The following is a 247,956-nucleotide window of genomic DNA, read 5'->3' on the forward strand; positions in this document are numbered from 1 at the left end:
TGTCTTCATTTCTCTGGCATGAATACCTAAAAGGGAGGTTGTTGGGCTATAGGGTAGAAGTATGTTTAGCTTTATGAGAAACTGCCAGGGTGAGCTTCAAGATAATTCTACATTTAAAATTCTCACCAGCAGTGTATGAGAGTTCCAGTTGCTCTATATTCTTTCCCAACATTTGGTGTTGTCAATCAAAATTTTTAGCCATTATAGTGGTTGTAAAGTAATATCTCAGTGGATTTTAATTTGCATTTTCCCTAGTGACTAGTGATGGTACTTAGCACCTTCTCTGGTATTCATTCACATACCTTCTTTCATGGAGTCTGTTCGAGACTGTTCCCCACTTAAAATTTTGGGTCATTTGTCTTTTCATTATTGATTGGAATGAGTTCTTTAAATATTCTTAATACAAGTTATTGTTCAGGTTCACAGATTTTTCAGATTCATAAATTCCTTGCAAATATTTTCTCCCACTCTGTGGTTTGCCTATTAAGTTTCTTAATTATGTCTTTTGATGAATAGAGATTTTTAATTTTGCTGGAGTCTAATTTACCAATTCATTCTTTTATGATTGGTGTTTTCTGGGTTCTGCTTAAGAACTATTTACCTGTCCCAACACTGTGAACATCATCTCCTATGTTTTCTTCTACCACAAGTATTGCCATTTTAACTTAGACACTGAATTTTTGTGTAGATGCCAAGTTGATTTTTTAGTTCATGTGGGTATTCAGTTGTCCCAGCACCATGTGTTGAAAAGGATGTACTTTTTAATAAATAATATTGAGATAATTGGACAGCCATATGAAAACAGAAAATCGCATTCATTCTTTACACTGAACAATAATAGATTTAGTCAGGTGAAACCCATTTCAAACTTCTGATCTCCAGAAATAAGATTAAATCTAATAATAAATTTGTTATTACTCCTCAGCTTTATTGAGATATAACTGATATATAACATTGTATAAGTTCAAGGTACACAATGTGAGGATTTTACACTCTTATATATTGTGGAATAATTACAATACAGTTTTTTTTTATCACATCCTTCTCTTCACATAATTACCATTTGGTTGTTTTTATGGTGAAAACATTAAAGTTCTATTCTCACAGCAACTTTCAAGTACATAATATATGATTGTTGACTATAATCATTCAACTATACATTAGATCCTCAGAAGTTGCTCATCTTGTAACTGGAAGTTGTTACCTTAGACCAACATCTTTCCATTTCTCCACCCCTTAGTCCCTGGCAACCACCATTCTGATCTCTGTTTCTATGTATATTATATATAAGTATATATAATATGTAAGTATATATATATGTGTGTGTGTGTGTGTATGTATATATGTCTCTTTCTCTCTATATATATATACATATATGTATATATCTTCCTTATCCTTTCATCTATCAATAGACACTTAAGTTATTTCCATGTTGTGGCTATTGTGAATTATGCTGCAATTAACAATGGGGTGCAGATATCTTTGAGGTAGTGACATCATTTCCTTTGGGTATGTACACAGAAGTAGGATTGTTGGATTATATGGTAGTTCTGTTTTTGATTTTTTGAGGAATCTCCATACTGTTTTTCACAGTGGCTGCACCAATTTACAGTCCCACCAGTGGTGCGCAAGGGTTCCCTTTTCTCCACAGTCTTGCTGGCACTTGTTATCTCTTGTCTTTTTGCTAGTAGCCAGTCTAACAGGTATGAGGTGCTATCCCACTATGATTTTGATGTGCATTTCACTGATTATTAGTGATATTGAATATCAGTTAAAGCATCTTTTCAAAGATAACAAATCTGTATTTTTGTTATCAGAAAATCCCTAGGAATATTAACCCCAAACTAATAAGACATGTGAAGGACACCTATAAATTAAGAAAATATACTGGAATGTTATTGAGATTGTATTAAGTGTGTTTGTGTGAGAATTGTGAGAAAAGTCTTTTCCATGTTTTGTCTGTTATGATCATACTACAGACTTTTTTTAATCTAGTGAAAAATGCATGGGGAAAATGTGTAAATATGCTCTGTGATGCTAGACCCATCCCCATACAGATGTCTGTAAATCAGATGCTTCATTCACATACATTCTACACCGTTATACTGTTTTTATTAACCAACAGGTCCAGACTGTGATCCTGCAAGATCATCTAACTCCCTATTCTTATGCTCTAACACCACTGGGCCCATCCACAAAACAAAAGGAGGGTTTGTCAAACCATGTATATACCCACCACAGCATTTTATACCGTCTGCCTCTGCCTCTGCAGCTTCTGTTTTACTTTCGTCTCATGGAGTTGGAGTTTCTCAGTTGTTCTTTCCTGCCCAGCCTGTGTTGGAGTTTGCCACAGTGGTGATATTTGTCCACATGATAGCACATGATACTTAAACCTTTGTCTCTCATCAGTCCTTCAAAACTTTCTGGGAGATGGTAATCTCTTACCTAAATAGGATGGCTGCAGCATAGATTGATTGTCCAAGAGGTACTTTAATACAGTGGTTCTCAAGGTGTGGTTCCTGGTGCATTATTTCCCTGGGAACTTATTGGAGATACAGATTCATGAGTACTACCCCAGGCCCGCTGAATCAGAAACTCTGGGGGTGGTGTCCAGCAATCTGTTTTACTACTTGCTCCCTCCACTCCAGTGATTCTGATGCACACTTAAATTTGTGAACCACTGCTCAGCTGGTCTGCCCTCTCACACTTCACCTCAGCTACAAGCAACCTTTAGACCCTCAGAGGTCAGACTTCTAAGGATACAGGTAGTTTTTACATATCATTATATTTATATTTAATATTAAAACTTTTTCTCTATATAATTTGCTGTGGCAGATAAAATTAATGTGATGTGAAAAACAAGGAAATGAAGAAACTGAGACAAAGACAGAACAGTAGAAAAAGAAAATTAGATGAAACTGTGAACTACTCATACACAGCAAGCACATGGTAACTTTTGCAGAGGAGGAAAAGAGGTGACTTAGTACTTAACGAGCTGCCAAAGAAAAGAGAAAACGTGGTCACTTTAAGTGTTCAGGGAATCAAAAGATAATAACCTAGAGTGTGAAGAAGCATAGTTCTTTTTGATATTCCTTGTCCAGAGCCTCATACTGAGACTGGTGAGTATATTGCATCTTCCCCAATTCTCATAGACAAGCTGTGGCAGGCCATTTCTTGTATTGTCTCTCAATTTAGCTGATGACATAAATCCCAACCTATGTTAGTAACTGCCTTTCCTGAGGGATGTTCTTCAGAGGTGTGTTCAAGACGTTAGTCAGGTGTTTACCTTTCTAATAATCTGACTTGATCCGAAGATAAATTGTAGAGTGTTTAGACCTAGTCTTTCTCCACATTTTAAACATGCATTTTACCATTTGAGAAATTCAATCTTTATTTTTAGGGGCTGATATTAAAAAAGACACTTTATTTTCCAAATATAAAAGCATAGTATTAAGTGGAATGTAGTTCTACAAATCAGGCATGCCCCCTAATCTTAGTCTGGTTATTCCCACTTTCTTTTTCCTTGGGGTATCCCTCATTTGAAGACATAGAAAAGTGGATATTTTTCAAGAAATCCCCCTTAAATGTTATTTATTATAGTCAAGCTGTTAATAAGTGTGGTCCTCAAAGACTTCAGAGAGCAGCTAGTCTATCACCAGAGGCCAGCTCCAGGGATTTAACACCAGTAAGATCCGGGAGGCCCCAAGCATAAGGGAACTCCAGGCAGGTCCAGTAATAGAGGAAGGTGGGGGCGGGGCCAGAGGTGGGCTGAGGCCGCAGTCAGGCGGCGGGGGCGAGTCTGAAGGTTGGGCCAGGACCCAAGAGGCTCGCGCCTGCGCACTCGGGTCCGGGGGGGCGGGGCCGCGCGCGCGCGCGCGGTGCACGGGCTCGGGAGGGCGGAGTCCAGACGGGTATCGGCCGCGGGTGGGGGCGCGGTGTCTCTGGAGTCCGGCACTCCCTCAGGCCGCTGGCGCGGTGCTGGCAGTTGCGGGTCGGGAGGCGGCACCGGCAGGGATGTGACCAGCGGTCTCTCGCCTCACCTGCCGTCCTTGGGCCCGTAGGTCGCTGGGCGACCCGCAGCCGGGCCGCGGCGGAAGAGGCAACGCGACCTCCGCACGGTGAGAGCCGGGGTCGAGGCTGGAGCCGGGGCCGAGTCGGGCGGGGTGTGTGCCCTCAACAGCCCCGAGCAGGGGGCGCGGTCCGGGGGCTCGGGCCCACGCGCCAATCAACGGCCGTGGCGTTTCTCGGCCTCCTGCCCTCTGGGCGACCCTCTCGAGGCCCCGCGAGCCGCTTGAGGCCGCGCGGGCGTGGAGCGGGGCGGCCGGGCGCCCCCCGGCCCCGCGGGCTGTGACAGGCGCGCCGGGAGCCTCAGGCCTCAGAGGCTGCCGCCTTGCAGGAGAAATCTGGGCGAGGTTGAGATACTAGTGATTTGAGAGCCAGGGTGCTTGAGGGTTGATAGGGGAAAGTACCGGGTTGCCCCGAATGACTTTTTTTTTTTTTAATTAGCTGGGTCACAACAAAGACACACCCCAAAACAAATCCTGAGATAAAACTTTGGTGGACCACACCGTTGCCACAGGTTCACATGCCGCTTCTCTCTCCTTTTTAGACATCTGTATACATACATATTTTATGCACCTACTCTTTTGTCAAAACGAGGAATAACTCCTTTGGGGCAGTGGTTGGTGGCTAAGCTTGAGTTTGAATTTCAATAATTGCAAATTCATCTTTGTAGGCTACCCAGCCAGTCAGGCTTGCTGTTTCCAGACTAGGCCTTAGCCGCGTGCAAATTACTGATACAGGTACTCTTCGTGGCCCCAGATTGGAATGTGAATGTTTCACTTCCATTGGTGAGGTAAATTGAGTTTAAGGCTTTTCAAAATAGCCATTTGAAAAGCCATTCCTTTTCTCTTTTTTTCCATAAACATTAAAATATAATGGAACCTATTAATTTTGCCAGCTTTTTTTATTTTAAATCATTATCTTTGAGACTCGTTTACAGAGTTTAGTGTGGCTGCTCTTCTTTAACCAAAAGGAATTTAAGGTATTCCCCTAACTGCAAAAGATAGTCACAAAACATGTCATATATGGAAACGTTTTAAACATTTCTGAATTTTTGCCTGAGGTCAGTCTTGTTAGATATTGTTACTGTTTGCCGTTCTTAATTTCTTATAGATCTTTAGTATTTTCTAATTTGGTTGTTTGCTTTAATGTCAAAAACGTTGACTTCAAATAATCTTGAGGTAAAACCACACACTTTCTTGAGCCCTTTAGCCATAGTTTAACTGTTTTCTTCTGTCTTGTATTAATATGCATAGTAAGAAACTGCTAGAAATCATCCAGAGGGCAGGAATGCTCCATTAAGAAAAAAAGAATTTATTCTACCTTTCCACATCCAGATGTGCATTTTTTGTTTTTACTTTTACTCTTTTGAGTGTATGGAGGGAGAAGGAGACTTTTGATTCCATGTTTAAAAGTCCAATAACTCTCCATAATCTGTTTGATAAAAGTCAAAGTCCTTCAGAAATTCTGGTACTTGTGTACGTTTCTAATTTCATTTCTACCATTTTGCCTGCCCTCTCCATACTAATACTATTTAGAGTTCTTTGAAGATGACATCTTCCTGTGTGGTTATACACTGTTCCTTCTGTAGAGAATTGTCTCTACCTAGTAAACAGCTTGTCCTTCAAGAGCTAACCAAAATATCACCTCTGAATCTCTTCCAGGTATCTTAAAGCTCTTGTCTTGACTAATCTAATCAGTACATCATATATTCTGCAGTTAGCATTTGTCAATTGGTAGTTAATTATTTGTTTATATATATGTCCATCAGACTTTTGGGCTTCTTAAGGGAAGAGACCTTTGAAACTCTAGCACATTCTGTTTCGTGGCACACTTACTATGCAAAAACTATTGAATTCATTTTTTGAGGACTGCTCTCAATCGTGAATATAGTTTTAAGATAGGCAAAATGTGTTAACTACTTCTTTAAATATCAGAAAACTTAGAAAAGATGAATGCACAAGTTACTTTTAAATTTCCAAGAATGAAGTTAGAATTGTTGTTGGTTAGAATTGAAACCCCAGTTATGACAGGAAGAAAGCAACATATTTTACGACACAAGAATAAAAAGGGGCATGGCCATTTAGGATGCTGCTGCTTTGATCTTAAGGCTTTATTCTGAGTAATTTTCCGAAGGTCATGCAGGTAGAAAGGGACAGAGCTGGGCTACAATTCAGGTCTTTTGACCATCTGTGTATTTTACTGTTGCCCCCAGTTTCCTAATTCTAAGTCTTAATAATTGTTTTACTATCTGAATGGAGGATTTTGAGAGGCTTAAGCATTTATTGGTAAAAAGAGTATATTAAAGTAATAGAATGTTGATTTTGAAAAGAATTGACTGATTATGTGGTTTAACTTCTAAAATTTTACCCATTGAACTAAAGCCCAAAAGGGCAACTAACTTGCTTGAGGTTCCTTAGAGTCACCTGTGTCTCACATCTCTTATACTCATGCTCTTGTATTTTTCATTACTCCATAACGCTTCAGGGGAAAATGAGGGAGTTTTCAGAGGGAGAGCAAATTGGCTTGCATTTTCTCCCTCCTTGAATGCTTAACTGCAACTGCTAGGGATTTAGATCCCTTAAGTGGTTGAGAAACATGGTAATTCATTTGGGAATATAGAAAAACCTAACCTTCACCATTCTAGTTGGCTGGATAGTTTTTAACCTTAGTGCTTGAGGCTGTCTTTCCAGATGCCCTGTAACAAGGGGCTTCTGCTCACCCACATACAGTTACATTTTGATGGTAAAATGAGATTTAAATACGAGGTTACAGCTGGCTAATAGCATGGTTAAAATTACATGTATGGCTAGTCTCTGTGAGAAGACCCTATCGGATTACTCCTATGTGATAGGTTTTCTGGGGAAAAAAATCAATATTTGTAGTTTTATGCCACTGAAAAGTCAGTTTTGAAATGTGTACTTACTGTAGTGGGCCTGATCAATTTCAACAGGCTTTTTATTTCACAACTTAATGATCAAAGAAATAAAAAAAAAATGTAAAAATTGTCTTCTCATTTCTCAATGTATTACATGATCTTATACTATAATCAAAACATAAAAGTTTAATATTTGCTCTCATAATGTTTTCCTTTTGTGATAGTTTTTGTACTTTTACATTGTTACACAGTGTTATAGTGAGCAGAGTTCCTTGTTTTTAATAATTGGACATCTAAATGCTTCTCATTTTGCAAGGAATGCAGTTAACATATAGCAGCCCTTCATTTTGGTTCTTTGAGCTCAAGTGCCAGGAGGGGATTACAAGGTCAGAGGGTATGGAGGTTTTTGTCACTTTTGAAAAAGATTGCCATTTCTGAAAGGTTGTATTGCTTTACACAGCCTCCTGCATTTCGCTTGACCAGGTTTCTCCTATTTTTATTGGCTTTGTTTTTAAGTTTGTTGTTTAATAATGTGTATAAGGGTATCTGCTAAGAACACTATCCATAATAGAAAAGTAAATGCAGTAGCTTTCTAGTTTTATTTTTTCCATTGTATGAATTGTTTGTCCTTTGCCCTTAAGTTTACTGGAATCTTCTTATCATTTTTAATTTGCCTAACATCATAAATATATTGGAATCTTGAAGTTTGTTTCTGATCTGTTTTATTTATTTATTTGTTTTTTTATTTTTATTATGTTATTTTTTTATTTTGGTATTATTAATGTACAATTACATGAGCAACATTATGGTTACTAGACTCCCCCTATTAACAAGTCCCCACCACATACCCCATTACAGTCACATCAGCATAGTAAGATATCCATCAGCATAGTAAAATGCTGTAGAATCACTGCTTGTCTTCTATTGTGATATCCTACCTTCCCCGTATCCCCCCCCCGTGCTATATTATGTGTGCTAATCGTAATACCCCTTTTTCCCCCTTATCCCTTCCTTCCCACCCATCCTCCCCAATCCCTTTCCCTTTGGTAACTGTTAGTCCATTCTTGGGTTCTTTGAGCCTGCTGCTGTTTTGTTCCTTAAGTTTTTTCTTTGTTCTTATACACCACACATGAGTGAAATTATTTGATACTTGCCTTTCTTCACCTGGCTTATTTCACTGAGCATAATAGCCTCTAGCTCCATCCATGTTGTTGCAAATGGTAGGATTTGTTTCTTCTTATGGCTGAATAATATTCCATTGTGTATATGTACCACATCTTCTTTATCCATTCATCTACTGATGGACACTTAGGTTGTTTCCATTTCTTTGCTATTGTAAATAGTGCTGCGATAAACATAGGGGTGCATCTGTCTTTTTCAACCTGGGTTGCTGCATTTTTAGGGTAAATTCCTAAGAGTGGAATTCTTGGGTCAAATGGTATTTCTGTTTTGAGTTTTTTGAGGAACCTCCATACTGCTTTCCACAATGGTTGAACTAATTTACATTCCCACCAGCAGTGTAGGAGGGTTCCTCTTTCTCCACATCCTTGTCAACATTTGTTGTTGTTTGTCTTTTGGATGTTGACCATCCTAACTGGTGTGAGGTGATATCTCATTGTGGTTTTAATTTGCATTTCTCTGATGATTAGCGATGTGGAGCATCTTTTCATGTGTCTGTTGGCCATCTGAATTTCTTCTTTGGAGAATTGTGTTCAGCTCCTCTACCCATTTTTTAATTGGCTTATTTGCTTTTTGTTTGTTGAGGTATGTGACCTCTTTATATAATTTGGATGTCAACCCCTTATCAGTTATGTCATTTATAAATATAGTCTCCCATACTGTAGGATGTCTTTTTATTCTACTGGTGGTGTCCTTCACTGTACAGAAGCTTTTTAGTTTGATATGGTCCCACTTGTTCATTTTTTATTTTGTTTCCCTTGCCTGGGGAGATATGTTTATGAAGAATTTGCTCATGTTTATGTCCCAGAGATTTTTCCTATGTTTTCTTCTAAGAGTTTTATGGTTTCATGACTTACTTCAGGTCTTTGATCCATTTTGAGTTTACTCTTGTGTATGGGGTTAGACAATAATCCAGTTTCATTCTCTTACATGTAGCTGTCCAGTTTTGCCAACACCAGCTGTTGAAGAGGCTGTCATCTCCCATTGTGTATCCATGGCTCCTTTATTGTATATTAATTGTCCATATAAACTTGGGTTTATATCTGGGATCTCTACTCTGTTCGATTGGTCTATGGGTCTGTTCTTGTGCCAGTACCAAATTGTCTTGATTACTGTGGATTTGTAGTAGAGCTTGAAGTCAGGGAGTGTAATACCCCCACCTTATTCTTCCTTCTCAGGATTACTTTGGCTATTCGGGGTCTTTTGTTGTTCCATATGAATTTTAGAAATATTTGCTCTAGTTCATTGAAGAATGCTGTTGGTATTTTGATAGGGATTGCACTGAATCTGTAGATTGCTTTATGCAGGATGGTCATTTTGACAATATTAATTCTTCCTATCCATGAGCACAGGATGTGTTTTCATTTATTGGTATCTTCTTAAATTTCTCTCATAAGTCTTGTAGTTTTCAGGGTATAAGTCTTTCACTTCCTTGGTTAGGTTTATTCCTATGTATTTTATTCTTTTTGATGCAATTGTGAATGGAATTGTTTTCCTGATTTCTCTTTCTGGTACTTTATCATTAGTGTATAGGAATGCAACAGATTTCTGTGTATTAATTTTGTACCAGAACTAGTACTGAATTCAGGTACTAGTTCTAGTAGTTTTGGAGTGGATTCTTTTGGGTTTTTTATGTACAATATCATGTCATCTGCAAACAGGGACAGTCTGACTTCTTCCTTGCCAATTTGGATGCCTTTTATTTCTTTGTGTTGGCTTGGACCTCTGGTTCTAATGTTGAATAAAAGTGGTGAGAGTGTGCATCCTTGTCTTGTTCTCGTTCTTAAAGGAAAAGTGTTCAGCTTCTCACTGTTAAGTATGATGTTGGCTGTGGGTTTGTTATATATGGCCTTTGTTATGTTGAGGTACTTGTCCTCTATACCCATTTTGTTGAGAGCTTTTATCATGAATGGATGTTGAATTTTGTCAAATGCTTTTTCAGCATCTATGGAGATGATCATGTGGTTTTTGTCCCTCTTTTTGTTGATGTGGTGGATGATGTTGATACATTTTTGAATGTTGTACCATCCTTGCATCCCTGGGTTGAATGCCACTTGATCATGATGCATGATGTTTTTGATGTATTTTTGAGTTTGGTTTGCTAATATTTTGTTGAGCATTTTTGCATCTATGTTCACGAGGGATATTGGTCTGTAATTTTCTGTTTTATTGTGTCTTTGCCTGGTTTTGCTATTAGAGTGATGTTGGCCTTGTAGAATGAGTTTGGGAGTATTCCCTCCTCTTCTACTCTTTGGAACACTTTAAGGAGGATGGGTATTAGGTCTTCACTAAATGTTTGGTAAAATTCAGCAGTGAAACCATCTGGTCCAGGAGTTTGTTCTTAGGTAGTTTTTTAATTACCAATTTAATCTCTTTGCTGGTAATTGGTCTATTCAGATTTTCTGTTTCTTCCTGGGTCATCATTGGAAGGTTGTATTTTTCTGGAAAGTTGTCTCTTTCTTTTAGATTATCCAGTTTGTTAGCATATAATTTTTCATAGTATTTTCTCATAATTCTTTGTATTTCTGTGGTGGCCGTCGTGATTTTTCCTTTCTCATTTCTGATTCTGTTTACTTGTGTAGACTCATTTATTCTTGATAAGTCTGGCTAGGGATTTATCTGTTTTGTTTATATTCTTGAAGAACTAGCTCCTACTTTCAGTGATTCTTTGTGTTGTTTTATTTTTCTCAATTTTGTTTATTTCTGCTTTAGTCTTTATGTCCCTCCTTCTACTGACTTTGGCCCTCATTTGTTCTTCCTTTTCTAGTTTCATTAATTCTGAGTTTAGAGTGTTCATTTGGAATTGTTCTTCTTCCTTGAGGTAGGCCTGTATTGCAATATGCTTCCCTCTTAACATGGCCTTCGTTGTGTCCCACAGATTTTGCAGTGTTGAATTATTGTTGTCATTTGTCTCCATATATTGCTTGATGTCTGTTTTTATTTGGTCATTGATCCATTGGTTATTTAGGAGCATGTTGTGAAGCCTCCATTTGTTTGTGGGCTTTTTCATTTTCTTTGAGTAATTTATTTCTAGTTTCATAGCTTTGTGATGTGAGAAGCCGGTTGGTACAATTTCAGTCATTTTGAATTTACTGAGGTTCTTTTTGTGGCCTAATGTATGATCTATTCTTGAAAATGTTCCATGTGCACTTGAGAAGAATGTGTACCTGTTGCTTTTGGATGGAGTGTTCTGTTGATGTCCATTAGGTCCATCTGTTGTAATACATTGTTCAGTGCCTCTGTCTCTTTATTTATTTTCTGTCTGGTTGATCTGTCCTTTGGTGTGAGTGGTGTGTTGAAGTCTCCTAAAATAAGTGCATTGCATTCTATTTCCCCCTTTAATTCTATTAGTATTTGTTGCACATATGTAGGTGATCCTGTTTTTGGGTGCATAGATATTTATAATAGTCATGTCCTCTTGTTGAACTGACCCCTTTATCATTATGTAGTGTCCTTCTTAGTCTCTTGTCACTTCTTTGTTTTGAAGTCTATTTTGTCTGATACTGCAACTCCTGCTTTTTCTCCCTATTAGTTGCATGAAATATCTTTTTCCATCCCTTTACTTTCAGTCTGTGTATGTCTTTGGGTATGAAGTGAATCTCTTGTAAGCAGCATATAGATGGGTCTTGTTTTTTTATCCATTCAGTGACTCTACGTCTTGTGATTGGTGCATTCAGACCATTTACATTTAGGGTGATTATCGATAGATATGTACTATTGCCATTGCAGGCTTTGTATTAGTGGTTACCAAAGTTTCAAGGGTAATTCCCTTACTGTCTAACAGTCTAATTTAACTCAGTTCGTATGCTATTACAAACACAACCTAAAGATTTTTTTTCCCTCCTTATTCTTCCTCCTCCATTCTTCTTATATTATGAATCGTATTGTATACTCTTTGTCTATCCTTTGGGTGACATCTGTTTAGCCTTACGAATACTTCTATCTATAGAAGCCCTCCAAAATGCACTGTTGAGGTGGTTTGTGTGGAGGTAAATTCTCTCAGCTTTTGCTTATCGAAAATTGGTTAATCCCTCCTTCAAATTTAAATGATAACCTTGCCAGGTAGAGTATCCTTGGTTCAAGGCCCTTTTGCTTCATTGCATTAAATATATCATGCCACTCCCTTCTGGCCTGTAAGGTTTCTGTTGAGAAATCTGGTGATAGCCTGATGGGTTTTGCTTTGTGATCTTTTTTCTCTCTCTAACTGCTTTTAAAAGTTGTTCTTCATCCTTGATCTTTGCCATTTTAATTATTATACGTCTTGATGTTGTCTTCCTTGGGTCCTTTGCATTGGGAGATCTGTGCATCTCCATGGCTTGAGAGACTATCTCCTTCCCCAGATTGGGGAAGTGTTCAGCAATTACCTCCTCAAAGACAATTTCTATCCCTTTTTCTCTCTTCTTCTTCTGGTAACCCTGTTATGCAAATATTGTTTCATTTGGATTGGTCACCCAGTTCTCTCAATATTCTTTCATTCCTAGACATTCTTTTTTCTCTCTGTCCCTCAGCTTCTTTGTATTCCTCTTCTCTAATTTATATTCCATTTACTGTCTCTTGTACTACATCTAATCTGCTTTTAAATCCCTCCATTGTATGTTTCATTTCAGATACGGAATTTCTTAAGATTGAATCTCCATCTTAAATTTGTTCCTGAATTCTTGAATATTTTTCTGTACCTCCATAAGCATGTTTATGATTTTTATTTTGAACTCTCTTTTAGGAAGATTGGTGAGTACAGTTTCATTTGGCCATTTTCCTGGGGTTTCTGAGAGTTTGGTCCGAACCATATTCTTTTGATGTTTCCTAGTTCTGTGTGATACCTTCCAGTGCCCAGAAGCTCCAGTCTCTGGAGCTGCTTAGCCCCTAGAGTGAGGTTGGGGGTCATAGGGGAGTGGAGCTGGTGCCTGGGGTGAGGAAAGATCTGTTTCCTGATTCCCATCTGCCGTGCCCATCTCTGGTATTAGAGCCAGTGGGCCGAGCACACAGGTGTAAGCCTCTGTGCTCTGCGTCTCTAGCTGTTGGAGGTGGGGCCTCCTTCTGTCTGGCCTGATGCCAGCGCAGTAACTGCCAGTTTGTGAGCCAGTGTTGTCTGGCCAGGAGGAAGACTCGGCAGACTGCATATCACAGTGGGGTGCCTCGGAGCTGAGTAGCCAGCCACAGGTATGGAGCACCTGAAGCTCCTGCAAGTTCCTAATCTGCTGGGTGGAGCGCACCCAGACAACCTTGTCCCCCTATCCCTTCTCCTGCGCAGCAAGCTCCATGCAAACTCTGCCCCTTCAGCAGCCCTCTTGCGAGGAAGCCTCTCAGACTGCCTGCCTATCCCTTGTCCCAGAGCTGCCGGCTGTGGATCCCATCCTCCACAAACGGCTGGAATCTGTCTCTCAAGCACCTCTCCTGTCCCACCTCCCCATCCTCCAGAGCACCACACAATGTAGGTTTTCTGCTGCAAAGCAGACCTCCAGGGCTAGGTGTTTAGCAGTCCCAGGTTTCCACCCCTCCCAACTCCATTTCTCTTCCTCCTGCTGGTGAGCAGGGGTGGGGGCAGGCCTGGGTCCTGTCAGATCAAGGCTTTGGTAAGTTACTCTGTTTCCTGGGGTCTGCTCTGTTCATGAGGTCTGTATTCAGTCTGGTGCAGCCTTCTTTCCTGCTGCTGTTTTAGGGTTAGTTGTATTAACTGTATTTTCACACTGTCTGTGATTTCGGGAGGAGTTCTCTGTCTCACCTCTCACGCTGCCTTCTTGAATCTTCCTGATATGTTTTATTTTTATTTATTATTGTAGACTAAAGATTTTAAGATTACTAAAATCACTGACTTCAAAAAATCTTGTGATTTCATCCTTTGTGAGATCAGAACTATTTGCTATACTCTTATGTTCTTAAGTTTCTAGAGTTTGTTTTGTTGTATGTATATATCTTTAGCAAATTATATTTGGAGATGAGATTGATTTTAATTTATGTTGACTTTATACTATAGACAATCACATTCTTATAAGTATCTAAGTGAGTTTCCATTGAAACATTTCTTCCTGACTTGAATAGGAAACAAAAACAAAGCTAACCTAGTTCTTATCTTATTAATGGGTACTTTTAAAAAATAAATTATATTAAATGTAGATGAATCAAAATTTTCATGAATAGTATTTTGGTTAGTTGATGTTTTGGTTAATTGAAGATTTGTTGGTTCAGGTTTAACCAGAAAGTCATTTATGATTTAACTCTTCTTGTTAATCACTTAATATATTTGAAAGTAAAACCTTGGCTTTCTGTTTCCTTTGGGGAGTGAGATATTCTAGATAGATGAGACATCATAGGGCAATAGTTAATAACTGATTGAGTGCTGGCTACTATGCTGTTACTTGGTATGGAGTTTTTTTTTCTTTTTAGATAATTATTTTTTATTGAAGGGTAGTTGACACACAGTATTACATTAGTTTCAGGTGTACAACACAGTGATTGAACATTTATATACATGATAATTCTAGGTACCAGTTATCACCATACCAAGTTTTTACAATATTTTGACTATATTCCTTATGCTATACATTACATCCCGGTTACTTATTTATTTTACAATTGGAAGTGTGTACTTTTTTTTTTTTTTTGTGAGGGCATCTCTCCTATTTATTTATCAAACGGTTGTTAACAACAATAAAATTCTGTATAGGGGACTCAATGCTCAATGTATAGTCATTAATCCACCCCACGCCTAATTTTCGTCAGTCTCCAATCTTCTGAAGCATAACGAACAAGTTCTTACATGGAGAACAAATTCTTACATAGTGAATAAGTTACATGGTAAACAGTACAAGGGCAGTCATCACAGAAACTTTCGGTTTTGATCATGCATTATGAACTATAAACAGTTCAAATATGAATATTCATTTGATTTTTATACTTGATTTATATGTGGATACCACATTTTTCTCTTTATTATTATTATTTTAATAAAATGCTGAAGTGGTAGGTAGATGCAAGATAAAGGTAGAAAACATAGTTTAGTGTTGTAAGAGAGCAAATGTAGATGATCAGGTGTGTGCCTGTAGACTATGTGTTAATCCAAGCTAGACAAGGGCAATAAAACATCCATGGATGCAGCAGATTTCTCTCAGAACGGGGGGGGGGAGAGGTTCTAATCCTTACCTCTGTTGATCCCCAATTTCTCACCTGATGGCCCCCCACGACTGTGCCTGTCTTAGGTTGTTCCTCCCTTGAGGAATCTTATGGAGTTTCTTGCTGAGTCCTCATAACAACTCTAGAAGGTAGGTGCTTTTTGAATCATTTTGCAAGTGAGAAAACTTAGATAATGTGACCCACCAAAGGTAACACAGCTAGTATGCAGTGGAACTCAGTCTGCCTACTTTGAAAAGTGGCACTGCTAAGGATTTTCTGTGCTGAGGATGTGAACTCTGTCTCTTAAGCACTGGAAAGATATTAGATGTTTCAAAGCAAGGGGATGATACGGTATGTTATGTCTTTTAGGTTGTTGGCTCATGTGGCAGTGTCGAAATATATCAAATTGTGTTTATGAGAAGAAGTAGTTGAAATAGGTCATATAATAAAGTAAGCCTGAACTGCAAGGGGGTTTTGGAGATCAGGGGATATTATGGAAAGATACAGGATTTAGTACCTGATTTCCAAGAGAGTAGGAAACTGGAGTGTTGATTTGGAAGGTATCTAGTGGGGTGAAATGGGAGATACTGACAGATGAATATGCTGTCACAGCACTGTTTTATTTCTTGCATTACCATTAACTGTCACAAGTTGTATCTAATTTAGTGATACATCTACCTCCCTCAGTGGATTACTTGCTTGTCAAAGACAGGGACTAGATAGAAGTCATAAGCTAATACAGGATGAGACAATACAGGAAGAGGGCAGGAGACTGAACTGGGGATGGGAAACACCAATCACCAAAATTAAAGATGTGATGGAGGGAGAGGAGCTCTAGAAAGTAACAGCTGTCAGGAGGGTAGCGGGTAGGGTAGGGGAGAGCCAGACTAGGGGAGGAGTGCTAAGGAGAGGGAAGTAGTAGCACAGAGGTAAACACAGAATGCCATCTCGGGCTGCAAACAGTTCTGGTTGCTGTGCCCTTAGTAATAAGCTGATGGCTGGTTATTGTGTAGAACTAAGTTGTCTTTTCTTTGTTACTGACTTTTTGTTCCCCATGCCTTTTTCAAAGTATTCTTTTTGCTCCCATACCTTTTCAGAGTATTCTTTGGCTTTCTGCCTCTTTTAGGTTCTAACATCTGTTTGTTTTACAGGTGCTGATGCTGGGGTGTGACTCAGCCTTTTGAGAGCAGCCAATCAGAACCATCCTCTCTAAGTGAATTGACCAATCAGAGTATATTAGGGTAATCTGACTTTTCAGCTCCTCTCTGCTGAGCGGATTGCTTTTGAATGCCCCCCGAGTTACTTCTCTGACTTTCAAGACTTCTAATTAGTTATTTTGAGATTTGGAGCCATTGGGAAGCGAGAGGATTCTTAAATGCAGGATCCTTGAAAGATGAAGTTTTTCACCTGTTTACTTTTTTCTTATTCTTCCTTTTATCTTTATTTTTAAAAATTTCCTCAAGTTGATTTTTTTCGTGTTACGATAATCTGGACTTGTCAGTCCTTACTTATTAGCATGAGCTAACGTTGTAGATTTGGCCATTGTTGTGGCCACTCTTGCAGTTGATATTTTTCCAGAACTTAAGAGGTTCTGCACTGTAATTCTCTCAACCCAGGCTTTGAGACGAGATCGTGAGTCTGGAGTTTCTTTGTTTATGCCATCCAGCTATTCAAGAAATGACCATTGAGCACCTGCTAGTAATAGTGCAGGCAAGAAAACACATTTTCTGCCCTTGTGGAACTTCTACATTCTAATGACAAGATACAGACAGTAAACAAGTATGTATGTAGTATGTCATACATAGAGTGCCATGGAGGAAAACAAAGCAGAATATGGTGGTGGAAGCGTACAAGGGAGATGCTGCTGTTTTACATAAGGTGGTTAGAGAGGGGTTGTAGTGATGAACTGTACTTGAGCAGATATGTCGAAGAAATGAGACTGTGATCTAATCTGCATAGATATTATGGGATTAATACATAAATCAAGTAATATAGAAATCAAATGTATGAATACATATGACCTGATTGTTTCTCCTACAAGTCCTGATGCATGATCAATAACAGAATGAATAAAGCCAAAATAGTTCCTACAACTCGTGACCGCCCTCACATGGGCCCTCACATGGTTTCGGTGTTCTTGAGGAACGTCACGCCCTAGGGCTGGATGCAAGGTCAGATAATGATTGTGTGTTGATCATGTGTTGAACACCCTACTCAGAACTCTTTTGATGTTTGGGTTCATTTGCTCAATAAGTATGAGGAGTGCCTTTTCGGCATTACTCTTGTGCTGTAATGCCTTGAGTCCCCTGGCTGGCCTTTCAGATCTTCAGCATTCCTTCGTGTTCCCTTCAAATCTGCGGGTCAGAGGCAGTGGGGGAACCGACAAGTGGTGCCCGAATAGGGACCTTAGAGTGGGGAAGCTACTGAAGATCGTTGATCCGGTAAGACTCCCAGGAAAGTGTATATAGGGACAGGGTTGAGACATCAGGGACACTATAATGGACCAACATGAAACTAAAGCAGATAATCCGGAGGATTACCTAAAATTACTCTGTGCCCTCCTAAAAACATTAGGAGTGAAAATTTCTGAAAAGATTTTGCACAACTTCACAAATATATTAAAAAAATTGTTACTGGTTGCCCCCACAAGGAACCCTCAGACAAGCTGATTGGACTAATGTATTAAGAGATTTCAAAAAGGCTCACAGATAGGGAAACATTATCCCTGTACCTGTTTGGGTGGATCAGTGGCCCCTCAATAAAGAAAAACTGGCAGCTTTACACACATTAGGGCACAAACAGCTTCAGTTGAATAGATTAGAATTTTCACAAGCCCGTGGAATTCTCCTGTATTTGTTATAAAGAAGAAGTCAGGAAAATGGAGACTCTTATGTGACTTAAGACAAATTAATACAGTCCTTAAACCTATGGGACCTTTACAACAAGGCCTCCCTTCTCCAGCTATGAATCTGAAAGACTGGGATATGGCTGTTATTGATCATAAAGATTGTTTTTTTACAATTCCTTTAGCTGTGACAGGGAAAAATTTGCTTTTACTGTACCCTTCTTAAATTTACAAGCATCTTCAGAAAGATTCCAATGGAAAGTACTTCCTCAAGGAATGTTAAAACAGCCCTACAATTTGTCAAAATTATGTGCACAGGGCTCTCTTGTCCCCTCCTGGTTCAAGCCAGGAGCGCTGTCTTTCCTTTCACTTTATCTCTAAATAAAAGCCTCTCCCTGGCTCTCCTACCGTGAGTGTTAAGTTCATTCTTTGACTCCGCAAACAAGAACCCCGGCATCATTTTTGGAGCTCGTCTGGGATAAATTCAGGGGTGAGTATTGGCATCCAAGCCTGCCTTTTCTTTCACTGTCCTTTTAGGAAGAAGCCATCTATGGCACACAGCATAGGGCGCTCGTCAGCCACTTAAATGGGACTAGCCCAGCTGTCATTCTTAAAGTCTGGAGTGACAGGTTCCCCTGTGTCTCCCTCAGTGTATTCCCCATCTCCCTTGGGAGCCGAGAAAGTCACCTAAGTTGAGGCCAGGATTCCCTTTCAGAGGCATCTCCTTGGATGCGAGGGACTGAGGAAAGCCGTGGGCAACTGCGAGAGTCTAGGCTGAGGCTACACTTCAGTGGCTTCTCAAAGGCCTGCATGTCTGGAATCAGACCTCGACAGCCTGACTGGGTATCCATGAGGAGTGTCTCTCTTTCTCTGTCTCTGACTTCCAGCCTGCTTCTTCAGGTCACCCTGGCCTCTGAGTGAGGCAGGGGGCATTCCTAACTCTCTCCTAACTTCATCAGTTTCATGGAACCTGATGCCCACCACCGCAAGGTAGGAGATCCATGCTTTGTTCTTATTCCTGACTAAATGCTATACTCTTTGTTTTATTTTATTTTATTTTATTAATTTTATTATTTATTTTATTTTATTTTATTTTATTTTATTATTTTATTTTATTTTATTTTATTATTTTATTTTATTTTATTTTAATTTTATTTATTTTATATTTTATTTTATGAGGGCACCTCTCATATTTATTGATCAAATGGTTGTTTACAACAATAAAATAATGTACAGGGGACTCAGTGCACAATCATTAATTAACCCCAAACCTAAATCTCAACAATCTCCAATCTTCTGAAGCATAACGAACAAATTCTTACATGGTGAATAAGTTCTCAGACAGTGAATAAGTTCTTACATGGTGAACAGTGCAAGGGCAGTCATATCACAGAAACATTCGGTTTTGATCACGCATCATGAACTATAAACAGTCAAGTCAGATATGATTATTCATTTGATTTTTATACTTGATTTATATGTGAATCCCACATTTATCCCCCCCTCTTTTTTTTTAATAAAATGCTGAAGTGGTAGGTAGATGCAAGGCATAAGTTACTGCTGTAAGAAGGCAAGTGTAGATGTTCAGGTCTGTGCCTATAGACTAAGTATTAATCCAAGCTAGACAAGGGCAACAAAACATCCATGGATGCAGAAGATTTCTCTCAAAACGGGGGGGATGAGGTTCTAAGCCTCACCTCTGTTGACCCCCAATTTCTCACCTGATGGCCCCCCTGCGACTGTGCCTGTCTTAGGTTGTTCCTCCCTTGAGGAATCTTACCTGTCTCTGGCTAACCAGTCATCTACCGGGGCCATACAGGGAAATGTAAAGTTGGTAAGTGAGAGAGAAGCAATATTCTTTGAAAAGGTTAGCTTTTTACTTCTTTGCAGATTTATGCCCTGTGGCTTCTATGCCCAGCACTTGTCTTGAGGTATCTTTACTGCTTGGAAGAATTATGATACTCAGTAATTTTAAATAAGAGGCATGAAGTCTACTAAAGGGCTGTAATTAGGAAGGAAGAAGAAAAGCTATAGAAGTAGCAGACAGAAGAAAACATGAGATTGATTATTTCTTTGACATAACTTCTTGTAGAGTAACATAAGCATGTATAGGTTTTAACAAACTACTAATTAGATTGCGTACACACATTAACAGAATAGGAATACAGATACATAACAAAAGCAGACCTATAATTACCGGCCATATCCAGTGAAACCAAGAAAACCAGTTAGGTAACCCAGGCATTTGTGAAAACTTATCAATAATATGATGGATATTGTCTAACTGATTTTGAATAGTTTGAGAAAAATCAGACAAATTAAAACAACACATTCCTGGAAACTGTTCACATCCTCTATGTTCTTTTAACAATAGATAGTCTATAGGACCACGATTTTGAAGCACTGCAACTCGCACTTCTCCTAATTCTTGGTTGAGTTCTGACAATATAGAACTAGTCAAATTTGTTGTTTTTGTGCAAGCTTAGATATCTCCTTCTGGATTCCAATGGCAAGTCCAGGAACTGCATTCCATTGGCAAGTCCAGCTACAACTGCAACAGCGCCAGGATTTTTGTTGTAGTTTTTTGATGGTCCTCTTCTGGAATAACTCTTCCAGAGCATGTTGATGTTGGAAGTTCTTCTTCGTATCGTATCTTAATTTGCTTTCTGGGTAGCCAAATTAGGCTTTGATCCTCTATAAAAACACAAACAAACCCTTTGGCCACACGTTGATATGACCTTTATACCATTGTGAAGAACCTATTGGAGACCACCACACAGGAACTGCTTTTTTTCTTTTTTAGAGAAAGAAATATTATCAGAAAAATGCACTTCCATAGCTGATCATCCGACACCCTTAAAAGATCAAAATTAAGGATATGTAAACCATGCGTTAATCATTGGTATCCAGTTAATTTTATCCTATCAAGGAGTAATCCCCCCTTCTTTTTTTTTTGTCATCATTAAACTACAATTAAATAAGAACATTATGTTTACTAGGCTCTTCCCTACACCAAGTCCCCCCCACAGACCCCATTACAGTCACTGTCCATCAGCATAATAAGATGTAGAATCACTACTTGTCTGCTCTGTGTTGCACAGCCATCCTCTTTCCCCCACCCCCCACATTGTACATGCTAATCATAATACCCCCGTTCTTCTTCCCTGCCCTTATCCCTCCCTACCTTTCCATTCTCTCCAGCCTCTTTCCCTTTGGTAACTGTTAGTCCATTCTTGGGTTCTGTGATTCTGCTGCTCTTTTGTTCCTTCAATTTTTCCTTTGTTCTTATACTCCACAGATGAGTGAAATCATTTGTTATTTGTCTTTCTCCGCTTGGCTTGTTTGACTGAGCATAATACCCTCTAGCTCCATCCATGTTGTTGCAAATTGTATGATTTGTTTTCTTCTTATGCCTGAATAATATTCCATTGTGTATATGTACCACATCTTCTTTATCCTTTCATCTACTGATGGACATTTAGGTTGCTTCCATTTCTTGGCTATTATAATAGTGCTGCAATAAACATAGGGGTGCATCTGTCTTTTTCAAACTGGAGTGCTGCATTCTTAGGGTAAATTCCTAGAAGTAGAATTTCTGGGTCAAATGGTAAGTCTATTTTGAGCATTCTGAGGAACCTCCATACTGCTTTCCACAATGGTTGAACTAATTTACGTTCCCACGAGCAGTGTAGGAGGGTTCCCCTTTCTCCACAACCTCGTCAACATTTGTTGTTGTTTGTCTTTTGGATGGTAGCCATCCTTATAGGTATGAGGTGATACCTCATTGTGGTTTTAATTTGTATTTCTCTGATAACTAGCGATGTGGAGCATCTTTTCATGTGTCTGTTGGCCATCTGAATTTCTTCTTTGGAGAACTGTCTGTTCAGCTCCTCTGCCCATTTTTTAATTGGATTATTTGCTTTTCATTTGTTGAGGTGCGTGAGCTCTTTATATATTTTGGATGTCAAGCCTTTATCAGATCTTTCATTTATAAATATATTCTCCCATGCTGTAGGATGTCTTTGTTGTACTGATGGTGCCCTTTGCTGTACAGAAGCTTATTAGTTTGATATAGTCCCACTTGTTCAATTTTGCTTTTGTTTTCCTTGCCCGGGGAGATATGTTCGAGAAGAAGTCGCTCATGTTTATGTCCAAGAGATTTTTGTCTATGTTTTTTTCTAAGAGTTTTATGGTTTCATGACTTACATTCAGGTCTTTGATCCATTTTGAATTTACTTTTGTGTATTGGGTTAGACAGTGATCCAGTTTCATTCTCTTACATGTAGGTGTCCAGTTTTGCCAGCATCATCTGTTGAAGAGACTGTCATTTCCCCATTGTATGTCCATGGCTCCTTTATTGAATACTAATTGACCATATATGTTTGGGTTAATGTCTGGAGTCTCTAATCTGTTCCACTGGTCTGTGGTTCTGTTCTTCTGCCAGTACCAAATTGTCTTGATTACTATGGCTTTGTAGTAGAGCTTGAAGTTGGGGAGTGAGATCCCCGCCACTTTATTCTTCTTTCTCAGGATTGCTTTGACTATTTGGGGTCTTTGGTGTTTCCATATGAATTTTTGAACTATCTGTTCCAGTTCGTTGAAGAATGTTGCTGGTAATTTGATAGGGATTGCATCGAATCTGTATATTGCTTTGGGCAGGATGGCCCTTTTAACGATATTAATTCTTCCTAGCCAAGAGCATGGGATGAGTTTCTATTTGTTAGTGTCTTCCTTAATTTCTCTTAAGAGTGTCTTATAGTTTTCAGGGTATAGGTCTTTCACTTCTTTGGTTAGGTTTATTCCTAGGTATTTTTTTCTTTTTGGTGCAATTGTGAAAGGAATTGTTTTCCTGATTTCTCTTTCTATTGGTTCATTGTTAGTGTATAGGAAAGCCATAGATTTCTGTGTGTTAATTTTGTATCCTGCAACTTTGCTGTATACCTATATCAGTTCTAGTAGTTTTGGAGTGGAGTCTTTAGGGTTTTTTATGTACAATATCATGTCATCTGCAAATAGTGACAGTTTTACTTCTTTACCAATCTGGATTCCTTTTGTTTCTTTGTTTTGTCTAATTGCCATGGCTAGGACCTCCAGCACTATGTTAAATAACAGTGGGGAGAGTGGGCATCCCTGTCCTCTTCCCGATCTCAGAGGAAAAGCATTTAGCTTCTCATTGTTCAGTATGATGTTAGCTGTGGGTTTATCATGTATGGCCTTTATTATGTTGAGGTACTTGCCCTCTATACCCATTTTGCTGAGAGTTTTTATCATGAATGGATGTTGAATTTTGTTGAATGCTTTTTCAGCATCTATGGAGATGATCATGTGGTTTTTGTCCTTCTTTTTGTTGTTGTGGTGGATGATGTTGATGGATTTTCAAATGTACCATCCTTGCATCCCTGGGATGAATCCCACTTGGTCGTGGTATATGATCCTTTTGATATATTTTTGAATTTGGTTTTCTAATATTTTATTGAGTAATTTTGCATGTCAGGGATATTGGTCTGTAATTTTCTTTTTTGGTGGGGTCTTTGCCTGGTTTTGGTATTAGAGTGATGTTGACTTCATAGAATGGGTTTGGGAGTATTCCCTCCTCTTCTATTTTTTGGAAAACTTTAAGGAGAATGGGTATTATGTCTTGTCTGTATGTCTGATAAAACTCCAAGGTAAATCCATCTGGCCCGGGGTTTTGTTCTTGGGTAGTATTTTGATTACTGCTTCAATTTCTTTGCTCATAATTGGTTTGTTTAACTTTTGTGTTTCTTCCTTGGTCAGTCTTGGAAGGTTGTAGTTTTCTAGGAAGTTGTCCAGTTCTTCTTGGTTTTCCAGCTTGTTAGCATATAGGTTTTCATAGTAGTCTTTAATAATTCTTTGTATTTCTGTGGAGTCTGGTGATTTTTCTGTTCTCGTTTCTGATTCTGTTGATGTGTGTTGATTCCCTTTTTCTCTTAATAAGTTTGGCTAGAGGCTTATCTATTTATTATTTTATCAAAGAACTAGCTCTTGGTTTCACTGATTTTTGCTATTGTTTTATTCTTCTCAATTTTGTTTATTTCTTCTCTGATCTTTATTATGTCCCTCCTTCTGCTGACTTTAGGCCTCATTTGTTCTTCTTTTTCCTGTTTCAATAATTGTGATATTAGACTATTCATTTGGGATTGTTCTTCCTTCTTCAAGTGTGCCTGGATTGCTATATAGTTTCCTCTTAAGACTGCTTTTGCTGCGTCCCACAGAAGTTGGGGCTATGTGTTGTTGTTGTCATTTGTTTCCATATATTGCTGGATCTCTATTTTAATTTGGACATTGATCCATTGATTATTTAGGAGCATGTTTTTAAGCCTCCAGTGTTTGTGAGCCTTTTTGTTTTCTTTGTAGAACTTATTTCTAGTTTTATACCTTTGTGGTCTGAAAAGTTAGTTGGTAGAATTTCAGTCTTTTGGAATTTACTGAGGCTCCTTTTGTGGCCTAGTATGTGGTCTATTCTGGAGAATGTTCCATGTGCACTTTAGAAGAATGTGTATCCTGTTGCTTTTGGATGTAGAGTTCTATAGATGTCTATTAGGTCTGTCTCTTCTAGTGTGTTGTTCAGTGCCTCCGTGTCCTTACTTATTTTCTGTCCGGTGGATCTGTCCTTTAGGGTGAGTGGCATGTTGAAGTCTCCTAAAATGAATGCATTGCATTCTGTTTCTTCCTTTAGTTCTGTTAGTATTTTTTTCACATATGCTGGTGCTCCCATGTTGGGTGCATATATATTTAGAATGGTTATATCCTCTTGTTGGACTGAGCCCTTTATCATTATGTAATCTCCTTTATCTCTTGTTACTTTCTTTGTTTTGAAGTCTATTTTGTCTGATACTAGTACTGCAACCCCTGCTTTCTTCTCTCTTTTGTTTGCATGAAATATCTTTTTACATCCCTTGACTTTTAGTCTGTGCATGTCTTTGGGTTTGATGTGAGTTTCTTGTAAGCAGCATATAGATGGGTCTTGCCTTTTTATCCATTCTATTACTCTGTGTCTTTTTATTAGTGCATTCAGTCCATTTACATTTAGGGTGACTATTGAAATATACGTACTTATTGCCAATGCAGGCTTTAGATTGGTGGTTACCAAAGCTTCAAGGTTAGCTTCTTTAGTATCTTACTTTCTAACTTAGCTCACTTATTGAGCTGTTATAAACCCTGTCTGGTGATTCTTTACTTCTCTCCCTTCTTATTCCTCCTCCTCCATTCTTTATATGTTGGTTGTTTTATTCTGTGCTCTTTTGTGTTTCCTTTAACTGCTTTTGTGGGTAGTTGATTTCATTTTTTGCCTTTAGTTAGTATTTGGTTGGTCTGCTTTCTTTGCTGTGATTTTATTTTCTCTGGTGACATCTGTTTAGTCTTAGGAGTGCTCCTGTCTAGAACATTCCCTCTAAAATACCCTGTAGAGGTGTTTTGTGGGAGACAAATTCCCTCAACTTTTGCTTGTCTGGGAATTGTTTAACCCCCCCCTTCATATTTAAATGATAATTGTGCTGGATACAGTATTCTTGGTTCAAGGCCCTTCTGTTTCATTGCATTAAATATATCATGCCATTCTCTTCTGGCCTGTAGGGTTTCTGTTGCGAAGTCTGATGATAGCCTGATGGGTTTTCCTTTGTGGTGACCTTTTTCCTTTCTCTAGCTGCCTTTGAAACTCTGTCCTTGTCCTTGATCTTTGCCATTTTAATTATTATGTGTCTTGATGTTGTCTTCCCTGGGTTCTTCCTGTTGGGAGTTCTTTGTACTTCTGTGGTCTGATCGATTATTTCCTCCCCCAGTTTGGGGAAGTTTTCAGCAATTATTTCTTCAAAGACACTTTCTATCCCTTTTGCTTTCTCTTCTTCTGGTACCCCTATAATGCGGATATTGTTCCTTTTTGATTGGTCACACAGTTCTCTTAATATTGGTTCATTCCTGGAGATCCTTTTATCTCTCTCTGCGTCAGCTTCTGTGCGTTCCTGTTCTCTGGTTTCTATTCCATCAATGGCCTCTTGCATGTTATCCATTCTGCTTATAAATCCTTCCAGAGATTGTTTTATTTCTGTAATCTCCCTCTGGACGTCATCCCTTAGGTCTTGTATATTTCTCTGCAGCTCTGTCAGCATGTTTATGATTTTTGTTTTGAGTTCTTTTTCAGGAAGACTAGTTAGGTTTATCTCCTTCTCAGGAGTTGACTCTGTGATCTTGGTCTGCCTCAAATTCTGCCTTTTCATGGCGATAGAGATAGTTTGTGAAGCTGGCGTGAGTGACGGCTGGGAGAACATCCCTTCTTGTTGGTTTGTGGCCTTCTTCTCCTGGGAGAACAGTGACTTCTAGTGGCTTGTGCTGGGCAGCTGCATGCAGACAGGGCTTCTGATTCTTGCCGGGCCTGTGTGGAGTTTTGCTCTGCAGTTGCTGTGGGCGTGGCCTGCCTTAGACTGCTGCTCCGATATGGCATAGCTGTGTTTGAGGGGAAACGGCTGGGAGTCCGTTTATCTCCGTGAAGGGCCTCCGAGGTGCGCTGTTGCACAGGGGGTTAGGGTGCTCAGAGTTCCCTGGGATTCCCAGCCCCTGGGCTACGTGTCCTGGGATGCTTCTGTCCAGCAGTGGGGTCCCTGTCCCCTTAAGACTTTCAGAAAGCACTGGCTTTTCTTTGTCCCCAGGGCACTGGCTACGGGGACCCGCTCACAGGTCTTACTGTGCTGTTTCCCTAGTTTCCAGCACCCCAGGCACGCACTGTGTGTCTGCGCTCTGGTGCAAATGGCTAGGGCTGGCTATTTAGCAGTCCTGGGCTCCCTCTCCCTCCCCGGTCCGACTCCTTCCACCAGGAGCTGGGGTGAGGGACGCTCGGGTCCTGCCGGGCTGCAACTTGTATCTTACCCCTTCGCGAGGTGCTGGGTTCTCGCAGGTCTGGATATAGTCTGGCTGTTGTCCTGTGTCTTCTGGTCTCTCTTTTAGGAAGAGTTGTATTTGTTGTATTTTCAAAAATATATGTGGTTTTGGGAGGAGATTTCCGCTACTCTACTTACGCCACCATCTTGGCTCCACCCCCTATACTCTTTATATCATAAAATGTGTCTGGGCACCCGTTAGCCTCTTAAAAACCATTAGCATCGGCTACCAGTCTTAAGTCTCATGTGAAAGGTTTCCCGGTGTCTTCCGCTCCTTGATCCCCTGCCTCCTGACGGAAATGTCATGGAGTGGCTTAGCCATTTTCCTATGCTTTATCTTATGCACACAAGCCTGGCCTCAGTATAAGTTCTCTAATGGAGAGGCTTGGCCCCTGAGAGAATTATCCAATATTGTAAGGTTATGCAGCTAAATTTATTTTAATGAAAGGAAAGAAAATAGTCAAAAGTTCCATGAACTACTACAATATGGAACTAGTTTTATAAATTATTTTGGTGGAAATCTATTCTACTTATTGGGGTTCATAATTATCCTCAAAAATTGGGAGGTCTAGACTCCCTGAAACGGAAGAAATATATCTTCTGCAGTACAGCCTAGCTTTAAATAACTGGCACTAGAATTGTACTTGCATTTTATTTCCAGACCCCTAGACACACACAGTCCCTATCAGTAAAGAGCCTTCATCAGCTCTGTTCATCTGGGGCCGTCTAAACCTTAACCCACTTATGTAAACTGCTTGCCCTTAGAGTATATTCCTGAGACACTTTTAATCAAATAAGCTAAAAAGAAAGAAGGCAATTGAATATTAGTAACTCAAATCTTTGTATCAGTTTATCTGCGTATATGTTCTTTTATGAAAAGTGTTGCTAACTGTAGTCATTACATCTCTATCTGTTTATGTGTCTAAGTGTGTAAATGAACAATATTTTTCTAACTCCAGATGGTATTAATAAAAATTGATTTAAAGACAAGCGCTTGTAAAAATTGGGCATTCTAAAAGTTCCAGAAAATTCTAATGAAAGATATTAAGCATTAATTCTAATTTAAGTTGAACTGAAATGGACATGTCCTTATGGTTATCAGCTGCCTAAGTTTACCTAAAGTCATTTAAGTTGATGTTATTTGTTAAATCTTTCAAGAAAAAAATGCTTAAAAAGAGGCTTGACTTTGTCTAATGTTTGGTAAAAGTTTTGTGAGCGTAGTTGTTAGGAATGAGTAAACTAAATTAGTGTAGCAAGTAAACATCTTAATAATTGTGTGTTACAGTGTGGTACAGTGTGTATACCTACAAACAGCCTGACAATCTTTGTGGTAACCTAAAATCTTGAAGTTTTGCTAAGTTAAGTAGACATATTTTGTGCTTTGTGAGAGATTGTGCTGTAAAACACACAGTTCCAGAAATTATGAAATGTGTTCATAAATTTGTCAATCTAAAGAATGCTAGTGTAAGTTTACAATAGCCTACTTCTCAGTGTTCACTGAAAATTAAAGTTCCTAATGGTTTTAAGTTCTAATTAAAGGAAAACATTTCTTTCTGCATGCTAAAGAATGTGTCTTTTCAGTAATCAAGACAATTTGGTACTGGCACAAGAGCAGAGCCACAGACCAGTGGAACAGAATAGAGACTCCAGACATTAACCCAAATATATATGGCCAATTAATATATGATAAAGGAGCCATGGACATATAATGGGGAAATGACAGTCTCTTCAACAGATGGTGCTGGCAAAACTGGACACCTACATGTAAGAGAATGAAACTGGATCACTGTCTAACCCAATACACAAAAGTAAATTCAAAATGGATCAAAGACCTGAATTTAAGTCATGAAACCATAAAACTCTTAGAAAAAAACATAAGCAAAAATCTCTTGGACATAAACATGAGTGACTTCTTCATGAACATATCTCCCCGGGCAAGGGAAACAAAGGCAAAAATGAACAAGTGGGACTATATCAAGCTAAAAAGTTTCTGTACAGCAAAGGACACCATCAATAGAACAAAGGTATCAAACAGTATGGGAGAATATATTCATAAATGACAGATCCGATAAAGGGCTGACATCCAAAATATATAAAGAGCTCACGCACGTCAACAAACAAAAAACAAATGATCCAATTAAAAAATGGGCAGAGGAGCTGAATAGACAGTTCTCTAAAGAAGAAATTCAGATGGCCAACAGACACATGAAAAGATGCTCCACATCGCTAGTTATCAGAGAAATACAAATTAAAACCACAATGAGGTATCACCTCATACCAATAAGGATGGCTACCATCCAAAAGACAAACAACAACAAATGTTGACGAGGTTGTGGAGAAAGGGGAACCCTCCTACACTGCTGGTGGGAACGTAAATTAGTTCAACCATTGTGGAAAGCAGTATGGAGGTTCCTCAGAATGCTCAAAATAGACTTACCATTTGACCCAGTAATTCCACTTCTAGGAATTTACCCTAAGAATGCAGCACTCCAGTTTGAAGAAGACAGATGCACCCCTATGTTTATCGCTGCACTATTTACAGTAGTCAAGAAATGGAAGCAACCTAAATGTCCATCAGTAGATGAAAGGATAAAGAAGATGTGGTACATATACAGAATGGAATATTACTCAGTCGTAAGAAAAAAAGAGATCCTACCATTTGTAACAACGTGGATGGAGCTAGAGGGTATTATGCTCAGTGAAATAAGCCAGGCGGAGAAAGACAAATACCAAATGATTTCACTCATCTGTGGAGTGTAAGAACAAAGGAAATCTGAAGGAACAAAACAGCAGCAGAATCACAGAACCCAAAAATGGACTAACAGTTACCAAAGGGAAAGGGACTGGAGAGGATGGGTGGGAAGGGAGGGATAAGGGTGGGGGAAAAGAAAGAGGGCATTACGATTAGCATGTATAGTGTGTGGGGGGCACGGGAGGGTTGTGCAACAGAGAAGACAAGTAGTGAGTCTACAGCATCTTACTATGCAGATGGACAGTGACTGTGAAGAGGTATGTGGGGGGGGACTTGGTGAAGGGGGAGCCTAGTAAACATAATGTTCTTCATGTAATTGTAGATATTGATACCAAAATAAGAAAAATAAAAAAAAAATAAGTGATGGACCCAGAAAAAAAAAAAAGAATGTGTCTTTTGATAAGAGAAAGTAACTTAGTTCTAAAGTACAGCTGTTTATTTGAGGAAGAACTCTAAATGAAAAAAAATTGTAGTGCTTCAAAGCCTTCCCAGCTAATGAGGATGCCTCAAGACAAGTGCTGGGCATAGTAGCCATGAAGCATAAATCTTCAAAAAGGCAGAAAGCTAACCTTTTCAAAGAATACTACTTCTCTCTCACTTATCAACTTCACATGTCCCTGTGTAGCCCCGGAAGATGGCTGGTTAGCCAGACGGGTAAGATTCCTCAAGGCAGGAACAACCTAAGACAGGCACAGTTGCAGAGGGGCCATCAGATGAGAAATTGGGGGCCAACAGCGGTGAGGCCTAGAACCTCACCCCCCAGTTTTGAGAGAAAGCTTCTGCACTGCCATGGCTGTTTTATTGCCCTTGCCCAGCTCAGATCAAAACTTCGTCTATAAGCATAGACCTGATCACCTGCAATTAACCTTCTATTTGCATTGAATCTTTTTTCTGTCTTTATTTCGCATCACATCAATTCAAGAAGCAGACTTTTATTTCATACTGAAGAATTTGGAGAAGTAATCTGTGTTAAAAGCCTTCTGTTAGAAACTGTCCACTTGCTATGTTCTTTATTACATCTACCTACTACTTAAAAGAAAAGGGGTAAATGTGGGATTAATGGGGTTAATACATAAATCAAGTAATATAGAAATCAAATGTACAATTACATATGACCTGATAGTTTCTCCTACAACTCGTGATGCATGATCAATAACAGAATGAGTAAAGTCAAAATAGTTCCTACAACTCGTGACCGCCCTCACATGGGCCCTCACATGGTTTCGGTGTCCTTGAGGAACGTCATGCCCTAGGGCTGGACACAAGGTCAGATAGATTGTGTGTTGATCATGTGTTGAACCCACTACTCAGAATTCTTTTGATGTTTGGGTTCATTTGCTCAATAAATATGAGGAGTGCCTTTTTGGCATTACTCTTGTGCTGTGATGCCTTGAGTCCTCTGGCTGGCCTTTCAGATCTTCAGCATTCCTTCGCGTTCCCTCCAGATATGCAGGTCAGAGGCAGGGGGGAGCCGACAGATACTAGTGGAGAGAGCATTTGAGGAAGATTGAGCAAGAGTGCAAATATCTTGTGGCTGAAGCATGCTTGTCCTGTTTGAAGAGTGGCAAATAGATAGTGGAAGCCTTGAAGGGAATCCTTGGTGAAAGATGGGGAGGGGAGATGGGGGTGCATGATAGATCACATACGGTCTTGTAGGCCCGTGGGACTTTGGTTTTTACTCTGCATGTGGAAATGGTTTTGTTTATTTTACTGAGTCCTCTCAAGTGCTACATATTGTCAGAGGTGGGACATAATGAGATCATTCAGCAGGGTCTAGCAGTAATATGGGGTGGGAGATGAATAATCTGGTGATTTCAGGCAGGTATTGGGAGAAGTGCTCAAATTCTGTATACATTGGAAGGCAGAGCCAGCAGAATTTGATGGTGGATTGGAAGTGGGCTCTGGGTTTTGGCCTGAATAACTGGAACAACTGAGATGGGGAAGACTTCAAGAGAAGCAAATTTTAGGGGAAAATAATGAGTTCAGTTTTAGACACGTTAAGTTAGCAATGCTAGTCCAGATAGGTAGGTACACACAAGTCTGCAGATCAGGGCAGAGATCTGGGCAGGGGATATAAATTACTAGTCATTGTCATAGAGATAGTATTTAATATCATGAGAACTGATGAAGATAATCTAGGGAGTGAGTATGGCTGGACAAGTCCTAAGATTTTTGTCTTGGGGTCCTGTAATGTTTACAGAGAGAAAATGGAGTAAGAGGGAGACTTAGAGCTAGCAAAGGAGACTAAGAAGCACCCATAAAGGAGGAGGAGAATTCAGAGTGAGTGGTATCCTTGAAGGCAAATGAAATGTTTTAAGAAGGAGGGAGTGAGTCGTCAGCTGTATTGATGCTGTTCGATGGAGGAACTAAACTGCAACTTTTAGATTTAGCAATATGAACATTTGTGACCTTAACAAGTTGTTCCCGGTGGAGTGGTGGAGATGAAAACTTGATTGGAGTGGGTTTAAGAGAGAACTGTAGGAAAAGAATTGGAGACACTAATTGTTTCCAGGCGTTTACTATAAATTAGGGCTGAGAAAAACAGGGTGAAAACTAGAGGGGATGTGGAGTCAAGGAATTTTTTTTAAAGTTAGGTGCTTTTCTAATATCTTTGAACAAATATGAAGTATTTGTAGATGATCAGTAGAAAAAAAATTACAGAAGCCATTTCTTTGAAAAATAAATGACATTAATTTTATCCTAATCTATGAACCCAGGGTCTATCATTATCATACATATGACCTATTTCTTTCAAACTAAGACAGTTGCTAGTGGGGAGAGATGTTGAAGAAGGTTCCCTCACCACAGTTTGGTGAATTTTTATCAGTTCAAAACTGTAGTATTTATATGTGGGCAGCAGATTTTTTAATGAATGATTAGGAAATGGGTTAAATAGTATTTTCTGGCTAACATGGGTTTTTTTGGTAACTTCCACGTTTATCATTCTCAGCAGCTTTGCTTACTGCTTGCCCTGTTGGTAGGTTCTAAATTTTCATTTGGTAATCTCTATCTATATGGTAGTTTTACTATGAAGCACCTTTTAAAAAAGAAAACTTTTAAAGTATAACTAAAATACTTTTAAGGAAAAAATTTGATAGCCACTCTTTTACCTTTTTTTCTAATGTACCTGACCATACTTTTACTGTAATTGCTTCTGATTATGGAGTTGATGTCTGAGATGAGTTCAGAAACTTATGTTGAAAGCTCACCTTACAGTTACAGCACTTTTTGTGCCTCTTTCTGTGGTTCTTTTATGTTTGAGTAAGTAGTTGTCAATATTTAGTGTTGGAGCTTTTCTGCAGTTGCTTATTCATCTTCTTCATAGGTCTTCCTCCAGATTTTCTTCCCTTACCCACTCGTCTGTGCTGCTGACTTGAATTTCTTAAACAGATCTAATCAGGTCCTGTTGCCTAGAAATTTGTGGCTTTCTTTTCTTTGGAAGTTAGTTTGCTCTCTTTTTTTCCTCTTTGTCTACCTTCTGCTTGCATTTGCACTCTGCTTCAGGGGATCTGGAGTGTTTTGTAGGGATTCTAAGGCACATCTGATGTTCCATACCACAGGATTAGAAGATAACAGATGCCTTATCAGTGTACACAAAGTCCTCCATGACCTATGGCCCTCATCTGTCATGGTTCCATGAAGGTGAGAAACTCTTAGACATACTCAGCTTCTTAGCTGTCTTGTTAGGTCACTTCATCTTCATGTGTGTGTGTGTGTTATGTTTATTTTTATTAAAGTATCATTGATACACAATCTTATATTGGCTTCAAATGTACACCACCATAGTTCAACAGTTACCCATGTTGTTAAATCTTCATCCCCTCTAGTGTGGTTACCCTCTGTCAGTCAATGAAGAAAAATGTTGCAGAATCATTGACTATATGCTCCATGATGTACTACTGTCCCCATGACCATCTTATATTGTGATTGCTAATTATTGTGCTCCTTTATCCCCTTTATCCTCCCCTACCCCACCTGCCCCAACCCCTTCCCCTTGGTAACCACTAGTCACTTCTCAGTGTCTGTGAGTCTACTGTTGATTTGTTCCTTCTGTTTTGCTTTGTTTTTGTATTCCACAAATAAGTGAAGTCATCTGGTATCTGTCTTTATCTGCCTGGGTTATTTCACTGAGCATAATACTCTCTAGATCCATCCATGTTGTTACAAATGGCAGGATTTCTTCTTTTTTTATAGCTGAGTAATATTCCATGGTGCATATGTACCACATCTTTTTTATCCATTAATCTGTTGATGGTCTATTAGGTTGCTTCCATATCTTGGCTATTGCAAATAGTGCGGTGATAAACATAGGGGTGCATATGTCTTTTCAAATCAGGGATCTTGTTTTCTTTGGGTAAATTCCTAGAAGTGGAATTAACTGGATTGAATGGTATTTCTGTTACTAGTTTTTTCTGAGGAACCTCCATACTGCTTTCCACAGTGGTTGCATGAATTTACATTCCCAACAACAGTGTAAGACGGTTCCCATTTCTTGCCAACATTTGTTATTTCTTGTCTTTTGGATAGTGACCATTCTAACTAGTGTGAGACAATATATCTCATTGTGATTTTAATTTGGATTTTTCTGATGATTAGCAATGTGGAGCTCTTTTCATGTGCCTATTTGCCATTTGTATTTCTTCTTTGGAGAAATGTCTCTTCAGGTCCTCTGCCCATTTTTTAATCAGGTTGTTGGTTTTTGGATGTTGAAGTATATGAGTTCTTTATATGTTTTGGATGTTAACCCCTTATCAGATAAGTGATGTACAAATGTATTCTCCCATACTGTAGGATGCCTTTTTGTTCTGCTGATGGTGTCCTTTGCTATACAGAAGCTTTTTAGTTTGATGTAGTCCCACTTGTTCATTTTTTATTTTGTTTCACTTGCCTGAGGAGATATGTCCAGAAAAATATTGCTCATACTTATGTTCAGGAGATTTTTGCCTATGTTTTCTTCTAAGAGTTTTATGGTTTTATGACTTACATTCAGGTGTTGATGATTGATTTTGAGTTTACTTTTGTGTATGGAGTCAGATAGTAATCCGATTTCATTCACTTACATGGAGCTGTCTGGTTTTCCCAGCACCAGTTGAAGAGGCTGTCTTTTCTCCATTGTATATTTATGACTCCTCTATTGTATATTAATTGACCACATATGGGTGGGTTTATATCTGGATTCTCTGTTCTGTTCCATTGATCTATGGGTTTGTTTGTGTGCCAGGACCAAACTGTTTTGATTACTGTACCTTTGTAATAGAGCTTGAAGTCAGGGGGCATATTCTCCCTAGCTTTGTTCTTCCTTCTCAGGATTGCTTTGGCTATTTGGGGTCTTTTGTGGTTCCATATGAATTATAGAACTATTTGTTCTAGTTCATTGGTATTTTGTCACTTTTTAATAGCCCAATTCTCTGTTACCTGTGTTCCTGTGACATTTTGCCTTACTTTGTTGTGGTATTTGCTGTATTTTACTCTAATTTGCTTTTGTATCTGGTTCCCCTTGCCCCAATACAAACTTAGACTCATTCAATAAATTTTTGTTGAATGAATAATTGAGTAAAGCACATAATTAATCAATGTTGATTCAGTTTGACTGACTTACATGGGTGGGTTTTTACATCCATTTGATTTATGTAGAATATGCAAATGGCCAAGTCAGATAGTATTCTTAAAAGCAGAGTCATACCCTACACTGGCTTAGGAAATTAATATTTTATTAAATATTTGTTCTTATGAGCAAATAATGAGATTTGGTGATGGTTTCATTATGCATCTCAAATCTCTATTTTCTTTTGTATCTGAATTATTTTTTTCCTCTGTGGTTTTTATGTTTTTCTCTTCAATGTTTTTATTTAGATGTCCTTAGACACCCTAAATAGATCTTAAACTCATTTCCTAAATTTGATCTTGACTTCTCCATTAGTGCTTTGTATAACTTGTGGTAAGTCACTTAGGTTTCTCTGCAATATCTTTAAGTCTGACTCTATGTCTTATCTTTATGGAATTCTGTTATAATTCAGCAAACATTTTTTGCCAACTTGATTTCTTTGTTAGTACTTGTGATGAGAGGCTGAATAAGAGAAGGTCGCAGTCCACAAATGATTATGAAATAATGTGGTGAGTGTAATAGTATAATAATAGTGGAATATCTAGGGTGTACTCTAGGAGTAAAGAATAACTCTCTTCCATGCGAACCTTAATTTGTACTTTGGCTACTGCCAACCTCTTTCAGGCCTTTATTACTGTTTTTGGATAATTTTAAGACCTGTCTTAACTCTCTTGTCATTCCAGTTCATCATGGATGCCCACTGGAGTAGTTGTTTTAAAAAGAAAAAAAAAAGCTACCTTTCTTTCTTGTTCCTGATCACAGAATGAAATCTAAAATAAAATGAAATCTGGAATGCAAAGCCTTTGGCTCAGACTTCCTTTCTTGTCTTCTGCTACATGCATCTTCCATTCCAGCAAAAGTCTTCTACATTCTGTTTCAAACACATCACATTTCCTTTTTTGCCTTATTTGAGCCTTCCCTCTCCCAACAATGTTTTAATCTTGCTTCCAGAAATTGTATCTATCTTTGGACATAATTCCTAATTGTTAAATCCAATGTGAACCTTTTAGATGTTCATGCCCATATTCTTAACACCCTCTCTTCTTTTGCCTTCATGACATCACTCTCTCCTGTTTTTCTTTTTTTTCTCAGTTGTTTTAACTATCCCTTAAGTGTTCATGTTTTTTGAGATTTCGAGCTGACCTCTTTTTTTCTTGATTCTGTCATCCTTTCTTAAATATATTTCGTTTCATTACCTCTTTTCTATGTTTATTTCTTCAGACCATTTTCTCTCTTGAGCACTCAAGTCCTTAGGTTTGCTAATTACAATGTCCTGATTGTTTAGCAGAAAATCTGAAACTTAAAACGCCAAAAATGAAGTACATGGTCTCCAGACCCATGAATTCACCTTATTTTTCTAACTTTGTTAATGATGCTGCCAGGTACTCAGTTATCCAAATTGTATACCTGGGAGTCATGGACATTTCATGTCCCTCATCTCCATTAGCTATCAAGTCCTGCTGATGGAGCTGTTCCCTCTTCATTCTCTTTACTGTTTCCTTGAGCCAGGCTGTAATATTCTGAGTAGATTATTATAAAAAGCCCCAATAACGTTGAGTCTTCTTGCCTGGTCCTGGATATTATGTAGGGAAAGGCAAAATAAATTTTGGGTCTGCCACCCTAGAAAAGTGCTTAAGTCACAGGCTAATACTTGTTTTTCCATTCAAGGTCAATTTCCTAAATATCTGTATTAGATGGCATTGTTAGGAAATAATTGATGCTTTGTACAAGAAATTTGCTTAAGGATTAGGAATATGATTTGTAAGGATTAGAGGGAAAAAAACAGGAAAAGATACAGGGAAATAGGTCTGGCTTGGATTAGTGCCAGGAATAATCTTTATAGGACATTTTCTAAATGAGCTAGAAAAGAGATTAAAAGTTAGAAAGTACTACTTGGAGCTCCATGTCCAAATGCCACTTAAAGGGTAATTAACTACAAGAAGATATTAAGACTGTGAGTAGACAAGAATGAGGGCTTTAGCATGGGGAAATTGTAAGCTAATCTATTTGGATACTACTTTGAAGAGATGCTGTTTAACTGTCAGGTAATACCCAGGGGAAACTCCTGATCTCACTGTTGCATGTTCCTGGAAGATGAGACCTAATGTGCTGATGTTACAGATGCGGTAACATAATCACTGTACCTGTATATCATTGAATATGTTTCATAAGAACAAGTCATTTAGTATTGAGGCACTATTTTGTGACCCCAGATAATAGGCGTAAAAGAACAATTCTTTAATTTTTTTCATGGCTTGCCAATAGATTTTTGGATAGAATTTGTCTTGTAACATGAAAAAAAATTTTTCTTGCTTTTAACATTCTGCAAAAGTATTAACTTTTTATTAGCTTTTGCCTTTGCTATATTGTTGATCTTCATTCACTTTCAGATGAATTTAGGGTTTATGAGGCTGGTACTAGGTTCTCATTAGGAAGTTACCTTGAAAAATCTATTTGAGTATTCTGTATTTGAGTATTTGAAGTTGAAAGTGGGGTGTGTGTATCATTGTGGCTTGTATTGTTAGGCCTAGGAGCTCCTCTGTGGAGGATGTGAGAAGGAAAGAAAAAAAAAGGCTTCAGAGAGAGTTTCCAAGGTACAAAGGTGGGTGAGTGACATTTTGAGGTGAGGGAATAGTGGGTGGTCTGGTAAGGAGTCTTGAAAGTTCACAGTATGGGCATGGATACTTGGGTGGTTTGTTGTGAGTGGAAGGCAGGGTTTGTTGAATAGTGGTGGGAGAGAGAAGCTGCAAAGGAATAGCAGAGCCAGATTTTGAAGGCCTTTGTAATCTTAGTGCACTTGACTACAATCTGTCTGTGGAAATCTTTGATTTGTCCAATTTTCAATTTCCTGAAACCTGCAAATAAGAGTAATAAAAATATCTGTTGTAGGACAGTTGTGAGATTTAAATGACATAATTGAGGTACCTGCCCCACAGGTGCTGAATGGATTATCAGCTGCTGTTGTTAATACTGTTTCGAGGTATTTGTTCTTTGGAGAGCCACTGAAGAATTTTAAATTGAAGAATAACTGATCAGATTTATAATTTTGAATATTAACTCTGGGAAAGTATAAAGGATGGATTGAAGGGTAAGAAACTGAAAGTGGGGGATTAAGGAAATGTGGTAGAATACTGGCTGGAGATGGGAAATGGAAGGTTGAAGGCACTGGGGGGAGGGGTGAGCACGTCAGACACTGATGACCTGCCAAAGCGCCTGGCTGCTGCCCCCTTCCAACCTGAAAAATGTGCCTTAAGCTAGCCAATCCCCGTGCCGCTGTAAATCTAAGCTCTGCCTCCCCCTGCCTTCTTTAAAAACTTGCTGCCTGCCCTGCTGAATGCAACTTCCCCAGCCTCCATTTCCGTAGACTAGGAAATCTAAGCTCTGCCTGGCCCTTTGTTACCTCTCTTTGCCTGCTTATTTCGGCTAGAATTTATCTTACAGTAAAATTCTAGATTAAGAAATGAGGTGGGGTTGGAGAAGACAGGTTGGATTTTTATTACATAAATTACATAATTTATAGAAAATTATTACAAATTGAGATATGCATTATATTCCATGAGTTGGAGACTTCTAAAGGGAACTAGGAGAATAGACAGCAAGGATGTAGAATACCCAGCTGAGTAAGAAATACTGTATTCTTCTATTCATAATAGGAGAGGGCAGAAGAGGGAGGGTAGTTAGAAGCACATGCTCACCATTGCTAAGGATCTAATGGCTGAGCTGGGCTGCCTACCATTCTCAAATGGGCTGGAGCATTTGGGCAACTCTGGATGAGCGTGGAGCAGTAAACTGGGCAGCAGAGGAATAATGTGCTGAATATCAGAAAGTGCTCATGAGTGTACAGCATAAATCACAAGTAGACCTACACAGTACCAGGCATGAAACAGAGGAAGAGCTCCTTCCTAATGGACTGGAAGGACAAAATGACAGTGTTGTATTATAAATGGATTTGAATCTCTGGGTTCTGCCCTTTCTAAAGTGCTATAAGATCAGGCCTTACTAGGGACTACTCAATTTTGCTGATGGCACAAGCTCATCAGTATCTTTTAAGGGTTTGGTATTTGAACATTTGATAGTGGGTATTTTGAAATGTTACCATATAGTCATTTTGGGTAAAGAAGCATTTCTACTTTATATATAGTTTTGTTTTGGGGTTACTTTATGTATATTCTCATTTAATCATGTTCTCTTTAGCAAGTTTAATTGTAGCATTTGAGAAACTGCCTTTCACAGTAAATGCTTAGTTTTTGTTTATTAAGTTGAATATTGTTACCTTATGTACTTTTACTTACAGATTCTTTGGCAATAGAGAATAAAGTTCTGTCTAGAATATTATGGTGTGTATTATGATGTGTCACTGAAGTGTTACTTGTATTGGCCAGTTGCTAGTACAGATTAATTATCAATGCCCTTTGATTTTAAGGTGTGGTTGATACTCAGGCTTCACCCTAAGATACCCTTTTATTTTTTATCAGTCATTTTATAAAATTATAATTATTTACATTATTGAAGTAAACAAGATTTGGAATTATACACAGTGTTATCAGCATTTTCAGTTCTTTCTCAGCAACTCTCAGATGTTATATATTCTATGCTATGGAGTTAGAATAAGACTCTTTCTACATTATGCTCTGTCCAAGTTAAAAAAAAAAACCTTTGAGTAGAAATGACATCATAACATTTAGATTTTTTAGTAACATTTCTTCATTCAGTAGCTTTTATTGAGTATTTTTTCTACATAGTATCATAGTGTTTAGGAATTTTTAAAAAATCTTGTCATTCTCAAAGAGCTCTCAGTCTAGTAGAGAAAGTAGAACACATGTAGACATGATTTGAAAAATAAAATAGTATGATAAATGCTGTACCCAGAGAGGTGTGGTATATAGAAGGAGCACTTCATCCAGGCAGATATCACTCCTATAGACATGCTGATTCTACAGTGAGACTTATTGCCATGTATTACATAAGAAGAGAAAATAGAAAATCTAAGAGTTGTCATCTAGAAGCTTGATAAAGATCAGTACAGAGAACATAGTACATTGCAGAGGGCAGAGATACATTGTACTTCATGGGAGATTGCAAATTCCAAGAAGCCTGTTGTTACAGTCTTCGCTTCTATCATGCCATCTCTTCATAGAGCTGTAGTGTATGTTTTTTGTCTCTCTGATGGGGATGCTACTCTGAGTAATGGAAAAGACAGGATGACTGGTTTGGGAGAAGTATACATGAAACAGGTTAAAAAGAAATGGAATTATTTAACATGAATAGGAGAAGTATAGGACTTGCTTTCATTTTTTTTAAATTTGGTTAATTGCGTATTTTGTCTGATACAAGTACTGCAACTCCTGCTTTTTTCTCCCAGTTAGTTGCATGAAATACCTTTTTCCATCCCTTCACTTTTAGTCTGTGTATGTCTTTGGGTTTAAAGTGACTCTCTTGTAGGCAGCATATAGATGGGTCTTCTTTTTTTATCCATTCAATGACTCTGTGTCTTTTGCTTGGTACATTCAGTCCATTTACATTTAGGGTGATTATCGATAGGTATGTACTTATTGTCACTGGAGGCTTTGATTTGTGGTTACCAAAAGTTCAGTGTTAACTTACTTACTGTCTGAGAGTCTAACTTAACTCACTTAATATGCTATTACAAACACAATCTAAAGGTTCTTTTGTTTTTCTCCTCCTTTTTCTTCCTTGTCCATTCTTTATATATTAGGTATCATATTCTGTACTCTGTCTATCCCTTGATTGACTTTGGGGATGGGTAATTAAATTTTGTATTTGCTTAGTAATTAGCTGTTCTACTTTCTTTTCTGTGGTTTTATTACCTCTGGTGGCAGCTATTAAACCTCAGGAACACTTCCATCTATAGCATTCCCTCTAAAATACACTGAGAGATGGTTTGTGGTAGGTAAATTCTCTCAGCTTTTGCTTATCTGGAAATTGTTTAATCCCTCCCTCAAATTTAAATGATAATCTTTCTGGACAAAGTAATCTTGGTTCAAGGCCTTTCTGCTTCATTACATTAAATATAGCATGGCACTCCCTTCTGACCTGTATGGTTTCTGCTGAGAAGTCTGATGATAGTCTGATGGGCTTTCCTTTGTATGTGATCTTATTTCTCTCTCTGGCTGCCTCTAGTAGTCTGTCCTTATCCTTGATCTTTGCCATTTTAATTACTATATGTCTATATGTCTTGGTGTTGTCCTTCTTGGGTCATTTGTGTTGGGAGATCTGTTGATCTCCATGACCTGAGAGACTGTTTCCTTTCCCAGATTGGGGAAATTTTCAGCAATTACCTCCTCAATGACACTTTCTATCCCTTTTTCTGTCTTCTTCTTCTTCTTCTGATACCCCTATAATGCGAATATTGTTCCATTTGGATTGGTCACACAGTTCTCTCAATATTCTTTCATTCTTAGAGATCCTTTTTTCTTTCTGTGCCTCAGTTTCTTTGTATTCCTCTTCTCTAGTTTCTATTTCATTTATCGTCTCCTCCACTGTATCTTCTCTGCTTTTAATACCATCCATTGTGCTCTTCAATGATGGGATCTCTGAACAGAATTCATTCCTGAGTTCTTTAACATCTTTCTGTACCTCCATGAGCATGTTAATGATTTTTATTTTGAACTCCCTTTCAGGAAGAGTCATGAGGTCCATGTCATGTTTCTCAGGAGTTGTATTAATTTTACTCTGAACCAGGTTTCTTTGGCATTTCAGTTTTGTATATGGCGCCCTCTAGTGTACAGAAGCTCTACTCTCTGGAACTGCTCAACCCTGAAGCAATGTCACAGGTCACAGGGAAGTAGGGGGAGGAAAGAGCTGTTTCCTGCTTCCCGGCTGCTAAGCCTGTCTCCACTGCCTAAACCAGGGGGCCGAGCACACAGGTATATAAGCCTCTATGCTTTGTGTTTGTAGTTGCTGTAGACATACCTTCCCTCTGGCTTTTCTAATGCCAGGGTAGGGTTTGCCGGTTTGCGAGCCATGTAGGGCTGGCCGGGAGATAGGCGCAGTAGGCTGCGTTTCATGGAGGGCGTCCTTGGAGCTGTGTAGCCAGCCAAGAAGCTGGAGCATCTGAAAATGGTGAAAGCTCTCAACCTGCTGGGCAGAGTGCACCCAGATGTTTTTGTCTACCTGTCCTTTCTCCTGAGCAGTAAGCTCTGTGCAATCCTTGCCCCTTAAGCAGCCCTCTTGCTAAGGGCTTCCTTGTTAGGAATTCTCTCAAACTGCCCGCCTTTCTTTTGTCCCAGAGCAGCCAGATATGGATCCCTGCTTTCCACAAGTGGCTGGAATCTCAGTCTCTCCAGAAATTCTGCCTGTCTTAGCTTTCCAATCTCCTAATCACAAGAGTATCATGAAAGCACCATGAAATGTAGGTTTGTGCTCCCAGAGCAGACCTCCAGAGTTAGGTATTCAGCAGTCCCAGGCCTCCACTCTGTCCTTGCTCCATTTCTCTTCCTCCTGCCAGTGAGCTGGGGTGGGGGAAGGGCTTGGGTCTCACCAGGCCACAGTTTTGCTGCGTTACCCTGTTCTGTGAGGTCTGCTCTTTTCTCCAGGTGTATGCAGTCTGGCGCAGTCCTCTTTCCTGTTGCTCTTTCAGGATTAGTTGTATTAATTATATTTTCGTATTTTATGCAGTTTTAGGAGGAAGCCTCTGTCTCACCTCTCACACCGCCATCTTTAATCCCATCCCCCCTTGGTTAGTATCTCTTAAACTTGTAACATTTCTTCCATGTTTATTTGTTGAGGAAAGAAACTGAATCCTTCCTCTTGTAGAATTTTCACCTTCTAGATTTGGCTAATTACATCCTGTGTTGTTTAACATTTTTTTTTTCTTGTCTTTCTTGTAGACAAGATAGATCTAGAGGCATGAGTAGATTCAAAATCAGTTTATTTTAGCAAGAGTATTTCATAGATGGACCTGTGTATTCTTGTCTCACAAAAAGACATTAAAATGATTCACTTTCAGTGTCTTTTCATTAAATAGGTTTAGCAATCATTAGTGATCTATTAGTACATTAGGGGTTATTTGCTAACCAACACTAGGTATATCTGATATTCTGTGATTCCATCATATTTTTTGCATTTATTATTTGCTTACCTTAAAATATAGGAAAAGCAGGATAGATAATTCTTTTATCAGTTTGTAGGATATGTTGTCTTGGCAGTGAGGCTCATTTTTCCTAGTTGTTAATAGGGTTGAAAGCAGTTAGTGTGAAGATTTTTAATTCTTTGGAAAAACTGGATTTTTAATTGAGGTGTAACTTGTGTACAATAAAGTGCATAAATGTTAAAGTACCTCTTGGTGAAATAAGTGTACACATGAGAAACACCATCCAGATCAAGTTATAGACTGTTAGACCAACACCTAAGTCAACCCCTTGCTGTAGAGGTGATCACTGTTCCAGGGGCTCTCGGTATGTTAACCTCCAGATCAGTAGTATCAGTATTACCTAGGAACTTAAATACATTTTTAAGGACCTATCCTAGACATACTGACTGAGAAACTCAGGGTGGAACCCAGAAGTCTTGTTTTCATAAGCCTTTCTAGGTGATGAACACCAACATTGGTAAACCACTGCTCTATTCTTATCTTTGTTATCATAATTAGCTTATCCTCTTCTTGACCGTCCCCTCACATAAATGGATAAACTGAACATTTTTCATGTCACCTTCTATTTCCTCCAAGTGCAGTTGATCTTTCCCTGTGCCCTTGGCATGAAAGGGTTTACTGCCCCTTCTCTAGCAGTTTAAGGCTTTGCTTCATAGGATAGAAGGATGAAGGGGAGTGAATGGGGTTTGTCCTTGTGCCAGCATAGCTTCTGATCACCTCCTGTTTGCCTGTGCCATTGGGAGATGCTCTCATGTCTCAGCCTTGAACACTAGGTTTAGACCCATAGAGAGGAACTTGCTATTCCAAGTTGACATTTTACTCCACGGTTGGCTTTTAAACATCCAAGAAAATGTTAGCTTATTATGGTGATCATCTCTTCCTCTTTTGTTGTGCCAAAAGCAGAACTGTTCAAATGTCTTGTCTCTCATTGAAGGGTCTTGGCCCCCCCATGGAATTTGTCTTACTTGGTTACAATCTGAGCTCTCTGAAAGGCTCAAGAAAAGTTGGGATTTTAAAGATTATCTAGCTCTTACAGGTTGTTAGGTAGTAATGACATTCATTGTAGCTTTCTATATACTAAGTGGAAATGCAGGTCTAACCTTCCTAGAAATGGAACCACACTATACATAATCTTAAGCATCTGGATCCTTTTGTTGAAAAGTTCTTGTCAGATTCATCTGTATCATTGCACATTAACAATAGTTAGCTCTTTTTTTATATTACTGTATTGTATTTTATAATGTAAAAATTACTATTAAAATTAATTGTTCTATACTACTATACCTTTAATACATATAAATCTTAAAATGTTTCATTTTGAAGTATTTATTGAGTGTCATATACTGAACAAACATGGGGTTGGCTAACAGATACTGGTGTACTAGTCCCAGTCTTTGCCATCTGTGACCTTATAGCCTAGTAATTATCCATCCATGTTAATATTACCCATGTCACTCTTCTCCCTGACATGTGACCCCATACATCCCTTCTCCCTGACATGTGACCCCATACATCCTTGTCCTCATTGTCTATTTAATTAAAGAACTTTGCTTGAGCAGGTCCTAAATAGACTAAGATGCTAAACGATTGCATGCTGGATTTTTCAACCATCTAGAACTTGTAAAATGTTTGTGCTTAATTGTTATGCCTGTATACTATTTAAAAAGTCAGATTAACTATTCAGGGGTTAGGTTTAGTCATTATTCAAGTAGCTTGGTGTGTTTCATTTTTATCTGGCTCTCAATGTCATTTGCATGCCCCACACAGTTATAATTTGAGTTTCGCTTGAATTAAATAGTAAGATTTGGAAGGAGAGTTTTTGTGGTTTAGCCAGGGGAGTTTCTTGTTCCTTTTTATCTGCTAGTATTCTCCTTATCCCTAGAAGTTTCAGGAAATAATATGACTTGAATTTATATTTAATAACATTATTTAATGTTCCTAAGCTACAAATTCACTTAGAGTCTAACTTACACAAGTTGCTTTGATCCCCATCTGCCTGAGTAGTAGGCAGCTGGAGGACAAAAAGGTCAGCTTAATAAAATAAAGGGGCTTTGTTTTGAGCTTGGTATGCTGTCTTTAAAACCATAAATAATCTGGAATGAAGTTGTACTGTTTTAAACTTTTACTTTCAGCTGAAAATGTCATTTTTACTTTTTTAATTGTTAAAATCAAGCCTTTGAATCAGCTTATGCCGCAGATGAAAGCCAGAAAAACTGGTCAAGGAGATATGGGGGATATGAGTAACAAGGTTAAAAAAAATTCTTTTTTTAATTAATGTGTAATTATCTGAATATGAAGGCAGGTTTCAAAAAGTGACTGGTTATAGGTATATAGCCATTAGCATTGTTGTTCAGTTAATTGCTCTTGGACTCAGTAAGTGAATTTATGCCTGTGTAAATGCATAAAATGCAGGAAATTCATGCCTTCTAAAAAGCTGTTTGAAAAACTCAAAAAAGAACATGAGTAAGTGGTTCCTCTCATGGTAAGGTAATGCATATGAAAGGAGTTTGAAAAAGTGAAAGCTCTTAATATTCCTGTGCAAACTTCTCCTTTAATTAATACCTAGGTTCTTAGCAGTCTTTATGCTTCTCTATCTTAGCTGTCCAGTCCTTTCCTTCACTCTTGTCCGTAACCTTCAGTAAATGACTCAGAATATTTCATTCCTTTGTCAGGCATGCAGTCTGCATGGACCTTGAATGATGTAGATTTGAGCCTGAATCCTCTTCAGCAGTTTATGAACTTGTGGTTTTGAACAAATATTTTCATCTTTCTGAATCTTGGTTTATCTATTTTTATTTATTTGTAAAATGGCATGAAAGCTAACACCTTGTAATGTTATGAAAATTAAACATTTAGGATACAGTGGTAAGCATGGTACCTATCTGTCATGTAAGTGTTCAATAATGCTTGCTTTTTTTTTTGTTTTTCTCATCCCATTATGGATTCCTTTTACAAGCAAAGAACTCTGATTCTAGTTGGTTAAAAAGGTATTTATAAGTGGTTTTGAAAATTCTTTCAAATGTGAAATACTAATACTAAAAAGATTTGCTAAGCTTTTAATAATTATTCATGTAGAAACTAATGCAGAAAAATCCAGACATTCACAAGCCCTGTATCAGGTATTATTCTTAGTTCAGCATTAAAGCTCACAGAAAGTATTGAAGATTTCAGGAAAGATTACATTACTAGATTTGTTGCTAACATTACTTTTTCAAATGTTATGACTGCGTTTTGTTTTTATTTTGGTATCATTAATCTACAACTACATGAGCAACATTATGGTTACTAGTCTCCCATTATCAAGTCCCCACCACATACCCCATTATACTCACTGGCCATCAGCATAGTAAGATGCTAGAGAATCACTACTTGTCTTCTCTTTGTTGTATCTCCATCCCAGTGTGCCCCCACCTTACATTATCTCTGCTAATCATAATGCCCCTTTTTTCCCCTTATCCCTCCCTTCCCACCCATCCTCCCCAATCCCTTTCCCTTTGGTAACTGTTAATCCATTCTTGGGTTCTGTGAGTCAGCTGCTGTTTTGTTCCTTCAGTTTTTTCTTTGTTCTTATATTCCACAGATGAGTGAAAACATTTGATACTTGTCTTTTTCCACCTGGCTTATTTCAGTGAGCATGATACCCTCTAGCTCCATCCATGTTGTTGCAAATGGTAGGATTTGTTTTCTTCTTATGGCTGAATAATACTCCATTGTGTATATGTACCACACCTTCTTTATGCATTCATCTACTGATGGACACTTAGGTTGCTTCCATTTCTTGGCTATTGTAAATAGTGCTGCGATAAACATAGGGGTACATATGTCTTTTTCAACCTGGGCTCCTGTATTCTTAGGGTAAATTCCTACGCATGGAATTCCTGGGTCAAATGGTATTTCTTTTTTGAGTTTTTTGAGGAACCTCCATACTGCTTTCCACAATGGTTGAACTAATTTACATTCCCACCATCAGTGTAGGAGGGTTCTCTTTTCTCCACATCCTTGCCAACATTTGTTGTTGTCTGTCTTTTTGATGTTGGCCATCCTAACTGGTGTGAGGTGATATCTCATTGTGGTTTTAATTTGCATTTCTCTGATAGTTAGCGATGTGGAGCACCTTTTCATGTGCCTGTTGGCTATCTGAATTTATTCTTTGGAGAAGTGTCTGTTTAGATCCTCTGCCCATTTTTTAATTTAATTTAATTTAATTGGATTATTTGCTTTATGTTTAGGTGTATGAGCTCTTTATATATTTTAGATGTCAACCCTTTATTGGATATGTCATTTATTAATATATTCTTCCATACTGTAGGATGCTTTCTTATTCTATTGATGGTGTCCTTTGCTGTGGAGAAGTTTTTCAGCTTGATATAGTCCCACTTGTTCATTATTGCTTTGTTTCCCTTGCCCGGGAAGATATGTTCATGAAGAAGTTGCTCATGTTTATGTGCAAGAGAGTTTTGCCTATGTTTTCTTCTAAGAGTTTTATGGTTTCATGACTTAACATTCAGGTCTTTGATCCGTTTTGAATTTACTTTTGTATATGGGGTTAGACAATGATCCAGTTTCATTCTCTTGCATATAGCTGTCCAGTTTTGCCAACACCAGCTGTTGAAGAGGCTGTCATTTCCTCACTGTATATCCATGGCTCCTTTATCATATATTAATTGACCGTATATGTTTGGATTAATATCTGGACTGTCTATTCTGTTCCACTGGTCTGTGGGTCTGTTCTTGTACCAGTACCAAACTGTGTTGATTACTATGGCTTTGTAGTAGAGCTTGAAGTTGGGAAGTGAGGTCCCTCCTGCTTTATTCCTCCATCTCAGGATTGCTTTGGCTATTTGGGGTCTTCTGTGGTTCCATGTGAATTTTAGAAGTACTTGTTCCAGTTTGTTGAAGAGTACTGTTGATATTTTGATGGGGATTGCATTGAACTGTAGATTGCTTTAGGCAGGGATGGCCATTTTGACAATATTAATTCTTCCTACCCAAGAGCATGGGATGAGATTCCATTTGCTAGTGTCCTCTTTAATTTCTCTTAGGAGTGTCGTATAGTTTTCAGGGTATAGGCCTTTCACTTCCTTGGGTAGGTTTATTCCTAGGTATTTTATTCTTTTTGATGCAATTGTGAATGGAATTGTTTTCTTGAATTCTCTTTCTGCTAGTTCATTGTTGGTGTATAGGAAAGCAGCAGATTTCTGTGTATTAATTTTGTGTCCTGCAACTTTGCTGAATTCCAATATTAGTTATGGTTGTTTTGGAGTAAAATCTTTAGGGTTTTTGTGTACAATATCATATCATCTGCAAACAGTGTCACCTTGAGTTCTTTACCAATCTGGGTGCCTTGTATTCCTTTGTGTTGTCTGATTGCCATGGCTAGGACCACCATTAAGTACTATGTTGAATAAAAGTGGGGAGAGTGGGCATCCCTCTCGTGTTCCCAATCTTAGGTGAAAAGCTTTCAGCTTCTCGCTGTTAAGTATGAGGTGGGCTGTGGGTTTGTCATATATGGCCTATATTATGTTGAGGTACTTGCCCTCTATACCCATTTTATTGAGAGTTTTTATCGTGAATGGATTTTGAATTTTGTCGAATACTTCTTCAGCATCTATGGAGATGATCATGTGGTTTTTGTCCTTCTTTTTGTTAATGTGGTGGATGATGTTGATGGACTTGCAAATGTACCATCCTTACATCCCTGAGATGAATCCCACTTGATCATGGTATATAATCTTCCTGATGTATTTTTGAATTCGTTTTGCTAATACTTTGTTGAGTATTTTTGCATCTATGTTCATCAGGGATATTGGTGTTTAACTTTATTTTTTGGGTGGTCTTTGCCTGGTTTTGGTATTAGAGCGATGCTGGCTTCATAGAATGAGTTTGGAAGTATTCCCTCCTCTTCTATTTTTTGGAAAACTTTAAGTTGAATGTGCACTATGTCTTCTCTAAATGTCTGATTAAATTCAGTGGTGAATCCATCTGGTCTGGGAATTTTGTTCTTGGGTAGTTTTTTGATTACCAATTCAATTTCATTGCTCGTAATTGGTCTGTTTAGATTTTCTGTTTCTTCCTGTGTAAGTGTTGGAAGGTTACATTTTTCTAGAAAGTTGTCCATTTCTTCTAGGTTATCCAGTTTGTTAGAATATAGATTTTCATAGTATTCTCTAATAATTCTTTATATTTCTATGGTGTCCGTCATTATTTTTCCTTTCTCATTTCTGATTATGTGCGTAGATTCTCTTTTTCTCTTAATACGTCTGGCTAGGGGTTTATCTATTTTGTTTATTTTCTCAAAGAACCAGCTCTTGGTTTCATTAATTTTTTTCTTTTGTTTTATTGTTCTCAAGTTTTTTTATATCTTCTCTGTTCTTTATTATGTCCCTCCTTCTCCTGACTTTTGGCCTCATTTGTTCTTCTTTTTTCCAGTTTCAGAAATTGTGACTTTAGACAATTCATTTGGGATTGTTCTTCCTTCTTTAAATAGGCTTTGATTGCTATATACTTTCCTCTTAGGACTGCCTTCTGTGTCCCACAGAAGTTGGGGCATTGTGCTGTTGTTGTCGTTTGTTTCCATATATTGCTTGATCTCTGTTTTAATTTGGTCATTAATCCATTGATTATTTAGGAGCATGTTGTTAAACCTCCATGTGTTTGTGAGCCTTTTTGTTTCTTTGTACAATTTATTTCTAGTTTTATACCTTTGTGATCTGAGACATTGGTTGGTACAATTTCAGTCTTTGTGAATTTACTGAGGCTCTTTTTATGGCCTAGTATGTGGTCTATTTTGGAAAATGTTCTATATGCACTTGAGAAGAATGTGTATCCTGGTGCTTTTGGATGTAGAGTTCTGTAGATGTCTGTTAAGTCCATCTGTTCTAGTGTGTTGTGCAGTGCCTCTGTGTCCTTACTTATTTTCTGTCTGGTGGATCTGTCCTTTGGAGTGAGTGATGTGTTGGAGTCTCTTAAAATGAATGAATTTCATTCTATTTCCTTCTTTAATTGTGTTAGTATTTGTTTCACATATGTAAGTGCTCCTGTGTTGGGTGCATATATACTTATAATGTTTATTTCCCCTTGTTGGACTGCTCCCTTTATCATTATGTAATGTCCTTCTTTAAGTTTTGTTACTTTCTTTTGTTATGTCTGTTTTGTCTGATACTAGTACTGCAACACCTACTTTTTTCTTCCTATTGTTTGCATTAAATATCTTTTTCCATCCCTTGACTTTTAGTCTGTGTATGTCTTTGGGTTTGAGGTGAGTCTCTTGTAAGCAGCATACAGACGGATCTTGCTTTTTTATCCATTCTATTACTCTGTGTCTTTTGATTGGTGCATTCAGTTCATTTACATTTAGGGTGATTATCAATACATATGTATTTACTGCTATTGCAGGCTTTGGATTTGTGGTTACCAGAGGTTCAAGGGTAGCTTCTTTACTATCTAACCATCTAACTTTAACTCACTTATTACACTATTATAAAAAGCCTGATTATTCTTTATTTCTCTCCCTTCTTATTCTTCCTCCTCCACTCTTTATATTTTAGTTGTTTTATTCTATGGTCTTTTGTGTTTCCATTGACTGCTTTTGTAGATAGTTCATTTTATTTTTTGCCTTTAGTTAGTATTTGGTTTGTCTGCTTTCTTTGCTGTGGTTTTATTTTCTCTGGTAACATCTATTTAGCCTTAGTAATATTTCCATCTAGTGCAGTCCCTTTACAACACCCTGTAGAGGGGGTTTGTGGGAGGCAAATTCCCTCAACTTTTGCTTATCTGGAAATCATTTAATCCCTCCTTCAAATTTAAATGATAATTTTTCTGGATACAGTATTCTTGGTTTGAGGCCCTTCTGTTTTTTTTTTTTTTTTTTTTTTTTTTTTTTGAGAGGGCATCTCTCATATTTATTGATCAAATGGTTGTTAACAACAATAAAATTCAGTATAGGGGGGTCAATGCTCAATGTACAATCATTAATCCATCTCAAGCCTAATTCTCGTCAGTCTCCAATCTTCTGAAGCATAACGAACAAGTTCTTACATGGTGAACGAATTCTTACAGAGTGAATAAATTCTTACATGGTGAACAGTACAAGGGCATTCATCACAGAAACTTTCGGTTTTGATCATGCAATATGACCTATAAACCATCAGGTCAAATATGAATATTCATTTGATTTTTGTACTTGATTTATATGTTGATCCCACATTTCTCCTATTATTATTATTATTTTTATTTTTAATAAAATGCTGAAGTGGTAGGTAGATGCAAGATAAAGGTAGAAAACATAGTTTAGTGCTGTAAGAAGGCAAATGTAGATGATCAGATGATCAGGTGTGTGCCTATGGACTAAGTATTAATCCAGGCTAGACAAGGGCAGCAAGACATCCACGGATGCAGAAGATTTCTCTCAAAGCAGGGGGGGTGAGGTTCTGAGCCTCACCTCTGTTGATCCCCAAATTCTCACCTGATGGCCCCCCTGCGACTGTGCCTGTCTTAGGTTGTTCCTCCCTTGAGGAATCTTACCCGTCTCTGGCTAACCAGTCATCTTCCGGGGCCATACAGGGAAATGTAAAGTTGGTAAGTGAGAGAGAAGCCATATTGTTTGCAAAGGTTAGCTTTTTACTTCTTTGCAGATTTATGCCCTGTGGCTTCTATGCCCAGCACTTGTCTCGAGGTATCTTTACCACCTGGAGGAATTATGATACTCGGTAAATTCGATATGAGGCACGAATTCTATTTAAGGTTTGTAATTAGGAAGGAAGAAGAAAAGCTATAGATGTAGCATATGAAGGAAACTTGGGAGGATTGATTATTTCTTTGACATATCTTCTTGTATAGTACCTTAAGTATGTATAGGTTTTAAACTACTAACTAATTTGCACACACATATTAACATAATAGGAATACGGTGACATAAACAAAGCAAATCTATAATTACCAGCCATCTCCAGTGAAGCCAAGAAAACCATTTAGGCACCCTAGGCATTTGTGAAAATTTATCTATGATATGATGGATATTTTCCAACTGTACTTGAACCATCAGACAAATTAAAGCAGCCCATTTCTGGGATCTGTTCACATCCCATATGTTCTTTTAACCATAGATAGTCTATAGTCATGAGATTTTGGGGTGCTACAACTTGCACCCCTCCCAACTCCTGGTTGAGTTCCAACAGTACAGATCCAGTCAAATTCGTTGTCTCACTGTATGCACATGCCAGCCTAGACATCTCCCTCCTCCTTCTTATGGCAAGTCCAGGAGACGGTGGGCTGGATGCAGCCACAACCGCAGCATCGTCCGGATCCCTGTGGAGGCTTTTTGATGATCATCCCCCGGCACGAGTCCTCCAGAGAGTGCTGATGCCGGAAGCTCCTCCTCATATCGTATCTTAGTTCATTTTCTGGGTATCCAAGCTAGGCCTTGATCTTCTGCATAGAAACAAACAGACCCTTTGCCCACACTTTGACATGCCCTCTATACCACTGTGCAGAACTCATTGGAGGTCAGCACACAGTAACTGCTTTTTTTTTTTTTTTTAATTAAGAGAAAGGAATATTATCAGAAAAGAGTACCTCCATAGCTGATCATCTGACACCCTTTAAGTGATCAACATTAAGGATATTTAAAGCATGCGTTGATCTTTGATTTACCAATAGTTTTATCCTATTAAGGAGTAATCCCCCTTTTCTTTCTTTCTTTCTTTTTTTTTTTAAATTTTTAATCTACACTTACCTGAAGAATACTATGTTTACTATGCTCTCCCCTATATCAGGTCCCCCCTAACAACCACATTACGGTTACTGTCCATCAGCTTAGCAAAATGTGGTAGAGTCACTACTTGTCCTCTCTGTGTTGTGCAGCCCACCCTCCCCTTTCTCCCTCCCCCCCCATGCATGCTAATCTTAATACCCCCCTTCTTCTTCCCCCCCCTTATCCCTCCCTGCCCACCCATCCTCCCCAGTTCCTTTCCCTTTGGTACCTGTTAGTCCATTTTTGGGTTCTGTAATTCTGCTGCTGTTTTGTTCCTTCAGTTTTTCCTTTGTTCCTATACTCCTCAGATGAGTGAAATCATTTGGTATTTCTCTTTCTCCGCTTGGCTTATTTCACTGAGCATAATACTCTCCAGCTCCATCCATGTTGCTGCAAATGGTTGGATTTTTCCACTTCTTATGGCTGAGTAGTATTCCATTGTGTATATGTACCACATCTTCTTTATCCATTCATCTACAGATGGACATTTAGGTTGCTTCCAATTCTTGGCTATTGTAAATAGTGCTGCGATAAACATAGGAGTGCATCTGTCTTTCTCAAACTTGATTGCTGCGTTCTTAGGGTAAATTCCTAGGAGTGGAATTCCTGGGTCAAATGGTAGGTCTGTTTTGAGCATTTTGATGCACCTCCATACTGCTTTCCACAATGGTTGAACTAATTTACATTCCCACCAGCAGTGTAGGAGGGTTCCCCTTTCTCCACAGCCTCGCCAACATTTGTTGTTGTTTGTCTTTTGGATGGCAGCTATCCTTACTGGTGTGAGGTGATACCTCATTGTAGTTTTAATTTGCATTTCTCTGATAATTAGCGATGTGGAGCATCTTTTCATGTGTCTCTTGGCCATCTGTATTTCTTTTTTGGAGAACTGTCTGTTCAGTTCCTCTGCCCATTTTTTAATTGGGTTATTTGTTTTTTGTTTGTTGAGGCGTGTGAGCTCTTTATATATTCTGGACGTCAAGCCTTTATCAGATCTGTCATTTTCAAATATATTCTCCCATACTGTAGGGTTCCTTTTTGTTCTATTGATGGTGTCTTTCGCTGTACAGAAGCTTTTCAGCTTAATGTAGTCCCACTTGCTCATTTTTGCTGTTGTTTTCCTTGCCCGGGGAGATATGTTCAAGAAGAGATCACTCATGTTTACGTCTAAGAGGTTTTTGCCTATGTTTTTTTCCAAGAGTTTAATGGTTTCGTGACTTACATTCAGGTCTTTGATCCATTTTGAGTTTACCTTTGTATATGGGGTTAGACAATGGTCCAGTTTCATTCTCCTACATGTAGCTGTCCAGTTTTGCCAGCACCATCTGTTGAAGAGACTGTCATTTTGCCATTGTATGTCCATGGCTCCTTTATCAAATATTAATTGACCATATATGTTTGGGTTAATTTCTGGGGTCTCTAATCTGTTCCACTGGTCTGTGGCTCTGTTCTTGTGCCAGTACCAAATTGTCTTGATTACTATGGCTTTGTAGTAGAGCTTGAAGTTGGGGAGTGAGATCCCCCCTACTTTATTCTTCTTTTTCAGGATTGCTTTGGCTATTCGGGGTCTTTGGTGTTTCCATATGAATTTTTGAATTATTTGTTCCAATTCATTGAAGAATGTTGCTGGTAATTTGAGAGGGATTGCATCAAATTTGTATATTGCTTTCGGCAGGATGGCCATTTTGACGATATTAATTCTTCCTAGCCATGAGCATGGGATGAGTTTCCATTTATTAGTGTCCCCTTTAATTTCTCTTAAGAGTGACTTGTAGTTTTCAGAGTATAAGTCTTTCACTTCCTTGGTTAGGTTTATTCCTAGGTATTTTATTCTTTTTGATGCAATGGTGAATGGAATTGTTTTCCTGATTTCTCTTTCTATTGATTCGTTGTTAGTGTATAGGAAAGCTACAGATTTCTGTGTGTTGATTTTGTATCCTGCAACTTTGCTGTATTCCGATATCAGTTCTAGTAGTTTTGGAGTGGAGTCTTTAGGGTTTTTTATGTACAGTATCATATCATCTGCAAATAGTGACAGTTTAACTTCTTCTTTACCAATCTGGATTCCTTGTATTTCTTTGTTTTGTCTGATTGCCGTGGCTAGGACCTCCAGTACTATGTTAAATAACAGTGGGGAGAGTGGGCATCCCTGTCTGGTTCCCGATCTCAGTGGAAATGCTTTCAGCTTCTCGCTGTTCAGTATAATGCTGGCTGTGGGTTTATCATATATGGCCTTTATTATGTTGAGGTACTTGCCCTCTATTCCCATTTTGCTGAGAGTTTTTATCATGAATGGATGTTGAATTTTGTCAAATGCTTTTTCAGCATCTATGGAGATGATCATGTGGTTTTTGTCTTTCTTTTTGTTGATGTGGTGGATGATGTTGATGGATTTTCGAATGTTGTACCATCCTTGCATCCCTGGGATGAACCCCACTTGGTCATGGTGTATGATCCTTTTGATATACTGTTGAATTCTGTTTGCTAATATTTTATTGAGTATTTTTGCATCTACATTCATCAGGGATATTGGTCTGTAATTTTCTTTTTTGGTGGGGTCTTTTCCTGGTTTTGGTATTAGGGTGATGTTGGCTTCATAGAATGAGTTTGGGAGTATTCCCTCTTCTTCTATTTTGTGGAACACTTTAAGGAGAATGGGTATTATGTCTTCTCTGTGTGTCTGATAAAATTCCGAGGTAAATCCGTCCGGCCCCGGGGTTTTGTTCTTGGGTAGTTTTTTGATTACTGTTTCAATTTCTTTGCTTGTAATTGGTTTGTTTAACTTTTGTGTTTCTTCCTTGGTCAGTCTTGGGAGGTTGTATTTTTCTAGGAAGTTGTCCATTTCTTCTAGGTTTTCCAGCTTGTTGGCATATAGGTTTTCATAGTAGTCTTTAATAATTCTTTGTATTTCTGTGGAGTCTGTCGTGATTTTTCCATTCTCATTTCTGATTATGTTGATTTGTGTTGACTCTCTTTTTCTCTTAATAAGTTGGGCTAGAGGCTTATCTATTTTGTTTATTTTCTCAAAGAACCAGCTCTTGGTTTCGTTGATTTTTGCTATTGTTTTATTCTTCTCAATTTTGTTTATTTCTTCTCTGATCTTTATTATGTCCCTCCTTCTGCTGACTTTAGGCCTCATTTGTTCTTCTTTTTCCAGTTTTAATAATTGTGATGTCAGACTATTCATTTGGGATTGTTCTTCCTTCTTCAAGTGTGCCTGGATTGCTATATACTTTCCTCTTAAGACTGCTTTCGCTGCATCCCACAGAAGTTGGGGCTTAGTGTTGTTGTTGTCATTTGTTTCTATATATTCCTTGATCTCTATTTTGATTTGTTCATTGATCCATTGATTATTTAGTAGCATGTTGTTAAGCCTCCATGTGTTTGTGAGCCTTTTTGTTTTCTTTGTAGAATTTATTTCTACTTTCATACCTTTGTGGTCTGAAAAATTGGTTGGTAGAATTTCAATATTGTGGAATTTACTGAGGCTCTTTTTGTGAGCTAGTATGTGGTCTATTCTGGAGAATGTTCCATGTGCACTTGAGAAGAATGTATATCCTGTTGCTTTTGGATGTAAAGTTCTATAGATGTCTATTAGGTCCATCTGTTCTAGTGTGTTGTTCAGTGCCTGTGTGTCTTTACTTATTTTCTGCCCGGTGGATCTATCCTTTGGGGTGAGTGGTGTGTTGAAGTCTCCTACAATGAATGCATTGCAGTCTATTTCCCTCTTTAGTTCTGTTAGTATTTGCTTCACATATGCTGGTGCTCCTGTATTGGGTGCATATATATTTAGAATGGTTATATCCTCTTGTTGGACTAAGCCCTTTATCATTATGTAGTGGCCTTCTTTATCTCTTGTTACTTTCTTTGTTTTGAAGTCTATTTTGTCTGATATTAGTACTGCAACCCCTGCTTTCTTCTCACTGTTGTTTGCCTGAAATATGTTTTTCCATCCCTTGACTTTTAGTCTATGCTTATCTTTGGGTTTAAGGTGAGTTTCTTGTAAGCAGCATATAGATGGGTCTTGCTTTTTTATCCATTCTATTACTCTATGTCTTTTGATTGGTGCATTAAGTCCATTTACATTTAGGGTGACTATTGAAAGATATGTACTTATTGCCATTGCAGGCTTTAGATTCGTGGTTACCAAAGGTTCAAGGTTAGCTTCTTTAGTATCTTACTGCCTAACTTAGCTCGCTTATTGAGCTGTTATATACACTGTCTGGAGAGTCTTTTCTTCTCTCCCTTCTTATTCCTCCTCCTCCATTCTTCATATGTTGTGTGTTTTGTTCTGTGCTCTTTTTAGGGGTGCTCCCATCTAGAGCAGTCCCTGTAGGATGCCCTGTAGAGGTGGTTTGTGGGAAGCAAATTCCCTCAGCTTTTGCTTGTCTGGGAATTGTTTGATCCCACCATCATATTTAAATGATAGTCGTGCTGGATACAGTATCCTTGGTTCAAGGCCCTTCTGTTTCATTGCATTAAGTATATCATGCCATTCTCTTCTGGCCTGTAGGGTTTCTGTTGAGAAGTCTGATGTTAGCCTGATTGGTTTTCCTTTATAGGTGACCTTTTTCTCTCTAGCTGCCTTTAAAACTCTTTCCTTGTCCTTGATCCTTGCCATTTTAATTATTATGTGTCTTGGTGTTGTCCTCCTTGGATCCTTTCTGTTGGGGGTTCTGTATAATTCCATGGTCTGTTCGATTATTTCCTCCCCCAGTTTGGGGAAGTTTTCAGCAATTATTTCTTCAAAGACACTTTCTATCCCTTTTCCTCTTTCTTCCTCTTCTGGTATCCCTATAATACGAATGTTTTTCCTTTTGTATTGGTCACATATTTCTCTTAGTGTTGTTTCATTCCTGGAGATCCTTTTATCTCTCTCTATGTCAGCTTCTATACGTTCCTGTTCTCTGGCTTCTATTCCTTCAATGGCCTCTTGCATCTTATCCATTCTGCTTATAAATCCTTCCAGGGATTGTTTCACTTCTGTGATCTCTTTCCTGACATCTGTGATCTCCTTCCGGACTTCATCCCACTGCTCTTGCATTTTTCTCTGCATCTCATCCCACTGCTCTTGCATTTTTCTCTGCATCTCATCCCATTGCTCTTGCATTTTTTTCTGCATCTCTGTCAGCATGTTCATGATTTTTATTTTGAATTCTTTTTCAGGAGGACTAGTTAGGTCTGTCTCCTTCTCAGGTGTTGTCTCTGTGATCTTTGTCTGCCTGTAGTTTTGCCTTTTCATGGTGATAGAGATAGTTTGCAGAGCTGGTACAAGTGACCGCTGGAAGAGCTTCCCTTCTTGTTGGTTTGTAGCCTTTTCCTGGGAGAATAGCGACCTCTAGTGGCTTGTGCTGGGCAGCTGTGCGCAGACAGGGCTTCTGCTTCCTGCCCAGTTGCTTTGGGGTTTATCTCCGCTGTTGCTGTGGGCTTGGCCTGGCTGGGGCTGTTCCTTCAAAATGGTGGAGCCCCGTTGGAGGGGGAGCAGCCAGGAGACTATTTATCTCCGTAAGGGGCCTCTGTGCTCCCTGCTGCCCAGGGGGTTAGAGTGCCCAGAGATCCCCAGATTCCCTGCTTCTGGTCTAAGTGACCTGTCCTGCCCCTTTAAGATTTCCAAAAAGCACTCTCCAAACCAAAACAACAACAGCAACAATGAGAGAGGGAACAGAAAGAAAGAGAAAAAAAAAGGAAAAAAAAGGAAAAAACAAGCGATTTTTTTTTTTTTTTTTTTTTGTCCTCAGGTGCCGGTCCCAGGCACCCGCTCACTGGTCCTGCTGCCCTGTCTCCCTAGCACCAGGGTCCCTGTCCTTTCAAGGCTTCCAAAAAGCACCCACCCACCGGTCCCGCAGGGAAGGAACGCTCAATATTCTTTGTCCTCAGGCACTGGTCCCACGCACCCGCTCACCAGTCCCACCGCCCTGCCTCCCTAGCACCGGGGTCCCTGTCCCTTCAAGGCTTCCAAAAAGCACTCGGCAAAAAGAGAGAAAAAAAAGGGGAAAAACGCGCGATTTCTTCAGTCCTCAGGTGCTGGTCTCCGGCACCCACCCACCGGTCCCACCGGGAAAAATGCGGGATATTCTTTGTCCTCAGGTGCCGGTCCCAGGCACCCGCTCACCAGTCCCGCCACCCTGCCTCCCTAGCACCGGGGTCCCTGTCCCTTTTAGGCTTCCAAAAAGCACTCGCAGAAAAGAGAAAAAAAAAGGGGGGGAAACGCGCGATTTCCTCTGTCCTCAAGTGCCGGTCTCAGGCACCCGCCCACCGGTCCCACAGGGAAAAACGGGGGATATTCTTTGTCCTCAGGCACTGGTCCCAGCCACCCGCTCACCAGTCCCGCCACCGTGCCTCCCTAGCACTGGGGTCCCCGTCCCTTCAAGGCTTCCAAAAAGCGCTCGCCAAAAAGAGAAAAAAAAAAAAGGGGGAAAAACGCGCGACCTCCTCCGTCCTCAGGCACCGGTCTCAGGCACCCGCCCCCAGGTCTCGCAGGGAGAAACGCGGGATATTCTTTGTCCTCCGGCGCCGTTCCCAGGCACCTCCTCACCGGTCCCGCCACCCTGCCTCCCCAGCAACAGGGGCCCGTCCCTCTAAGGCTTCCAAAAAGCGCTCGCCAAAAAAAAAAAAAAAAAAAAACCGCTCCGGTTTCTCTCCACCCGCCGGGAGCCGGGGGGAGGGGCGCTCGGGTCCCGCCGGGCTGGGGCTTGTATCTTACCCCCTTCACAAGGCGCTGGGTTCTTGCAGGTGTGGATGTGGTCTGGATGTTGTCCTGTGTCCTGTGGTCTCTATTTTAGGAAGATTTTTCTTTGTTATATTTTCATAGCTCTATGTGTTTTTGGGAGGAGATTTCCACTGCTCTACTCACACCGCCATCTTGGCTCCGCCCCCGAGGCCCTTCTGTTTTATTGCGTTAAATATATCATGCCATTCTCTTGCGGCCTTGTAAGGTTTCTGTTGAGAAGTGTGATGATAGCGCGATGGGTTTTCCTTTGTAGGTGATCATTTTTCTCTCTCTGGCTGCCTTTAATATCCTGTCCTTATCTTTGATCTTTGCCATTTTAATTATATGTCTTGGTGTTATCCTCCTTGGGTCCCTTGTATTGGGAGATCTGTGGGCTTCCATGGCCTGTGAGACTATTTCCTTCCTGAGCGTGGGGAAGTTTTCAGCGATTATTTCTTCAAAGACACTTTCTATCCCTTTCTCTCTTCTTCTAATACCCCTTTAATGCAAATATTGTTCCATTTGAATTGGTCACACAGTTCTCTTAATATTCTTTCATTCCTGGAGATCCTTTTATTTCTCTCTGCCTCAGCTTCTCTGAATTCCTATTCTCTTATTTCTATTCCATTAACAGTCTCTTGCACCTCATCCAGTCTACTCTTTCATCCTTCTATTGACTGGTTCATTTCTGTTATCTCCCTGCGGACTTCATCCCTTAGCTTTTGCATATTTCTCTGCCCGTCCATCAGCATGGTTATAACTTCTATTTTGAATTCTTTTTCAGGAAGATTGATTATATCTATCTCAGGTCATCTCTCTGGGGTTATTTGAGTTATTCTTGACTGGATCAAGTTTTTCTGCCTTTTCACGGTGATAGATGTGATTGCCGGCAGGTGGCGTTTGTGTCAGCTGGAAGAACAAAGTCCCTTCCTGCCTGCTGGTCACCTTACACTTCTCCACTGCCTGTGCCTGTTACCCGCACACAGGAAGCATCCTTGGGGTTAATCTCCTGAGCTGCTGTGGGTGGGGCAGCCCTCAGGATAGCCGAGGGCACTGTGGTGGGTCGCAGATGTGCTGGGTATGTTCTTCTGTGAGAACAGTGCCCCTTTGTGCCTTCTGGACCTTGCCATAACTTCCACTGCCTGTGCCAGGCACCTGCACACAGGGGCAGCCTCTGGGTCTGGCCCAGTTAGCTGCACTCTGGGAGGAGACTCTGTGTGGTTGCTATATGCGGGGCTGCTTCCCTGCTGCTCTGCAGCTGTGGTGGGTCAGCCAGTTTGCTGCAGTGCCAGCGGGGGTAATGAACAGCAGACTACTTATCACCTGCATTGCCACCCAGAGGGTTAGGGCACCTGAAGTTCCTTAAATTCTCAGCCTGCTGGGGCTGAGTGTGCCAGGATGATTTTGTCCACCTGTGGAACCTTGTCCTTTTAAGACTTTTAAAGTGTCGCTTTTCATTTGTCCCAGGGGAGCCGGCTGTGGGGACCTGCTCACAGTCTCCATCTTGGATTTTACTTTTCCGTTTCTCTAATGTCCAGTACACTTTGCGATGTGTGTTTTTGCTTCCAGTGCAGATTACTAGGGCTGATTATTTAGCAGTTCTGTGCTTCCACTCCCTCCACACTCTGATTCTTTTCCTCTTGCTGATGAGCTGGGGTAGCGGGATGATCGGGTCCTGCCGGGTCACGGCTTTGTATCTTATTTACCCTTTTCGTGAGATGTTGAGTTCTCACAGATGTAGATGTAGCCTGGCTGGTGTACTGCATCTTCTGGTCTCTCTTTTTAGGAATAGTTATATTTGCTGTATTTTCAAATATATATATGGTTTTGGGAGGAGATTTCCACTGCCCTACTCACGCCGCCATCTTGAGTCCAATTCAAGTACATTTTTTAATTGGTTAAGAGACTGCATATCAGGTAAAGTTCATCAAAGATAACAGTTGCCAAAATGAGGCAGGCTCACAGCATCTGTTTTATTTCATTTCAGATTTATAAGCAAATGAAGGGTAATGTTTCATGAAGATTTAAAGACAGAAAGTAGCTCATCGACAAATAAAGTGACAATATTCATAATATATAAACAGATATGGAAACCTTACAGTTGAGATATTATTTTGTGCTTTAGACTGCAGTCCAAGATGATTGATAGCACTTATGTTGCAGTTATTTGTGCATTCAGAAATATTCCTGATAGGAAATAGTACATTCAGGTACTAATCTTTATTCTTTTCCAAATGGTAGCACCCCAAGCACTTTGTATTAACAGTGTGCCTTTCTAGTGAGCTTATTTTGTGCTTCTAAGTTATTAATACTTAAGATATGCTGTGGAGATGATGTACATTACCCTCATTTTAGAAGGTAAAAACAGAGGCAGAGAGAAGTGAAGAATAGAATGTTCTGTCCTCAGTCTACTTGTGACTGGCCAGGAAATGTTAAAGCCTTTCTGACTCATAGACTGACTCACTGGAGGACAGAATCTTTAATGTGTGTTATTCAGTGATTTGCACAATGATCCTTATATCTAATATTATTACCAGTTTCCATGTGGTCATCCTGAAAGTGTTTGTAGGTGTAGGAGTATGTTTTGTGGTAAAGACCATTATCAAAAATGTGTATGGCATTCATCTGGCATGGATATTACCACTGTCCCTTATTCTGCTCGTGGCAAGGTATTGCTGTTTGATCATAATTTTATTGTGGAGTGCAGATTTGAATTTAGAATTTTTTCAGTATATTGTTCAAGTCAGCTACTACCAGTTAATCACAGATCCATAAAACAAAGTTTGTTTGTTTTTTTCAGTTTTGACTGCTCTTGTGTTAATTTGTATCAAGACATTAGGAATTTACTTAAAAGTTGAGGATCTATCAAATTGTGGTCCTGTCAGGCCCTAAAGTATATAGGACTTAGTTTTTGTTCTCACCAGATTTACCTTCTTATGGGTCAAATAGAGATGCACATGATAGTAAGAGAGACTTAGCTGTATTACTGGTGTGAATAGAAAAGGATGCAAGACTAATTTTAAGTGGAAAGGTTTGTGGGTGTAGAGGTTTTTTACTTTGAGGGTAGGGCCTTTAAAATAGTATTTATGCCTCTAGAAAAGGCACAGAATGTAGAAAATACAAGATGGATTTTGGTTAATGACAAACAATGCGTATTGGCTTGAATGTATAGTACTGCAAAGATAAGGCAGAACCAAAAAAAGAAGCTTGATTTGGGTATAGTAGACTTTGGGTTTTATTTTGTTCCTGGGCCACACATAACATTAATTACTGTTTTAATCAGTAGAGTCATGTGGTCAGATCTTAGGTCTAATAAGTTTGACAGTTGGATATACAGTTTGGATAGAAGTGAAGTTGGGAGTCTTGGTAATGTAGGACTTTGTATTCAGAAAGAGATGATGAGGGTTCAGAACTAGAACTGTGGAATGGAAATGGTGAATTTACAATAAATTTTAAAGAAAATTGTAACTGAGGAGATTCAAAATGGTGGCATGAGAGGTGAGATAGAGAACTCCTCCCCAAACCACATATAATCTGAAAATATAGTTAATACAACTAATCCTAAAAGACCAAAGGGAAGGAGGGCTGCACCAGACTGCATACACCTGGAAAACAGAGCAGACCTCACAAAACAGGGTAATGTACCAAAACCTTGATGTGGTGGGACTGAAGCCCTGCCCCCACTCCAGCTCACCGTCAGGAGGAAGAGAAACAGAGTGGGGAGAGGGTGGAAGCCTAGGACTGCTGAACACCCAGACCTGGTGATCAGCTTCAGGAGCACAAACCTACATTGCATGGTGCTCTGGAGATTAGTGGGGTTGGAAAGCTAAGACAGGTGAAATACTTGGAGAGATTGTGATTCCAGTTGTTGGTGGAGGACAGGAATCCACATCTGGCTGCCCTGGGACAAAGGAAAGGACTGTGGTCTGACAGGCTTCCTAATAGCGAGAGGGCTGCTAAAGGGGCAGGGTTTGCACAGAACTTGCTGTGCGGGAGAAGGGATAGGTGGACAAGGTTGTCTGAGTGTGCTCTGCCCAGCAGATTGGGAACTTTCAGGAGCTTCAGTCACTCCATCCCCCTGGGTGGCTACTCAGCTCCAAGGCCCCCCACTGTGGTATGCAGCCTGCTGTGCCTTCTTCCTGGCCTGCCGGCACTTGCTTGCAAACTGGCAGTCCCTGTCCTGGCTTAAGGCCAGCCAGAGGGAGGCCCCGCCTACTGCAGGAAGAGACGCAAAGTACAGAGGCACGCATCTGTGTGCTCGGCCCACTGGTTCTGACAGTGGAGACAGTCACTGCAGCCAGGAAGCAGGAAACTTCCCCTAGGCACCAGCACTGCCTCCCCGCAACCCCTGACATCACTCCAGGGGGCTGAGCAGCTTCAGAGACTAGAGCTTCTGGGCAGTAGAGGGCGCCGCATACTAATATGAAATGTCAAAGGAACCTGGTTCAAACAAAAAATCTCAGAAACACTAGAAAAAGGGCCAAATGAAACTGAACTCAACAATCTTCCTGAAAGAGATTTCAAAATAAAAATCATAAACATGCTCATGGAGATACAGAAAAATAATGAAGAACTCAGGGACAAATTTAGAATGGAGATTCAATCATTAAGAAATCCCTTATCTGAATTGCAACATTCGATGAGGGGATTTAAAAGCAGACTAGATGTAGTAGAAGAGACAATAAATGGAATAGAAATTACAGAAGAGGAATACAAAGAAGCTGAGGCACAGGAAGAAAAAAGGATCTCTAAGAATGAAAGAATATTGAGAGATCTGTGTGACCAATCGAAACGGAACAATGTTCACATTATAGGGGTAACAGAGGAAGAAAAGAGAGGAAAATGGATAGAAAGTGTCTTTGAGGAGGTAATTGCTAAAAACTTCCCCAGTATAAGGAAGGAGATAGTGTCTCAGGCCATGGAGCTGCATAGTTCTCCCAAAACAAGGGATGCAAGAAAGCCAACCCCAAACATAATAATTACAATCACAAAGATCAAGGATAAGGGCAGACTTTTAAAAGCAGCTAGAGAGAGAAAGAAGATCACATACAAAGGAAAACCCATTAGGCTATCATCAGACTACTTAACAGGAACCTTACAGGCCAGAAGAGAGTGGCATGATATATTTAATGCAATAAAGTAGAAGGGCCTTGAACTGGGAGTACTGTACCTGGCAAGATTATCATTTAAATTTGAAGGAGGTATTAAATAATTTCCAGAAAAGCAAAAGCTGAGAGAATTTAGCTCCCACAAACCATCTCTGCAGTGCATTTTGGAGGGACTTATATAGATGGAAGTATTCCTAAGGTTAAATAGCTGTCACCAGGGGAAATAAAATTACAGCAAAGAAAGTAGAACAGTTAATTACTAAGCAGTTGCAAAATCAAATGAAGGACCCCCAAAGTCAGTCAAGGGATAGACAAAGAGTACAGAATATGATACCTAATGTATAAAGAATGGAGGAGTAAGAAAAAGGAGGAAAAAATAATCTTTAGGTTGTGTTTGTAATAGCATACAAACTGAGTTAAATTAGACTGTTAGATAGTAAGGGAATTACCCTTGAATCTTTGGTAACCACTAATCTAAAGCCTGCAATGGCAATAAGTACATATCTATCAATAGTCACCCTAAATGTAAATGGTCTGAATGCACAAATCAAACGACACAGAGTCACTGAATGGATTAAAAAAAGAGGAACCATCTATATGCTGCCCAGAAGAGACTCACTTCAAACCCAAAGACATACAAAGACTAAAAGTGAAGGGATGGAAAAGATATTTCATACAACTAATAGGGAGAAAATACAGGAGTGGCAGCACTTGTATCAGACAAAATAGACTTCAAAACAAAGAAAGTAACAAGAGACAAACAGGGACATTACAAAATAATAAAGGGGTCAGTCAAACAAGAAGATATAACTATTATAAATATCTCTGAACCCAACACAGGAGCACCTACATATGCGAAGCAAATACCAACAATTAAAGTGGAAATAGAATGCAGTGCATTTATTTTAGGAACCTTCAACACACCACTCACTCCAAAGGACAGATCAACCAGACAGAAGATAAGTAAGGAGACAGGGGCACTGAACAACACATTAGAACAGAGGAACCTAACGGACATCTACAGAACTTTACACCCAAAAGTAGGAGGATACACATTCTTCTCAAGTGCACATGGAACGTTTTCAAGAATAGACCATATACTAGGCCACAAAAAGAGCCTCAGTAAATTCAAAAAGATTGTAATTGTACCAACCAGCTTCTCAGACCACAAAGGTATGAAACTAGAAACAAATTATGTAATGAAAATGAAAAATCCCACAACACATGGAGGATTCGATTCACAACATGCTCCTAAATAACCAGTGGATCAATGACCAAATAAAAACAGAGATCAAGCAATATATGGAGACAAATGACAACAGTAATTCAACAGCGCAAAATCTGTGGGATGCAGTGAAGGTGGTACTAGGAGGGAAGTGTATTGCAATACAGGCCTACCTCAGGAAAGAAGAACAATTCCATATAAACAGTGTAAACTCAGAATTAATAAAACTAGAAAAGGAAGAACAAATAAGGCCCAAAGTCAGTAAAAGGAGAGACATAATAAAGATTAGAGCTGAAATAGATAAAATTGAGAAGAATAAAACAATAGAAAGAATCAGTAAGAGCAGGAGCTGGTTTTTCAAGAAAATAAAATAGATTTATCAAGAAAAAAAGAGAGTCTACACACATAAACAGACTTATCAAGAAAAAAAGAGTCTACACACACAAACAGAATCAGAAATGAGAAAGAATAAATCACTACGGACACCACAGAAATACAAAAAATTATTAGAGAATACTATGAAAAATTGTATGCTAACAAACTGGATTACCTAGAAATATTGGACAAGTTTCTAGAAAAATACAACCTGTACAGCTGACCCAGAAAAAAACAGAAAATCTGAACAGACCAATTACCAGCAGCAAAATTGAATTGGTAATCAAAAAACTACCTAAGAACAAAACCCCTGAACCAGATGGCTTCCCTGCTGAATTTTATCTAACATGTGTAATGAAGACCTAATACCCATCCTCCTTAAAGTTTTCCAAAAAGTAAAAGAGGAAATACTTCTAAACTCATCCTATTAGGCCAGCATCACTCCAATACCAAAACCAGGCAAAGACACCACAAAAAAAGACAATTACAGATCAATATCCCTGTTGAACATAGATGCAAAAATACTCAACAAAATAGTAGCAAACCGAATTCAAAAATGCATCAAAAAGATCATCCGTCATGATCAAGTAGGATTTATTTCAGAGACGCAAGGATGATACAATATTTGAAAATCCATCAACATCATTCACTACATCAAGAAAAAGGACAGAAACCACATGATCATCTCCATAGATGCTGAAAAAGCATTTGACAAAATTCAACATCCATTCATGGTAAAAACTCAACAAAATGGGCATAGAGGGCAAGTACCTCAACATAATAAAGGCCATGTATGATAAACCCACAGCCAACATTATATTTAACAGCAAGAAGGTGAAAGCTTTTCCTTTAATATTGGGAAGAAGACGAGGGTGCCCACTCTCCCTGCTTTTATTCAACATAGTTCTGGAGGTCCTATCCAGGGCAATCAGACAAAACAAGGAAATAAAAGGCATCCAAATTGGCAAGGAAGAAGTTAAACTGTCACTGTTTGCAGGTGACATGATATTGTACATCAAAACCCCTAAAGAGTCCACTCCAAAACTACTAGGTCTAATATCTAAATTCAGCCATGTTGTGGGATACAAAATTAATACAGAGAAATCTGTTGCATTCCTATACACTAAGAAATTAGGAAAACATTTCCATTCACAATTGCATCAAAAAGAATAAAATACCTAGCAATAAACCTAACCAAGGAAGTGAAAGAACTATACTCTGAAAACTACAGGACACTCCAAAGAGAAATTAAAAAGATACCATACCAATAAATGTAAACACATCCCATGCTCATGGATAGAAGAATTAATATTGTTAAAATGGCCATCCTGCCTACAGCAATCTATAGATTCAATTCAATCCCTATCAAAATACCAACAGCATTCTTCAACAAACTAGAGCAAATAGTTCTAAAATTCATATGTAAGGACAAAAGATGCTGAATAGCCAAAGCTATCCTGAGAAGGAAGAATAAAGCAGGGGGATTACGTTCCCCGACTTCAAGCCACAGTAATCAAGACAATTTGGTACTGGCACTAGAACAAACCCATAGACCAATGGAACAGACTAGAGAGCCCAGATATAAACCCAAGCATAAATGGTCAATTGATACACGATAAAGGAGCCATGGATATACAGTGGGGAAATGACAGTCTCTTCAACAACTGGTATTGGCCAAACTGGACAGCAATGTGCAAGAGAATGAAACTGTTTTATTGTCTAACCCCAAACATAAATGTAAACTCAAAATGGATCAAAGACCTGAATGTAAGTCATGATGCCATAAAACTCTTAGAAGAAAACATAGGCAAAAATATGTTGAATATAAACATGAACAACTTTTTCCTGAATGCATCTCCTCGGGCAAGGTAAACAAAACCAGAAATGAATGAATAGGACTACATCCTGCTAAAAAGCTTCTGTACAGCAAAGGACACCATCAGTAGAACAAAAAGGCATCCTACAATATAGGAGAATTTATTTGTAAATGACATATCTGACAAAGGATTAACATCCAAATTATATAAAAAACTCATATGCCTCAACTCCTAAAAAGCAAATAATCCTATTAAGAAATGGGTGGAGGCTGTGAACAGACAATTCTCCAAAGAAGAAATTCAGATGGCCAACAGGCACATGAAAAGATACTCCACATCACTAATTATCAGGGAAATACAAATTAAAACCACAATGAGATATCACCTCACACCAGTTAGAATGGCCAACATAGAAAACACTAGGAAAAACAAATGCTGGCGAGGATGCGGAGAAAGGGGAACCCTATTACACTGTTGGTGAGAATGTAAACTAGGTCAACCATTGTGGAAAGCAGTATGGAGGTTCCTCAAAAAACTAAAAATAGAAATACCATTTCCCATAGGAATTCCCCTCCTAGGAATTTATCCTAAGAATGCAGGATCCCAGTTTCTAAAAGACATATGCACCCCTATGTTTATTGTGCCACTATTTACCATAGCCAAGAAATGGAAGCAACCTAAGTGTACACATCAGTAGATGAATGGATAAAGAAGATGTGGTACATATACACAATGAAATATTATTCAGCCATAAGAAGAAAAAAGCAAATCTTACCATTTGCAACAACATGGATGGAGAGGGTATTATTCTCAGTGGAATCAGCCATGTGGAAAAAGACAAGTACTAAATGATTTCACTCATCTGTGGAGTATAAGAACAAAGTAAAAACTGAAGGAACAAAACAGTAGCAGACTCACTGAACCCAGGAATGAACTAACAGTTACCAATGGGAAAGGGACTGGGGAGTGTGGTGGGGGGGGGGGGAGGAGGAAGGAAAATAAGGGGCATTACAATTAGCACACATAATATGGAGGGGTTGCATGGGGAAGGCAAAATAGCACAGAGAAGACAAGTAGTGACTCTATAACATCTTGCTACACTGATTGACATTTACTGTAATGGGGTAAGTGGTGGGGACTTGATAATGGGGGGAATCTAGTAACCACAGTGTTGCCCATGTGATTTTATATTAATGATACCAAAATAAATGAAAAGAAAATTGTAAGTGAAACATATTAGATTGAAGTTGAGGCCTGGATAAATTGAAATGGTAATTTATGAAAGAGTAATAACTGTTCAATAAAAAAATCATGTTTTTATCCAACATCTACCTTTATGTCTTTTAGTATATTTTATATAATATGGTGTCACATATAATATTAAACTTAATTTTAAACATATTTTTTTAGATTGAACTGTTAATAGTCACATTTGGTATTGAATAAGTGATTTTTCTTTTTAAAATGCAATTTTTTAGTTAAAATTTTTAAGTAGCAAATGTGAGCGTGTTTGAAATATTTAAACAGTAATGACTTAAAAAGGTGAAAAGTCTTCTCTTCACCTAATTCTCATTTCTCTAATGATAACCACTATTAAGTTTATTGTATTTAAATATATATGTGAACACACATCTTTATCTAATTATACACCATGTTTCTTAATAAAAAGACATATAAAAATGAGAGGCAGTGTACAATTTCTCAAAATAGCAAAAATTAATGTGTTGTTTATGTGTCCCAAAGATACCGTCTTTTTGTAGCATACAGTCACAAGAAGCAAAGGCATAGAAATTTGAGATTATGCTTAGAAATCAGTGTTTTAGTTTTCTGTCTCACTGAAAGAGATCTGGTGAGCCAATGATTATCCATTAATTCAATTTAATAGTTGTCAGATGTTTTAAGTTATCTTTAAAGTTCTTGGAAATTATCTGTAAACTGATGTACCATGAAAGATAATTACATTGAAATAAAAAATTTATCAGAATAAATATTCAGTTTAAACATAGATTTACATTTTCATAGTCTTAAACATTGTGTATGAATAATATTGGCTTATTTGATTAGTAAGCCTATGTATGTATGTTTCAGACAAGTTACTCTAATGGAATAAAAATATATGCTTATACTTAACACTGATAAAAGTTCAGGATACAGATTTATTTTATTACACTTTTGTTTGTCCTATCTTAATTATGTGAACTCTTTTCTTAAAACCTTTCTTAGGTAGCTCCTGTAGGAATAATTTTTAAAAGCATAACACATTTAAAATATTAGAAAATCAGTTTCCTTATTTTCTGGAAACTTCGGGAACTTCAGTTTATGTAAGTATATGTTTATCTTTTTGCACCTATCAGAACATCAGAGCAGAGCTGTTTTAAGAGACTTTATAATCCAATTTATCAGTACTCTTTGGGAGTAAGAGAGCATTATATACTCACATTGAGAGGTAAACACCTTTCTGAATTATGGACACACAGCCATACAGACACTTGAGAGAGCTTATCATTTCCAGTTCTACAATTTTAGCCATGGCTAGAGTTAATACAGAAACACAAAACCTGACCTGTCCAAGTACCAAGTAAGTATTCTTCTTCCTGTTCAGTAGAAAATCTTTAATTTATTTGAGTTTGGTTGATTAAAATAGATGAATGAACAGGTGACTAATGAATCAAATTCTCCTTTTTCTTTCTCCTGGACAGAATAGATCTGAGTAAGTCATTAATTTGTTTACAGAGATCAGTAAAGATACATACTTGCTTCTATAATTTAGTTTCTTTTTCCTTTGCTTCTATAAACTTTTTCTCTTCTATTTTTAGAGGTATTTTCTACTACATCTGTCTGCTTTTTCTTTTCTCAAGTTCTACTTCACGAGACTAATTATCTCATTTTTCAGTCTCTGTCCTATGCGTTCCATTTTATTGCTTTGATATCTTTGTCTTTTTTTCTCCTCAGTACTCACATGATTTTTTAAAAAATTTTATTTTGGTATCATTAATCTACAATTACATGAAGGACATTATGTTTACTAGGCTCCCCCCTTCACCAAGTCCCCCCCATGTCTCCATTCACAGTCACTGTCCATCAACATAGTAAGATGCTGTAAAATCACTACTTGTCTTCTCTGTGTTGCACAGCCCTCCCTGTGCCCCCCCCAACACTATACATGCTAATCGTAATGCCCCCTTTCTTTTTTTCCCGCCCTTATCCCTCCCTTCCCACCCATCCTCCCCAGTCCCTTTCCCTCTGGTATTAGTCCATTCTTGGGTTCTGTGCTTCTGCTGCTGTTTTGTTCCTTCAGTTTTCTTTTGTTCTTATACTCCACATATGAGTGAAATCATTTGGTACTTGTCTTTCTCCACCTGGCTTATTTCACTGAGCATAATACCCTCTAGCTCCATCCATGTTGTTGCGAATGGTAGGATTTGTTTTTTTCTTATGGCTGAGTAATATTCCATTGAGTACTCACATGATTTTAAGATTTTTCTCCTTGTCATTAGTTTGATTTTGTCTTTGGTTCTTTTTCAAATTCATTGTTTTTATATGGTTTTCTTGGCTCCATAACTTTTCAAATTACCTGTTTTGTCTTTTCATCTTTGAGGTTTTGTTTTATTAAATGTATGTTCTTAGGTTGTTCTGTTACAAAGACCTCACTGAGGATTTCCTTGTGTTATGTTTTATTTTAGATTTTGTTATTCATTTGTGGGTTATAGTCATTATTTGTTTTCCCCCTTTTTTCCACCCTCTTGTTTCTACAGTTGCATGGCCATCTATTTTTATCTTGCTAAGTAAAGCCTTGGATAGCTAGATCAGGCTTTATATTTGCTCCAGTATAACATAGTGAATTCCCTTTGATGCCTTTCCCACTTTAGCTGTGATTTGTCTCTTTCTTTTATTTCATCCCCCAATACATGTTTTGAGCAGTGTGCATTGTTCTGTGAGTTTCTTTGTAGGGTATAAGATGGTCTGAGAGGAAAGCTGGTCTGGTGCCCCAGGCTTTCCTGTCTCCTTAGATTTTAAGTGTGCTGTACTGGCCTCATTCCATCCCTCTGAGAGTGTAGTGTATTTCTAGGGGCTTAGACCCTTCCCTCAACTCAGATAGTGCCTTGAAAGTTGACAGTTTTTGGTGCCATTCTGCCTCAGCTAAGGTTTCAAAGCTTCTGTTCTGAAGATATTTTCCTGGATTTTTCTAGGGGGTGCAGAATTTGATCCTTCTATCCATACTGTCTATCTTTGCTTATTAAAATTTTGAAGTTTTATTAATGTACCTGTTTTTCTCATTACTGCTTCTAGGCAATGTAATCAGGCCAGGAGCTGGATGGACCACAGCGTATAGATTCTTTTCCTGGCTACTACTTTTTAAAGTTTAGAGGTTTTTAGTTTAAACAGTTCTGTGTTTGACTGCAGCTAGTGGGTTTTGACTAAAAAATTACATGCATGTATTCTTTCCCTTTTATTAGTTATTGGGGATAGGAAGTTCTATACTTTCTATTTCACCCCACCATCTTTATTGAAGTCTGTGTGACTTCCTAAATATTTACTTTTGACATAGTCAATAACATGTATTTATTCTAGAAACTGTCTAAATCTTAAGATCAGGGATGACTTAGAACCAATTTTTTAATTAAGAAAATTAAATAAAGACAGTGTAAGATATGTAATTTTAAAAGACTTCATTGACCCCAAGACATATTTTTTTCTTTTATTTGCATTTTGCTCTTAGGTGTGCTTTTACATAATTTTTATATAATTGTAGTGAGCATGTAGTGACCATAGTATATCTGTTTTAATATTAGGACATTTTAATATTCTGTCTCATTTTTGTAATCTCATCATATGACATGTCATAATTTAACAGTTTCTTAAATAGAGGACACTATTTGTTTCTGCTTCTTGCTCTTGTGTGTGCATTGAACATTTTTCTGTTTGTTTTATATTACCTTTAAAATAAACTTGAGAGATTGAGATTAATGGACAAATCAGCTTTATTAAATTATTATACTTGTCATTATGGCACTAACTATAATATATGTTTATATTGCTAGATGGAAATTATTTTGAGATAATTGCTTAAAATGAGCTGGTATCTCAGCCGTTAATTCCAGAAGAATGTTTTTGGTACTATTGTGTTCTTTACCTACATTCTTCTCATTACTTTAATAATGAAAGTTTTAAAAGTGTATTCTAGTTCTTTTAATATCATGCATGCTTTAGAAATAAAAAAACAAAACTAAAATCACAAGTTCTTATTTTTACAGGGGACATTACCCAAAGTAAAAAAATAACCTTTATTAGAAACTAGGAAGTGTTTTATTTAATACAGTCAAATTTGGGGGTCTAATTTTATTATTTCTGGATTTAGGTATCATAATTGATAGCCCAAGTTTATAAAATTGTTTATAAAAATGTTCTTTATTTTTTCTAACATAAAGTTATTTAATTAATGTATTCAATATTTAATAAGAGTTCTGTAGGAATCGTGAGTAGCTTTTGGGCTTTGCTGCATTTATTATATAAAAATATGTATTTGTATTATGTAGTACACATAACTTCTTATTTAGTTCTTTTAATGTCATGTATACTTTAAAAATAAAAAAAACATTTATTCTATTTTTTTGTCTCCTCAGATTCTGTCAAATTTTAAGAACAAATGCACCTTATAGCTCATGGAAGAAAAAACACAAATCAAGACATTTTTGGGTTCCAAGTTGCCAAAGTATGGAACAAAATCTGTAAGAAGTGCACTGAAGCCAATGTCAAATGGGACACCTGTTAATTTACTAGGAACTTCCAAGAGTAGCAATATCAAAAGTTACATCAAAAATAATGGCTCCAGTTGTCCATCATCCTATTCATTTAATTGGAGAATGGCAACTAAATACCAGCTTAGTGCACAAGATGCTGAAGAGCCTAATGATACTCAAAGTTCACATGATAAAGTAATTGATTCTGAAAAACATGCACCTACTCAAGGAATGGTTGATAAAAATGGGATGAAGGGAGGTTTGAAAAGTATTTCTTTACTTACATCAAAGTTAGCAAAGCCATCCACTATGTTTGTGTCATCTACAGAGGAGTTGAAACAAAAGTCTTTGTCTGGGCCATCTAATCTGGGTAAATTCACCAAAGGCACATTATTAGCAAGGACTTCATATTCTTCAGCCAGTGCTCCAAAATCACAGTCGAATGGATTTTATGGAAACCGATCAGCTGGCATGCAAAGGCCTAGAACAAACTCTTGTGCTACCAGAAGCAGTTCTGGAGAAAGCTTAGCACAATCCCTAGACAATATTAAATCTCTTACTTGTGAAAAAATGGTAAGGTCACAGAGTTTTTCTCATTCCATTCAGAATTTATTCCTTCCACCTTCATCTATAATCAGATCACATTCCTTCAGTCGAGCTACAGATCTTACAAAGCCTTATCAGAACCAACAGCTGCCCATTAGAGTGCCCCTGAGGTCAAGTATGCTAACAAGAAATTCTCAGCAGTCAGAAGTACTCAGTGGGAATGAACATTTAGGGTATGAATTTAATAGGCCTTATGCTGCTGGTGGAAAGAAGTTGGCTTTACCAAATGGTCCAGGTGTAACTTCCACTTTGGGTTATAGGATGGTTCGTCCCTCTCTACTGAAGTCGAGCCGACCTCCATTTTCTGGGACTGTCACAGCTGATAGTAATAAAAATTTACCTACTGACACGTATGTGGAGGAAGATGCTGCACTTTTGGCTAAGGACAGAGCTGCTGATAAGGACCAAGAGCTAACTGAGAATGATAGTTACAGAACAGAAAATAACCAGACCATCAAGTGTGATACTAAAATTAGATACCTGAGTGATGATGTGGATGACATTTCCTTGTCTTCTTTGTCATCTTCTGAGAAGAATGATTTAAGTGAAGACTTTAGTGATGATTTTATAGATATAGATGATTCCAACAGAACTAGAATAACTCCAGAGGAAATTTCTCTCAAAGAAGAAAAACATGAAAATGTGCCACCAAAGGATATATTTGATTCTCCCAAGGAAAATGAAAAATCCTTCAGTAAAACTGATGAGTGGATAGATATAAATGTCTCTGGTAAATATTAATATCCTTGGTTTGATTACTTTCTCCTAGGTAATAAAACTGAACTTATATTTAGTATTATCCTCTGATTACTTCCAAGATATCAATTGCATGGAAGGATGGAGCTAGATGAAATTGGTGTGGGGCAACATTTAACTTCCTTCTGACTTTTGCTCCTTGTTCTATTTTTCACTTTATATGGACAGTAAAAACACTCCTGCTTAGGTAACAAGGAACTTACCTTTGTTCTTTGACTATCTTACCCAGGCCTATTCCTATTTGCTTTAGAATATTCTTTTTAATACTTCCCCCAAACAGTGGCACGCCATTAAAAATTTCTCTTCCCTTAGGGAGTAGATGATTACTGTTTGTTAAGAATAAAACTATAGCAATGGGTAAATGAGCTAATATAGGTTGTGTCCAATCTATTGATTTTTTTTTATCTTAGGAAATTTTTATATTTTTAAAGGAGGATTTAAATTGCTTGTTTAGCAAACTTTATAGTTATACTCAGAAGAGATTTATTTTTTAAATTGAGAAGAGTGAGAGAGCACTTGTTAAACATTTCCTCTTTTATTTGGTTATCCTGGCACTAAATAATGAAGAAAATGTATTTATATGCCCATATAGCCTGAAAAAAAAAAATTTAAGGCAGTGCATATAGGCATGTAGTTTCATTAAGGGACTAGGCCATGCCTGGAAATGTCCATAAACCCTTGCCTATCTGAGGGTCTTCTAGTTAGGAACAAGTTTTTTCCTTGTAAGGAGGCAACTGTTAAATGACTGTTAAGGAGGTTAAATGATTGCATACAGAGAGTAAGGAGTTGCCTGGCCTATGCTTGAAAGTAAATAGGAAAATTTAAAAGAATATGAGACTTTATTTACATTTTCAGAAATGTTGCAGAAGTGAAAGATGAAGTAGTGAATTTTATTTATGTCTACTGGGAAACATTTTAGTAGGTTATTTTAAAGGTTTTTCCTCCTGATTTTTTTGCTTAGGATTTTGAAAATGCTATAGTTATTTACTGTTCTGCCAACTTTTTTGCTATAATATGTCAAATTATTAGAGCTTCCATTTTTAGAACCTGAGAAATAATTACATTTTTGTAGACTAATAACTTTTTTTCTCTCTTTTTAAAAATCAATTGAAGACAGGAGTGAATGTACAAAACATACTTCTGGGAATAACTTGCTTTCACCAGATACAGATTACAGAGCTGGTTCTTCGTTTGAACTTTCTCCATCTGATAGCTCTGATGGAACATACATGTGGGATGAAGAGGGCTTGGAGCCCATTGGAAATGTCCACCCAGTTGGAAGCTATGAGTCCTCTGAAATGAACAGCATAGTATGTATGGATTTATATAACGTTTGGAACATGTTGTTTACCTTACTATAGAAAGACTTGTGATATTGATTGGATTTTTTTAAGCTTATAAATTAATTAGTTCTCCTAGTTAAGTGAAATTTGTACCTATTAAGGCCCTACCAAACTTTTATAGTAAGTAATAAAGCATATATTTGTGTCATATAACACCTAAGTTAAATATATTCTCATACACACATATTTGTAATACATACATATAGACATACTGTATTGTTGAAGTTAAGCTAACCTAGTAGTTCTCAAGGTGGGGGATGAGGACAATATCTGGAGAATTTTTGTTTGTCACATTGAGGGGTGCTACTGGCAAACACAGCACAGCTTGTTGATATTGCAGGTTTGGACCCAGACCACTGTGATAAAGCAAGTATCACAGTAAAGTGAGTCAAATGAATTTTTTGGTCTTCCAGTGCATATAAAAGTTATGTTTACATAGTACTGCAGTCTATTTAAAGTGTTGGATAGCATTTTTTTAAAGCATCTATTTAAACTAGTCTAAAAAAGTCTACATACCTTAGTTAAAAAATACTTTATTGCTAAAAAGATGCTAACAAGTATCTGAGCTTTCAGTGAGTTGTAATTTCTGATCACAGATCACTATTAACAAATACAATACTAATGAAAAAGTTTGAAATATTGTAAGAATATTGTGACACAGAGACATGAAGTAACTGTTGGAAAGATGGCGCCTATAGACTTGATGCAGGGTTGCCACAACCTTCAGTTTATAAGAACACAGTATCTGCGAACCACAGGAAAATAAGGCATGCCTGTAATGGGTAGATGCTGGAATGCTGCTTGGTGCTCCACAGTATGTAGGACAGCACCTACAGCAAAAAATTAATCAAGCCTAGTTTTCAGCAGTGCTGCTGTTCAGAAACGCTGGGCCATAACAGGTGCCAACTCTCAGTAGTTTAACATAATAAAAATTACTTTTTACTCTTACAAACTGTTGTAGCTCTGGGAAATTCTCTAAGGCACCTGTCTTCAGCGTTCTCTGCTACTTTGATCTTGCGGCTCACCATCTCATTTAGAGGCCCCATCTTGTCACGTGGAGAAGAGTGCTGGAGCGTTTCTCACATGCAATTACTTGCTTTGGCCTGCAGATGGCACACGGCACTCTTCACGCGCAATCTGTTGACTCAACTAAATTTTAAATACTAAGCGGTCAGGAAGTGTAGTCTCCAATGTTCCTGAAAGGCAAGGGAGCCAGATATGAGGGACCACTAAGACCTACTACACATTTATACAAACATAATCTAAGAAATACTGCAAGTAATGTAGCTGATGACTATATGATTATAATGTAGCTGAAGACTATAATGCTACATGACTAATGTATAAGTTGGTATGTTTAAAGTAACTTTATTACTTAGTATATAAAATAAGATTTTCCAGTAATTTTATGAGAAAATTGGTATTCTTTGTTAGATATATTAAATTCCAAGTGGATTTCAGGCATTGTAATTTTCTACACTTATATAAACCTGTGACTTGGAAAAAAATAAACATCATTACCAGAGACTTGTTAAGTTGCACAGAGAGGACACATTTAGAGTATCTCTATCTCATTAGATAAAGGAAGTACAGAAAAGATTACAGTTTACGGCTTTATGTGCTTTCTTACTAGGCCTTTTTTAAGCAAAAATGATTGAAGTGGAAGTGAAAATGAACACTGTGCTTAGCTATAAGCCACTTAATACCTGACATGTTTCAGAGGTTCTCCATCTTCAGTTTACTATGTTTGTGACTTACAACGATGTAGTCTCTAAGAGAGTTCAGAATTGATTGCCCTGGATTGGCTATTTATTTTAAGGTCTTAGATCTTCAGTCTTCTGATCTAAAAGGAAGGCAATCTGACAAAGGTTGGCAAAAGTTGAAAAGAGTATGATAAGATCTACTATAAAGTGGATTTATCATTTTTACTCCGAAATTGTATCATTTTGCTTTTTATATCTTAAGTTTATTTTGTTAAGTGTATATCTGTTTAGAATTGTTTTCTTGGTGCATTGGATTTAAGATTATAATTAAGTGATTCCCTCATGCTTTTTGTCTTAAGGCCTCTTTTTTCAGATATTAGTATATTTTACCAATTTCATTTATATATTTTCCATTTGCTATCACCTTTTGAAACATAGCAAATAGGTTGTTATTTAAAAAATACAGTCTATCTTTTTCTTTTAACTGGTGAATTTAGTCCCTTTGTGTTTGCATTTGTTGATACACTTGGACTTCATTCTGCCATCTTATTTTTATTTAAATTTGGCTCACTTTTTGTTTCTTCTTTTGTTTTTTCTAAAATAGTTTAAATATTTCTAACTTAACCCCAAAAAAACCTTAACATGTTCTTATTTTTCTTGGTCTCACCATCTTCTTTCACCAAAGGCCTTTCCTGCTTGCATGTCCTTCCCTCCTTCACTCCAACCACCACTATGGTTCTTCTGTACAATACTCATTCCAGTCCAGGTCAAGATAAGGAGCTTTCAAGAGAATGTAAGTGAACTGTGTCACTACTAACACAGTTAAGTTCAACCTGCTATTTAGTGCATTTGATACAGTTTTCATAGAAGGACTTTTCTCTTTGAAGAAAGAAAGCAGTGTGCTGATATACATTGTGGTATAAGCTCCTGATCTTGTTATGGACCCTGACATTTTGTACAGTTTTGTATAGCACTTGTCTAGAACCTTGGCCTTTTTTTTGTTTAAATGCTAACAGTGTTTTGTTGGGGGTATAATTCACATGCAATGAAATGTATAGATCTGTTCAAAACACAGGGAGTTTTGAAAATGTGTATATACTTACTCAGCAACTGTCCACATTGTGGCAAAGAACATTTCCATCACCTCAGAATTGTTTCCTGTGTTTTTTAGTCATTATCTCCAGCTCCTGAGAGTTACAACCACTATTCTGATTTCTGTCACTATAGACAAGTTAGTTTTGCCTATTCTTTACTTTTCTCCATATAAGTAGAATTATAATCCTGTCTACTTTATGTCTGGCATCTTTGAATCAATTTGTTAGTATTTGTTATAGTTTGTTCATTCATTTATTATATAATACTCTGTATGAATGCTATAGTTTATCCTGTTATTAATGGACATTTAGTTTGTTTACAGTTTTTGACTATTGCTATTGCTGTGAAGATTTTTTATGTTTTTGGTGAACATTTTATATATTTCTGTGGGCAAAATATTTAGGAGAGGAATCCCTGGATTATAGGCTATATTACCTGTATAGTTGCCTGTTTTTCAAAGTGCTGTACGAATTTACATTCCTACTGGTAGTAAATGAACATTCCAGAAATTCTGCTTTCTAGTCAATACTTGGTGTTGTCAGTCTTTTTGCATATTTGCTCTTCTGGTGGGTGTATAGTAGTATTGCATTGAAATTTTTGTCTTGTGTTTTGTGATAACTACTCATTGAAGACCTTCACATATGTTTATTTGCTGTTAGGGTATCCTCTGTTGAGAAGTGCCTTCTACTGGGCTGTATATATTTTTTCTAACTGGTTTGTAAAAAGTACTTCATACATTTTGGATATAAAACTTCTGTATGTATTTACATACGCATGTACAAACATGTACATGTATATATATGTATACACATACACATGCATGTATGTATGTGAATGTATTTTATATTTATGGGTTGCTTTCTAAGTACCTTAATAGTGTCTTCTGCTGAATAGATGTTAACAATTTTAATATAGCCCAATTTTCCATTCTTTTCTTTATTGTTAGCAGATTTTTTAACTGAAGTTTTTGTTTACCCTTAAGTCATGAAGCTATGTTCCAATATTTTCTTCTAAAAGCATTGTTTTTGAACCTTTGACATTTTGATCTTCAAGCCATCTAGAATTATTTTTGTGCATAGTGTGAGGTAAAGGTTAAGCTTAAGTTTTTCTTTTTTGGAAAAGTAACTTCCTGCCACTCTACTGCAGAGTTTTCTTTGTCATAAACCAGTGACTGTAACTGTGTATTTCTTGACTCTTAGTTCAGTGGTCTCTATGCTTATCCTGGTGTCGATACTTTCACTGTTTTAATTACTGTAGCTTTAAAATAAGTATTGGCAACTAGTAGTGTAAGTCCTCCAGCGTTGTTCTTTTCCAAGGTTTCCCTAGCTTGTTTTTTGCAGTATATTAGAATGAATTTGTTAATTTCTGCAGAAAACCTGCAGGGATTTTGAATGAGATTGCATTGGATTTATGGATCAATCAAGGGGGAATTGACATATTTACTATATTGAATCTTTCAATTCATGATTATGGTATGTTTCTCCATACAAGCATTTGGGACTTCAGAAATATTTCTTGCTAAATGTTTTATGCATTTCTGTACAATTTTATACTTATTTGCTTTATTTTAGGTACTATTTTCTAATAAATGGTACCACTTCGAAAATTTTAGTTTCAAAGTTTTTGTTGCAATATACATATATACTTGAATATTCTTGAGTTTTGCATTTTGACTTACCTTTCCGATGACCTTGATAAATTCACTTATTCTAATAATTCGCCTTTGGATGTTTTTGGAATTTCTGCATATACTATACAATCATATCATTTGCAAACTCTATCCCCCACCCTCCCCTTTATTCCACTGGTTAGGACTTCTAATATAATGTTGAATTGAAATGGTGTGGAATTTCAGGAGAGTTTTAATAGCTCACCATTAATGTTTTCTGTGTGTGTGTGGTGGAGGCTGTAGATATCTTTCATCAAATTAAGGAATGTCCTTTCTATTTTATATGCTTAATTTTTGTTTTGAGTGAATGTTAATTTTTACCAAATGCTTTCTCTACATGTATTGACATGGTCAGATTATTATTTTTTTTCTGTTAAGTATTTTCTGTTAGTATGGTAAATTACATTTCTTGATTTTCAAATATTAAACTGTCTTTCCATTCCTGAAATAAGTTCTCTTTTTTGTGATATATTATCTCTTTAAATGTTAGACTTGATTTCCTAATAGGTTTTTTGCAGTTATGTTGATGAACAAGATTGCTGTGTAATTGCCCCCACTTTTTTTTTTTTTTTGGTGTTTTTGTCACATTTGGTATCAAGGTTATATTAGCTTCATAAGTGTGTTAAGTTTTCCCTATTTTTTTTGCCCTTTGAAAGAGCTTGTGTTTAATTGATGTTACTACTTCCTTGAATGTTTAAAAGAATTCGCTAGTGAAACCCTTTGAACCTGGAGTTTTCTTTGTGAGGTTTTTAATAACATTTAATTTTTTAAATAGATATTGGTCCATTAAGACATATGTATATTTCTTTTTGTGTTGGTGTTTGAAAATGTGTCCATCTCGGTTGTCATTTGTTAGTGCAAGTTGTTCGTGATTATCCTATCTTGCACATCTTTATGGTCTCTTGTAGTGGTGTCTACTTTTTCATTCCTGGTATTGGTAACAAGTATTTCTATTCTTTTTCTTCATTCTGAAGAACCAAACTTGGGTTTTGCTGATTTTTCTTTGTTTACTTTTTTTGTTTCATTGATTTTTGCTCATATCTTTATTTTCTTCCTTCTACTTTTAGATTATTTTGCTTTTTCTTTTCCAAAATTCTTGACATGGAACTACAGTATCGATTTTCAGCTTATTTTCCTATTATATGCATTAATTCTCATAAGAAGGCTTTATTATATAGCATTCAGTAGCACCCTTGTATTAAATATAACTGTTTCTTCTAGTGTCTTGCTTTAAAACAATGAATTCTAAGCCATGTTGTGTATGCCATCTTTTTTCTCTTTAATACATTTATGTATTCATGAATAATACATAATATTGTTTTGTGTGTCACAAGTGGTACATGACGTCCTTTTTCACAACTTTTTTTTTATTCAGTGTTTTTATGGTACATGTGTATTTGTATTATAAGGTATAGTTCATTGATTTTTACTACTGTGTAATATGTATAATATGCTATATAATATCATTTAAATATACCAATTTTTTTCTCTGCCCACTAATGGACATTTGAGTTATTCCTCACATAATAATAATAATAATGTCAAGACCATACAGCAGTGAGCATTCTTAACTCATGTCTCTTTGATCATATACATTAGGGTTCCTCTAGGATATAAGCCAAGAAATAGCATTACTGGATCAGAGGATATATGGTTCTTCAAGTTTACTAGATGCTGCTAAATAGCTCTCTAAAATGGTTCTACCTGTCTATACTTACCAGCAGTGAATGAAGGTTTCTGTTGCTCCTCATGTCCTCATGTCCACCCCACTTGCTATTATCTGACTTTGAAATTTTAGCTAGTTTGGTGAGTGTGAAACAGTATGTCACTTTAATTTGTGTTTACCTCATAATTAATTTTTTTTCACGTATTTACTGGCTATTTGGTTTCCTTTTACATGAATTACTTATTTGCTCATTTTTCTTTTTTTTTTCTTCCCTTTTTCTTATTGATAAGGAAAAGTCTCATGTGGTCTGAATTTAATTCTTTTTAAATGTGTCACAAATAGTCATCTCTTAGCCAATGGCTTTTAACTTTGCTTTTTATGCCTTTTACCATGCATATATGGTTTTAAATTTTGATGTGTATGTTTAAGACATTCTTACCCATTTAGGACCATAAGGTATTTTGTATATTGAGGGACAGTATAGCACAGTGATTAATAGCCAGGGCTCTGGAACAAGTTACATTAAAAATCCCATCTTTGTCATGTACTAGCTGCATATCTTTGGATTCCCTGTGTTTCTTTTTTTTTGTAAGTAGATATGATAATCATACCTACCTCCAGGGCTGATTTAGGAAGTACATGCCTGAATGATCTAACAGCCATGCAGTTCTTGTTGTTGAGTATTTTGAATATCATCTCTGATCACCTCATGGGGTTGCTGTGAACTTAAGGTCAGGCATATAAAATGTTTAATACCAGATATATAGTAAAGCTCAATAGGTGTTAGCTATTTATTATTATTTTATTGTCCTCTAGTTTTAATTTTTTTATGTGTCTTAAGACTTTAATCCATCTGAAGTTGATATAAGACATTATAGTTTATCCTCATTACTATTCCTCCATAAGACATGTGGGAACTATGCAGAGAAGCATTAACATAGCAGGCCTGAGATTGCCTGTCCTTAGAAAGGCTGACCCTTTGCTGCCAAAGAGTTCCCTTACAGCATATAAAACTTTCCCTAAATGATGAGAGTAGCTCAGTGTACCTGAAGTGTTTATACAAACAACATAGTTTATTCTGAGCACCTGCATTCCTTCTGGGATTCTGGAGTGGTTTGTGCTAGGCAGAGGGTGCCCATGTGACTAGCCCTAGTTAAAATCACTGAATTTCTTAGAACATCAATAATAGACAACACTTTTCCTGTGTTGTCAATTGTTGCTGGAGGAATTAAGAACATCCTATGTGACTTCAATGGAGAGGACTCTGGAAGCTTACACCTGGTGTTTTTCAGCTTCGCTCATGTGCCTTTCCTTTGCTTATTGTTTTGAGTCCTTTTGCTGAACTAAATCTTAGCTGCGATTTTGACTGTTTGCTGAGAACTGTGAGTCTTCCTCATTAATCATCTAACTCAGGTGTAGGTTTGAGGACTCTGGCACAGGTACTGATTTGAAATTGTCTTTGTTGGCTGAATGACAATATCTCATTTTATTCATTATTTTATATTTTTATAATAATCCTTTGAAGAAGCTGTGGACCAGTTACTAACTCCTATTTCGGATATGGATGAATTTCAGAAGAGTTGAGTACATTGATATTAATTGACTGAGAACTAGTTTACTAATTATTATACTGTTATTACTTTTACTCTGGTATAATTATTATAGTCTGGTATTCTTGATTTTCAGCCTTTTATTTACTTGGGTTAACCAAGCATTTTTTAACTGAATAAACTTGTACTTGATATTTAACTTTTTTGGAGATGAAACACAGCAATTTTTTTCCTGATAAATATTATCATAATCATATTTCATGTGATTATGAACATTTTCAGGCAAAAACATTTTTCTCTCTTGTAAGCACAGTGAGCCATACTCAGAATCCTATTTGCTGAAATGCTGTGACCAGTATGAGATCACTCATTGAAGAAGAGTTGAACTACAGTGTCATGATGACTGATTCCCTAACACTAAAATATTTAGGAATTGGTATTTTAAATTAGCACATGGAGTTCTTTTATTTTTGGAAGGATTTTTATAGGACGCCTAAAGTGGTTGAACCAGATAATCCCTGAAAGTGTCTAGTTTTATTCTTCTTTGTTTTATCTGTGACTTATCTTAACATAGTAGGCAAGTTCAACCTTCTTATCATTTGAATAGAATCTTTTTCACTTTAAAATATCAATTCAAACTCTTGCTTGAGTGCTTTTGACCCACTAGGAAATAATTATTCTTGAATTTTCATGATGCTAGCGTATATTATTAACACCTCTTTACCTGTGTTTTACTAAGGGAACAACTTGCAGATTTGGGTTTCTACCTTGATGACTGATAACTTCTAGACTTTATTGAGATTTAAATGTGTGCTGAATGTCATAATATTCTTAGCATTAATTTATGTGATTATATGAGTTACCATAGTTATTTGAACTGAATTTTGGAATTTTCTCTAGTCCAAAAATTTGGCAGAGAAATATCAAATCTGGCTTGTATTTCCCTCCTTTGGTTTTATTTTGAATTGTAGAAGAAATCTCAGAAAGTTTCAAATTATTCTGTAATTTTGTATCAGTGATTTTAGTGTCTTTTAATTTAGGCTAGGTTATTTACTTTAAGGGGGAAACCAGAGATACTTTAGTCTTTTTAGAGTGTATTCACATATATTATCTCAGATTGTCTCCATTCTGCGTGTTTTTCACCATTACTTTTAATACCACTATCCAGCTGTTTTCATTCAACTTTGGTGAGATCATGCCATTGCTTCTTTAAATCTGTATCTATAATCAGGGCATATGCTTATATCTTATCTGCATTCTTGTGCAAAGATCGTTTGAGATTATTTATTTATGTTTCTTTAAGCTCTCTCTTTCTATACCTTTACCTATATTTTTCTACAGTCTACCATGCCTTCTTCCTGCGATTCCTCTATCAAATTATTTTTGTATCTTTTTTTACAGTATCGTTGATATAAAATCTTATGAAGGTTTCACATAAGCAACATTGTTGTTACAACATTCACCCATATAATCAAGTTCCCCCCTACCATACCCCATTACAGTCACTGTCCATTACTAGAGTAAGATGCTATTGAGTCACTACTTGTCTTCTCTATGCTCTACTGCCTTCCCCGTGCCCCCACCCATCCCTGCTATATTATGTGTGCTAATCATAATACCCCTTAATCCCCTTCTCCCTCCCTTCTCACCCACCCTCCCCAGTACCTTCCTTTTTGGTAACTGTTAGTCCATTCTTGGGTTTGTGAGTCTGCTGCTGTTTTTTTCCTTCAGTTTTTGCTTTCTTATGGTCCACAGATGGGACTTGTCCTTCTGGCTTATTTCACTGTGCATAATACCTTGTAGCTCCATCCATGTTGTTGCAAATGGTAGGATTTGTTTTCTTCTTATGGCTGAATAATATTCCATTGTGTATGTCTACCAAATCTTCTTTATCCATTCATCTACTTAGGTTGCTTCCATTTCTTGGCTGTTGTAAATAGTGCTGCAATAAACATAGGGGTGCATATGTCTTTTTGAATCTGAGATCTTGTTTCCTTTGAGTAATATCCTAGGAGGGGAATAGCTGGGTCAAATGGTATTTCTATTTTTAGTTTTTTGAGGAACCTCCATATTGCTTTCCACAATTGTTGAACTAATTTACATTCCCACCAGCAATGTAGGAGGGTTCCCCTTTCTCCGCATCCTCGCCAACATTAGTTGTTGTTTGTCTTTTGGATGGTAGCCATCCTTACTGGTGTGAGATGATATCTCATTGTAGTTTTAATTTGTATTTCCCTGCTAATTAGCGATGTGGAGCATCTTTTCATGTGTCTGTTGGCCATCTGCATTTCTTCTTTGGAGAAGTGCTGTTCATATCCTCCGCCCATTTTTTAATAGGGTTATTTCTTTTGGGGTGTTGAGGCATATGAATTCTTTATATACTTTGGATGTTAATCCCTTGTTGGGTATGTCATTTACAAATAGATTCTCCTGTACTGTAGGATGTCTTTTTCTTCTGCTGATGGTGTCCTTTGCTGTACAGAAGCTTTTTAGCATGATGTAGTTCCATTTTTAGCATGATGTAGTCCATTTTTTATTTTGTTTCCCCTGCCCAAGGAGATGCGTTCAGGAAAAAGTTGCTTATGTTTATACTCAACAGATTTTTGCCTATGTTTTCTTCTAAGAGTTTTATGGTTTTGTGACTTACATTCAGGTCTTTGATCCATTTTGAGTTTACTTTTGTGTATGGGGTTAGACAATAATCCAGTTTCATTCTCTTGCATGTAGCTGTCCAGTTTTGCCAACACCAGTTGTTGAAGAGGCTGTCATTTCCTCAGTATATATGCATGGCTCCTTTATCATATATTAATTGACCATATATGCTTGGGTTTATATCTGGGCTCTCTAGTCTGTTCGATTGGTCTATGAATCTGTTCTTGTGCCTGTGTCAAATTGTCTTGATTACTGTGGCTTTTTAGTGGAGCTGGAAGCTGGGGAGCATAATCCTTCCTGCTTTATTCTTCCTTCTCAGGATTGCTTTGGCTATTTGGGGTCTTTTGTGGTTCCATATGAATTTTAGAACTATTTGCTCTAGTTTGTTGAAGAATGCTGTTGGTATTTTGATAGGGATTGCATTGAATCTGTACATTACTTTAGGCAGAATGGCCATTTTGACTATTAATTCTTCCTGTCCATGAGCACGGGATGTGTTTCCATTTATTGGTATCTTCTTTAATTTCTCTTTGGAGTGTCCTGTAGTTTTCAGGGTATAGGTTTTTCACTTCCTTGGTTAGGTTTATTGCTAGGTATTTTATTCTTTTTGATGCAATTGTGAATGGAAATGTTTTCCTAATTTCTCTTTCTGCTAGTTCATTATTACTGTACAGGAATGCAACAGATTTCTGTGTGTTAATTTTGTATCCTGCAACTTTGCTGAATTCAGATATTAGATCTAGCAGTTCTGGAGTGGATTCTTTAGGGTTTTTTATGTACAATATCATGTCATCTGCAAACAGGGGCAGTTTAACTTCTTCTTTACCAATATGAATGCACTTTATTTCTTTGTGTTGTCTGATTGCCATGATGAGGCCTCCAGAACTATGTTGAATAAAAGTGAAAAGAGTGGAGGCCCTCTTGTCCCCTCCTGGCCTAAGCCATGAGCTCTGTCCTCTGGCTTTCTCTCTAAATAAAAGCCTCTGCCTTGTTCTCCTACCTTGACTGTTTGCGAAGTTCATTCTTCAGCTCTGTGAACAAGAATCCCAGTGTCATTTTGGGCGTTCATCCAGGATAACTTCAGAGCCTGCTTCTTTAGGCTGCCCTGGCTTTGAGTGAGGCAGGGGACGTTCCTAATTCTCTCTAACTTTATCAGTTTCATAGAACCTGATGCCCACCACTGCAAGCCATAAAACTGCAAATAGTAATAGAAATGGAACCCGGAATAGAAGTGCCAATCTTCTGAGGCCCTCTCAACTGACCAGTGATGGAGACCTAAGTGCACCCCTTACAGTGCCCCTCTCAGCATGAAGCAGCCAGAGCAGTCATCGCCCCTTTTCCCTAGCAGCAGCTAGGGTCTCCATCTGTAGAAGGGGAAATGAGACAGGGACCGTGAGCTTAGAGAGAATAGGGTGAGGGCCTCCAGAAAAAGCAAGGCAGGATATTTGCAATCTACATGCAAGGAAACCCCCTACCAAAACTCTGTGTTAAAAATTAAGCTCTAGAGTCATTCTTCAGTGAGATCAGTTAAAGCTCAATAGGCCAGGAGCAACTTGACCTGGAATATTCGAGTGTTCTGCAAATAAAGAAGGGTATCTCAGCATAACCCGTGACTTCACTATAAACAGCCCTAGCAAACAGACAACAACCCAGCCCACCTTAGGGACAGGGCAGGTGGTACAAGTCCACACCCTAAGCCCTCTCTTCACATTATTAAAGTGTATGTGGCATGGGACACATCCTTCCTGCTCTAATAGATTATCCCGGAAATAGTCATGAAAGATTTCTCCGAGCTCTGGCATCTGATTGTGACGACAACTTGAAACTTTTAGATTCCACCTCTGTTGTAATTGCAGCTGCATTCATCCTGCCAGTTCCTGGACTTGGTGGAATGCAAAATGAAATATCTAAGTTAGCCTGTGTGTACAGTAAGACAACAAATTTAACTGCTTCCATATTATCTGAACTCAATCAAGGATTGGGGGATGTGCAAGTAGCTGTTCTCCAGAATTGTGCTACTGTAGACTATATGCTGTTAAAAGAACATATGGGATCTGAACAATTTCCAGGAATGTGTTGTTTTAAGTTGTCTGATTTTTCTCAAACTATTCAAAATCAATTAGACAAAATTCATCATATTATTATTAAGTTTTCACAAATGCCTGGGTTGCCTAACTGAAAACCAACTGATATGGTTGGTAATTGTAGGTCTGCTTTTTTATGTATCTGTATTCCTGTTCTGTTAGTTTGTTAAAATCTATACATACTGCCGTTACTCTACAAGAAGTTATGTCAAAGAAATAATCAATCTTCTCATGTTTTCTTCCTTTGCTACTTGTATAGCTTTTCTTTTTCCTTCCTAAACACAGACCTTTACTAAAATTTGTGCCTCATACTTAAAATGTCCATGTATCATAATCCTTGCAGCTGGTAAAGATACCTGAAGACAAGTGCTGGGCATAGAAGCCACAGGGCATAAATCTGCGAAGAAGTAAAAAGCTAACCTTTTCAAAGAATATTGCTTCGCTCTCACTTACCAACTTTACATCTCCCTTCATGGTCCCAGAAGATGGCTCGTTAGCCAGAGACGGGTAAGATTCCTCAAGAGAGGAACAACCTAAGACAGGCACAGTTGCAGAGGGCCCATCAGGTGAGAAATTGGGGGTCAACAGAGGTGAGGCTTAGAACCTCACCCCTCCAGTTTTGAGAGAAATCTTGTGCACCCATGGCTGTTTTGTCACCCTTCTCTAGCTTGGATCAATACCTAGTCTATAGGCACAGACCTGACCGCCTACACTTGCCTTCCTACTGCACTAAACTCTACTTTCCATCTTTATTTTACATCACGAGATTTAAAAGATGGATTATATTTTATGAAAAGGTAAACTGTGTTGAAAAGCCTTCTATTAGAAACTGTAATCTTTATTATGTCTACCTACTACTTAAAAATTTTATTAAGAAAATAAGGGGAAAATGTGGGAGTAATATAGAAATCAAGTATAGAAATCAAATGTACAATCATATATGACTTTATTGTTTTTTCTGTGATTCCTGATACATGATCAAGCACAGAACAAACAAGACCAAAACTGTTTCTGTGACCTAACTGCCCTTGCTATTGTTTCAATACCATGTATGACATTGTGCCCCAGGAGACTGGAGACTGCCGAAATGTAAGTTTAGAGTTTAGTTAATGATTGTGTATTAAGTCCCCGACACAGAATTCTATTGTTGTTAACATTTATTTGCTCAATAAATACAAAGGGTGCCCTTTCAGCACCACTCTTGCACTGTTAAAAAAAAAAAAAAGTGGAAAGAGTACGCATCCTTGTCTTGTTCCCAATCTTAAAGGAAAGGCTTTCAGCTTCTTGCTGTTAAGTATACTGTTGGCTGTGGGTTTATCATATATGGCCTTTATTATGTTGAGGTACTTGCCCTCTATGCCCATTTTGTTGAGAGAGTTTTTATCATGAATGGATGTTGAATTTTGTCAAATGCTTTTTCAGCAACTGTGGAGATGATTATGTGGTTTTTGTCCTTCTTTTTGTTGATGTGGTGGATAATGTTGATGGATTTTCAAATATTGTACCATCCTTGCATCCCTGGAATAAATCCCACTTAATCATGATGGATGATCTTTTTTGGTGTATATTTAAATTCAGTTTGCTAGTATATGTTGAGTATTTTTGCATCTATGTTCAACAGGGATATTGGTCTGTAATTGTCTTTTTTTGTGGTGTCTTTGCCTGGTTTTGGTATTAGAGTGATGCTGGCCTCATTGAATGAGTTTAGAAGTATTCCCTCTTCTGCATTTTGGGAAACTTTAAGGAGGATGGGTATTAGGTCTTCACTAGCTGTTTGATAAAATTCAGCAGTGAAGCCATCTGGTCCAGGGGTTTTGTTCTTAGGTAGTTTTTTGATTACCTATTCAATTTTGTTGCTGGTAATTGGTCTGTTTAGATTATCTGTTTCTGAGTCAGCCTTGGAAGGTTGTATTTTTCTAGGAAGTTGTCCATCTCTTCCAGGTTATCCAGTTTGTTAGCATATAATTTTTCATAGTGTTCTCTAATAATTCTTTGTATTTCTGTGGTGTCCATAGTGCCCATTCTTATTTCTGATTCTGTTTATGTGTGTAGGCTCTTTTTTTTCTTGATAAGTCTGGCTAGGGATTTATCTATTTTGTTTATTTTCTCAAAGAACCAGCTCTTGCTTTCATTGATTCTATTGTTTTATTCTTCTTGATTTTACTTATTCATGCTCTAATCTTTATTATGTCCCTCCTTCTACTGACTTTGGCCCTCAATTGTTCTTCTTTTTCTAGTTTCGTTAATTGTGAGTTTACACTGTTCATATGAGATTGTTCTTCTTTCCTGAGGTAGGCCTGTATTGCAATATACTTCCCTCTTAGCATGGCCTTCACTGCATCGCACATATTGTGTGGTGTTGAATTATTGTTGTCATTTGTCTCCATATATTGCTTGATCTCTGTTTTTATTCGGTCATTAATCCATTGGTTGTTTAGGAGCATGTTGTGAAGTCTCCATGTGTTTGTGGGATTTTTTGTTTTCTTTGCATAATTTATTTCTAGTTTCATACCTTTATGGTCTGAGAAGCTGTTTGGTTCAATTACAACCTTTTTGAATTTACAGAGGCTCTTTTTGTGCCCAATATATGATCTATTCTTGAAAATGTTCCATGTGCACTTGAGAAGAATGTGTATTCTGCTGCTTTTGGGTGTAGAGTTCTGTAGATGTCTGTTAGGTCCATCTGTTCTAATGTGTTGTTCAGTGCCTCTGTCTCCTTACTAATTTTCTATCTGGTTGATATGTCCTTTGGAATGAGTGGAGTGTCGAAGTCTCCTGGAATGAATGCATTGCATTCTATTTCCCCTTTCAAGTCAGTTAATATTTGTTTCACATATGCACATGCTCCTGTGTTGGGCGTATAGATATTTATAATGATTATATCTTCTTGTTAGATTGACCCCTTTATCATTATGTAATGTCGTTCTTTGACTCTTGTGACTTTCTTTGTTTTGAAGTCTATTTTCTCTGATACAAGTACTGCAACTCCTGCTTTTTTCTCCCAGTTAGTTGCATGAAATACCTTTTTCCATCCCTTCACTTTTAGTCTGTGTATGTCTTTGGGTTTAAAGTGACTCTCTTGTAGGCAGCATATAGATGGGTCTTGCTTTTTTATCCATTCAGTGACTCTGTGTCTTTTGCTTGGTGCATTCAGTCCATTTACATTTAGGTGATTATTGATAGGTGTGTACTTACTGCCATTGTAGGCTTTAGATTTGTGGTTACCAAAGGTTTGAGGTTAACTTCCTTACTATCTAAGCATCTAACTTAACTCACTTAATATGCTATTACAAACACAGTCTAAAGGTTCTTTTTTTTTTTTGTCTCCTCCTTTTTCTTCATCCTCCATTCTTTTTATATTAGGTAGCATATTCTGTACTCTTTGTCTCTCCCTTGACTGACTTTGTGGATAGTTGATTTTGTTTTGCATTTACTTAGTAATTAATTGTTCTACTTTCTTTACTGTGGTTTTATTACCACTGGTGACAGCTATTTAGCCTTGGTAACCCTTCCTTATATAACACTCCCTCCAAAATACACTGTAGAGATGCTTTGTGGGAGGTAAATTCTCTCAGCTTTTGCTTATCTGAAAATTGTTTAATCCTTCCTTCAAATTAAATGATAATCTTTCCAGGTAGAGTATTTTTGGTTCAACACCCTTCTGCTTCATTGCATTAATTATATCATGCCACTCCCTTCTGGCCTGTAAGGTTTCTGCTGAGAAGTGTGATGATTGCCTGATGGGTTTTCCTTTGTATGTGATCTTATTTCTGTCTCTAGCTGCTTCTAATAGTCTGTCCATATCCTTGATCTTTGCCATTTTAATTAGTATATCTTGGTGTTGTCTTCCTTGGGTCCCTTTTGTTGGGAAATCTGTGCACCTCCATGTCCTGAGAGACTATCTCCTTCCCCAGATTGGGGAATTTTTTAGCAATTACCTCCCCAAAAACACTTCCTATCCCTTTTCTCACTCTTCTTCTGTTACCCTGTAATACAAATATTGTTCTGTTTGGATTGGTCACACATTTCTCTCAATATTCTTTCATTCTTGGCAATTCTTTTTTCTCTCTGTGCCTCAACTTCTTTGTATTCCTTTTCTCTAGTTTCTATTTCATTTATCATCTCCACTGTATCTAATCTGCTTTTAAAACCCTCCTTTGTTTTCCTTAATGATTGAATCTCCAACCAGGATTCGTTCCTCAGTTCTTGAACATTTTTCTGTACCTCAATGAGCGTGTTTGTGATTTTTATTTTCAAATCGCTTTCAGGAAGATTGATGAAATTGGTTTCATTTGACTCTTTTTCTGGTGTATGTAGGATTTTGCTTTGAACCCGGTTCCTTTGATGTTTCATATTTGTATGTGGCATCCTCCAGTTACCAGAAGCTCTACTCTCTGGGGCTGCTCAGCCCCTGGAGCAATTTTGGGACTCACAGGGGAGCAGTGCTGGTGCTTGGGGTGAGGAAATAGCTGTTTCCTGCTTCCGGCTGTTATGCCTGTCTCCACTGCCAGAACCAGCAGACCGAACACACAGATGTAAGCCTGTATGGTTTGTGATTGTAGCTGCTATCGGTGGGGCTTCCCCTGGGTGGCCTGATTAGTTGCATTAATTATATTTTGTATTGTATGCGGTTTTAGGAGGAGGTCTGATGGTAGGGCTGGGGTGCCAGTTTGTGAGCCAGGGGCGTGCTGTCCGGGACGAAGGTACATAAGGCTGTGTATCACAGTGGGGTTCTTGGAGCTGCATATCCAGCCAGGGGGATGGAGTGCCTGAGGTTCCTGAAAGTTCCCAACCTGCTGGGCAGAGTGCATCTGGACAATTTTGTCTACATGTCCTTTCTCCTCAGCAGTAAGCTCTGTGCAAACCTTGCTTCTTTAGCGGCCCTCTTGCTGTTTGGAAGTCTCTCAGACTGCCCACCTTTCTTTTGAACCAGAGCAGCTGAATATGGATCCCTGTTTTCCACAAGTGGCTGAAATCTCTGTCTCTCCAGGTATTCTGCCTGTCTTAGCTTTCCAACTCCATTAATCACCAGAGCACCAAGCAATTTAGGTTTGTGCTCCCAGAGCAGATCTCCAGGGCTAGGTGTTCAGTAGTCCCAGGCCTCCACTCCCCGCCTGCTCCGTTTCTTTTCCTCCCACCGGTGAGTTGGGGTGGGGAAAGGGATTGTGTCCCTCCATATCATGGTTTTGTTATGTTACCCTGTTCTGTGCGGTCTGTTCTTTTCTCCAGGTGTATGCTTGGCGCAGTTTTCTTTCCTGTTGCTCTTTCAGGATTAGTTGCATTAATTATACTTTTGTATTATATGCAGTTTTAGGAGGAGGCCTCTGTCTCACCTCTCACTCTGCCATCTTTAATCCTCCCCTGCCCACCTGTTTTTTAATTAAAATTTTATTAGAATCCAGTCATGCCTTTAATTTACATATAATCTATGGCTGCTTTCATGCTACAGTGGCAGGATTGAGTAGTTGCTGCAGGGGCTTTATTGCCCACAAACCTAAAATATTTACTGTCTGACCTTTAATAATAGTTTGCTGACCCCTAGATTAGAACATTGCAGATAATTTTAAAGATTCAGAAATTAATTTTGTAACCAAATCAACATCTTTGTAAACTTTTAAGCATTCATTTTTCTCTTTGTTGTCATTTGTAGTACCGTTCTTCCTCTGGCTCCTAGTAGAAAGCATCCATCAACCCATTCTACATATTTGAGCAACTTTTATGTGCAATATACTGAGGATACAATGATCAAGACAGCTACAGTTTCTGTTTTAGTGTTGCTTATATTCCAATAAGGCAGATATAGTTGAAATATTTCACCAAATCATTATCTTCAGTTGACAAGTAGGGAAAGTACTACAGAGGAGAATTACAAAGTGTGTAAGTATATTGTTGGAAAAGTAAGGCTTTTTCAGGAAAAGATATTTTAGGCAAAGCTGGTATAGAAATATGTATGCAAAAAGGGTATATATCATTGGGAGAACATTAGATGTTATAGTAAATGGCATATGGGAAGACCTTGAGGCAGGAAGGGATTACAGAGTGCTTAAGGAACTAAGAGAAAGCCAGTATAGCCTGAGCACTGACACAGAGCTAAGGAGTGGCAGGAGAGGAGAATATTAGTATAGAGCTTTTATGGATCTCAGTGGATTTGGATCTTTGTCCTAGAAATCAAAGGGAAGCTATTGGAGGATTTTTAAGCTGGAAAGGGACATAATTTGATTTACATTTTAAAAATGCTTTGTATGAAGATTGAATTAGAAGGGAACTAGACAGGATGCTAGAAGCTACTGTTCCAGTGACGGGTGGTAGCTTTGGCTAATGTGGCAGAGTGGAGATCTAGAGGGGTGGGCATTTTGAAAAGAGGTTTAGAGGGTATAATTGACAAAATTCCATTATTCATTGACTGTAGGGGAGAAAAGCATCACCTCCTCACTTTCAGAAGTTATGACTAATATTATTGCTTCCATTCATTCTGCCAAAACCATCCTAAATTGCTGGCTTGACTTGTTATTTATTTTCCTGTTAGTTTTCCCATTCCTTGTAATGTCAAATCTAAACTCTTTTGATTGGCTAATCATGGTCTGTTTATCACTTAGACTGGTCTACCTAGTCACTTTTAATTTACAGTTCCTCCTGTATGTCTTGAATATGTATAGTTGATATTTCATTATCCCTGTCATCATTGTTTTTAGATTTCTGGCACTAAGGGCTCAATACATACTTGTTAAAATGGGAACCATGACGACATGCCATTAATTCAAAATAAGTAGAAACATTTATATTAAAGGTACTGTTTAATACTGTTTAAATATTTTTCCATGTGCATTATGACATAATCTGTTTACAAAGTAAGTTTCTAAGATACTACATGTCATAATGGCAAGCTGCAAGTAACTAAAAATGTGACATTAGTATACATGTGATAGTGGAGGGACAGCTTGCAGAAAGTTGAGACTGTCCTAATATAGATAAATGAAAATCTCAAACTGATACTGATACTTCCAGCCACATTGTGATACAGAATATAAAACTTGAATACAGATAAGGGATCTAATCCATCTCAGTTATTTTATAGGTAAGGGGACAGAATGAGATGAGGAAATTAAATTTTTCTTAATTTGTATTATCTTTTTACCAAGCTAGTTAATCTTTCATGTGCATTTTAATTTTTAGTATAGTTTCTTTTTGGCCTGTAAATATAACCTCTATATTTGAAAAAAAAAAGGATAAAGTTTATGAAATACAGCTGTGACCCTTTAAACATATATTTTTCTTTATATTGTTTCTTGTAGAGTAAGTGTATTACAATATGAAATTCAATTCACTAATTATTTACTGAGCTTCTGCTATGTCCCAGGCATATCATTAGGTATTGAAGATGCTAACATGGATAAGGCTGTCTTTGTCCTTAATGAATTCAAAGTTCAGTGTGATATATAGGTAGATATATTACAAATAGATTATTGTAGTATAGTTTTACAAGTGATATGCATGCTATGATTAGTATGCATGTGTTCTCAAAATAACAGAAGGGATGTGTGTGTGTGTGTGTGTATGCAGGTTTCAAAGAGGAAGTAACATCTAAATTGAGTTTGAAATAATTAATGCAAAGCTGACCAATTGGCCAAGGAAAAGAGAGTGTGAGCATTTTAGGCATAGGGAACAGCATGTGCAATGGCAGGGAGGTATCACAAGATCATGATGTGCCAGAGGAATATCAGTGTTACTAAGAGTGTAAAGTGACATGGAAAGTAGCTAGGGACAAAGCTAGGGGAAAGAAAGAAAAATCTTGTATATCAAACTAGAAAGACAAATGATGTTTACAAATCAGATTTTTAAAAGAGTATAAAAGATAAAATTTAAATACTGTATCAAAATCTGTATTTCACATCTTCATACTTCACTTCCTGTCAGTGTATATTTTTCTTATAAAAAATTGTTAGATAATCTAAACTTCTGGGTCAAAGCCTGTTGTTACAGAGAAAAAGTTAGTGAATTTAAAAGAAATTTGTTAAAAAAATAGTAATTTGTTCATCACCAAGTCCTTTTTACCTAGCATAGTACCTGTCACAGAGTAGATGAATATTTAGTAATATTTATGAAGATAATACTGAATTCTGTGAGTTAGATCAGATATAAGCTAGTTATGGTTAATGAAGACAGTGAGGCTGACAAGTTAAATGCCTTTCATAATTGTATAAATTTTAGGAGTTGAGGTTGATCTTCTAGCCTGAATGAATAAATATTTTCTAACTCATGCTTCTGTTTATTATCCTGTGGTGATTAGAACAAAAGCCAGAATGTATTGCCTTTAGTCTCTTGAATTTTTAGTGACATTAGGTGGTATTCCTCAGGTCCTTCTATCCTTTTCCTGGTTTTAGGAATCAGGTAGCTTGTATTTGCAAGAAGCTGTCAGTTTGGGTAGCTTAAGTTGGATTGTATGGAGGCACAGATGGAAAGTTGGTTCTTGGAAACTTTCTAACTTTTAATATATGATGACATAGAAAATGGCATTTTAGACCAACCATTGTGAAGCCCTCATTTGAGTCTTAGCTGTATAATTAGTGTTTCATATGACATAGCCTACTAACTAGTGTTCTTCACTCATATAAGATTGCATCAAGTGATCATATCAAGACTTTTCCCAGCTCTAAAATTCAACTTTTTCCTTCTCTGGATTTTGTGGTTCCTTTTCTTGTTTTTGGTGCTGGAAAAAATGGGGATATTTTGAAAATTTCCTCTGAAATTTTTTAATTTCCTAAATATATCAATTCATTTTGAGATCCTCCTTTATTAGTGGTTAAAAGGGTTTCTGGCTGACCTGAAAAGGACATATGAGACTGTTTTTAACTGTCCGCAAGGTGGGATATATGATATCTATAACTTGATTTCTTTTTTTTTTTTTAGTTTTTTGTTTCAAAATAAGTTTAGATTTACAGAAAATTTAAAAAATTAAAACTATGAGATTTTAAAAATAAAACATTTTTATATACTCTTTAGTCATTATCTCCTAATTTTAACATACAACCATTGAACAATTGCCAAAATCAGGAAATTAAGTTTGATATAATACTAACCTTAGACCATATTTGAATTTTTGTAGACCTTATTTGAATTTGACAGTTTTCACACTAATGCCTTATTTGGTCCAGAATCTAACCTAGGACCCCACTTTGTATTTGGTTGTCCTGTGTCCTTGTATCCTTAGGCTTCTCCAGTCTGACAGTTCTCAGTCTTTCTTGTTCTTTCATAATCTTGACATATTTGAAGAGTACTGACCAATTGTTTCATAGAATAATCTTCAGTGAAGGTTTGTATGGTGTTTTTCATGATTGGATTATGATTCTGCATTTTTGGCAAGAATACTGCAGAGGTGATGTGCCCATTTCAGTACATCATATCAGCAAGTTCATGATTTCAATATATGTTCTTATTCATAAGTTAACTTTGATCTCTTGACTAAGGCAGTTACTGCAAAGTTATTCTTTTTTCCCTTTATTAAGTATCTTAGGAACAGATACTTTCACTATGGAAACATTCTATTTTTTTACAGTTTTGTCCATTAATTTTAGCATCTGTTAATGCCTTATTAATTGGAATTCCTACTATATGAAAGAATCTCTCTTCTTATTTAATTATTTTAAATGATTGATTTATATCAGTATAGGCTCATGGGTGGTATGTATATATTTTATTCTTCATGTATAATCCATTATTATCATCATTTATTTTGTTCAAAGTATTCCAAATTTTGGCCATTGAGAGCTCCCATCTGGTTGATTTCTGTGTCTTTCTGACATGCTCCCTTTGTTTTTTGAGCACTCCCTCACTTTCTGGCAGTACAAGATGTTTCAGGCTAATCTTTTATTTTCCCTGTCCCTGATCTCCAAGGAAGAATTTTATTAAAAATTAGCATCTGGGGCTAGGTTCGCTTGTTGCTAATGGGGTATGTTGCTTTTAGGCATTGTAACAGACAGAGCTAACAATTGGATGTATACACACACATCTATATTTATTTCTGTATCCATCTGTTAATATTTTAAAGACCAAGAGTTCATACCAATACCTTTGCTTCCATTCTAATACCATAGAATTCATTCTAGCCTTTCCCTTTTCCTTAGTTTTAACTCTTTTCTCAGAAAGTGAGAAACTTGGCTTTCCTTAATCATAATATATTCACTCACATGTACAATCCTAGTGTATATTATATGTAAACACACACATATACACACATACAATTTCAGAACTGCTAAACCATACCCTATGAAAAATAAATTAACTTGCAGTATTTGTTTACTATTCTCTTTTAACTTGAGTTTTACAATGTCCAGTCAAAAATAGTGTTCTTCAGTTAATAACAGTAACAGTCAGTACTGTTAGTTTGTTCTTTCAGTTTTCATCCCCTTCAGTGTCGTTATGTTACTCAGTTGTAATTCCATACATTCATTTGTTACTGTTTTTATTTCCTTTTGAGATCCCGCTCCACATCAGGGTTCATTTACATTATTTACTTCACATTACTTCATAGAGATCTTCCTCATTGTTTTTTACTACTGTATATTATATTTCTTCATTTTGTAGATATACATTGTTTATTCAGTTGTTCTCCTGAAGATGGATATTAAGCTCATTTCCAATGTTATTAATTATAAACTGCTGCAATGACTATCCTAATACATATTTTCATAATTTAAGTAAAGGAAGGCATCTGTCACCTTACCTATGTCCCATACCAATTCCTATTCAATTCAGTTTAGAAATCTCTGTATATGAAAGTGCTAGTCAGTATTACAATATCGTGGTTGTTACTCCTGATAGCCTGTTTTCCTAGGAACCTTCTACTCCTATCCAAAAACTTACTGGCAAATCTTAAATGCTATAATTACTAAATTATGGGGTTACTGTAATATAAATTTCATCTCATGAGACTTCCATTACTACCACCTTTCCCCCCCAAAATATATAGTGTCTTTAAGATGCAAATTCTTATGCAAATTGTATTGAAATGAAAAGAAATGCTTTTTACTATATCTGAAACTTCACTTGATGTAACATGCAGTAAGTCTGATGCTCAGCTAAAATGGGTACTCACTGATGCACTGTAACTTGGGTGGTTTAGGACAGAATTGAATCTAAAAGAAGGAAATGCAGGCTACTGAAGGAATTGGGGCTCTTAAGTATATTCATTTTCCCATCATACAACAAGAGGACTATACTGAATTACTCATGCACTTGGCATCTTGATTTATTGAACGTTATGATTTTGTTAAATCAACATTTGTTAAGTAGAGCCCCCACAGTACTCAATGGTGAGTCAGAAGACCAAAAGATGGCAGAAATTGAAATAGAGAAGTTTACTGCTTATAGGTCTTGGAGGATATGCACCACATGGCTCAAGGGGCCACATGAGGAGGTAAAGGTAGGGTACAGGCAGAAAGAGTGACAGGACTCTTGGGGGTCTGTGTGTGGAGTGCCTTTGGAGTTCCTGGGCCAGGGCTGGATTGGTCAATTCTGACCATAAAGGGCAGGGATTTTGGTAAGCAGCATGGGAGTTTTGGCTAAGGGATACATAAGGGGAAAGTGCTGGAGGCACAGAACTTATATGTACTTGTGACTGTGGGCTGTTTATCTAGAGTTTGTGCTTGCATAAGGGGTTAGTATCAGTTTTAAGACCCTTGCAGGCTGCTTGGCCAAAAAAAAGGATGCCAAGGCAGTAATCCCTTGGAGTAGCTTAGCTAATATCTTAACAAACATACATGCCAATTTTTTTTCAGATATGATTATTCGTTTGATTTTTATACTTGATTTATATGTGAATCCCACATTTCTCCCTTATTATTATTATTATATTTTTTAATAAAATGCTGAAGTGGTACGTAGATGCAAGGCATAAGTTAGTGCTGTAAGAAGGCAAGTGTAGATGATCAGATGTTGATGTTGAAGTTCTTCTTCATATCGTATCTTAATTCGTTTTCTGGGTAGCCAAATTAGGCTTTGATCCTCTGTATAAACACAAACAAACCCTTTGCCGACACTTTGATATGACCTTTATACCATTGTGAAGAACCTATGGGAGATCACCACACAGGAACTGCTTTTTTTTTTTTTAAGAGAAAGGAATATTATCAGAAAAATGTACTTCCATATCTGATCATCTGATACCCTTTAAAAGATCAAAATTAAGGACATGTAAAGCATGCATTAATCGGTGATTTACAGTTAGTTTTATCCTATCAGGGAGTAATCCCCCTTTTCTTTATTTCTTTTTTTTTATCATTAATCTACACTTACATGAAGAATATTATGTTCACTAGGCTCACCCCTATACCAGGTCCCCTCTATAAACCCCTTTACAGTCACTGTCCATCAGCATAGCAAAATGTTGTAGAATCACTGCTTGTCTTCTATGTGTTGTACAGCCCTCCCCTTTCTCCCTCCCCCACCATGCATGCTAATCTTAATACCACCCTTCTTCTTCCCCCCCCTTATCCCTCCCTACTCACCCATCCTCCCCAGTCCCTTTCCCTTTGGTACCTGTTAGTCCATTCTTGGGTTCTATGATTCTGCTGCTGTTTTGTTCCTTCAGTTTTTCCTTTGTTCTTATACTCCACAGATGAGTGAAATTATTTGGTATTTCTCTTTCTCTGCTAGGCTTATTTCACTGAGCATAATACCCTCTAGCTCCATCCATATTGTTGCAAATGGTAGGTTTTGTTTTCTTCTTATGGCTGAATAATATTCCATTGTGTATATGTACCACATCTTCTTTATCCATTCATCTACTGATGGACACTTAGGTTGCTTCCAATTCTTGGCTATTGTAAATAGTGCTGTGCTAAACATAGGGGTGCATCTGTCTTTTTCAAACTGGAGTGCTGCATTCTTAGGGTAAATTCCTAGGAGTGGAATTCCTGGGTCAAATGATAAGTCTATTTTGAGCATTTTGAGGAACCTCCATACTGCTTTCCACAATGGTTGAACTAACTTACATTCCCACCAGCAGTGTAGGAAGGTTCCCCTTTCTCCACAACCTCACCAACATTTGTTGTTGTTTGTCTTTTGGATGGTAGCCATCCTTACTGGTGTGAGGTGATATCTCATTGTAGTTTTAATTTGCATTTCTCTGATAACTAGCATTGTGGAGCATCTTTTCATGTGTCTGTTGGCCATCTGAATTTCTTTTTTGGAGAACTGTCTGTTCAGTTCCTCTGCCCATTATTTAATTTCATTCTCTTACATGTAGGTGTCCAGTTTTGCCAGCATCATCTGTTGAAGAGACTGTCATTTCCCCATTGTATGTCCACGGCTCCTTTATCAAATATTAATTGACCATATATATTTGGGTTAATGTCTGGAATCTCTAATCTGTTCTACTGGTCTGTGGATCTGTTCTTGTGCCAGTACCAAATTGTTTTTGTAGTAGAGCTTGAACGTGGGGGGTGAGATCCCCCCTATTTTATTCTTCTTTCTCACGATAGCTTTGGCTATTTGGTGTTCGGTGTTTTGTTCTGTGCTCTTTTTAGGAGTGCTCCCATCTAGAGCAGTCCCTGTAAGATGCCCTGTAGAGGTGGTTTGTGGGAGGCAAATTCCCTCAACTTTTGCTTGTCTGGGAATTGTTTAATCCCTCCTTCATTTTTAAATGATAATCATGCTGGATACAGTATCCTTGGTTCAAGGCCCTTCTGTTTCATTGCATTAAATATATCATGCCATTCTCTTCTGGCCTGTAAAGTTTCTGTTGAGAAGTCTGATGATAGCCTGATGGGTTTTCCTTTATAGGTGACCTTTTTCTCTCTAGCTGCCTTTAAAACTGTGTCCTTGTCCTTCATCTTTGCAATTTTAATTATTATGTGTCTTAGTGTTGTCCTCCTTGGGTCCTTTCTGTTTGGAGTTCTGTGTATTTCCGTGGTCTGTTCGATTATTTCCTCTCCCAGTTTGGGGAAGATGTCAGCAATTATTTCTTCAAAGACACATTCTATCCCTTTTTCCTCTCTCTTCTTCTTCTGGTACCCCTATAATGTGGATATTGTTCCTTTTGGATTGGTCACACAGTTCTCTTAATACTGTTTCATTCCTGGAGATCCTTTTATCTCTCTCTGCGTCAGCTTCTATGCGTTCCTGTTCTGTGGTTTCTATTCCATCAATGGCCTCTTGCCTCTTGTCCATTCTGCTTATAAATCCTTCCAGAGATTGTTTCATTTTTGTAATCTCCCTCCGGACATCATCCCTTAGTGCTTGTATATTTCTCTGCAGCTCTGTCAGCATGTTTATGATTTTTTTTTTCAGAGGGCATCTCTCATATTTATTGATCATATGGTTGTTAAGAACAATAAAATTCTCTATAGGGAACTCAAGCACAATCATTAATCAACCCCAAGCGTAATTCTCAACAGTCTCCAATCTTCTGAAGCATAATGAACAGGTTTTTACATAGTGAACAAGTTCTTACATAGTGAATAAGTTCTTACATGGTGAACAGTGCAGGGGCAGTCATCACAGAACCTTTTGGTTTTGATCACGCATCACGAACTATAAACAATCAGGTCAATTATGATTATTTGTTTGATTTTTATACTTGATTTATATGTGAATCCGATATTTCTCCCTTATTATTATTATTATTATTTATTTATTTATTTTAATAAAACCCTGAAGTGGTAGGTAGATGCAAGATAAAGGTAGAAAACATAGTTTAGTGCTATAAGAGGGCAAATGTAGATAATCAGGTGTGTGCCTATAGACTAAGTATTAATCCAAGCTAGACAAGGGCAACAAAACATCCACAGATGCAGAAGATTTCTCTCAAAACGGGGGGCAGGGGTGAGGTTCTAAGCCTCACCTCTGTTGATCCCCAATTACTCACCTGATGGCCCCCCTGCGACTGAGCCTGTCTTAGGTTGTTCCTCCCTTGAGGAATCTTACCCATCTCTGGCTAACCAGTCATCTTCCGGGGCCATACAGGGAAATGTAAAGTTGGCAAGTGAGACAGAAGCAATATTGTTTGAAAAGGTTAGCTTTTTACTTTTTTGCAGATTTATGCCTTGTGGATTCTATGCCCAGCATTTGTCTTGAGGTATCTTTACCCCTTGGAAGAATTATGATACTCGGTAATTTCGATATGAGGCACAAATTCTACTTCGGGGTTGTAATTATGAAGGAAGAAGAGAGGCTATAGAAGTAGCAGACGGAAGAAAACATGGGAAGATTATTTTTTGACGTATCTTCTTGTAGTGTAACATAAGCATGTATAGGTTTTAAATTACGAATTAAATTGCGTGCACATATTAACATAATAGGAATACAGCTACATAACCAAAGCAGACCTACAATTACCAGCCATGTCCACTGAAACCAAGAAAACAAGTTAGGCACCCTAGGCATTTCTGAAAACTTATCAATGATATGATGGATATTGTCTAACTGAATTTGAATAGTTTGAGAAAAGTCAGACAAAACAACACATTCCTGGGAACTGTTCACATTCCATATGTTCTTTTAACAGTAGATAGTCTATAGTTGCAAGATTTGGAGCGCTGCAACTTGCACTTCTCCTAATTCTTGGTTGAGTTCCGACAGTATAGATCTAGTCAAATTTGTTGTTTTACTATATGCACAGGCCAGCTTAGATATCTCCTTCTTCATTCCAGTGGCAAGTCCAGGAACCGGTGGGATGAATGCAGCTACAACTGCAACAGCACCAGGATCTTTGTTGGAGTTTTTTGATGATCATCTTCTGGAATGACTCTTCCAGAGAATGTTGATGTTGGAAGTTCTTCTTCATATCATATCTTAATTCGTTTTCTGGGTAGCCAAATTAGGCTTTGATCCTCTGTATAAACACAAACCCTTTGCCCACACTTTGATATGCCCTTTATACCATTGTGAAGACCTTATTGGAGATCACCACACAGGAACTGCTTTTTTTTTTTTTTTTTTTTGAGAGGGCATCTCTCATATTTATTGATCAAATGGTTGTTAACAACAATAAAATTCAGTATAGGGGGGTCAATGCTCAATGTACAATCATTAATCCATCTCAAGCCTAACTCTCATCAGTCTCCAATCTTCTGAAGCATAACGAACAAGTTCTTACATGGTGAACGAATTCTTACATAGTGAATAAATTCTTACATGGTGAACAGTACAAGGGCATTCATCACAGAAACTTTCGGTTTTGATCACGCATTATGAACTATAAACAATCAGGTCAAATATGAATATTCATTTGATTTTTATACTTGATTTATATGTTGATCCCACATTTCTCCATTTTTTATTATTATTTTTATTTTTAATAAAATTTTAAAGTGGTAGGTAGATGCAAGATAAAGGTAGAAAACATAGTTTAGTGTTGTAGGAGAGCAATTGTAGATGATCAGGTGTGTGCCTGTAGACTATGTGTAAATCCAAGCTAGACAAGGGCAATAAACCATCCATGGATGCAGAAGATTTCTCTCAAAGCAGGGGGGATGAGCTTCTGAGCCTCACCTCTGTTGATCCCCAATTTCTCACCTGATGGCCCCCCTGCGATTGTGCCTGTCTTAGGTTGTTCCTCCCTTGAGGAATCTTACCCGTCTCTGGCTAACCAGTCATCTTCCAGGACCATACAGGGAAATGTAAAGTTGGTAAGTGAGAGAGAAGCCATATTGTTTGAAAAGGTTAGCTTTTTACTTCTTTGCAGATTTATGCCCTGTGGCTTCTATGCCCAGCACTTGTATCGAGTGCTTTTTTTTTTTTAAGAGAAAAGAATATCATCAGAAAAATGTACTTCCATATCTGATCATCTGACACCGTTTAAATGGTCAAAATTAAGAATATTTAAAGCATGCATTAATCGGTGATTTGCAGTTAGTTTTATCCTATCAGGGAGTAGTCACCCTTTTCTTTCTTTTTTTTTTATCATTAATCTACAATTACATGAAGAACATTATGTTTACTAGGCTCTCCCCTATACCAGGTCCCCCCACAAACCCTCTTACAGTCACTGTCCATCAGCATAGCAAAATGTTGTATCATCATTACATGTCTTCTCTGTGTTGTACAGCCCCCCTTTCTCCCACTCACCCCATTATGCATGCTAATCATAATACACCCTTTCTTCCCCCCCTTATCCCTCCCTACCCACCCATCCTCCCCAGTCCCTTTCCCTTTGGTACCTGTTAGTCCATTCTTGGGTTCTGTGATTCTGCTGCTGTTTTGTTCCTTCAGTTTTTCCTTTGTTCTTATACTCCACAGATGAGTGAAATCATTTGGTATTTCTCTTTCTCTGCTAGGCTTATTTCACTGAGCATAATACCCTCTATATTCTCCCATACTGTAGGGTACCTTTTTGTTCTATTGATGGTGTCTTTTGCTGTACAGAAGCTTTTCAGCTTAATATAGTCCCACTTGTTCATTTTTCCTGTTGTTTTCCTTGCCCGGGGAGATATGTTCAAGAAGAGGTCACTCATGTTTATATCGAAGAGGTTTTTGCCTATGTTTTTTTCAAAGAGTTTTATGGTTTCATGACTTACATTCATGTCTTTGATCCATTTTGAATTTACTTTTGTGTATGGGGTTAGACAATGGTCCAGTTTCATTCTCCTACATGGAGCTGTCTAGTTTTGCCAGCACCATCTGTTGAAGAGACTGTCGTTTCTGCATTGTATGTCCATGACTCCTTTATCAAATATTAATTGATAATATATGTTCAGGTTAATGTCTGGAGTCTCTAATCTGTTCCACTGGTCTGTGGTTCTGTTATTCTGCCAGTACCAAATTGTGTTCATTACTATGGCTTTGTAGTAGAGCTTGAAGTTGGGGAGTGAGATCCCCCCTATTTTATTCTTCTTTCTCAGGATTGCTTTGGCTATTCGGGGTCTTTGGTGTTTCCAAATGAATTTTTGAACGATTTGTTCCAGTTCGTTGAAGAATGTTGCTGGTAATTTGATAGGGATTGCATCAAATCTGTATATTGCTTTGGGCAGGATGGCCATTTTGACAATATTAATTCTTCCTAGCCATGAGCATGGGATGAGTTTCCATTTGTTAGTGTCCCCATTAATTTCTCTTAAGAGTAACTTGTAGTTTTCATGGTATATAGGTCTTTCACTTTGATTAGGTTTATTCCTAGGTATTTTATTCTTTTTGATGCAATTGTGAATGTAGTTGTTTTCCTAATTTCTCTTTCTATTGGTTCATTGTTAGTGTATAGGAAAGCCACAGATTTCTGTGTGTTAATTTTGTATCCTGCAACTTCGCTGTATTCCGATATCAGTTGTAGTAGTTTTGGAGTGGAGTCTTTAAGGTTTATTATGTACAATATCATGTCATCTGCAAATAGTGACAGTTTAACTTCTTCTTTACCAATCTGGTTTACTTGTATTTCTTTGTTTTGTCTGATTGCCATGGCTAGGACCTCCAGTACTATGTTAAATAACAGTGGGGAGAGTGGGCATCCCTGTCTTGTTCCCGATCTCACAGGAAAAGCTTTCAGCTTCTCGCTGTTCAGTATAATGTTGGTTTGGCTGTGGGTTTTTCATATATGGCCTTTATTATGTTGAGGTACTTGCCCTTTATGCCCATTTTGCTGAGAGTTTTTATCATGAATGGATGTTGAATTTTGTCAAATGCTTTCTCAGCATCTATGGAGATGATCGTATGGTTTTTGTCTTTCTTTTTGTTGATGAGGTGGATGATGTTGATGATTTTCAAATGTTGTACCATCCTTGCATCCCTGGGATGAATCCCACTTGGTCTTGGTGTATGATCCTTTTGATATATTTTTTAATTTGGTTTACTGATATTTTATTGGGTATTTTTGCATCTACATTCATCAGGGATATTGGTCTGTAATCTTCCTTTTTGGTGGGGTCTTTGCCTGGTTTTGGTATTAGGGTGATGTTGGCTTCATAGAATTAGTTTGGGAGTATTCCCTCCTCTTCTATTTTTTGGGAAACTTTAAGGAGAGTGGGTATTAACGTCTTCTCTGTGTGTCTGATGAAATTCCGAGGTAAATCTGTCCGGCCCGGGGGTTTGTTCTTGGGTAGTTTTTTGATTACCATTTCAATTTCTTTGCTCGTAATTGGTTTGTTTAACTTTTGTGTTTCTTCCTTGGTCAGTCTTGGAAGGTTGTATTTTTCTAGGAAGTTGTCCATTTCTTCTGGGTTTTCCAGCTTGTTGGCATATAAGTTTTCATAGTAGTCTTTAATAATTCTTTGTATTTCTGTGGAGTCTGTCATGATTTTACCGTTCTCATTTCTGATTCTGTTGATTTGTGTTGATTCTCTTTTTCTCTTAATCAGTTTGGCTAGAGGCTTATCTATTTTGTTTCTTTTCTCAAAGAACCAGCTCTTGGTTTCATTGATTTTTGCTATTGTTTTATTCTTCTCAATTTTGTTTATTTCTTCTCTGATCTTTATTATGTCCCTCCTTCTGCTGACTTTAGGCCTCATTTGTTCTTCTTTTTCCAGTTTTAATAGTTGTGATGTTAGACTATTCATTTGGGATTGTTCTTCCTTCTTCAAGTGTGCCTGGATTGCTATATACTTTCCTCTTAAGACTGCTTTCGCTGCATCCCACAGAAGTTGGGGCTTAGTGTTGTTGTTGTCATTTGTTTCTATATATTCCTTGATCTCTATTTTGATTTGTTCATTAATCCATTGATTATTTAGTAGCATGTTGTTAAGCCTCCATGTGTTTGTGAGCCTTTTTTGTTTTCTTTGTAGAATTTATTTCTAGTTTTATACCTTTGTGGTCTGAAAAGTTGTTTGGTAGAATTTCAATATTTTGGAATTTACTGAGGCTCTATTTGTGGGCTAGTATGTGGTCTATTCTGGAGAATGTTCCATGTGCACTTGAGAAGAATGTGTATCCTGTTGCTTTTGGGTGTAGAGTTCTATAAATGTCTATTAGGTCCATCTGTTCTAGTGTGTTGTTCAGTGCCTCTGTGTCCTTACTTATTTTCTGCCAGGTGGATCTATCCTTTGGGGTAAGTGGCGTGTTGAATTCTCCTAAAATGAATGCATTGCAGTCTATTTCCCCCTTTAGTTCTGTTAGTATTTGTTTCACATATGCTGGTGCTCCTGTGTTAGGTGCATATATATTTAGAATGGTTATATCCTCTTGTTGGACTGAGCCCTTTATCATTATGTAGTGTCCTTCTTTATCTATTGTTACTTTCTTTGTTTTGAAGTCTATTTTGTCTGATATTAGTACTGCAACCCCTGCTTTCTTCTCTCTGTTGTTTGCCTGAAATATGTTTTTCCATCCCTTGACTTTTAGTCTGTGCATGTCTTTGGGTTTGATGTGAGTTTATTGTAAGCAGCATGTAAATGGGTCTTGCTTTTTTATCCATTCTGTTACTCTGTGTCTGTTGATTGGTGCATTCAGTCCATTTACATTTAGGGTGACTATTGAGAGATATGTACTTATTGACATTGCAGGCTTTAGATTCTTGGTTACCAGAGGTTTAAGGTTAGCCTCTTTAGTACCTTACTGCCTAACTTAGCTCGCTTATTGAGGTGTTATATACACTGTCTGGAGATTCTTTTCTTCTCTCCCTTCTTATTCCTCCTCCTCCATTCTTCATATGTTAGGTGTTTTGTTCTGTGCTCTTTTTAGGTGTGCTCCCATCTAGCACAGTCCCTGTAAGATGCCCTGTAGAGGTGGTTTGTGGGAGGCAAATTCCCTCAGCTTTTGCTTGTCAGGGAATTGTTTAATCCCTCCATCATATTTTAATGATAATCGTGCTTGATACAGTATCCATGGTTCAAGTCCGTTTTGTTTCATTGCACTGAATATATATCATGCCATTCTATTCTGGCCTCTTGGGTTTCTGTTGAGAAGTCTGATGATAGCCTGATGGGTTTTCCTTTATAGATGAACTTTATCTCTCTAGCTGCCTTTAAAACTCTTTCCTTGTCCTTGATCTTTGCCATTTTAATTATTATGTGTCTTGGTGTTGTCCTCCTTGGGTCCTTTCTGTTTGAAGTTCTGTGTATTTCCGTGGTCTGTTTGATTATTTCCTCCCCCAGTTTGGGGAAGTTTTCAGAAATTATTTCTTCAAAGACATATTCTATCCCTTTTTCTCTCTCTTCTTCCTCTGGTAACCCTATAATACGGGTATTATTCATTTTGGATTGGTCACACAGTTCTCTTAATATTGTTTCATTCCTGGAGCTCCTTTTATCTCTCTCTGCATCAGCTTCTATGTGTTCCTGTTCTCTGGTTTCTATTCCATCAATGGCCTCTTGCATCTTATCCATTCTGTTCATAAATCCTTCCAGAGTTTGTTTCATTTCTGTAATCTCTATCTGGGCATCCGTAATCTTCCTCTGGACATCATCCCTTAGCTCTTGTATATTTCTCTGCATCTCCGTCAGCATGTTTATGATTTTTATTTTGAATTCTTTTTCGGGAAGACTGGTTAAGTCTGTCTCCTCAGGTGTTGACTCTGTGATCTTTGTCTGCTTGTAATTTTTGCCTTTTCATGGTGATAGAGGTAGTCTGCAGAGCTGGCACAAGTGCCGGCTGGAAGAACTGTCCTTCTTGTTGGTTTGTGGCCTTCCCCTCCTGGGAGAAGAGCGACCTCTAGTGGCTTGTGCTGGGCAGCTGCGTGCAGACAGGGCTTCTGATTCCTGCCTGGCTGCCTTGGAGTTTATCTCCACTGTTGCTGTGGGCGTGGCTTGCCTCAGGCTGCTGCTCCAGTATGGTGGTGCCTTGAAGGGGGTGCGGCCGGCAGGCTATTTATCACTGTGAAGGGCCTCCATGCTCCTTGCTGCCCAGGGGGTTAGAGTGCCCAGAGATCCCCAGATTCCCTGCTGCTGGATTAAGTGTCCTGGGAAGCTTCTGTCCAGTTTTGGGGTCCCTATCCCTTTAAGACTTCCAAAAAGCACTCGAAAAAAATTAATTAATTAATTAATTATTTTTAAAAAGCCACTGTCTTGTCTTTGTCCCCTCACTGGGTGTTCCTTTCCTGTTTCCCTAGTATCCAGGACCCCACGTATGCACTGTTTCTGCGCTCTGGTCTGAATGGCTGCGGCTGGGTGTTTAGCAGTCCTGGGGTCCCTCTCCCTCCCCTCTCCGACTCCTCTCCTCCTGCCGGGAGCTCGGGGGAGGGGCGCTCATGTCCCGCCGGGTGGAGGCTTGTATCTTACCCCTTTCACCAGGTGCTGGGTTCTTGCAGGTGTGGATGTGGTCTGGATGTTGTCCTGTATCCTCTGGTCTCTATTTTAGGAAGAGTTGTCTTTGTTATATTTTCAAAAATATATGCGGTTTTGGGAGAAGATTTCCGCTGCTCTAGTCACACCACCATCTTGGCTCCGATTTGCATGTTTATGATTTTTATTTTGAATTCTTTTTCAGGAAGACTGGTTAGGTCTATCTCCTTCTGAGCAGTTGATTCTGTGATCTTGGTCTGACTCAAATTCTGCCTTTTCATGGCGATAGAGATAGTTTGCGGAGCTGACATGAGTGACAGCTGGGAGAACATCCCTTCTTGTTGGTTTGTGGTCTTCCTCTCCTGGGAGAACAGTGACCTCTAGTGGGTTGTGCTGGGCAGCTGCACGCAGATGGGGCTTCTTATTCTTGCCCGGCTGCGATGGAGTTTATTTCGGCTGTTGCGGTGGGTGTGGCCTGCGTGCTGCCACTCCGATATGGTGGAGCAGTGTTGGAAGGGGAACGGCCAGGAGGCTGTTTATCACCGTGAGTGGCCTCTGAACTGCCCTGCTATCCAGGGTTTTAGGGTGCCTGGAGTTCCCTGCTGCTGGACTAAATGTCCCAGGACGCTTCCATCTGGCGGTGGGGTCCCTGTTACTTTAAGACTTCCAAAAAGCACTCGCTTTTTTTTGTCCTCGGGGCGCCGGCTGCAGGGACCTGCTCCCAGGTCTTACTGTCCTGTTTCCCTTGTATCCAGGACCCCACACATGCACCGTGTCTGCATTCTGGTGCGGATGTCTAGGGCTGGCTATTTAGCAGTCCTGGACTCCCTCTTCCTCCCCGCTCCGACTCCTCTCCTCTCGCCCAGAGCTGGGGTGTGGGGCGCTCGGGTCCCACCGGGCTGGGGCTTGTATCTTATCCCCATCGCAAGGTTCTGGGTTCTCGCAGGTGTGGATGTGGTCTGGATGTTGTCCTGTGTCTTCTGGTCTCTCTTTTAGGAAGAGTTGTCTTTGTTGTATTTTCAAAAATATATGTGGTTTTGGGAGGAGATTTCCACTGCTCTACTCATGCCGCCATCTTGTCTCCGCCCTCCCTTACATGCCAATTTTTAAATCTGTCACCCACCATTATAATCAGTGTGGCTAAAGTTAATTCATCTGAAACCTGTAAAGGCAAAAGTAAATTTTTAAAAGGTTTGTCAAGTCAAGCAGAACTTGAGCTCATTGCTGAGGTCCCCGACATTTTACAGGACTGACAGTGTAGAGAGAGTTTACCCACTAGATGTCCCACACAAGATTTCACACTTCCTTAATGTGCTATGTGTTGGCCCATCAGCTCACTGGGAAATACCACAGAAAGGGAACAAATACGTAAACTAAAAATTGAAGGCAGTAGGAATAGGATTGGATTTAAAACAGAAGAAACAGAAATGAGTGTATTTTCTCTTGATGTTGTAACAAATTAAACAAACCTAGTCTTAACACAAATTTAGTATAATTCTGTAGGTTAGATGTCAGCCACAGGTCTTAGGGGAATAAAATAAGAATGTTAGGGCTGCATTCCTTTCCAGAGGCTCTAGGGGACAATCCATTTTCTTCTCCAATTTCTAAAAGCTGTCCTTGATTCATGGCCCCTATCTAACATCTTTAAAACTAACAACACTGCATCACTTGACTATTCTTCCTCTGCCTCTCTTCTTCTGCCTCCTCTTCCACTCTAAGGAGTGATTACATTGCACCCACCTGGATACATCAGGATAATATCTCTATTTTAAGGTAAGGTGACTGGAAACCATTATTCTCTCTGCAAACTTAATTTCTCATTTGCTATGCAACCTAACATATTCATTGGGATTATTCCAGGGATTATTCTGTTTATCATGAAAACTACTTCATTTCTCTGGAATTCCTATTTTTATTGCAGTAAATTCTTAAAATATTTTGTCAAAAATCAAAATTTCAGCATGGAGACCCCAGAATGAAACAGTGAATAGTGATTTATTCTTCCAGAGCTCTTAGATTTTTGACAGTATACAGTGTGTGTGTATGTGTGTGTGTGTGTGTGTGTGTGTGTGTGTGTTAGGGTGTTCCTAGGTGTTAAGGTAGTTTATTTCTGGGAAAAATGGAGGAGAATGAGAACAGAAGAGAAATACAGATTGAACTATAGCTGAAGTTTTCTCTTTCTCATTTTAGTTCATAGGGAATACAATGACGAAGTCTTTTTTTTTAAGATTTTGTTTCATAGGGTATTCTTTGTAAATAATTTGTATAGACACATCAGAAGAGCCCTGTTGTTCTGTTCTCTTGGTCTGGGGACTATCTCTATTTTAAGGAAATTTCTTATGTAAATGCTTGTATTGTCTCTATTTTAAGGAAATTTCTTATGTAAATGCTTGTATTGTGATATTTTATAAGCTTTTTTAAACTTGATTACTCTCACCACATCTGACTATTTGCATTTTCTTTAGTGTTAAACTGCCTATGCCTTTTTTCCAGGAAGAGTCTTATAGTAATAGTACATATGAAGTGATTCTGAGCAGGAATTTTTTTTGTGTCATGATGGGAGTGGGAGACAAGGGGGAGAGAACACTGGATTAGAAGTTATTGGGGCTAGTCTGGATTTATTTTTATTCACAAAATATGTTATGGGTACATACTAGGTAATAATTGTAAACAAGATAATATTCCATTATATGTATATACCATATTTTATTCATTCATCTGTTGATGGATATTTAGGTTTCTACTTCTCAACTATTGTGAATAATACTGTAGTGAGCATAGGTGTGTAAATCTGAGATTCTGCTTTCAGTTATTTTGGATAGAAGTTATAGTGAGTTTTTCTTTTGTTACATTTTTACCTCCAAAATTTCTGTTTTTCATTGTTTTTTACCTCTTCAGTGATATTCTGTATTTGGTTAGATATCCTTTGCCTTTGGTTTTCTTTAGCTCGTTGAACATATTTAAGACAGTTGATCGGGTGTCTGATAAGTTCAATGTTTAGTCTTCCTCAGGGATCATATCTGTTAATTTTTTTTAAAGTTCTTGGATGATGTTTTCTTTGCATGCCCCTAAATTTTTATTGAAAACTGGACGTTTTGAATTTCTAATGTGGCAACACTGAAAATCATATTCTTCACCCTCCTTAGGGTTTGTTTTTGTTATTTGCTGTAGGCTATAGCTATGTATATTACTGACTTTTCTAAACTATTTTGTAAAGTCTGTCTTGTCATGTATGGTCTCTGAAGTCTTTGTGGGTTTTTTTGCTTGTATTTATTTAGTATTTTATGCAGAAATTTACTTGAATGCAAGAAGCCAAAAAAGAAAAAGAAAAAGAGGGAGAGAGTGATAGTGATAGACTGAGATAGGAGAGAGAAAAGCAGAGAAAGAACAAAGAGAATTACTCACACTTAAAAAGAAAAGCCTGTCACATGCAGCCACATGGATGAACTTTGAAGACATTATGCTAAGTGAAATAAGTCAATCACAAAAAGATAAATACTGAATGATTCCACTTACATGATGTACCTAGACTAATCAAATTCATAGAAACAGAAAGAAGAATGATGATTGGCAGGGACTGAGGAGAGAAAGGGAAGGGAAGGGAGGAAAGTCTGTTGTTCAGTGGATATAGGCTTTCAGTTATGCAGGATAATGTTCTAGAGATCTGCTGCACAACAATGGGACTATAGTTTATGCTACTTAATAGTACCTTTAAAATGGCTAAAATGGTAAATTTTGTCTAATTTTTTTTAACCACACTTAAAAATTAAGAAAGAACAACTAACTGACAACTCATAGGATTTAAGGGATTATAAAGTTATAACTTACATTTACTGCATACCTGTTGGTGTTAGGTACTGTGGTAAGCATTTCTAAAATTTTACTTCATTTGGTCCTCATGAAAACAAAATAAAAAATACTAGATTTGAGCACAGAGAAGAATCAGCAAATCTGAAGATAGGTCAATTACAATTATTCAGACTGAAAAGAAGAAAGAAAAAAGAATGGAGAAAAATAAAACACCTGAGAGACTGTTACGATACAGTCAAGCATTCCAACATATGCATGATGAGAACTTCAGAAGGCGGGGAGAATGAAAAACAGGCAGAAAGGATATTTGAAAAAATGATGGCCAAATAATTCTGAAACTTGAAAAAAGATATGAATCTATTCAGTGAAGCAAAATGAGTTATAGAAAGGATAAATGGCGATGGCCATGCTAAGACAGGTTATGTTCAAACTGTCAAAAGTCAAAATGAAAATACATAAGGCAGCAAGAGTAAAGTGATGCATTTATATGCAAGGGATCCACAGTAAGATTAACAGCCAAGTTCTCATCATAAAACATGGAGATCAGAATCCAGTGGGATGGCATTTTTAAAGTGGTGCAAGAAAACTCAACCAAAAATTCTGTATCTGGGAGAAATATCCTTCAAAAAGAAGGAAAAATTAAGAGATTACAAGATAAAAAGTAAAACAAAAAACAAAACAAACAAAAAACTGAGTTTGTAACTAGTAGGCATGCCTTATAAAAAACAATAAAGTCCTTCAGACAGAGGTACATAAAACAAAAATTATAAATCCATGTTAATGGGCACTTAATTTATTAAGATATAATTGTGAGCATAACAAAGAACAAGGGAACAGAATTGTATAGGAGCAGGGTTTTTGAGTCCCATTAAAGCTAAACTAGTATTAATTCAAACTAGACTTATAAATTTAGAATTTTCATTTTAATTCCTGGGAACCAAAAAGAAAATATTTTAGATATATATGTAAAAAGGAATTAGAAACAAATCACAATAGTATACAGCAAAAAATCAATTAAACTCAAAAAAGCCACTAATAGAGTAATTGAGAAAAATAAAGGTAGAAGACATACAGAAAACAAAGAGCAAAATGACGTAACTAAGTCATTCCTTATCAGTGGTTACTATAAATCTAAGTGAATTAAATACTCCAGCCAAGTGGCAGAAACTGCCAGTGTGGATTAAAAAAAAAAAAATCCAACTAGTCATCCTAGATTCACTTTATATCCAAAGACACATATAGGTTAAAAGTAAAAGGATGAGAAATATAATCCATGCAAACAGTAACCAAAAGACAACTGAGGTGGCTATACTAGTATCAGACAAAATACGTTAAGTCAAAAACTATTACAAGAAACTAAGAAGGATATTATATATTGATAAAGGGAGACTTCATCAACAAGATATAATGATTATAGACATATATGCACCAACCAACAGAACAAACTATATGAAGCAAACACTGACAAATCTGAAGAGAGAAATAGCATAGTCCTAGTTTTAATAATTCTAGAAATGGTTCTACAGTAATACCTGGGAATTTCAATAGTACATTTTCAGCAATGGATATAATATCTATCAGAGAATAATTATGGAAATAGAGGACTTGAACAATACTGTAAAGCAGTTGGATCTGAAAGATACATATATAGAGAAAAATATTCACCCAGCAAACACAGGATACATTGTTCATATGTGCAAATGGAATATTCTCTAAGACATACCATATGTTAGTCACTGAACAATTCTCAGTAATTTAAAAAAGACAAATGACAGAATCTTCTTGGTCCAAATGTAATGAAATTACAAATCATAAAGAAACCTGAAAAATTAACACGTGTAAATTGAACAACATATTCTCGAACAAACAAGGAATCAAAGACAAAAAAATCTCAAGAGTAAATACCTAGAGAAAAATAATAATGAAAATACCACATACCAAAACTATGAGATGGAGGAAAAGCACTGCTCAGAGGAAATCCACAACAGCAAATGCATTTGTTAAAAAGAGAAGAAAAAATCTAAAAATTAATGACCTAATTTTATAGCTTATGGAGCTAGAAAAATAATAGAAAACTAGCCTCAAAGCTAGCAAAAGGAAAGAAATATAAAGATTGGTGCAGAAAAAAAAATAAAATAGAAAACAGAAAAAGAGAAAAACAATGAAACCAAAAGTTGATTATTTGAGAAGAACAAAACTGATAAATCACTGACTATACTGACAATGAAAAAATGAAAAAACACAACTAAAATCAGAAGGGAAATTGGAGACATTACCATCAACCTTCCTGAAATAAAAAGGATTTTAAGAGAACATTATGAACACTATGGACAGTAGTACACATATTAGATACAGGCATACCTCAGAGATATTGCAGGTTTGGTACTGGACCATGACAATAAAGCAAATATTGCAAGAAAGTGAGTCAAATGAATTTTTTGGTTTCATAGTACCTATAAAAGTTGTTTACACTACACCATAGTCTATTAAGTATGCAATAGCATTAGGTTTAAAAAAGAATGTGCATACTCAGTTGAAAAATATTTCATTGCTAATTGCTAAACTGCTGAAATGAAGAATTGCTAATCATCATCTGAGCTTTCAGTGAGTCAGAATCTTTTGGCTGGTGGGAGGGTACTGCCTTGATGTTGATGGCTGCTGGATGATCAAGGTGTTAGTTGCTGAAGGTTGCAGTGGCCTGTGGTTATTTCTTAAAGTAAGACAACAGTGAAGTTTGCTGTACCGACTGACTCCACTTTTCAGGAACAATTTCTAGAGTATGATATTGTTTAATAGCATTTTAACCATTAAAATTCCTTTCAGAATTGGAGTCAATCCTCTCAAACCCTGCTGCTGCTTTATAAACTAAGTCTCTGTAATAATGTTAAGTCCTTTGTTGTTGTCATTTCAACAATCTTAATTTCATCTTCACCAGGAGTAGATTCCATCTTAAGGAACCACTTTGCTTATCCACAATAAACATCTCAGGTTTTATCATGAGTTCACAGCAATTCAGTCATGTCTTCAGGTTCTACTTCTACTTCTAATTCTCTTTTGCTATTTCCAACACAACTGCTGTGACTTTCTCCACTGAAGTCTGAAACCCCTCTAAGTCATCCATGAGAATTGGAATCAATTTTTCCCAAACTCCTGTTAATGCTCATACTTTGATCTCTTTGAATCCTTTCAAAGTTTTGCCCACATCTATCAGAGGAATCACTATCTATGGCAACTATAGCTTTACAATATGTATTTCTTTCTTTCATAATAAGACTTCAAAGTCCAAATTGCTCCGTGATCCATCAGCTGCAGAATTGATGTTATTTTAGCAGACGTAGAAACAACATTAATCTCAGTGTACATAACCATCAGAGCTCATGGGTGACTAGATACATTTCAATGTAATATTTTGAAAGGAATCTTTCACCATAGTGGGCTTAAAATATTCAGTAAGTCATGTGTAAACAGGTGTACTGACATCAAGGCTTTCTTGTTCCATTAGTAGAGCACAGGCAGAGTAGATTTAGCATAATTAAGGGCCCAAGGATTTTCAAAATGGTCAGTGAGCACTGGCTTCAACAAAGTAACCAGCTGCACTAGACCCTAACAAGAGGGTTAGCTTGTCTTTGAAGCCAGGAACTGACTTTTCCTCTCTAGATTTGGAAGTCCTAGATGACATCTTCTAATATGAGGCTGTTTTTGTCTACATTAAAAATCTATTGTTTACTGTAGCCCCCTTCATTAATTGTCTTAGCCAGACCTTCTGGATATCTTACTACATCTTCGACATCAGTACCGGCTACTTTGTCTTGCACTTTTATGTTACGGAGATGGCTTCTTTCTTAAATGTTATGAACCATCCTCTTCTAGCTTCAAACTTTTCTTCTGCAGCTTCATCACCTCTCTCAGCCTTCAACAGAATTGAAGGCATTAGGGCCTTGCTCTGGATAAGGGAATGTTGTAACTAGTTTGATCTTCTATCCAGACCATTAAAACTTTCTCTAATCAGTAATAAGGCTGTTTTGCTTTCTTATCATCATTTGTGTGTTCCTAACAGTAGATTCCATTAATATTTCAACAAGCAGTTGGTTTTATAATACTAGGTAGGGCATAATACTGTTTTCCACAAAACAGCTATATAAAGGAGACCAATCACTTCACATAAAGCCTGTTTAAACATTCCAATTTTCATTTGAATTCTCACTTTAATCCCATCAAACCAAAATGTAGAAGCCAAGGGACTCTAGCCCTTCTGTCTATCATTTTGACTAATTTACTGGACCACTGTCCCAACTGATAGCAGGTCAGGCTTCTCATTTTTATCTTTGTCTTTCAGCTTTTTAAATTCCTCCAAACTGGGATAAATAGAGTTGTTTAGGGCCCTTTAAATGTTGCAGAACAAGCATTGGCTCCCATTGGTACAATCTTGGGATTACATTAACACCTTTGCTTCAACCTCATCAATGTTCAGTATATTCATCCCATTCCTAAAAAAAAGCAACCCCTGATGGGACCAGTCCCTTGGCTCTCCCCTTCTGTCTTTCTCTCTTCTGTTAATGAGTCTTTTTTTTTTTTTTTTTTTAGTATTTTTAATACCCATAAGGAAAACCAAGACAGCAAATCTGATAAAGTTTCTCAACAGCTGCTTGGTTTTACAGCAGTATGGTAACATGGGAGTACCCATGAAGAAGGGCTCATCACAATCACAGCAGTTACCATGACATGGTTAAGGGACATATTCAGTACATGAATATTCCAATCATCATAAAGCCAATCCTGCACTGGATTGCTATAAAGTGTGCAGCCACTTCATCTGCTTGACATTTAACAAGAGAAAGAAAGTCCCTTTTCTCAGGCAAACATCTTTACAACAGCTTTTATCCAGTCCACCAGGCTACTTGCTCCCTCGGGAATAACTTGTCATGTACAGTCATCTATGATTGCTCTATAGTAAGCTGTGGGTTCTGTACCAAACATTGTCTTACACTCTGTAGCATTCAAAACCAAAGATTCTGCCTCTAAATTAGTCACTGTTACAATCCATTTTAGTAAAGGTTCTTTAGGAAGCTCATAATACAGCTATGTGATATTAGTCTGACCTCTGGGGAACAAAGAGTGAGACAACTCCTTGGCACTATAATCCCTGGTTTCAGTAGTTTCTTGGTTTTGCCTTCCCTCTAACTGGATTTCCTTTCTTGGTAACAAGAAGGTATAATAGTACTGTTTGTTATCCTAGAATAATCCTGGCTATTCTAAATCCTGGCTGTTCTAAAAGAACAGTCCTTAAGGCTATTTGTTGTAGCTCTGACTGACTGAAATCTAAGCTTGGCTCAGCATCAGGATTAGCCCCAGCACACTCTACTGCTTTCCTTTTGGCTATCATAGGTAATAACAACCAAGGGATTGTGTATTTAGTTTCTTTCTTTTTATTTTGCATTTCCTCATGTATCCAGTGAGCCAACCCCTTGGTATTTGGGTCTACCACCATGTCTAAATTTCATTCCGTAACTTTTTTATTTAGTAGCACAGCTGCAGTTTCATGAGTGACTAGACAGCCATCTAAGAATTGAAAATTCCTCATCTTCTTCCCCTTCATCCTTCTCTTCCCAAACCACATGTTTCAGTGAGTCAGGGCTTATCTAGCTAATTTCACTTTTTATGACACCACGTACAATGACTTTTGATGCTAACAATCCAGAGTTGGAACAAATCTCACAGGGAAAGGGTACTATCCTTCGTGAGACTAACCTTAATTCAGACACCACCAACCAAAGTTCACTTTGGCCCTGCACTTCTGATCAACTGACTACAAATTCAGGGGTTCCCACTACTCCCTCAGGTCCAATATTCACTAGAACAACTCAGAGCTCAGAAAAGCAACATACTTTATGATTATAGTTTTATTATAGCAAAAGGGGTATATAAATCATGACCAACCAAAAAGAAAAGATACAGGGCAAGGTTTGGGAAGGTCCCAAATATGAAACTTCTATGTTCTCTCCCTGTGGAATCAGAACAGGTCCCCTCCTTGGCACCTGAGGACAAACAATATGCACAGAGTAATTAACCAGAGATGCTCACCTGGGATTCAGTCTCTAGAGTTTTTACTGGAATTTCATTATGTAGGCATGACTGATTAAATTGTGGCCACATGACCAAACTCAATCTCCAGCCCACTTTTTCTGTTCCCCAGAGGTCAGACTAATATCACATAGCTCAATACCCTACCCCTCTAATCACTTGTTTGTTTTCTCTTGCCTGGCCTTCTCCCATCCTGAGTCACCTCACTAGCACAAACTACTAGGGCCCACCATGACAAAACCACTTCTATTACTTGGGGAGTTCCAAAGTTGTAGAGATTCTCACATAGGAACTAGGAACAAAAGCCTTCTGAGTTCTTTATTATACAACACAAGACTTAATGTAAGACAACAGTCAACAGCATGTTATTAGCAAAATAGTCACATAGATCTATTGAACAAAACAGAGCTCGGAAGTAGACCCACACAAATAAACTCAACTGATTCTGACAAAGGAGTAAAGGCAATTCTTTGCAGAAAGAATAATCTTTTCAACAAACTGCTAGAAACTTTTAGACAAAATTAGATGCAAAAAATAAACTCACTGGCGTTACACAAAAATTGACTCAAAATAGATCACAGACCAAAATGTAAAATGCAAGACTATAAAACTTCTTGAAGTAAACAAGGTAGAAAAACTACATGACCTTCAGTTTGGTTAAGATTTTTTTAACTACAACACAAGTAACATGATTTTTTAAAGAAAAAACTGAATAGGTGAAGTTTATTAAAATGTCTCCTTTGAGAAACGTACTTTTAAGAGAATGAGAAGATAAGTTAGAGACTGGAAGAAAGTATTTATAAAACTCATATCTAATAAAAAAACATACCCAAAATACACAAAAAACTCCTAAAACTCAACAATAAGAAATTAATTGCAAATGTTGGCAAAAGATCTAAACTGACACTTCACCAAAGTTTCACAGATACAAGCATATGAAAAGATGCTCAATATCATTTGTCATTAGGGAACTGTAAATTTAAAACAACAATGAGATATCACTGTATACCTATTAGAATGCCTAAAATCCAACACTGACAATACCAACTGCTGGTGAGGATGCAGAGGAACCAGAACTCTCACTTTCTAGTGGAAATGTAAAATGGGACATCTACTTTGCAGAACAGGCTGGCAGTTTCTTAAAAGGCTAAGCATATTCTTAAGCAACTACACTCGTTTATTTTATGTTTTGTGAATTGCCCATTATGACCTTTTCCAATTTTTTTTTCATGCTCATCTCTTTTCTTGATTTTTAGAAAGACTATGTATTAAGGACAGCAAATATTTTATGATGGAAAGAGGTTCTGTGAAATTTCTTTCTCTTGTGCCAAGGCTAAATTATTATTCAGAGTTTTCTGTTTTGTTTTGTTTTTTAGTAACAATTATTTCAGTTACTTTTAATCCAGTCCACAAGGGATTCTGGAAGGAAGGCCCAGTAACACAAAATTGGAAAGATTAAGATGGAATACCTGACATAGGAAACAATTCCAATTTTATTTGTATTATCTGTAATAAAATATATATTCCCCTCTGTAAGAGTTTTTCAAGGCCATAATCTCCAAGTTGTTAAAAAAATTGTGGATTTGTGATCTTTATACTTATATATACTAAGAAAAGGTTTTGCAGTGTTGAATCAGTTATTGGATTGGAAGGATCTACCAGTGGACTGTAGGTCAAGTTGAGTTCATTACTTTAAACTTAGTTTTCATTTATTTAGTTATTTAGACTTCAGAATAAGAATTATTGAAAGCAGAATATTAGTTTTCTAAAGATAGGTTCTAGCTAGCAAGGCCACAAATAGAACTACCCAGGAGGAGCTGCTTATACCAGTTTGACTAGGAGGAACTGCTTAAAGCAGTTTGACTAGACCAGTCTTACTATAAAAAAAGAATAAATTAATGCAAGCTGAGGAGTAGTGGTGCCAAGTTGATGGATTTGGCACAAGAAAGGCAATGGAATAATCACATCATTAAAGGCTTATTTTATTTTATGTAAGTGGTCCACTCCCTAGAAATAATAAAACATAACCTCCCTTACCAAATATGAATAACTTCTGGGAGATTCTTTACCATCTTTGATTATTCATGTTATCAAGGAAGTTGTTAAAGCATGGAGTCAGGAGCTAGACCTCCTCCTCTTTTGGCCAGATATTGAGGTCCTCTGTGCATTAATTTCATCATACTTAAAACGAGGATTGTACTAGTCACTAAATCATAGAGTTCTTTTGAAGATTAAGTAAATTAATATTTATAAAGTTCTTAGAACAATATCTTGTGAATAGTGAGCACATTTAAAATTTTTTTAAATAAAAATAAAATCTGGGGAGGAAGACCAGGAGAAGGATGCTACAAATAGTTTAATCAAGTAAACCAATTGCATCCATTTTTTTTCATTTAAAGTTTTAAAGTTTTTAATTTTTTAATTTTTTAAATCTATTCCTGTAACACAAACATTGAGTAAATTCAGACTAGTATATAGTAATATATGATAACCTACCATAGGTCATCACAACCTACCCATGACTTAGATTATAGCATTTTTTTACTGCTTTTGTTCACAGGATATTTTGAATAACCTTGAATCATGTGACCTTGAGGATGATGACCTTATGCTTGATGTGGATCTGCCCGAGGATGCACCTCTTGAAAATGGTAAGTATGGATGAACCTCTGGAGGCATATAGTTGAGCTACTTGACTATAACCAATTTGATACTTGTTTTTTACAGACTTCCTAATCTCAGTGGAGGAAGCCCTTTTAGACTGAGAATCAGTGTAATGAGAATTAAAAAGTACTGTGAAGTAGGTTCATTTGTTCACTTACTAAATTTTTGAAACTTAGTTTTGTAGGTCTTAAATATAATTCTGTATTGTATACCTATACCATAGAGTTAAGTGGTAGATAGGATTTGCCTTTCTTACCCCTTGCATACATACCTAATTTTTCCTTTGTCTCATCTTGATTCTAAGAAGAAATACATTTAGAGAAACAGAGATATCATTTGACTTGTGAAACAGCAGTAAAAAATCATTAAGTTTATAAATACTTTGGAAAGATTAAATTCTGAGAAAATGGTGATCTTCTGAACGAGTCATTCTACTCTTTTCTCTCCCAAATCCAATCTGTCTTCCTCTCTGGATTCCAGCAATTGCTGAAGTGGGGCCTTTAATAATCCATGTGCAAGAAGGGCCTGGGCGGTCTTTTCTATCTTAAGTACCGCTTAAGTACTGGTCTAGAACCAGAGACCAGCCAAGGAAAGCCCCTGGGGCAAGGGTTGAAATGGGAATCCTCCTGGAAGGAGGAATAGCTCATGAGATGTGTGGATTCCCTGTCAGTCAGCATTTGCCTGGTCACTCAGGCTTTCCATGGGCAAGGGATGAATTAAAAAGGGTGGTGAAGTCCTTTTTATAAATGATTCTAGAAAAATGCAGGGATATTTCAGAGAGGATATGTGTGTGTTTTAGTGCTTAATTGAGGTACTAGGAGCCTGCTTGCTGCTCACATTTGTTATATTGGTCAGGCTTTTTTTTTTTTTTTACACTGTTGGGATGCTGTGTAATAATCTCAAAATCTCAGTGGCCTTCAAAATAAATATTTATTTTTCTCGTTCATGGATCTGTGGATTAGTTGGGACAGCTCAGGTTGTGGACTGAGTTCAAATCTACTCCTTGTTTCTTCATTTTGAGACCAAGACTATTTGCAGCAGGTTGCTCTCATGGCATATGGCAGAAGGACAACAGGGTGAACAGAAACACACATATAATGTCTCTTAAAGTCTTGACTTAGAATCAACACACTGCTACCTCTACCCACATTATGTTCGCCAAAGCAAGTTATAAAACGTAATAGCAATGCGACCGGAAAGTACACTCTATTCATAAGGAGAAGCTCTGCGGAAGAGGACATTGAATGTGTAATTATGGTAAAGGAGAGAATGAGGAGTTGAGAACAGTATCTACCCTACAATAGGGCTAGAGTCTGTTGTACCTTGTACCTGTTTGTGGTTCTGCTGTCACTCTAGTAACCAGAACTGAGTTTCAGTCAACTAAGAAAAATCATAGCCAGTACCCAGGGAAAACAACAGAGTTTCAGGATTAAAGTGGCTCAAGAAGACAATAGAGCAATTTAGGGAGATTCAATTGTAGCACAATGCTTTCTAAGCTACAAAAGATTTCCCAGCAGAACTGTCCAGCAGATGACAGAAAGCAGAGCTGCTGTTGAAATCCAGATTAGCGGCCTGAAGGAGAAAGTGGAAAAATATTGTAGAACACTGAGGAAAAATATAAACCATTGAAAATTGTAGGGGAAAAATAATGAGACTTGATGATCCAGGAGATTTAATGTGAAGTTTTAAGGACTGGTAGTAATGAGAGCCAGATTTACCTCCTTGGAATAAATCACATCCTATGTAATGCATTTTACTTTGACAGAATTACAATAACTTCTCTGGAAACCTTTTACCCTTTCTGAGCTACAACAGGAAGTAGAGATATGGAATCAGTCTTAGAGCATGCTTCATGCTATAGTCTTTGAGGTCTTAGTTGGGGACTTATGAAAAAAAGGAGGGAATACCTGAGGTATAACATCTCACATATAATGTAGATTTTCCTAGGAAAAGGACAATATTGACTGTTTTGAGCTAGTGGAACTATTGAAGAAAGATGACATGGGTCTCAGAGGCATCAAAGATGACAATTGTCTTTATAGCTCTGAGGTCCTGAGTGACTATACCTACCCACTGACTTTTTTGATTAAAAGAATAGAAATGTTAAGAGGATTGGTACAAAGTTTAAGGAGTCTTCTAATGTACTTTTGACTATTGGTTTTAGTTCCCTTTGGCTTCTGGTATTTGAGGCTCTTAAGCAAATGAGGGTAGCGTTTTGGAAGGGTTACTCTGAACCTTGATGGCTTCAGCATCACTAATTTTGCCAGTACCAGTGGAATTTTTGCCAGCAAGAAGATTGGCACCTCATTGAGATCATTAGTTTGGGTTTGATTTGGATACAAGTTTGCTGTGTCTTCACTATGAATAGGGGAATCTGGGATTTCAAGGAAGAGGCCACGAGGAGAATATCTATCTGGTTAGTTGCATTTGTGTAGTAAATTGTGACCTATTAGGTAACATAAGTCGTAGCACAGAGGAGGAAAGGATGTTGATCAGATATTTCTTGGACAGTTGTGGGCTAGGGTTTGGGAACTGAGAGTTACTGGAGATACATACACTTGGGTGGTTTTGTGGCACAGATGGGGAAGTTATATAACAGTTGTAGACTTCAAAGTTGATATTGTAGTGCTTGTAACAATAAAACATTTGCAAGGCTGTCCTTTGATCTAGAAATTTATCTTTTAGTTCAGGGGTTAAAGTAGAAATTGGTTGCTTGATTTCCGCCCCCAGAACACTTTGGTTAATTACCCACCCTATTTTTCTCTATTATTTCTTATGTGATACAGGACACTTGTTTTTCCAAAGTCCTATATATAGTACTTATAAGTATGTTAAGTGACTACTTCCTGCAGTATAATTGACTGTTGTAGAGGCATCTAGTTGTTTTATATGCAGGATATCACTTTATTCTGAGTTGTATTCTTTTTTCTAAGGCTCTTTCCAGTCATTGGAAATCTGGCAGTGAGGCTGTTTGTCCTGTTTCTGCCTTAAAATCTTTCCCAGAAAGTGAAGAGAGAGACAGGGTCACCTTTCTTTCAGAATCTACTCCTGTTATCTGAAGGTGTTAGTCTGTTCCTGAAGTCCACAGTGGATTTATCCATTCTTTACTTACAGAACTGAATCAGAGTCCAATCTGTGTTCACAGGAAAGAGTTCATTGAGAGGCCTTTTCTAACCTATTCTGGTTTCCTGTGCAATTGGAGGAGTTCAGGAAACACTGCTCGAAAATACGGCATCTTGGCATGTTGAGTATTTTAAGGTGAAGGCATTTGAGAAAACAACGAAAGCAGGAAAGTCACTCTCATTTCCCAACCCCCTTGCTTTTCTTTCCTGAAGCAGGTCATAAAACCCTCCTGTGAGAGGTGCCCTCTCTATGCCTGGAGAAGACAGAGGGACACCCAGAAGAATACTAATGAACAGGCCTTGCTAAGTTTCTCCCAGTTTACTACAGTTATGTTACACTCCTTAACCTGTCACGTACCTCCACGACTGTCCACTCTTCCTCAAATCTATAAAAATACACAGGCCTGTTTCTTTGATTCTTCATTTCCTTATGTAGGCTCCTGTGTCATTTATTAAATGAATTTGTATGCTTTTCTCCAGTTAATCTGTCTGGTCAGTTGAATTTTCAGACCCTAAGAGGATTGAGAAAACCTTTTTTCCTGCTCTATACAGTGAGTCATGGGTTCTTCAGTTACCTTCAGGTTCTTCACAGTGCTTTTTCTGTTTCTATTTATTTGGACCTGGAGTTTCCTCTAATGCATGAATTAATTAGTATAGATCTGGGGGCCCTGGGTTTTCCCTCTTCTAAAGTAGGTTTAACTATAAAAGGTATTGAGCTTTTTAGACTCTGGCCAGCTTGCAAAGTAGAGGATTGGGTCAGAGTGAGAGATGGGGCAGAGGGAAATTAGGGAGCATAGAATGAGGGAAGAGGAATAAAAGGAGAAAAGGACTGTAGGTTTGAGTTGTGATTTGGGAGGACCCAGAAGAGAAATTCTTTTAATTCTTTTATATTTTTATTTGACTGTGGTCAAGGATCAAGAAAACAATTTTGGAATCTGAGTGTTGTTTTTTTTTTTTTTTTGCCAGACCATTGGGTATTTGAGATTTGCTCCTGTTTTGTTCTAAAGTGTGTCTCAAATGAATAATTTTGTTATATTAAAAGCATAATTGCTTTATTCCCTTGATCAGAAACTTATAATGTTCACACATTGCCTACAGATTAAAAACTAGCATTTGGCACATTCATAGTGTAATCCTTACTTAGGTTTATGGAATTTCCACAGTGTATAGATCTTCTTGTGTGTGCTATTTCCTGTACCCATTCTGTTTTAAACTTCTCTCTGTGAAAAAAATGTCTTTCTAATTATTTCCTGAATCCCATCCCATCAAATCAGGTTGTCTATTAAACTGCCCTTATTTCATGTTTTATTTCCTAAGGCCGTGTATTCGCTAAAAAATCTTTTTCTTGAGATATGGTCATGTGAGGTCAGTAGCATTGTGCTTGATCACTTTCTAATTACTGTGTTTTCTTCTGGAAATGTATTTTCCTTTTTCAGTACTAATTGTATTTAGTAATAACAAGGTACAGTATTATTATTTTTTTTAACAAGAGCTTTATTCTCTCAAGTCCAATTTCTGTTTAAAGCTTTCCTGATCAGATTGTAAAATCTGCAAAGCACATTTTTTTGGGGCTTTGTGATGTGTAATTTCTTCCTGCTGTCTTCATTTCTTACTTAGTTACAGATGGAAGTACTACCTGTGTTATCCATTACCTTCTTAAAACTTTAAGTTATCAGAGAAATAGTGAAGGTTACTTTTGGTGTCATATTTTGTTCCTTTATAAAATCCCAAGATATGAATATGATGAGTGTTAGACATAGGCATCTCCTAATCCCATACCTTTCGGTTAGCCATATTAGATTCTCTTTCTCTCTCCAGAGGGAGATATTATTTCATAGTCTATCATAGTGAAAACTACTAAAATCTGTTTGCCTTTTACACTTAGAACTGGAAACCTCCTTCAGAAGGCCTATCTTTATTCTCTAGTCCTCAACTCATAAGGGCCAAATCTGCTGTGTACATAGTTTTGATTAGTATATTAGGTTAAACATTTTTCAAAGTGGGATGCCATTAGGTTCGCCTCTTATTCCCTATAATATTGCACATTCAGAGAGACTTATTTCCTTTCTTAGTATTTTCTGTCCTGTTCCTTCATTGGGTCTGGAAACTGGTTTTGATTTGTCTCCATCTTGTAATTTTATTGGCTTTCCATTTTCCTTTCTATATTAGTACTTTCATTGTGTCTGGGAACTCTTAAGCTTCTCTAAGAAATGGTCAAATATTTCACTTTATCTTTTTAGTATTATTTTAAAGTATATACACACATGATTAATGGATGCCACAGGTGGAAATATAAGCAGGACCATTTCTACAGAGTCTTGGAGCAGTCATTTCTTGGAGAGCTTAAGACCTCACTGTCTCAATTTCTGCCAGTAGTCTTTTGTGGTCATGGCAAATGTTTGTTTCCAGTGCTTATTTGCCATTACACCCATGGTTGAATACATGTTTCAATAAAGATGCTTAATTTTGGAGCCTGTGTGTAGTACCAATGACCTTTATTTAGCAAACAGCAAAAGCAGTAAATCAATTTCTGCATTTTTACTTTCCCGCAGGATTTAACCCCATCTCTTGGTCTGTTTGCCAGGGTCATTTGGTCATTTGCTGCTTGCTACTCTATGTGCACTGTGTTGATGATACCCTAATTTACATATAAGGTTATTATTATGACAGAATTTCTTGTTTGGAGAGTGAATATAATGTTGCCTTCCTAAATTAAGAAGAAGTATAAATTCAGAGCATTTAAAGTAGTTATTCCTCAGCTATATAGAGTGGCTTAAACTAGAGTGACATTTTAATGCCATGTAGAAATACTGTTGACCCTTGAACAACATGAGGTTGGGGCACTGACCCCTGCACAGTTGAAAAATCCAGGTAAAACTTTTGACCCCAAAAAACTAAATTACTATTAGCCTGCTGTTGACTAGAAGCCTTACCAATAACATAAACCATCATTCAACATATATTTTGTATGTTATACTGTGAATGACATATTGTATTCTTACTATACACTAAGCTAGAGAAAAGAAAATGTTTTTTCAAATTGCTGAAAATCTCCAAAATATGTTCCAGTTATTTATCCAAAAAAATATGTGTATAAGTGGACGTCTGCAGATCTGTGTTGTTCAAGGGTCACTGTATTTAAGGAACTTAACTGAATCTATGAGTATAATACAAATGTGAATTAATAATTTTAAGCCTTCTTAGGATTATTTTTTAGTTTTTCTTTCGCTGCTCCTGATTTTTTTGTCATAATAGTCACCATACCTTTATTTATGTCTTAGTCAGGTTTTCTATAATGGAACTTAAAAAAAAAAAGAAAGAAGACCTTAGTTTATTCCAGTGAGATGACAAGAAATTGAAATAATTTCAAATGTAAAACTTCTTTTAAAAAAAGTTTTAAAAAAAACTATAAAGTACGTAGTTTTTCCCCAAAATTGATTTTTCTAATGAATACAAACAAAATTTCAGTGTCTTTCAAAACTTTGTTACATATTTGGAAGAAATATATTACATTGAATTCAGTGTATATGAGAACTGAATGTCTACATTATTTTATATCATCTTTCTTTGGAAGAGGAGTTTGTTTTTATTTTATTACTATAATGAAACACTTTCCATCTTTCAAAGTGAAGTTTTCATTTGAAACTTTCAAAAGCAATCATTTAAATAAGGAGTTACTTTAAATTGGGGATTGCATTGATTTCTAAAGCTTTTTTTATCACAAGGAGTTCTGAACATGCAGGATTTGAACTTTCTCATGTAATAATTCTCAGACTGGAGAACCCCTTCCTGGTCTTGGCTTGGGTTAGTATGTTTAGTTGTATTTTTAGTAACAGCCCTAACTCAGTAGCTATGTAAGCACTCAGCGAAGATGGAGTCACAGGGTAAAACTGGGCTTGCTTCCCACAGGGAGGGCTGGGAGTTGAGCAGGAAGGAAGGCCTGTTTGTCAGTGCTTCTGTGCAGCTATGTCTGAGTAGGCAGCCGGCGACACAATGTCTCCCTTGTACAAAGTAACTCTCTTAGTGAGTGCTCAGATATGTGAGGAAAAAGTATTGGGGTAAGTGAAGGAGAAGCTTGGATTTTTCTTTCCCTGTTTTTGTGGCATTTGGATTTTAGGGCGTGTACTGTTGCTGCAAAGTACTGGCTTTGTTTTCTGTGGATTTAAGATTTTTTGAAAAGCTCTATTGTGGGCAGAATGAAACATCTTACACTCTAAAACCGTGAGCTTAATTTAAAATAAGACTTGTCTGTGATAAAGAGTTAATTTGTGCTTCCTGAAATTAGTGAAAATTAATTGTGACATTTGTTTTTAGGAATGGGTTCTCTACTAGGCTTGATATCCACTCTTTTAATCAGAAACTACTAGTGAAAATGATGAAAACCACCTAAAACTGATGACTGGTGTTTAAAATGTATAATGATTTCAAGGATAATTTGCTTGTTTTAAAAGAGTGGGAATCTTGTTACTTAAGGGACTATGATATAAAAGTTTTATAATTTACTTTAGTTTGACTTATTTAGAGTTAAGTTTACCCCAAAAGAACTGATTCTTTTCCTTCTGGAAATCTTGATTTTGTGATTAGTTAACATAAATGGTTGGTATTTTTAGGATATTACTTTCATATTTTCAGCAGCATTTAATTACCAATCTATAAGTAGTTAACTTTAATAAAGTATGTACATTTAGTGTTTTGCTTTTGAATCTGTCTAGTAGAGTGTGACAATATGAACCGCTTTGACCGATCAGAAAGAAATGTTCGGCAGTCTCAAGAAGGATTTTGGAAAAGGCCACCCCAGAGGTGGAGTGGACAGGAACATTACCACCTCAGCCATCCTGACCACTATCATCACCCTGGAAAAAGTGACTTGAGCAGGTGAGCCTAATTTAGATTACATTTTTCTATCTTCTGAATAATTTCAAATCATAATTCCCCCCTGCTCTCTCAAAATTGTTTTTTTTTTTGGGGGGGGGTGGAATGTCTGGTTTTTAGAGGAATTAAAAAACTTTATAAGTTATATGTGGCACTAGTAAGTCTAATTTTTTCCATTAGACTCAAATCCTTTTTCATTAGCTTTATTATAAATATTTTATTTATGTCTGCTAATTGGACTTTAAGTATTATTATGATTTCCCAATTCTCATTTAGTAAAGATTAACTGTTGTTAAGGTTTATTAGTTCTAAAATAATAATGTATAAAACTAAATGCCAAATAATTTGTCTTCTTTTGCTTATGTAATAAATGGAAATTTAAAAATTCCTCAAGTATTGTTAGAAGCAGAATAAGATATTGTACACCAGAATTTTTTTCCCTTTTGAAGCATAACATAGTCTTTTTTCTTTTTACATCACAACATTGTTCATTAATGAATATTTTACAATACAAACAAAAAAATACGGCAGTGCAATATATGAATAGGGCTAAAAATAGTATAGTCTTTAAGTTGATCAGACCTTATGTATAATGTGGGTCTGTAGTCATTCAAACCTGGAATCAAACCCTGGCTGGCACAAGTTGGCTTTGTGAGCTAGATAATTTATTCAGCCCATCTTTACTTCAGTTTACCATCTGTAAAGCCTATCTTCCTTTCGGTACTTAAAGGTCAGGGATAAAAGGTTTTAGAGCAGTATTTGGCTTACAGTAGGCACCTAATGGTAATTATTATTAATTTTTTCCTTTCACTCTCTCATCCCATTCCACTAGGGATTTGAGGTCATTTTGGAACATATTTACATTACAAGAAATAAAATTGGGATAAAGAAATAATGGAAGGGACACATACGAATAGTGCTTGAAGTAAGAAAAAAGTTTAGCTCTAACATTTGTTGTAGCAAAAGAAAAGAACAAAAAAACTTGATCCATTACAAGATTTATAATTTACATAAGATAAAGAATGTGATTCTACTGAATTTATTTGCTTTTATGAGACCAAAACCTGAGATAAATTGCATTGTGTGAATTCTTATAAGAGTACCTTGTCACATACTGGGCATGTCTCAGCTTCCCAAAGTTGAAATATTGATAAGTTCTTTATGTTCTTCAGTGCAGGCTACAAAGAGCTCTAGTCCAAGTGAAGAAAGGCAGTTCTGCAGTGGTCGGGAAATGATCAGGTCCAGCTTAAGATCTTTCTTTTGGTATAGTTTGATGCAAGGATAAAATTTGGAAGATCTGGAAGAATGCATGAAGCCACATATCTTTCCAAGCATTACTTTGGCCAATCTGTTTCTCCTATCTGGGCTTTTGTAAGGAGTTGAGTTGGCACTATCAGGCAAGAGTCTGATGAAAGGTAGTCTTCATTGCAACTAATGAAGGGTATGCTTCCCTCATCTTTGATGGTTGGTTTATGAGAAGGTAAATTTAAGCCCAACTTCTGAAAAATTAGAAGCCTAACTAAAACATGAACCATTGCTTATACTTCAGATAAAGTTTATTCATCCATTTAATAAAAATTCATTGAGAATCAGTATGTTGAACTCTGTGCTAAATTTTCAAGCTGGAATGAATTTGGGAATGGTATGAAATGAAAGATAGGAATTAGTATTGCTTTCTTGGAGCATTGTTTGAGGAAGATAAAAAGAATTATGCACTGCCTGTTCCAACAGAACAGTTGAAATTATTGCAATTATCACTTAGGTAGAAGATTTATGTGCCTTTTCCATCACATAGAAAGATGAGTAGTAGATGCTTCCAGCTGCCACGCTACTACTGACTCTGTGGGATAGACAGGTATATAGATTGTTCGTTATAATACAGTGTCAGTGCAATGCAGTGATGATGGATGCTCCAATAAAGTGGTGTACACAGCACTCCAGGAGCACGCAGCAGCTGCTTTTTGTCTAGAATAGTAGTGTATAAAGGAAGCTACTATATTAAGCTGGTAAGTATGTCTAGAGAGATGGCACTGGAATAGTTTCTATAGGAGAATGATGAGTTAAGTTAAGATGGAAAAAAAGACATGTGAAAACCTGTATGAAACAGTAGATGTGATCTTTAGGTAGCAAAACTATCTATGCATTTAAAATAAAAGGTGGCAAATTTCAATTTGAAGTGAGACTATTAATCAGACTATCCAAAATGGGACAAATTACCTGGACGTGTAGTCATCTCTGTCCCTGGGCATGATCAAGCTGAGGCTGATTAGTTATCTCTCAGAAAAGTTAAGCAGCATTTTCCAGAAATTATATTCCTGGATGTTAGTAGGTGTAGAAAAGAGAGATTCTTTGATCAAATGAATGTGGGAATGAACAAGTTACACTTAAATTAGGTTTTTTGGGGGGTTTTTTTGCCAGCCTCTCTTAGACCACAGAAGCTAGCAATTCACTCAGGTATTTTGTTTGGTTCACAGTGTGCTTTTATTATTCTTTTGAATTCATTACAACACTTAAAAAATGGAGAAATTTTACAGAAAAATTGGGACTTAGAGTTTCTCTTGAAAAAAATTTTTAGTGTTGCAAAGCTAGCTCTGAATTTCTTTTTTTCTTTTAAGGTATCATTGATAGACATTCTTATAAAGGTTTCACATGAACAATATTGTGGTTATTAACATTCACCCATATAATCAAGTCCCCCACAAACCACCATTACAGTCATTGTCCATCAGCATAGTAAGATGCTACAGAATCACTACTTGTCTTCTCTGTGCTATACTGCCTTTCCCATACCCTCCCTCACATGAAGTGTGCTAATCGTAATGCCCGCTTTCCCCCTTATCCCTCACTTCCCACTCATCCTCCCCAGTCCCTTTCCCTTTGGTAACTGTTAGTCCGTTCTTGGGTTCTGTGAGTAAGCTGCTGTTTTGCTCCTTCAGTTTTTCTTTGTTCTTATACGCCACAGGTGAGTGAAATCATCTGGTACTTGTCATTCTCCACCTGGCTTATTTCACTGAGCATAATACCCTTAAGGTCCATCCATGTTTTTGCAAATGGTAGGATTTGTTTTCTTCTTATGGCTGAATAATATTCCATTGTGTATATGTACCACCTCTTCTTTATCCATTCATCTACCGATGGACACTTAGGTTGCTTCCATTTCTTGGCTATTGTAAACAGTGCTGCGATAAACATAGGGGTGCATATGTCTTTTTCACACTGGGCCCCTGCATTCTTAAGGTAAATTCCTAGAAGTGGAATTCCTGGGTCAAATGGCGTTTCTATTTTGAGTTTTTTAAGTAATCTCCATACTGCTTTGCACAATGGTTGAACTTATTTACAATCACACCAGCAGTGTAGGAGGGTTCCCCTTTCTCTACATCCTCGCCAAAATTTGTTGTTGTTTGTCTTTTGGATGGTGGCCATTCTTACTGGTGTGAGGTGATATCTCATTGTGGTTTTAATTTGCATTTCCCTGATGATTAGCAATGTGGAGCATCTTTTCATGTGCCTGTTGGCCATCTGAATTTCTTCTTTGGAGAAGTGTCTGTTCAGATCCTATGCCCATTTTTTAATTGGCTTATTTGCTTTTTGTTTGTTGAGGTACGTGAGCTCTTTATTATATATTTTGGATGTCAACCATTTATCGGATATGTCATTTATGAATATATTCTCCCATACTATAGGGTGCCTTTTTGTTCTACTGATGGTGTCCTTTGCTGTACAGAAGCTTTTTTAGTTTGATATAGTCACAGTTGTTCATTTTTCCTCTTGTTTCGCTTGCCCGGGAACATATGTTCATGGAGAAGTTGCTCATGTTTATGTTCAAGAGATTTTTGCCTATATTTTTGTTCTAAGAGTTCCTGGGTTTCATGACTTATATTCAGGTCTTTGATCCATTTCGAATTTACTTTTTGTATATGGGGTTTCATTCTCTTACATGTAGCTGTCCAATTTTACCAACGCCAGCTGTTGAAGAGGCTGTCATTTCCCCATTGTATATCCGTGGCTCCTTTATCACATATTAATTAACCATATATGCTTGCGTTAATACGTGAACTCTCTGTTCTGTACCACTGGTCTGTGAGTCTGTTCTTGTGCCAGTACCAAATTGTCTTGATTCCTGTGACTTTGTAGTAGAACTTGGAAGTTGGGAAGTAAGATACCCCCTGCTTTATTCATCCTTCTCAGGATTGCTTTGGCTATTCAGGGTCTTTTGTGGTTCCATATGAATTTTAGAACTATTTGTTCCAGTTTGTTGAAGAATGCTATTGCTATTTTATAGGGATTGCATTGAATCTATAGATTGCTTTAGGCAGGATGGCCATTTTGACAATATTACTTCTTCCTAGCCAAGAGAATGGGATGAATTTCCAGTTATTAGTGTCCTCTTTAATTTCTCTTAAGAATGTCTTGTAGTTTTCAGGGTATAGGTCTTTCACTTCCTTCATGAGGTTTATTCCTAGGTATTTTATTCTTTTTGATGCAATTATGAATGGAATTGTTTTCCTGATTCCTCTTTCTCCTAGTTCATCGTTAGTATATAGGACTACAACAGATTTCTGTGTATTAATTTTGTATCCTGCAACTTTGCTGAATTCAGATATTAGTTCTAGTAGTGTTGGAATAGAGTCTTCAGGGTTTCTTATGTACAATATCATGTCGTCTGCAAACAGGGACAGTTTAACTTCTTCCTTACCAATCTGGATGCCTTTTATTTCTTTGTGTTGTTTGATTGCCACGGCTAGGACTTCCAGTACTATGTTGAATAAAAGTGGGGAGAGTGGGCATCCTTGTCTTGTTCCCAATCTTAGGGGGAAAGCGTTCAACTTCTCACTGTTAAGTATGATGTTAGCTGTGGGTTTGTCATATATGGCCTTTATTACATTGAGGTACTTGCCTTCTATACCCGTTTTGTTGAGAGTTTTTATCATGAATTGGATGTTGAATTTTGTCAAATGCTTGTTCAGCATCTATGGAAATCATGTGGTTTTTGTCCTTTTTGTTTATGTAGTGGATGATGTTGATGCATTTTCAATTGTTGCACCATCCTTGTGTACTTACTGCCATTGCAGGCTTTGGATTCATGGTTACCAAAGTTTCATGGATAGCTGCTTTACTATCTTACCATCTAGCTTAACTCACTTATTATGCTATTATAAACACAGTCTGATGATTCTTTATTTCTCTCCCTTCTTTTTATTCTTCCTCCACTCTTTATATGTTAGGTGTTTTATTCTGTACTCTTTTGTGTTTCCCTTGACTGATTTTGTGGATAGCTGATTTTATTTTGCATTTAGTTAGTATTTGGTTGGTCTGCTTTCTTTGCTGTGGTTTTATTTTCTCTGGTGACATCTGTTTAGCCTTAGGAGCACTTCCATCTAGAACAGTCCCTTTAAAATACACTGTAGAGATGGTTTGTGGGAGGTAAATTCCCTCAACTTTTGCTTATCTGGGAATTGTTTAATCCCTCCTTCAAATTTAAATGATAATCTTTCTCGATACAGTATTCTTGGTTCAAAGCCCTTCTGTTTCATTGCATTCAATATATCATGCCATTTTCTTCTGACCTGTAAGGTTTCTGTTGAGAAGTCTGATGATAGCCTGCTGGGTTTTCCTTTGTAAGTGATCTTTTTTCTCTCTCTGGCTGCTTTTAATACGCTTTCCTTGACTATAATCTTTGCCATTTTAATTATTATATGTCTTGGTGTTGTCCTCCTTGAGTCCCTTGTGTTGCAAGATCTGTGGACTTCCAAAGGTTGAGAGACTATTTCCTTCCTAAGATTGGGGAAGTTTTCAGCAATTATTTCTTCAAAGACACTTTGTACCCCTTTTTCTCTCTCTTCTTCTGGTACCCCTATAATGCAAATATTGTTCTGTTTGGATTGGTCACACAGTTCTCTTAATATTCTTTAATTCCTAGAGGTCCTTTCATCTCTCTCTGCCTCAGCTTCTCTGTATTCCTGTTCTCTGATTTCTATTCCATTAACAGTCTCTTGCACCTCATCCTGTCTGCTCTTAAATCCTTCCATTGTTTGTTTCATTTCTGTTATCTCCCTCTGGAATTCATCCCTTAGTTCTTGCATATTTCTCTGTAGCTCCATCAACATGCTTATAACTTTTATTTTGAATTCTTTTTCAGGAAGATTGGTAATTTGTCTCACCAGGCCCTCTCTCTGGTATTTGAGGGATTTTAGACTGAACAAGTTCTTCTGCCTTTTTATGGCAATGGAAGTGATTGCCAGCCAGTGATGCGTGTGTCAGCTGGGAGAACAAAGTCCTTTCCTTCTTGCCAGTCACCTTGCCCTTCTCTGCTGCTGTGCCGGTCAACTGCACATAGGGAGCAGCCTCAGGGTTAATCCCCTAAACTGCAATGGGCAGGGCGGCCCTCGGGATGGCCTAGGCTGGGGTCACAGGTGAGCGACATGTGCTCTCCCCTGAATATGGTCCCCCTTTGTGCTTTCCAGACTCTGCACTGGTCTCTGCTGCCTGTTTCAGGCAACTGCACACAGTGTGCAGCCTCTGGGTTGATTCCCTGGGCTGCCATTAGTGTGGCAGCCCTTGGGAATGCCTGGGGCAGTGGCTGTGGTTGCGGGTGAGCAGCACATGTTCACCCCAACAGAGCCCCTACATGCCTTCCAGACTCTGTGCCAGTTTCCTCTGCCTGTGCTGGTTAGAGGAAAAGCCCCTTTGTGCCTTTCAGACTCTGCGCCAGTCTCCGCTGTCTGTGTCAGTCCACGGTAGGCAGGGGGCAGCCTCTGGGTATGGCCTGGTTAGGTGCGTTAGGCGAAGCCTCTCTGTGGTTGCTGTGGGCTGGACTGCTCCCCAGTTGCTCTGCATCAATGGCGGGTCAACTGGTTCACTTGAAGTGCCAGTAGTGGGGATTGAATGGCAGGCTGCTCATCGCCGTTAGGGGCTTCTGAGCTGCCTTGCCACCCAGGGGTTTAGGGCACCTGAAGTTCCTTAAGTTTCCCAGCCTGATGGACTATGCCAGGACGATTTTGTCCACCATTAAACCTTTTGCCCCTTTAAGACTTTTAAAGCCCCAGCTTTTCTTTTGTCACAGTGCAGCCAGCCGTGGAACCTTTTCGTAGGCTTAGTCTCAGATTTTGCTTTTCCAGTTCTCTAATGTCCAGTACACGATGCAATGTGTGTCTGTGCTCCTGGTCCAGATTACTAGGGCTGGTTATTTAGCAGTCCTGTGCTTCCACTCCCTCCACACTCTGATTCTTTTCCTCCCGCCAGTGAGCTGGGGTAGGGGGAGTGCTTGGGTCCTGCTGGGTCACAGCTGTGTGTCTTACCCTTTTCATGAGATGCTGAGTTCTTGCAGATGTAGATGTAGCCTGGATGTTGTACTGTATCTTCTGGTCACTCTTTTAGGAATAGTTGTATTTGCTGTATTTTCAAAATATACATGGTTTGGGGAGGAGATTTCCACCACTCTACTCATGCCACCATCTTGAGAAATCCCCTCAGTGTTGTTTTAATTTGTATTTCCCTGATATTTAGCAATAGGGAGCATCTTATCATGTGCCTGTTGGCCATCTGAATTTCTTCTTTGGAGAAGTGTCTCTTCATATCCTCCATCCACTTTTTAATACAGTTATTAGCTTTATGGGTGTTGAGGCATGTGAGTTCTTTATATATTTTGCATGTTAAAGCCTTGTTAGATATGTCGTTTACAAATATATTCTCCCATACCATAGGATTCCTTTTTGTTCTGCTGATGGTGTACTTTCTGTATAGAGCTTTTTAGCTTGATGTAGTCCCATTTGTTCATTTTTGCTTTTGTTTCCCCTGTCCAAGGAGATGCATTCAGGAATAAATTGCTCATGTTTGTATTCAAGAGATGTTTGCCTATTTTTTCTTCTGAGAGTTTTATGGTTTTAAGACTTACATTCAGGTCTTTGATCCGTTTCGAATTTCTTTTGTGTATGCAGTTAGACAATAATCCAGTTTCATTCTCTTACATGTGGCTGTCCAGTTTTGCCAACACCAGTTGTTGAAGAGGCTGTCTGTTCCTAATTCTATATCCATGGCTCATTTGTCATTTATTAATTGGGTGTATATGTTTGGATTTATATCAGGGCTCTCTGTTCTATTCCATTCGCATATGGGTCTGTTAACATGCCAGTATGAAATTGTTCAGAATATTGTAGCTTTATAGTAGAGCTTTAAGTTGGGGATGTAATCCCCCCAGCTTTGTTCTTCCTTCTCATTATTTCTTTGACTAGTTGGGGTCTTTTGTGGTTCCATATGAATTTTAGAATTATTTTCTCCAATTTGTTGAAGAATGCTGTTGTTATTTTGATAGGGATTGCATTGTATCCGTAGATTGCTTTAAGCAGGATGGCCATTTTGACAATATTAATTCTTCCTACCCAAGAGCATGGGATGAATTTCCATTTATTAGTGCCCTCTTTAATTTCTTTTAAGAGTGTCTTGTAGTTTTTAGGTTATACATCTTTCACTTCCTTGGTTAGGTTTATTCCTAGGTGTTTTATTCTTTTTGATGCAATTGTGCATAGAATTGTTTTCGTGATTTCTCTTTCTGCTACTTCATCATTAGTATGTAGGTATGCAACAGATTTCTGGGTATTGATTTTGTATCCTACAACTTTTCTGAATTCAGAAATTGGTTCTAATAGTTTTGGAGTGGATTCTTTAGGGTTTCTTAATGTACAATATTATGTCATCTGCAAACAGTGACAGGTTGACTTCTTCCTTACCAATCTGGATGCCTTTTATTTATTTGTGTTGCCAGATTGCCATGGCTAGGATCTCTAGAACTATGTTGAATAAACGTGGGGAGGGTGGGCATCCTTGTCTTTTTCCCAATCTTAAATGAAAAGCGTTCAGCTTCTCGTTGTTAAGTATGATATTGGCTATGGGTTTGTCATATATGGCCTTTCTTATATTGAGGTACTTGCCTTCTATACCCATTTTGTTGAGAGTTTTTATCATGAGTTGGATGTTGAATTCTGTTGAATGCTTTTTCAGCATCTATGGAGATGGTTATGTGGTTTTTGGCTTTCTTTTTGTTGATGTGGTGGATGATGTTGATGGATTTTCTAATATTGTACCATCCTTGCATCCCTGGAATAAATCCTACTTGATCATGATGGATGATCTTTTTGATGTATATTTTATTTTGATTTGCTGATATTTTGTTGAGTATTTTTGCATGTATATTCATCAGGTATTTAGGTCTACAATTTTCTTTTTTTGTGGTGTCTTTGCCTGGTTTTGGTATTAGAGTGATGCTGGCTTCATAGAATGAGTTTGGAAGTATTCCCTCCTCTTCCACTTTTTGGAAAACGTTAAGGAGGATGGGTATTAGGTCTTCACTAAATGTTTGATGAACTTCAGCATTGAAACCACCTGTTTCAGGGGTTTTGTTCTTAGGTAGTTTTTTGATTACCAGTTCAATTTCATTGCTGGTAATTGGTCTATCAGATTTTCTGTTTCTTTCTGGGTCAGCCTCGGATGGTTGTATTTTTCTAGAAAGTTGTCCATTCTTATAGGTTATGCAGTTCGTTGGCATATAATTTTTCATTATATTCTCTAATAATTCTTTGTATTTCTATGGTGTCCATAGTGATTTTTCCTTTCTCATTTCTGATTGTGTTTATGTATGTAGACTCTCTTTTTTTCTTCATAATTCTGGCTGGGGGTTGTAAATTTTGTTTATTTTCTCGAAGAAGCAGCTCCTGCTTTCATTGATTCTTACTATTGTTTTATTGTTCTCAATTTTATTTATTTCTGCTCTAATCTTTATTATGCCCCTCATTCTGCTGACTTTGGGCCTCATTTGTTGTCCTTTCTCTAGTTTCATTAATTGTGAGTTTAGACTGTTTATTTGGGATTGTTCTTCTTTCCTGAGGTGAGCCTTCATGGCAGTATACTTTCCTCTTAGCATGGCCTTCACTGCATCACACAGATGTTGCGGTGCTGTGTCATTGTTGTCATATGTCTCCATATATTGCTTGATCTCTGTTTTTATATGGTTATTGTTCCACTGATTATTTAGGAGCATGTTGTTAAGCCTCCATGTGTTTGTAGGCTTTTTGTTTTCTTTGTGTAATTAATTTCCAGTTTCATACCTTTGTGGTCTGAGAAGGGGGTTGGTACAATTTCCATCTTTTTGAATTTACTGAGGCTCTTTTTGTGGCCTAGAATATGGCATGTTCTTCAAAATGCTCCATGTGCACTTGAGAATAATATGTATTCTGCTGCTTTGGGGTGGAGTATTCCATAGATGTCTGTTAGGTCCATCTGTTCTAATGTGTTGTTCAGTGCCTCCATCTCCTTACTTATATTCTGTCTGGTTGCTCTATCCTTTGCAGTGAGTGGTGTGTTGAAGTCTCCTAAAATGAATGTATTCCATTCTATTTCCCTTTTTAATTCTGGTAGTATTTATTTCACATGTGTAGGTGCTCATGTGTTAGGTGCCTAAGTATTTATAATTGTTATATCCTCTTGTTGGAATGACCCCTTTATCATTATGTCATATCCTTCTTTGTCTCTTAGGACTTTCTTTGTTTTGAAGTTTCTTTTTTTTGGTACATATACTCTACCTCCTGCTTTTTTCTCTCTCTTTAGTACAAGAAATATCTTTTTTTTTTCAATCCCTACACTTTAGTCTGTGTATGTGTTTGGGTTTAAAGTGAGTCTCTTGTAGGCAGCATATAGATGTATCTTGTTTTTTTATTCATTCAGTGACTTTGTCTTTTTATTGGTGTATTCTGGCCATTTACATATAGGGTGATTATTGATAGTATGTACTTACTGCCATTGCAGGCTTTAGATTTGTGATTACCAAAGCTTCAAGGTTAACTTCCTTATTATCTAACAGTCTAATATAACTCACTTAATATGCTATTGCAAGCACAATCTAAAGATTCTTTTTTTCTTTTTTCTCCTTTTTTTTCCTACTCCATTCTCTACATATTAGGTATCATATTTGGTATTCTTTGTCTATCCCTTGACTGGCTTTAGGGGTAGTTGATTTTATTTTGCATCTGCTTAGTAATTAATTGTTCCACTTTCTTTACTGTGGTTTTATTTCCTCTGGTGACAGCTATTTAGACATAGGAACAGTTCTATCTATAGCAGTCCTTCTAAAATATGCTGTAGGGATGTTTCATGGGAGGTAAATTCTCTCAGCTTTTGCTTATTGGGAAATTGTTTAATTCCTCCTTCAAATTAAATGATAATCTTGCTGGGGAGAGTATTCTTGGTTTTAGGCCCTTCTGCTTCATTACATGGAATATATCATGCCACCCCCTTCTGGCCTGTAAGGTTTCTGTTGAGAAATCTGATGATAGCCTGATGGTTTTCCTTTGTATGTGATATTATTATTCTCTCTGGCTGTTTTTAATACTCTGTCTTTATCCTTGATCTTTGCCATTTTATTTATTATATGTCTTGTTGTTTTCCTTGGGTCATTTGGGTTGGGAGATCTGTGCGCCTCCATTGCCTGAGAGACTATCTCCTTCCTCAGAATGGGGAATTCTTTAGCAGTTACTTCCTCAGACACCTTCTATCCATTTTTCTCTTTCTTCTAGTATCCCTTTAGTGCAAATATTGTTCTGTTTAGATTGGTCACACAGTTCTCTTAATATTCTTTCATTCCTAGAGGTCCGTTTTTCTCTGTGTGCCTCAGCTTCTTTGTCTTCCTGTTCTGCAATTTCTGTTTTATTTACTGTTTCCCCTACTTCATCTAATGTCCTTTTAAATCCCTCTATTGTGTGTTTCATTTCCAGTACTATATTCATCAACATTTGTATATCATTCCTGAATTTCTCCCTGGGTTCTTGAATATTTTTCTTTGGCTCCATGAGCATGTTTAGGAATTTTTTTTTTTAATCTCTTTCAGGAAGATTGATGAGTTTAGTTTCACCTGGCCCTCTTTCTGGTGTTTGTTGGATTTTCGTTTAATTCAGGTTCCTTTGACATTTCATATTTGCATATGGCACACTCTACTGCCCAGAAGCTCAACTCTCTGGAGCTATTCATCTTATGGAGTGATGGCGAGGGGTTGCAGGTGAGCAGCTCTGGTGCCTGTCCGGAGGAAGGAGCTCCTTCCTGCTTTCCAGCTGCAGTGCCTGTCTCCACTGCAAGGGCCAGTGGGCCAAGCATGCAGGGGGAAGCCTCTGTGCTTTGTACTTGCAACTGCCATAGGCAGGGCCACCGTCTGGCTTTCCTGGCGTACTGGTGGGTGCAGCTGGTTTACGAATTGTTGCCTGCTGGGAGGAAGGTGCAGCAGGCTGTGCATCACAGTGGGGGGCCTTGGAACTGCATTGCCAGCCAGGGTGATGGAGCTCCTGAAGCTCCTGAAAGTTCCCAACCTGCTTGGGCAGAGTGCACCTGGACAATTTTGTCCACCTGTCCTTTCTCTTGAACAGCAAGCTGTGTGCGATCCTTGCCCCGTTAGCAGCTCTCTCCATGTTAGGAAGACTCTCAGACTGCCCACCTTTCTTTTGTCACAGAGCAGCCTTATGTGGATCCCTGTTTTCCACAAGTGGCTGGAATCTCAGTCTTTACAACTATTCCACCATTGTTAACTTTCCAACCACATTTATCTTCAGAGCATCATGTAATGCAGGTTCATGCCCCCAGAGCAGATACCCAGGGCTGCATATTCAGCAGTCCTAGGCATCCACCCCCACCCTGCACGGTTTCTCTTCCTCTCTCTGATGAGCTGCAGAGGGGGAAGGGCTTGGGTCCCTCCAGATCATGGCTTTGGTACTTTACCTTTTTTCTTGAGGTTGACTGGTTTCCCCAGGTGTAGATCATCTGTTGCAGCCTTCTTTCCTGTTGCTCTTCCATGATTTGATATATTTGTGATATTTTCATATTATATATGGTTTTGGGAGGAGGTTTCTATCTCATCTCTCACCTGCCATCTTTAATCGTCTCCTGTGAAGGATTTTATTCCTTATTAAATATTTGTACAATTCAGTAGTGAAGATATTTAGCCTTGGCTTTTCTTTTCAGCAATTTTTTTTTTACTAATTTAATTTCTATAGATGTTTTATAGATGTCTGTTAGGTTTTGTTAGTTTGTAGTGTTGTCTAATTGCTGGATTAATGGGATTAATACATAAATCAAGTAGAAAAGAAATCAAATGTACAAATACATATGACTTGATTGTTTTTCCTAGAACTCTTTGTGTGTTCAAAAACAGAATGTTTACAGCTAAAACAATTCCTACAACTCGTGACTGCCCTCACATGGTTTTGGTATCCTTGAGGAGCGTCATGCCCTAGGGCTAGACTCAAGGTTGGATAATGATTGTGTGCTGATCATGTGTTGAACCCCCTACTCAGAATTCTTTAGATGTTTAAGTTCATTTGCTTAATCAATATGAGGAGAGCCTTTTCGGCATTACTCTTGGGATGTGACACCTTGAGTCCCCTGGTTGGCCTTTCAGATCTTCAGCATTCTGTCTTATTCCCTCCAAGTCTGCGGGTCAGAGGCAGGGGGAGCTGACAAGTGGCGCCCAAACAGGGCCCTCAGAGTGGAAAGCTCCTGAAGATTGTCGATCCAGTAAGACTCCTGGGAAAGTGTATGTAGGGAGAGGATCGAGACGTCAGGGACACTATAATGGACCAACATGAAATTTAAGCAGATAATCCAGAGGATTACTTAAAATTACTCCATGCTCTCCTAAAAACATCAGGAGTGTAAATTTCTAAAAAATATTTTGCACAATTTCATAAATATATTAAAGAACATTGTTACTGGTTGCCTCCACAAGGAACCCTCAAACAAGCTGATTGGACTAATGTATTAAGTGATTTCAGAAAGGCTCACAGACAGGGGAACATTATCCCTGTACCTGTTTGGCTGGATCAGTGGCCCCTCAACAAAGAAAAACTGGAAGCCTTACACACATCAGTTCAAGAACAGCTTCAGTTGAATAGATTAGAATTTTCCTCAAGCCTGTGGAATTCCCCTGTGTTTGTTATAAAGAAGAAGTCAGGAAAATGGAGACTCTTACATGACTTAAGACAAATTAATATGTCGTTAAACCTATGGGACCTTTACAATAAGGCATCCCTTCGCCAGCTATGATTCCAAACAACTGGGACATGGCTATCATTGATCTTAAAGATTGTTTTTTTTACAATTCCTTTAGCTATGGCAGATAGGGAAAAGTTTGCTTTTACTGTACCCTCCTTAAATTTACAAGCTCCTTCAGAAAGCTTTCAGTGGCAAGTACTTCCTCAAGGAATGTTAAATAGCCTTACAATTTGTCAAAATTATGTGCACAGGGTTCTCTTGTCCCCTCCTGGCATAAGCCAGGAGCTCTGTCATCTTACTTTATCTCTAAATAAAAGCCTCTCCCTGGCTCTCCTACCTTGGATGTTTACTAAGATCATTCTTCAACTCTGCAAACAAGAACCCCGACATCATCTTTGGGGGCTCGTCTGGGATAACTTCAGAGGTGAGTATTGGCATCCAAGCCTGCCTTTTCTTTCACTGTCCTTATAGAAGGAAGCCATCTATGGCACACAACATTGGGCGCTCATTGAGCCACTTAAATGGCATTAGCCCGGCTGCCATTCTCAAAGTCTCGAGCGACAGGTTTCTCTGCATTTCCGTCAGTGGAACCCCTGTTTCCCTTGGAAGCTGGGAAAGTCACCTGACTGGAGGCCAGGATTCCCTTTCAGAGGCATCTCCTTGGATGCGAGGGACTGAGGAAAGCCATGGGCAACTGCAAGAGTCTAGGCTGAGGCTACACTCAGCACCATCAATGGATTCCTCAAAAACCTTCTCTCAATCCACTGTTAAATACTATTAATTGTTTTACAGATGGCACAAAATCTTTTAAGGCAGCCTTTACAGCTTGTTCTGTTTATCACAGACTTTTCAAACGTCTTTTACTTCTGCACAACAAAATGAATTATATGCTGTAGTGTAAGCTTCACAGGGTTTTCCAAGTCCTCTCAGTATTGTTACTGACTCTGCTTATACTGCCTTTTTTTTAATTCATTTTATTATCATTAATCTACAATTGCATGAAGAACATTATGGTTACTAGACTCCCCACTTCGCCAAGTACCCCCACCACAAACCCCATTATAGTCACTGTCCATCAGTGTAGTAAGATGCTGTAGACTCACTACTTGTCTTCTCTGTGTTGCACATCCCTCCCTGTGCCCCTCCCCCATATTATACATGCTAATCGTAAGGCCCCCTTTCTTTGTTCCTGCCCTTACCCCTCCCTTCCCACCCCTCCAGCCCAGCAGTCCCTTTCCCTTTGGTAACCGTTAGTCCATTCGTGGGTTCTCTGATTCTGCTGCTATTTTGTTGCTTCAGTTTTCCTTTGTTCTTATACGCCACATATGAGTGAAATCATTTGGTACTTGTCTTTCTCCACCTGGCTTATTTCACTGAGCATAATACCCTCTAGCTCCATCCATGTTGTTGCAAATGGTAGGATCTGTTTTTTTCTTATGGCTAAGTAATATTCCATTGTGTGTATGTACCACATCTTCCTTATCCATTCATCTACTGATGGACATTTAGGCTGCTTCCATATCTTGGCTATTGTAAATAGTGCAGTGATAAACATAGGGGTGCATCTATGTTTTTCAAACTGGAGTGCTGCATTCTTAGGGTAAATTTCTAGGCGTGGAATTCCTGGGTCAAATGGTATTTCTATTTTGAGCATTCTGAGGAACCTCCATACTGCCTCCCACAATGGTTGAACTAATTTACATTCCCACCAGCAGTGTAGGAGGTTTCCCCTTTCTCCACAACCTCGCCAACATTTGTTGTTGTTTGTCTTTTCGATGATGACTATGCCCGTTTTTTAATTGGATTATTTGCTTTTTTTTTGTTGAGGTACATGAGCTCTTTATATGTTTTGGATGTCAACCCTTTATTGGATCAATAATTTATGAATATATTCTCCCATACTGTAGCGTACCTTTTTGTTTTATTGATGGTGTCCTTTGCTGTACAGAAGCTTTTCAGCTTGATATAGTCCCATTTGTTCATTTTTGCTTTTGTTTCCCTTGCCTGGGGAGATATGTTCATGAAGAAGTTGCTCATGTTTATGTCCAAGAGATTTTTACCTATTTTTTTTCTAAGAGTTTTATGGTTTCATGACTTAACATTCAGGTCTCTGATCCACTTTGAATTTACTTTTGTGTATGGGGTTAGAGAGTGATCCAGTTTCATTCTCTTACATGCAGGTGTCCAGTTTTTCCGACACCATCTGTTGAAGAGACTGTCATTTTGCCATTGTATGTCCATGGCTCCTTTATCATATATTAATTAACCATATATGTTTGGGTTAATACCTGGGGTCTCTACTCTGTTCCACTGGTCTGTGGCTCTGTTCTTGTGCCAGTACCAAACTGTCTTGATTACTGTGGCTTTGTAGTAGAGCTTGATGTTGGGGAGTGAGATACCCCCACTTTATTCTTCCTTCTCAGAATTGCTTTGGCTATTCGGGATCTTCGGTGTTTCTATATGAATTTTTTAACTATTTGTTGTAGTTCGTTGAAGAATGTTGTTGGTAAGTTGATAGGGATTGCATCAAATCTGTATACTGCTTTGGGCAGGATGGTCATTTTGACGATATTAATTCTTCCTAGCGAAGAGCATGGGATGGGTTTCCATTTGTTAGTGTCCTCTTTAATTTCTCTTAAGAGTTTCTTATACTTTTTAGGATATAGGTCTTTCACTTCCTTGGTAAGGTTTATTCCTAAGTATTTTATTCTTTTTAATGCTATTGGGAATGGAATTATTTTCTTGATTTCTCTTTCTATTAGTTCATTGTTAGTGTATAGGAAAGCCACAGATTTCTGTGTGTTAATTTTGTATCCTGCAACTTTGCTGTATTCCGATATCAGTTCTAGTAGTTTTGGAGTGGAGTCTTTAGGGTTTTTTATGTACAATATCATGTCATCTGCAAATAGTGACAGTTTTACTTCTTTACCAATCTGGATTCCTTGTGTTTCTTTGTTTTGTCTAATTGCCACGGCTAGGACCTCCAGCACTATGTTACATAACAGTGGGGAAAGTGGGCATCCCTGTCCTCTTCCTGATCTCAGAGGAAAAGCATTTAGCTTCTCATTGTTCAGTATGATGTTAGCTGTGGGTTTATCATGTATGGCCTTTATTATTTTGAGGTACTTGCCCTCTATACCCATTTTGCTGAGAGGTTTTATCATGAATGGATGTTGAATTTTGTCAAATGCTTTTTCAGCATCTGTGGAGAGGATCATGTAGTTTTTGTCTTTCTTTTTGTTGATGTGGTGGATGATGTTGATGGATTTTCGAATGTTGTACCATCCTTGCATCCCTGGGATGAATCCCACTTGGTCGTGGTGTATGATCCTTTTGATATATTTTTGAATTTGGTTTTCTAATATTTTATTGAGTAATTTTGCATCTACATTCATCAGGGATATTGGTCTGTAATTTTCTTTTTTGGTAGGGTCTTTGCCTGGTTTTGGTATTAGAGTGATGTTGGCTTCATAGAATGGGTTTGGGAGTATTCCCTCCTCTTCTATTTTTTGGAAAACTTTAAGGAGAATGGGTATTATGTCTTGTCTGTATGTCTGATAAAACTCCAAGGTAAATCCATCTGGCCCGGGGTTTTGTTCTTGGGTAGTATTTTGATTACTGCTTCAATTTCTTTGCTCGTAATTGGTTTGTTTAACTTTTGTGTTTCTTCCTTGGTCAGTCTTGGAAGGTTGTATTTTTCTAGGAAGTTGTCCATTTCTTTTGGTTTTCCAGCTTGTTAGCATATAGGTTTTCATAGTAGTCTTTAATAATTCTTTGTATTTCTGTGGAGTCTGGTGATTTTTCCATTCTCATTTCTGATTCTGTTGATGTGTGTTGATTCTCTTTTTCTCTTAATTAGTCTGGCTAGAGGCTAATCTGTTTTGTTTATTTTCTCAAACCAGCTCTTGGTTTCATTGATTTTTTTCTATTGTTTTATTCTTCTCAATTCTATTTATTTCTTCTCTGATCTTTATTATGCTCCTTCTGCTGACTTTAGGCCTCATTTGTTCTTCTTTTTCCAATTTTGATAATTGTGACGTTAGACTATTCATTTGGGTTTATTCTTCCTTCTTTAAATATGCCTGGATTGCTATATACTTTCCTCGTAATACTGCTTTCGCTGCGTCCCACAGAAATTGTGGCTTTGTGTTGTTGTTGTCATTTATTTCCATATATTGCTGGATCTCCATTTTAGTTTGTTCTTTGATCCATTGACTATTTAGGAGCATGTTGTTAAGCCTCCATGTGTTTGTGAGCCTTTTTGCTTTCTTTGTACAATTTATTTCTAGTTTTATACCTTTGTGGTCTGAAAAGTTACTTGGTAGAATTTCAATCTTTTTGAATTTATTTAGGCTCTTTTTGTGGCCTAGTATGTGGTCTATTCTGGAGAATGTTCCATGTGCACTTGAGAAGAATGTGTATCCTGTTGCTTTTGGGTGTAGAGTTCTGTAGATGTCTATTAGGTCCATCAGTTCTAGTGTGTTTTTCAGTGCCTCTGTGTCCTTACTTATTTTCTGTCTGGTGCATCTGTCCTTTGGAGTGAATGGTGTGTTGAAGTCTCCTAAAATGAATGCATTGCATTCTATTTCCTCCTTTAGTTCTGTTAGTATTTGTTTCACATATGGTGGTGCTCCTGTGTTGGGTGCATATATATTTGTAATGGTTGTATCCTCTTGTTGGACTGAGCCCTTTATCATTATGTAATGTCCTTCTTTATCTCTTGTTACTTTCTTTGTTTTGAAGTCTATTTTGTCTGATACTAGTACTGCAACACCTGCTTTTTTCTCCCTATTGTTTGCCTGAAATATCTTTTTCCATCCCTTCACTTTTAGTCTGCATGTCTTTGGGTTTGAGGTGAGTCTCTTGTAAGCAGCATATAGATGGGTCTTGTTTTTTTTATCCATTCAGTGACTCTGTGCCTTTTGATTGGTGCATTTAGTCCATTTACATTTAGGGTGATTATCGATAGGTATGTACTTACTGCCCTTTCAGGCTTTAGATTCGTGATTACCAAAGGTCCCAGGTTGCTTTCCTTACTATCTAAGAGTCTAACTTAACTCACTCAGTATGCTGTTACAAACACAATTCAAATGTTCTTTTCTATTTCTACTCCTTTTTCTTCCTCCTTCATTCTTTATATATTAGGTATCAAATTCTGTACTTTTTGTCTATCCCTTGATTGACTTTAAGGATAGTTAATTTAATTTTCATTTGCTTCATAATTAGCTGTTCTACTTTCTTTACTGTGGTTTTATTACTTCTGGTGACAGCTATTCAACATTAGGAGCACTTCCATCTATAAAAGTCCCTCCAAAATAGACTGTAGAGATGGGTTATGGGAGATAAATTCTCTCAACTTTTGCTTATCTGGAAATTGTTTAATCCCTCCTTTGAATTTAAATGATAATCTTGCCAAAGTAATCTTGGTTCCAGGCCCTTCTGCTTCATGGCATTAAATACATCATGCCACTCCCTTCTGGCCTGTAAGGTTTCTACCGAGAAGTGTGATGTTAGCCTGATGGACTTTCCTTTGTATGTGATCTTATTTCTGCCTCTGGCTGCTTTTTTAACAGTCTGTCCTTATCCTTGATCTTTCCCATTTTAATTACTATGTGTCTTGGTGTTGTCTTCCTTGGGTCCCTTGTGTTGGGAGATGTGTGCACCTCCATGGCCTGTGAGACTATGTCTTTCCCCAGATTGGGGAAGTTTTCAGCAACTACCTCCTCAAGGAGACTTTCTATCCCTTTCTCTCTCTCTTCTTCCTCTGGTATCCCTATAATGCAAATATTTTTCCGCTTGGATTGGTCACACAGTTCTCTCAATATTCTGTCATTCTTAGAGATCCTTTTTTCTCTCTGTGCCTCAGCTTCTTTGTATTCCTCTTCTCTAGTTTCTATTTCATTTATTGTCTCCTCCACCGTATCCCACCTGCTTTTAATACCCTCCATTGTGCTCTTCAACGATTGGATCTGTGACCCGAATTCATTCCTGTGTTCTTGGATGTCTTTCTGTACCTCCATTAGAATGTTGATGATTTTTATTTTGAACTCCCTTTCAGGAAGAGTCACTAGATCCATATCATTTAAATCTTTCTTGGGAGTTGTATTAAGAATTTTACTCTGGACCAAGGTTCCTTTTGCATTTCATGTTTGTATATGGCGTCCTCTAGTGTCCAGAAGCTCTGTTCAGGAGCTGCACAGCCCCTGAAGCAATGTCGGGGATCACAGGGGAGTGGTACTGGTGCCTGGGGAGAGGAAAGAGCTGTTACCCACCTCCCAGCTGCTGTGGCTGTCTCCACTGCCTGAGCCAGTGGGCCGGTCACAGAGGTATAAGTTTTTGTCCCAGAGCAGCTGGATATGGATCCCTTTTTTCCACAAGCAGCCGGAATCCCAGTCTCCCCAGAAACTCTGCCTGTATTAACTTTCCAGCCCGGTAGTCATGCGAGTCTCATGAAAGCACCATGAAATATAGGTTTGTGCTCACAGAGCATATCTCCAGAGCTCGGTATTCAGCAGTCCCAGGCCTTCCACTCCCTCCCTGCTCTGTTTCTCTTACTCACGTCAGTGAGCTTGGGTGGGGGATGGGCTCAGGTCCCACAGAGCCACAGCTCTGGTACCCTACGCCGTTCGGTGAGGTCTGCTCTTTTCTCCAGGTGTGTGTCGTCTGACGCCATCCTCCTTCCTGTTGCTCTCTCAGGATTAGTTGCGCCAACTGTATTTTCAAATTGTATCCAGTTTTAGGAGGAAGCCTCTGTGTCCTCTCACGCCACCATCTTTAATCTCTCTCTATACTGCCTTTTCTGTTCCTCTTTTAGACACTTCGACGTTGGGCACACTATACAATCCCCTATTAACACTTTATTTTCTCAATTACAGGCATGTATCTATCAATATCTATACCCCTTCTTTATTATCTTCTGCAATACTGCCTGACTTTAAATAACTGGTGTTAGAATTGTACTTGCATTTCATTCCCAGCCACCTAGACACACACAGTCCCTATCAGTACAGAGCCTTCATTAGTCCTGTTCATCTGGGGCTGTCTAAACCTAACCCAGTTATGTAAACTGCTCACCCTTAGAATGTGTTCTTGAAAACTGAGGTACTTTTAATCAAATAAGCTAAAAATAAAAAAAGCAATTGAATATTAGTAACTCAAATCTTTATATCAGTTTATCTGTCTTTGTATATGTTCTTTTATGAAAAATATTGCTAATTGTAGTCATTACATCTCAATCTGTATGTTGGTGTATTTAGTGTTTAAACGGAAAATATTTTTCTATCTCCAGATGGTATTAATAAAAATTGATTTAAAGACAAGCTCTTATAAAAATTGGGCATTCTAAAACTTCCAGAAAATTCTAATTAAAGATATAAAGCATTAATGCTAATTTAAGTTGAACTAAAAACAGACATGTTCTTATGGTTATCAGCTACCTAAGTTTACCTAAAGTCATTTAAGTTGATGTTATTTGTTAAATCTTTCAAGAAAAAAATGCTTAAAAAGAGGCTTGACTTTGTCTAATGTTTGGTAAAAGTTTTGTGAGCATGGTTGTTAGGAATGAATAAACTAAACAAGTGTAGCAAGTAAACCTCGTAATAATTGTGTGTTACAGTGTGTATACCTACAAACAGCCTGAGAATCTTTGTGGTAACCTAAAACCTTTAAGTTTTGCTAAGTTAAGTAGACATACTTTGTGCTTAGTGAGAGATTGTGCTGTAAAGCACACGGTTCCATGAATTATAAAATGTGTTCATAAATTTGTCAGTCTAAAGAATGCTGATGTAAGTTTACAATAGCCTACTACTCAATGTTCACTGAAAATTAAAGTTCATAGTGGTTTTAAGTTCTAATTAAAGCTACTTAAAATAATAAGGAAAACATTTCTTTCTGCATGCTGAAGAATGTTTTTTGACAAAAGAAAGTAACTTGGTTCTAAAGTACAGCTGGTTATTTAAAGAGGAAGAACTCTAAATGTAAAAAAAAATTGTTGAAACTTTGTGGAATAATTGATATGGTCATGCTATGTAAAATCAAATGAGTCTTGATATCAAGTACATATCAAATTAGAATTTTGTTTTCAGTTAAAAGGAAAAAGTTTTCTTAAACTGTTAGTCTGCTCTTAATGTTGGAAAATTGCAAAAAGTTTTCTACCTGTTTTATCAAAGCAGTTTCTCATGTTTAAAATCCCAATGAGTTGTCTGAGTATTTAAGAAAATGAGATCTTAATATTAAAAGGACTAAAAGCTAAACTTTGCTAGCAACTGTATAACCTTCTGTATTTGCCTTTGAGGTATTTTGTTGTCATTCTGGTTAAATGGATAAGTATTACTTCATGGCAACCTATAATCTTATTTAAGCGAGTGCCAAAGAAACTTTCTTCTGACAACTTCCCAAAATCAAATTAAAAAGGTGCTTTTGCATCTAGTTAACTCTGATATGTTCCAGAGGGCCCCTGGAACATATCAGAGGAATTTTTTCTCATTGGAGAAAGTATTTGGCTAATTTGGCTTATTTATCTGATATGTAATTACCTGCTTAATTACCTCAAAAGCACTATCAAAGGGAATGATACTAATCTTTGTTACTAAATGTTTTGTGTTACAAAAATATTCAAATTTCCTTATATCAACTGTCTTATAGTAAGCTCTCATCAGATCTTTAGCCATTGTCATTTGTCTTTTGTCATTTATAGTCACTGTTTTATTACTCCTAAACTAGTAAAGAACTAGATTTCAGCAGAACAGGTATTGGTTACATAGGATTAAATAAGAATGAAGATTTTGTGGCTTTTTGTTATTCTTTATAAGCACAGTTGAAACATTTATCTTTCTCTCTACCTAATACTTCTAATAAAAATGAAGGTGATTTTAGAGAAAAATATTTTTTCAGTAATACAGCCTTGTCTATACTGAATCCTAATACTAGTTATTGGGATCTAGATTATATCCAGAATTCTAGTTCCCCCAAAATATCTGACTATGAGTTTTTCAGATGTTTTAGTTTTCTCTTATCATTTAAATTAAAGTTTTACTGTTTCTAGTTCTCATATTCAGCCAGGCTTAATCTCATCAAGTTAATCCAAAATGGAAAATCCAACTCCAGATGTTGCTACCTAACCTAATAACACAATTTGCTCTATTTTGCCTAGAAGCCATAAAGAAATAGTAATAGAAATGGAACCCAAGATGGAAGCGCCAATCTTCTGAGGCCCTCTCCACCAACCTCTGATGGAGACCTAACTGCACCCCTTACTGCATCCTCTCTCAGCCATAGTGCTCATGGCCCCCTTTCTCTGGCAGCAGCTAGGGTTTCCATCTGTAGAGGGGGGTAATGAGGTAGGGACTGCCAGTGTAGTCAGAGTAGGATGAGGACCTCCAGAAAAAGCAAGTCAGGATATTTACAGTCAGAGTAATGTAACAACGGGCAAAGAAGTCCCTATCAAAACTCTGTTAAGCATTATGCAAATCAAGGTCACACTAATTCTCTAGGGTAAAGATACCAGACTAGGAATATAGACATCTTCAGTGAGATCAGTTAAAAGTCAAAAGGCCAGGAGTAACTTGGCCTGGAATGTTTGAGTGTTTGCGAATAAAGAACGTATCTCAGCATAACCCGTGACTTCATTATAAATAGCCCTAGCAAACAGACAACAACCCAGCCTACCTTAGGGGCAGGGCAGGTGGTACAAGTCCACACCCTAACCCCTTTTTTCACATTATCAAGGTATATGTGGCATGAGACACATCCTTCCTGCTCTAATAGATTATCCCGGGAATAGAAAAGATTTCTCTGAGCTCTGCCATCTGATTGTGATGACAACTTGAACCTTTTAGATACCACCTCTGCTGCTGTTGCAACTGTATTCATCCTGCTGGTTCCTGGATTTGTCGGTGTTAATGCAAAAGGAAATATCTAAGCTGGCCTGTGCATATAGCAAGATATCAAATTTGACTGCTTCCATATTATCTGAACTCAGTCAAGAGCTAGGAGAAGTGCAAGTTGCAATACTTCAAAATCGTGCTACTGTACACTCTCTGCTGTTAAACGAACATATGGGATGTGCCCAATTTCCAGGAATGTGTTCTTTTAATTTGTCTGACTTCTCTCAAATCATTCAAAATCAACTAGACAATATTCATAATATTATTAATAAGCTTTCACAAATGCCTAGGTTACTTAACTGGCTTCATTGGATATGGCCCTTAATTGTGGGTCTGCTTTTGTTATGTATGAGTATTCCTGTTCTGTTAATGTGTGTACATAATTTAATTGATAGTCTGTTAAAACCTATACAGGCTTATGCTACTTAACAAGAAGTTATGTCATAGAAATAATCAATCTTCTCACATTTTTCTTCCATTTGCAACTTCTATAACTTTTCTTCTCCCTTCCTGAATATAACCCTTTTTCTAGAATTTGTGCCTCGTACATAGAATTGTAGTGCATCAAAGCCTTTCCAGCTAATGAAGATACCTCAAGACAAGTGCTGGACATAGTAGCCATGAAGCATAAATTTTCAAAAAGGCAGAAAGTCTAACCTCGTCAAAGAATACTACTTCTCTCTCACTTACCAACTTTACATCTCCCTGTATAGCCCCAGAAGATGGCTGGTTAGCCAGAGATGGCTAAGATTCCTCAAGGGAGGAACAACCTAAGACAGGCACAGTCTCAGAGGGGCCATCAGGTGAGAAATTGGGGGTCAACAGAGGTGAGGCTTAGAACCTCACCCCCCCAGTTTTGAGAGAAAGCTTCTGCACCCATGGCTGTTTTCCTGCCCTTGCCCAGCTTACCTTGCCCAGCTTAGATCAAAACCCAGTCGATAGGCATAGACCTGATCACCTGCAATTACCTTCTAATTACACTAAATCTACTTTCTATCTATTTTATATCACGTAAATTGAAGAAGTAGACTTTTACTTTATACTACAGAATGTGGAGAACTATACTATGTTAAAAGCCTTCTGTTAGAAACTGCCTACTTGCTATATTCTTTATTTTGTCTATCTTCTTCTTAAAATAAAAGGGGGAAATGTGGGATTAATGGGATTAATACATAAATCAAGTAGAACAGAAATCAAATGCACAAATACATATGACTTGATTATTTTTCCTACAACTTTTGATTCATGATCAAAAACAGAATGATTAGAGCCAGAACAGTTCCTACAACTCGTGACTGCCCTCACATGGTTTCCGTATCCTTGAGGAGCGTCATGCCCTAGGGCTGGACTCAAAGTCAGGTAATGATTGTGTACTGGTTGTGTGTTGAACCCTCTACTCAGAATTCTTTAGATGTTTAAGTACATTTGCTCAATAAATATGAGGAGAGCCTTTTCGGCATTACTCTTGTGATGTGATGTCTTGAGTCCTCTGGTTGGCCTTTCAGATCTTCAGCATTCCAGTCATGTTCCCTCCAAATCTGCTGGTCAGAGGTAGGGGGGAGCTGGCATTTAAGTCTCTTATTTCCTTCTTACATTCTTTCTCGTTGTTCTATCCATTAATGAGAAGGAGGTATTGAAGTCTCCAACTTCTGTATCTCTTGTGGGGCAAGATGTGATAGCAACACATTTTCTCAATTTTTGTTTATTTGTTGATGTTTTAATTTCTCTTTAATTTTGAAAGACAGTTTGCTGGATATAGAATTATTGGTTGACAGTCATTTAAAATTTGATCCTCATACTTTCTGAAGAAAAATCAGCTGATAACCTTATTGAGCTTATTTTCTCCATGGTTAGTCACTTTTTTCATGCTGTGTTCTGGATTCTCACTTTATCTTTGGCTTTGAAGTTTAACTGTCACATGCTTTTCTTTAGTTTCTCATATTTCGGAGTTTGTCAAGCCAATCAATAGACAGCAATTTCCTTAAATGCTTTGAACTCTTTAAGTCTCCCAGACTTTGTCAAATGTGTGTGTGTGTGTGTGTGTGTGTGAGTGTGAGTGTGTTTAAGGATGCCTTCAGCAACCTGGTAAATTGCAGCTCTGTCCTAGACTTCATTCCCTGCTTTCTCATAAGCTCAGTGTCAGCCAAAATGAGAGATTAAGGCTTTTTCAGATGCACACAGCCCCACACACATGTACGGCCTTTTCTATGCCCAAGAATGTGTTGGGACATTTGAAATCCTATTGTGGGCATCTCATTCCTTGGGTTTTCCTGTTAAGTTTTTTGGTCACCTTCTTGTTTGTCCCAGTTGGTACCTCTGCTTCAGGCAGCTCAGATTTTAAACAATTGCCACTGATATTTTTTTTTTAAAAATGTACTAGAGATAAAGCTGTTTCCACTGAGTGAACTGTGAATCAGGTCAAGGAAAACAACTCCTGAGAATTGAGCCTTTTTTTAGGAAGGTGCCAGTTAGGTCAAATAGTAACAGTTCTCTGGAAATGGTGCTTTTTGAAAGAGTTCCAAACCCAGTTTACCTTCCCAGCCCCACTCCCTCCCCAATTGATTACTGAGTTTCACAGCTACCATGCTGATAAAGCTTTGTTTTTCAAGATACCACAGTTATAGGAGGTAGGCATGACAATAAGATAAGCTAAAATGCCACAGAACTTGTTGGTCTCACCAAGATTATTGTTATTATTTTTCTTTTGAATAAGTGTTGCTTGGTTGTTGCAAGTATTTGGTTGATTTCCAGAGTTTTAAAAAAAACTGATTATGATTTTAATATATTTACCGGTGTTCTCAGTTCCTTTTATGGAGGAGTGGATTTTTGGAGACCTTTATTCTGCCATTCAGAAAATACTTCCTTCTCATCTTTGTGTCATGTCTTTTTTTTTTTTTCCTGTTAATAGACTTTACTCTTTTTTTCTTATAAATGCATATGAATTATTTATTTTAAGTAGTTGGGGTTAGCTCAGAATTTTTTTTTTGAGAGGGCCTCTCTCATATTTATTGATCAAATGGTTGTTATATTTATTGATCAAATGGTTGTTAACAACAATAAAATTCTGTATAGGGGGTCAATGCTCAATGCACAGTCATTAATCCATCTCAAGCCTAGTTCTCTTCAGTCTCCAATCTTCTGAAGCATAATGAACAAGTTCTTACATGGTGAACGAATTCTTACATAGTGAATAAGTTCTTACATGGTGAACAGTACAAGGGCATTCATCACAGAAACTTTCGGTTTTGATCACATGAACTATAAACAATCAGGTCAAATATGAATATTCGTTTGATTTTTTTACTTGATTTATATGTGGATCCCACATTTCTCCCTTTATTATTATTATTTTTATTTTTAATAAACTGCTGAAGAGGTAGGTAGATGCAAGATAAAGGTAGAAAACATAGTTTAGTGTTGTAAGAGAGCAATTGTAGATGATCAGGTGTGTGCCTGTAGACTATGTGCTAATCCGAGCCAGACAAGGGCAATAAAACATCCATGGATGCAGAAGCTTTCTCTCAACACGGGGGGAGTGAGGTTCTAAGCTTAGACTTTACTTTTTAAAGCAGTTTTAGGTTTAAAGAAATATTGAGTGGAGTATGGAGAGTTCTAATACACTACCTCACCTCCTTCACCTTCTTTTAAAGTTTCTCCACTGACTAACATCTTGTATTAATTATTACAATTGATGTCAGTATTGGTACTTATTATTTTAATGTAGTTTACATCTTAGTTTACATTATAGTTCTCTTTGTATACATTCTGTGAGCTTTGACAAAGGCATAATGGCATGTATCTACCATTGCCATATCATTTGAAATAATTTCACTGCCCTTGAAATGCCAAGTTCTCTACCTAGTCATCCCTCCTTTCCCTCATCTTCAGCAACACTCCTGGAAAACACTAATCTCTCATGTAGTTGAAAACAGTATGTAGCCTTTTTAGGTTGGTTTGTTTCACTTATTAATATGCATTTAGGTTTCCTCTATGTCTTTTCATGGCTTGAACCCCCTTTTTAAAATATTACTAAATAAGAATCCGTTATAGAGATGAACTGCAGTTTATCTATTCACCAACTTGAAGGACATCTTGATTGCTTCCAAAATTTGGCAGTTATGAATAAAGCTGCTCTAAACATTTACGTGCATAAGTGTTCAACTTATTTTGGTAAGTACTAAGGAGCATGATTAGTGGATCATATAGTAAGTATATGTTTAGTTTGGTAAGAAACTGATAAACTGTTTTCCAAAGTGGCTTTATATTTTTTATTTCCTCCAGCAATGAATGAGAGAATACCAGGTTTGCCTACTGTATGTGGATTCAACTTAAGTGGGTTTTGAAAACAGGCTTATTTCACACATAATGTAGTGGGAGGGGACATGGGAAAGGCAGTATAAACAGAGAAGACAGTGATTCTATAGCATCTTAGTATGCTGATGGACAGTGACTGTAATGGGGTATGTGGGGGGGACCTGATAATAGGGGGAGTCCAGTAACCATAATGTTGTTCAAGTACTTGTACATTAATGATACCAAAATTTTTAAAAAAGCCTGATTTCTTAAAGATTCCTTTTTGAGGTTATTTGATCCTATTTCTTTTGTTATTGTTGATTTTATTGGTTGTACTTATAGAACAGCATTAAATGATATTTGTGATAGTGGGCATTTCTTTCTCTTGCTTCTGTAACCACTGAACTCATTTTTATATTGGTTCAGTTCTTAAGATCCAATAGCTCAGTCTGCCTGTTATTAGCCACATATGTTTTGCCTTTGCTAACACACTACTGACCTTCCAGTGTATCCCCAAAGCAGTGTGCAGTCTTCTGTTGTTTTTACCACCCAATTTCTCTACTAGAAATCCATAATTTTTAAAATTGGTACCAGAGTACAAATTTATGCCTGTCAACTTAATATTAGGTATAGTGTACAGTAATTCCTCTTTTTGTCTTATATTTCTTTTTCTTCACTGACTTTAAATCTTTGTCCCTGAATTGTGCTTGCACTCATGGAAACTGAGTTAACCTCCCACTCAGTTTTGAAAGTTTAGGTTCTCATGTGTGAATTGCATCATCTTCTCAGCATGTGAAATCTTCACTGTCTTTCTACACCGCCCCCTTTTTTTCCTCTCCTGTCTTAATAGTGTCCTTTTTTCCTGAAAATAGTCTCTGTTGTGTATTTGCTTTCTGTTCATCTTTGTCTTTGGCCTCTTGGCCTTCTCAATACTCATTTTTTTCCATCTTATTCCAATTTATTGTGAGATGTTTAAGCAACAAATATACAGATATAAAGCAATTGTGTCTATATTTACCAGTGGGGTAATATAGGCAAAGGATATATGGAATTATAGTACTCTTTTGACATTTACATTAGAAAATTTTTTCAATTTAAAGAAGTTGGAAATTATTGATAGTAGCGATAGTAATATGATAGTAATTGGTTTTTAACATTTACTATATATCAGGTACTGTTCCAAATGCTTTAACATATTACCTCATTTAATCCTTATAGCAACCTAATGATGTAAATACTCTTATTATGCTCGTTTTAAAGATGAAGAAATGAAGCATAGGTTAACTAACTTGCCCTGTGTGTTATGTAGCTAATAAGTGACAGAGCTGAGTTTGGAACTCAGATAATCTGTGCAGGTAGTATAATATAATATAAAAATAAGATACGACTATTTTCAAAGGGGTTACAGTCTAATTAGAGGTGATACAATACAGATTTCTTTAATTTATGCTATAAAGTATATTAAGAGTCATAAAATGGTAGTTTGATCCAGTTGAAGAGATCAGGAAGGGCTTTTGGGGGAAGTAGCATTTCAGTACTAGGAGAAGATGTAAGTTTAGTTTTGGATCTCATGGTGGAAGTATTTGAAATACAACCTAAGGCATATGAACTTTATTTGGTAGCCACTAGAGAACATTGAGAGTTAAAGAACCTATGGCATAGTGATATTAATTATTTTCAATAGCTAGTTACTGTCAGCCAGATTTTAAATCTAAATCCTATGCCAGAGCTGGCTCTTGTATACTACTAGAATTTTTCTAAATGCCAGTTCTTTGTCCCTATATTTTGTTAGTGATCAAGACTTGTTGACTCTTCTTTTGAAATATTTTCAATGTATTAGTTCACTGCATGTGGTTCATGTTCCATATCTGAATCTTACTCTGTAGGCAGCAGACCAATCCCCTTCTCTTTCATCTCTGATCTGTCTTTTACTCACTTGGTAAAATAAAAGGAATTTTAATTTACTTATTAACTGGGACTTTTTAAGGTGACTTCTTTTTCATGTCACAACAATTTTAGAATCTCAGAGATGGAAGTTTAAAAATACGCCCACCTAGTGATTAAAATCCTTGCTCCTTAATTATTCAATGAAAGCAGTAGCAAAAATGAAAACCAGCTGTCTCTGGTAAGAAGAAAAAAATATGTAGTCTGTGTCTTCATGGAGTTTTTAATTTGGTACAGATTGCAAATAAGCACAATATACTGTGACAAGGACTAAAATGGGCACTCTAGAGGGCTCTGTGAAGATACTTATGGAAGTACCATGCCCCACTAGGGATTAAGGAAGCTTTCCCTAAGGAATTGTCAACTAACAAAAGATAAAGAGGAGTTATTCTGCAGATCAAGTATGCAGTGGAAGGCAGGATGGGTAGACTGGCCAAAAGTACAGAGAGGTTGAGGACATGGATTTGGAGATTGGGAAAGTTACAGCATGCTTTTGCAATCTCAGGTAATGGCTGTGGATTAGAAGTTATTCTGAGGGAGGGAGGTGTGTTGAGGGATGAAGCTGAAAAATAAATTGGAATCAAGCTGTCTGCGGTCTCTCAATCCATATTTAACAGTGTTCTGGTCCCTGAAAACATGCCTTGCATTTTGTGCTACTTTCCTTTTCTTTTTCTAGAAAGTTTCTGCCTTTCATTTCAGTTAAATTCAAATATCACACTTCTAGTTCATCCCAAATTCTTCCCTGTCCAAGAACATTTCCCAAACTACATCAGCTTTTTTTCTGTGAAAACATAGCTCTTACCATCATTTGTCAGGTGATTCTGTTTTTGTTTTTCTATTTTGTTTACTTTTTATTGCTTTGTATTTATAGACTTATTATTCAGTCATAAATTGTAAATTCATAATAATTAATCGATCAGTATTTGATATTTAATAATTCAACTATATTTTGAACCAGTAAGAATAAAGCAGAATTATATGTGAACAAGTTAGGGTATTATATATGGATCAGCAATTTAAAAATTCTAAAAAACTTTTTTCTTAGGTTTAAAAAAAAAAGTCAGGCCAGAAATCAAGTATTAGTAGTAGGATCAGAGCAAAATAAGCTCATACTGAGTATTTGAGAATTTAGAGATTTGAGAATATTTGTTAAAAGCTAGGAAATTTAGTGGAAACCATATTTCTACCTTTTCAATACGGTTGAAATTTAATGCATCATAACTTTAGTTTTAGTCCTGATGTGTTAACATAGCCATTATATAGGAGATAATGCTTTTTCAGTGTGTTATTTTAAATACTGAGTTCTCATATATATAACAAGTTTTTGTGTTAAGAACCAACTGGAATATGTATAATATGAATGCAGTAATTTAAATTGCTGTAGTAATGACTTCTGGTTAAAGCATTGTGTTTTTCCCATCCGTGAAACACATTATCTCTACTTTTTTTCTTTGTCTTACTGAGTATGTGTACTATTGTATGAAACTAAAGGGAAGTTTAAATTTTTTAAAGCAGATTTTTTAATGTAGTGTAAGGGTGGGAAATGTGTGCTAAGTATAAGACTTCTATAAAATTTAGTTTAATCTTTATTAGAAAAGATAATTTGTCAACAGTGTAAAAGCAAAAGAAATAACAGTTCATCTGTCTTAACTATCTGTTGGGACTTTTTTCAGTGTGGAGTCCAGAGGTGTATATCCAAACTAGGAATTAACATGGGTAGCATAGTTATGGGGCTAAAAAATATATGTGAAGTTTAAAAGGCTAATTAAAGTCAAAAGTTAAAGAGCAATCATTGCAGAAAAGGAAAAAATACAATTTTTTCAAGCAAGGCCTATCTCTCCCCAGAGTTTTTTGTTGCTATTCTAGTTTCTAAGGAATAAGGTTTATTCAACCAATGTGTAAATGTACAAAAGGGGAGAGTGCTGAACATAATTGTATTAATGACAGATAGAACTGATTGGACCTTTTGATAGAACCAATTTGGTGTCTAAAGTGAGTAAAAGACAAAAGCTTTGTTGTGATAAATGATTTGTAATAATTACTGCAATAATTTCATTACCTTTATTTCTTTCTGAAATTATATTGTATGTCTTTTCCCTCCAACTTCTTCCCCTGCCCTTCCAGAGGCTCTCTCTATAGAGAAGCTCCTTTGGTTCATTTTGAAAGCTATGGAGGGACCCCCTTTTACCAGGCTCAGAAGATGTTTGTAGATGTACCTGAAAATACAGTGATACTGGATGAAATGACCCTGCGTCACATGGTCCAGGATTGCACTGCTGTAAAAACACAGTTACTCAAACTGAAACGTCTGCTGCATCAGGTGAGTGAGTACTGCTGAGCATTTTCAGCTCTGATATTTGAATTGCAAGATAAATCAACTTTACTTTTTAATTGGTTTTCTAACATCTGTCTCGATTTCTATAGGAGTAATGCTTGTAAATAGTATATAACAGAAACTTTTGTGGAGGGGTGGGATGTGGGATTTTGCATGATGGTCTCAGTACAGTTCCTAACATTTATGAGCTGTGTGATATTTGGTAAGCCAGTCTTTCTGCTTTTGTTTCCTCATTTTTATAGTTCGCTTCATTAAAAGGTTGTTGAGAGAATTATTAGTAGTTGTAAATTGAGAGATCTGATACCTGAAACATAGTAGGCATTCAATTATCAGTGGCTGCTACTGTCATTTCAGCTAAGTGTTAAATAAGGAGCAGCAGTTCTACTTACATAATCAGCCATATAAGCTCACTTTTGTTTGAAACCTTCAGGTTTAATCTTCCTTAGTCCCAACATTTTTTAATTTGAGAAAATCTAGATTCATACAGTAGTGATGTGTCGTGTCTGAAGACGGGTAGGCTGATGATAGAAATTGGCTTCTGATTCAATAGTACATTTTTTGTTTGAACATTTAACACACACAAGGTCAAATGCATAGTGGAAAACAAAGGAATAAAGTACTAATTTTAAATCATGGCTATCTTATTTAGTTTTAAATCTATTCAGCTTAAAATCTTGGTTGAGAAATAAGTGACTGGCAGCTCTGCTCAACTTTATTTCTTGGTTCCTTTAGGTTTTATGTTTAGATTCCTGTGGGTAGAGACCAAATGTTAGAATTCCCAGTGGTGATCAAAACCAAATTCATTATATATGCTCAGTAAAGACTAGTTGACTGAAATATGGCTCCTCTGCTAATAATAATGGTTAGTGGAAATATTCTGTTAAAGTCATGTAAATTATTTTATCTCACTTTGGACTACTTTTCTCTGTTTCTGTGGATACTCGCCTGCCTTTTGAAAAGAAACTTCTCTCTGCTAAGACTGCAGCAAGTAAATGGAGGATTCTTTCTGGATATGAGATCCTTAGAACTCTCTTGAGGCAGAAAAGAGACTCCATGATTGAAATATCCAGACATAGAGCTCATGCCTTAGTTTAACTACAATTAGGAGGTAAACTCTAGCTTATAGTATTTCTATGCTTGCTTGTTTGGGGAGAAGATTTTCTGATCAGGAGCTTCAGAGTCAAAGGAAAGAGGAGGTAGAAAAGGTGGGAAATAGTTAGTTATGTGAAATATCTACTTTGAGTCAGTCATTGTACTAGCTATCCCCTGTACCTCTTTTGTGGCTGGATTTATTGCCCTGAAGCAAGAAGCATGTTTAAGTATCAGCCAATAAGACCAGGCCACTTCTAATAATGAGAGAAGTAGCATAATTCAGGAGAGAATAAGTGAATTGAAAACTAGTGATAGGTACCATAAAAATAGAAAGCTGTTTTTTGAGACACTTTATGAAAAACTATGCATCTTTTAATGGCTTTTTTCAGTCATTATAACCTCTGAGATTTTAGATAGTACACACTAATCAATTAGACTTTTTGTTTATTCAGTTAAAACAAAATTATGAGAAGAAAATTGGAGAATCTTTTCAGGATACCTTTAAATTCTCCAAAATACTAATAGAAGTTAAAAGCTGAATGAGTTGAAAATTTTACATACCCACCTTATAATTTTTTCCCTTCTAATTTTACTAAATTTTAAAAAGTTCATTCTGATACATACACATAATTTTTAAAAACTTATGTGGTATTCAGAGGCTTAATAAAAGAGTATTTCTGTCCCTCTCCCCACCTTAGTTCAATATCACCCTTTTCTAATCTGAACAGGTTACCATCTGTAAAAGTTGCTCTAGAGCTGTCATGCAGGAAATCACTTTTGTCATATTCTGGGATTGGGTCCACTATTTTCTGAATAATGTATCTTCTCTTTTCTTGGTTTATGCCCTCATTTTGATAGAGTATATCCTCAGTTCACTTGCTAAGAAAGGTGAAATGGATGATAAATTTTTTTAATTACTCTATTACTAAAAATCTCTGTTGTCTACTCTCATTTTGACTAATATTAATAGTTTGGCTGGGGTGGAATAGTTGGTTAGGCTGGAAGTAAGTTTTCCCTTAGAAATTTGAATGCATTGCTTTTCCAGAATCCAGTTTAACCACTGAGAAAAGCCAATGGCATTCTGATCAAATTTACATTGTTTTGCTTGTTCTTAATAAATGATTTTCATTTGTTTTTAACATTCTACAGCTTCACAATGATGTCCTGGGATTTGAGTTTTGTTGTAGTTTTTGGTTTTTTTTCCCACTTAGTATATGAGTAATTCATGGGGTTTTTTTTGAAATTCATTTAGCTTGAAATTTTCTTAAGTTATTTCTGTTTTTTTAAATTCCATTTTCTCTGTGTCTTTCTGGAATTCTTGGCAGTCACAAACTAGAACTTCTGAGTTCTTTCTCTTTTCTTTTTTTTTTTTCTTTTGCATTTTCCTTTTCTTTGGGTTTGATTATGTTTTCTGATATATTTCCTCAACTTCTTGTTCCAGCTCTCTGTTACTTGTCTTGGCAATTATGTATTTAATATCCAGGAACTCTTTATGTCATTCCTTATTCATATAATTCAATTCTTATTTTGTCAATGAATGTATTAAGAAAAATGTTTCTGATGTTTTTGTTAAGATTTCTCAGGTTGCTTGCATTATCTCTCTTTCTCTAAATGAATGGCCATTTTATTTTTTATGTTTATTTTGGTTTCTCCTTCTTTTGGAATCTTGCTTCAAATATCTAAAGTTCTTTGTTGTTTGCAAATATTTTAGGGTGAAGAAATAAAGGGTTAATTCAGGATGCTTTGTAAATGGACTGGGCTTATAACTGGCTCACTTCATTTTAAGGTGCCAAATGGATGTCGATAGAACCTCAAAATCTACTAGATGGAGGGTTTTCCTTCTGAGATTGTTGCAGTTTCTCTAGAGAAGAAACCTGATTTTTTGCTTGAAATAGAGTCTATTCTTGTCAAATATTTAGTATTTTGACCCTCTTTGGGGTTTTGCAGGGCAAATTGGTTCCTTTTTTATCTGTATTCCTGATCCACACACACATAGTTGCCTCTTCCTCCAGTCCTTAAATCACTTATTAAAGTTTTTGCCTGCTATATCATCCCCAAATTCTCTTTATCATTTATAGTTTTTATATATTTTAAATTACTATCATTTTAGTAAGACTAAGAGCAGGAGAAGATAAAAATGTTTGTAATCAAAAGCCTCCTGGTTTTTGAAAGTATAGAGAAAAATATTTTAAAAATTAATTACATGAATGTGTCCTTATGAAACTTCATTGTGTCACAGCCCATAATTTGACTTATTCCTTGCACACTGTTGTTTGTTGGATTTGTAGTGTACTCAAGACTCCAAGGACAGTAAGTCATAAATTTAAATTGGAAATAATGAAATAATCACTTAATCAGTAGAACATTAATTAATTCATCAATAAACTTGCTGAGAAATATTTGTCACATTTTATAAAGAAACCTGCAAAACTTTGTATAAAAGATTGAAAGAAAATGCCTATATTCTATAGGAAGGCTAAATATTGTGAAGAATCAACTTAATCCATGCTTTTAATATAATCAAGGCAGCTACCTTATAGTCTAGGAGAACATACAAATATTAAATAATTATAAAAATGATGTGTTACAAAGGGCAAAGATAAGACACAGTCTGAATGTATGATTGAAACCTGTAATTTCTTCACAGTACTATTTATAGATGTAGTATAATTTTTATCCAAAATCACAACAGCTTTATTTTTGGTATTCATCAATATGACTTCGAAATTATTAACACCTAACAGGTTTGTGTACATTAAGAAACACACAAAGACAAGGGAGAGTACCCTTTAGAGCAGGGTTTACTATTGACATGAACAGAAATGCAGAGTAGTGGAAAAGAATGGAAACCCCAGAAATACTTGCTGAAGTATACTAAAAAGCATTTGGACACAAGGTTTTAAAGTAAATATTGAGAAAAACTCAGTAAAATAGAAGCAGTTATTTAGCTTTTTTTTAATACTATGGTAAATTCAGATGGTTTGAAGAGTTGAATATTTTTTTAGGTGTGGAAAAATTGGAAGAATTCACAACTAATATTTTTAAGTGATAAAAGAAACCTATTGAAAAGGATGTCCTAATTCATATATATATAAATTAAGTGCTTAGGTTTAACAAAAAAATACAAATTACAGTAGTAATTTGTAAGTAATATTTGCTTAGAATATTGTAGAGTCTATTCATATATAACAACATCCTGCTCAACTTGAATTCTAGGTAGATTTTTCTGTTTAAAAATGTCTTTGTCCCAGTCATCTGTTAGGGTCACCTCATCTCTGAAGCATATATTGGAAATCAGGTAGTACAAGTCTGTATTTTTTAAATCTCCTCAAATATAACTTGAATCACTGATTTTAAATCCTGTAGGTGAATTACTTAAAAATTATTCTCAATTCACATTTTAGAGAATGTGTGATATCATGGGTTCATTCATCCATATACTTTGGTTTTTAAAAAAGCAACTTTTTGAAAAAAAATTTTTTAATTTATCCTCTTCCTCTACTCCCTTTCTTAGGATGCCTCTTGTGATTGTGTTGTAGCATATCCGAAACACAAGGCAGCTTTGTTGACATCACTGATGATGCTTGTCAGCAGAGATTGGTCAACGCTGCCAAACTTTTTGTAAGTCATTTCAGGTATCCATATCAATTGCAGCTGCTCTAGAACTCATAGGAAGATCCCAGTTTTTACAAACTCATGGAAGAACCACCTGGGTAAGATGGAGTTTGTTATAGGTTTTTTCAGCAAGTTACTATGTGGAAGTTATAGTTAGAACAAAAGCTTATCTTTACACTGTTAAAAAAGAAAAGTGGAAGATGGTTTGCTCACAGTAGTCCCCTAATGCTCTTAGAGTAGAGGAAGATTTATCTATCTTTTTGAATCTTTAATGAGATGCTAATGACACAAGAATTAATTCTTTAAGATTAATTACATTCACAGTTGAAAAATCCTAACTGAAATCCATAGAAACTGCTAAGACACTTCACTCACTAAAGCAGACCAGAATACTTGGGCAATCAGTTAACTATGAATTGCTTATTTTTATGCCATGGTATTTTGTAGTTTTTATATTATTTTTGCATCTATGCATTTATAAATGTGTTTATGCAAAATTATTAGAATAGAGCACAGCACTGGTCAATAAATGTTAACTCCTTAGTATGCATAACATGAAGTGTGAACATTGCATGCATGATGATTATTTAGTGTTTTATAAAATAGAAGGTTTTTGTCCATTTTATGTCTCCCCTGCTTAATGCTTAAAGAAGCTTTTCTCAAAGTGTTTCCTAATTTGGGCTTGGACTCTTCATCTTAGTCAGTATTTAACAGAACCTACTACCATTCATTAGTGTCCAGAGTTATTTGGAGAGAAGATGGCTTTACGAGTTGATTCAGTTGGAGGTTATATATTCATGATCTTGAAACTCTTGTGCTTTGATGGAAATAATAGCATTTTCCCTCTTCTGCCTAAATCTAGACTGCTTGACAGTTAAAAAATAAAATGGGAAGTTTTTTTTCTCTAAAATATAACAATAGCTAAACATTAATAACTCCCTACTGTCTTGGGTTATACTATAAAATAATTTTGTTTAGAATACCTTTCTTTCAATTTTCAAAAATACTTGTTCAGTATATATGAGGCTTTCATTTTTTAATTGATTTGTAATATTAGTGTATTATAGTAAAGGATGGTATCTATATGATACAAATTTTCTGGAATGTGTTGATATTTCCTTTGTGTTCCACAGCAGCAGTTGGAAAACTTTTCCTTAGAAAGCTACATCATGAATTTTTAGCCTTTTCAGGCAAAAAGCAAAAATTGAGGCTATTGTGTAGATATTTATAAGGTTATTTTAAATACAACCATTTAAAAATATAAGAAACATTCTTAGCTCATAGACTGCAGTAAAAAGAGGCAGCCAGCTGGGTTTGTCCTGTACACCATAGTTTTTAGTTACTGGTTTAGAGAATGGTCAATTTTTGTGTCTGTTCTATGTTTGAAAAGAATATATAGAGGGATTAAAGATGGCAGCATGAGAGATGACACAGAGGCTTCCTCCTAAAACCGCATATAATATGAAAATATAATTAATACAACTAATCCTGAAAGAGCAACAGGAAAGAGGACTGCACCAGACTGCATACACCTGGAGAAAAAAGTAGACATCACAGAACAGGGTAACATACCAAAGCTGTGGCCCAGTGGGACCCAAGCCCTTCCCCCACCCCAGCTCAGGAGCAGGAAGAAGAGAAATGGAGTGGGGAGGGAGTGGAGGCCTGGGGCTGCTGAATACCTAACTCCGGAGATCTACTCTGGGAGCACAAACCTACATTTCATGGTGCTTTCATGATACTCTTGTGATTAGGAGATTGGAAAGCTAAGACAAGCAGAATTCCTGGAGAGACTGAGATTCCAGCCACTTGTGGAAAGCAGGGATCCATATCCAGCTGCTCTGGGACAAAAGAAAGGTGGGCACTCTGAGAGACTTCCTAACAAGGAAGCCCTTAGCAAGAGGGCTGCTAAAGGGGCAAGGATTGCACAGAGCTTACTGCTCAGGAGAAAGGACAGGTAAACAAAATTATCCAGGTGCACTCTGCCCAGCAGGTTGGGAGCTTTCACGATTTTCAGGTGCTCCAGCTCCCTGGCTGGCTACACAGCCCTAAGGACTCCCCCATGATACGCAGCCTACTGTGCCTATCTCCCAGCCAGCCCACCTGGCCAGCAAACCACAAAACCCTACCCTGGCATTAGGCCAGCAAGAGGGAAGATCTGTCTACAGCAACTACAAACACAAAGCGTAGAGGCTTATACCTGTATGCTCAGCCCACCGGTTCAGCCAGTGGAGACAGGCATAGCAGCCGGGAAGCAGGAAACAGCTATTTCATCCCCCCAGGCACCGATATCACTCCCCTATGACCCGTGACATTGCTTCAGGGGCTGAGCAGCTCCAGAGAGTAGAGCTTCTGGACACTAGAGGGCACCATATACAAATATGAAATGCCAAAGGAACCTGGTCCAGAGTAAAATTAATATAACTCCAGAGAAAAATTTAAATGACATGGACCTTACGACTCTCTCTGAAAGGGAGTTCAAAATGAAAATCATCAATATGCTAATGGAGGTACGGAAGGATATCCAAGATCTCAGGAATAAATTCAGGTTGGAGATCCAATCACTGAAGAGCACGATGGAGGGTATTAAAAGCGGATTAGATATGGTGCAGGAGACAATAAATGAAATAGAAACTAGAGAAGAGGAATACAAAGAAGCTGAGGCACAGAGACAAAAAAGGATCTCCAAGAATGAAAGAATACTGAGAGAACTGTGTGACCAATCCAAACGGAACAATATTCGCATTATAGAGGTACCAGAAGAAGAACAGAGAGAAAAGGGGATAGAAAGTGTCTTTGAGGAGGTAATTGCTGAAAACTTCCCCAATCTGGGGAAGGAGATAGTGTCTCAGGCCGTGGAGGTGCACACATCTCCCAACACAAGGGACCCAAGGAAGACAACACCAAGACATATAGTAATTAAAATGGCAAAGATCAAGAATAAGAACAGACTACTAAAACCAGCCAGAGACAGAAATAAGATCACATAGAAAGGAAAGCCCATCAGGCTAACATAAGACTTCTCAGCAGAAACCTTACAGGCCAGAAGGGAGTGGCATGATGTATTTAATGCCATGAAGCAGAAGGGACTGGAACCAAGATTACTTTATCCGGCAAGATTATCATTTAAATTTGAAGGAGGGATTAAACAGTTTCCAGATAAGCAAAAGCTGAGAGAATTTACCTCCCAGAAACCATCTCTACAATGGAGGAACTGCTATAAATGGAAATGTTCCTAAGGTTGAATAGCTGTCACCAGATTAATAAAACCACCGTAAAGCAAGTAGAACAGGTAATTACTAAGCAAATACAAAATTAAATTAACTATCCCCAAAGTAAATCAAGGGATAGACAAAGAGTGCAGAATATGATATCTAAAATATAAAGACTGGATAAGGGAGAAAAAGAAAAGAACCTTTAGATTGTGTTTGTAATAGCATGTTAAGTGAGTTAATTTAGATTCTTAGTATGGAAGTTAACCTTGAACCTTTGGCAACCACAAATCTAAAGCCTGCAATGGCAGTAACTACATATTGATAATCACCCTAAATGTAAATGGACTGAATGCACCAAGCAAAAGACATAGAGTCACTGAATGGATAAAGAAACAAGACCCATCTATAAGCTGCCTACAAGAGACTCACTTTAAACCCAAAGACATATACAGACTAAAAGTGAAAGGATGGAAAAACATTTCATGCAGCTAACCAAGAGAAAAAAGCAGGAGTTGCAGTACTTGTATCAGACAAAATAGACTTCAAAACAAAGAAAGTCACAAGAGACAAAGAAGAATATTACATAATGATGAAGGGGTCAATCCAACAAGAAGATATAACCATTAATAAATATCTATGTACCCTACACAGGAGCACCTACATATTTAAAACAAATACTGACAGAATTAAAAGAGGAAATAGAATGCAGTGCATTCATTCTAGGAGACTTCAACACTCCACTCACTCCAAAGGACAGATCAACCAGATAGAAAATAAATAAGGAGACAGAGGCACTGAACAACACATTAGAACAAATGGACCTAACAGACATCTACAGAACTCTATATCTGAAAGTAGCAGAATGCACATTCTTCTCAAGTACAGATGGAACATTTTCAAGAACAGATCATAGGCCACAAAAAGACCCTCACTAAATTCAAAAAGATTGAAATTGTATCAACCAGCTTCACAACATGCTCCTAAATAATCAGTGAATCAATGACCAAATAAAAACAGAGATCAAGCAATATATGGAGAAAAATGACAACAATAATTCAACACTGTAAAATGTGTGGGACACAGCAAAGGCCGTGCTAAGAGAAAAGTATATTGCAATACAGGAGTACCTCAGGAAAGAAGAACAATCCCATATGAACAGTCTAAACTCACAGTTAATGAAACTAGGAGAAGAACAACAAATGAGGCCCAAAGTCAGTAGAAGGAGGGACATAATAAAGATCAGAGCATAAATAAATAAAATCGAGAAGAATAAAACAATAGAAAGAATCAATGAAAGCAGGAGCTGGTTCTTGAGAAAATAAACAAAATAGATAACGCCCTAGCCGGACTTATGAAGAAAAAAAGAGAGTCTACACACATAAACAGAATCACAAATGAGAAAGGAAAAATCACTACAGACACCCCAGAAATACAAAGAATTATTAGAGAATACTATGAAAAATTATATGCTAACAAACTGAATAATCTAGAAGAAATGGACAACTTTCTAGAACAATACAACCTTCCAAGGCTGACCCAGGAAGAAACAGAAAATCTGAACAGACCAATTACCAGCCACAAAACTGAACTGGTAATCAAAAACCTACCTAAGAACAAAGCCTCTGTACCAAATGGCTTCACCGCTGAATTTTATCAAAATTTAGTGAAGGCCTAATACCAATTCTCCTTAAAGTTTTCCAAAGAGTAGAAGAGGGAATACTTCCAAACTCATTCTATGAGGCCAGCATCACTCTAATACCAAAACCAGGCAAAGACACCACAAAAAATGCAAATTACAGACCAATATCCCTCATGAACATAGATGCAAAAATACTCAACAAAATACTAGCAAACCGAATTCAAAAACCCATCAGAAAGATCATCCATCGTGATCAAGTAGGATTTATTCCAGGGATGCAAGTATGGTACAATATTAGAAAATCCATCAACATCATCCACCACATCAACAAAAAGGACAAAAACCACATGATCATCTCCATAGATGTGGAAAAAGCATTCGACAAAATTCAACATCCATTCATGATAAAACTCTCAAAATGGTTACAGAAGGCAAGTACCTCAACATAGTAAAGGCCGTATATGACAAACCCACAGCCAACATTATACTTAACAGGAAGAAGCCGAAAGCTTTTCCTTTAAGATCAGGAACAAGAGAAGGATGCCCAATTTCCCCACTTTTATTCAACATAGTACTGGAGGTCCTAGCCTTGCAATCAGACAACACAAAGAAATAAAAGCCACCCAGATTGGCAAGGAAGAAGTCACACTGTCTCTGTTGGCAGATGACTCCACTCCAAAACTGCTAGATCGAATATCTGAATTCAGCAAAGTTGCAAGATACAAAATTAATACTCAGAAATCTGTGGCATTCCTGTACACTAACAATGAACTGGCAGAAAGGGAAATCAGGAAAACAATTCCATTCACAGTTGCATCAAAAAGAATAAAATACCTAGGAATCAACCTAACCAAGGAAGTGAAAGACCTATACTCTGAAAAAGTACAAGACACTCATGAGAGAAATTTAAAGAAGATACCAATAAATGGAAACACATCCTGTGCTCATGGATTGGAAGAATTAATATTTTCAAAATGGCATCCTGCCTAAAGCAATCTACAGATTCAATGCAATTCCTATAAAAATACCAACAGCATTCTTCAACGAAGTAGAGACAATCATTCTAAAATTCATATGGAACCACAAAAGCCAAATAGTCAAAGCAATCCTGAGAAGGAAGAATAAAGCTGGGGGGATTATGCCTCCCAAATTCAAGCTCTACTACAAAGCCACAGTAATCAAGACAGTTTGGTACTGGCATAAGAGCAGACCTATAGGCCAATGAAACAGACTAGAGAGCCCTGATATAGCCCCAACCATGTATGGTCAATTAATATATGATAAAGGAACCATGGACATACAATGGGGAAATGACAGCCTCATCAAAAGGTGGTGCTGGCAAAACTGGACAGCTACATGTAAGAGAATGAAACTGGATTATTGTTTAACCCCATACACAAAAGTAAACTTGAAACGGATCAAAGACTTGAATGTATGTCATGAAACCATAAAACTCTTAGAAGACAACATAGGCAAATATCTCCTGAATATAAGCATGAGCAACTTCTTCCTGAATGCATCTCCTTAAACAAGGGAAACAAAAGAAAAATGTACTCATGGGACTACATCAAACGTGTGGTAAAGGACACCATCAACAGAACAAAAAGGCATCCTACAGTATGGGAGAATATATTTGTAAATGACATATATGACAAGGGGTTAACATCCAAAATATATAAAGAACTTACACACCTCAACACCCAAAAAGCAAATAACCCGATTAGCAAATGGTTGGAGGATATGAAGAGACAGTTCTCTAAAGAAGAAATTCAGATGACCAACAGACACATGAAAAGATGCTCCACATCATTAATCATAAGGGAAATGCAAATTAAAACCACAATGAGATATCACCTCACACCAGTAAGGATGGCCAGGATCGAAAAGACTAAGAACAACAAATGCTGCTGAGGATGCAGGGAAAGGGGAACCCTCCTACACTGCTGGTGGGAATGTAAACTAGTTCAACCATTGTGGAAAGCAATATGGAGGTTCCTCAAAAAACTAAAAATAGAAATACCATTTGACCCGGGAATTGCACTCCTTGGAATTTACCCAAAGAATACAACTTGTCAGATTCAAAAAGACATATGCACCCCCATGTTTATCGCAGCACTTTTTACAATAGCCAAGATATGGAAGCACTAAGTGTCCATCAGTAGATGAAAGGGTAAGGAAGAGGTGGTACATATACACAATGGAATACTATTCAGCCATAAGAAAGAAACAAATCCTACCATTTGCAGCAACATGGATGGAGCTGGAGGACATTATGCTCAGTGAAATACGCCAAGCGGAGAAAGACACGTGCCAAATGATTTCCCTCATTTGTGGAGTATAACAATGAAGGAAAACTGAAGGAACAAAATAGCAGCAGACTCAGAGACTCCAAGTAAGAACTAGTGGTTACCAAAGGGGTGGGGTGTGGGTCGACGGGTGGAGAGGGAGGGAGAAGGGGATTGAGGGGTATTGTGTGTCGTATGCATGGTGTGGGGGATCACGGGGAGAACAGTGTAGCACAGAGAAAGCACATAGTAGATCTGTGGCATCTTGCTGCACTGATGGACAGTGACTGCATTGGGGTATGGGTGGGGACTTGATAATATGGGTAAATGTAGTAACCACATTGTTTTTTCATGTGAAACTTTCATAAGAGTGTATATCAGTAATACCTTAATAAAAAATTTAAAATAAAAGAAAAGAATATATAGTCTAGTTTATATGTTTCATATTCGTATGTCTATTGTATTATTTATATCATTATTACTACATTTTTGTCTTTGATCTTTGAGTTTCTGAGTAGTGTTAATTTCCTGCTATAGTTTTTTCAATTTCTCTTTTTAAAGCTGTCAGTTTTTGTTTTAGTACCTTCAGGCTGTATATAAACGTTTATGATTGGCACATCTTGGTGGATTGGTCTTCTGATCACTAGTTAATGCCTTTGTTTATCCTTATTAAAACTTTTCACTTCTTTCACCTTGCCTCTTGTGTTATACTGCTATATCAGCTATATTTTTCTTGTGATTGTTGAGATTTTTCTATTTCTCTTTTTGTTTGCTTTTTTTTTTTTCATTCAGGTCTTATATTTGTTTTCTGGGGAAGACATAAGAAAGTGCCACAAGCTGGGTGGCATATAACAATACAAATTTATTCTTTTAAAGTTGTGAAGGCAGAAAATCTAAAGTAAAGGTATTGTCAGGGCCATGTGCTCTCTAAAGGCTCCAGAAGGGGAACGTTCCTTTCCTCTCTAGCTTCTGGTGATTACAGGCAATCCTGGGCATTCCTTGGCTTTTAGGTGCATCACTCCAGTCTCTGCCTCCTTCCTCAATTTGACCTTTACATGGCCTGTGTATCCAAATTTTTCTCTTCTTGCAAGGACATCAGCCATGTTGAATTTAGGCCCTACTTCTATCCTGAGCTCAACTTGATTATATCTGCAAAGACCCAATTCCCAAATGAAGTCACATTCACAAGTTCTAGGTTAGCATAAATGTCTAGGAGGATGCTATTCAACCTAATACACTTCTATTGAAGTCTGATTTACATCCAGTAAAATGTAGCCTTTTTTTATTGTATAGTTATGTGAGCTTTGACAAAACCATAAATTTTTTTTTCTTTTATGGTCAGTTTCTGCACCCACTGCAACCACTGATCTGTTTCATGTCTCTGTAGTTCTGCTTCAAGACTGTCACATGAATGGAATCATATATTATATAGCCTTTTGAGTCTGGCCTTTTTCATTTACCATAGGCATTTTAAATTAATTCATGCTGTTCTATGTATCAGTAATGTGTTTCTGTTTATTGCTGAGTAGTATTCCATTATATGCATGTTCCATAGTTTGTTTATCCATTTACCAGTTGAAAGATATTTGTGTCAACTTTTCAGTTTTTGGCAGTTATGAGTAAAGTCAGTATAAACATTCATGCCCAGATTTTCATGTGCACATCTTTTCATTTCTCTTGGGTAGATACCTGAAGGTGGGATTGCTGAGTTATATGGTAAATATATAGTAACTTCTTAAGAAACTGCCAAACTGTTTTTCAAAGTGTCTATATGATTTTGTATTCCCATTTCCAGGTGTTCTGCATTGTTGCTCCCCTTCGTATCATCAATATTTTTCAAAACCCTAATCATAAGTGTGCAGTAGTATCTTATTGCAGTTTTAATTTGCATTTGCCTAATGACTCATAATATTGACTGTCTTGTGATATGCTTATTTGCCATTCGTGTATCTTCTTTTGTAAGGTATTCTTATACCTATTAACACAAATGTCTGCTTTTGTACTGATTTTTGGTAGTTCTTTCTTTATATATATAAGTCCTATATAAATAGGTAAATGGTGAAACAAATGAAGATAAAAAAACTAAAATTAGCTTTTGGAGCAACTATGTACAAATGTGAGTTAATGAAGTTAGTTAAAAACTGTAGACCTTCATATTACCATTTTTGTTGCTGTTGTTTAAAAAATAGCTAACAATTTATAAGTGCTCTCTTATAAATAAGGCACTATGCTCATATTTTATTGTAAGTATTGCAAATTTTTTTTCCTAGTTCATAGCTTCTCTTTTCATTCTGTTAATAGTGTTTTTAAAGAGGAGAAGTTTTGCTCATGAAGTCAAATATATCCTTTGTTTTTTTATTAACATGTTTTTGGTACCATATCTAAGAAATCTTTGTCCAATCCAAGGTCACAACAGTTTCCTATATTTATTTGGAGAAATTTTATAGTTTAAAGTATAACATTTATCCTAACAGTCTTTTTTGAGAATTTTTGTATACAATGTGAGGTATGACTAAACTTTATTGTATATGGATATTCTAGCACCATTTGCTTAAAAGACTACCCTTCTCTAATAACTTGCCCTTGTACTTTTGTAAAAAGTGCCTTTGAGCATATTTGTGTAGGTCTTATTTCTGAATTCTATCCTGTTCCTTTGATCACTGTTTGTCCTTCTGCCAGCATCACACTCTTGATTACTGTAGCTTTATATTAAGTCTTGAAGTATGACTCCAACTTTTTTTTTCTTTTCAAAATTGACTATTTTAGCTCTTTTTCCTTACTATATAAATTTTAGAAGCAGCTTTTCTATTTCTCAAAATATTTGGCTGGGATTTTGGTTAGGAGGGTACTGATCTATAGTTGAATTTGGAATAGGATTGATATTTCCAACATTGAGTCTTTTAGTCCATTAACAGCACAGTTGACCCTTTAACAACATGGTTTTGAGCTGCATGGGTCCACTTATATGCAGATTTTTTTCCAGTAAATACAGTACAGTACCATAAATGTATTTTCTCTTCCTAATTATTTCAATAACATTTTCTTTTCTCTAACTTATTTTAAGAATACAGTATATAATACATATAAACATACAAAATATGTCTTGATCAACTCTATGTTATTGGTAAGGCTTACAGTCTATATTAGTCTATTAGTGGTTAAGTTTTTGAGAGTGAAAGTTATTTATGGATTTTCAACTGCACAGGATTTTGGTGCCCCTAACTTTTATATTGTTCAAGGATCAACTGTATATCTCTCCATTTACTTAGGTGATCTGATTATTTCACTTAGTTTTTTTAAGGTAGATAATCTTTATTTCATTAGATTTATACCTAAATGTTTCTTTTCTTAATTTTGGATTTTTATTTTTTCCTTCATTTTTGTTTTGTTTTGTGGATTTTGGTTTATTGTAGAGGGCAACCTGGTATTCTTTGCCATAGAAATATGTTTTTATATATTTACCTTGTGTTTTGTGACTTTTCTAAATTCATATGTTAATTCTAGTAGTCGCATTGTAGATATTTTGGTATTTTGGGATTTTCTACACCAAAAGTTATACTGCCTGAATGGAGAGTTTAATTCTTCCTTTCCTACTTGTCTTTTTTTTCCCCCTTGCCTTATTGTACTCGGTAGTAATGCCAGTGCCTTGTTCCTGGTTTTAGGGGTAAAACATTCACTCTTCCATTGTTAACGATGATGTTAATTGTTGGATTTTTTTAGATGGACTTCATCAGGTTGAGCAAATTCTCTTCTGTTCCTAGTGTGCTGAGTTTTTATCATGAATGTACGATGAATTTTCTGAGAAACTTTATCTTCAGTGGTTGGGATAATCATATAGATCTTTTATCTCTTGATACGGTGAATGACATTGCTTTTCAACTTTACATTCCAAGGATCAACTGCACTTGTTCATGATGTGTCTTCCTTGTTATATATTATAGTTAAATTTAATTGACAGATTTTTTTGTTACGGGTTTTGTGTGTCTGTAGTCTTCTTATACTGTCTTTGGTATCCAAGAAACGCTGACCTCAGTAATTGACATAGTTTTTTAATTAACTTGATTTCTGTTTTCTCTAAGAGATTGTATAAAACATACTGTTTCTTTAAATGTTGGAAGAATTTTCCAGGATAACATTTGGCCTCCAGTATTTCTTATGTGGAATGTTTAAACTATGAATTCATTTATTAATAGTCATATAACATATAAAATACATGTTTTCTTTTTCATTTTAGGTGAGTTTTGATAGTTTGTGAGTTTTTTTTTCTCTTTTCAGTTCATTGCATGAAGGAGTTACACTAGTCCAAGTTAAAAGCACACCCTAAATAGTTACATTATACAGGCTGTGAGGATTTTAAACTGTGACAAGGGACAGAGGGAAATTCTACTCATTGCATGGAAATCCTCACTCAACCTTCAGTGAACCAAAAGCACTTAAAATTCATGAACCTTCAGCTGGCGGTCCTTAACTAGTCCAGTCTCTGCCAGTAACTGGCATATGTTCTTGAACTGGTCATCCTGTAGCTGAATTACTTCTGCATATTCTGGATGCTCAGTTACAGTACCACTGCAGGCAAATTTCTTCTTAAAAGCCTTAACTAGTTTCTTTTTATAGTAATGATCAGGGATCCCTTGGACAGTAGTAAGGGTCTTCCTGCCATTTCTCTGTTGAATTCTTACATGGATATAACCCTCATGGAATTAGGAAGCACAACCTCACCCTTACTTCCATCAGCAAAGTGGTTGAAAGGATGGAGATTCTGGATAGCGGACGTAAGATTCTATTCCTTTCCTTAGGTGGGAACGAAGTGTCAAAAAGCGAGGGGCTCAAGGGGGAGGCTGCTGAGTCCTCGTTGGTGGCTCAGTGACTGGGGATAGTTTGTGGGTTTTGAGTAGTTTCTTCATTTCATATAAATTGTCCAGTTTGTATATACTGAGTCACTCATTGTATTATTGCCTTATTTGCTTTTAATGCCTGAAGCGTCTGTAACAATATCTCTGCTTTCATTCCTGATACATGTCTTCTGCATACTGACATATATCTGATTTGTGCCTTCTGTCTTCTGCTCTTTGGTTTTGCTAGTGGTTTTACAACTGTTAAAGAATCTGTTCTGGTTTCACTGATTTTTCTCTATTTCTTGAATTTAATTTCATTAATTTTTGCTCTTAATTATTTTCTTTTTTCTGCTTGTTCTAGGTTTATTTTGCTCCAGTTAAGGATTTGATACCTTTGCTTTAATAAGCATCTCATATGATAACTTTCCCACTAAGCACTGCTTTGGTTGCAATCCAAAATTTTTTTATATTCATATAAAATCTCCCAGTTTTATTTCAATGCATACTCTAATATATGAGAGTAATTTTATCATTTTAAAACATCTGTATTCAAGATCTACAGAGGAAAGTTATTAATTCAGAAATAGTATATGCCTTATATAAGCTTCTTGATATGCTCTTAATACATATACTTTTTGTATTGAAGTATTTCTGATGTTCAATATTATATTGGTTTCAAGTACAGAACATAGTGATTCAGCAGTTATCAATATTATTAAATGCTCACTCCAACTAGTATGGTTACTATCTGTCAACATAGAATGATGTTGAACAACTGTTGACTGTATGTATTCTCTATGCTGTACTTTGATCCCTGTGATTAATTTATATTATGATTGACATTTTGTGCCTCTTTATCCCCTTCACCTATTTTACAGGCAAACAATCTGATTAGGTTCAGGCGACAAGTGCCAACTAGCCACCTTTGGACTGTGGTTGTAATGTGTTCTATTTTCAAAGTCATCGCCATGCTCACCAGATCTGTTCTGAATGTACACACACCTTCCAGAGGCTAGCTTGTAACCTGGGTGATGATCATAGTTTATTTTTTAGTCTACTTCTCAAAATCTTTGAAAAGCCAGTTAGGATCAGATCCAAGCAAGTGCTGCTCAGGAACAAGCCTAGAAATTTACATACAACTTTCTGAGTTACTTTCTGACCTCTGTACTTTATGATCTCCCTGTTATTTTCTGTTTCCCAGACTCCCCTTTTTGTTCCTCTGCACCAAAAACTGGTGTTTTCTCCTGTTCTGCTGTACCTACTTCTCACAACCAAACCCTTACCACAGGGCAAAGTGGTGTGTACTTGTGTAGCCTCCCATTCTTTAGGGTTCCTGCTTTACAGTGGGCAGGAAGATACTACACATGCTCAAAAATAAGTCAAATTTTACAGTCTCTCTTTCTTCAAATATATACTTGTAGGTAGAACTGCCCCTGCTGTCATATGTCAAGGCATTTATAGCATAGATGAACATTTTACTGAGATGCATATTATGACATTTCTATTTTTTTTAACATTTGACATGGTATTCTGAGAATATTTGTTATTTGCTAGGTCATTGCCTCTCCTCTCATACTCAATTCTTAATATCCATATGACATCCCGGATAAAAATGTAATTTATCCATGCTGAAAACTTGGCAAGTGCTTATTCTTCACTGGCAATCAGTATTAATCTGTTGAACTTTTCTAAATACACATTTCTAGGCCCCATCCCTAAAGGTTCTCATTCAGTAAGTATACAGGGCAGTAAAGAAGAAACGGGATCTACATGCTTATGTCTCCTATTTTAGCACTCACTTTTCAGTGCAGGGCATTTCTGTGGTCTGGGAGTTTTCCTCAGGACAGGTAATGTCTGAGGAGGATTACGCAGCTTCTGGAAGGTTGTTGATTCAGTGAGTGTCCCAAAATAGCTGGGTACCGTGTGAACAAACAAGATGTGAACTGCACTTGTGCTGCCTTAGTCCAGGGCTCAGTCCCTCACCATCATCCCAGTCACATTCTTCCCTGGTTCATCTTTCTTGAGGTTGTCTGTGAATCATTGACCATGCCATTAATCACTAACCATGCCATTTCTTGGCTGCCTATTCCTAACCAGTTCAGCAAGAGTAGGACTTAATATTGTTCTGTCATTTTCTTTATTGCATTTAAGGACAAAAAGTTTTAATTTTTTTCAACTTTTTTTTATTGAGTATGCATACATCCAGTAAAGTGCTTAAATGTACCAGTCTTAAATGTACAGGTTCAACTTTTCATATGTATATATCCACATAACCACTATATAGTCAAGACATAGAACTTTTCTGGCATCTTTGTAGTTTCCCTAATGTTCCTTCCTGGGCAGTGACTACTTTCCCCTAAGTCAACCACTGTTCTTCTGATTTCTAGCACCATAAGTTATTTTGCCTGCTCTCAGACAATATGTAGAGTCATGCAGTATGCATACTTACTTGTTTAGTGTTGTTAATCAAATGATTTTTGTGGTGGAGGCTTTGAATAATTTAATATTGTTTCTGACTCATTTATACTCAAAACACCACATCTTAATCAAAGAAGATTTAATTTGATGTTAACATTTTTTGTAGGTGAGGTCATCTTAAACTATTTGGGAAACTTCCTGTATTCCTTTTCCCAATCAATCAGTGGCTTTCTTCTTCATACACTCATATAAAGTCTGTTCTGTATTTCCAGAAATTAGTCTTGTCTTAGCTTTCTTTCTTCGTCTTCCACATTTCTTTCTACCAGTGCATAGAGAGGAAAAGAGATTTCTAATATCTTATTTAGTGTTTGTCTTTCCATGCTAGCGTTTGATCTCAGGTGAATTTAGATTGCACTGAACATCAGCAGTTTTGTGTTAATCTCGTGTTTTCCTTTTCTTCTTTCTGACAGCATGATGAAAGTGGTTCATTGCATGATATTCAACTATCATTGCCATCCAGTCCAGAGCCAGAAGATGGTGATCAAATATATAAGGTATGAACAAGCAGCCATGCTGAAGTTGTCAAAAGTCTTTTTATTATTAAAATTATAAAGCAATAACAATTAAAACATTAGATAATTAATGTTTGCTTTTACATTCTATTTTCAGGCCATGCTAGTCTGTTTACTAGTCATCTGTAGTAACAAATACCTCAAAATACTGGTGATTTACAATAACAAAAGTTTATTTCTCATTTGATATTTTTCAATATGTTACATATTAGTTGTAGGTCATTTGGAGCTCTGCTTTATATGTCTTCTTCAGCCTCTGTCCTGGAACATGTGATTTTTGTACCTGAGAAAAAAGAGCATTGGCAGAACCACATGTGGATTCTGCTTAGATGTAGCATATGTGGCTTTCAAAACAAGCCAAGTGGCCAAATCTGGTAATGGGTCAGAGAAGCATAATTTTCTCCTTTGTGAAAAGCCTTCTTTTTACATGTAAGAAAATTCTTTTTAAAGAAAAAATTTAATTTCAACTTTTTTACACAACTGTTGTCTTCATTTTTTTCATGTTCCTTTATAGTTTTTCATTATATTTAATACTACATGACAAACATTTATTGCACAGTATTTATCTAGTTTCTCCTTTACTTTCTTCCAGGCATATCATTCCTAGTCATTTTTTTCCCTTTTTTTTTTTTTTTTTGGTGAGGTGCAGTAGCTGATACTGTTTCTCTCCAGTACACTAGACTCTCTCATGTTTTCATCAGTGAATCCCCGACATTGTCCCCTCATCCAAGATGATTTAATAGTTCCATTTCAAATGATACAAATAAGGTAACTTGTGCCATCACCAGTTTAGGGTCTGAAATCTCCACTGGATTTGTGATGTCTCCAGTCTATCCTCTATCTCAGGGCAGCTCTCTCTTCCATTCCCCTAATGAGCTTTTCTAGACATTGACCACTTTCCTTAAGCCTCATTTGCAGCTATTCTTCTCAATTTATGCAGATAGCCTTATGTCATCAAGCAAGATTTTCTGCCACCTGCATTCCTGCCTTCTGACCTGTATCTATTGTCATTCTTATTTACCTTATTCCATTTACAGGGTAAAAGTGGCCGCTATGTTGTGGAAGACCTCCTTTCTTCTTGATTCTGTCTTCTGCTGCTCTTTAAGGACCTAACCATCCTTCTCTCTCATCTGTCTTCAGTGTGCTTTCTCTGCTTCCTTTTCATCCTCACTTTATAAATATCTACGTCTGTATCTTAATTCAGTAAAATCAAATAAACCTTTTCCTGACTCTACTTAAATGTCTTTCCAGTTAACATAAAAACCTGAAAAAATGAAATAGCTACTGGTTTTAGTGTTATAGACATTTGGTGTGACCTTTGTCTTAAAAGCTTTATTCCTTGGTTTTTGTGTCACTCCTCTCTGAAATCCCTTATATCTCTCAGTATTTCTCCCCATTTCCTTTGTACGTTCCTTCTCTTTTGAATGTATCAAAAAGTCCTCTTTGAACTTTTTACTGTAGTGATTTCACATATGATGTATATATATATATATATATATATCGATAACATGTAAAATCTCTCTTTTCATACTTGGGAATCCAGTTGCCCCCTGGGCATTTCCACTGTATGCCCCACCCACAGGTACCTCTAATAGTGTATCTTAAACTAACAAATATTACTCTTTGGACATACTTCTCTCTTCTTTCTCCATTTCTTTTGGTGGCACAACCACTCACTGTGTCACTCAAGATGTCACTCTTGACTGCTCCTCTGTGCTCTTCTCTCACATGCAGTGAATTGTCAAGATCTCCTAATTTTTATTCCTTTTTCTATTCTCTCTATTATTATATGTTTGGGTCAGGCTCCTGCTCTCATCTCTCATCTGAAGTCTTATACTTGATGATGATTTCCCTACCCCAGATATGTTGTTGTTGTCATCAAATTTGCCCTCCAAACAGTTGTCAAAGCCAAATCAAATGTAAACCCATCTGTCCTCCTTTGCTTAGGCATTTCTTGATATTCATGGTGCTCTAGATCTGGCCCTTGCCTAGTTTACTAATCATAATGCTCCCCACTGTTCATCACAGCCTTTGTGTGACATCACTGCTTGTAGTTCTCCAGATATCCTCTGCTTATTTTCATCTCTGTACTGTCATATGGTACGTTAAGAATCTCTTACTCTGCCACACCTTAAGGACTTTTTACTCATCCTTTAAGACTCCGTTGGAGTTCCCCATTTCTTGATGTGTTCTGCTTTGCTTACCTTTATGTGTAAAATCCTTAGAGCAGTGCCTGTAATAAAGTGCTGTATATGTTTTAGCTATTAATGTTATTACCACTTTGTATTTTGATTTCATTTTTGGGTCCACTGCACTGCCTCCAACACTAACAGAACCTAACAATGACTGAGTAATGGGTATATAGTAATCCTTTAAGTTGTTACCTTCTATTTTAGTCATCCCTTACAGGACAATTGTAAATTTGTAAACTTTTAGAAAATAGCTTATTGTAGGTTTCCTTAGGATAATAATTCTCATACTTAATAATTCTTAATTATTTAAATTTAACTGTTTCTATACATTATAAAAAAAGTCACTCAGTTGCAGTATAGTAACATTAAAAAATCTTTTCTCTCCCATTGTTTGTGATACTTAATATGGTAAAGCCTTTGTAAAGTGTCTATTTCTGATCTCTTGACTAAAGAGACTGCAGTATATTTGTGTGTTGTTCTCAATGTATCTGAAGGAGATGGCATACATTGCTCAGTAACAACACATAATTCCCTTGTTACCTTCAGGCACATTTATCTTTCTGGTAAAATTCATGAACCAGCCATGAAACAACTGTGTCTTTAATTATGCCATTCCCTCTATTGTGCCCTTCTTTTTCTCTGGTGGGCTTAAAATCCAGCTGAAATTTCTGCTTTGTTTGTAATTTCTTTCACTATGTGGCTTATGCCCCAGGTTCCTTTATCTGTAAAATGGTGATAAGAGTACCTACTAAGTTTGTAGTCAGGATCAAATACTTAGTTACCTCAAAGTATTTAGTTCTGGCACCTGGTAAGTACTTAGTGAATGTGAGCTGCTTTATTGTTCATTGTTTATATGTCAACTCCATTAGACTATGAATTCTTAGGAGACCAAAATGGGTTTTTTGTTTGTTTCTCATAGGTTAATAGCTGGCATATTTAATAAGGATTTCCCCTTAAATGAACAAACCATTCTTTACTTAGTCTCTCACTGATTTAATGCTTCTCATTTGGGAATTTCAAATACAGTTAAATACTTCATATTAAATTTTTTAAAAATATTTCAGAGTGAAGATTTATTAAATGAAATAAAAGAACTTAAAGAGGAAATAAAGAAAAAAGATGAAAAAATCCAACTATTAGAAAATCAGCTTGTAAGTATAGTGTGTATGTGAAGTGGAAAAAGCTTTTCAAACTGGGCAATATGTATTTTTAATAAAACTCTAACCAGAATTGAAATTTGACTTTAATTTTTGCTTTCAAAGTTACACTATAGTATAGTTTTAGATTATGTACACCTAAAGGTATATGATTTAATTTGCAGTCTAAATGTTACATGTTTTCAAGGTGAAAAGAAAATCCTTGTCAGTCCATTTGCAGCAGCCTTTGTTTTGGTGTTTTAAAATTCACCGATTTACATTCATTTTATTGATGAATGTAAGTATCTTTCCTTGTGTAGATTTAAGGAAATGAGTGCTGGTGAATTGAGAACAGAGCATTTTCTCTGAGAGCAGAATGAAACTGGGTATCAGATTTAGCTGTCTGTATGGCTGTCTGTTATAATGAAGGGTATTCTAAGAAAATGTTTCTTCCCCATGAATGATGTTGAGTGATCCCTCAGGCCATGTTGAATCTCTATAATTTTATAATTGTTACTATTTGAAATGTTAGTCTCATGTGAAAACAATATGTACAGTATCTTGAGTTTACTTACTAATATTATTACTTTGTAATAATATTAAAGGCAAGGATTACAAGAACATAATGGCATAAATATCACAACAAGCCAAGAACAAGCTTTGTTGGAAGTCAAAAGCATATTTTGGTATAGCAAAGCAATTAGCAATATAAAATATTAATCTCCCTCAGAGTGTAAAGAGTAAAATATACTGAACTCTGAGCCACTGAGTTCAGATCACAGGAATCCAGCTCATGAATAGTAAGGACAGATAGATCAGGTGTTATGATTGAGGTTACAGAGTAAATTTATGAATTTGAAAAAAGAATTAACTGAATATTGCAAATAAGAGCCTACTAAATATAAAATTAAAAAGGAAAATGGTAATCCCTATTGTTTGTATTTCAAAGTTTAAGACAAGAACTCAGCTAACCCAGCCAATTTTCAGGGGGACAAAAAAGCTGGCATTAGGATATTAAGTAAGTTTCAAATTTTTATATGAAAAATGTACTATAGAACACAAGAATTGTGTCTAGTACACTTCAGGAAAAAAGTTATGATTGCATATTTTATATCTAAACAAATTTTAATTTATATACAAAGGTAAATTCTCAGACCTTTAAAGTCTTGAAAAATGTGCCACCTAGTTATCTTTGTAAAATTGCTTAATAATGCATTCTAAATTCCTGAAAGAGAAATTTAAAAATAACAAGAATAAAGAAATAAATATTAACATGAAAGAATGGTGAAATGAAAACCATTTTTAGAAAGACTAGGTGGGATAAACTTCCCAACAAGTAATCGGAAAAAATTTGTTGCTCATCATTTTATCGTATGTGATTATATGTCATTTGAATGTTGGAGTTTTTAAAATACATACTTTTATTTTGCTTTTGAAATCAAAAAAATATTGATTTTTAAAATTTTCAGTTGCTGTTTTTTGAAATATTTAAGACTAAATAGGTTTGAGGAAGGCAGAAAGGGTAATGCTGAATTCAGATGCACTAAATTTTTTATCTTCAAATGGGTATCTAAAATTATTTTTTAAATTATTTTTATATATGGACGTGAATTGTAAAATGTTTGTGAAATGCTATAAGATAACTATTTGTAGGTTAGCATAATATATCCTGGAAAAAATAAAAGTAAGAAAAGACATATAAAGTAGGAAAATACCAAGGATATCTAAAAACAGAAAAACGAAAATGACCAGAATTAGAACAAATATAATAAATATAACAGTAAATGCAAACAGTCTTATTTCATGGAGAGAGTTAAATTGAGGATTTTAAGCAAAAATCCATCCATTTTCTTTGTATAAAAGAAATTTAGGTAAAATGGCTAAATAATGCAGAACATATAAGGTTGGGGGACACAGAATAAAAGTAGCAAAAAAACTGTGGTTGTAATATTAAACTTAGAAAAATAAATTTAACACTGAAAGAATTATGAGAAGAGGTCACTTTATATTGATATATGATTAATAAATAATGAAAGATGAAGCTTATGCTGAGAAGTTATAATGGTATTCTTTTAACATTAATATGCTTCTTTTAAAAATAAAGTTTTCTTCATAGCTGAAATAATAATATCTTTCATAGTAATTCCTTAATATTTTCTAATATCCAATCAATATTCAGACTTTCCCAATTCCTAAAACATCATGTACATTACATCTGTTTATATCTTGTGTTGTGTGTCTCTTAATTTAGAAGCATCTTTTTAAAACTTTATTGACTTCTTGAAGAGACTGGACCAGTCCCCCTGAACAATATTTTACCTTGAAAATAATTTTTAGAGAGGTTTAAAAAATACCTAAAAGAATCCTAAAGAAGGAAAACCAGGAGAAAAGTGAAAGTGTTAATTACTCTAACAATATATGCTTTGGAAGTCTCTGAATTTGATTTATTAAACCTAGAAATCACACTTATTTTGGAGGAGCCCATCACCTGTCTTTAGTTTAGTTATAGAACTCTAGAAAGTCACTTGTTCAACAGAATTTAAAAAAGATATAAAGCACCAGAATAGAGATAATAAGCTACAGTTTTTTTGACAACCAAAATTAAAATTGCCTTTCTATTTACATTTTTTTCTTTTCTTATATCCCTAAACTGCTTTTCTTAAAATAACAGAAAGTCATCAGAAGAGCCATAGACTAGAAATTAGAGAACTTTTCTTCAGTATTAATTAGCTGAATGACACTGGCAGTTCCTATCACTCTCTAGTGCTTGAAAAAAATATGAAAGTTTTTCTAGGCGATTTGAAAGACCTTTTCCAGCTCTAGCTTTCTATGCTTTTTCTCTTCTTTTAAAAATTTGCAAACTTCCAGTAAAATGAAATGACAGTATAAAGTGCTGAATTCGTATTTATGTGAAATGTGCAGGTGTAAAATCAGTTGCAGTGCTCCAAGAATTTAATTAAAAGGTATAGAGGCTTAACTATTCAAGCCTTATTGCAAAATGCTGAGAACACCCACTTATTATCACCTCATTATACTAATTAAACAACAGTTAATTTAGGTACATTTGCTCATTGAATCCTCGGAATAATCTTAAGAAATTACTGTTGTAGATTTTTTTTTTATGGTGGCATAAGAAGTAGAATTCAGTTTAAGTAAGCTAGCAGTATATGTCATGTATTTGAAAAGCCATGACCAGTTTTGAAGCTGGATAAACTGGGTTCTAATCCTGGCTCTGAAACAATAGCTGTGTTCTCTTAGGGGAACTACTTAATTTCTTTTAAGCCTCTTCAGTATACGGGGACAACAAAATAATGCTGACCATATAGGGCTGAGTTAGTGAAATGAACTATGTAATGTTATACCTGGGCTGTGAGTGCAGGGTAAATAGTAACTGTCATTTAATAACTTGTTCCAGATCACTCAGCTAGTAAATCAGTGCATACCTTATGATGCTTTAGGTTTCAAGTAAAAGTCTTAAAAATAAGAACATGAACATACTCAAAAACAAGAAGGAAAGTGTGTAGGTCCCATCCATTTCCATGGTTGCTTAGTTAATCATTTGGGTAATTGAGAGAAGTTCTAGATTGGCTTCTCTGGACTCCTTTTAGCTGTCCCTTTATGGTCAAAAGAGGTCTATAGTAGTACAGTAGTCCCCAAAGTTAGGTAAAGGGCCTGTTTCTCTAGCATGTCTATTTTTAAAATCAAGAGAACTTTCTCAGAAATAATGCAGACTTTCCTCGTGTATTATTAGATAGATTTGAGTTATTTGTCCCTTCCCAAGCATAGAGGAATGGGCTTAACCAGATAATCAAAATCTGTTGTTAGTCAAGAGATAGGATGCATTTGCCTAAATATGGGACCAAGTAGAAAGTGACCATCTGAACAGATTCTGTCATAATAAAGAAAGCAGGTGGAGAGGGAATGAATGATTTGGGTAGTCACTTTACATCTGTTGAAGTGTCACTACAAGAAGGTTTTCCAAATGATGCAAAATTCAGATATTTGCCAAATATTCTTCGTATGTTAGCACACAGACCACAGAAAGGACATATTTTTCTGAAATTTCAGTAGTCAAGGTAGAATAACTAATGTACTTGCATTAAGATAAGTGTTTTATATTATCTTTTCTCTTCTTTACATACCCCATGTTAAAAGTTAAGTCCTTTTATAATGTTAATTCCAAGAGACTCTAAGTTGACTTGCTTATATATTGAACTTTGTTTCAATGAATATTGAATTTCTTAGGAATGGAAAGTATGTCTGAATTACATGGAATAGGGCATATGTCCACATCATACAGATTTTTGTTGCTAATTACATTTTATTTTATATATGACAATTGGAAAGATCTGATATAGTCAGGGAAATTTTTTGAATATTGATAAATATTTTCAAGGTAGAAACTTGTAATTTTAACTCAATGTAATAATCAAGAAATCATTATATAGGTTTCGCTACAAGAAAGAATTTTTACCTCCAGTAGGTTTGTTCAACATATAACATGGTTATATTACAACTTTAGACTAAGGAGAAATTTTCATTATCACTCTTTTTCTTTTGATTTGATATTTATTTAAAAGACCAAAGTTTATGCAATAGCTACATCACTATGTTATATAAATGATTAAATGAGTATGCCTTGAGGGGAGTCATGTAGAAAATTCATTTGTGAACTGAGGTGGTCAGATGGATCTTGTCAAAGAGATCCTTGAAAATATGCCAGTCTGATAGTGTCAACACATCATTAAAGGGTCTTAAAAGCACTGCATGTGTGAACAGCCTTACTTGGGCCTGGTGGTATTTAATATCCAGTAGAGTTCCATCAAAAATGAATTTAAGAAACCATGCTACAGTGATTATAGTACTATTAAGACTTTAGAGAATAATTAAAAGTTTGCAATTATATATTTGTGTGTGTATTCTACATCTATATGCATATTTATATACATAGAATTATAAGTGTGTTTTATAGAGAGTATAAGAAATTGCCAGAGGTAATTTTGACTATTCAGAATTTTAACCTTACAGGCTGACTCCAGTACCCAGTCTCTGAATAAGATAGGAGACTGCTGAATAGACACTAATGTTTGCCATTTGCTGTTGTGAGAGAGTGTGTGTGTGTGTGTGTGTTAACCTCCCAAGAGAACCTCTAATTACTTTGTATGTATATGTGTATATGTAGAATTATACCAATGTAAAATAAATACTGGTATTTTTGTTCAGGCAACTCGGTGTAACTGCCACCAAAAATCTAAAGAAGGAAAATGCACATATGCTGATAAATACACCCAAACACCTTGGAGAAGAATTCCTGTAAGTAGTATATGCCCTTAACGGCTTACATTTTTCATGTTTAATTCTACTCTTTATTCTAATCTGTAATAACTTTGAATCTGCCATGGCTGTTAAATTTTTTTAGGTAAGTGGATTTTTCTTATTTCTTAAGTGTTACGTGCTTTCTACTACTTTTGTGTGTCTTATGTAAGTGTGCTTTAATAGCTTTTCCATTCTGCACACTGTAGCGTATTTTATTTGAACATCCAATCTCTTCTCATTGCATGTATTTATGAGAGTAGTATTTCCCCATGCCCTAAAAGAAACAAATGTCAAAAATGCCCTCTTTCATCATTAGTAGCACATGACCCTGAAAATCTATGTGTATTCTTTTTTTGTTGAAATTTTTCAAATGTATTCTGTTGTTATAATTTCTCAAATATTAGGGCTTTTAGGAAGTATAAATTCATTAAGATATAGACTGTGAAAGTTATGTTTTAGTCATGGTTGGGCAAAGGTTTCTTGTAAACACTAGAAAGTAATCATGCATTCATGCTTCTTTGTTGTTTTTAAAAAAAATTTAGTGCCAAAATATACTGACTATAATTTTATCTGAGTTCTGGACTCAACTGAGGATGTGCCTGAGCTAAAGAATTAGCATATGGCTATCAGTCATCATCCTAATTTATGGTGCCACCTAATAGACGTTTCCTGTTAAGATAAACCTATTAAGCAGGACTCTTCTTTTGCCTTATTTTAGCAGTGGAATCCTAGTAACACAAATGAACAGTCAATTTTAATGGTTAATGTAATCAACAATCCAATTTTTTAAAACTTAGCTAAGAAGTTTTAAACCTTTAAAGTTTATAAACCTTTTAAGTTTATAAAACACTTCTCATCTAAAAAGTAATTATTTTTTGTTTGCTCTGTATAAGGTATAGTGTTAATAATTAATTTATTCAACAAAAGGTTGGTGACCCTCTCCAATATTGGTCAGTTATTAGGTTCTTGAAGTAGAAGTGGGGAATTAGGGAAGGAAATAACACAGATGAATAAAGATTCCTTCATTAACAAGTGATTATTAAAGGAACTGGTGATGTGATATAGTTAATGAATAGTAAGTTCTATAAGGTTCAGAGGATTGGGAAAGTCTGATTCAAAGAAGCAAGGATCTTGGTGAAGAAGGTGAAGGTAGTGGTTGAATCATAGGAAGAAAAAGATGGCAGCAGATGGAGATGATGTAATATTTCTTTCATATCAAAGGACGTGGGAACTTACCTGTTCAGAGGCAATTGTGGGTAGGATAAAAAGAGGGAAAAGACCTGCTAGAGAAGATGGTGCCTTTCGAGGAGAGTAGATAGTCTGCTTCTGACCAAATATTCTCATCTGAGGAACAGAGTACCCAGATAAGATGATGAAATGGAGAATTTGGAAAGAACAGTGTGGAAGGTACCTAACCATTCACACAAAAGTAAGTGAAGAGACTTAAGAATACTGCGAGAAGGTGGTGATTATGGGAGAAATCAAGGTTAATTTTAAATATGTAAACTATAAAACTTTATTTTTAAAGATAGTGTGACATTACTAATCCATGTACCAGCATGTAATAAAAACCATTATCTTGAACTGGATTATAAGATTTTTTCATGTGTTTCCAATATTGTTTCAGAAGCATTTAATATCAGTATTTGAATATCTGAATAGTCATTTTACATATTAAGTAAATTCTAAATGTTCATGGTAAATACTTTTTATAGAACATTTGTTTGAACTTCTTAAATTGGCTAGAGAAGCCAAAATATCAGAAAACATTTCTAAAGTCACACCATCAAATCTCTTATTTATCTCCTGAATCTCAAGGAAAGGATTGTGAAATGGACACAAGATTGACCTGGTCTGTTCTTAGTGATGGAGCCTCATCTACTGGGAAAGCTCAGTGCTACAGTGTCAAGTGCCACAGACTCCTTTGGGAGCAAGAAAGACCATTCCAGAAGGCTTTCTAAGCTCTCCCAGAAAAGGGAGGAATATGCATACTGATCAGGAATCAGGAAAAGTTCTATCTTCTCAGGGCTAAGATTAAAATTTCCCCATCCTCTAACTTCAGGTGATAACCCCTCTCAGTTCTAATCTCTGCTTTAAGAAAAAACAACTATCTGAGGGAAGAGCTGTAAGGGTTCTGGAGGACTTGGCTCACAGTTTCTTGTCTTATCCCACACTGGTCTCAGTAGGCTTTGAGAAAAATTAAGCTTCCTCTAAAACCCTGAGTTCAGACACTCCTGTTTTTCATGATTTTTTGTTCCTTTTTTGTTTTTGTTTTCTGGGTTTTTAAAAAAATTAATTAGGATATTATTCATACTGTTAAAACTCTGTCAGATACCCCGTTTTCCTACAAGTAAGTTTTTTTCACTTGGGTGGGATACAGTCATATACATACCTATAGCTGTTTTTTTTATACACAACCACTCTGGTTTCTCTAGTAGAAAGCATCTCATATCTACTACTTCATCTTAAAAGTTATACAATTTAAACTAAACTCAAATAAGCTAAAGGTCCTTTCCTGCCCAGAGCTTAGGGAACTTGTTGGTATCAACTAAGAAAGAATTATGTTCTCTCTGCAGTCTAGATTGTGCTCCAGTAGAAATACAGTGTGAGCTACATATTTAATTTAAATGTTCTAGTATCCAAATTGAAGCAAAATAAAAAGAAACATGCAGAATTAATTTTACTAAAGTATTTTATTTTATCCAATACCATTTGCACATATAATCAGTATAAGAACATATTGAGGTAATTTTACATTCTGTATTTTTTTTGGCTTTTGTGCTAAGTCTTTGACAGTTGGAATACGTTTTATGTTTATAACACATTCCACAATTCAATAGCCCATGTGGCTAAGAGCAACCATATTGGACAGTGCCGTTCTATATGTAGGTCATTGGTTTTGGCTTTAAATTTGAACTAAACAGGAATTGACAAAAAAAATAATTAACTCCTTCAACATTTAAGCCATAGGTCAATTTATACATTAATTCAACGAACTTTGACTGGTTTTTCTGTATTTCAGTCCCAGTGCTGAGGCTTTGGATTCTAAATCCAAGCCATTGCCTGATTCTAAGTTTATGATCCATCCCTTTTGTACAAACAGCAAAGGGTAGGTCAGAAATGATTGAACCGTGAGGCTCTGTTTCTGGACCAGAGGATGGTGGACATGTCTTCCCAATTTGGGGACTAGACCTTCTGGCTCTCAAATCCCTCTTTAAACTGTAATGCTATCTGGCAGTCTTGAGTTAAGGACTATAGTATATTCTAACACTCACTGTTGGAACAGATCCAGCCACTGGGGACTTTTTCTTTCTTTGTTTCTGCTGTCCTTTGGCTCAAGATCAGGTCTCCCACCCTTTCCTTACATTTTGTAAATCCTAAATGTTCTAAGTTTCTAAATTAGGTTCTTCCCTACATGTTACCTTTTGTGTAGAAACACTTCCAGTAGACATGGAATCATGGAGAGTTAGCATTGCTGTTCCTCTGTGCTGCAGCTTAGTGTTGCTCAGAGGTCTGCTGTCTCTGAAGTTGCCTGGTCTCAATGTTCAGTTAATTATCTATTTTACTACTGAAAGGAATATATAATGTTTCTTCTTTTCATACTCAAGGTAAATACCTTTAGCTTGTAGACCTAAGAAAATAGCACCCTACTGATGTAATAAGCATTTCAAATAACTTTTCTACTACTTTAATGTGCACTATGGTTTTATTCCTCTACTTGTTTTTTCTTTTTTTACCTTTTATTTTAAATACCTATAGTTCCATAGTAAGTTGCAAAAATAGTACAGAAAGATCCATGCATCTTTCACCCAGTATCCCACAATAGTTACATTTTACATAACTGTGGTACAGTATCAATTCCAGGAACTTGACATTAGTGTATGTGTAGTTCTGTGCCATTTTATCAGTATGTAGATTCTTGCAGCAGTTTTTTCAGATACAGAATTATTATACCACTACAGAGTTCTCTCTTGTGTGCTACTACAATTCTTAGCCCCTGGCAACCACGAATCTGTTTTCCATACCTATAATTTTGTCTTTTCAAGAATTTTATGCAAATGATAGTATATAGTGTGTGAACTTTTGAGACTGGTTTTTTTTGCTCCACATCATACCCTGTATATCCATCCAAAAAGTTGTGTCTATCAGTAATTTGTTCCTTTTTATTATCAAGTATTATCAAGTATCAAGATAGGGATGTTTCACGTTTTGTTCAAGCACTTACCTATTGAGAGACAGTTTGGTAGTTTCCAGTTTTGCCTATTACAAATAAAGCTGTTATGAATATTTGTGTAGAGGGTCTTGTGTAGATGTAGGTTTTCATTTCTCTGGGATAAATACCCAGTAGTGTGATTATCAGGTCATATGGTAACTCTATGTTTAGTTTTCAAAGAAACCCCCAAACAGTTTGCCAGCACCAACTGTGACAGTTTAGTCTCATCAACACTGTGTGAGTGATCCACTTTTGCTGCATCCTCACCAGATTTAGTAATGTTATGATTCTTTTTATTTTAGCTATTCTGGTAGGTATACAGTAGTATCTCACTGTAGTTTTAATTTATATTTCCCTAATGGCTAACAGTCTTTTTAATGTCTTTTTGTGTGCCTGTTCGCCATCTTCATTGAAGTTTCTTTTCATGTCTTTTTTCCCATTTTCTAATTGGGTTGATTATTTTTCTATGTTGAAGTTTAGCATTCTTTGTATATTCTTGACAGGGGTTCTTGGTCAGGAAGGTGGTTTACAGTATTTTTCCCCCCAGTAGTATGTCTTTTCATCCTGTTCAGAGTCTTTCACACTGCAAAAGATTTAAATTTTGATGAAGTCCAATTTACTGATTTTTTTTTTATGGATTGTGTTATGTCTAAACACTTCACCAAGCCAGAGACACTGAAAATTTTGTTTTCTTGTAAAATGCTTATAATTTTACATTTTACATTTAAATTTGTGACCCGTTTGGGTTAACTTATATGTAAGATATGAAGTTTAAGTTAAAATTCATTATTTTCCAATGAATATCCAATTGTTTTGCACCTTTATTTACAACTATCGTTTATTGAGTTGCTTAGCATCTTTGTCAAAAAATCAGTTGACTGTACTTGTGTGGCTCTACTTCTGGGTTCTCTATTCCATTGATCTGTGTGTCTACCTTTCCACCAATACCACACTATCTTGATTGCTGTAGCTATGTGTCTTAAATTGGGTAGAATGAGTCTTCTTACTTTATTACTCTTTTTCAAAATTGTTTATATATTCTAGTTCCTTTGCTTTTCCACATAATTTTAGAAAAAGCTTGTCTATATCTGAAAAACAACTTGCCAGTATTTTGACAGGAAATGTGTTTTACCTAAATATCATTTTGGAATTAACATCTTTAGTATATTGAATCCTCCATTCCATGAATAAGGTACTTGTTTCCTTTAATTTAAATCTTCTATTTATTTAGTCAGCATTATCTAGTTTGCAGAATATAAGTTCTGCATATGCTTTCTTACATTTATTAAGTATTTCATTTTAGGAGGGTGTTTATAACTGGTATTTATTGTATTTTAAATTCAGTTTCATTGCTGGTACTTTCAGTGTTCATTTCTGGTATTTAAAAATACAGTTGATTTTGTTTATGGATCTTGTATATTGTGAACTTCCTAAGTTCACATATTAGTTCTGGGAATTTTTCTGTAGATTGGGATTTTCTATGTGGACTGTCATATCATATGCAAATAGAAATATGTTTTAATTTTTTATCTCTGTGTCTTTTATTTCTTTTGCTTTGCAATATGCTACTGCTTAGGACTTCCAATAATATGCTGGAAAAGAATAGTGAAAGTGGACATTGTTGCTGTGTTCCTCATCTAAGGGGAAGCATTCAATCTTTGACTACTAAGTTAATGTTAGATGTAGATATTTAAGAGATTTTTTTTATCAAGTTGAGGAACTTCTACTTCTAGATTGCTGAGAGTTTTTCATCATAGGTGTGTTAGGTTATACTAAATACCTTTTCTATATAATATATAAGAACACATGATTTTTGTACTTTAGCCTATTGATTGCATTGACTGATTTTTGAATAATGACTCAGTCTTATTGCCCTAGATGCTACTCAGTCATGGTATATAATTCTTCTATGTATTTCTGAATTCTGTTCATTAATATTTTGTTAAGGATTGTTTCTGTATTGATGAGAGATAATAATCTGTATTTTTCTTTTTGTATTATCTTTGGTTTTGTCAGTAATTCTGGCCTCATAAATGATTAGAAAATGTTCTTTCCTCTTCTACTTTCTGAAAGAGATTGTGTAGAGTTGGTGTTAATTCTTTTTTAAATATTTGGTACTTTCCCAGTGAAGCTATCTGGATCTGGAGATTTCTTTTCGTGTTATTTTAAAATTCTCATAGACCTATTCAAATTACCTCTTCATCTCAGATGAGTTTTCAGTTTGTGGTTTTGAGAAATTAGTCCGTTTCTCCTCAGCTGTCAAATTTATGCCTGTGAAAGTATTAAACTTTTTAATATCTAGAGGATCTTTGTTGATACCTTGTTTCAGTCCTGATTTTCATAATTTGTGTCTTTTTTATCAGTTTTAGTAGTTTGTCAATTTTATTGAACTTTTCAAAGAACCAACTTTTTCTTTCCTTGATTACCTCTTTTTCACTTTGTTCAATTTCAATATTTTATGCTCCTGTTGTATTCTTTTTTCAACTTTCGGTGTATTTTAGCCTTTTTTCCCCCAAGTTCCTTTTTTTTTTTTTTGAGAGAGCATCTCTCATATTTATTGATCAAATGGTTGTTAACAGAAATAAAATTCTGTATAGAGGACTCAATGCTCAATGTACAATCATTAATCCACCCCAAGCCTAATTCTCGTCAGTCTCCAATCTTCTGAAGCATAGCGAACAAGTTCTTACATGGTGAACAAGTTCTTACATAGTGAATAAGTTCTTACATGGTGAACAGTACAAGGGCATTCATCACAGAAACTTTCAGTTTTGATCACACATTATGAACTATAAATAATCAGGTCAAATATGAATATTCATTTGATTTTTATACTTGATTTATATGTGAATCCCACATTTCTCCCTTATTATTATTATTATTATTTTCTTTTTTTTTTTTTAATAAAATGCTGAAGTGGTAGGTAGATGCAAGATAAAGGTAGAAAACATAGTTTAGTGCTGTAAGAGGGCAAATGTAGATGATCAGGTGTGTGCCTATGGATTAAGTATTAATCCAAGCTAGACAAGGGCAGCAAAACATCCGTGGATGCAGAAGATTTCTCTCAAAATAGTGGGGGTGAGGTTCTGAGCCTCACCTCTGTTGATCCCCAATTTCTCACCTGATGGCCCCCCTGCAACTGTGCCTGTCTTAGGTTGTTCCTCCCTTGAGGAATCTTACCCGTGTCTGGCTAACCAGTCATCTTCTGGGGCCATACAGGGAAATGTAAAGTTGGTAAGTGAGAGAGAAGCCATATTGTTTGAAAAGGTTAGCTTTTTACTTCTTTGCAGATTTATGCCCTGTGGCTTCTATGCCCAGCACTTGTCTCGAGGTATCTTTACCACCTGGAGGAATTATGATACTCGGTAAATTTGATATGAGGCACGAATTCTATTTAAGGGTTGTAATTAGGAAGGAAGAAGAAAAGCTATAGAGGTAGCATATGGAAGAAAACATGGGAGGATTGATTATTTCTTTGACATATCTTCTTGTAGAGTACCTTAAGTATGTATAGGTTTTAAACTACTAACTTGCACATGCATATTAACATAATAGGAATACGGTGACATAAACAAAGCAAATCTATAAATACCATCCATCTCCAGTGAAGCCAAGAAAACCATTTAGGCACCCTAGGCATTTGTGAAAATTTGTCTATGATATTATGGATATTGTCCAACTGTACTTGAACAGTCTGAGAGAAATCAGAGAAATTAAAGCAACCCATTTCTGGGATCTGTTCACATCCCGTATGTTCTTTTAACTGTAGATAGTCTATAGTCGTAAGATTTTGGAGCACTACAACTTGCACCCCTCCCAACTCCTGGTTGAGTTCCAACAGTACAGATCTGGTCAAATTCGTTGTCTCACTGTATGCACATGCCAGCCTAGACATCGCCCTCCTCATTCCAATGGCAAGTCCAGGAAACGGTGGGGTGGACACAGCCACAACCGCAGCATCGTCCAGATCCCTGTGGAGGCTTTTTGATGATCATCCCCCGGCACGAGTCCTCCAGAGAGTGCTGATGCCGGAAGCTCCTTCTCATATCCTTTCTTAGTTCATTTTCTGGGTAGCAAGCTAGGCCTTGATCTTCTGCATAGAAACAAACAGACCCTTTGTCCACACTTTGACATGCCCTCTATCCCACTGTGTAGAACTCATTGGAGGTCAGCACACAGGAACTGCTTTTTTTTTTTTTTTTATTAAGAGAAAGGAATCTTATCAGAAAAGAGTACCTCCATAGCTGATCATCTGACACCCTTTAAGTGATCAACATTAAGGATATTTAAAGCATGCATTGATCTTTGATTTACCAATAGTTTTATTCTATCAAGGAGTAATCCCCCTTTTCTTTCTTTCTTTTTTTTAATTTTTTTTATTTATTTTTTTTAATCTTTAATCTATGTTTACTATGCTCTCCCCTATATTAGGTCCCACCTAAAAACCACATTACGGTTACTATCCATCAGCTTAGCAACATGTTGTAGAATCACTACTTGTCCTCTCTGTGTTGTACAGAACACCCTCCCCTTTCTCCCTCCCCCGCCATGCATGCTAATCTTAATACCCCCCTTCTTCTTCCCCCCCTTATCCCTCCCTACCCACCCATCCTCCCCAGTTCCTTTACCTTTGGTACCTGTTAGTCCATTTTTGGGTTCTATAATTCCGCTGCTGTTTCGTTCCTTCAGTTTTTCCTTTGTTCTTATACTCCTCAGATGAGTGAAATCATTTGGTATTTCTCTTTCTCCACTTGGCATATTTCACTGAGCATAATACTCTCCAGCTCCATCCATGTTGCTGCAAATGGTTGGATTTTTCCACTTCTTATGGCTGAGTAGTATTCCATTGTGTTTATGTACCACATCTTCTTTATCCATTCATCTACCAATGGACATGTAGGTGTTTTCCAATTCTTGGCTATTGTAAATAGTGCTGCAATAAACATAGGGGTGCATCTGTCTTTCTCAAACTTGATTGCTGCATTCTTAGGGTAAATTCCTAGGAGTGGAATTCCTGGGTCAAATGGTAGGTCTGTTTTGAGCATTTTGATGAACCTCCATACTGCTTTCCACAATGGTTGGACTAATTGACATTCCCACCAGCAGTGTAGGAGGGTTCCCCTTTCTCCACAGCCTTGCCAACATTTGTTGTTGTTTGTCTTTTGGATGGCAGCTCTCCTTACTGGTGTGAGGTGATACCTCATTGTAGTTTTAATTTGCATTTCTCTGATAATTAGCGATGTGGAGCTTCTTTTCATGTGTCTGTTGGCCATCTGCATTTCTTTTTTAGAGAGCTGTCTGTTCAGTTCCTCTGCCCATTTTTTAATTGGGTTATTTGTTTTTTGTTTCTTGAGGCATGTGAGCTCTTTATATATTCTGGACGTCAAGCCTTTATCGGATTTGTCATTTTCAAATATATTCTCCCATACTGTAGGGTTCCTTTTTGTTCTATTGATGGTGTCTTTCACTGTACAGAAGCTTTTCAGCTTAATGTAGTCCCACTTGCTCATTTTTGCTGTTGTTTTCCTTGCCCGGGGGGGGGATATGTTCAAGAAGAGGTCACTCATGTTTATGTCTAAGAGGTTTTTGCCTATGTTTTTTTCCAAGAGTTTAATGGTTTCATGACTGACATTCAGGTCTTTGATCCATTTTGAGGTTACCTTTGTATATGGGGTTAGACAATGGTCCAGTTTCATTCTCCTACAGGTAGCTGTCCAGTTTTGCCAGCACCATCTGTTGAAGAGACTGTCATTTTGCCATTGTATGTCCATGGCTCCTTTATCAAATATTAATTGACCATATATGTTTGGGTTAATGTCTGGAGTCTCTAATCTGTTCCACTGGTCTGTGGCTCTGTTCTTGTGCCAGTACCAAATTGTCTTGATTACTATGGCTTTGTAGTAGAGCTTGAAGTTGGGGAGTGAGATCCCCCCTACTTTATTCTTCTTTTTCAGGATTGCTTTGGCTATTTGGGGTCTTTGGTGTTTCCATATGAATTTTTGAATTATTTGTTCCAATTCATTGAAGAATGTTGCTGGTAATTTGAGGGGGATTGCATCAAATCTGTATATTGCTTTGGGCAGGATGGCCATTTTGACAATATTAATTCTTCCTAGCCATGAGCATGGATGAGTTTCCATTTATTAGTGTCCCCTTTAATTTCTCTTAAGAGTGACTTGTAGTTTTCAGAGTATAAGTCTTTCACTTCTTTGGTTAGGTTTATTCCTAGGTATTTTATTCTTTTTGATGCAATGGTGAATGGAATTGTTTTCCTTATTTCTCTTTCTATTGGTTCATTATTAGTGTATAGGAAAGCTACATATTTCTGTGTGTTAATTTTTTATCCTGCAACTTTGCTGTATTCCGATATCAGTTCTAGTAGTTTTGGAGTGGAGTCTTTAGGGTTTTTTATGTACAGTATCATATCATCTGCAAATAGTGACAGTTGAACTTCTTCTTTACCAATCTGGATTCCTTGTATTTCTTTGTTTTGTCTGATTGCCGTGGCTAGGACCTCCAGTACTATGTTAAATAACAGTGGGGAGAGTGGGCATCCCTGTCTGGTTCCCGATCTCAGAGGAAATGCTTTCAGCTTCTCGCTGTTCAGTATAATGCTGGCTGTGGGTTTATCATATATGGCCTTTATTATGTTGAGGTACTTGCCCTGCATTCCCATTTTGCTGAGAGTTTTTATCATGAATGGAAGTTGACTTTTGTTGAATGCTTTTTCTGAGTCTGTGGAGATGATCATGTGGTTTTTGTCCTTTTTGTTGATGTAGTGGATGATGTTGATGGATTTTCAAATATTGTACCATCCTTGCATCCCTGGGATGAGTCCCACTTTATCATGGTATGTGATTGGTTTGCTAATATTTTGTTGAGTATTTTTGCATCTATGTTCATGAGGGATATTGGTCTGTAATTTTCTTTTTTTTTTTTTGTGGTGTCTTTGCCTGGTTTTGGTATTAGAGTGATCTTGACCTTGTAGAATGAGTTTGGGAGTATTCCCTCCTCTTCTACTTTATGGAAAACTTTAAGGAGGATGGGTATTAGATCTTCAGTAAATGTTTGGTAAAATTCAGCAGTGAAACCATGAGGTCCAGGAGTTTTGTTCTAAGATATTTTTTTGATTACCAATTCAATTTCTTTGCTGGTAATTGGTCTATTCAGATTTTCTGTTTCTTCTTGGGTCAGCTTTGGAAGTTTGTATTTCTCTAGAAAGTTGTCCATTTCTTCTAGGTTATCCAGTTTGTTACCATATAATTTTTCATAGTATTCTCTCATAATTCTTTGTATTTCTGTGGTGCCCATAGTGATTTTTCCTTTCTCATTTCTGATTCTGTTTATGTGTGTATACTCTCTTTTTTTCTTCATAAGTCTGGCTGGGGTTTATCTATACATTGTTTATTTTCTCGAAGAGCCAGCTCCTGCTTTCATTGATTCTTTCTATTGTTTTATTCTTCTCAATTTTATTTCTGCTTTAATCTTTATTATGTCCCTCCTTCTACTGACTTTGGGCCTCATTTGTTCTTCCTTTTCTAGTTTCATTAATTTTGCATTTAGACTGTTCATTTGGGATTGTTCTTCTTTCTTGAGGTAGGCCTGTATTGCAATATGTTTTCCTTTTAGCAGAGCCTTTGCTGCATCCCACAGATTTTGCGTTGTTACATTATTGTTGTCATGTGTCTCCATATATTCCTTGATCTCTGCTTTTATTCATCAATCCATTGATTATATAGGAGCATGTTATTAAGCCTTCATGTGTTTTGGGGCATTTTCATTTTTTGTATGTAATTTATTTCTAGTTTCATACCTTTGTGATCTGAGAAGGGGGTTGGTACAATTTCAATCTTTTTGAATTTACTGAGGATCTTTTTGTGGCCTAGTATATGATCTATTCTTGATAATGTTCCATGTGCACTTGAGGAGAATGTGTATCCTGTTGATTTTTGATGGAGTGTTTTGTAGATGTGCGTTAGGTTCATCTGTTCTAATACGTTGTTCAGTGCCTCTGTCTCTACTTATTTTCTGTCTGGTTGATCTGTCCTTTGGAGTGAGTAGAGTGTTGAACTCTCCTAAAATGACTGCATTGCATTCTATTTCCCCCTTTAATTCTGTTAGTATTTGTTTCATATATGTAGGTGATCCAGTGTTGGGTGGGTGCATAGATAGATATTTATAATAGTTATATCCTCTTGTTGGACTGACCCCTTTATGATTATGTAATGTCCTTCTTTGTCTCTTGTTACTTTCTTTGTTTTGAAGTCTATTTTGTCTGATACAAGTGCTGCAACTCCTGCTTTTTTTCTCCCTATTAGTTGCATGAAATATCTTTTTCCATCTGTTTACATTCAGTCTGTGTATGTCTTTGGGTTTGAAGTGAGTCTCTTGTAGGCAGCATATAGATGGGTTTTTTATCCATTCAGTGACTCTGTCTTTTGATTGGTGCATTTAGAACATTTACATTTAGGGTGATTATTGATAGGTATGTCCTTATTGCCATTGCAGGCTTTGGATTCGTGGTTACCAAAGTTTCAAGGGTAATTCCCTTCTATCTAACAGTCTAAATTAACTCACTTTGTGTGCTATTACAGCACAATGTGAAGTTTCTGGTTTTTTTTCCTCCTTTTCTTCCTCCTCGATTCTTTGTATGTCATGAATCATATTCTGTACTCTTTGTCTATCCCTTAGGCGATATCTATTTAACCTTAGGAATACTTCCATCTATAGGAGTCCTTCCGAAATGCATTGTAGAGGTGATTTGTGGGAGGTAAATTCTCTCAACCTTTTCTTATCTGAAATTTGTTTAATCTCTCCTTCAAATTTAAATGATAACCTTGCCGGGTAGAGTATTCGTAGTTTGAGGCCCTTTGCTTCATTGCATTAAATATATCATGCACTCCCTTCTGGCCTGTAAGGTTTCTGTTGAGAAATCTGATGATAGCCTGATTGGTTTTCCTTTGCATGTGATCTTTTTTCTCTCTCCAGCTGCTTTTAAAAGTTGGTCTTTATCCTTGACCTTTGCCATTTTAATTATTATGTCTTGATATTGTCTTCCTTGGGTCACTTGGGTTGGGAAATCTGTGTACTTCGTTGGCTTGAGAGACTATCTCCTTCCCCACATTGGTGAAATTTTCAGCCATTACCTCCTCAATAACACTTTCTATCCTTTTTTCTTTATCTTCTCCTGGTACCCCTATAATATGAATATTGTTCCGTTTGGATTCGTCACACAGTTCTCTCAATATTCTTTCGTTCTTAGAGATTCTTTTTCCTCTCTGTGCCTCAACTTCGTTGTATTCTTCTCTAATTTCTATTGCATTTACTGTCTCTTCTACTACATCTAATTTCCTTTTAAATCCCTACATTGTATGTTTCATTTCAGATATGGAATTTCTTAATGATTGAATCTCCGACTTAAGTTCCTTCCTGAGTTCTTGAATATTTTTCTGTACCTCCGTAAGCATGTTTATAATTTTTATTTTGAACGGTCTTTCAGGCAGATTGGTGAGTTCAGTTTCATTTGACCCTTTCTCTGAGGTTTGTGAGATTTTGGTCTGAACCAGGTTCTTTTGACATTTCATATTTCTGTGTGGTGCCCACTAGTGCCCAGAAACTCCAGTCTCTGGAGCTGCTCAGCCCCTAGAGTGACTTTGGGGGCATAGGGGAGCAGCACTGGTGGGAGGACAGAGCTGTTTCCTGATTCCCGTCTGCGATGCCTGTCTACAGTGTCAGAGCCAGTGGGCCTAGCACACAGGTGTAAGCCTCTGTGCTTTGTGTCTCTAGCTGTTGTAGGCAGGGCCTCCCTCTGACTGGCCTGACGCCAGCACCATGACTGCAGGTTTGCAAACCGATGACAGCAGGCTAGGAGGAAGGCGCCACAGGCTTTGTGTCACAGTGAGGTGCCTTGGAGCTGAGTAGGCAGCCAAGGGGATGGGGCTCCTGCAGCTCCTCAATGTTCCCAACCAGCTGGGCAGAGCGCACCCAGACAACCTTGTCCACCTCTCCCCTCCCCCACACAGCTAGCTCCATGCAAACCCCATCCCTTCAGCAGCCCTCTCGCTGCTAGGAAGCATCTCATACCGCCTGCCTTTCCTCTGACACAGAGCGGCTGCGTGTGGATACCCTCCTCCAGAAACAGCCATAATCTCAGTCTCTCAAGCACTCCACCTGTTCAATCTTCCCAATGTCCAGAGCACCACACAGTGTAGGTTTCTGCTCACAAAGCAGATCTCCAGGGCTGGGTGCTCAGCAATTCTAGGCTTCTACCACCTTCCCATTCCATTTTTCTTCCTCCTTCCAGTGAGCTGGGGTGGGGGAAGGGCTTGGGTCCCACTGGATCAAGGCTTTCTTACGTTACCCTGTTTCGTGAGGTCTGCTCTGTTCATGAGGTCTGTATGCAGTCTGGTTCAGCCTTCTTGTTGCTATTTTAGGGTTAGTTGTATCAATTAACCACATTTTTATACTATTTTTGGTTTTGGGAGGAGTTCTCTGTCTCACCTCTCACGCTGCCATCTTGAATCCTCCTCCTGCATCCTCCATTTTTTGATATTATTTATTTTATAATCAGTGTACATGTGTGTTCTTTACCCCCCGTTGAGACTTATTTGACCCATGAATTATGTTGTTCAATATCCAAGTGTTTGGAGATTTTCATTCTGTATAATTTTAATTCTTTTAAATTTGTTGTGGTTTTTTATAGCCTTGACTATGGCCTGTTTTGGTAAATGTTCAGACTCTTGGAATAGTATGATTTTACTGTTGTTAGATGGAGTATTCATTCTATAAATGTTGATAGATCCTGATTGTTGAGGATATCCTTGAATTCTTCTGTATCATTGGTGATAATATTGTCTCCTTGTTTTATCAGTTGTTGACTCGTTTTAGTCCTATCATTTTTTGCTTCATGTATTGTACAGTTCTGTAGTTTGGTGCAAACACATGTAAGATCACTATGTTTTCTTGGTAGATTGACCCTTTTATCAGTATATAAGGTCCTTCTCTCGACCTGGTAATTGCTCTGAATCTTTACCTGATATTAATATAGCCACTCTTGCTTTCTTTTGATTTTTGAGAATGGTATATTTTTGTCCTGTTTTACTTTAAAATACATATATTGTTATATATAAAGTAAATTTCTTGTACCCTGCAGATTTTGGGGTCATGATTTTTTTATCCACTCAGCCAATCTGTCTTTTCATTGGTACCTATACACCCTTTTATATTTAATATAATTACTGATATGTTAGGGCTTAAGTCTATCACTTTATTTTTTGTTTTGTTGCCTTTCTTCTTTATTTTCCTTTCTTTTTCTTGGGTAACTTGTATCTCTTTAAGAATCCCATTTTGATTTATGTATAGTATTTTGAATGTATCTCTTTGTATAGAAATGTTATGGTTGCTCTAGGTATTATGTGATATGTAGAACTTTACATAGTCTACTAAGTATAGAAACCTTGCCTCCCTTTAAGTCTCTTCCTTTCCTCCATTTATAATACAAGTGTCTTAAACATTTCCTATAGATACTCTGAAAACTACGTAAGACACTATTAGAGCCAGATGAAAGTGGAAGCTGTTTCTTATGGGAATGGTGCTGAGGCTGCACTGTTTCCCATGGCATTTACCAAGTTATTGTGTACAAGTTTTGTGTATTCCTGTGCTACTTCTTTCTTGGTCCTTTGGCAGGTACAGGTTTATTTAAGACTTTTTTTGTTTTTGTTTTTGTCTGTGTCCATTGACATTTCTGGGTACTGGCTTCTCCATTATGAACTCTGGGATACATTAGGCAATTCTCTATCATATTTTCCCTCAAATTGTAAGGTCCCTAGCTGGTCTGCTTCTTTGCTGTATCCTTCAAAGTTATATATTTGTATTATATATAATGTCCAGGGTTTTTAACTGTATTTTATAGGAGGAAAAGGGAGAATTATATCTATTCCATCTTGTGCTGGACCTAGAAGTCCCTCTTCTTTTAAATTTTAATCACAGTATGTTGTTTCTACTCTGTGAAAGTCACTTAAGCTATAGTTGATACCAAAAAAAAGTAAGAAAGTTATTATTTTCAGGTGCTTTTCTTTGATAGGAGACTAAGAAAAATATTAAAGCCAATGCAATGAGAAGAGGAAGAAAAATTATCTAAGTATCCACCAAAAGATATTAGATGTTTATAAACAAAAGTGATCATATTTAACTTAGGCAGGATCAGGAAAAACTTGTAGGAGATGGTTTGAAGTAGGCTGGGAAGGCTGGATAGGATTTTGACAGATGGAGGTAGGTAAGTGGAAGGAGACGTTTCAACTGGCAGAAATAAAAATGAGTAATATCCTTTGCCTTTTTAGGCACAAACTCAAATGGCAACTGTTCAGTTTGCTTAATAAGTGACTGTCCCTTGGCTGTAGCCAGGAGAGCCATGTATGTACTTATTTCACAAAGTTGTTTCTCTTTCCTTCTCATGCTCAGGCCCATCCCAGAGGATGTGATTTGTTGGTTTGGGGAAAGCAAAGATGGGTATCATTGCTTTTGTTTTTTAAGATTCTTAGGAACACAGTAACTTGATTTAATTCAGTTTTTAGAATCTGCTGTGTGCTGGGGACTGTTAGGCAGAGAAGGTGTGACATTTAATACCTTTTAAAACTCCTGCCAAGTTCTAGGTATTGTGACATACACTTACACTTAAATTATTTCAAGAACTAATGATTTATCATAAATAATTTAATACAGATTGTTTTAAATGCCATATAAATGGAGTTGTAAAGTTAAAGACAATAATGACTATGGAATGGGAATAAGACATGCATGCGAGTATCTGAATTTTAAATACTAAAGTGAGAAATTTGGTGTATTTTTTTCTCACAGTTCTGGAGGCTGGGAGGTCGAATCAAGGCACCCACAGATTCCATGTCTTGTGGGGAGCTGCTTCTTAGTTCATAGACAACCATCTTCTCACTGTCTCCTTACATGATGGAAGGGGCAAAGAGGAATCTCTGGGAGGCATGTCTCTTACAAGGGCATTACATTACTATCACTCATGGGGACTCTACCCTCAAAACCTAATCACCTCCCAGAGGCCCCATCTCTAAATACTATCACACTGGGAGAATAAGTTTCAACATTTGAAATTGTGGGTGGACACAATGTTCAGTCTATAGCACATTCCAACCCTGCATCTTACAAATGAGGAAACAGACTCAGAGATCAATGACTTTCTCAGTTATGGGGTTTATGGAAAATCCAAGGAAAAATACAGTTCCCCTGAATTCCAATCAGTACTATTTCCACAAACCTACAGAGAAACATTTCATTGAGGAGTATCTGTCTGCTGTGGTTTACCCTGGGTACAAAATCCCCATTTGAAGATTTCTTTACCCAGAGCAGTAGGTAGAAGTGTACCCTTTTTTGGTTGAGGATTTGTTTTTGTAAAGCTTTTGAACCAAAACATTTCTGAAACGGTAAAATAGAGTTGTATCAGGTCATAACTGGAAAACCCCTTGGGATCAGCCTATTAAGTATTTTCTAAGCTGTATTCATAAACATCTATGGCTAAATTAAAGGATAAAGTATATGTAATAGTTGGAAAAGGTAGGATCTTTATTCTGTTTAGTTTCTTAGAGCTGTTTTTTCCCCTTCATAAACATAGAAAATGGATCTTTTTTTGTTTTTGTTTTATAGTAAGTGATATAGGATTACTTTTAAATAAATTTCTGATTATACTGAACTGAGCCAAGAAGAAATGTTGATACAGAGGTGGAAAAATTGTTTTTTGGACCAGTATTTATGAAATCTGTTAACACCAATAAACTATATTAGTAATCCTTTAATCATTTCTATGTCAGATAATTGTTCTGAAAACTATGCATGCTTCCCTTTGCAAACTGGGTGTGATGATGATTTGCAAGCTAGTTCTCCTTGATGATATCGTTGGTGTTTCAGTAATTTTATTTGTGGGTATATTTCAGTTGTTGAGGTTAGGAAGAGACATGATAGTCAATCTGTTTCTGCTTGTTAGACATTAAACTAATTCTTTCTTGAAGACCCAGCCAGTTCTATCTGGAAAGTGAGGAAATGAAAGTAAATGACATTTCAGGTGTATTCCATTTCTGCTATTCTGTGATTAAAGTATGGAAAGCTAAGAAACCACAAATTATTCATATTAAAAAGCATACACATATAAACCATGGCCTATATGTAATATTCTTGATACGGAACTCACAACATCCTAAGTCTTTTTAATGCTGTTGGTTTTATCTTCAGCTAATAATCTTTATTTTACCTGCTAATCCTTTGAAAACCTGTGATTTAAAAAGAAATAAACATTTTTTGTATGGTCATTTTTTGATGGCCTAATTTATAATTGATCAGGTTCTGTGTGTCTAACACTTAATGTCTGTTGCCCCTTTAAAATGCTTTCATTTTTTGCAAAAGACTGGAAGCTGCTACCTTAAAAAGAGATATTTGATGATAAATACAATGTATACCAGAAAGAATGTATTATTTCTTGTGTATTAAGTATAAATATTAGAGGAAAATTTTTTTTCTTATAATACATAAAAAATAACTAGGTTTGTATTATGATGTATTTTTAGTAATTTGAACTGCTTGTATTTAAAATAAATGAAATCTGCCTTCTCTTTAACACTACTATTGATATGTTTTTTTAAAGTATGACTTTGGTTTCTCTATTTGTCGGTTCCCTTTTTTACTATACCTCCCTGCCCCGTCTCTCTCTGCACAGGGTGGGTATTCTGCTCCCTCCTTCTCTTCTTGGCAGGGCTCCTTCCAGGGGATCCCACGGACTGTTCCGCCGCACCGCAGACAGAGTGAGTCTGTGTCTCTCACTCCTATCCTGCTCTGGCTTCCCATTCATGGTATTTCCCTTCTGCATGACCTCTCCTTCCCCAACACCTTCTCCCACATCCAGAGTGACCTGCAGGCATGTGCTAAACCAGCACTCTCTGGGCGCTCCTCTGTTAATTAACACTTCTTTGACTGCATGTGAATAGACATCTCTTTAGAGCCTTAGGAAAGCTATTTGAAGTTAATTTCATTCTAATGTTATTTAAACCTGTTGTCAGTGACCCTAGACCTACCTATGTACATCTGTCTTCAATGCATTTATTTATGATACTGAGATATGTGAATAAAAAGTTTTTTATCTGGTTACATTAAAAATATATACACTCGGTGTAGTAATATAATGGACAGATGCATACTGTTTAGGGAGCAGGCTTACTAGACCATTGCACATTTCTTTAAATATGTCCTAATCAAAAGAGTTTTTAATCATTTTTCAGGGAAGTTCTTTTAACCACTAATATGTCTTTGTAATTTATTAGCTGCTTTGCAGTACAGAAGAAATGGCTCTTGAATGCATGGTTTACTAACATTTCTAATGATTTAGTAATTGTTGACTTTGAATTTTTTTCATTTATGTTAAATCTGCTTTCTAAAACAGTGTTTATTATTTTGTATTATGTACTTAATTATACCTGGTAAGTTGGTTATATTTTATCTTTTCTGAAAAGTCACCCCAAAAAAGCTAATATTGATGAAAAAGAGTTAAAAATAATTGTCAGTTGGAATCACTTTTATGCCTTCTTCAAGAATTTGTACTTATTTGTGATTCATATGAAGTTTTCCATAAATTGTCCTTATTTGTGTGAAGTATCAAAGGTCTAAAAGGGAGGAACTCTAAACAATTAAAATTAAGAAACATGATTTGCTCAAACAAAAAAACACATCTACTGAATTAGGCAAAATTATGAGCTATCAATATGAATTTGAGACAGGATTTGAAGTTTATTTTTTGGCTATTACACCTCTCCTCTTTTGTCTCTTTTTGTTTTTAAGAAAAATACAGTTTGTGTAGGCTTTTACATCAAGTTATTTAGTAACAAATTAATTTGTTTGATGGAAACAATGAGAAGAATTTCTCTACCCCCTACTCCTCCTTTCAATCTCCTATCCTATCGCCTTTGGAACCCTCCTTTTTACTTCTCTTGCCTCCAAGTAAATTGCTTTGTTTTTTCCTCTACTGAACGATTCCTAGCACATAAGGAATTGCACTCAAATTACAAGTGAATTAATCTGGTATATCAAAGGAAGCTATAACAAATTGTTAGGCAGAAAGACAGAAATGAGTGAGATGAAAAGGAGAAAGGGTACCCCAAAGATGACTGAGGAGTTGACCAATTAGAACCAGAAAGCCAGAAATGACTCAGAGTTAATCAGATGAAGCCACAGGGTCCAAGAGTGACTCAGGAAATGTCCAGGGTCCCCCCAGATAAGCAACATTTAGAAGCACGGAACAGCACAGCCCTGTCCCCATTTCAACAATCAGAACAAGCCTAGAGATCTGACAGCTGTCAATCAAGGACCTCTGCCCTGCCAAAACCACATAAAAGAAGCCTCAGAATGAGTATCCACGCCTGCCTGTTTTATCTGAGGCAGGCCCGCTCTGCTACTCTATGCAAAGTGTATTAAAACTTACTTTGCTTTCTTGACTTTGGTCTCCCATCTCACCGTATCCGACTTCCCTGCGACACGGAGCCGAATCCTTTCCTTCCTAACAAAACGACAATGTATTTTTAGGCTTGTAGCCAATAAACAGCATGATTTGAAAGAATACCTCAGATTAATACTCCTACCTTGAATTTATTTCCCCGTTTTAGTCCCTATCCTTGTTCCACCATTCTTCTCCCTGATTGTCCTCCTCAGCTAGCTGTAATATGTATTATGGAATTGAAGTTCATATTGCAAATATAATTTCATGTTTATTTTTAAAGTATATTCTCACTTTCTTGTTCATATAGCTTTAGAATTTTCTTGTCCCTCTCTTGAGTCATTGGCCCACCATTTTCAAATGCTTCTTCGTCTTTTCTTCAAGTTCAGAGCTATCTTTTTTGCAACTAAGAAGCAACACTGTCCTGCAACAGTACTATCAAGATGTCTCTCTCTCAGGCTTTTGTAAATCAAACCTTACTCAGCATCTCCCAGTTAGCAAGAAGAAAGGTTTTGTTCTGCAAATTTGGGTGTGTTAGCCACCTAGATGATAAATACATTGGAGTCTTTTCTTGGGTAAGTCCTCACAGCTAGGAGAACTGGCCCTGGGACTTGATCATGGAGACTTGTAGGATCCTGTTTGTGAAAGGTGGTAACTAGAGGACTTGTTCATAACTTCTTGATAATTCTTACTGAGCTTGAAAGGCTTCTTTAAGGAGAAATATGTTCTAAATTACTACATTATTTTTCATTTATCCTGAGAAGAACTGAAGCAGTTTACTGTAATAATTAATTTAATAAAATATAAAGCAGTTTATTATAAAAATTATGTTTTACATTTTTTACATTTACACAGTGAAATAATATTTGTGCCACTTTAATCAATATGTGATTCTTAGTGCTGATTTTCAGAGAGGTTAATTCTGTATGTGATGGTAGATAGTCAAGAGAGTTCGTCATTGTAATGTGTTTCATTAATAAGTTCTTTTTGATACCCTTAAGTGAACTACTGCCTTTTCTTCTAAGTGCACAAGCCAGGTAGGCTTAACTGTTATTCTTCAGTGAGGGCAATATGGTTTTGGTTTTGGGTTGCTTTCTTTTAATTCATAAGAATAGTAGACTTTCCACTGTAAAGAGATTGTCTGGATATGGAGAGAGAGAAATAATGTTTATGGTATATATTTATACCATATATATGTGGTATATATTAATGTTTATGGTATATATTTAGCCCTGGTCACTCCAGAAGCCTACTCTAGCCAAAGATATTCTTGCTGAATTTAAGAATAACTCTAGATAAATGGAGGTAAAAGGAAAATCTTTAAAGTCTCTAAGTATTTTTTTTTCCTCAGGTTTTTTTTTTTCCTCAAGTATATTATTACTCTGAACTTAAAGATGCTTATCTTCCAGTTTCAAAGTAGATTTTTCTCTTGGTTAGCAGAAAATACCTACAGATGTATAGAGATGTATAGAGATCTTCTATTGTCAAAACCTTCCAGCCTGTCTAAATTAACTGGCATTGGTTTAGTCTTTCTAATTTCTAACTGTGTAATATTAGAAATGATAAATAACCTACCTCATAGTAGGAAAATCTAATAAAAGTAATTGCTTTGACAAGGAAATAACCTTAATGGTAATCTCAAATAGCATTTCTTACCAGGGGATATGCTTTTAGGAATACTTGACTTTTCAAAAAGTATATTTTGAAATAATACACATTTATTATGTCTAAAAAGACCTTTAAATTTTTCTGTTTAACACATTGCTTGGAAGAATTTAGAAATCTTAACTACCTTTACATGTTCAATAACTTAGATGGAAAGGAAAAAACCTTTTAAACAACAAAATACCGTAAATGCATCTACATATGTTTTAATAATCTTGCAGTTTCTTGATGTAGTGTTTCCTGATTTCTAAATTTATATTCCAATAATAACTAATGTATATTCACCAGAATTAAATTAAGGACGACAATTATATTGTCATAAACTCTCCTCCTCCTCTTTTAACCTTCAGGGGAGTTTCATAAACCTTTTTGACAAGTGACACTTATAAATTCATCTTATATCACAACCCAATGTGTATTTAGTGAATGAAACTGTATTTACAACCCAACACAAATTCAGATAAAAGATTCATGAAATATTACTTTTTCTTAGGACATATGACACTCATATGTTTATCTCAATTTTTTGTTTTGCCTTTTTTACATAGTGAACATTTATTTCACATACATGAACATTTTTCATTTAGAAAATATTTCTTAAACATGTTAATGGCTGCATGTTAATATATTATTATGTGGATATACTCTGCATAATCTTTTCCTGTTGTTGGCAGTGGTGTTGTTTCTGTTTTTCCCTGTTAATAGAGATTCTATTGGAATTCAATTTATTATTCTTTGTGGATCAGTGTCAGTATCTCTCTTTACATAGATAGATTCCTAAAAGGATGTTACTTTAAATCCAAAGGTGTGTACATTCTAGAGATGCTTGTTGTGTATTGTTGAACTGTCAGATGTGCTCGTGAGATATACATTAACGTGGCTCAATATGATTGGCTTTACCATGTGACTGAAATCAATTTTATATGTAAGGATAGCTTTAGTGCTTTAATGCAAAATTAGCTATGGGAGTGACTTTTCACAAAAATAAAATATTTTTCAGTGAAATGGAAACTAAAGCAACAGTAAAAATGGAACAATTCTATTTTACAGTAAGCTATTTGAAGTGTGGTGAAAATAGAATATGACACATTTTTTTGCAGCTAATTTCAAATACTGTTTAGTATAGTCATTGGTTAATTGACAAGAAATGTGCATCAAACTTATGGTCCAGACAGCCATCTCATAAACCTAGGCTTGGGTTAGTTTCTCTCTCAACACCTTGCAATTATGAGAAACACAGCAATTACTGTTTCCTGTGTAAGACTTATTGTAACAACAGATTGTGGGGTTGTGTTGTTAGCCAAGTTTGTTGTACCGTAGTGCCCGTAGTATCCTATTCTGGATAAATACACCATGCATATTGGTCACACCACTGGAATTACACTATTATGATGCTATTTAATTTTGTTTTCTGAACTACTGTGCATCCCAGAGGTAAATGGTAATGAATTCTGTCTCATAGATATAGACCCATGAAAATTAAGCATCTCACACTTACTGTGACTATAGCAAATGCTTCATTACTTAAGTCACTATTAGTCTGTTTGATAGTTCTTAAAAAGCATTTAACTGATCCACTTAGAAAAGCTGTTGAACTCTTTATTTTAGAATTTGTTTATATATAATTTATATTTCTCAGTCAGGTATCTTCTCTAACTTCTCTGAAATCTAGAGGAATACGAGCATTCCTGGGTCCCAACAAATCTTGGAAACAGTAATTGAATTCATGTGAATTACAGAGTACAATTCTTTGAAACTAGTTGTGCTAGGAACCCAGTCATGTCTTACATATCTAAGTGACCTGGAGCCTTGCTTATAACTTAGAATATATTTAGGACATACATGAAAATCGAATTGTACTTCTATTGGTCTTTAATGCAGCAGCAGTAATAAAAGTAAACTAACAAATATTGAGTTGTATTTAGTTTAAAATGTACAGGACTCTGAAATTATTTAAAAAAGTAATTTCTACTTTCATGAGGGATTACATGTGGCTAAGCTTTTCTAGATCTTTGAGGTATGATTATTAAATTGTGTCAAAATTCCTTTCAGCATTTTATTTGGTAAGATTCTTTGATTTCCTTTTAAGTGTGAGAAGTTTTACATACACTGTTATATGTATGGATATAAATATTTATACTAACTAGGAAACCACGTCAATAAGAAAGTTTAAGTCTATTAAAATTTGTTTTATTTTACACAAATATATTAAATAAAATAATAATGCCTAGAAAAACACAACAGAAGCATAGCAAATAGTATTGGCTACTACACCCAGTCATGGCAATTCCTTGGTGTTATGTGTGGTCTCTGACACCATTGTCCTGTCTTTATCTTGTCTCTGCTTTCCCATTATGCCATTGGCAAGGAGTTGAGAAGTTAGTCCATTACTTCTCTGACAAAGCATGGTACAGTACAATTTCAGATTTTTTCCTACCACCTTCCTCATAACCATTTTTTTGTTTTTGTTTTTTTTCCAGTTTGCATGATGCATGTCAGAGCCTGCATGAAATTACAGGCATGTCACAGATGGCTCCATTTCCATCTTCTTTTAGACTTTAAAATGTATTTAATAATAAACTTGTATGTACCAAGAAAATAACTTGAGGTAATTCCTATATCTGTTATGCAATAAGCATATTAGAGCATTTTCTGCTTTCTATCATACACACTTTGACATATTTTTCTGCATCAGGACTTGATATTTCTAGCTGCCATTTTATTGTTGATGACTCTAAAACAAAAATGTTTACTGAAACTGATAATGAAATTTTTTCTTATGCTCATGCTAGAAATCTGAGGTGATATGAAAGAGTAAAGGTGCATAGTTTTTCTCAGTGATGAGTCCTAATTTGACTTTTCTTGTGCTCAATGAATTTCCTCCAGTAGGTCACTTGGAAACACTTTTTCCCAGAAATACTTTTTCCACAATGTGGCTTAAGTTTGGTGTCTGAGAGTTATCCTGCGTAGGATAGATCAGCTAAGAAATGGCATTATCCAGGAAAATTAGTACCTAAATGTGGGCATTGAATCCACCTATTGAGTTTTTAAAATAGTCGTCCTTCCATATTACAGATTCTGAAAGTCTGGGAACTCATTGTAATTACCCAAATAGCACATAATAATAATGTTTTAGTGTTGAAATTTGAATTCTCTGTTGGTTCAAATTCTGGCTTTGCCATTTGGTGTAGTGTGTGATTGGACATTAATAACTTCTTGTGAGCACAGTTTATTCATTTACAGAAGAAGGTAGTACCTTCCTCTTAGCATCTTGTGGTAATTAAGGATCATACAAGCAAACTTAAGAGTTTGCTATCTATCCTTGGAAAGAAGGGAAACCCAGAGTATAATATTCCTCAAATATTTATAATGAAGAATTTGTAATTCCTCAAATAATTAGGCATTATACTAAGCACTTTGTACATTATCACTTATTATTCACAATAACGAAGTATACTGTTATTATCCTAACTTTATAAATTATAAAATTGCATATCAGAGTAGTAAGAAAATTTACCCAATATTTCACTGATAGTAAGCAGTAGTCAGGACTCAAACCCAGATCAGCCTTACTCCAAAAGCTAAGCGATTCAGTACTTTGTTGTATCAGCAACTCTATATAACCATATGTAAATTATTTCTAAACTTTAAAGTGCTTTTCATGTCCTAGCTCTGGTTTATCTCCAGGAAGGCATTTAAGGAGACTTATACATGTTTATATGATTATATAAACTGTGTTATATCAGATATGCCTGCTATGGATTTGAAACACTTAGATATGACTGGCATTATTGAAATATGTATTTGAAGCCTAGAAACTTCTTATTCCATAGTAACTAGATGATGATGATGATTATACTGCTATGGAACTTGCCTTTTTCAAGACTCAGTTACAAAAGGGCCATGGCTCAAATTAATCATTCTTATACATTTTAATAATCTTAGGTGGCATTTTTTGAGTATCTTTGATGTGCTAGGAGGTCCTCTGCTAAGTGTTTTTTTGCATGTATAATCATATTTAATTGCCATAATTAGAAATGGAAACTAGCTGGATGCTTGTTAGACAGTTTCCCCAACTCATTTCATCCAGAATGTCTAGTCTTCAGAAACACTTGTGGCTTAGCTAGTAGGTCATTACGGGAGATGCTGCATTCGAATTAGTATGTATTTAATCTTGCTTGCTAATCTTTTAAACATGAATCATTAAGCTAACTCCAAGCTTATTTAGAGAAAACATTTTTTTCTAAGGTTTCTTTTTCCTCAGTGTTTTCTTTAAACTTGTTTTTGATTATTAGTGCTATTTCCTTGATGTATTAGGCAAGTATCGTTCTGATATTTATTACCAAAGAAGCAATTCTAGAGTGTATCACTAATATTCATTTATTTATCTTGCAAATATATATTTAATCTAATGACTCTGTGTGCCAAATACAACTGCAGCAACAGCAAAATATTAATAAGGCATGGTACATGCCTGTAAAGAGCTCATAGTCTCTGGTTATCTTAGTAAGCAGTCCAAAAGAGACATTGAAGATTGTCATTGAAGATGCCTCCCAATCCCTTGGACAATTACCCAGCAGTGCTTGTTGCTGGCAGTCTTGAGCTTGATGCCTGTAATTATTGCATCTGACTTCATGCTAAAGTGTATGTATCTAACTAAAGTAACACTTCAAAGTTGCCGAGTCCAGTTTGAAGTACTTAGCTCTTTGAAGCTTCAGTAACCAACCCTTCTACAAGTTACAAGGATGGAGTACAGAAGCTCTACTTACGTGTGACTACAGGGAGTTTCCTGAAGTCGCTCAGTAGTGGGGAATTCCTTTTGCCCTCTGAGGCTATGAAATGAATGGACTGGTAAACACCTTCCAGGGAGGCCTATTTTTGAAAGAGGGTAAATACTTCATTATGCATCTTGAACAAGAAACCTGAACCTCATCTTAAATTCCTCAGCCACTTCCTGTCCCACCTTCAAAATCTCTTTCAATCCTTTCCTGTTTTTTTCTGTCAGTATCCTAATTTTAGACCCTTATAATTCACATCACCAGGGCTGTTAGCAATAGCCTATTACCTGGCTGTTTTTAGAATTTCATCGCCTTCAATTATGTTCTTCACTGATTGCACCAGAGTGACATTCTAAAATACATGTTGGCTCTTATGATTCCTCTGCTTAAAATGTATCATGTCTGCTGTAATCAATTGCACAAAAGTCAGAACTACTTAGCCTGACATGCATTTCTTCATGAGCTGGCCCTTGTCTTCACTTTCCCACCATCACTGTGCTCTCCAAATTTAATCTTATCAATTTGAAGTTATTGGAACACACCATGTTCTTTTTTTGCCTCTGTCTTTAATATCCACTGGCCCTCTACCCTGAATGCTCTTCCCTTCTTGTCTACTTGGCAAACTCCTGCTCATCTTAAAACTCAGTTCAGATGTTTGTGAGTCTTGGATGCCTTCCATGACTTCTCCAATTAGGCATATTTTTTTCTTTTTGTTCCCATATGTTATGCTTGAGACATGATCTTATCGTTTGTTTACCTGACTGTCTCACTTCCTAGGTCTCTCATCCACAAGAACAGCATTGTGTTCAGCTCCATATTTTCCTACACCTAGTAGGATGCATGATACATTGTAGACATTTAAAAAATAAATGGTCTTTGATGTTCCTTTCTGTTGGTCTTAACTGTCCATGAAAACATGGGGTTTTTCCTTGATAGAATTTATTCTAAAGATATCTGAGATTATAGAAGCAATAATGAATGTGGGGAAGATGAATTATTAACATTTTGCCTTTATATTAATCCAGTTGAGTGTTCAGAATTAGGGGAAATTAAACTACAAGCAGTGACCTATGGCAGCACATCTCTGCTTTGCTTGTTAGAGGTTAACAGGCAGCTTGTTGATCAGCTTGTAGCAGTTAATTAATGATAATCCAGTAGTTAGTGGGGAACCAGTTTTAGACAATCTTCTGTATATCAGGAGCAAGTCATTTCCTTGGTCCTTGCTATAGTCATTTCTTAATCTTGTTCAAGAGACTTTTTCCTTATGGTATTAGAATTGACTTCCAAACTTGTTTTAAAATAAACTTCTAATAAAAATGTAAAATCAACATTATTCAGCATCTAGGAACCACTGATTTAATGTAATTAAGTGGTAATTTAGACATTTTTAATTGTTCATCCTAGCTTAGTTAAGACTCAATATTTTGTTCTTAAAAGCCTGATTATTTCTGATTCTATAATATTTCATATGGACCTTTATAGCATTTAATACAAGGAGCACATCTTTCTGAATGTCTGCTATATTTGCATCTAGCTCTCTGATAAGCAGTGGTCAGTTGGGTAATACAAGTATGGTTGTGTACCCCCTTATCTGCAGTTTCACTTCACTGCAGTCAACCACAATCTGGAAGCAGTGAGCTTCCTGATCTGTCGTCAGAAGGCTGGTAGTAGCCTAATGCTGTATCACAATTCACCGCACTTCATGTCATCATGTAGACATTACCTCACATCATCACAAGGAGGATGAATACAGTACAGTAAGATTTTGAGAGACCACATTCACATAACCTTTATTACAGTATATTGTTATAGTTCTTCTATTTTATTATTATTGTTAATCTCTTGCTGTGCCTAATTTATAAATTGAACTTTATCATAAGTGTGTTTGTATAATAAAAAGCATAGTATACACAGGATTTAGTACCGTCCGTAGTTTCAGGCATCCACTGGGGGTCTTGGAACTTATTCCCTGTGTTCTGCAATAATCAGAACCATGCAAATGGATAATTTGTCTGCTGTTTACAGTGCCCCTTTTCTGGACGTTTGGTTATCTTATTAATTAGTTTGTTACTTTATCTTAATTAGAAAGTCACTGATTTTTATGCTTTGAGCTGATAGCACATGTTTATACCTTTTTTTTCTTACTGAGAAGACATTATAATAAGGCCCTTTTTTAAAAATTTTGATGTCATGTACAATTCCATGAGCAACATTATGGTTACTAGACTCTCCCCATTATCAAGTCCCCACCACACACCCCATTACAGTCACTGTCCATCAGCATAGTAAGATGCTATAGAATCACTACTTGTCTGCAAGGCCTTTTTTAATATGAAATTGTCACTGATATTTTAATAGGTCTTGAGTTGCTTTAAGATTTTTAACTCAAGACTAGAATATTGTTTTTGACAATAAAGAGGTGAAAAGGGAAAACAAATCCCATTCAGTCAGCCATTTGACACTGTCTCCTCTATGGTTGCTTTTTTTCCTTTGGTAGATTTTGGTTTGCTTAATGTGAACCAGCTCTGTATTTTTACTAATCTATCTAAAGTGTATGATCACTTTGGCATGGCATTTTTTTTAGGGAACTCAAGGGAGAGTCTTGAATTCATTATGTGGTGATTTTAGTATCCTTCTTTGAAGGAGTTTATTCATCTCTATGGTGATATATTTTGAAAATGCCCAATGACTTTAAAGTCTAAGACATTTAGCTTCAAGCAACAACTGAGATGGCTTATTTGTTTTAAACATTCTAAAATAACAGTTTAGCATATCCTGTATGGATTAATTTTGAGCAGTCATTGTCTTCATTTTATTACATTTTTCAGTCACAAGTCAGCCTTATACTGTCATGGCCAACCATCCCTCCTTAAGTCAGTGAATTTTGTTCTCATTCACTGTAACCCTGCCATAATTTAATCCCTGACTGTTGACCTGGCACCCATCATCCAGTGCTGGTCGAGGAGGTGAAAAAAGTGGCAAAACACACATGATGCAATATAAATAGATTCATCCCTTCTTTTGGAGGGATTAGAGCTCCTGTGTAGGTTTGTTTGTGGGTTAGCGTTGTAAAAAAAAAAGTTCTCAGTAAAAAAATGGTCCTTTGATGTTGATGTTTCAAAGCACTTTGCCAAATGTTTTGACATTTTTAGCTCACGTTAAGAAAAACTATGTGGGGGGTGTGGCGTGTGTGTGTGAATACATTTATAGGAACCACCCCAGTGTCAGGACATGACCAATAGGCTCTGCCCCATATGCTTTATTTGGGCCATTAAAGGATAACTGAAATTCATATTTCTTTACTGAATGCCCAAAGGAATGAAAGTTGCATGTTTCCTCTGATTTATTTAGAATGTAAACACAGAGCTCCAGAGAGTGTTTGTGAAGCACATTGGCCTTAAGAACTTTGCTATTATAGGCTTCTGAGCTAGAGTTTAAGTTACTGGCAATTTCGAATTTGTTTTACTCTCAACCATCATTCAGAAAGCAATTTATTTTTAATTTTGTTGAATGGGTACTCACTCTTGGGGCAGGGTAAATAACTGTTTTATACGTACCAGCCATAACAGAACTTTAGTTGATCCCTTATATGGCAGTTAAGCAGAACAAGCTGTGAAAACATGTTGTTCTAAAACTTTTCAACAAGGATTTTAAAGGTAGATTAGCATTAGCTAAGTATATCAACCTATTTTTATTTAAGTAATTAGAATTTTACATTAATTGAGAATAAAATCATTCTAAATCTTGTTTAGCTTATAACAGTTTTAATTCTCGATAGAGATATAACACCCTGACACTCAAATTAATGCGTTCTCTGATCAGGTATGATAAAGTGGTATATAGTTTTCTATTAAAAAAATAAACTTAAGATGGGTAATATTTTGAAGGTCACAATTACTATCTGAATGCTTTTTACAGGTTAAACCAAAGTGCCATAGATACCATTTTTTCAAGCTTTCTATATATAAGGTTTTAAATACTTAAATACTTAATGAATTAACTAAGGCAGGAATCTTTTTTCTATGATATATCAGTACTTTAAGATTTTTCTTTTCCTGTTTGACTTTGGATCTTGTTTAGTGTTTATTGCCTGTATCATTTTTTTTTTTTGCATTATCACTTTCATGTTCCTCATGAATTCACTTGAACATTTGCAATTTATTTTTTAATTAAAAAAAAAGCCCACATGCTTCTCATATTAAAAAATAATAATTACCAAGACAGCCTAATTGGAACTTATATTAATTCTGGGTGACACTTCTAAAATGAATTGTTGCTAATGTTGTTTTTAATTTTAATAGCCTCAAGTACTACAGCCTTCCAGCAGCCTTCCCAGACCCACAGAGCACGCCCAGGGAAAACTAATAAAGCCGCAACATATCGAGGCCCACAGTGAATGCACAATCCAGGACAGACATCAGAATGTTGCACATCTGGATGAAAGCTTTACACACGGCTTGCAGCAAGAAAGCAACTGTGGTCTGGAAGACCGGCCTTTTTCATCAAGCCCGCCTTTCACTAAGGATGTGGCTAAAAGTACACCTTCTGAAGCAGACTTGAACATGACCATGAATGCTCAAGAGCCTTATCATTTGGCAAATAATCAAATTAGTGACCTGCAATTTGTACCTACTTCTCTTCAGACACTTCCCCAGTCAAGTACAGTAGACCAGGCTAAGAGAGTTGGAAGAAGTCAGTCTTCACTGGCGGACCAAACGTCTCAACCCAAGTCCTTGCAGCTTTTTAAGCCTTCCATCTCAAATTCTTTGATACCTCCTTCAGTTTCAGAATCATCTTCAAGTAGGACTCCCACTTGTAAGAAGTCACGAATAATCACACCATGTACTTCAGCAAAACTTCAGCCAACATCTAGTCAAACAAATCTTGCAAATAATCCAAATCTGAAAGTGTCTAAGCTCCGTCCCCCTTCTGGCTCTTTCAAACAAAAACAAATAAGCAGTCCCCACCCAGAGCCTCAAAACTTCCAGGCCAAGACAGGCATCCCAAGACCATTAACAAGAAGAAGAGAAACCATGCAGAATTTGAATGGCAATTTGAATTCTGGAGATTGTTTGGCCTCTAATCGATATTCCCGTCTTCCTAAACCAAAAATACATTAAGTACATAGCCATTGCCTGCCAATTTGCTTTTTTAAAAAACAATGTTATGTAATAGCTTTACATGCAGTTTGCTACCATGATGGAGGTTCCATTGAAAGCTTGCAAATCCTAAAATTAAAATGCTGGAAGCTTTTGCTAGTTTGGCTCTTCCTTCCATTTTGTATCCTGGTTGAAGTGCTTAGCATTTGAGCATATTTGTCTCAGGTAAACACAAAAGTTTGCTTACCCATCTCAGAGGCCTGCAAAAGGCTCCAATCATGTTATCCATCCCTCTGCACATCAGAAAATTCATAATCACTTAGCAGGCTAGAAACGTGCTTTCCTGAATTAGTCCTTTTAAGGTCTGTGCTAATTGTGGTCCCAGAGCCTCACCCGTTTCCTCTTGTTTCTCCTGTGAGTATGGTTACTGGTTTAACTGAAGATGTGGCGATAATGGAAGATGGTAGTCTGTAAGCAGAGTTATGGCCAATGATTTGTATATTTAAAAGGTCTATGCAAAAGCTCTGTGATGAATAAAGGAGGTCAGGCTTTTAGTGGGAAATCTATGTAAGTTTTATTTTCCCTTGTTAGAATCAGCATCAACATTTATCAGACAAATCCCCCAGACTAAAAATGTTTCATTATATGAAACCAATTATAAGTTGTTTTAGCATCTTGTTCTCTACACACACATACACACACACACACACCGTTTGTGTTTGTTTTTGCTACTGGACAAAATTTGAAAAGCTTGAGATAACATCTTGAAACCTGTACCTAAAGATGTATTCATTTGTAACATATGTTGGTGCTAGAGTTTTGCTGGTAATTCAATTTTGAACCCTATAGGCTTATGGATCCATTATACCTATTTTAAGGTTTCACAGCATATATTTAAAATGAAGTCTTATTGTATTATTTATATTTATTGACTTTCTGCTAATATCCTGAGACAGGAATAATGGATTTAAAATGTTTGCATAAAACTTTGATGAGATATGAATATCTCATACATAGGGATTTAAAATTATTTTCTATAGGAAAACAAGTTAAAATATTTTGAGAATAATGACAGATTTAAGTAAGACTATCTGAGAAATCTGGAATTCATAATAGTTTTGTTTTTCTGAGTTTTCTAGGTTTCCCTTTTACATTGGTATATACTTGAATGACAATTTCTTGAAAAGTAGATGAGGAAGAAAAATAGAATTGGAGTGGGGAAATTCAGTTTTAGTAAAAGGTATTAAAAGAGATTTAAATGGCAACATGCTTACTTATTTTAATGTTGTAGGAAGGTAGCTGTGGAACTGCCAAGGGACCATAGGCTCTAACCTCTAATCATGCTGTGAGGCCACTCATCAGATGGTTCAGCAAATTTGCCTCCTGTTCCCCCAAATCATGTCATTTTTAGGCTGTTCACCTGTTTCTGCTTAATTAGGATTAATGTATTTCAGACAGGTAGTGTTTTACAAAGTCAATTTTGTCAATTTTTTTTGTGATCATATGAGCAAAAATGTATCATAAGGGATTATGTCCAAAAAGCTAGTCACTGCAGTTTCTAGGGATTCTTTTTTAAAAAGTGTACTTTGGTGAAATTGATCCTTTTTAGAGAAATAACAGCAAGTGCTTTTGTGGAAATTTCAAAAGGGATGTTTACTACTATTCTGTTGCAGTGTCCCCTTACCTGTCAAGAGAACCATTTAAGTGAATTTGCCATTCCCTGTCTACAAACCATTCCTGGATTTGATGACAGGTGAGCAACAGAAACCTAGTATCATACTCAGATTTGACAGCACTTCTGCTGGAGAATTACCCAAGTTCAAAGTTTTTCATATAGGACAGATACTGTTTGTATAAAGTGATCAGACATATCTCAGCAAAGCTCTTGCTTGTTCATAGTAACAAGCAGGGATAGGGATGGGATAGCTGCAGTTAAAAGTGGATACATGTGGTCTTTCATTTTGAAGGAGAAAGAAAATGATCCTCATGCATTGCAAATGGGATATTATTACACTGTATTTCCTTAAAGTAAAACATGCTGATGAATTACTGGGTTTTGATTTATTTAGAAGTTGGTATAGACTCTTATGAAACATTATTTACAAGTCAGGCCTTTACCTTAAAGGGAAAATTTTAAATTTTTATTTTTAAACCCCGAGTCTGAGGGAAATGTTGTCTATTATATAAAAATGTTGACTTTTGCAATTCGTTTAATCTTTTTCCTGCTCTATTTTTTCTCCCTGATGAATTTGCAGAAATATTAATCCATCAGTTCAACTTCTTTGTACCTTTGTTGAGCCTTAATCTTGGTGGATGACTCATCAATATAATTAGGAAGCATAATATATTTAACAAAAAAAATCTAGGATGCTTGCACAAAACAACAAAGCATTTGCCTGCAGTTTTCTTTAAAAACTGCAAGATTTTTATTACTATAGTCTGCTCCTTAGTAAATGTTAAGTCAGCAATGAGGTAAGGATGTGGTTTGCCTGAATAATCTGAGATTCACTCTCTCAGATTTGGCTTGATCTCTGTTTAGTGCTTCTGTAAATCGGCTCTGTGCCAAATCCTCCTCCACAGGAACTCAGATCACTTTTTTCCTTAGTTTTTGTGATTTCAGGTGAGATGGTTGCAGTGTGTGAATCCTAAATCCTGAGGAGACTTTTATGGAGGTTTATTAAGTTTCACATTTGTAAAAGAGAAAATTATAATAGAGTGTTTAGAATTATGCATCTGGCTTTTAATGGGATGCACATCAAATTCTTTAAGAAAGCTTGGCCTATGGAGTTAATCAGTACAGGTACAGATGATTTTAAGGCATTAAACAAAGGGTTATATGGTTATATCATTTAGAATAATTCCTATAACTGAGACCCTCTAGCATTTTTCTTTTGGAGTCTCATTTTAATTTGTGCAATATTTTCAGGCATATAGACTACTGTTCATTGTATTTATGTAGATATTAGGGAACTTACTAAGTACTTTAACAAGTAAAACTCTGAATATGAAAGAAAATGTCAAATTTGCACTTTAAATGAGCTTAATTGCTTGGAGTTGTGCCTGAAATATCGAAATGCCTCATTGGGTGTGGCTTTCTTTGTTGAAATGAATCTCTATAATTGTTGCTGTTTGAAGTACAGCCTTTCCCAGAATTATATCCTCAGCATGTCACTTTTCCCATTAAAGAACCAAATTCTTTGAATGTTTCATTGTCCTCTTAAGTATTTTACTTGGCATCAAAGAGAACATGATCCCCCGTAGCTGTCACTTCTAAATACTCCTGTAGCCTAGATGGTGTTACATACAAAGAGGTTCACTTTTCATTTCTGATTGGAGTTTTCATGATGGATTCCTGGTCTCTAGGGTACTGGATGTAGTTTGGAATCACCAAATAAGCTTGCAATGAAGATCAGTAAGACTGCAGCACAGTTTCAGTTTATTCTCCAACCTACACAATAGTTTTTGTGCTTATAAATTAGTTGGATGTTTGCATGCTTATGCACAAATTTGAAAATGAATTATAGTTATAATACAAATAACTGATGTTTTTCCTTAGAGATGATAGCCTTGTTACTTTTTTAAATTCTGATGCTTGAATTATATTTTCTCATTTTCTTTTCACACCTCCCTTCAATATTTCTTCTGCAGCAATTTGAAAAAATACATTTGGATTATGATGATAGGTGCCGACCTACACCTATGCTATTAATTAAAGATCCTCATATGTTTTAACCTTGTTGGGGAAAACCTACTCACCATAACTAATTAATACTGACTCTAGGAATTTAAAGTCTTTAAGTTATTACTAACTAAAAACAAAATCACCACAGTCTTTAATACCTGCAGTATTGTTTTTCCCATTGATTTGAAAAACCAGATCAGAGTAAATACTATATATTAGAATTTGCTTATAAAATGAATTATAAAAACTGGGTGTAAAGTCTCTTCCCTGAAAATGTTGGCATAGTAAATAAAAATAAAGTTCACAATTATAAAACTTTTCTTGTCCTTCTCAACATTGACTTTTAGAGTGTACTTTTTCTTGGATATCTTTTTTCCTACAAAGATCTAAAACACTGGTTATCTGGTGGATTATTTTCTCTGAGCTCTATCATTACACATAATCCCTTCTCTATGTTAGGGTCCAGTAACTCAGGGTTTTCCCAAGAGAACCAAGCACACAGGCATGGAGATGTAAGTACAGGCAAAGTCTTTATTCAGCCAGCAAGCTGGGGTCGACAGCACCTCCCCTGACATGCAGGCGGAGTCCTAGCTGCCGACCCCCAGGCAACTTTAGGTATTGCTTATATAGGAACACTCCAGTTGCCTGACCGCTTCAATTGTTATCTCTTGCTTACCCAAGCATGTCTATGTGACTTATCACGGATCACGTCCCCAGGCTGTTGCCCACTTCTAGTTATCTAACTTAAAGCAGGCGCATTTCTAAGCTTAGCCTCGGGTTGTTTATTCAAAACTGGGTGGCCCATGCTTTAGGCAGTTAGGTTAAATGTTATTAGTCCTTTTTCCTGACTCTTGATGCCCTCTGCCCTCCTTTACATTTCCCCCCTTTTCTTGATCAGACTGAGGAATCTTCTGCAGCGGTATCTAGGGCCTGATATTTTTGCCGAAGGACCAGGAGTCGGACGGTGTCAAACTTCTCTTGCACAAACTTAAGCAGCCTATTTATTATACACGGGCCGATGGTAAGCAAAAGCAGCAGGATGACCAGCAACGGCCGAGAGGAGGGTAACAAACCATGGCTTCGTTGCTGCTGCTTTCATATTTTTTACGCCACCTGTCAAGATCTTTTTTTAGTTTGGCTAAGGAATCTCTAACTGCACCTGTCTTATCTACATAGAAACAGCATTCTTTTTTTAGGGCTGCGCATAGCCCACCTTCTTTTAAGAACAAGAGGTCCAGGCCTCTTCGGTTCTGTAGGACCACCTCTGCCAAGGAGGTGAGGGATTGGTCCAGGTTTGATACTGACTGTCGGAGCTGTTATAGGTCCCTGTCGACTGCCACCCTCAGGGTTGTGAGCCCTTTTTCCCGTGTCACAAGGGCTGCGACCCCAGTGCCTGCCCCTGCTATCCCTAGGGAGACGAGGATCCCAATGGTCAGGGTGGTAACAGCCTCCCTCTTGCTCCGGTGGGAATTCGGCCTTTCTTCCCAATAAGAAAGGAGAGAGTTATGAGAACGATATATTAAGCGAGGTAGAATGGCCACCAGCACACAAAACTCATTATTAGCATTGAACACAGAGGTGGATAGGGCCGGGGTGAGGCCTGTCTTTGAACAAAGCCACCAACCCGAGGAGGGTATAATCCACTTCCTTGCTCCCATGGGGTGCTATTATAGGAGGATTATAACTGGCTCTGGGCGGTCGGGACTGTGCCTACACATGTACCAGCGATAGAGACTTGAGCGATTGTAAGTCTCCGCGGTCTCCCGTCCCAGTAAGTGGGATGGGAGTTGTTGATAGTGTAGGAGCCATTTATCCCGATTGCCTCATAGAAGGGGGGTGAACCTGGGTAGCATAGCCAACAGGGATCGGTGAGGGAGGAAGTGGTGTGGTTAAGAGTCTTTACTACTGCCTGCACCATTTCCCACATGGGATTATCTAACCCGGAGGGAGTGTGCTGGCCCATAACCCAGAGGTCGATGGACCCGGTCCTCTCGTGGGTTCTGGAGCAAGCGATCTGGTTGGCATTTTCTCATCCTTTTTGCTCAGGCCCTTGTCCTGGATTGAAGGTTTCTGGGGATTTATAACTGGGTTGGGACCTACGGCGGCGGTGGGAGCTAACACGGTTAATTTAATGGTGAGGGTTGAGCCATCTTCCTCATGTCCCCAAGATTTATAGTACTTTATCCCCCATGTTAGCCCTCTTATCCAAGGTGATACCTCAGTCTTTTTGCCCATCTCAGTGAATTGAATTCGTACCCAATCCCGGTCCCGGTCACAAGCCCTGTCCCTTTGCACGTGACGTGGGAGGCCCTGGTTGACATAAGAAAATTTGACAGCATCCCCTTTTGTAACCAGCCATTTCTGACCCCCATCGTTCGAGGTTACACAGGTCAATTTGGCACACCAGAAGGGCCCCCACCCACATGACTCTCCTTTACCTGCTTTTGGGCAGGCATAAAATCCCTGGGCCTGGGTGCCAGCCAAAGGGGCGATCCCCCAAAGGGTCCGGTAACCTTGATTGATCCGTAGAAGGCAGAAAAACAGGTCAGGCCACCAGGTTCCGAGTGGTGCACTGTGTTCTGTGGTACTGATGACTTCCCCAGTTGCGCCGTTGACCAGCACCCAGGTCAGGCCCCATGGCTCGGGGGGGTTGGTCACAGATGTGGTTCCCTTTAAGGTCCATACTAAGGCACTCATCAGCAGGATCCCCTTCATCTTCGGCTTAGGTGTAGTTTCAGGGGATTCGCAGGATGCTGCTGCACCTTCCACTCCTCCTTGCGGGCCCCTGGATCCTGATGAGGCAGGATCTTCCGAACGTGGGTTTGGTGCACCCAAGGAGCGATACCGTCAACCTTGAGAGCAGTGGGGGTGGTAAAGAATACAACGTAAGATCCTTTCCACCTGGGCTCGAGAGTCTTCACTTGGTGTCTCTTGACCCACACCATATCCCCTGGGACTATGCCATGTTCTGGGCTTGGAATTTTCCCGCCCTCGTAATACGCTCTGATCAGGGGCCAGATTTCCTGCTGCACTTTAGCAAGAGCTTGCAACACCTTCAGATAGTCAGGAGACGGGTCCTCTACACCAGGAAGCTGCACTCGCCAGATTATGGGTGGAGGAGCCCCGTACATTATCTCAAATGGAGTTAAACTATGTACATAGGGGGAGTTCTGAGCGCGGAAGATGGCTAAGGAAAGGAGGGTCACCCAGTCCCCGCCAGTCTCCAATACCAATTTAGAAAGGGTCTCCTTCAGGGTCCGATTCATTCTTTCTACCTGCCCAGAGCTTTGTGGGTTATAAGCACAATGTAACTTCCAATCTACTCCCAAAGCTAGGGCTAGTCCTTGCAGGACTTTGCTAATGAAAGCCGGGCCGTTGTCGGAACCTATTGCTTCAGGGACCCCATATTTGGGGATGATTTCCTCAATTAATCTTTTTGCTACTAGCTGGCTAGTCTCATGCTTGGTTGGAAAGGCCTCCACCCACCCAGAGAAAGTATCTACCATAACCAGCAAATACTTGTATCCATACTTCCCTGGTTTTATTTTGGTGAAGTCTATTTCCCAATTCCTCCCTGGAGCCCTCCTGCTTTCCCAGGTACCTGCTGGGTGCAGCCCTCTTGGGGCTGGTCTTAGCCTTGCACAGCTACTGCATTCATTCGTGATCTGACGAGCTGCCTCATTCTGGTGGGGAAACACCAACTGCGCAGACTGGAAAAGGCTGAGCAGCTTTTTCCAGCCTAGATGGGTGGACTTGTACAGATTAGCAAGCATGTACTGCCCCAATGCTTCAGGCAGGATCAACCTACCTTCTTGGTCCCTACTCCAATTTCCCTCCCTAAACACTTTCCCCGAGACTTGTTTCTTAATCCACTCAAGATCCTGGGGGGAATACTCAGGTTTGGGTGGCAAGGCAGGCAGTTCAGGTATGGGTATTTCGAGGGCTGCAAGTACAAGGGAGTCTGAGAGGGCTGCCCTTTTAGCTTCCCCGTCAGCATGGCTGTTGCCGACGGCCTCAGGTGTCTTCTTTGATTGGTGGCCCGGTACATGTATAACTGCTATCGCTTTGGGTTTTTTGACAGCAGCTAGTAGTCTTTGGACTTCTTGCAGATTCCTCAGTCCCTTCCCTTCCGCGGAATGAAATTCTCTTTCTCAGTAGATGGCACCGTGGACATGGACAGTGCCAAAGGCATATCTGCTATCTGTGTATATGTTGGCCCTCTTGCCTTCTGCTCTTCCTAGGGCCTCAGCGAGAGCAATAAGTTCCGCCTTCTGTGCTGAGGTGCCAGGGGGCAGAGCTGCGCTCCAGACAACTTCCCTTTCATGGGTTACTACAGCTGCCCCTGCTCTCCTGACCCCCTCCTGCACAAAACTGCTCCCATCCGTATACCAATTCAGCTCACAGCTTGGTAACGGTGTGTCTTTCAGGTCTGCTCGCACCTGGATAATTTCGGAAAGGATGTCTCCACAGTCATGGATGGGGGTCATCGGATCTGGGTCTGGCAGAAGGGTGGCAGGATTTAGGGTTACCGGGTCAGAGAAGGCGATTCGTGGAGAGTCTAGTAGGAGCCCTTGGTAGTGGGTGAGTCTTGTGTTCGTCATCCATTTTCCTGGAGGATGCCTGAGGAACCCCTCTACAGTATGTGGGGCTGTTATTCTTAGGTTCTGGCCAAAAGTCAGCTTGTCTGCCTCCTTTACCACTAGAGCGATGGCTGCTAGGATACGCAGACAAGGTGGCCACCCGGAGGCCACTGGGTCTAGCCGCTTGGACAAATAGGCCACAGGTCTCTTCCATGGGCCCAGCTGCTGAGCCAGGACTCCTTTGGCCACTCCCTTCTTTTCATCTATAACAGGATAAAGGGTTTTTCTGGGTCTGGCAGAGATAGGGCGGGGGCCCGGAGGAGAGCTTCTTTTAGTCTGTCAAAAGCCTCTTGTTGTTCCTGAGTCCATTGCCAGCCCGGCCCTTCTTTGGTCGCTTCATATAGCGGTCGGGCTATTTCTGCGTACCCTGGAATCCAAAGCCTGCAAAACCCCGCTGAGCCAAGAAATTCTCTCACTCCCCGGGGTGAGGAGGGGACGGGGATAGTCAGGATAGTTTGTTTCATAGCCTGCATTAGCCACCTGGCCCCATTAGATATTTCGTACCCCAGGTAGACTACTGACCTCTGACAGATGTGGGCTTTCTTGGCTCTGGCTCAATATCCCAGTTCGCCTAGTTCAGCCAGCAAGTTCCCTGTGGCTTCTTCACACTCCTCACAGGTTTCTGTAGCCAGCAACAGGTCATCCACATACTGCAGCAGTGTCACGCGGGGGTGGCTCCTGCGAAAGAGCTCCAGGTCCCGGCTTAGGGTTTCATTGAATAAGGTGGGAGAGTTCTTGAAGCCCTGTGGCAGTCTAGTCCAGGTAAGCTGCCCTTTTCTTCCTCCCCCTGGTTCTTGCCACTCATAGGCAAACAAAGGCTGACTAACTTCAGAGAGTGGGATACTGAAGAAGGCGTCTTTCAGGTCCAGAGTAGTATACCACACATGTGCGGGTGGCAGGTAGCTGAGTAGGGTGTAAGGGTTGGGCACTGTAGGATGGATGTCTTCTACCCTCTCATTGACCTTTCGCAAGTCCTGCACCAGTCTGTAATCTCCACTGCCAGGCTTCCTTACTGGAAGCAGGGGCGTATTCCATGCAGATTGGCAGGTTTTAAGGATTCCTGTCTCCAATAGTCTATGGATATGGGGTGCTATTCCTTTCCTAGCCTCTTCCAGCATTGGATATTGCCGGACCCGGATGGGTAGAGCCGCGGCTTTGAGTTGAACAACGACTGGGGATAGGTGTTTAGCGAGACCAATTCCTCCAGTCTCGGCCCATGCGGAAGGGAACCTCTGTAACCAAGAGTCCATTTCTCCCCGGCCCCCCTTTTCTTGATCCGCCTGAAACAGATGATGTTCGTCGGCCAGGGACAGAGTTAACACACGCGCCGGTTGTAGGGGCTGCCCTTCTTTGTCCATGATTTTTATCCCTTCTGGTTCAAAATGAATGCGAGCCCCGACCTTGGTTAGTAAGTCTCTACCTAACAGCAGTGCAGGGCTCTCAGGTACGACCAGAAATGAGTGAGAGACCTGATGCCTTCCTAGGTCCACTTTTCTGCTAGTGGTCCAGGCATATTTCTTGGACCCTGTCGCTCCCTGGACTATACTTGTGCGTCCTGGGTTCAGGGGACCGTGGGCCTGGTTGAGAACTGAATATTGTGCCCCAGTATCTACCATGAACCCAATGGGAGTCCCCTCCACACACAGGGTTACCCAGGACTCGGGGAGGGGTGCCGAGCCCCGTCCCCATCAATCCTCCTCTCCTAGGTGCAGGGTTTTAACAGGGTTCCCTCCTCCTTGTTCCCTCCTTTGGGGGCACTCCCTCTTCCAATGTCCATATCTCTTGCACAGGGCGCATTGATCTTGTCCTAGTCGGGATTGGCGGGGTCCTGTTCCTCGAGGTGGCCTAGGGCCCTCCTTCACCCTGGCCAGGAATATCCTGGCCATCTCCTCCCTCTGCTTCTTGTTTTCCCTCTTCTGAAATTCTCTGTCTTCCTTCCTATTTTTCTCCTGTATTACCCATTTCTCTTTCCTCAGCCTTTCTTTTCTATCTTCCGGAGTTTCCCTAGCATTGAAGACCTTCTCTGCCTGCTGCAGCAGCTCTCTAATAGAGATCTCCCCCAGGTCCTCCCGCTTGTGGAGTTTTCTCTGGATATCGGGGGCTGCCTGGTTGATGAATGAGAGGACTACAGCTGATCTGTGTTCCTCTGCTTCCGGGTTTATGGAAGTATACTACCTGTAAGCGTCAAACAGCCTTTCCAGATACACGGCTGGGCTTTCCATTTCCCCCTGAACAACAGTTTTTACCTTAGTCAGGTTAGTGGGCCGTCTGGCGGCCACCCGGAGACCAGTCATCAGAGTCTGGCGGTAGACCCGGAGATGCTCCCTACCTTCTGCAGTCCCGAAGTCCCAATCTGGGCACGTAAGTGGGAACCCTCATCGATGATGGGCTGGAAGATAGTGGGTCTTCCATTCTCTCCGAGGACATTTTTCCTGGTCTCATTGAGGATACGCTCTCGCTCTTCCGTTGTGAAGAGAGTGTGGAGCAATTGCTGGCAGTCGTCCCATGTGGGACGATGGGTAAACATAATGGACTCCACTAAACATATAAGACACTTGGGGTCCTCTGAGAAGGGAGGGTTCTGAGTTCTCCAATTATAGAGGTCACTAGATGAAAAGGGCCAGTATTGATATTGTTGAGCGATGCCTGTACCGATAGCGCGCACAGGCAGAACCGGCACTGCTCCTTCTGAGGTGGAGGAGGGAGCCTCCCCTTCTTGTTCCCTGGCCCCCCGAGGCCTTAATTGCATTCCTCCTGTTCTACCTGGCACCCAGCGTGGGGCCAGGGCGGGGGAGTGTGGGGAAGCTCTTTCCGGCCTCCTGCCTCCCTCTGCTGAAGAGTCTGGGGAAGTTGCGGCTGCCTGGTTCCCACTGGGTTCCCCAGCCTCGTTTTCTATCCTCCCGGCAGCTTCACCCCCCTCCTCCGCATACGGGGGTGGCTGCTCAATCGGCAGAAGGGGGTAGAGAGGAGAACTGTCAGGGAGGACAGGCGGCGCACTCGGGTGCACAGGATTTCTGGCCCTGTGATCAGAGGGCTCTAATTTTTCCTGAGCAACTAGGACGGAGGTCTTTAGTGGGTCAGTATGAGGTTTCCCCACCAAAAAGGGCCTCAGCCAGGATGGAGGATTCTCGGCTAGATTTTCCCAGACCAAGATATAGGGGAGTTGGTCAGGGTGGCCCTCAGGGCCTGGTCGGGAGATAATGGTTTTGACTTTGCCAATAAGGTCCAGGGAAAGAGATCCCTGGGTCGGCCAGCCTACTCCAAAGGAAGGCCACTCGACTGAGCAAAAGGTGTCAAGCTTACCCTTCTTGATGCCAAGGCTCATATTTAAGGCCTGTTTCTTGACCTCCGGGAAATGGGAAAGGATCAGACTCTTAGGAGTAGCCTGAGCCTGACCCATAGTGAAAAAGAAGAAGAAAAAGGATATGAGGGAGACAAAGGTGAAGGATGAAGATGCCACTTGAAACAAGATGACTGTTATATGTGCTTGTGAACGGGTGCCTGTCGTTGCACAGTTTTTCTTCTGCGGGGGACGCGAATTTATCTGGGATTCGCGGCTGTGACCCCCTTATCCTGTCACGGGAGTCTTCTAGTGGCGGGCACCCTAATGGCTCTTAATTGCCTGACCCGTGCCCGCGGGGAATGATGTAGTGGCAGAAAGGAGGAACGGAGAGAGCAGGAGAGCCTTAGAACAAGGAAACTAAAAATAAGCGCATAAAAAAATATAAACCAAAACCAAAACACAGTAAAATAAACACCAAGCACACACACATCTGATCACACTCGTTCGGACTGGTCCTTCTCTTACTCTGGTGCGCACCACACTCACCACTTTCAGGATCCTCAAAAACTCTCGTTATTCTCCCAAAAGGCGTCCACTCGGACCGCGGCAGGGTGACGAGCTCAATCTTTTCCTCCTCGGGCGCCAGTTTTCTGCTGATCGGACTTGCCTTCCTAAGGCCGAGTCACTTGGACCTTAGGGCCAGGATTGGTTACCTGGGCTTCACCCAGGATTGCTAACCTGGGGGCCGGGACTACCAACCCGGACTCTCTCACTCGGGGTCACTAACCCAAGACCATACACGGGATGGCGACTCCCGCTTTATAATGGATTTATGCAGACACGAGGGGGCGACCCTCGAATTACACTGCCCCGTCCAGACAATTAGACCTTGCCTCCAGCCGTCCTTTGTTCTCAGGGAAGCTGCACGGATCCTGGACGAGCCTCCAAATGTTAGGGTCCAGTAACTCAGGGTTTTCCCAAGAGAACAAAGCACACAGGCATGGAGATGTAAGTACAGGCAAAGTCTTTATTCAGCCAGCAAGCTGGGGTCGACAGCACCTCCCCTGACACACAGGCCGAGTCCGAGCTGCCGACCCCCAGGCAACTTTAGGTATTGCTTATATAGGAACACTCCAGTTGCCTGACCGCTTCAATTGTTATCTCTTGCTTACCCAAGCATGTCTATGTGACTTATCACGGATCACGTCCCCAGGCTGTTGCCCACTTCTAGTTATCTAACTTAAAGCAGGCGCATTTCTAAGCTTAGCCTCGGGTTGTTTATTCAAAACTGGGTGGCCCATGCTTTAGGCAGTTAGGTTAAATGTTATTAGTCCTTTTTCCTGACTCTTGATGCCCTCTGCCCTCCTTTACACTCTACACATATTTGAGTAGGAGTTCATAGTTTATTGTGTTTTCACAGACTAAGTGGTCTGATAATTATTTCCATTTTAATCAAGTATATCTCAGAAAATTGTTGAAATAATGTAACATTTTCACTTACAAATTATAGGCATTGAGTTAGAATGCTGCATAAAAGGAGAAAGCATTATAATTCTAATTTCATTTTATTGTTTTTAAACATGTACAAAACTGAAGCAGTAAGAGTGTTTAATGAAATTTTACATGGTTTTTAGGAACAAAATGAATAGGGTATTTATAATTTATTTTCCAATTTATATATAGTAGTCATTATTGGATATAAAAAGTTGATACAGTTGTATGTTATTAATCCAAAGTGGTTACATAAGTGCTGGAAAAAGAGTGAAGGAAATTTCATTAGTGATAGAACGGACTCCTCCCTCCATTCAGGCACCAGAGTTTCCCAGAGTCCTCCATCTCCTCTGATCCTTTCGAATAAGCCCACCCATCATCTCAGAGAGACCTACGTGTCATCTTACCTAGGCGTAAGTCCGGGGAAAGGAAATCCTGGGGCAAAATACCCCTAAAAATCAAAATCAGTCAAAGGGAGAAATAAAGTTTAAAACCTGTTTATTGCTCACAAACTGCAGTCTAGCCCATCTCTCTCTCCTGCTCAAGCAGCCACAACACAGGCCTCCCCCTCACCTCTCTGGTACAGATAAGCCCTCTGTTGCCCAGGTAATCACCCATTGATATGGTGAACTTCTCCACCCCTGAGGAAAGATGCAAATGCACTAAAGCCTACTTGTTTCCACCACTGAATGCCTATTGATATGCAGATGTACTAAAGCCAGGGAGATATTCTGGAAATACTACAATTTTACCCACACTAGGCTACAAGCATTCTCCAGAGGACACATAAGCAAGCCAGAAGCCCACCTTTCCCCTGTCCCCTCCCCTCCGAAATCTCTTCTTTTGGCAACAATATAGTTAGATTGAGGCTTTCCTTTATTTTTAAGGCATTGCTAATATCTTGACTGATTTCTTTTACCTTTTAGAAATAATGAGGGGCCCACGAATATCCCATTGCATTAGATTTGAGGACTTTTTTAGCTATAGTTGGAACACAAGAAACTTGGATGGAGGGAGAAGCTTGCCTGCTGCTGAGCAGCAATACCACAGTTGTCAGAAGCTGGCTTGTCTGCCTACTCCAGTCAGAATTTTACTTGTGTGAGCACTTTGGGTAGACTTTTGATATTACTTTAAAATTAGAGAACATGGCAAGAAAGCTAAGATAGAATTTCTTTAATCACGTTTTTCCTATAAAATTGAACTTCTGGCATACTCCTATAAGTGTGTTTGATGCTTTACTGGATGCAATTAAAAGTGATTAATTAAGTGAATGAATTTTTTTTCAATGTTTTTAAAAGTAAAATTTTTATATTTTTACTTAGAGGTAAACACAGATTCACCATTATTGAATGTGGGTGTGACATTAACATGATGATTGATCTGGCTAAAGGCTCTCCTAGACACATAAAAGCTGAGGGAGACAGAAAACTCGGATTCTATGGTAGATTGGTGTGTTAACCACTTAACTATAATATAAAGGTTAAGGGAAAAAGTTACTCTAATTTCTTAATGAATTCACAGCCTAGGAAGAGATAAATTGTGATGTAAATATAAAAGGATGAGTCAAAGGTGGTGCCTCCATAGATCCCTGATCTGCCCTGCTCCTGGAATCATAGGCTGTCCCTTTCCCTACTATGTGCCATCCCAAAGGCAGTTCCTCTGTGGCTCCTTCCCCAAGCTCTGACTTGTGGTCCTCCCCAGCCCAGTTCACTGTTGCCACTTTCTGGGTCACATCCTCCTCTCCCACCTCCATGGCTTCCCAAGATCAGTCTTGGTTACGGACTCCCACCATTCAGGCACCAGAGGTTCCCAGAGTCCTCCATCTCCTCTGATCCCTTCTGACTTGTGAGAGGGGATGTGTATGTGAATGTAATGTAAATATGAATGTTAAAGCCAGGCCCTGCTCAGCCCTCTTTTGCACCTTGGGGCTGAAAGAGGGAGAATGGGCCCTGCCCTGGAGTCCTGGATTGCCTGGGTCTTTCTCTACAGCAGAAGGTCCGTTGCCATTCCCATTTTAGAAGATGAGCATGTTGAGGCTCAGAGACAAGCACACAGCTAGGGTCTGAGGGAGCCAAGATTACAACCAGGAGAGAGTCCTCCTTTCTACTCAAGACTCTGAAGCTTCCATGCAGTGACATGCAACTTGACCCTTTGTGGCTAAATGGGAAAAGCATGTTTCAATCATAATATAACTGAAGATATTCTGCATGTATAATAAAAAAGAGAACAATGAAAGCAGGCCAGCCAAGGAAAATACAGCTGCAGAGTACCTGTTCTGGGGAGAAGACCTGGCATTTATCTCAGGCCTGGCATCTTCTGACTGCCTATGCTGAGGTTGCTCCTCAACCTGAACCCCAGTTCAACCCTTTGGTTTGTTTCCCCAACTAGCTGGACTCTGTGTAGACTGAGAGATTGTTATATCATACAGATGGGGGGCCTTCCTCAGGCTCTGGGTTTCAGGCTTGAACTTCTGTCCCCAAGAATGAGGACGTCTTCAACAGCAAATGGCACATGTCAAAAGGCACAGGAACCAGGTCGCAGGGGCTGCCCTGCCACTGACAAATCAAGACAACCCTAGCAAAATGAATCATGGTAGGAATGACAAATAATCCATGAGTCTAGACTGCTTCTTAAGAAAATTTTTAAATGGGGATTGGAGAAAAGGGAAAGATTTTCATAAAAGATTGCTCAAAAATAAAGATAGAAATAGAATGGAAAGCAAGAAAGCACCTTTTCAAACCATTGTAACAATTCAGCCACAATTTATCAATAGATGCTAAAATCACTGGGTGAAATAATGTAGGAGCATAAGAAATAGGGGAAACTGTGAACCTGACATCACTTAAAATAAAACCAAACTGTTTTCATATGGCTCATGATGGAGGATCAGTGTGAAGAGCATGGTAACCAACAGTTTTGAAAAAAATGTTAAATGCTGGACAAATAGCACATCATAAGATGGTGAATGTAAACACACAGAGAAGAGGGTCACAGTGAGTGCAAATGGGCTAAAAGATGCCATTAAAAATCAATTAATTAAAACATAGAGTCATAGACATTTTGAAAATAAAACACTGAAAAAAAATTAAGCCCTGAGAACACCAATCCAAGAGAAGACACTCCAGTTATATCAGACAAAATACAAGTAAAGCAAAAGGGTTGCTAGATTTAAATAAAGTTGTTACAAAATGATAAATAGGTGTAGTTCACCTAAAAATTAAGATTATGCATCCCTAATTACATGGCCACCAAACATTTAAGGCAAAATATGACAAAACTGCAAAAATCAAATCCTGTGTGGGAGGCTTTCATAGCCCTCTTTCAGCAACAGATAATGAGGAGTCCAAAGCCAGAAAGGTTGCAGAAGATTTGAATGGCAAACCTCTTAACATAGAAATATTTATCTAGATCAATACAGAAATATATAGATAGATATTATATATAAGTACATAGGAAATAAGTATGTACAACATAAATATTAGACATATTAGATATTAGAATTAAGTATTAATAAAAATATATAAATATGTATAAGTATTGCAAATGAATATGTAGAATATAAATATAGATACAGAAATATGTGTATATAGAAATACATCCATACATAGAAATATAGATTATTTACCTAATAGCTGTGGAACATAACATTATTTTTAAGCACACATACAATTAACCATATTTTGGCCATAAAGCAAGTCTCCATATATTTCAGGAGAATGAAATCCATAGAGTACACTCTTTGATCATAATTGCAATGTGCTAAATCAATGAAGAAATGATAACAGAATTTCCCCATGTGTTTGGAAATTGAGTAGCACCCTTTTGAACAAAAAGAGGAAATCTCAAAGGAAAGCATAATGTAACTGAACTGAATGAAAATGATGAAAATATGTCATTAGACTACATATTCTGGCATGGGAATTCCACCTTAGGCTGGAAATATTTTATGGTCTTTAAATCATCCCTCATTCCTGGAGAAGGTGTTACACCTTAAACAGCTAAGGAAATTTCATTTCTTTTATCATCTCACTAGCTGTTAGTGCAGGCTTTCAACTGTGACCATAAATGGGAAAATAGCAAGCTGCCTCCCCTGCTTGACCTTTGGGGGAACTCCAAGAAGCCTGGGCATTTTAAGTCAGAAAGTTCCTGAGTTTATCTCCCAGGGAACTCCTAGACACCCATGAAGCTTGGCTGCAGCAGGAGTGCTGGGTGCTGGGGGTGGAGCAGGTAAAGAGGGTCCCTTGTCCTGAGCTGAGCTTCCTAAGGTGTTTTTCTGCAGGACTGACACAGTGTTTCCCCAATTCATTGACACTCAGGTCAGCTTAAAAAATACTGCTTTAAATCCCATCCCTTTTTAATATTAAGAGGATTAATTATAACAAGTAAAGTTCTTATTACTGGTATAATACTGCTATAAAGGCAAAACTAGTATGTTTTTCCAGAAATATAAAGAAACCATTAAAAACAGCAGAAAACAAAAGCACAGAGCAAAATGAAATTAAAATTGAACCAAAAGAGGGCTAGCAAACAAGGACACTAAAGGGTACTTGTTGTTGAGTTCCAAAAGAGCTTTACACCATTTCTGGCTGAACAAGGAGAGGAGCTAGTGTAAGACAATCCTTGAAGTCAGAGGGGCTTCAAAAGTGAAGGGGAGGGTCAGGCCTCCTGGGCTCTGTCAGGTTATGGGAGCTGCTATGGAAAGAATGATTTGGTGTTTTGGTTAATACAGATTAAAATGGATTTAGGTGCAGTTTTTCACATCTTAGATAAACACAAAATGTACAAGCTTGAAAACACTTTGTCAGCAAGAGGAAATCGTGATTTCTCAGATAGTGGAAGAGCATGCCTCTTCTATTTTTTTCCTGAAATTTCTATCTGATTTCAACTTCTCCATGCAATTTATGTAATTCAGTTTATCAAGCTTTGTGATCTCTCTGATATCCAAGAGATTTTCCCTTTGTCATTTTCCAACTCTCCCAATGATGTTTCCCACATTGGATATATTTGGAAATTCCAATTGATCTCAAGGGACTTCATGGATCCTTTAAGGATAATTTATTCTCAAATGAAATTTATGATAGAAAGTATTATTTTCTTTTGTTTGCCTCAAAAAATAGTCATGAGTCATGACTCAAAAATGGTCATACTATTCCATACTATTCCATACTATGGAAAAAAGAATTGTCAACCATATCTCTTTAATGATTTTATCAAAGAGGAAAATCTGACACCACTCCTTTCTCATTTTTTAAAAGTTAAAAAAAAATTATGCATTTAAATGATTGGCTGTCTCTTAGAGAAGAAGGAGCTTATAATTCCATGCCAGGAACAGCATAAAATTTTCATAAAGAGCAGTAGAAGAGTCCCTGAATTAAAAACCTCTTCAACATTTCACAACAGGCTTGAATGAAGAGCAGAGCTCTTAACTACTACATGGAAATCACTAGTTAAGAATATCACTGGACGTTGGGGGCAGAGCCAAGATGGTGGCGTGAGTAGAGCAGCAGAAATCTCCTCCCAAAACCACATATATCTATGAAAATATAACAAAGACAACTTTTCCTAGAATAGAGACCAGAGGACACAGGACAACATCCAGACCACATGCACACCTGTGAGAACCCAGCGCCTCACAAAGGGGCAGCTCGAGCCAGGCCATGCCCAAAGCAACAGTGGAAATAAACTCCACAGCAGCCGGGCAGGAAGCAGAAGCCCTGTTTGTGTGCAGCTGCCCAGCACAAGCCACTAGAGGTTGCTGTTCTCCCAGGAGAGGAAGGCCACAAACCAACAAGAAGGGAAGCTCTTCCAGCTGTCACTCGTTCCAGCTCCACAAACTATTTCTATCACCATGAAAAGGCAAAATTATAGGCAAACCAAGATCACAGAGGCAACACCAGAGAAGGAGACAGACCTAACCAGTATTCCTGAAAAAAAATTCAAAATAAAAATCATAAACATGCTGAGAGAGATGCAGAGAAAAATGCAAGAGCAATGGGATAAAGTCCGGAGGGAGATCACAGACGCCAGGAAGGAGATTACAGAAGTGAAACAAACTCGGGAATTATTTATAAGCAGAATGGATGAGATGCAAGAGGCCATTGAAGGAATAGAAACCAGAGAACAGGAAGGCATAGAAGCTCACATAGAGAGAGATAAAAGGATCTCCAGGAATAAAACAATATTAAGAGAACTGTGTGACCGATCAAAAAGGAACAATATCCGTACTACAGGGGTACCAGAAGAAGAAGAGAGAGGAAAAGGGATAGAAAGTGTCTTTGAAGAAATAATTGCTGAAAACTTCCCCAAACTGGGGGAGGAAATAATCGAACAGACCACGGAAATACACAGAACCCCCAACAGAAAGGATCCAAGGAGGACAACACCAAGACACATAGTAATTAAAATGGCAAGGATCAAGGACAAGGAAAGAGTTTTAAAGGCAGCTAGAGAGGAAAAGGTCACTAATAAAGGGAAACCCATCAGGCTTTCATCAGACTTCTCAACAGAAACCCTACAGGCCAGAAGAGAATGGCATGATATATTTAATGCAGTGAAATAGAAGGGCCTTGAACCAAGAATACTGTATCTAGCACGACTATCATTTAAATATGATGGCGGGATTAAACAATTCCCAGACAAGCAAAAGCTGAGGGAATTTGCTTCCCACAAACCACCTCTACAGGGCATCTTATAGGGACTGCTCTAGATGAGAGCACTCCTAAAAGGAGCACAGAACAAAACACCCAACATATGAAGAATGGAGGAGGAGGAATAAGAAGGGAGAGAAGAAAAGAATCTCCAGACAGTGTATATAACAGCTCAAAAAGTGAGCTAAGTTAGGCAGAAACATACTAAAGAGGCTAACCTTGAACCTTTGGTAACCACGAATTTAAAGCCTGCAATGGCAATAAGTACATATCTTTCAATAGTCACCCTAAATGTAAATGGACTTAATGCACCAATCAAAAGACACAGAGTAATAGAATGGATGAAAAAGCAAGACCCATCTATATGCTGCTTACAAGAAACTCACATCAAACCCAAAGACATGCACAGACTAAAAGTCAAGGGATGGAAAAACATATTTCAGGCAAACAACAGAGAGAAGAAAGCAGGGGTTGCAGTACTAATATCAGACAAAATAGACTTCAAAACAAAGAAAGTAATAAGAGATAAAGAAGGACACTACATAATGATAAAGGGCTCAGTCCAACAAGAGGATATAACCATTCCAAATATATATGCACCCAACACAGGAGCACCAGCATTTGTGAAACAAATACTAACAGAATTAAAGAGGGAAATAGACTGCAATGCATTCATCTTAGGAGACTTCAACACACCACTCACCCCAAAGGATAGATCCACCGGGCAGAAAATAAGTAAGGACACACAGGCACTGAACAACACACTAGAACAGATGGACCTAATAGACATCTATAGAACTCTACATCCAAAAGCAACAGGATATACATTCTTCTCAAGTGCACATGGAACATTCTCCAGAATAGACCACATACTGGCTCACAAAAAGAGCCTCAGTAAATTCCAAAATATTGAAATTCTACCAACCAATTTTTCAGACCACAAAGGTATAAAAGTAGAAATAAATTCTACAAAGAAAACAAAAAGGCTCACAAACACATGGAGGCTTAACAACATGCTACTAAATAATCAATGGATCAATGAACAAATCAAAATAGAAATCAAGGAATATATAGAAACAAACGACAACAACAACACTAAGCCCCAACTTTTGTGGGACGCAGCGAAAGCAGTCTTAAGAGGAAAGTATATAGCAATCCAGGCACACTTGAAGAAGGAAGAACAATCCCAAATGAATAGTCTAACATCACAATTATCGAAACTGGAAAAAGAAGAACAAATGAGGCCTAAACTCAGGAGAAGGAGGGACATAATAAAGATCAGAGAAGAAATAAACAAAATTGAGAAGAATAAAACAATAGCAAAAATCAATGAAACCAAGAGCTGGTTCTTTCATAAAATAAACAAAATAGATAAGCCTCTAGCCAAACTTATTAAGAAAAAAAGAGAATCAACAAAAATCAACAGAATCAGAAACGAGAAAGGAATCATCATGACCGACCCAAGAGAAATACAAAGAATTATTAAAGACTACTATGAAAACCTACATGCCAACAAGCTGGAAAACCTAGAAGAAATGGACAACTTCCTAGAAAAATACAACTTTCCAAGACTGACCCAGAAAGAAACAGAAAATCTAAACAGACCAATTAACAGCAACAAAATTGAATCAGTAATCAAAAAACTACCCAAGAACAAAATCCCCGGGCCGGATGGATTCACCTCGGAATTTCATCAGACATACAGAGAAGACATAATACCCATTCTCCTTAAAGTTTTCCAAAAAATAGAAGAGGAGGGAATACTCCCAAACTCATTCTATGAAGCCAACATCACCCTAAAAACAAAACCAGGCAAAGACCCCACCAAAAAAAGAAAACTACAGACCAATATCCCTGATGAACATAGATGCAAAAATACTCAACAAAATATTAGCAAACTGAATTCAAAAATACATCAAAAGGATCATATATCATGACCGAGTGGGATTCATCCCAGGGATGCAAGGATGTTACAACATTCGAAAATCCATCAACGTCATCCACCACATCAACAAAAAGAAGGACAAAAAACAAATGATCATCTCCATAGATGCTGAAAAGGCATTCAACAAAATTCAACATCCATTCATGAGAAAAACTCTCAACAAAATAGGCATAGAGGGCAAGTACCTCAACATAATAAAGGCCATATATGATAAACCCACAGCTAACACCATACTGAACAGCGAGAGGCTGAAAGATTTTCCTCTGAGATCGGGAACAAGACAGGGATGCCCACTCTCCCCACTGTTATTCAACATAGTACTGGAGGTCCTAGCCATGGCAATTAGACAAAACAAAGAAATACAAGGAACCCAGATTGGTAAAGAAGAAGTCAAACTGTCACTATTCACAGATGACATGATATTGTACATAAAAAACCCTAAAGACTTCACTCCAAAACTACTAGAACTAATATCAGAATTCAGCAAAGTTGCAGGATACAAAATTAACCACAGAAATCTGTGGCTTTCCAATACACTAACAATAAACTAATAAAAAGAGAAATCAGGAAAACAATTCCATTCACAATAGCATCAAAAAGAACAAAATACCCAGGAATAAACCTAACCAAGGAAGTGAAAGATCTATACCCTGAAAACTACAAGACACTCTTAAGAGAAATTAAAGAGGATACTAACAAATGGAAACTCATCCCATGCTCCTGGCTAGGAAGAATTAATATCATCAAAATGGCCTTTCTGCCCAAATCAATATACAGATTTGATGCAGTCCCTATCAAATTACCAGCAACATTCTTCAATGAACTGGAACAAATAGTTCAAAAATTCATATGGAACCACCAAAGATCCCAAATAGCCCAAGCAATCCTGAGAAGGAAGAAAAAGTAGGGGGAATCTCGCTCCCCAACTTCAAGCTCTACTACAAAGCCACATAATCAAGACAATTTGGTACTGGCACAAGAACAGAGCCACAGACAAGTGGAAGAGAATAGAGACTCCAAACATTAACCCAAACATATATGGCCAATTAATATATGATAAAGGAGCTATGGACATACAATGTGGAAATGACAGTCTCTTTAACAGATGGTGCTGGCAAAACTGAACAGCTACATGTAAGAGAATGAAACTGGATCACTGTCTAACCCCACACACAAATGTAAATTTGAAATGGTTCAAAGACCTGAATATAAGTCATGAAACCATAAAACTCTTAGAAAAGAACATAGGCAA

At 37.4% G+C, this 247,956-nt stretch overlaps 1 protein-coding gene and 1 pseudogene across 18 annotated transcripts; one reads left to right on the forward strand and one right to left on the reverse strand.

The window, feature by feature from the left end:
• Window positions 1–3,558: 3,558 nt before the first annotated feature.
• CCSER2 (coiled-coil serine rich protein 2) lies at window positions 3,559–228,218 on the forward strand. 18 transcript variants are annotated; one of them, XM_073241108.1, is made up of 13 exons: window positions 3,585–4,118; window positions 74,042–75,494; window positions 76,634–76,830; window positions 79,252–79,359; window positions 123,873–123,963; window positions 131,811–131,973; window positions 164,241–164,436; window positions 184,018–184,101; window positions 187,376–187,462; window positions 192,671–192,760; window positions 211,708–211,792; window positions 217,508–217,547; window positions 224,219–224,490. In XM_073241108.1, exons 2-13 carry the CDS (start codon window positions 74,081–74,083, stop codon window positions 224,280–224,282), a joined length of 2,619 nt encoding a protein of 872 aa, XP_073097209.1. In that variant the 5' UTR covers window positions 3,585–4,118; window positions 74,042–74,080; the 3' UTR covers window positions 224,283–224,490. The 18 variants fall into 18 exon arrangements, with proteins under 18 accessions (XP_073097212.1, XP_073097211.1, XP_073097213.1 ...); XM_073241107.1 differs by lacking the exon at window positions 217,508–217,547 and having other exon boundaries at window positions 211,708–211,840; window positions 224,219–224,552; XM_073241109.1 differs by lacking the exon at window positions 217,508–217,547 and having other exon boundaries at window positions 3,592–4,118; window positions 224,219–224,552.
• LOC108394255 (eukaryotic translation initiation factor 1 pseudogene) lies at window positions 176,572–182,099 on the reverse strand (annotated as a pseudogene).
• Window positions 228,219–247,956: the final 19,738 nt, after the last annotated feature.

Source organism: Manis javanica, chromosome 7 (genome assembly GCF_040802235.1).
Source record: "Manis javanica isolate MJ-LG chromosome 7, MJ_LKY, whole genome shotgun sequence".
NCBI lineage: Eukaryota > Metazoa > Chordata > Mammalia > Pholidota > Manidae > Manis > Manis javanica.

Excerpts from the sequence above, each read along its gene's own strand:
- CCSER2 (XM_073241103.1), top strand. The coding sequence starts at position 74,081 with ATGGAAGAAAAAACACAAATCAAGACATTTTTGGGTTCCAAGTTGCCA. Across the intron at positions 123,964-131,810 it reads GGATGCACCTCTTGAAAATG|TAGAGTGTGACAATATGAAC; the intron begins GTAAGTATGGAT and ends GAATCTGTCTAG. Across the intron at positions 184,102-187,375 it reads ATGGTGATCAAATATATAAG|AGTGAAGATTTATTAAATGA; the intron begins GTATGAACAAGC and ends AAAATATTTCAG.